The 267346-nt window shown below is 44.7% G+C and overlaps 17 protein-coding genes and 2 long non-coding RNA genes across 31 annotated transcripts in view; 8 read left to right on the plus strand and 11 right to left on the minus strand.

The window, feature by feature from the left end:
- The window catches only part of mgat3b (beta-1,4-mannosyl-glycoprotein 4-beta-N-acetylglucosaminyltransferase b), a 45798-nt gene extending 5709 nt beyond the window's left edge, over positions 1–40089 (plus strand). The window contains exons 1-5 of one of the 3 annotated variants that reach the window (XM_030351493.1): positions 20536–20944; positions 27177–27705; positions 28748–29418; positions 32445–32727; positions 33690–40089. In XM_030351493.1, the coding sequence (XP_030207353.1) occupies positions 27178–27705; positions 28748–29418; positions 32445–32727; positions 33690–34190 (1983 nt within the window). In that variant the 5' untranslated portion in view covers positions 20536–20944; position 27177 and the 3' untranslated portion in view covers positions 34191–40089. Of the gene's footprint in view, positions 1–20535; positions 20945–24722; positions 26085–27176; positions 27706–28747; positions 29419–32444; positions 32728–33689 lie in introns of those variants that run through there. The other 2 variants (XM_030351491.1, XM_030351492.1) reach the window with 2 other exon arrangements.
- Positions 40090–49762: 9673 nt separating this feature from the next.
- c1qtnf6b (C1q and TNF related 6b) lies at positions 49763–61043 on the minus strand. 3 transcript variants are annotated; one of them, XM_030351494.1, is made up of 5 exons: positions 60880–61030; positions 56702–56816; positions 56544–56604; positions 55119–55335; positions 49763–51159 (listed from the first exon to the last, which is right to left on the minus strand). In XM_030351494.1, exons 3-5 carry the CDS (start codon positions 56580–56582, stop codon positions 50612–50614), a joined length of 804 nt encoding a protein of 267 aa, XP_030207354.1. In that variant the 5' UTR covers positions 56583–56604; positions 56702–56816; positions 60880–61030; the 3' UTR covers positions 49763–50611. The 3 variants fall into 3 exon arrangements, with proteins under 3 accessions (XP_030207354.1, XP_030207356.1, XP_030207357.1); XM_030351496.1 differs by lacking the exon at positions 56702–56816 and having other exon boundaries at positions 60880–61034; XM_030351497.1 differs by lacking the exons at positions 56544–56604; positions 56702–56816 and having other exon boundaries at positions 60880–61043.
- A 12593-nt stretch (positions 61044–73636) lies between these two features.
- Positions 73637–83010, minus strand: LOC115540331 (transmembrane protease serine 6-like; the record flags this gene model as incomplete). Its single annotated transcript, XM_030351503.1, has 14 exons — positions 73637–74542; positions 75018–75154; positions 75485–75762; positions 76124–76292; positions 76471–76587; positions 77146–77259; positions 77460–77558; positions 77819–77961; positions 78353–78462; positions 78816–78928; positions 80361–80488; positions 80890–81097; positions 81606–81781; positions 82898–83010. Coding segments are annotated over 14 exons (2070 nt in total), but the record flags the coding sequence as incomplete, so codon positions are not given.
- Positions 83011–85531: 2521 nt separating this feature from the next.
- LOC115539715 (uncharacterized) lies at positions 85532–93222 on the minus strand. Of its 2 annotated transcripts, XM_030350488.1 has the most exons (5): positions 92958–93222; positions 92658–92763; positions 92273–92351; positions 86805–87407; positions 85532–86768 (listed from the first exon to the last, which is right to left on the minus strand). In XM_030350488.1, exons 1-5 carry the CDS (start codon positions 93136–93138, stop codon positions 86415–86417), a joined length of 1323 nt encoding a protein of 440 aa, XP_030206348.1. In that variant the 5' UTR covers positions 93139–93222; the 3' UTR covers positions 85532–86414. The 2 variants fall into 2 exon arrangements, with proteins under 2 accessions (XP_030206348.1, XP_030206347.1); XM_030350487.1 differs by having other exon boundaries at positions 85532–87407; positions 92958–93221.
- A 734-nt stretch (positions 93223–93956) lies between these two features.
- On the minus strand, positions 93957–102886 carry LOC115539713 (uncharacterized). 2 transcript variants are annotated; one of them, XM_030350482.1, is made up of 8 exons: positions 102503–102886; positions 101729–101849; positions 100966–101071; positions 100289–100376; positions 100012–100142; positions 99684–99879; positions 99535–99584; positions 94415–96078 (listed from the first exon to the last, which is right to left on the minus strand). In XM_030350482.1, exons 1-8 carry the CDS (start codon positions 102597–102599, stop codon positions 94636–94638), a joined length of 2232 nt encoding a protein of 743 aa, XP_030206342.1. In that variant the 5' UTR covers positions 102600–102886; the 3' UTR covers positions 94415–94635. The 2 variants fall into 2 exon arrangements, with proteins under 2 accessions (XP_030206344.1, XP_030206342.1); XM_030350484.1 differs by lacking the exons at positions 94415–96078; positions 99535–99584 and adding an exon at positions 93957–94095 and having other exon boundaries at positions 102503–102881.
- A 15782-nt stretch (positions 102887–118668) lies between these two features.
- Positions 118669–130627, minus strand: LOC115540332 (transmembrane protease serine 6-like). Its single transcript, XM_030351504.1, has 17 exons — positions 130553–130627; positions 129620–129767; positions 128674–128816; positions 127912–127979; positions 126620–126795; positions 125903–126110; positions 125381–125508; positions 123835–123947; positions 123368–123477; positions 122834–122976; positions 122475–122573; positions 122161–122274; positions 121494–121610; positions 121149–121317; positions 120510–120787; positions 120043–120179; positions 118669–119567 (listed from the first exon to the last, which is right to left on the minus strand). The coding sequence occupies exons 1-17, from the start codon at positions 130625–130627 to the stop codon at positions 119403–119405; spliced, it is 2391 nt and encodes a 796-aa protein (XP_030207364.1). The 3' UTR covers positions 118669–119402.
- LOC115539714 (uncharacterized) lies at positions 130464–141124 on the minus strand. Of its 2 annotated transcripts, XM_030350485.1 has the most exons (11): positions 141014–141124; positions 137879–138086; positions 137094–137214; positions 136332–136437; positions 135650–135737; positions 135311–135444; positions 134983–135178; positions 133722–133748; positions 133106–133205; positions 132722–132800; positions 130464–132360 (listed from the first exon to the last, which is right to left on the minus strand). In XM_030350485.1, the coding sequence occupies exons 1-11, from the start codon at positions 141107–141109 to the stop codon at positions 131332–131334; spliced, it is 2184 nt and encodes a 727-aa protein (XP_030206345.1). In that variant the 5' UTR covers positions 141110–141124; the 3' UTR covers positions 130464–131331. The 2 variants fall into 2 exon arrangements, with proteins under 2 accessions (XP_030206345.1, XP_030206346.1); XM_030350486.1 differs by lacking the exon at positions 133722–133748.
- Positions 141125–146312: 5188 nt separating this feature from the next.
- On the plus strand, positions 146313–148065 carry rps19bp1 (ribosomal protein S19 binding protein 1). Its single transcript, XM_030352188.1, has 4 exons — positions 146313–146504; positions 146999–147181; positions 147506–147603; positions 147807–148065. Exons 1-4 carry the CDS (start codon positions 146450–146452, stop codon positions 147945–147947), a joined length of 477 nt encoding a protein of 158 aa, XP_030208048.1. The 5' UTR covers positions 146313–146449; the 3' UTR covers positions 147948–148065.
- Positions 148066–148160: 95 nt separating this feature from the next.
- On the plus strand, positions 148161–154832 carry LOC115540690 (apolipoprotein L domain-containing protein 1). The gene is made up of 7 exons (XM_030352187.1): positions 148161–150737; positions 151404–151508; positions 151827–151866; positions 151952–151997; positions 152393–152522; positions 153353–153541; positions 154299–154832. The coding sequence occupies exons 5-7, from the start codon at positions 152451–152453 to the stop codon at positions 154710–154712; spliced, it is 675 nt and encodes a 224-aa protein (XP_030208047.1). The 5' UTR covers positions 148161–150737; positions 151404–151508; positions 151827–151866; positions 151952–151997; positions 152393–152450; the 3' UTR covers positions 154713–154832.
- A 786-nt stretch (positions 154833–155618) lies between these two features.
- Positions 155619–160672, plus strand: atf4a (activating transcription factor 4a). The gene is made up of 4 exons (XM_030351257.1): positions 155619–155811; positions 156829–156996; positions 157553–157867; positions 158854–160672. Exons 2-4 carry the CDS (start codon positions 156945–156947, stop codon positions 159843–159845), a joined length of 1359 nt encoding a protein of 452 aa, XP_030207117.1. The 5' UTR covers positions 155619–155811; positions 156829–156944; the 3' UTR covers positions 159846–160672.
- On the minus strand, positions 160032–163859 carry LOC115540182 (uncharacterized). The gene is made up of 2 exons (XR_003976129.1): positions 163728–163859; positions 160032–160443 (listed from the first exon to the last, which is right to left on the minus strand). It is a non-coding gene; the product is annotated as an uncharacterized LOC115540182 (long non-coding RNA).
- A 3491-nt stretch (positions 163860–167350) lies between these two features.
- On the plus strand, positions 167351–170643 carry LOC115540179 (uncharacterized). Of its 2 annotated transcripts, none has more exons than XM_030351258.1 (3): positions 167351–167712; positions 168166–168430; positions 168677–170643. In XM_030351258.1, the coding sequence occupies exons 1-3, from the start codon at positions 167540–167542 to the stop codon at positions 169349–169351; spliced, it is 1113 nt and encodes a 370-aa protein (XP_030207118.1). In that variant the 5' UTR covers positions 167351–167539; the 3' UTR covers positions 169352–170643. The 2 variants fall into 2 exon arrangements, with proteins under 2 accessions (XP_030207118.1, XP_030207119.1); XM_030351259.1 differs by having other exon boundaries at positions 167353–167662.
- A 95-nt stretch (positions 170644–170738) lies between these two features.
- LOC115540180 (G-protein coupled receptor 4) lies at positions 170739–172590 on the minus strand. The gene is made up of 2 exons (XM_030351260.1): positions 172088–172590; positions 170739–171828 (listed from the first exon to the last, which is right to left on the minus strand). Exons 1-2 carry the CDS (start codon positions 172445–172447, stop codon positions 171283–171285), a joined length of 906 nt encoding a protein of 301 aa, XP_030207120.1. The 5' UTR covers positions 172448–172590; the 3' UTR covers positions 170739–171282.
- A 12312-nt stretch (positions 172591–184902) lies between these two features.
- On the plus strand, positions 184903–189159 carry atpv0e2 (ATPase H+ transporting V0 subunit e2). Its single transcript, XM_030352452.1, has 4 exons — positions 184903–185123; positions 185772–185819; positions 186382–186484; positions 187213–189159. The coding sequence occupies exons 1-3, from the start codon at positions 185020–185022 to the stop codon at positions 186473–186475; spliced, it is 246 nt and encodes an 81-aa protein (XP_030208312.1). The 5' UTR covers positions 184903–185019; the 3' UTR covers positions 186476–186484; positions 187213–189159.
- On the minus strand, positions 189160–193188 carry LOC115540857 (uncharacterized). Its single transcript, XR_003976228.1, has 2 exons — positions 193064–193188; positions 189160–189567 (listed from the first exon to the last, which is right to left on the minus strand). It is a non-coding gene; the product is annotated as an uncharacterized LOC115540857 (long non-coding RNA).
- On the plus strand, positions 192124–217835 carry LOC115540853 (CREB3 regulatory factor). 3 transcript variants are annotated; one of them, XM_030352449.1, is made up of 10 exons: positions 192124–192239; positions 196042–196153; positions 196250–196323; positions 196697–196813; positions 197056–197926; positions 204154–204327; positions 204679–204868; positions 205816–205889; positions 211465–211593; positions 212336–217835. In XM_030352449.1, the coding sequence occupies exons 3-10, from the start codon at positions 196315–196317 to the stop codon at positions 212446–212448; spliced, it is 1677 nt and encodes a 558-aa protein (XP_030208309.1). In that variant the 5' UTR covers positions 192124–192239; positions 196042–196153; positions 196250–196314; the 3' UTR covers positions 212449–217835. The 3 variants fall into 3 exon arrangements, with proteins under 3 accessions (XP_030208309.1, XP_030208308.1, XP_030208310.1); XM_030352448.1 differs by having other exon boundaries at positions 196253–196323; XM_030352450.1 differs by lacking the exon at positions 192124–192239 and adding an exon at positions 193178–193312 and having other exon boundaries at positions 196253–196323.
- Positions 217836–218886: 1051 nt separating this feature from the next.
- Positions 218887–235473, minus strand: LOC115540852 (ectonucleoside triphosphate diphosphohydrolase 7). Of its 3 annotated transcripts, none has more exons than XM_030352447.1 (14): positions 235057–235473; positions 229241–229335; positions 228310–228495; positions 227702–227907; positions 226209–226359; positions 225876–225979; positions 225427–225486; positions 225151–225299; positions 224790–224956; positions 224428–224629; positions 223343–223462; positions 222705–222790; positions 221241–221402; positions 218887–220867 (listed from the first exon to the last, which is right to left on the minus strand). In XM_030352447.1, exons 2-14 carry the CDS (start codon positions 229246–229248, stop codon positions 220651–220653), a joined length of 1818 nt encoding a protein of 605 aa, XP_030208307.1. In that variant the 5' UTR covers positions 229249–229335; positions 235057–235473; the 3' UTR covers positions 218887–220650. The 3 variants fall into 3 exon arrangements, with proteins under 3 accessions (XP_030208307.1, XP_030208306.1, XP_030208305.1); XM_030352446.1 differs by lacking the exon at positions 235057–235473 and adding an exon at positions 229693–230506 and having other exon boundaries at positions 229241–229328; XM_030352445.1 differs by lacking the exon at positions 235057–235473 and adding an exon at positions 229693–230506.
- On the plus strand, positions 233505–241505 carry LOC115540854 (mitoferrin-2). The gene is made up of 4 exons (XM_030352451.1): positions 233505–234055; positions 237453–237681; positions 238709–238765; positions 239485–241505. The coding sequence occupies exons 1-4, from the start codon at positions 233711–233713 to the stop codon at positions 240060–240062; spliced, it is 1209 nt and encodes a 402-aa protein (XP_030208311.1). The 5' UTR covers positions 233505–233710; the 3' UTR covers positions 240063–241505.
- A 15513-nt stretch (positions 241506–257018) lies between these two features.
- On the minus strand, positions 257019–260209 carry LOC115540967 (homeobox protein Nkx-2.3). The gene is made up of 2 exons (XM_030352662.1): positions 259370–260209; positions 257019–258149 (listed from the first exon to the last, which is right to left on the minus strand). The coding sequence occupies exons 1-2, from the start codon at positions 259857–259859 to the stop codon at positions 257500–257502; spliced, it is 1140 nt and encodes a 379-aa protein (XP_030208522.1). The 5' UTR covers positions 259860–260209; the 3' UTR covers positions 257019–257499.
- Between the last annotated feature and the right edge of the window lie 7137 nt (positions 260210–267346).

Genomic DNA, 267346 nt, shown 5'->3' on the forward strand with positions numbered 1-267346 from the left:
TGAGCGATATGTCTATTTGCAACCCCACGGAAGGCTGAAGGACAGCGTTGTTGAGTGGGCGTTGGAGCAACTTGCTCTGAACTAAACACTGCAGTATCCTTCAGCCTCCGTCTCTCCTCTCATAGCCTGCTAGGTAAGAAAGGCACATGAGGTGTGTGCGTGCCCGTGTAGAGGAGGCATTGCTCACATTAGGACTGGAAGTGATCGAAGACAAGCTGTTACTTTATTAATCCCAGACCGGAAATGTGGGGGTGCTGTGGGTTAAGGATGAGAGAGAGAGAGAGAGAGAGAGAGAGAGAGAGAGAGAGAGAGAGAGAGAGAGGTTGAGAATGGGAGATCGAGGTAAAGAGATATGGAGGTGGAGAGAGATGGAGAGCGAGAAGGATAGGAGGAGAGAGATAAAGGAGGCAGAGAGGAAATTGTTGGAAAGAGGGAGAGATAGGAGAGAGGGATGGAGATGGAGAGATAGAGGTGGCGAGACGGAGAGTGAGATAAGGGATGGAGAGACAGGTGAAAGAGAGTCAGCTGGAATGAAAAATATCGAGTTGAACAGAGGAAGAGGGGGAGAGGAAGGTACAAGATTAAGGGATAGAGAGAGAGAGATAGAGGCAGGATAAAAACGGGTGAGGAGGAGAGAAATGAAGGAAGAGGAGCAGACGGGGGGGGGGGGGGGGGGGGGGCATGTTTATCAGAATCCTCCTGCAGTGTTGAATCACATCATCATTCAAAAGACCACTGATGAGAACGCACACACACACACACACACAGTATTTGTGTACGTGTTTTCTCTCTAAATGTGTCACAGCTGAGGTATGTGAGTGTGTGGTTCTGGATGAAGGCCTCTCAATATTTAATAAAAACTCGCACATTTAGTATGCAGTGGTGAGTGTTTAGCCTCTGTGCACATTGATGGAGAACAGGCGGGTCAAGCAGAGGTCTCAGCAGGCGTGAAAAAACAACAAATCACTAGCAAACGGCCATGCTAATGAGCTTAGCAACCAATGGCCAACAGCGTGTTGACTTCCAAGCGACACGGCCCATAATGGCGTCGCTGTGAAAATGTGAAAACAGGTTGACTACGGGGCTAGGTGTCTTTATCTCTCTTTGTCCTGCCCTGTGGACTGGGTATCTATGTGTATCTCTGTGTGTGTGTTTGTGTGTGGCTCTCATTTTAAGTGATTTGAAAATCCCAGTATCCGCCGATGGATTTGATCAAATAAATAGAAGATCCAACCGACAGCATTCTGGGAGACTGAAGTGAACCCGGCTGGTCAGGGACAGGAGCGGCGTGAACCTTCGCCTGAGGAGGGGATCAATAAGTGTGCTTAAGAGAGAAGAGAGCTCACGTAAAGCACTCACAAGGTCCTGTTAGCTCTCACTCCACTAAATGTTCTTTTATCTGAGCGGTTCTACCCCATAACATGTAGGGAAGGGTTTGTATGTTGTAAACATATCCATGTTAGCCTAGCTATCTCGCTGAAGACATAGCCCTGCTTGGCCTAGCTATCTCTCTAGAGTCTAATACTTAGCTTTGTTTTCCCAGCCCCCTGTTTATGTATTAAAATATAGCTCTGTTAGCATAGCTGTCTCTCCGCATCTTTGAACAAAGCCCTGCTAGCCTAGCTGTTTCTCTGTATCTGAAATGCTAGCCTAGATTTCTTTCTATTGAGTCAAACAAAGCCAGAACTGCACCCTGAGCAATAGTGTGTACTACTAATGCAGTGTAGGATGTTTGACTTGAAAGGTGCTGGGTTTGTATCCCAGGTAGGCAGTCTACCGGTAGGGATAGCTTATTTTATTCTAAGATGTCTAGCCCTAGGCCATCCCTTTAATGACATGTTCACTATTGGTCTCTTTGTCTTAAAATTCAACTAAAAAACTCATTGCAAATATTAGTGAACACAAAAAAATATGAATACCTTAAATTGTATTAAAACACTAGGAACAGAAAACCGGCTTAATCACAGCAATATGTCAGACAGGGGATGCTGGAAATGCTGATGTGATGTGATACCTTGTGAACTGGCAGCCTACCTGCTCTCCCACCACTCACCTGGCATAATTCTGCTCACTTGAGACCAGGGGACCGAGATGGGAAACACAAGCCTTACCCTGGGACTGCCCCAACCATTGAGTTTCACAGCTTCACACAACCCCAGCACCCTGCCCCTCCATCTGGGACACTTGTGTGTCCCAGATGGAGTACTGTTTTCCTAGCTGGGAGCCCATATTGAACAGGTGTCTTGTTTGCGATTCAATTCATTTTTCCTCCTCAATCTGGGACACTCATACACAATGTCCTGGGTACTCTTCATCTGGAAGCCCCAAACTGGGGCTGATATTTATCATAGTTTTCCCTTTACAATTCACTGATTCATTATTCTTGGCGGGGAAAGGTTTTGCAACCAGAGCGGCCTGCCAGGGTCAGTGTTAGGGTTAGGGTTGCCAAACTCTCGACTTCTTCCCAGACCATGGGATACTCTACCACCGAGACCACCCAGGGGGGTCTAGAATCTGACGAACCTGCTGGATTCGCTCTGTGAGAAGGTCAGGGGAATTTCCGATGGATCTGCTTGTCAACGACTATAGCATTTGAACAACAGCGACATGAAACTGAAGCTTTATTACCCGGGATGAGGTAATGCTGGTTTCCAGGGGTAACGCACACCCTTCCCTAGCACCTGTTTAACGGAGGTGTGGAGAAGATGCACATTGTTGTCCTGGGTGCATCAATGGCGTAAACAGGGTATCCGGTGTCTGTCTTGTAGCCTTCATGAAAGCATCGGTAGATGTTTGTTGTTCTTCTCATGTGGGCGAAGTCTTGTCATTCTTTTGTACGGGAAGATGATTACCGTCATCACACAGATGGAGGCTGTTTCTGTTACCCAGGCTGCTCCTGGCGAGGATTGTACCCCTACTCAGCTCTGTTATGGTAATTATGTTGATGATGGATGTCATGGCCAATGGAAATCTTAGCTAGTGTTAGTGTGTTTTCTGTTTCCCACCAAACGTATGTGTCTCTGTGTCTGTGACTGTGTTGGGTCTATGGTTTGTTCTAGGGATCGACCGATACGGATTTTTTAGGGCCGATACGATACCGATATTTTTTCATCAGCCTTAGCCGATACGCCGATACGGCGATACCGATATTTAGAGCCGATACTACTTTTTTTTTTTTTGCTCCCTCAATCATAAAAATGACACTGATAACAAATGTTACAAGTCTCAATTAAAAAAAAGGAACATTTATTGAACTTCAATATAAAAAACTATATTTAACAAATAGTAAAAACAGGTGAGGTAGAACAAGTTAAAAAAAAAAAAAAAAAAAAAAAAAAAAAATCGGCGAAAATCGGCCGCGTATCGGCCGATACCGATACACGTAAAAAACGCGAATATCGGCCGATAATATCGGCCGACCGATATATCGGTCGATCCCTAGTTTGTTCAGTATATTTTAGTGCATATTATATATACTGCATGTATTTATAATGCATGATGCACTTCTTCAATCCCAGATGTGAAAGAAGGGTGTCACAGCACAGAGTACAGGAGAGTAAGCATAAAAAAAATGGGCCATTATTTTTTTAAAACACTTCTTTGACATGGGGACATGACGTTTTACCTTCATGTTTTATAGAATTTTAAACCATAGAATCGTAAAACATTAGATCTTGATGATTCTTAATCCACAAAGCTTCACGCAAAAATTAAATACATCGGGCTGCATATGTCGCCACCGAAAATAATGATAATTAAATCATAGCAAAAGGTACTAGGTTTATCCCCAGTGTCTATGGCCTAAACCCTACCTGCTCCGTAAGGCGGCCATATCTTAACTCATTGTGAGTCACTTTGGATAAAGTGCTGCTAGGAACTGAATAGTTGGGGTGGCTCAAGCCACGACCACATAGCCATTGTCTTGTTCCAGCACAGATTAGATTCTGACCCGCTGTCATAGTCTATATGCCATTCTCTCTCTCAGCTGACATCCCTGTGTTTCCCTCTACCCTGTTCTTTAAGGCACAAAACCCCATAAATACTAAATAATGAATAGCATTCATCCATGTTATGTGTGTTTTTGGCATCATATTGAGATAAGAAGAGTTTGGTGGCCACAAGGTGCTTTCAATCCGCGTTGCTTGACATGTTGTTGTGGTGTTGTGAAAAAGCCTGCCATGGCGGCAGAGCGATGATGTGTTGTAGTGCTATGACTTCCGTGACTTAAAGCCTTGACACCCTGATGCAGCATGATGCCCATACGTCAAACAGCTAGCCGTGCGGCATGCTGGTGCATGGTGGTCGAGTGCACTGGTTTCCAACCTTTGATTTTGGGTGGGCCACTAAATAAGACATATTGCGGACCACCTCATATGCAAACAGTGAAACGGTTAGGATTGCCAGCGCCCCTTAAATACAAAAATATAACTGCAGGACAGCAAATGGGTTTATTTAGAAAACTTATGATGGATGTCTTTCATTATAGTTAATGAACAATAATTATAATACATTTATTTTCAATAATCTTTATTATTATTTTTATTTTTTTGTAAATCGATCTAACAATCTGTTTAAATCCCAAGTACAACCTGCATTACCCTACGCGTACCACCAGGGATACAAAACTGTCTAGTGGTTGGGGTTCTGTACTTCCCGCCAATAGGTTCTTGGTTCTAACCCCAATGTCCGGTCACACAGAATTCTTTTTTTTATTTTCATTTTCGAAAGAATTACATTCAATGTTGCATAATAGATAAAGCTTGCAGTCAACATTATGTTTTCATGTTTAAAAACCCAGCACACTGCCTGTGCCGGAAGGCGTCTCTGGGACAGACACAAAGGCCTACAAACACTAACTTACTCATTCACAAGCACAAAAACAAACACACACATACACGCACACACACACACACACACAATCATGTTCCCATGGTATGTCCAAGACATACGATCACAACTCTTAACCCCCCCCCCACTCACCACCCAAGCCCACAAAGCTTCTACTGACTCTAGATTTCAGAACTCTGTCTCCCATACAGACAACAACCATGGAGACAATGGGGAGCACTATGCTAGAGTTCCGCTTCTTCATTGGCCGGACAGGCCCATGTCCCTCCCCGTCTCCCAGAAGCCTCTCATCCTAAAGGATTGTTTATTTCTAGATGTAAACAAGCCATTTTGTGCAACTCACACCTTCTAGCACTTTATGCGCATTGATCTTGTTTTGTCCAACACAAGTAAGCACATACAAACCCCCCCGGCTAGGTATTTTTCTCCAATAGTGCCCACAAACAAACCATAAGTTTAGATATTATGTTAACCACTGTGCATGCTCATGGATTTAGAAACATCGTACATTGCAATGGTAAGCACTTGAAAGTGTGGACCATTCCAAATTCAAATGAGACAATAACATTTTAATACTATAATAACTGAAAACTTCAGTTACTATATTTCCAGCAGTATAAACACAACAAACTGTCTAGTCTGTAGTTACTCCACATCCAAGATAGCCCTTTTCCTCGGTTTGATGACTTTATGAATCCATTTATTCCCCAGGTGGGATCTGTTTTTCACAGGGAAGGTGTAACACTCAATGTTATGGCTGTCTGGTTTGTTTTGTTCAGTGGAGACTCCTGAAATGCCAACCCAGAATATTCACTACAGGCCTGAAAATTATGGGTCTTGACGCCACTTATCTCACAATGGGTATATACTGTGACAAACTGGCTTTTACATTCATTATCCTCTTCCTCATTTGCATTTTCTTTGCATTCTTGAGCCTCATAAATTATATTTACCCAAAATTATACATTTGGTATTCTTCATGGGGATGAAATATTCACACACATACATGAAATAATGTATGGGGACGATGGTTCCTTAAACTATGCCGGATTTGATCCCCCCTGATGGTGTCTAGACCCTGGTGGGGCTGAGACACCATCACCTGGATGCCTCGGCCCAGGAGGCTCTAATCTCTTCCTCCGTAGACAGGTGAAGCTTAGTCCCAGAGGTGAAGGGCGTAGGATGAAGGAGGATTGCAATCAGTCTCAATGAAAACAACAACCAAGCGACAAGCATAAATGAGAGATGTTTATATCCTCGTTTTGCGTTGGAGCGCAATTGTATTCCGGTTAATGTAAGAGGTCCTGATCGGTTAAGAGAGTACGAGGGGCGCTGTGATGAACGCGGGGGAGTTTTGAACCCAACATAGAGCCATGGGAAATAGAAGGGGAATGCCGTCTTCACTATTGAACTTTTGCTTCAGGTACATATCAGAGAGGGCACCTACGTGATGTGCCCTTACATGAACCTAGCTAACCCATATACTTGCTAAACACGTCTTCCTACTCTTACAGGTATGTGATGAGTGATTCCTTGTTTTGTACCATATATATCGAAGGAGAGACGGGATCGGAATAATGTACGTTGAGTGATCATTTTTTCAGTGTTGCGTCACTACTTTATCCTTTCTATTAGGTGTTAAATAAATTGTATAAGGTGTTAAATAAAGGAAAGATTAGAGGAAGAGGCAGGCAGTTTTTGACCTTGGTTGGGTGTTCAAACCTCCCACCCAGCTCCTTATCGCTCCCATCAGAGACACAATTCCCCTGTTCACTGTTCCTCCCGCTTTTTACCCCCCTCACCCTTCTTTCATCTGTCTGTCCCTCTTTCTCTAGCATCTCTCCACCCCTTTCTGGTCTCTCTCCCTCTTTATCTACTCCTTTCTCCACCTCTCTTTCTATCCCTCCTACCTGTGTGTCGTAGTTTTTCTCTCTGCTTGTCTCTCTCTCCGGTATCTTAATCCTTCCCCCGGCGTGGCTCCAGGAGGCTAGCATGCAGTCCTTCCTCCCATGCCTCTCATGCCTGGCTAGGGTTTCCTCACCACCTCCACCACCAGAAACCCTTCTTATCTACAAACTGGTTTCTACACCCACGCACACTCTCACCTGAATTGGTTGGGTGTGGTGTGTTTTTTGTTTTTTTGCTAGCTTCAATGTGAGAACACTTGTTAATCAATGCTGGATTTACTTTAAAATATATAATAATATTTTACTTCTTTCACATTTAGCAGACACATTTATCCAAAGCGACTTGCAACCATTCACACACCTCGACACTCGGCTAGAAAGGAGCAGGGGATCGAACTAGCAACCCTCCGGTTACAAGTCAACAACGTCATTGACATTGGTCCTGTTAGTATCATCTGACCCGTTTGTCATTGTTTTTTATCTATGGCGGAAGAAGTCCCCATTCAGGCAATAACACAAAGCCCTTCTAAGTTTTACTGAGAAGGGCCATGACTTTCGTCACTTGGTCGCATTGAGAGAGATAGAGAAGCCGCCCTGTTGCTCTGACACGCTGGACTGTTGTGGAGTTTCAATAGGTCTCCTCTATGTGAATCTGCACACAGACCCACCGGACACCCACACAGACCCAGCACACAGGCCCAGGACACAAAGGGGAAACTGCGACACACTGTCAACAGCAGCATAGAAGGGCGTTGTATGAGGCAGGATAGTGTAGGGGGGAGCGAGGGTGTTGGATGTCCAGCTGAAAGGTTTTGGTTTTCCATTCTCAACAAACTGTATCTGAATTCACTCTAAGTTGTTTTGGAGGAAAGCCTCTGCTAAATGACTACATAGTCAAATGGGTGGGGAATAGCAGGGCTGTTCTCGGCAGCAGAGCCGCTGTTTTGAATATTGGCTCTATCAGTGTATCACTCAACAGTGATCAATGATAAACTAAATTAATGTTTAACTCAGTCATCATTGTTATATCATATTTTCTTATCCCTGTTGGAACCTTGATCAAAGGGCAACTATGGGATGACTGGCAATGAGGGCTAATAAAGTTCCAACTGAAAAAGTTATTAATCGAATTGTTCCAGTAAAACAAGATTATGATCATTTTCCAGTGGCTGGAGATAAGAGCTGTTAAACAAAAATCAACCCCATAGTGACCGCCTACCAATTGGTTCATGCCACTTGGTAGGCTTGGTTTGTGTTTGCGCACCTTCGTACTGACATGGCATCCACTTTGAAATGTTTTGTCATAGCCCTTTAACATCCAGGTTATTAAAAGACTTTAGATTAAATCAATTCAATCAACGAATCCTCCACTACTAGACATTCAAACGCACATGCAGGGTTTATGTGGATGATCAGAATTAGAATGTCATAATAATAGACCTCTGAACAATAATTACCGCCTCCGAGTCTCCTGGTTCCGTCGGTTAAAAGTCTATTGGAAACAACATGTGGTTTTTGAATGATCGTGCATAACATACTCTGTAGGTGGCAAAGAAGTAAAAGATGCTCACGTTTTGAAACTAAACACTCTTTCGATCTAGATTCCACTTGGGTTTTGGATTGACGATTATAAATGCTACTTTAACGGCACAGACGATCCAAAACCCAAGTGGAATCTAGATGGAAAGAGTGTTCAGTCCTAACGTAGTTCAAAACGTGAGCAGCTTTTACTTCTTCGCCACCTACAGAGTTTATTATGTACGATCATTCAGAAACCCCATGTTGTTTCCCATAGACTTTTGACCGATGGAACCAGGAGCCTCGGAGGGGGACTTATTCTTCAGAGGTCTATAAACCCTTTTTTGCGTTTGTGTTTGTTGCGACTAGCCGTCTATATATTTACATGCGTCCATTCCCCTGCTCTGGGCGACGCAGTGATGGTTAACTTGTTTTCTCGCCAGGTACTACAAGCCGTTGTTCTCTCCTCCACACCCCTCCCCCCCACCCACCCTCCTCATTTCCCTTTTAACGACATCCATGGCGGCACCATAATGCAAAAACGTTCTCCACGTCCTAGCAGGCATGGATGCAGCAGCATGTGCATGGATCTGTAGACGATGATGCCTGACGTTGTCATTGATTTCGATTCTCCATTTAAAAGATAGAAATGGAGCTCTTTCTTCTCTGATTTCTTTTTTTATATGCCTTGTTGTGAGTGCTGTCTGGGGATGAACGGAAGAAACTAGGAGATTTGTTTGCTTCTTTTCTTTCCTGCTTAAAGTTTGTTTTATTGGGCAGACACACACTTTATTCTCTGAACAGAGCAATTGTCAGAACACATTGCAGGTTTGTTTGTTTACATAAGAAACGCTGTGAATGCACAACGTTTTTTTTATTCCTTCAAGGCAGTTTGCAGTGCCGGCGTTGTTGTGGATTTACCACAAGACTGCAAGAAATTGTTGGTTTGTGGGGGAGATCAGAACCAGCATCTGTCACGGAGTATAAAAACATAAATTTTTCACGATGACTTATGACAAATGCTGAAATGGGAGAAAAGGGTACTCCTTTAGGATAATGTCATCTCATGGTTCCAGAAGTTTTTCCATGCCAGGAAACATTGGAGTGCCTTACTAGAGAGACTATAGCTGCAGCAGGAAAATCGAATCTGTTCTGGTTCATGAAAGCCCAGTAGCGGGGGAGGAGGGGGGGAGAGGGGGGTTGAGACTGGGAGAGGATGGAAGCAAGAGGGGGAGCAGGAAATGGAAGGAGGAGGGGAGGGAAGAGATGCAGAGGATGAGTGTTTGAACGAGGGCAATGGTGGACCATCTTTGGGGTCAGTACTCGCTGACCCTGAGATGACCCTAGTTATTTAAAGGAGAAACAAGTAAAAATACAACTCAGGAATAAAATGCACTTTGAGAAGATAAAATCAAGGTGTGTGTGTGTGTGTGTGTGTGTGTGTGTGTGTGTGTGTGTGTGTGTGTGTGTGTGTGTGTGTGTGTGTGTGTGTGTGTGTGTCAGATCCAAGAGGGGTGTGGCTGGGAGGGGAGCAGCTTGTACTCCTCTTCTATTGACACGTTCTTTAATCTCTCCAGCGAAACAAGGCCTGAGCACCCTGGAAACACACACACACACACACACACACACACACACACACACACACACACACACACACACACACACACACACACACACACACACACACCTATGAATCATCACGCAAAAACACACATACTAGATACATATAGCGTCTGGGATAGTAGCTTAGCTTAGCATGATTTCATCAAAGTGGAGGATCTTATCAGGTGATGCTAGCTGAGCCGGCCATGATCAAAGTCAATGCATTTCCCCAGGAAATGCTGGGGTAGCTCAGCATGATATAATCCAAGTGAAGGCATTTATGAGGAGAGGCTAGTTTAGCATAGTATCTCCAAGCGCAGGCTTTTATCAGGGGCTGATAGCTTAGTTCAGCATGCTATGATCCAAATCGAGGCTATTATCAGGGGCAAACAGGCTGACTAGAAAATTAAGTGTGTTGCTTCGCCATAATACTGTTATACAACTTGACATGACAACTTGACATAAAACAGGTGCTAATGGGCTTTATCAGAGCCTTTGTAAAAGAGCTGACTCTTACATGTCATACAACAGAGAGAACAATAACTTGCCAACAACAGTTACTTTTATTTGTATAACAGCATCGTTCGTCAGCAGGTTGCAAAGGGCTTTACAAGACCTTAAGAAGAAATAACAAATCGAGAAAAATGTATCTAGGATGCTAAACGCTAAAAATAGACAAATGTAGTGTGGCAGGATAAAACATCACAGCCTGGACAAACAGTCTTAACGGCGACAGCGGCTGATCTCCCTCGGCGGGCCGCTGCGATGCCTTAGGGTCGCCGTGGACACAGCTTGGCCTCCACTGACATGACACTATCCTAACAAATGATGTTGTTTAGTTATGTTGAGCCCACAGCGGGTCGCTGAACAGATGTAGCCCAGGTTTTTACCCCTAGAACCAAAATACCCAGTGTAGCCGTTGACCTCTTCCCCAAGGAGGGAGGGAGGGGGAGAGAGAGAGAGAGAGAGAGAGAGAGAGAGAGAGAGAGAGAGAGAGAGAGAGAGAGAGAGAGAGAGAGAGAGAGAGAGAGAGAGAGAGAGAGAGAGAGAGAGAGAGAGAGAGAGAGAGAGAGAGGGAGGGAGGGAGGGAGGGAGGGAGGGAGGGAGGGAGGGAGAGATCCCATACAAGACACACCTCACCATAATCCCTCAAAACAACATGGCGGTTTCCTTTGCATGGCTGATGCCGTTGATGGTGAATGTGTTCATGAAGGGGTGAATGTAAGGCAATCATTGTAAAGCGCTTTGAGTAGCCGCCGATCGGAGTTAATTTACCACTTGCCATTCAACCAACCTTACACAACATGATTGCTGTTCATTGAACGTTGTCACAATGACATTTTTTCCCCATAAGGTCGTTGTTGTGATTTATTGAATTTGAATGTGTGATTATGCAGGGAAACATCCTGGGGGACTGAATCTGTACATGTCTTGTCACTACACATCTTATTGAAACAGAAGTTTGATGACCGTGGTGTGTGTGTGTGTGTGTGTGTGTGTGTGTGTGTGTGTGTGTGTGTGTGTGTGTGTGTGTGTGTGTGTGTGTGTGTGTGTGTGTGTGTGTGTGTGTGTGTGTGTGTGTGTGTGTGTGTGTGTGCTCGTACCTCTTAATGATTTCAGCCCATTAAAAATTGAGAGGGCAGATTTAAATGTTATTGTGTCATTGTCTTTCTGCCTTTCTCCATCGATCTCCATCTCTCGGCCCCTCCCTTGCTCTCTCTCTCTCTCTCTCTCTCTCTCTCTCTCTCTCTCTCTCTCTCTCTCTCTCTCTCTCTCTCTCTCTCTCTCTCTCTCTCTCTCTCTCTCTCTCTCTTTCTCTAGAATGCATTCATTGTCCTCCCTCTACTTCCGAATCCTCTTTCTCTATGTGCTGCTGTTGTTGTTGTTGTTGTTACATTTCTCGGTGTTCCACCTACCAAATTCTTCCTACCAGATTCTTCCTTGATGATGAAGAGTGGTTTTACTTTTCCTTTTAGAGGGCTTAGGGTCGTATTATGTGGGGACTGTGAAGCCCTTTGAGACTGGAACTGGGATTAAAGGCCATACAAATAAAGCAGACTTGATTGTGTACCAAGTATGAGTAGCAGGAGAATTTAGAAGTATCAGTATGCCAAGTGCAAGGGAGAAGGCTTTAATATTCAGGTAGAGGATGTAAGAAGACAGGTATATAATTATTACAGTTGTTTCGTGCAACATGATCTCCAACCTAAACAGAATTGGTTGTTCATCAATATCACCCAAAACAAAAACGACAATTTTTATTGGGATTTATTTCGAGTTTTTATTTCCATTTTGCACAGTGTTGAATCATTTGCCCAATAGTAATAATTGGAAATGTATCATTGGGACGAATAAATTGAGCCCAAACTGCATTTGATGTATTAAAAAATCATAAATAACCAATTCACACGCAACATTGTGTGTGCATTTGTTTTTTGAGTCATGTGCAAACACACACACTGCATGCCTGTACAACTGCTAAACGGAGCTAAGACATCTTGCCTGGACCTGCTCTCACATCCACACCATCACAAACACAAGCATTGTGTACTACACACACACTCTTAACACAAGCACACACAGATACCCCAACACACACACACACACACATACACACACACACACACACACACACACACACACACACACACACACACACACACACACACACATGCAGGGCCCCCTGGATGTACAGGGACAGCTGGGCCTGGGAGAACACACACACTGTTGCTGTTTTTGGGCATGCAGGGGCTGTGTGTGTGTGTGAGGTGAGATGAGATGGGGTGAGGAGAGTCATTATGGTATTGACGTGCTCTTGTTGAAAGTAGTTTGAAACGGGTCGCTTTTAACTCTAACTTTTTTTTAACTTTATTTGTTAAAGTATTTCGGTATGGTAACTATGAAGCAAAAGGGAGGGAATTGTATCTAACAGCGTAGAGAGAAATACCGAGAGCTACTTCGAGCCCCGGGGCTCAGGCCCGAGGCTCTCTGCCGGTCCGCCTATGATTCTCTGGCCTCCTCTGGCTCTGGGCGCTGCGAATGGACTAAGTGGGCGTGGTCGATGTGAAGTGGGCGTGGCCTATGTGACGTCTTAGCTGCGGCTTCCGCGTCTCTCTTAAAGATGCTGCCTTCTGTGGCTGGGGTAGATATTACAGCTTGTATGTTTGATCCTGTTTCCTTGTGGCTATGTGGGGGCAGCTTATGTGCTTAAAATACGTAACAGTATGTGTCAGACAGATAACTGAGTTAGAGATGACTGGGGTCCAGTGCTAACCTGCACAATGTGAGTGTTGAGCCCATAAACTTCTGTATACCTCCATCCTTCTGCTGTCAATGGGCCTCTCTGCGCTCGGCAACATCACTGAACCCGGGGCCAGCAAGTGTTTGGTTACTTCTGGAACTCCATTACATGTTTAACGTGCTTTTAAGCTCATCGTCTTATCCACAGAGCAAAGATTTCTTTAATCAGGTTTGGAATACTTGAGGGTTCTGGAGCCTCATATGCCTAAGTTGTAATGGTTCTAGATCCTAATTGGCCCAATCTCGTGCACTTCTAGTTCCCCAATGGAGCAGCCTGTGGTGGTTCTGCTTTGACTTTTCACTGTCACATGTATAAAACAAGGTACAAGCTACAAAACTGGATGCTAGCCAAGTGCTAATGCATCCTTTCCCGCAGGGCCTGCCATGAATTTAGCAGAGTTGCTTCAAGGTGCGGCTCCTCATCTTTCACCGTTTGCTAATCGGATGAGGCTTCAGTAGGAAATGGACAAAAACCAACGCACACTGGAAATGCTCAACACTGAATGAGGGATTTATCAATGCTTCATTTGAGCTAGTTAACATTTCTTAATGTAAACAAGGAAGGTTTGTGTTCGAGGCACTGAAAGAAGACATACTCATTTGCAAGTCAAATAAGAAGTTTGATGACCACATGGTTGTACGTGTGTGTTTGATTATGTGTGTGAGCGTGTGTGTGGTGTGCATCCACCAGCTAATGATTTCAGTCCATTCGTATTTCTCAATCTATCCATTCTCCATCTCTCTGTCTCCCACTCTCCCTGGCTCTCTCTCTCTGTCTCTGTCTCATTACAGAAGTTCTTCATTCTCCTCCCTCTTCTTCCTTCAGTGTTGGTGTGTATCCATAGTGTCCTCTTTCTCTCTATGTGCTGCTGTTGTTGCTGTTGGATACGTAAGCTAATCACTTCATCTGGTGCTGGTCTCAGATCTGCGTTGTCCACACTGGAACACTACCTGCCGCTTCAGCCCCGACAAGGAAGTAGCAGTAGCCTTGATTGTTCGTTTTTTTAGCTGTCCTAGTATTTTAAGCAACTTATGAACCTGGGTTTAAGCATTGTGTCATGGTACCATTAACCTTCATGTCACATTTTACATTCCTCACCATCCTTGGAAGGAGGGATCCATTTCTCAGTGTTCCTCCTACCAGATTCTTCCTTGATGATTAGGAGGGTTTTTCCTTGTACTTTTAGAGGGCTTAGGGTCACATTATGTAGGGCCTGCAGTGAAGCCCTTTGAGACTGGAACTTGGAATAAAGGCCATACAAATAAAGCAGACTTGATTGACGAGTAGGAGATGAAGGAGGAAGCAGAAGTCCTAGTATGAGAATTTAAGTCATGACTGAAGGATACGAGTAGCAGGAGAAACTACATGTACTAGTATGCCAAGTGCAAGTAAGAAGGCTTTAATATTTAAAGTAGAGGATGTAAGAAGAAAGGGATATATTTACAGTTGATTTGTGACCCACCACTTCCTTATACTCTATTGTTTCCCAAAAGAAACAGTATCTGTGATCATATCAATGAGCCTTTCTCCCCTTGATCGTTCCTTCCCTCATATCACATAGCTAGGAGCTTCATGAGAGCCGGGGTCAGCTCCGCCCCTTGGCACAACTTGAAAAGAATATCAAAGTATTAGTGGGGCGGGGACTGTGCTGAGGCGTGTGTGTGTGCGTGTGTGCGTGCGTGTGTGTGTGTGTGTGTGCGTGCGTGCGTGCGTGCGTGCGTGTGTGTGTGTGTTCTTTTTCACGTCAAATGTATAAAACAATTTACAACTGGATGCTAGCCAAGTGCTAATGTAGCATTTGCCGCAGGTCCTAGCATGACTATAGCAGAGTAGCTAGAAAGTGCAGCTTCTCATCTTCCCCGTATGCTAATCCGATGAACCTTCAGTAGGAAGTGGGCAAAAACCAACACACACTGTTTCTAATTTTGATGAAATGCTCAACACTGAATAATGGCATGAGAATTGCTCATTTTGAGCTACTTAACATTTCCTAACGTACACAAAGAAGGTTGGTGCTTTTTGTCTGAGGCAATTAAAGTCATACTCATTTGCAAGTCAAAACAACTCACCTACTTTGTAAATTCTCACAACCTCTTAGACCTAGTGTTCACCTCCTGGGCCTCTTCCTCCATAAACTTACGTTACGGACAAGGCATTGTGGTTAAGGTGTTTAGGCCAAGTGATTGATCCAACAACTGAAGTTTACCTTGTCTCATCCGTCATAAGGTTGCTTGTCCCATCCAAACTAAAGCTTGGGTCCTTTCCAGTTGAACAGCTACAGCATACCTTTAACAATGCTAGGATTACCTGAAAAGGTTTGATTCCCTTTTCAGCTCAACTTATTGAGCAAGGCATATACACTACCGGGGGTCAACAACAAATTTTCCAGCGTAGAGTAAGTGTGAACGGAAGATTAACGATCTCGCGGTCTTGTCTTCACACAGAGGCACATTTGACCACACGCAGAATTACTCATTGAGGACATTTGAATTATCAGCGGCTGAAACCATAGCAAGGCAGAAGGGAGGCAGAATAAATAGACCCTAGGCCAAAATATACACGCTCTGCCTCGCAGAGCGCCTCAGCTCTGTCCGCGGTGTCAGCGCTCATTGGTTAACAGGGGGGCAGGATAAGGCCATGCATGCTTTACCATAGCCATCTCGGCTTGAGCATTGCTGTGTAACCGCAGACGGGGGTTTGATTCCCTGTCTATCTCAACTTGCAGAGCAAGGCTTTGACACACAATAAATAAATGAATTCAATTGAATCATTGAGTTGTATCTTGTATTTGCGTGGAACGCCCTGAAACCACACCATTTACATTCAATGCAAAACAACTCATGGTGAACTTTACTTCATCTTCAAACCTGCATATTTTCTTTACTAACTTCCCTCCTCCGACCGACCCACCTGCTTTTACACCCAGCAGATTATAACGGGTAAGGTGGCTTCTATTTTTCTATTTGCCAATTTGATCCTGTTTACCGTCAAGTAAATGTAGGGTCACAAAGATATGTTGAGGGCAACTCGTCAGCCCAGCCTCTGTCTGTCTTCCTTCTCTGTCGTTCTCTTTCTCTACTTTCTGTGTCTCTCTCTTTCTCTTTCTGTCTGTCTGTTTTTCTTTTTCCCTCTGTCTCCAGCTAAAAGATATCTGCGTGTGAGTGGAGGTCCTCTCTCACTTTCACAACCGCTCGCATCTCTCTCTCCCTGTCAGCCCGACTTTCTGCTCTTTCCCCCTTGCTGTCTTCACTTCTAATCTGAAATCGTCTTTCAATCTCTGTCTTACTTGCTTTCTCTCTTTCTCTATCTCTCTCTCTTTCTCTCTCTCCCAGGAGCCCTGGCTGTGGCTAATGACTGCCTGCTCGTTCCCCTCTCCCCATGTGTCATCTCTCCATCTGTCTCTCCTTCCCCTTGCCGGGGTACACCCATTAACCTGTGATTAGTGCGGGCTAGCTGGTGCTAAACGCGTTCCGTTTGGTGTTTCGCAGATTTTAGCGCTGGCTTGCGCTCCAACCTTCTGTTAGTCGTTAGCCACCTGAACATCATCCAACAGCTGGCCAGTAAACGTAACATAATCTGAACTTTGTTCTTTTGCATCGTCACCCTAAAGAAGTACCGGATGTGTCGTGTGATTTGCTAGTGAGCAGGATGTTTTTCACAGTGATAGGTATGCTCGGTGTGTTCCTGACGGTATCTCCTCCACCGTTGCATCAGTGGTTTTCACTTTTTTAATCGGTTCCATTACGATCCTTAATAGGATCTGTCCATGGTTTCATTAGAACCCCATCGCCAGCCCATCATTCCTGAGACATCTAATGTGGTATCTTCCTGACCTATACCAAGTCTAATTGGATGAGTCCATTATGCTGGCTTTTAATGGGATTATTTCCTTGACAAAGGGATCACAACGATTTCCCGCTTCTAAGCATCCGGGCCGAATGCAAGTCTCACCTGTGTACTTAGACAGCGAGAGGTTTTGTAAGAGAGGCCATAGCTGTCTGCGAGCCATCTCTTCCGGGCATGTCTGTTCATTGTTGAGTTCGACACTGTGGGTGCATTCCAATATTAACTCCTACGTACTCCGTTCTATTGCTGGTTCACAATACCCTCGAAGAGAAAAGTATTCAGTAGCAGTTCATTGTGAAGGCGGACAGTGAGCACTGTCGAGAGGAGACAGCTGAGCGTCTTCTGCGTCATTAAAGGCCATGTCAACTGTTGATGATGTAGGGCCCACAACTTCAGAATCCTGGGCGTGTGTAAAGACATCATCGCAAAATCCCTAGAGCACTTCTTCTGTTGGATACACCAAGACAGTTGATCAGAGCTGCTTCGCCGACCACTTTAAGCTGCTTTCTTTACCATACTTTGTTATTGGACAGCGGGTGTAATGCTATTGTGCGGAACCTCTGGAGGCTTAGGAAGCAAGGGCTAGCGTCTACAGCGACTATCGTAACACTTTGAGGGTTCTTATGGTGCTATGGTTTCCCTTTCCCTCTGGGATTGCATCAGTAAGGAGGTCACAGATGCTCTGAAATTTATTTCACCCTGTCTCAAGGCTTTTTTTGTTGTTGTTTTTGTTTGTTTGTGACTTTCTAAGACCCACAAACGAAACAACAACACCCAAAATATGGACTACTTTCCTTATATCACACTTGCTTTTAACCCCCACACACACACACACACACACACACACACACACACACACACACACACACACACACACACACACACACACACTTCATGCCTTCACAAGGCAACTTCAATAGTTGCGACATAAATGAAAGCGGCATTTCTTGCCATTGCGTGTTCCCGACTCTGTCCTCGAAAAATACATGGCGAAAGATACAAGAAGCGCTTAACACATTCACTTTTTTTTCATTGGTTTAGAAGATAATGGTGCACCTGGGGACAGCAATGCCCTAGAGGAGGTCCTTACTCGGTTACAAAGTGGGGGCCGCCCGGTCCCCTGTGATTACAGCTGGTCTTAACCCAAACTAATAGCTTGGCTCCACAACCGCTACACTAACCGCTATGGAGCTAGTGCCAGTGAAATTAGCGGAAAGGCTCCCGATGCTATCTGGATCACAGAGAGAGCAGAACCGCTACGTGGATCATTAGGTGGGCCAAGCCGGTAAAGTCGTGGCTTGGCCTACCCTGCAATTTCACTGTCTTGCCTCTGTAAAACCGAGGGGGGGTATATTCTGCTTTTGTCAAGGAGACGGCTTTCTTGGTTCAATGGAGAAGGCGGGGCTACGCATGGAGAGTTGACCTATTTAGAATAATTTGCATAATCTGAGTGTAGGCTACAAGATTAACTATTTTGCAAGTGCAAAAACGCTGTCATATTCTTTATTTTGCTTTATTTTTCCCCCGTCTTCGTTAAATGCAAATGCATCACCTTCTCTCCAATGATGGTCAGCAGTACGCGGATTTCACCGTCTCTCCAGTGAGAACTACTCATGTTGATGTTGCTGCTTGTCTCTGTTGTAGAGACAACACAGCAACCTCTACCAAAGTCCCGCCCCTGGTACCGCAATGCCGTCACATCACATTTACATGAAAATGAATCCCGATTCAAGAGGGGAAATTGGGGTGCAAAATCAAGCCGGTATATTATCTTGGTCAGTGTAAACGCGCGGACCATGCCGTGAAAAAGGCGGGTATAAAACAGGCATATTTGGCAGTGTAAGAACGACTTCAGACCTTCAGACTTGCTAATGGATGGATTTTTTTTTTAAATGCTTGGTTACTTCCTTTAGAAACAGATCTATAAAGCATCTTGTAAAGTTGTACTCACACATCGTATTTGTGAGTGTTATATAAGCATCCCGTCAAGTTCCCACTGCTGCTAGCAAGTTGTGCTCATGGTTGAGCAGATCTGTGACTTAAGTAATAGCTTAACACCCTAATAGCAAACCACACATACTCATCAGCCTACCCTTATTGCTCTCAGCATGCAGAAGCGATTTGGCTAATCCAACATTTAACACATTAGCATCTCAACACAAAGGCGATTGATGGGTTTCATCACGTGAACTATTCCACGGCAGCTTTTCATTTGTGGTAAACGTTAATATAAAAGCAGGTGTGTTCAAATTAAGAACACAGGGGAATTAAATTATAAGTTCAACCCGCGACCTAATGACCTACACTCGTGGTAGGCTTTAGGACTGGGGTATAGTGACTGTAGTCGAACCGCACACAAGGGATTTCTTGATGGGAAGTGAATAGGACAACAGTAGACTAATGAGTTGTTGTTGTTAGCTCTGGAGTCTCAAGGACATAGCAATAAAAAAACGGTGAGAGCAGTGGAGTACCAGGCAAAGAACCATCCTGCCTTGTAAATAACCTCAAATATTTACACAGATGTGCTAGAAAGACCTCTACATGAATCGTCTTGAATCCCAACAAAGTCCCACCAAAATAAAATAATGTGTGTAATTATCTCATGGTCAAAGAAAGAAAGAAACATAGTAAATAAGAACACTGAGCCAGACTGCGCTTATGCCTTGAACTGTGGGCGCATCACAACAGCATTAGAGGATGGACCCTGCAATAAAACGATCAGTGCAGAGGAGCCGGGAACAAAGTGTTCTTATTGAGGATTGTCTGAGTCGGCCTCTGGGAATGGGATATGGGAAACGTTGGGCAAACGCAAGACTAAACAATTCACTGTTAATGCACCTACATTTTACTAGAATCACCACAAACCACTCTCCACCACTAATATGGAGATGTTGGGGTGAATGGATGAAGAGATGGATCTATTAACGGATAGATGGACAGGTAGATGAATGAATGAATCTTAAAGGAGAATTATCCTTTTCATACAAGGCAGTGAGACACTCCAAAACTAGGTTCAGTAGGAGCGGAGAGAGAGAGAGAGAGAGAGAGAGAGAGAGAGAGAGAGAGAGAGAGAGAGAGAGAGAGAGAGAGAGAGAGAGAGAGAGAGAGAGAGAGAGAGAGAGAGAGAGAGAGAGAGAGAGAGAGAGAGAGGGAGGGAGGGAGGGAGGGAGGGAGGGAGCGAGGGAGCGAGGGAGGGAGGGAGGGAGGGAGGGAGGGAGGGAGGGAGGGAGAGAGAGAGAGATTTAAGTGCTGACTGAGGTGGGGAGTTCTCCTTCTGTCGGAGCGGGGTGCTGAATTATAGATGAGGTCAGAGAGGTGGAGGTGGCTTTCCAACCCCATCAGCCCCACCACGCCCAAACTCTCTTCCTAAACTCCCTAGCACAGACCCCCCTGTTTGTTTTCTGATCTCAGACATGAAACCATGTACAGTACACACACACACACACACACACACACACACACACACACACACACACACACACACACACACACACACACACACACACACACACACACACACACACAAACACACACAAACAGTTTGCTGGTCCCAAACACCTGCTTCCTAGTTATCATCAGCTCTTCCTTTGGGGACACACTGCACATCAGCATGGTCTGTAGGTGCAACTCAAAGGATGTATGAGCACCGATAGTGGCACTTACGGTAAACTACTGGGAGGCACAGGCAAATACGTTTTGGGAGTAAGAGATGTATGTCAAGAGTCTTTGCTTATCGACACAGAAACTCTCACACCTTTGTTTGCTGTCTGACAGAGTTAAGTTCCACATTGTGAAATGAAAAAAGAAGTGGTGAAAGACTAACGGCTCCAAAACAAGTGGTTGGACAAATAAGGAAGTTTCTCTGTGTATAAACAAGGAAATCAATCTTAAGCCAGGAAAACCAGCAAACACTGCGTGCTAGGTGAGCTGCACTTCGGTAAAACAAATTTACATGGGTAGTAAATATTTGATAAGTCGAATAGCTTATGCGACTACCGTCTTGTCTTGAAAAGTACTTTTCTCCTCGTTTTCATAGCCCCCGTTCTGCACTGGGGTAATATAGCATTTGCTACACCGCTGTTATCTAGATGCCTCTGTACAAACATTGGAAAAATACAAAGAATTGGGGTTCAAACATGTACTCGTAAACGAATAATGGTCTAATTGTCCTGATCGTGTGGCTTATTCAACAAGAGTTTATTTGGTTTTCGCTACTCAGCTATGAAGATTTGTACGCGTGGTGAGTGGGATTAGCCATTACAAGCTGTTTTAATATCAGACCTGCCCTGTGACTTAGTGCCATCACAAGTTGAAGTGTCCACCTAGATGTACGATGGCTAAATAAGACTACCGGTTGCTACGGTCCACTGGTAAACTGATCTGTCCAGCATACATCTGTATTCCGGGGGGAGAAAGGATTCTCTTAAGGTGGATTGAGAGGCGAGGGGATCCCTTCACATCGACCCAATAGCACACAGTTATTTTTCGGCCAGTACCACATAGGATGCGGCCCTGTTAAGGCCACTAGCCAATAGGATGCTCCCCTGCTGATACACGTAGCCAATTGGATGCACTCCTGGTGAGGCCAGTAGCCAATAGAATGCAGTTCTGCTGAGGCCAGTAGCCAATAGTATGCGCTCTTGCTGAGGCCAGCAGAAAATGGAACTGTATCATTTTCTGCAGCTACTCAGATGTTTTGTGTGTGCGTGCATGGGCGTGTGTGTGGCAGTGGAGCACACATCATCTACGTATATGTAGGGGCTCATCTTTTAATGGCCACGAAGCAATTAAGAAAGTGGACTGACGTAGCAAATCTAATCCAACTGTGCCCCCCACTGACCCAAATTCCCGCCCCCCCACACACATACACACTCACTCACTCAATCTCTCTGTCAAACACACACACTCACTCAATCTCTCTCTGTCACACACACACACTCACTCTTTAACACACAGCACGCACAACACAACACACTCGTCTTTCTCTTGCACAGACACGCACATTCACCTCCATCTTAGAGCGAGTCCGAGCAGGGCATGCACTGCCTAACAAAGAGGCCTACAGTGAGGGATAAAATGGCAGGTGGGAATCAGGGGACAGCTTCCTCACTGGTCATTGACAGACAGCAGAGCCATGGGAAGCAGACCCCAAAGGGCCCAGGTTGGGTATGTGTGTTGACTGTTTGGAATAGGGGACTGCTGACATGCATAGATAGATAGATAGATAGATATATACTTTATTAATCCCGGGGGAAATTCAAGTATCCAGTAGCAGCCGAAAACATACATAAAAACAGTGCAGATGGATGTGCAAAAATACAGATATAAATAAATATAAATAAATAAATAAATAAAATGTCCATTGTTGTTATCTATTGTCCTCCCTGCCTTTACTGGGAGCTGTTGTACAGTCTGATGGCCAGGGGGACGAAAGAGTTTTTTAGTCTATTAGTGGAGCTGGACTGGGACAGCAGGCGGCCACTGAAAACACTCCAGCCTGGTGAAGGTGTCGTGCAGAGGGTGGTGGGTGTTGTCCAGGATGGACAGCAGTTTGTCCAGGGTCCTTCTCTCTGCCACCGTCACCAGAGAGTCCAGGGGTCTCATTTATAACCGTTGCGTACGCACAAAACGGGGCTGAAAGTTGCGTACGTGACTTTTCACGCCAAGGTTGTGATCTATAAAAAACCAACTTGACGGGAAAATGTGCGCAGCCCTAAGCAAACTCTGACCCATGCGTACGCATGGTTTGGAGGAAAAGGAGAATTGGCGACACAGACGGTGTGGTGGTGAACTGAAGTCAGACCGAAGAATTGCAGAGTGAGAAGAACGATTATGTTTTATCATCGCCCTTCATCAATTTAATTTCAACCCGTATCATGCGTTAAATCCTAATCAGAATAATTTAAGTCCACTGCGTTATTTCTCAGTTATAACTCCAGAAATATCTCCTTAGAATAGAAATAAAAAGAAATTCTCTATATTTAATCCCGTCACTCCATACTGTCCACTGACGGCGCGACTGCATGGAATAAAGCATCTGTCCAACATGTGTCAATAACATAATATTTTTATGTGACACTGTAAACACATGATCAAATGTCAATTAAATCCCAAGTGTGAAAAACCAAGCCACACTCATCACAATCGTTGTCCGTTACTCTTGATGCTTTTCATGACAAATCAGGCATTAAAAAGGGGTTATGTTCAAGAACATTTTACGTGGGTAATTACAAACTGATTATCCAAGGCGTTCTCGTCAGTCTTATTACCGTAACCCTATAAATACAGAGGTGAGCGCCGTGGTAATGCTGCAACATATGGCACTTCTGGCGGACCATGCAGGATTCGGAGGGAGAGGGTATTTAGGGACCATAACGATTTATTGGTAGGCTACATAAAAATATGTAACTCTATGTCAGACCACTTCTTTTTTAATTCTGGGACTGTGCGCTCCGTGCTACTGACAGAGTTCACTGCTGCAGCAACATGTTGCCACTCACTCTGCTTTTTGTTGTTGGCGATCCCAATCCCGTGACCGCCGAACAAAACTACCTTTCGGGCCTCCATCTCACCCACAAGTGTCTCCACTTCAACCTCCGTGAAATTTCGCTTTTTTGATTTTCTCAGTACTTCTGCCATTGTTTCCAACAAGACATAATACCGGCATCTGAGTCTGTTTTATATGCAGATCGCATTCATGAGGTCATTTGCATTGACCATTTATGGTTAAAAAGGGGCGTGTAGAGGGCGGAACGTGAAGCTGATTCAGCTGCGCACAATTATAGTCAGTATGTGATTTATAAAGCAAAGATTGCGTGCAAGTGTGCGTACGCAGTGTTTTATAAATCTGAATATTTTTTGGCGCACGCAAAACTTGGCTTCTGGGCGTACGCACATTTTTAGTAACGATCCTACGCACAGTTTTATAAATGAGACCCCTGCTCTGTGCCCACTACTGAGCCAGCACTCCTCACCAGTCTGTCCATTCGACCAGCGTCTCTCCTCCTGCTGCTTCCTCCTCAGCAAACCACAGCATAAAAGAGCACGCTGGCCACCACAGACTGGTAAAACATGCATGTGATGACATTGGAAAGGACACTGTTTGCTTCTTCTTTTTGTTCTGTTTGCATGTTGGGATATGAGACATACTAGATTTGGGCACATTTTCTTATATTTACACATATGGTGTCCCACCTCTGCTTAGTCCTGTTTTACCAACCTGTCCAAAGGTCAGGATAGTCTTGTGGTGATGAGGCTTGTGTAACTCTCAGCCGAAAGGTTCCCAAGTAAGGTCTTCAAACCCTACCTGCTCCTGAAGGACATTTTAAAATACCATGACTTGATGACTAGAAATAGCCGTTAGCTGCTTTGGATGAAAATGTGTGCTAAATGACTTAATCGTCAAATGTGCCGTGTTCCTCACACTAAATTACATTGTGATGGTGAAGCCAATAGTGTCTGAGTGCTGATGTGAACATCTCTTTTGTACGCAACTTCTCTGCAACATTTTACGGCCAGACCCTTGCAACATACATGGAGGCAGCGGGTGGGTTGAGAAGCCAACATGTACACATGATGAACCTGTGCCTAGAGAGTGGCGTGTTAAGCACTGGATAAGCCATGAATAATGTATCACTCCATTTATGAGGAAGTGAAGCTAAGATTGCAACATTTGTTACTAGAAAATGTGTTCTCTGTTGGATATTGGTAAGGAGCAGATTTGAAATTTGATAATTGTCTGTAACCCAATTTACTTTCATTTCCGCTCCCCATGCCACACCCTCCATGCTGCCATGACAACAGACAATGGCTAGACTATTTCAATACCCACCCCCAGACAGTCCTCTCTGGTGCTCAGCCAAAAAGACACACACGCACAGAAACAAAAGTTGTTTGTGTGTGTGTGTGTGTGTGTGTGTATAACAGTGTCTGAAAGATGAAGTCCTAATTCCTCTTCCTGGCTTCCAAACTGACCGTATGTTGCAGTTGTCGGGTAGGATTCAGGCGATGCGTTCTAAACATGGCTGTGCATGCTACACGCCAGCCAGATGCCTTATACTGGGCTCCCCAAAACAAAAGACACAGGGTGGGGATGTTTAAAGCCATTTTACTGTAGAAGTTTGTAGCTAATGATCCATGGCCCTGGTGGTCCATGTTGCAATTCAGGAGATCTCTCCCTGAGCGTTTGTGTGGTTATGGCTGGTTTAACCTGTGCACACTGATCAATTAATGCACAACAGGTGTGTGGCCTCACCCAGCCCCAGAGTCCAATCAGACCGACTCCGGCCAGGTGAGGCTGCTCGCCAGGTTAGCTGCTCGCCAATGAGATGGTCCGGCCAATGGAATAGTACAGCCTCACAGGAAGTAATGTAGCTGGATTGCGTTACCAAGGGTTACTAACCTCTCTGTGATTTCTCTGTTATTACTAAACAAGAAACAACACAAGGGCTAAGAAAACGAGATTAACTGATTTCACACCAAGTAAGTAAGACTGACACCCTGGAAGCCAAGGTATTGATGTAGTTATCTTAGCTTAGTAAATACCTTACCTAATGGACCATAAACCTTGATTTCACTTGATTGAGGCGTTTATAATTCACAAATATTATGTTTGATATGATTTGATATTTGGTCTAATAAAAAAACAAAAAAACATACTGAAAGCGTAGGGCCAATGCTGACAAGGAAGAGGTATATTTTCACCGGCCAGAGGGTAGAAATCGACTGGAGAATAGATTTTTTTTGCACGTCCTTTCTCAAAGATACAATCATGCAACAAAGACTAGCTAGACCGGTTATCCAAATGTTTTTTTGCCCCTCCTCTTTTTTCTATTTTTTCTTTCCGTTGCACACCGTTTTGTCATATAGACAACCCCTGCAGTCAGGGATCTGTACACTACCAAGTAGGAGATTAGAGGGATAGTGACAGCTAAGGACCAGAAAATGGCCTGCTTGTGACAGAGAATGGACTGATAGTGACCAGAGAATGGCCTGCTAGGGACAGGGAGTGACCAGCTAGTGACCAGAGAGAATACTCCAACCATGTGTTTTTCTTCGTATATGTGAGTAATGGGGCATGATTTTTTACTGTGTGTGTGTGTGTGTGTGTGTGTGTGTGTGGGTGTGGGTGTGTTTTGTGCTGGATGGATAGTGGTTAGGGTGATCCCTGAGTAAGATGCCGCCTGACCCAGCCTGATCTTATAAGAACCTAACCTCCAATTAATAAAAGATTCACTTTGGATTTAAGCATGTAGTGTTTCCTAGTTTCCAGGCCAATGAAAAAGTCATTTTATTAACACAGAGTCTCTATTGGCTAAAAGACTATCTTGTTTGCCTAAGCATCCTGTTTGCAGTGCATCGTGGTCTTTAACAACCGCCTTTGACATTTCATCTTGTGACAACTGCTCTACTGTAAGCAGCAAGTAATATGAAGAACATGTTCCACAATCGGTGTTTACACATCCTTTTGAGTTGCACATACCTGTGTGTGTGTGTGTGTGTGTGTGTGTGTGTGTGTGTGTGTGTGTGTGTGTGTGTGTGTGTGTGTGTGTGTGTGTGTGTGTGTGTGTGTGTGTGTGTGTGTGTGTGTGTCCACCTAGATGTGTGACGCTAGATGGGCAACGTTTGCTACAGTCCACTGGGTAGGCTGGTAGGCTGATCTATCCAGCACACATCTAGGTGGACACGCCCACCTGTGGTGTGATAAGGGAGAGATTTCCAAAACGGCTTGTAACGGCTAATCACACCCCACCTGGTGGCATATCATGTGACTTTAAAATACCCAAACCTTTAGAGAATGCCTTAACCCAATGTGAGGCCATTGAGCTGCTCAATAAGAAATGTTGTGTTATTTTATCAAGCATGGGTGTGTTAATGATGAGAGGACATGTGAAAGGAGAATTGTGTGTGTGTGTCATTGTGTGCGTGCGTGTGTGTGTGTGTGCGTGTGTGTGTGTGTGTGTGTGTGCGTGTGTGTGTGTGTGTGTGTGTGTGTCTGTGTGGTGTACGGCCACGCTGCTGGTGGTGTGCGCATTGGAGGAAACAAGCAGGTTTCTGATTGCCGACCCCATATCATCATAGCCCGCTCTGACTCTTACCCATGTCACCCCTCTCTCTCTCTCTCTCTCCCCTCTACCCCCCCCCCCGCCGTGCAGGATGAAAATGCGAAGGCACCGGGTGTTCCTGCTCTGCACGGTGGGCCTGTGCGTCATCTCCTTCCTGCACTACTACAAGGCGCTGCACTACGTGTCGCTGCTGCGGGAGCTGTCGGCGCCGTACCCCAACATCAAGTCCTTCATCATGGTCACCGGCTTCTTCTGGCGGGAGCAGGGCATGGCCGCCACCCCGCTCAGCCCCGCCCCGCCCGAGGAAGCCCCGCCTCTCAGGCCCCACCAACGCCCGCCCGATGCCAAAGTCCACCGAGGGGCGGGGGCAGCAGCAGCAGCAGGAGGTGGAGGAGGAGGAGGAGGAGGAGGGGGAGATGGGGGGGTTGGAGGAGGAGGAGGAGGGGGAGTTGGGGATGAGCTGGCCGGGGCAAAGGATGCCATGGGGGGCCGCGAGGGTATGGGGGTGGTGGGCCGGGCGGGGCTGGAGATGAGGCTCAGGGAGGAGCCGGCGCCGCCCCCTCGGCCCTGGAGGAGACCGGAGCAGGAGAACGTCGGAGTGGGAGACGCAACGTCGCAGGTGCGTTCCCCGGCGGAGAGCATCCTTAGGCAGGTTAGCTGGTGAACCACGGCCCTACAGCACCTGCAAGGTGGGGGGGGGGGGGGGGGGTGATTAGGGATTCAATCCAAGCTTTAATGTTCTTGGTTTGAACCCCAGCACTCCGCCTGTAGACATCCTTGAGCGAAGATTCCCCCTGACCCATTCCTGCTCCACTATCACAGCAGGCCTGTCGAACCAGTGACGCAAGTTATTAATGTGCGCATCATGTGCCAAGCCGCCTGCCGCTCACACACACCCACAAAGCACGTACGAAGAGTTCATACACCGCGGAGCACGCACATGCGCGTCAACACACACGGACACTCACACAGACGCGCACACAGACACACACGCTCGCGCACACACCGCACGTCAAGACAAAGGCAGCGACACGGAAGCGCACACACTCGCGCACACGCACACACACACACGCTCGCGCACATACCGCACGTCAAGACAAAGGCAGCGACACATACACGGAAGCGCACACACTCGCGCACACGCTCGCGCACACACCGCACGTCAAGACAAAGGCAGCGACACACTCACCGAGGTAACGCCACCCGCTCAGGTATGCTATGTGTGACTGCCGGCTACTGCTAACTGTCTTGGCCAGGACACTGGAAGAGTTATTTGATCCCAATGATGATTATTATTTTCAGAAATTTGTTACATTATCAACTGGGGTTTCCACATTAATGCTATGGATTTAATCACAAACTCTAGTTTGGATAAAAGCGTAATTTAAATGAGTAAATAGTGTATAGAATGTTGACTGTATATTAACGTCACAAACGATTGTTAGCTATCTGGAAACAGATCAGGTTTGCTGAGTGGGCCTGGGTTCCACAGTGGTATTGTAAAGCAGCACAAGCACCAGGTTGTGTTATCTCTTGGGTAGACTTGGAGATGTGTACACGGGATGTATTCAATACCTGCTGAATGCGGTTACGGCGTGACTTCCTGCTCCAGCTTAGTTCAACCCCCTGCGCTGTTTCTGACCCCTGTCCGTCTTCCCCAGGAGAGAGCTGAGGACCGCCTCAGGCGGTGGGACCTGGGCCTCAATCCGGACCCGCCAGCCAGGCCGGACCCCGTAGCAGAGAAGCCCCTAGTGGAGCACCCGGCGGGCTTCCCCAAGGGGGGATCCTCAGACCCCCTGGAGACCATGGGAGACCTACACACCCGGACCTACCAGCTCAAGGACGACCGCACCTCCTACTTCGTGCGGACCAAGGCCGGAGCCCTCTGCTTCCGCCAGGGCACGGAGGTCACCCTGAAGGAGGAGCCTGGGAACGGGAGGGCCCCCGGAGGAGGGCCCCCGGGCCCCGGCCAGAGGCGGCCCCTGGAGGCCCCGCAGCAGCAGCAGCAGCAGCCGGCAGGGTCGGCCTCCACGGCGGGCCCTCTGCGGGTCAAGCCCCGGGCTCGCGGCGGGAAGCGGCTGGTGAAGTGTGTGTGCCGGCCGGGCTGGCACGGGCCCTACTGCGGGGTGCCCACCATGGTGTACCACTCCAACCTGCCCACCAAGGAGCGGCTGACGCCCAGGGAGACCCCGCGCCGGGTCATCAACGCCATCAACGTCAACCACGAGTTCGACCTGCTGCACGCGCGCTTCCACGAGCTGCGGCAGGCCGTCGACCTCTTCCTGATCTGCGAGTCCAACTTCACCGCCTACGGCGAGAGACGCCCCCTCAGGTGTGTGTGTGTGTGTGTGTGTGTGTGTGTGTGTGTGTGTGTGTGTGTGTGTGTGTGTGTGTGTGTGTGTGTGTGTGTGTGTGTGTGTGTGTGTGTGTGTGTGTGTGTGTGTGTGGACTGGGTTTTCTTTCGTTCCTTCCCTCTTTCAGCCCTTCAGTACATCACATCATCTCCGTTCATCCTTTGAACGCTGATGAATAGAGAGCTCCACATTATTAGAATTGTATTGTTTTCAGCCAGCCTTTCTTGGCTGTAAACCCGTGTCATTTGTCCGTGCGCGTCCGTCTTCAGTAAGCATCCAGTAGCATATTATCAGTTGTTGAATATCACGCGCTCCGTCAACGGTGTGACTCTTTATCACAGTCGTCGTTGTGTCACCGGCGTGACCTTGTATCTGTTGTTTACTTCTCACTGTCACGGAATTGGATGCCTTCTTCTGTGACACCCGCTATATGAACATGGCGGGTCATTTTGGCACCCGCATGAAACAGAATGTCTTGTTGGAGTTGCAGAACGGTGCGAGGCAAGCGGCTCGGAGATGCCTGTACCTCACGGCAGGCCATAGTGTTGAGGAGGCGGGGGGGCGGCAAATCAGTCCTTTGTTTTGAATGATTGCTGAGTTGATTAGGATTATCCAAGAATCTTTATGGAGTTTGTAGAGTTTGGAGTTTATATCATTTCATATCAAAATGTATATTGCAATGGCCTTGGAACTAATATCATCCTACCATCTATTCATATTCTGGTTGCCTTTTAGAATGGAAGAAGGCAAGAAGAAATAGGAGGAAGTTAAGACTTCCTCCAATTTCTGGTCTTAACTTTGTATTGATATATATTATATTGATCAGCATCAATCACCATGAAGGAGGAAGCGCCAGTAGAAAGTCAATAATTGGATATCTGTTGGAGAGCTCGAATTTGGCCCTTCAGCATGTGCTGTGTGGCCCGGCCCATGGTTTTTAAAACTCTGCCCAAGGGCCCCAATAACCCTGTCATGTTTTTCTTGTATATCATGTATATGTATGATGTTTGTATGTGTGTCATGTGCAGAGGTGACAAACATATTCACATTCATTACTCAAGTAGAAGTATAGATACTAGCGTTTAAAGATACTTCTGTAGAAGTTGAAGTATCAACTCAAGCTTTTTACTTAAGTAAAAGTATAAAAGTACTGGTTTCAAAACTACTTAAAGTATTAAAGTAAAAGTAATGCAAGGGTAAAAAAATGCCATTAAGGACAAAAGCTTAGCCCGTGCGACAGGGGCCTATAGAATTACAATCAGCTTTTTTGCCAAGAATGCTCACACATACAAGTAATTTGCTCTCTGCATTTATCCCATCCATGAATTAGTGACACACACACAGCACACCTCTATAGTAGCCTGGTTCTACCAGACTCTCGTACTTCACTTCATTTCATTTCATTTGTACAGAGAGTCTGGACCTAATCAATTGACAAACGTTAACTCACTTGAAGGCGGGTGTCTGTTGAAGTTTAAAATGATTGCACATTGTAAATCAACTACCGACCTACAACAACAACTCAAACTGGCGTACGACTTTATCGTCATTGTTCTCAGACACGCCCTCTGTTCGCTGATTGGGGGCCGCTGTAGCGGCACCAGAAAACCAAATTACATACAGCAGGTCCAGACCTAGTACTGAAGGGAAATTCAAATTGAGCGGAAGTACTTAGGCGGGCGGAGCCAGGCTACCTCTATAGCACACTGCCCCACTTCCCCCAAAATATTTTTTTTCTAAAGGCCATCCAATGACTATAATGTTAATGTTGAAAGAATTGGGATGCACCTGTTTCAGACACATTTATGCCCATTGAAAATGAACGCATATTAGTGCAATGCAAATACATTAAAGAACCATATACTGTATGTGTACTACTGAGAATTAACATGTGTTTCATGGAGCGGAAGATATGATGACTAGTTTCCTGTAAGTATTGGAATGGTGCAAAAAGTCAAAATTCAGAGGCATGTTATCAAAAGCCTTTATTGGGAATGTAAATGTATGTATCCAAGCTTAGCTGCAGGAATTTAAGATGTAACGAGTAAGAACTGAGTTGTTTTTGCATCCAACCATTTCAAAAAATTCTTCCAGGTATGGCCAGGGATGTAGAAGGGTTGGCTGGTCTTCTTGGCTACCAACCTCCTCACTGGTGCTTGGTTGGGACATTTCGCTCATCTACGTGTGCTATTTTGTAGCTGGAATGTGGAGCAATTTATGTCATGTCAGAGAATGTAGACGGGCTCTGGTCAGGCGCAGGTGCCATGGATCGCGTATAAACCAATAGGGTGTAAGAATGGTATATGTTTCTATTCTCATCCAACCAATCAAATTCACTCAATTCAATCTGGATAGGTTTTTTGGTTTGTATTTTTTTGAACGCCGGCGGAATAAAAACAAGCCGAAATTAAATAGGAGCAACGAGGCCATTTTTAAATAGTAAGGAGTAGAAAGTACAGATAAGTGTGTGAAAATGTAAGAAGTAGAAGTAAAAAGTAGGCTGAAAAATAATGACTCCAGTAAAGTATAGATACCCAAAATTTCTACTGAAGTAAGGTAACGAAGTATTTGTACTTTGTTACTTGACACCTCTGGTCATGTGTATGTGTCCAGCACAAAACGTCTCCCCCGGGTGACCATGAAGTGTATCTCAGATTTCAGACTTTATTGTCATTGTGCAAACTTGTACAACGAAATTGGGGTGGTGCTCCCTACCCACAGTGCAAAATAAAAAAATCTGATCTGATCTGATTGGCTAAACGCTAATCCCTTCTGGTTGCTCCTGCCCCTCCCGACTCAATCAGGGCACTATTAATGTGCCTCCAACTTCCTTCCTGTACTCCAACGTCCTCCCTGATCCCCAACTTCCTGTCTGATCCCCAACTTCCTGCCTGATCCCCAACTTCCTCCCCGATCCTCCCCGTGCGTCCAGCACCGAATGTCTGTGTGTATTGATGTGTATTGATCTGATTGGCTTACGTGGTTCCCCTCCCGCCCCTCCCAGCTTTCTGCAGCGGCTGCTGAACGGGACGTACGACTATGTGCGGCACAAGATCGTGTACGTGTTCCTGGACCACTTCCCCGAGGGCGGGCGGCAGGACGGCTGGATCGCAGACGACTACCTGCGCACGTACCTTACGCGCGACGGCATGGCGCGAGTGGGTGGGGTCCGGCCCGACGACGTGTTTGTCATCAACGACGCCGACGAGATCCCCGCGCACGAGGGGCTGCTCTTCCTCAAGCTCTTCGACGGCTGGACCGAGCCCTTTGCCATACACATGCGCAAGGTCTGTGGGAGAGAGAGGGGTTCAGGACGGGCCCAAGTGTGTGTGTGGGCACGCGGTGGTCCGTATTTCAGTGTGGATTTAAGGTTGTGTGTGCTTATGTGTATGTATGGGCATGTGGTGAGATTAAGCGAGTACCTGTGTGTGTGTGTGTGTGTGTGTGTGTGTGTGTGTGTGTGTGTGTGTGTGTGTGTGTGTGTGTGTGTGTGTGTGTGTGTGTGTGTGTGTGTGTGTGTGTGTGTGTGTGTGTGTGTGTGTGTGTGTGTGTTTGCTGAACTCACCGAGGGGTGGTGTGGGTTTGTTTTGGCGTGATGTAATCCCATGTGACTGGTGTTGTGTATCTGTGGTGCCAACGCCTCGGTTATTTGGAGCAGCAGATGGAAAACTGTCGCATTAAAAACAGAATGAAAACGGAATAAAATTCTCATCCTCTTCCAACACAGAGAGAGAGAGAGAGAGAGAGAGAGAGAGAGAGAGAGAGAGAGAGAGAGAGAGAGAGAGAGAGAGAGAGAGAGAGAGAGAGAGAGAGAGAGAGAGAGAGAGAGAGAGAGAGAGAGAGAGAGAGAGAGAGAGAGTGGGGGGCGAGAGAGAGAGAGAGAGAGAGAGAGAGAGAGAGAGAGAGAGAGAGAGAGAGAGAGAGAGAGAGAGAGAGAGAGAGAGAGAGAGAGAGAGAGAGAGAGAGAGAGAGAGATGTCCCGGAAACGCAGACATATTTCCCCTAGGTAAGATAATTAGTATAAACAATAGAATTGAAAACCACGATGCACCATACATAGTGCAGAAGTGCTTCCCCGACTTCCTGCCTTTTATTAAACTTCCTTACTGTACGCCAACTTCCTCCCCGATCCCCCACTTCCTCCCCGATCCCCCACTTCCTCCCTGATCCCCAACTTGCTCCCCATTTTCCCGACCTCCTTCCTGCCCACTAACCCTTTTGTAACCCCCCCCCCCCCTTTTCCCTCCAGTCCCTGTACGGGTTCTTCTGGAAGCAGCTGGGCTCCCTGGAGGTGGTGTCGGGCTGCACGGTGGGCATGCTGCGCCAGGTGTACGACGGCGACGGCATCCGCCTGCGCCGCCGCGAGTACTACACCATGCCGGGCTTCCGGCGCTACGAGAACGACACGGGCCACATCCTGGTGCAGTGGTCGGTCGGCAGCCCCTTCCACTTCGCCGGCTGGCACTGCTCCTGGTGCTTCTCGCCGCACGGCATCCACCTCAAGCTGGTGTCGGCGCAGAACGGGGACTTCCCGCGCTGGGGGGACTACGAGGACAAGCGGGACCTGGGCTACATCAAGGACCTGATCCGCACGGGGGGCTGGTTCGACGGCTCGTTGCAGGAGTACCCCCCCACGGACCCCAAAGAGCACATGTACGCGCCTAAGTACATGCTGGAGCACTACGAGCACTTCGGATACCTCCTTGACAACCCCTATGCCCGGTCGGACGCCGCCGCCCCCGCCGGATAGGGGGCAGGGCTCGGCTTGGAGGGGGTGTGGGGTGGAGGGGGGGGGGGGGGGGGGGTGGCTCCGTCCGGGGTACGCCTTGGTGCGGGACGGGGCTCTGTGGGCTCGGAGGGTGGGGCTTACAGGGTTTGGAGGCGATGGCGGGCGAGGACCCCATGTGAGTTCTGGGACCCCGCTTCGTACAGACAGGGACACCTGACTGTAAGCCTCGCTCTGATTGGTCCCAGGAACAACGGACCAACGCTGTGAGTGGTCCCTCCGATGACCGCCCCCACCGAGCTCAGAGTGCTAATGGTCGCCGTTAGCGCTCGTGCTAATCTAAAGAACCGACACAAAAGGTGTTGCCATAAAGGGAATCAACAGATCACATCCAGCGTGGAATGTTTTTGTTTTGTTTTGTTTGTTATGGCAGGGATCTATGGAGAAGGAGCGAGAGAGCCCCATGCGAGTGCATCCACTGGATTTAAAAGCTGTCACTGACCACAACGACTATAAATGAACGCCATGAGTTAGTGGTGGTGGAGGCGAGGGGATCTTTAGGGTGCTTGGGGCGTCTCTGTGCTCCGAGCAGCGGACATTTTTGTAGGCATGACGAAAAACCTCTGGAGGGAAACCAGTGACATAGATCACACATCCAAATCAGAGAGTCAATCACTGCAAGCTTTGAGGTAGCTATACCGCCCCTCTGGTCATAATAAGGGAATTGTTGTCTGTTAAGTGTGTGTGTGTGTGTGCTCAAAGCCCTCCTTGCCGCATGACTGGTCATGTCCTGCCACAGAATTTGTCACCTCTATGTTTTTGTATTTTTATTATGTTTTTTTGTTTTGAAAAATGACAACAAACTTACTACACTGTGTGTGTGTGTGTGTGTGTGTGTGTGTGTGTGTGTGTGTGTGTGTGTGTGTGTGTGTGTGTGTGCATTCTCCTGTGTGTGGAGATGATGCTCTCAGCAGGGGTCTGGGATACACAGTGGAGAGGGAAGACAGTAATAAAGGAGGAGAGATAGTAGGCGATCGCAATCTCACACTTTCACTCTTACCCCCTCTCATTCTGACTCGGTTTCCCTTCCTTCTTCGACGGTTTCTCATACATAAATGTATTGTGTGTGTGTGTGTGTGTGTGTGTGTGTGTGTGTGTGTGCAAATATCTCAGAACAGACATAGCATCTATAAATAAGTGATTCCTCTGCCATTCACGTTCCAAGACAAAGTTAGTGTCTGGCACGGTATCGGTCTTTCTTTCTGTCTTCTTTCCTTCCCCGGGAGGTCGGGCGGATTTGTGGGAGGAAATGGATGTGGTCTAAAGATCAGGAGGGGTAGCGCATTATCACGCCATCCAGTGTATGTACTGTACATGCGTGTATCCAGTGTGTGTACTGTACATGCGTGTTTCCAGCGTATGTACAGTCCATGTTCATTTGTGTATTCTGTGCATGGTAAGTTCATGGAAAGTACATTTGTGTATTTTGTGTATGTTACTCATCAGTACATACATACATACATGCTCTGTCTTTCTTTGTCCATCACCTCTTCTCTCTCCCTCTCTTCTAAGCAGTAACACTGCAAGGCGGACACTAAGTCAGTACTACCCAGCATGTAGTTCCACTAGTCACTTCTGGTTGGTGTGTAAATCTGTTTTCAAAGGGCTTCCCCTCTCATTTGGCATCCATCTCAGAGTCTCGGCTCAGTACTCTGCCCCGCTATTTATTCCCTAATTTATTCATGGTTTCATTATGAAATGAAATGTTTGTGTGGGATTGTGATGCAGAGAGTCGCAGCAGAACACGCTGAAACCAGCTCTTTCTGGCTATTTCTCGTCCTGTAACCATGACGACATGGATGACATAAATACTCTGTGAGGTCATCGGTGATCATCTGCACACACACGCGCACAAGCAAGCATGCACAAACACACGCGCAATCAGGCAAACACACGAGCAAACACACACGCAGGAAGGCAGGCATACAGACATAAACAGGAAGACAAACAAACACATGAAAACACACAAACACATGAAAACACACAAACAAACACACACCCACACATACACAGGCAAGCACATGCACTCTGTATACACATGCTAGTCCATTACACAGTCCAAGGTTTTTGCTGAAACCTCAGATTTATTTCCATCTGCTCATCCGGTATCTTGCATATCCCCAGTACATGGAAGTACAAATAAATCCAAAATTAAATACATAAATAAGTACATAACACTCCTCCGCAGCCGTAACCGCCAAGACAGACTGGGCTGGCTTCTGCTATATACAAAACTCTTAAGTGTGGAGCTTTCAATTTATCACCGCCCAAATGGATGAATGGGGATGATTCGAGCAGTGGCAAGTGCACAAAAGAGCAAGAATGAATGCATGACCGAGAGAGCCAGTCCACCTTGTCCTCTTTCAATCAATCGCCCCTGCATTTCACATCTGAGGGAGGACGTGGGTGATGACGGGCGCATGGCTGACGGCTGTTGAAACCAAGGCAGGCAAACCCAGCAGGAAGTGACTTCCTGACTCTGAGAGCGTTTTCTCTGGGCAGGGTGCGGGGAGGCTGTAGTGCACGTGACGATCATCCGGACGTGCACGGCCGGGGAAGACGACTGTAAACAACTCTGTGTTTAGGTATTTTTAATGATTGTTTGTATGTGTGGGTGAGTTTAGCTGTGTGCGTGTTTTTTAGGTTTGCTTGCGTATGCGTGTGTGTTTAGGTTTGCATGCGTGTGTGTGGGTTGTCGTGATGGTGAGGGCGTGATTCAGGGGTCAGGGGAGGTAATTTGATCTTTTTTTCTTTTTCCCTTTTCTTCTCTATCTGTCCTTTCACGCCACACGCCCACACAATCTGCCTGAATCTGATTTTAACTTCACATGTCATGGGTTCTGCTTAGAATACAATGACTGTGTGGGTGTGGGTGTGTCTGTATGTTTGTGTGGGAGAGTGAGTGTGTCACCACTATGTGTACCCAGAATCCCTCTGAGTAAAGATTTTTGGCCTGTGGAGAGAGATGGCGAGTCTCGAGGGGGATATATGGTGAGAGAGAGAGAGAGAGAGAGAGAAGCGAGGGTGAGTCTCATAGAGTGGGATAGAGAGAGAGAGAGCGATAGATGGGGCGAGAGAATGCTCTGTGTTCTCCATGCTGTGACACTATGGATCAAAGAGATGAAAGGTGCTGGCATGCTGGGGAGACAGATGGACTCACATGCACACGCAAACACATGCACTCACACAAACACACACACACACACGAGCACCCTCACCGTGGCAAACGGACTCACCAACACCTGGCTATGAATCAAATGCCATCAGAGGAGAGGGGGAGAAAGTGTGTGTGACCACCTGTAAATGGCCACTTATACACCCTACCTGTATCCCCTATAGACTCATACAATCCATTACCCTAGACTCAACTGGAGCGGGAGAGGTAGATGCAGATAAAAAGAGAAAGAAAGGGTCAGAGAGAGAGAGAGAGAGAGAGACAGTCTAAGAGAAGACGCTCTCTCTCAGACCCTGAGAGAGAGAGGAAATATGAGCCGGCAAAGGGAGGGGAGGGAGGCGTATACAAGCTGCCATTTACACGTTTTTCGGGGCTTTTGGATTATTTTATTACTGTATTGTATTACTGTATTCTTTGTTCATGAGAGCACTTTGGTCACATGTGGAATCCCTTGGTGTATTTATCCTTTATAGTCTGTACAGTTTTTATTGTTTTGTTTCCTTGTCTTTATCCAAAATGCAGCTTCATATTTAATGCCTTTAAAAGGGTGTGTGTGTGTGTGTGTGTGTGTGTGTGTGTGTGTGTGTGTGTGTGTGTGTGTGTGTGTGTGTGTGTGTGTGTGTGTGTGTGTGTGTGTGTGTGTGTGTGTTGAACAAGCTCTTAACCACTGTCATATCCTACTGTAAGAATGTGGTTTGGTTCCACTCTCCCAACACTAGGCAGGTAACGAAACCAAACACAGGCAGGTCAGGGTCACGGCGGGGTCATGGCGGGGTCACCACTCCACCTCGCCCAATCTCACTGTGTGTGTGTGTGTGTGTGTACATGACATGTGGGTGTACTGCCCCCCCAACACCATCCATCTGTTCTTCGCTACCACAAACTGTAAAATGAGTTGCATCTTACTGTCCAAATATTTCCCATGATTCTTTGACCCTCTCGTCCCACGTGCGCTCTCCTCACGCCGTGCGTGAGCGTGCGTGGATCCCCGACCCTGCTCTCCCTCCCGTACACAGAGCTCTGCTTTGTGCTCGCTCTGGGTTCCAGTCCAGTCCCTCAAAACCAAACTACACTTTGGGTCTTTGTCCGCAGTGGAGCAGGGGGTCTTCCCAGACAGATGCCCATTGTGAGGGTCGGCCCACCCAACCTGGCTCATTGGAAGCCCCCCAACTATTGTTGTTCATCCAGACACTGAGACCCAAGGGTTTTGGACCCCCACATTCACCTCCCCATCACCCCCCCCACCCCACCCCCGCTCCTGTCCTATTGGTCAACGGCCTGGGTACATCCGGTTCAGAACACTGACTGTTTTTTTTTGTTTTTTTCGTGTTAATTTTGATGATTGAGTTTTATTTTATACACACTATTTATTATGCTCAAATACTCCTGGCAGGGCATGGACATGTTCAGAACTTTAAGTCTTAAAAAGTGATTATTGTTGTTTTTCCTCTGTTGGGTTTGGGATTTATATTCTTCTTTGTTTTGTACCACAATAACGACAACAATAATCTTTTTGAGTTGCATGCTGAACGTGAGCTATGATTTGCACCTTATCAGGAGTTGTGCTTCTGGTTTGTCTCTTCCTGATTTACTCCGTCTGCTGTTTATCAGCATCTCATTTCCATTTCCAGGTGACCTGATCTGTAGTGTGTGTGTGTGTGTGTGTGTGTGTGTGTGTGTGGCACACACCAAATTAAATAATATAGAGGGGTCATTATACACACCATTCCATCTATTACACGCACACGCACACACACACACTTCCTTGCGCTTGTCCTTGAGACAATTAAAAGCAAATCATTGAAAGACAATTGACTCACAAAGCAACACGCATGCGTGCACACATACACATGAACGTACACACACATACTCACTGCGACCTTGGCAGCTCAATGGCACTGGGCAGGGGCTGTGTGTGTGTGTGTGTGTGTGTGTGTGTGTGTGTGTGTGTGTGTGTGTGTGTGTGTGTGTGTGTGTGTGTGTGTGTGTGTGTGTGTGTGTGAGGTGGGGGGTTGTTGACTGTAGCCAATTAAACCAGCAGGGCTGGTTGCCAGGTCTGCAGCCATTTAATCCTCTCCACTTTCCAGCCGGGTTGCCAGATTTGCCCTTCCCCCCCCTTTTCACACAGACTGTCCGCCTCAGAGGGGGGGGGGCGGGGGTCGGACACACGGAAGCAACGTTTAAATACCGTTCAGAATTGTGTCATGTGGGCGAGCTCATGAAAACACATTTGAGTGCTTCGAGTAAAAGAGGCTTTCTGCAAACTCCTCTGGATGAAATGTGAGCCAAGGTGCAGCATCTAACAGGATATGAGCAAAGACCCCCTCCCCCTACTCTTTCAGCACACCTTCTCTCTCTCTCTCCGTGGCGGAGAGAGAGAGAGAGAAGGGAGGGAGGAGAGACCCATGATGGACCCGCCCCCTCAGCAGCAGAGAACAAAGTTAGAATCAAGACCAAACGGACCACCATAGATTCTTCTTCCTGGAAGACAGGATTATTTTTGTTTCCCTCTCCAGGAATCGCAAAGAAGAGTAACTTTCACGGGAAAAGTTGGCTGAAAAACTAAATTAAAAAGAAATCTAATTTGTTCTCTATATGAATGGCTGTATGTTAACCACAAACAGAAAAAAAACATTTAAATGAGTTCTGTGAAAAAGAAATCTAATAAATTAATTTAAAAATTTTGAATACAGCTGTGTCATTCGCTGTGAAGTGGATAAGAAGGTATCCTGTTCATTTGATCTCGTATACTTTTTTTTCTTTACACACAAACATTTTCTGTTCCTGGGATGTGTATTCCCTCACTGTTCACTGAGCGTCAGTGTGTCATGCTCTTGTCAAGTACATTTGAGTTGAATAGCCTTTAATCACAGTTCCAATATCCAAGGGCTTGAAATGCTATATTAAACCACACTGCACTAACCCCTCAAAAGAGGGAGGAAAGCTCCCTTTAGCGTCAAGGAAGGACCCCTGAGAGGGAAACACAGAAGACAGCTCCCTCCTCCCAGCGGCGGTTCGGAGTGCAATATGTGCCAAAAATGGTTGGACAGAATGGTAGCATAACAAGCAAACAATTTTAAATTACACACAACAGTTTACATAAAATTAAGTTGTAAAAAATGTGAAATGCAACGCCTTTCCTGAAAACCTTCCCCATATTCCGCTAGAGGGCAGCACTTTAGCAGGCATAACACGTTCAGCAGGATTCAGCGATGGAAATTCTCATAGGACTCTCAAGTCAACCCAAATGTCAGACATTGATGCTGGGCGCGAGGAAGGAAGCATTTCACTGATGTCTCCGAGATAGGCCTACTACACAAAGACGCAATAAAACACCAGGGCCCGTCTTAAAACTCGCAAATCATATGGGCCACAATTAATCGAAGGCGTAATTAGGTTTCAACCGACCACCGCTGCATCTGCAATACGCAGTCTTGTGTATAGAGACCGGGCCAAGCAGTCCTACCCACCCCATGAACAAACTCATCATTGAGCTGTTTACGTTTTTTGCAATATGTGATGCAGAAAGTAAATAGCCTATGGGGTGTTGTCCGAAGAAACTGGTGGATCTCTTGTGTAACACGGTAGAAAAGTGTCCCCAATCGACCGCATCCCGTGCTAAGTAGGCGTCTATGTTTAGACGTCCACTCTGGTTTTAATGTCCGCTTGTTTGCGCCAGTCCAGCCGCAGCGGAGGAGGGCGGGACTGACTGCGCACGGACCGCGTCGACTCCAGAATGCCTGGCGCATACAATTATGGGACCGGGTGCACTGAGTCACAGACAATAGCTCTTTAAATACCTCGTACGAAAACACTGAGCTCAGACACGTATGAAAACAAACACAAGATGAATACAGAAACATAGCATGGATAGCACGCACACGCACAGGAATTTGGAGGGGCAGTTGCTCTGACCTGAACACCCCCCTCCCCCCCCCTCACATCACTTTGAAGGACTGAGAAGGCTCTTTAACCCTGTATTTTCTAGCATGGTCCTCTCATCTCATATTTGGTGATCAGCACTGTGATCATGTGCCTCCTGGTCCACATTTTCCTCGTGTCTGGAGGCTTGTGGCTGCTCCTCATCTTAAATGTAATGAAATTATGAAAAATTGCCATTAGTAGGCTAAACTATGAGTGATTAATCGATCATTTAGCCTACACAGTGTCATCTTTATCACAATGCAAAGTCTCTGTCTCACCTGCTAGTTGGCTTTTTCGTAGCCAACCCATCAGTGATGTGCTCCTTGCTGCCTCATTGAGTTGTCTGTCTGTCTGTCTGTCTGTCTGTCTGTCTGTCTGTCTGTCTGTCTGTCTGTCTGTCTGTCTGTCTGTCTGTCTGTCTCTCTCTCTCTCTCTCTCTCTCTCTCTCTCTCTCTCTCTCTCTCTCTCTCTCTCTCTCTCTCTCTCTCTCTCTCTCTCTCTCTCTCTCTCTCTCTCTCTCTCTCTCTCTCTCTCTCCTGAATCCGCCGCTTTTCAGTGGGCATTTCGGCTTCACTTAACAATAACAAACAATACCCAAAATAGTGATAAGATTTGGCCATTTGACCATTTTGAATTAAAGAATTCATGTGATGCATTACTTTCATCATTCATCCTTCTTTCTAAAACGAAATGTTAGAAACTAACCATCAGCAGACATGTAGCTTAGTTTGCCTACCAAAAAAGTAGGAAAATGATAACGGGCTGCATGTCTGCAAGCTAGCTAGCTATCTGATTATTTATGCTAAACGTTACCAGGCAAACTGAGCCTGGATTTATGAAGATTTTAATTCATTTCATAAAACTTGATGATGATTGTTTGTTTGTTATACATCTCAAACTCACCTTTTCCGACAACGTCAAAGTCGTCTCACAAGACAATCGCGACAATCTCTTTGGTCTAGGCAGTAGGCACTAGGCAGGCATATCATGCAGGCTCAGGTGCCGGTCGCGTGCAGCGCTGCAGCTACGTAAACAGAGTTTTCCCTCCCCCTACTGACTTTCACTCTCGGTGCCCGAATGGAAGTGAATGAGGCTACGTTTACTTTATGAATTGTTTCGAGTGGCGATTTCTTTTTTATCTAGGCCTACATGAAATTCTGCATCCATTGTAGGCTATGATTTAATTTTTATTTTATTTTTTTCTCGGGAGGGCAACGTGAGTCGAGGAGGGCATATGGGCAGTTGCCCGGGCAACCTGAGCAACCCCCCTGTGCACGTCGCACACACACACACACACACACACACACACACACACACACACACACACACACACACACACACACACACACACACACACACACACACACACACATACACATGCACATGAAGAGCACCGACTCCTCCTCTGGAATGCCGTCGAAGCTTCGGCGGCAGTCCGAAGGAGGAGACATGGAGGAGAAAGGGATTATACTCCTGGAGCTGAGCTGGAGTTCATGGACTTCAGAGAGTCAAGGCCAAAGTTCCTTTCCCCTAATTCCTCTCAACCATGGCCGAGATAACCCCCACTACGAGTCTTTACTTGTTGTGGAAGTGCCAGAGACGTCAGACGCAGTCTTTATGATGCATAATATCATCCAAGGCGCACATATTTTCTGGCCGTGATATTAGATATAATATTATATAAATATACCCATACATAATAATAATATTATTATTATATTATATAATATTATATAGATATAGAGCTCCAGGAGTCCGCAAACGGCAAAAAATCTCTTCTCTTCCATGCTGTGGTTCAGTCTGACAGCTCATTGGTCAATGGGCAGCAGCTCATTTGCATTAAAGCTACAGACACCAGAAACAGCGCATTCTGAAGGGACTGAAACAGAAGATAATAGCGGTAGGCGAGATTTTTTTTCTAAAAGCTATTTCCAGAAAAAAGTTTCAAAAACATGTTTTCTGGAACTCAAATACTATGTTTACTTGTTGGGAAAACACCATAATATATCTCCTTTAAGCACACGAATTGTTGAATTCGTTCTCAAGAATTTATGACCTTTACCTCTGAGGCTTTCAAGGGCAAAAAAAACGTATGCGCTGCCTCTATTGGCTACGTCCCTCCAGAAAACATCTATTTGCAATGTGCTCCGTGAGAGAAATAATCAAATGTGCGTTAGTGTTTCATGCTCAGCTGCCTTTGACATTTCTGTCTTGAATAAAGTCCACAATCCGTCATCCCTCCACTCTCCTTCCCGGGTGTGCGCAGCGGCCTAACGTGAAGGACATCGTTCTGATGCTGAGGCAAAACGAGCGGCGGACGTCATCTCAGGGGCGTTTTGCATCAAAGGGGTCTGTGTTTTTGATGTCAGTAATCAGCTTCCTCTAACTGCATCGAAACACTTCGGCAACATATCCAAGCCTGCAGCTGAATCAGCATTCAAATATCAGCCATAGGGCTGTGTGTGTGAGTGTGTGTGTGTGTGTGTGTGTGTGTGTGTGTGGGGGGGGGGGGGGGGGGGGGTCCTCTGAATGATGATCATTGCATCATTCAGAAGACTCTTCAAGCACATCAACTATTCAGTCACACTGTAATCAGCTGGGCCCCACAGTCTGTATCGACATATGTATCAATCAATACTGAATTAATTATACAGAGTTATTAATTAGAAATAAAGAGTAAAGAGCAAAGAGAGAGAGAGAAAAGAGTTTAAAAGCGCTGTAAGTGACATGTATTTCTTAAAATAATTGTTACATAGCTCTATATTCTAAAAAGACCCACTGGTATAGGGAGTATAGTCAGGAAAAGGCTCTTACAGTGCCTCGCTCTGCAGTAAACACACTCTGGTATCCCGTTCCCACTTTATCCATTCAGGAGAGAGAACTCAACAAGAGGCGGTCCTCTCTAGTTCACTGAATCAGGGCTTCAATGTTGACTGACAATGGCAATGACTTAAAAATGACAAGCAAAATTCAACGGCTGAAAGTGAAAAAGAAGGCTGACAGGACCAAGGTTTCAGCGTCATGACGTGGGGAGGGGGATACGAGTGCATACTGAAAAAACGGACAGGAAGTTAGCCAAAACGACGACATCTCTCACAGCGCCTTTAAGGCAAGTTGAGAGGTGTCTACTCTAAATGTGATTGGCCGTTGGTAAGGTAGCACCATGACCCTCTCTCCTGTTTGTCCTGATGGGGGCGGGCAGAGGATAAGGGCCTGAATTACCGATCCATCGTCACTGACCCCAAACTCACACTTCTACACTCCAAAGAATGTATTTGGAGTAATATTTAATATTAAAACGCCCTACCCCAAATGTTGTTTTTTCGATGAAGAATAACGTTTTGTTTTGTTGGATATCAAATGTTAAAACAGATTACTCACAGAACAGGCCGTGTTCCCTCCACCCATCTTGCAGAGTGTGGCCTTTACAAGGTGACCACACCTCGTGATACCAGTGGTTGGAGATACCTGAAGTATTGTTAGGAGTTTAAACCAGGTTTTGGTTTTATACAACAAAAAATGCAGTGTTTGACAGGTTTTTGTACTGGTGTTATGCACCTCAACAACTGCAGTATTGACAGGTTTTGTGTACTGGTGTTATGCACCTCAACAACTGCGGTACTTGACACGTTCTGTGAACTGGTTTTATGCACCACAATTTGACAGACTTTGTGAACTAGTTTCATGCAAAAACTGGAGTATTTAGCATATTTTGTGTACTGGCTTTATGCACCACAAAACTGCAGTATTTGACAGGTTTTGTGAACTGGTTTTATGCTATTCAACAACTGCGGTATTTGACAGGTTTTGTGTGCTGGTTTTATGCACCACGACGACTGCAGTATTTCACAGAGGAGAATAACAGTTTCACATTCAGGACTCCCTTTTCAACTCATCACAGTAAATGCTATTTCAGGATATCAGGTCAGGCAGAACGCCGCTGGATGGAAGCATAAAGGCATTTAGAAGTGCCACAGCGTTTAAATGTATAGTATAAAATATGTGTTTACGTGGATTTTGGAGGCAGGATCTAGTTTAGACCAAAATACTTATTAAGACTCAACTGAATGATAACTGGCTTCTGCGTCTCATCATGTCTACACTGTCCTTTGTGCTCCAGTTTGGAACATGTATTTTCTGTCACCTGGGGATCATTTGTTCCAACTGAAACTGAAGTCCGTCACCGAGACCGCTGGATTAGCTCCTCACTGTAAGAATGTTCCCCTGAGAGCTGAAGTTAAACAGGTCTGTAACATATTTGGGGATCCCACATTTAGACTTAGCAAAAAGCGAGGGGGGGACTGTTTAATATAAACGAGTACTGCTTCATATGTGTGTTTGGCCGAAATGGTAGACTTTCATTGTTTCTTTTTTTAGACCAATGGGGATGTTGAGTGAGAGAGAGAGAGATGATATAATGCACCGGCTTTTAACTGGAATATTCCGTCCTCTCACCTGGCTCCTAGCAACATTTTCAAGTGCTTTTTATTTTTTTTATTTTCTTTTAAATCTCGTTTGACTTTGGCACTTTATGTGATGCATCTCCCTTCTAAAGAGCACTTTGAACTTCTGGGCACTGTAGTCCTTTTATGCTTTTCAAATTAAAAGCTCTGCCAAGCTCTGGGTTGATCAAGAGACCAAACAGAAAGTGCCGGTCGTTATTCGTGCTACTTTTTACCATATGTTTCCACAATTAATGTTTCCCCCACACACTCACATACACGCACAACCACACACAGACACATACACACACACACACACACACACACACACACACACACACACACACACACACACACACACACACACACACACACACACACACACACACACACACACACACACACACACCACAACCTTCTTTTTGGCATCATCAGCTCAGCGTGCATTCAGCCTTTCATGTTTAGGTATCGTCCTGGGGATTTAGCAACATCAGACTGGAAGTCAGCTCATAGATTCATATCTTCATGCGTCTCTCTTGTTGGGTGTGGATGGCTTCAGAGGGGTTGATGGTGGTGGTGGTCGCGGTGCTAGTAGTGCGGGTGGTGGGGGTGATGTTTGGGGTTGGTGAGGTGTTGTCGCTGGTGGTAGTGGTGGTGATAGAGATTGTGTGGTGGGGTTGGAGATGGTATGAGTAATGTTGGTGAGGGAGATTGTGGTAATGGAGATGTTGGTGGTGGGTGTAGTGAGGCTGGAGGTGACGGTGTAGAAGGGAGGGATGCAGACAGCAGGTGTTACCTTCTATTTATGATCTAGGATGCGGGGCGGGGAGGGACCGCCCCTGCCTCCAACAGGGACCCGGCAAAACATTCATCATAAAATAATCCAAAAATAAATAATCTGGTGTATGTGTGCGTGTCTTCACACACACACACACACACACACACACACACACACACACACACACACACACACACACACACACACACACACACACACACACACACAGTTCAGGTCCTCTATTTATGATCTACTGTATCCCTCCCCGCACATCTGTCTCTAGCAGATGAGAGAGAGAGAGAGAGAGAGAGAGAGAGAGAGAGAGAGAGAGAGAGAGAGAGAGAGAGAGAGAGAGAGAGAGAGAGAGAGAGAGGGAGAGAGAGAGAGGGACCCTGAAATGGAATTAGGTTGGGAGAGGGAGAGAGAGGTAGAGAGGGGGCGTGCAGGGAAGATAAAACCTTGAGACAGCCGTGGAATACACTTGTTAGCCCGTGGTGTCCGCCCCCCCCCCCCCCCCCCCCCCCTCCCAGACAAACCTCCCTCCTAATAAAACAGAGCAAGCACAGCCCCTAACCTGTCATGATTGTCTCATAAAACATGCCACTAACCTCTCCTCTCTCTTGCTCTCTCCCTCCCCTCCTTGCTCCCTGCCTCCTCCCCGACTCACCCCCTCCCTCCTCTTTCAACCTCCCTCCTCTCCACCTTTCCTCTCTCCCTCCCTCCCTCAAGCCTCCCTCCTCCCCAAAACTCCCTCTTTCTCCCTCGTTTCATCCCTCCATAACTGCGGAAGGTTGACCCCCCCACCACCCCCATGCGCGCACGCTCATACTCGCTAGAATATTTCCTGGCTTGTAGACTGTCTTGATTGGTTGGACTGGAGCTAGGTGGAGGAATTTGCAGGAAGAAACTGCTTTGATTTAGTTTCTTTCCTCCTCCTCTCTGAATTCATATTTGAGGGAATGTAAAAATCCACGGAAGCATGTTAGATAATTGATGACACCTCCCGACAGAGAGCACTATGTTGTAGTGTATTTGCATATAGCCCTATTTGCATCCATTACACTGTGTTCTGTTCATTTCAAAACTCACCATATTTACAGAATCACAACATTTGCAGGATCGCAGTACATATATTAGCCCCTTCTTTATATCGCATTGTGAGGCCCTTGCCAATTCCCTTTCCTACCGGACAACAGCAGATAGCCTTCTGGGCTAGTCTGAGCTGTCTCGTTAGTCAGAGTGGAGATGATTCCAGCCCTGAGATGTTTATGGAGGGTTTCATCAGGGCTGACGATAGTGCCTCGTACTGCTCTGTTCATTGTATTACCGGCGTTTAATGTGCGGCTGCAGGGACAATTGAAAGCACAACAGTTGTTCGTTTGTTTTTTTCGGAATTAAGACTAATGGCATCATGGTGGACCAGTGGCTTAACCGAGCTTGAGGGGAGATGAAAAGATGCATGAGGGAGAGTGAGGGAGAAAGCCAGAGATGGAGGGAGAGAGAATAGGGGGGCGGGGAGAGAGCCAGATAGTGAGTCACGGAAAGAGAGAGAAGAGATAGAGAGGGGTTTGAGGGAGAAGGAGTAGAGGACAAGGGGGAGATGGAGAGCCAGAGAGGAGGAGGGAGAGGCATTTTGGTTTCTGTGGTCAGGAGAATCAAATCGAGAAGGGTAAGGGAGTCTCCGAGGGTTTCTAAAAAACATACTCCCATCCCCTCACTGCTCCTAAATTCTTCATTTCTTTCTTTTTTCACCTCCCTTGAACGTTGGCTTGTTGTATTTGTAATCACTTATCGCGAGACTTCTTTCACAATCTGGTATTTTAAACCTTTTCTTCTTCAGATACATTAAACGCTTTGTTTCCCCCACTAAATGACACTCCCTGCTGCTGCACCTCACTGCGTTTATTAGTATTATTGTTTGGTGAGTCGTTTTTTTGTGTGTTTGTTTTCTGCATCGCTTGTGGCTAGTCTTCACTTCCTCCTTCTTCTCTCGCCATCGTCCCCTTGTCTTCTCACACTCCCTCCCTCCTCTCTCTCTCTCCCCTCCTCCCTCCTCTTCCACTCCCTACTTCCCTCCTCCCTCCTCTACCACTTCCTCCTTCCCTTCTTCTCCTCCCTTCCCTCCCTCACTCTTTCCTCCCGCCATCCCTCCTCCCTCCCCTCCCGCTCCTCCCTCCTCTTCCACTCCCTCCTTTCCCCCTCGCCTCCCTCCCTCCCTCCCTCCCTTCTCCCTCTCTCTCTCTACTTCATAACAAAGTGGTTTGTAGCAGAAGGCATCACCCTGACGCTTAAGGACAACCCTGAGCTCTCGGTCAGAGCATGGGACGGTAACCCAACCGCCAGCAGGCTATTACTACACTGTGAGACCGGCGGCCTAAAGAAACGACAGCGAGCCGTTTAAAGAAACAAATGTCTTCTCACCAGAGTGTCCCTCTTCTCCTGTGGGCTGCTCCAGTATCTCCCCACCCCGGAGCCGTATTACTGCTAATAGAGGGGATGTGTCTGGGCAGATGGAGCTGGCAGCCAGCACGCCCTGCCTGTATCTGCCTCACCCAGGTTGTCTGTGTGTGTGTGTGTGTGTGTGTGTGTGTATGTGTGTGTGTGTGTGTGTGTGTGTGTGTGTGTGTGTGCGTGTGTGCGTGTGTGCGTGTGTGTGTGTGTGTGTGTGTGCGTGTGTGTGTGTGTGCGTGTGTGTGTGTTTTTAACACACAGATAACAGGGTTTTTCTCACAGGATGTGATGGATGAGCTGTGAGCCGCTGTTGGCTTGTGTTCTTTATTTATTTATAAGTCACGTATGTGTTTGTGTGTGTGGGAGGTGATGTTGAGGTCAAGTCTCTATGCTTCTGAGAGCTCATGCTCTCATGCACCGTTTTTTTAACAAAGATGGAATTATAAGAATTGCTTGCTAGCAGCTGTAGTTGCTGGTAAGCTAGATTGTTGAGTAGCTTATGTTTTAGATGGAATATTAATCTATTACTGAGCATTGTTGCATATAATGCAAGTTCACCGAATAATTTGACATGAAAGTATGCTGTACTTTTTAGTATTACTATATGTGGCGCTTTGATCGACAGCGACTTACAGTGAATTCAGACAATATACAGTATGTCATTAACGAGCAAGTATAGGGTCTTTGCTTACAGTTTAGGATGCAGAGATTGGGGATCGAACCTAGAAACCGTCACCCTCACCAATAAAATACCCTACATGCAGGATTGAAGACGAAAGCTTTTGTTTTATCAAAATTAAACATTAACATCATTTTATTAACAATAATTGCTCAAAAAACAAATAAGAATGACATCATGGTCTGGATCTGAATACTTTGATGCGCAGCCAGGCCTGAACGGCCTCCTTGATAGACAGGACATCAACAGCTCAGAAAGCCGTTGTGGAAGAGCTTTGGAAGATATGTACTGTACAGCTATGTACATGGTTTCATCTGCTCTGCAGTGAAGTGTCCTTATAGGAAAAACTCTAGTATTTTGTTACACTGCGCCTAGTGCAGCCATAGCACCTTATGTTTCTCTTTTAACATTGATTGCCTCGTTTTGCTAATTTGAATTGTCTCGTTTCTACGGAGGCCACTTTTATGTGTAGCACAACACTAATTGTTTTTATTGCTAAAAGTAAAGTTCCTCCCTGTCTCTTAACATTTCAAACAAACATTGATTAATGAGTGCACTCTAATTTAAGTTGTTTTCATGCACCACAAAACCCTGGGAGAGATGTTCAGTGAATCCCAGTTAATACTGTTTGCCATGAATCTTCTCAATGAACGTTGTTTTGTCGTCATTTCGGACAGATGATCATTGAGGTTTATAAAAGTATCTGCATAGATCATTTAGGTCAGGGGCTGGGCATTCTCCTATCTTAACTATCCGAAAATAAGAAAAAAATATAAAAAGAGAAAAAAATCGGTTTAGCACCAAACTCACGGCCCCCAACGCCCTTCTCCACCTCCTCCTCCATCTCCTCCATCTCCTCCACCAACGCCGTGAAGCGACCCCCCCCAGCTTAAACCCTGAGATCCTCTCCATCCGACCCTACACCCTCCCCCTGGCTCAGTGGCTCCCGGGCGCCACCAGGTACCCGTTGAAGGTGATGTAGACGTCGACGTCGTCGCTGTACACGGCGTTCTCCCGCTCGCGCTTGTACAAGCGCACCCACACCTCGTCGCCGGCCGCCAGGTCCAGCAGCACGCTCTGGCTCTGCATGATGGAGCGCTCGCTGGGCTGCGCGTACAGGATCACCTGCTCCTCGTCGTTGTGCATCAGGTGCAGGTAGGTCTCCTTGAAGTTCCACGTGTGGATGTTGACGTTGAAGTAGTACACGCCCGGCACGGAGCAGTAGAACTTGCCCTTGAACATGTTGAAGTGGCCCAGCAGGTTGACGAACACCGTGTCGAACACCAGCGGCTGGTAGTAGTCCACGCTGTGCAGCGCCTTGCGACGCCCCACCGAGAAGGAGGAGTGCGTTGTCTTGCAGGCGTCCCCCGGGGCCCCGGCCTGGCCCTTGCTGCCCTTGGGGCCGAAGGGGCCCCTGAAGCCGGGAGTGCCTTCCAGGCCAGGCTTGCCGAGCGTGCCTCTCTCTCCTCTGTCGCCCTTGTCACCTGGAAGCACGGGGGATTACGGTAGGGTTAATGCCGCGGGACAGCGTGCCAGACTCAGAGTTTAAAGGATTACCTTTGGAGGCTAAAGGATTGGTGCGTCCAAAGCGGAAATCGTGTATGAACAGAAATATGCTAGGGTAGGATTCTAACACCTCTTGACAAGCTTTTATCAAACACAATTGCGCACGCACGTGGGTGAGAAACGCACACAAAACGAACACACGCACGCATGCAAGCACACACACACACACACACACACACACACACACTACAACAAGCCAAATACTTCCAGATTAATCACAATAATAAGCTTGGTTTTGTATACTGAAACTGGTACAGATCGAAACAGTGTTTATGCCAAAACACCATTTTTTTTTTTTTATTAGTTTATTTCATTTCTTAAGAAATAGTTTAGACTTGCCTTGACACTTCCATATATTAAGGTAACCTACCTCACAAAGGTGTTGAGGACCCTGAACGAGTGCGAGCGAAGAACGGGCAGAGGGCAACATTATATCTTGATCCCCGTCATTATTCTGTTTCTACAAGTGTCGACGAGTCCTACCCTGTAAATTGATCAGCTAATGTATACCTTTGCAATTAATATATTGTTTGCAAATGATAAATTCGCTCATGTGGCATCCATCTTGAAATCCTTCTGGGCTCTAAGCTGTCTCCATCTTTTAAATCAGGGCTACTCCCAAGATTTACCCATGTTTTAGCAGGGCTGGTCATGGAGAAGGAGGATGAGGCGTTTGAGGTCGACAATCTCAGTTAATCGGGTTTGTTTTCTGGTTTCCATGGCTGCAGCACACTCTGTTTGTGTGCCAATGTTTTTAATATCTGGCAACTCGGGGTACTCTGAGGATAATGTATCATACACAGCCCTGTGTGTGTGCGTGTGTGTGTGTGTGCGTGTGTCTGTGCATGTGTGCGTGCATGTGCGTGCAAGTCCGTATGCGACTTATTGGTTGAGTCGTATGCACCCTACAGACCTTACTAAATATACTATATATCCCCACACAACTTGTGCAAATCATCTGTACTTCCCAAATAACGGGCCGGGTGGATGGCTCGGTGGCTCCACCCACTAACGTGTTCCCCAACTATGTCGGCAGTACGCCTTGTAGCCACTACAGGTTCGATTCCCACCTGTGTTGGGAATCGAACAACACAGGTGGGAACCAAAGCCCATCAAACAGGTTTTGTTGACCCAGGCTGACTAATGATATCTCACTGTTGCTGGTCTCTCTTTGCGTCTTCCAAAGTGCTTTAGGGACATAAAACCCTCTCAAAACAGAACCTAAATAGACTGGGGGACACCATCTTGTTTGCGTTAGTCCCCCCCCCCCCCCCCCCCCCCCCCTTTTCCTAGACAGAGAACTTTTTCCTAAACAAAGTCTTCTTCAGATTTCTCCAAGGATCATGACCGTAAATGGAGCCGAAGCTATTTGTAGTCACGTGACCAATGTTGATGCCCTGAATATTTCTTCCGTCTAACGCATCCCCAGTATCTTCATTATAAGACGTGCATACTATATGTTTATATGTCCAATGCCAAATCAAACTAGACTTGCATGTGCATGACATCACTAGCATAATGTAGTCAATAGTATAATTTGACAGACTGGCAACAACTCTGGTCTCTGGTCTACCAAGCAGGGAGGGATAGAATCCTTTTTAAACATCTGCAGACAATTGGTGTTTGTTCTAGTGCTTTAGTAAATCATAAGATAAGTCTGCCCCTACCAGTGATGAAAGTGGGATTGAGCGCAAGGGATTTAACTATGGAAATATATGTGTGTTGTATCTACAGTGTGTCCCCAGAGGAAACTGTGGTCTGGTCTAAATTATAGCCCCACAGATGGAAATTAAGGACTGTGTGTGTCTATATAACCATGTGTGTGGGTGTTGGCAGTATTCTGTGTGCACACTTGTTTGCAGTGAAGGATTTTTTGTGTTTGTGTGTGTGTGTGTGTGTGTGTGTGTGTGTGTGTGTGTGTGTGTGTGTGTGTGTGTGTGTGTGTGTGTGTGTGTGTGTGTGTGTGTGTGTGTGTGTCTGTGTGTGTGTGTGTGTGTGTCAGCTGGGACATCTTCTCTGGTTGGCTGGCTGCTGTTTCACCCTGAGCCTTACTCTGCAGATCCGTGTTGGAACAAAAGACTGTGCTTTCAACCGTGCACGTGCAAATACACGCATGGGCCAACACACACACACACACACACACACTGTCTTGGCAGCAGCCACACAGCATACACAAGAACTACATTCTTGTGTGTGATTAAAACTGTGAGCAAATGTGTGCGTGTGTGAGTATTTGAGGTTGTATGAATACAGGTGTGTTTTGTGTGTGTGTACAGGGTTCTGTGTGTGTGTGTGTGTGTGTGTGTGTGTGTGTGTGTGTGTGTGTGTGTGTGTGTGTGTGTGTGTGTGTGTGTGTGTGTGTGTGTGTGTGTGTGTGTGTGAGCGTGCGCATGCGCGTGTGCGTGTGTGTGTGTGTGTGCGTGAGAGGTTATATGAATGCAGGTGTGTGGAACAGTTGTTCCAAATCTGCGCAAGGTCACACTCAGGTAAGCTGACCGCGACCTCTCCTTCATGCACCGTGTCATCAGCATGGTAGGTCAGAGGTCAACACTTCTGGGGGCATGTGTGTGCACGTGAAAGGTTTATCAGGGACATATTAGTGTTGTATCGTCTGTGTGTGTGTGTATGTGGGTGGGTGTCGGTGTTATACAATAATGTGTGCCCCCGTGCATGCATATGGATAATTGTGCATTTGAAAATTGAACTGGGACTTGCAATATATGCATACTGCATGTGTCTTGTTCTATGATGTGTGTGTGTGTGTATGCATGCAGATGGAGGATTGCATGTGGGTCCCTTTTCTGCGTTTGTGTGTTCTCATATCAGAGGCTGTTACTATTAACCTAAAACTGTTCCTCGTTCTCTCCATGTTTGATGTGGTCGGGGTTCAGAACCACAGTCAGACTATCCAATGGCAGGCGGGGCCAACAGATTAGAGCAGATTGTTGCTGCTTGGACAGCTCCACCCGTTTGGGCTGCTAAGGTGACGATATTAAACTTCTTTGGTGGTGTGGCATCGGAGAGAATAAAATCCTTTTCTCACTTTCACCTCTCTCGCTCTTTCATGTCCTCTGCCTCTCCCTGTCAAATTTCTCTTTTTCTCACGGATAACACGCACACACGCACACAAACAAACACACACGGTTCCCCACGAACACACACAGTTGCTCTCACACGGACACACACACACAGTTCCTCAAAGACACACACACACACATACACAAAGTATCTCTCTCACACATGCCAGACCTCAGCAGTCGTCCACAATAAACAAACGCATCCCAGAACTAAGCGATTCTGTATGGTCCGAAACAAACAAACCGGTGGCCGGTTGTTCACCGGTGTACCAGCCAGCCAGCGCCGGCCAGGTCACGGCACCCATGAAGGAGCCAAGTGTGAAGCCAAGACACACGCTGACGCATTAATTAACGTGTGGTCCGCTTTGTTACGTCCATTGAGACGGTTGATTAGCGAACCTTCAAAAACCTTCTTTCCCTCTAAATGTTCATGCACGGGATGAGAGAAGTCTGAGTTCTACTTTTCAACGGGACTATGAAGGGATTGGATGTTAGTTGGATTAGTGAGACGGAGGCTTTTGTTGGATGTGTAACGTTAGAATTTCTTAAAAGACAACCGTCGCTGTTTTTCTCCACCAACACATTCAGTCTGGCTCCTGAGCTGCTAGTCTCTAAATATAGGGCTTATATATATATATATAATATAGGGCTCTGTGTTGTTCTCACAGAGAACAACACAGTGTGTGTGTGTGTGTGTGTGTGTGTGTGTGTGTGTGTGTGTGTGTGTGTGTGTGTGTGTGTGTGTGTGTGTGTGTGTGTGTGTGTGTGTGTGTTAGTGTGTATGCGTGTGCGTCTGTTACCTTTAAGGATGGTCATGTTGATGATGGTGTGGACCTCAGTGGCGGCCTGGTAGCGGGCGGGACTATCTGGGGGGGGCTGGGAGTGGGTAGAGCCGGCAGCTGGGGGCTCCAGGTGGTCACAGCAGCGTCTGCATGGGCGGGTCAGGGGCCGCGAGGGGGAGGGCACGCACGCCACGGGGACCAGCAACAGAAGAAACAACCACATTGCGCCGGAATCCTAGAAGGCAGGGGTTGCAAGGGATTGTGGGAAAGATACAAGTGAGGTATCAAGGGCTGTGGCTGAATTTGTTCACCTATTCAGTGCACTATTTAGTGCACTACCAGTGCTCTGTCCACAATCTCAGTGTACAAATCTGGTTCCATAAATAGGGCACTATTTATTGCACTGTTAAAGAAGTTGTTAAACAACTTTATCACATGATGCATGCGTTTTAATTGTCCTTGGATGCTAAGAGTACGTATGGTGCCATCCAACCCAAGTCGGGGTGTTTATCCAACCAATATACATCACATTTATAAATTCCGGATCATAATTAGTGTCCCAATTGCCCTTATCTCTGCATTATTTGTGCCCTAATTAGTTTTCTCTATAGTGTCGACTATGAAGGGATTAGGGAATGAGGCAAATCTGGATGGACCAGGCTTCCATCCTGATAAATCGGATTTAGCAGTTGGCCAGATTTATCCTGACCTTTTAAAAAGGTCATCAAATGAAAATGCTAATCAACTGCATGTTCTGCAAACATAATAAGTCTGCTCTAAATTGTTGCCAGGCAACAAGTGATCTGGTTTTACTTTCCTTACGGACACATGTGTGTGATAAATGTGTGTGTGTGTGTGTGTGTGTGTGTGTGTGTGTGTGTGTGTGTGTGTGTGTGTGTGTGTGTGTGTGTGTGTGTGTGTGTGTGTGTGTGTGTGTGTGTGTGTCAACCACATGTCAACAACATATATTTGTAAGAATTTATTTGAAATAATTAATCTATGGTTTATTGTGACCTCCAAAGTAATATGGAGGTTATGGGCAAGAGTGTGCAAGTGTAAATAATACTAATATTATAGAGCTCTGGTAGTGTGGTTCCACTGTGATTCCCCCCAGGTTAATTCCCTTTGTGAATCTCTCAATCAGTAATCACAGCCAAACCCTATCACACAAGTTCATAATCCATGAGGGAAGAGACACTTCTGGACACTAATGGATCTTTGAGGGACTGCGTGACTGCCCAGGTCTATTTAGGAGTGTGTGTGATTCAAAGACGGACAGGGTGTCCACTGAGGCTACCCCATCCAGAAATAAACTCATCTCGTAGAAAGATGCTAGCACTACCAGGGTTTAAGGTTAGACTCTGGACCCTGGCTGACTACATGGTTTTGTAGTGTCATTGTAGGATGTTGTATTGCTGGTGATAAACCAGGCTTTTGCCATACCTGCAACTCTCCATTCAAGTCTCCACTCAACTTTGGCATGATGGTTGTCCCAAGTTAACGCCTGCGGGGATAGTGAGTCAGAGTTATCCAGCCGTCTGGCTTCACGGCTGAAGAGTTGTAAACTGATGTGATTCAGTCTGATCAGCCCTTTCACATGCCTCTTCACTTGACACCGGCTCCTCCTTAGTGCCCTACGGTAGTCTGAAGAGGTGCTTTGGTTGGGCATTATAAGCAGTATAATCCAGTCCGGTCCCCTAGCCTCCTGACAGCATCCTGATTCACGGAGTAATCAAAATAGTGTTATCCCAAATAATGATAACAATGTTAAAAAGATTCAACAAAATGCATGGATGGCCTTTTCCTCTGATCAGCAGATTTTATTGCTTTGCTTTAAACCAGAATTGGAAAGATCAAAGAGGGAAAAGGCATCACACTGATTGGCTGGAGTTTTCAAACAATGTAATGCCACGGCATTACATTGCTGTCCAGCCAAGGCAAGCATGATGTTCCTTGTGAAACGCAAACCTGAATATTTTGATGGTCGAGCATTTTGTTGTTTTAACCCTTTCATCATCTGCTTGAAATAAAAGTACAGTGAGCGTGTGTACATCGCCCTGCACCAAGTGATGAGTCGTGGTTTGACTGTGGATGGGACCATGATTCAGTCTCTTTGTATAAACGGGAGGCATTCCAAGACCTTTCATACATTTAACTCCTTTTTTGTAATTAAACATTTTCCATAAAATATATATAGCTTATAAAAACAGCAATCTTCCAGGACCACACATACATATCAGCGGCCCAAGTTGGCTCCCAACTCCCAGGTTGGAGCCCTACATAATTTCTTCGGACAGGTTAACAAGTCCATACGTGTCATTTATAAAGTACTTATCTTCTGGTGATGTGTGAAGGGTTTGGTGTTTTCCCTGAAAGTTGCTTTACTGTCTAGAGACCAAAGTTAGGGTCCTCTTAGATTGTCCTTCAGCGCACACACAAACCAACTTACACACCAGCTCACAATGACACCAACCAACGCATACTCAACAACACATGAGCATCAACAAACACACACACATTCTAAACACATGCTTCAACTCTCACACACACACACGGACACACACACAAACACACACACAGCCACACACACACACACACACACACACACACACACACACAGACACATCAACATACACACCAACACACACACACACACACACACACATCAACATACACACCAACACACATATTGGTCCATTGCAAACACCAAAACACACACACACAAACACCAACTCACACACATTAAAGGTTGGGTAGGTGATTTGCGAAACGCCAGCAGATTTTGAAAATACACAACTCAAATGGTCCTCTCCTTCAACGCTGACTCTGACTCCACCCATTCCAAGTACCTGGACGCGCAATCATGCACGAGCGCGAACAGAGATTCGCGAGAGCGAGCCAGGCTAGCGTAGGTTTTCGTTTAACAACATGGCACTACATTCAGCTGTAAGTTGCACCCAGTACCGCGGGAAGTAGGAGTGCTGGGGGTGCTGCAACACCCCCTGTCCGAGGCCCTGTCTTATCACAGAAAACGATCATTTCTAAAAACTCCGGCCAAAGTGGAGATTTCTGAAAACGCCGGTTATGTGTTGTCGTGTCAACGGGGAGAAACGGGATTTTAGGTTCTGAAGCGTCACATTATGCACCAGGAAATGCTTAACGTCATGTGAGCGCCCGCTGTACCGTATTGGTCCGAATATAAACACAAACCCCATTGTAAGACGACCTATATTTGGAAAAAAGATTTGAAGACCAGATCCGTTTTTTATGAATAAATAAATTGTATTCATTGAAATAATATACGAAAATAAAAAGGCATCGAATAAAACACTGCATTGCCACTAAACAGTAGTGCAAATAGGCCGTACTGATGTGTACACCAAAGACTATTCCTGACACTCCTCTGCCCCGCTGTGTTCGCTCTGGCTGTGGTCGCTCCGAACTGTTTCGGCCCGTGGCAAAGCGAGTCATCCTCGCTGCTGTCCAAGGCATTTTGAGACGCAGCATTTATTTAATGCTCATATGACCTAGTGCTGAAGGTTATATGAAAAAGTGTGAGGGTAGCGGTGGTGCGCTAAACTTGTTCTGTGAGCAGCTGGATGTGAACGATCGATTTTCAACTGTCCGCGCATGCACTGGTGTAATTGAGCTGCGCTGCTATACATCTTTTTTTATCAATGTAACGAGTTGCGAGTCTAGTGCAGGAGTTTTTTTTTTTTCCCAGCACTCCCTGCTGAGAATACGTTCTCGCTGCAATGGTTGGACCAGATGTTATAAACATTAAACGGTCACATAAATCATTACTATTTTTAGAAAATGTTTTTTGTTTGTTTCATATAATTGTATTGGAAGTCCTGGTTTTCACTAGGGTTGCCGCGGTGTGGACATTTTCACACCGAGTAATACACTCGTCTCCACACCGGTATTACCGAGTATAAACGGTATAAACTTTGAAACTAGGTCAACCGCCACACAAGCATCGGTTTTTAGACCCTTCTCGTCCTTCAGTTGCCGCCAACGTTCGAAAGCAGCGCCTAGGATTATTCTTGATTTCAGTTTTTCTCTTTCAGCGTTTTTATTATCAATTACTCTCTGAAAAACAGTTTTCCTTCTCTTTGCTGGTGGTGGTGGTGGTGGTGGGGATGGTGGCGTCTTGTCTGCCATGGAAATTGTCTTCTACTGCTAGGTCCAAATGTGGATTAACTAGTTCCAGTAGCTACCGCAGGTTAACAACAAACAGGAGCTTGCTCTGGGTCACGAGCTCTGGGTCACGAGTACTGCACGAAGGGGTCGCGCGCGGGGCGCGGGGGAGGGGGACTGCAGTACGACCGTTTGATTGACGTACTTACTGTCCAATGCAACTCGGTGGCAATGGAAATGATTGGCTGGAGTTTTTCGAGCCCTGCCCGTTCCACAGATGATTGACTTGTTTAATTTTCATGTCAGTACTTCTAACTCAGTGGCTGTAAGCGGGTTATGATAAGGATTTCAAGTAATTTTGCAAAAATGGCCAAAAAAGCAAATCACCTATACAACCTTTAACTCACAGCTGGATGAAGCTGCATCCCAGCTGCGTTCACCGACCACTCTGCAGATGTGTTGGTGTTATATAACATTAAGCTGCATCCTTGGAGTTTCTCTCACTCATTCATACCCCCATTTACCTATTCTACTGTAATAGTCATTCAATCATTCATTGACTCCCCCACACACACATAGACACACAAAAAGCCTACAGCAGCTAAAAGCTAGAGGGAGGTATTCTGTAAAAAGAAAACAAAAGTGAGGCAGCAGATGTTGTCAGCTTGATGTGGAAGAGAGACAGGAGAAGAAGGGCTAGGCCATGTATGAATGAACTGTCACCAGAAACCGCCCACGGTGTTCAAGTCTCTCCTGCTGCCTTCAACCCCTTCTCTCTTACTCTCTTCCAACCCCCCCACCCCCCTCCCCAAACACACACACACACACTCTCTCTCTCTCTCTCTCTCTCTCTCTCTCTCTCTCTCTCTCTCTCTCTCTCTCTCTCTCTCTCTCCCTCTCCCTCTCCCTCTCCCTCTCTCTCTCTCTCTCTCTCTCTCTCTCTCTCTCTCTCTCTCTCTCTCTCTCTCTCTCTCTCTCTCTCTCTCTCTCTCTCTCTCTCTCTCTCCCTTCGTAAGTTAGGCGAGGCTACAAATAATTTGCATAGTGATACATGTACCGAGGTTGTATCAAGGATGCATTTCAATGTGTCGTCTAAAAATGTACTTACAATGTACCACAATAACATGTTTTTATCATATTTTAATCGAAACCAATGGCTGACATAATGTAGGCCTAGATACACATCGTTATCACCTCGCAGGAATGATTAGGATACGTCAAAACGAGTTGGGTTGTTTATAGGTGAGGATTTCATATAGTAGGTCTACAACTATAGTGACGATTCTGGCCAACCCACAATGACTCCATCCGACCGACAGCCACGTCTGCAAAACACCAAGTTTGGCTCGCAGCTGCCATCCGGTGAAATAAGACGCAAGGATCGTTTGCAAAAGCTCGTCAAGTAGTCAGTTCGTTAACAAAAAAAAAAAAAGAATACAACCCGATGTTCACTCGAGTTTTTTTAAGTCAGCAGTTGCATGCATGCTGCTGAATAGGCAGTTTCGGAGCAACTGACCAAAAAAGTGTCTTCTTCGTGCAGGCGATGCTTTATTTAACGTGCCCATAGGGCACTACGTGCAATACAAGCGCTGTTGTTTCGGGTTTTCCCGGCTCACGGCGCGCGCTTTAGGTGGCTTACCTCGAGGAGTTTCACACAGCTGTTGAGGATCCTCGCGGGCTGTGCTCTCACAGTAGAGTAGACTCCTCGTGTAAAACAGCTGGATGGGCGAATGAGTCAAGGAGCTTCTCTCTCTCTCTCTCTCTCTCTCTCTCTCTCTCTCTCCGTCTCCCAATTTCTCTCTCCCCCCCCCCCCCCTCTCTCTCTCTCTCTCTCTCTCTCTCTCTCTCTCTCTCTCTCTCTCTCTCTCTCTCTCTCTCTCTCTCTCTCTCTCTCTCTCTCTTCCCATTTTCCTTCTTTCTCTCTATCTCTCACTGTGTCTCTCTTTTTTTCTCTCTCCCCCTTTCTCTCCCGCTCTCTCTCTTTATTTGATTATTCTAGCTCTCTCTCAAGGTCTCTCTTTCCTTCACCCTTTCTCTAAAACTTAGCCATATTCCCTCCTGAGTCAGAATTTAATTCTTCCAGAAGAGAGCTCTCTCTCATCAATCACTCTCTGGGAAGCATACACTTGAGATTGACGCTACCAACAGAGCAAAAAAGGAGAACTAAATCAATGTCTAACGCTTGCAGCCAAACCCGACAGCTGTGATGTCGGTTCTCTTTGTTTTTCACAGATTCCGTTGCATTCTGGAAAGTTATCTGCACATTTTACAGTGCTGCTTGGTGCCAAAGATAACGGTCCCGCATCCGGTTGGTTGAGCCTGGTGTGTTGGCCTTGTGTCTTACTGTAATGTGGAACAAAAATATGCTGTCCCACTTTCATACATCCTCTTTAAATCTGTCAAACTTTGGCATAAAGTTCTCTCTTTCTCTTTCCATGAAGTTCTTTCGCAGCACTTTAAGCATAGGCTAGAAGACTATCCACCAAAGGTATAGTTAAGGCTTTATTGCACTTGTCTGCCAAACAAATGTCACTCTCTCCAGTTGATTACACCAAATAACCCCCCGAGGCTGCTCGTTTGCAGCCTTTCAGAATTCATTTAATTCGAAGAAAACGGCTAATCACAGAGAGCCAAACACCCTGTAGGCGTCTTAAAGCTGCGACGGCCAGCTGCACAAGAGTGTGCTCTGTTTTAAGGGGAACAACGCGCTACCGTTACAATTACCCTCCTGCATTGATGGGGTGCAATGGCGCCTTACAGCTTGCAGCGTTTTCCCAACACATTGCACAGCATAGGGCCGCGTGTGCACAGCTGTGCTCCATGTCATCGTATTCTATCCGGCGTATCAGGTTTCAAGTGTATTTGTCATATGTGCAATGGAGAACCAACAGTAGGCCTAGGTGTCATATAATGGAAATGAAATGTACGCCTAACTAATAAGAATGCAAATAAAATATGCAGATAAAATAATCAAACATAATTAGTGCTGCTGGAAAAACAAGGGATGAAGGGATGATAATTGTATCTGTGTTTTTGTTTTTGATTTTTGAGAGACCTTGGGATCGGTGGTTAACACATCTTCCACAATATCCATCATTCCCATGTGTTCTTTTCTGTTTGACTGTGTATACACAAAAAAAACACGGTGTGTGTGTGTGTGTGTGTGTGTGTGTGTGTGTGTGTGTGTGCGTGTGTGCGTGCGTGCGTGCGTGCGTGCGTGCGTGCGTGCGTGCGTGCGTGCGTGTGTGTGTGTGTATGTGTGTGTGTGTGTGTGTGTGTGTGTGTGTGTGTGTGCGTGCGTATGGCCAAAGATCAGATTGAAACGGACTGAAGACATCTCAGGTTTCCCACCGAGGAATGGCTGTTTTTCATTCAACCCAGTGGAAATGGTTAATTTCATTTCAGATTCACATTACACACACACACACACACACACACACACACACAAGCCTCACACCTACACACACACGCACACAAACAAACACACACAGTGCCCTCTTAACACACACGCATGTGTATTCATTGTATGTGCATATGTCTGTCTTTATATCTGTGCTCTGTGTGTGTGTGTGTGTGTGTGTGTGTGTGTGTGTGTGTGTGTGTGTGTGTGTGTGTGTGTGTGTGTGTGTGTGTGTGTGTGTGTGTGTGTGTCTGTGTGTCTGTGTGTCTGTGTGTGTGAGAGAGTGTGTGTGTCTGATTCAGCCCAGCTGCTCCCTGTTTTCATCAAATGTACTAATATAGTTACTGTGTCTCTGATAATCCAACACACACACACACACACACACACACACACACACACACACACACACACACACACACACACACACACACACACACACACACACACACACACACGTTTCATTATCAGAGCGTAGGGTTCAGTACCACTGACAGGTCCATAATCAGAGTGAAATGGACTGAAGACGTCTCGGGTTTCCCACAGGGGAATGGCTGTTTTTTATTAAACCCAGTGGAAATGGTTTCATTTCAGATTCACGTTACACACACACACAAGCACCCACCCAAGCAGGCATGCCCACGCCGCACACTCACAGCTCGCACAAACACACACACACAGTGCCCTATTAAAATAAAATGTATTTGTAAAAACAGATCTTGCATGCTAGTATAGCCTGGAAATCGGAGGTTATAGGGTAGGGGGGTATATTGCTTAAAGGTACACTTCACCCATTTGCAAAGGTCCCATGACATGCCACCAGGTGTGCTGTGATTAGCCGTTACAAGCCGTTTTGGAAATCTGCCCCTTATGACATCAGAGTTGGGCTGGACCACCTAGATGTCTGATGGATAGATGAGCAACGTTTGCTACAGTCTACTGGGTAGGCGTCCGACCTGACCCACATCCGTGTCCGACACAGTACATTATTTTTCACCTGTTTCATCTAAATTGTGCAGGTCACCTACCGTGCAGGACTCTGGCAGAGATCACCCCCACTACGAGTCTTTACTTGTTGGGCCACTACATACCCCCCCCCCCCCCCCCCCCCCCCCCCCCCGTCCCCGTCCCCATCCCGTCCCGTCCCGTCCCGTCAACAATCCTCTGCCTAGGGCCCCCACACTCCCTAGAATCGCCCCTGCTCGGAGTGAACGCTGATTGGCATTGTGAGAGTTGCATCTTCAATCCACAAGCGCCAAAAAGTCACTGTCTGCCTTTTCTCGGTCAAGAATGCACCAAATTTGAAATTTATGTTACTATTCAACTACATATATGACCCTATTTCAATGCAGATTCATGTCTCCACTGGTGAAATTCTCCTTTAAGGATGCCTGTATAGAGTTCGTAAGTCCGCCCCTTCCGGGAGACCCCATGGGACCTCTGGGCTAGGAAAATTAGAATGGGTTTCAATGGAGACAAAGTAATCATTTTCTGGTCCCAGTCTTTATATGCCCTGGATTACACATATGTTGTTTGTGGATTTAAAAGATAATTGTTCATGCAAAGAAAACAAAATAATTTCGCGAAGAATTTAAATAATGTTATCTTTTGTGTGAGGCCGCTTTTGGAACTAGAGCCCCTCGCTGCTCTCGACGCGAATGATATACGCCACCACCACTCTGGTACAGACATGGCGATCTTTCTGCTCCACCTCACCACTTTTTTCCAAGGGGAAGATAACAGCATCGAAAGAGGTGAAAACCATTATAAGTCGGGGCATGTTGAGAGTTTCAGTTATGCCGATGGGGAGATTGTCGGGCCACGCCAGTCGCAGGGAGCGTGACGTCACATACGAGACATGTAGTCTTTGTCATTGGTGTGAATGCTGTAGCATTCACAGCTTTGAAATCCTACATATTTGGTGTGAATGCTGGTAGCATTCACAGCTTTGAAATCCTACATATTTATTTTTCTTATTATTATTCCGCCGTTTTTTCTGCAAGCAACTCCTTCAACATACTTCAACGTAGAAACACCATTCAAACATTAAAACGTTCAGCTCCATTAGTTCTATTGTGCTATTATTTTTCTTATTGATAGTATTCATAATTCCCGAGATATTCAACTTTATTCACCGAAAATTGCCCCATTCATTCCTATTGGAAATTCAAAAAAACGCTGATTCACCCTTCATCTGATTCAACACTTCCAACATTCAAACCTTCATAACTTGGTCAAATTTCAACCGTTTACCATCATTCAAAGAATTAAACAGATCTACACATTTGTATCTTCAATAATCTTCAAACAGAATTTCGATATCATTTATAGTTTTTTCAGATTCACAGTTTTAGTTTTAATTCCGGATTCGTTTTCAGTTGCTCTCACTCTAACCGTTTGCCATGGCAACAGCTCGTTGACCAATCAGTGGTCTCCAACAGTCGATATTCAAATGAGGCAGATTCATCCTTGACTCGATTCAACCCTTCCAACATTCAAACCTTCATAACTTGGTCAAATTTCAACCGTTTACCATCATTCAAAGAATTAAACAGATTTACACATTTGTCTCTTCAATAATATTGAAACATAATTTCGATATCATTTATAGTTTTTTGAGATTCACAGTTTTAGTTTTATTCCGGATTCGTTAACCGTTTTCCACAGCTGTTGCTCGTTGACAATCAGTGGCGAGCGCACCACTCTGGAATCTGGTTAAAGCCAGTGTGGTGGAGGGTAGTGTAGTCTTTGTCATGGACTACAACAATGGACGTTAGCAGTGACGTTAGAGTTGACGTTAGCGCGGACGTTAGCGCTGACGTTAGTGTTGACGTTAGCGTTGACGTTAGCGCAGACGTTAGCATTAGCGTTAAAGTTAGCATTGACGGTACCATTAGCGCTGACGCTAGCGTTGACGTTAGCATTAGCACTGAAGTTAGCATTAGCGCTGAAATTAGCATTAGCGCTGAAGTTAGCATTAGCGCTAAGTTAGCATTGACGTTACCGTTAGAGTTGACGTTACCGTTAGCCCTGACGTTAGCATTAGCGCTGAATTAGCATTGACGTTAGCATTAGCGCTAACGTTGGAGTTGACGTTATCCCTGACGGTAGCATTAGCACTGAAGTTAGCGTTGACGTTAGCATTAGCGCTGAATTAGCATTGGCGTTAGCGTTAGCGCTAAAGTTAGGATTGACGTTACCATAAGCGCTGACGTTAGCGTTAGCGCTGACATTTGAGTTGACCTTAGCGTTAGCGCTGAGGTTAGCATACCATCTTGCTATTATATTTCCTAGATTCAGCGTCTTCATTCTACAGGCTTCATTCTACCTTCAAAATGTTCAGCAGATTTCCTAGATTCAGCGTCTTCATTCTACAGGCTTCATTCTACCTTCAAAATGTTCAGCAGATTTCCTAGATTCAGCGTCTTCATTCTTCAGGCTTCATTCTACCTTCAAAATGTTCATCAGATTTCCTAGATTCAGCGTCTTCATTCTACAGGCTTCATTCTACCTTCAAAATGTTCATCAGATTTCCTAGTTTCATCGTCTTCATTCTACAGGCTTCATTCTACCTTCAAAATGTTCAGCAGATTTCCTAGATTCAGGGTATTGATTCAAGATGCAGCTTCAGCAGTAGAGCGGAGCATTTCAGCGGCAGCAGATTTTAGCAGCATGACTTTAAAACCATTCAACTCATTCATAGTTCATTCTACAGACTTCATTCTACCTTCAAAATGTTCAGCCGATGTCCTAGATTCATTGCAACGATTCTTCAACGTGCAGCTTCAGCAGTAGAGTGGAGCATTTCAGCGTCAGCAGACTTTAGCAGGATGACTTCAAAACCATTCAGCTGATTCATAGTTTTTTCTACAGACTTCATTCTACATTCAAAATGTTCAGCAGATGTCCTAGATTCAGGGTATTGAATCTTCAACGTGCAGCTTCAGCAGTAGAGCGGAGCATTTCAGCGTTAGCATTCACACCGCAATACCTTCAGGGATTGCAATTCTAGTTAATTTTATTATTTTCGTTCTTCCGCCACTTTTTCTACGCGTATCTCCTTCAACATACTTCAACGTAGAAACATCATTCAAACATTAAAACGTTCAGCTCCATTAGTTCTATTGTGCTATTATTTTTCTTATTGATAGTATTCATAATTCCCGAGATATTCAACTTTATTCACCGAAAATTGCCCCATTCATTCCTATTGGAAATTCAAAAAAACGCTGATTCACCCTTCATCCGATTCAACACTTCCAACATTCAAACCTTCATAACTTGGTCAAATTTCAACCGTTTACCATCATTCAACGAATTAAACAGATCTACACATTTGTATCTTCAATAATCTTCAAACAGAATTTCGATATCATTTATAGTTTTTTCAGATTCACAGTTTTAGTTTTAATTCCGGATTCGTTTTCAGTTGCTCTCACTCTAACCGTTTGCCATGGCAACAGCTCGTTGACCAATCAGTGGTCTCCAACAGTCGATATTCAAATGAGGCTGATTCATCCTTGACTCGATTCAACCCTTCCTACATTCAAACCTTCATAACTTGGTCAAATTTCAACCGTTTACCATCATTCAACAAATTAAACAGATTTACACATTGGTCTCTTCAATAATATTCAAACATAATTTCGATATCATTTATAGTTTTTTGAGATTCACAGTTTTAGTTTTATTCCGGATTCGTTAACCGTTTTCCACAGGTGTTGCTCGTTGACAATCAGTGGCGAGCGCACCACTCTGGAGTCTGGTTAAAGCCAGTGTGGTGGAGGGTAGTGTAGTCTCTGTCATGGACTACAACAATGGACGTTAGCAGTGACGTTAGAGTTGACGTTAGCGCGGACGTTAGCGCTGACGTTAGCTCCGACGTTAGTGTTGACGTTAGCGTTGACGTTTGCGTTAGCGCAGACGTTAGCATTAGCGCTAAAGTTAGCATTGACGGTACCATTAGCGCTGACGTTAGCATTAGCACTGAAGTTAGCATTAGCGCTGAAGTTAGCATTAGCGCTGAAGTTAGCATTAGCGCTGAGTTAGCATTGACGTTACCGTTAGAGTTGACGTTACCGTTAGCCCTGACGTTAGCATTAGCGCTAAAGTTAGCATTGACGGTACCATTAGCGCTGACGTTAGCGTTGACGTTAGCATTAGCACTGAAGTTAGAATTAGCGCTGAAGTTAGCATTAGCGCTGAAGTTAGCATTAGCGCTGAGTTAGCATTGACGTTACCGTTAGAGTTGACGTTACCGTTAGCCCTGACGTAAGCATTAGCGCTGAATTAGCATTGACGTTAGCATTAGCGCTAACGTTGGAGTTGACGTTATCCCTGACGGTAGCATTAGCACTGAAGTTAGCGTTGACGTTAAGGTTAGCATTAGCGCTGAATTAGCATTGACGTTAGCGTTAGCGCTAAAGTTAGGATTGACGTCACCATAAGCGCTGACGTTAGCGTTGACGTCAGCGCTAGCGCTGACATTTGAGTTGACCTTAGCGTTAGCGCTGATGTTAGCATTCAAACATTAAAACGTTCAGCTGCATTGGTACCATCTTGCTATTATATTTCCTAGATTCAGCGTCTTCATTCTACAGGCTTCATTCTACCTTCAAAATGTTCAGCAGATTTCCTAGATTCAGCATCTTCATTCTACAGGCTTCATTCTACCTTCAAAATGTTCAGCAGATTTCCTAGATTCAGCGTCTTCATTCTACAGTCTTCATTCTACCTTCGAAATGTTCATCAGATTTCCTAGATTCAGCGTCTTCATTCTACAGGCTTCATTCTACCTTCAAAATGTTCAGCAGATTTCCTAGATTCAGGGTATTGATTCAACATGCAGCTTCAGCAGTAGAGCGGAGCATTTCAGCGTCAGCAGACTTTAGCAGTATGACTTCAAAGCCATTCAACTCATTCATAGTTCATTCTACAGACTTCATTCTACCTTCAAAATGTTCATCAGATTTCCTAGATTCAGCGTTTTCATTCTACAGGCTTCATTCTACCTTCAAAATGTTCAGCAGATTTCCTAGATTCAGGGTATTGATTCAACATGCAGCTTCAGCAGCAGAGCGGAGCATTTCAGCGTCAGCAGACTTTAGCATTCAACTCATTCATAGTTCATTCTACAGACTTCATTCTACCTTCAAAATGTTCCTCAGACTTCCTAGATTCAGCGTCTTCATTCTACAGGCTTCATCCTACCTTCAAAATGTTCAGCAGATTTCATAGATTCAGGGTATTGATTCAACATGCAGCTTCAGCAGTAGAGCGGAGCATTTCAGCGTCAGCAGACTTTAGCAGTATGACTTCAAAACCATTCAACTCATTCATAGTTCATTCTACAGACTTCATTCTACATTCAAAATGTTCAGCAGATGTCCTAGATTCATTGTAACGATTCTTCAACGTGCAGCTTCAGCAGTAGAGCGGAGCATTTCAGCGTTAGCATTCACACCGCAATACCTTCAGGGATTGCAATTCTAGTTGTGTTTGCTCTACAGCCTTTAACTGAACAATTGCACAATAAACAGTCAAACTCTTGACATGAAAAATTATCATTTTAATCCACAACATATGTTCAATCCAGGGCATAGACTGGGTCAAGAAAATAATTATTTTCTCTCCATTGAAACCCATCCATAATTTACGATCTCAAAGGTCCCATGGGGGTCTACCGGAAGGGGCGGACTTACGAGCTCTATAGGCTAGGCAGCACACACTTTGGATTGAAGCCAGTACCTGTCAGCTGGGCGTCAAAAACACCCTAGCCACGCCCCCTTCTTCTAATTGCGTTCCTGTGATGTCTCTTGGACCACCCTGTGTTTCGTAGAGCGTAGCTCCAGCACTAGGATCCAGAAGGATCCAAGGCATTTCAACCAATCACGACACAAAGCAAATGTGTGTGTGTGAAATAAATGTACATTACATTGGGCCAAATGCCTTGGATCCAGTTCTGGATTTCCGGAAACCGTCACTCAATGTTCAATTTAGCTCCCTATAGTGCCGATGTGTAGGCCGTAACCTCTTTTTTAAACTGCAAGCCAATTGTCTGTCGTGAGAGACTACCCCAGCCCTAACAAAGAACTGTAGTCCTTCTGTAATCCCATACACACCTCACTCCCTTCCCCCTGTAAGTCTATACCATTCTCTTATACATGAGCACATACTTCCTTTGGACAACATGATCTTGACCGCAAGGCTCAGGAAACTTGGGGGAAGGTACAGGGTGGATTTGGAGGTCGGTCTCTCCCCCCCCCCCCAACCCCTCTCCCTGTCCATGTCTGTCTAATCCAGGGTTTCACTGGTGAGATTGGTTCAATATGCCCAGGGAGAGTACAGTGAGCTGAGACCGGACAAGAGGGAACCCAGGGGGCTAGAGGTAGCCAGAAGAAGCGCGGTCCTGTAGGTTTGGGTGAAGGTAGATGGTGAGACCCTAACCCTACATTCTGGTCCTGCTGCTTTTTCATTTGTTTTTTGTTTTCTATTGTGTTGTGTGCTTGGTATTCCGTGAAAAGACCTCGGGACAAATGGGCCACTTCCTATAGTTTGTGATTTAATTATATAACTTAGCTTAAGGGTTGTTGTTGTATTCCACAATTTTCATGAATGCCATGTGTTTACATTAAGGAAAAAACATGGAAAATATACACGGATGCATGTGTACACAAAATGTACGTCCTAAACATATAATCAAATATATGTAGCTATAACTATAAAGTGGCTCAAACTATGTATTTCATTTGGCTTCACTCATTACAAATGGATTGGATTAGACTCCCATTGCTGCATATTAGATTCACAACTGCTGTACCATTCGGATTCTAGCTGGCCAAGGCAACATACAGTATATCGTGACAATTATATTTGTAATTATTAATTATTATGAATAAACACTTTTCCTGGGATTTGGGGTGTGGTTTTGGGTCTCTGGTGCTCCCACATGCATGCAAACTTTGAAATAAGTCTGTACATGATTTTTTGAGTGAGAGATGCATTTCTGAAAGTAACCGGCCTACAGTTAACCAACGAGAGAGTCCGTTAAGGCTCCCCCTCCTCCGAAGGAAGGGAGCCCATTTGAATATTACCACCCCTCACTATCATCTGATAGTGTTTGTTGGGGGTTTGGTTGGTATAGGGCTCGGTGGGTTCTGGTTGGGTTAGGGTCAGGGGGTCTGTAGAGCTAGGGTCAGGGTTAGGCTGAGTAAGGTTAGGGGGTATGGTTCGATAAGGGCTAGGTGGTCTGTGGCGTTAGTACGGTTCATTTTAGCACGGTAAGGGCCAGGTGGTCTGCAGGGTTAGAGGCAGGCTTAGGTTTAGTAGGATTAGGGGTTTGATGGTCTGTGGGGTCAGTATGGTTAGGTTTAGTACGGTAAGGGCTAGATGTTTTTGCTGACCACTAAATACCGTTAGTGGTCAGCACAATTTACATTGTGTGAACCTAGCTGTGCGGATTCAATACAATTTTGGATTCCATAGACAAAACATAATACACTGTTCAACGAAAGATAACTTTGCTTCTAAAGAAAGTACACATTCCATTATTTGTCTGTTAGGATGACTTTCGGAATGAGGGATTTTTTTATTGGTGGGTAAATACGCTTAGAGATATAAAGCGAAGTGGATGAGATTGAACGTATGGGATTTTCAAAACGCTTTAGTAAACACCACTTCCATTGAAATGGACAATGGTTTATTCCAATGGAGAGATGTTGTTTTGCCTTGCACTGTAGGTACCCACATAATTTCAGTTTCAAAGTCACATATTGTTATGAGTTGCGTTGGCTTAGCTGAATCCCTGGAGTTGAAATACATTTGAAACCTTCAAAATGACCATTTGACTGAAGAATGGTTGAAACACTGGATGAATAGTGTTTGCTGCTCGAACAGTTTGTTCAATGAATAATCAAGTGCCTCAATAGACCACACCTTCCAGAAAAGCAAAGTCTGTGTTCTTTCAGATTAATCAAATTCCAATAGGACGATAGTTGCATATCGCTCTAAAAGTTCAGCACAGGTAAAGCACAACTTTTCGTATAGTCCCAGTATGGTTTACCTAAAAATATAATATATTGCAACTATTTGAATAGTTCAAATATTGGTAGCAGCTATGTCTTCTAGTAGAAAAATACGGCAGTTCCTTACTGGATAGTCCTCAGGAGGAATGTTTGCATTTAAAACCCAAATAAAACAAATATTAAATAAGCAAAATAATGTATTCTTTACCATTAATATAAAACCAACAGTGCTCTGTGCTGCCTTGCAGCCACCGTATTAATATGAATAGGGTTGGGCGGTGGGCGGGCGCTCGTAAAATGTTGCCTGTAAAGCGTCATGACTGTGAAGGTCAAGGCAAATAAAAATCGATTTGACTTGAGATGTCATTGCAAGTGACCTTGCTGATCTTAGAGTCCTGATAGATATTGTTCAAGCACCCGGTGGGACAGCATGGTACTGGAACAGATTTAATCGTGGTTCAGTCTAATAAAATTCCAATTCTACTGAAACGCCCCCCGGGGCTGTTCTGGTTCATTTCTGGGGGAGTGATGGAAACAGAAAAGGGCTGTTTTGTAAACCTTTATTGACTAAGGGTTGTTGTGTTGCTTTGGTTAAACATGCTAGCTTTACATATAAATGCAGCAGTTAAACATGCTAACACCATACATGTACAAAGCAGTTAAACATACTTACACCATACATATACGGAGCAGTTAAACATGCTAACATCATGCATATACGCAGCAGTTAAATATGCTAACATATTACCCCTTTTTAGGGGTCCGAGCAGCGAAGCTGCTTGGCCCCCATTGTTTCTGTCGTTTTTTTTTTCCCTCAAATTCTGTAAAAGTCATACTGCAGCCCTTACCGTAAGTAGAAAACTCATAGAATTTGCAGGTATGGTTACCAATAACCCCCTCTACCCATAAACCCAAATTTGTGGTACTGCACCCAAAGGTGGCGCTATTGTAAACAATTATATTAGGCTTATTTCTCCTCACCAGATTGACCTGTGCCGTGTTCCCGTACTTCCATGAGTATACTTAAAGGAATATATACTATAGTATACTATCCGTACTATCATTTTTTCAGATGTGAGTGCTGTTCCAAATTGAGCCGGATGTCGTACTCAAAAATTGTGGTACTGCACTCAAAGGTGGCGCTATTTAAAAAAATTATGAACTAGCCTTATTTCTCCTTACAAGATTGACCTGGACTCAAAATTCTTTCATCATATTAATCTCTAAAATCAGATGCATCTTTTTCACCATTGAATGAGGCTTCATGCAGTTCAGGAATGTCAGTGGCTCAATGGGATAAACCCTTGTACTGACTTAGGTTGAGCGTTCGAATCCTGATTAGAGCATTATGAACAAGCTGAACATGACTTACTGTTGTGGCCACTCATTTAAGAAACACAACATTGAACAGCACCAGATATTCATTAGGCAATCAACATTCCGGCTCATTCGTTTCCAAGGATCCGACTGCCAAGACACAGTATTGCATTAAGGGGAACTTCTTCGTTAACCATTTTTCCTTCATAATGAACTCTGTCATATTAATATTACTTCCGTTAGTGATCTTGTCGACAACATTCCCCAGAATTTCAAAGATTATTCAGGTATTTGCTTTTAAGAAAGCCCTAAATTCATTTGAGAAATGTTTGCTTGGAGTTTTCTGGATGTTGTGTGCTTATCAATAGACAATCATTTTCACCATGTGAATGAGGCTACAGTTCAGGTTTGTCAGTGGCTCAATGGGATAATGCTTTGTACTAGTGATCCTTAGTTTGAGAGTTCGAATCCTGATTAGACAATTATAAACATGATAAACATGACATTCGGTCATTGCTCTGCAGCCCAGTCACCTGAAAGCCGAGGCACAGTATGGCATTAAGGGGAACATCAACATCTTTTCTTCATAATTATATGTCATATTTATGTATCTTCCATTAGTGTGTTCTTAACTTTTCATTTTGCTCGGACCCTATTAATCACCGCTTGCAGTTATATTTTTTATTTGGCTTTGTTTTGACACATCAAGATATTTGTCTCTGGACTATTACCAAAGAAATATTATCAGAAGCAAATTATTGTAAGATCTCCCATTCAGGTTTAGGCTGTGCGTGACTGATACACCAGAGTCACATACATGAAACTGTTATTACCAAACGTTAACCAGATATTTCCTATTGACTAGTCACAATGAGCAAGTCAGCTTACACACAGAGCTCCTGGCTGGATGGAAAGCCTTCTAAAACCAATTATACAGAGAGAAGCATCATTTTAAAGGAAGCCTGCATATTTATGATCCTGAGAAGCATCACCAATTGGTTAAAAACTTAGGCCGTTGTTTCAAAGTTTTCTCCCCAGTCTTGCTGTTCATTCGTTTCAATACAGACCATCGCTCTGACTTTCCATTCTTTCTATATTTTGTCTTCCATTCAAATTTGTTTATATTCTTATTAATTATCAAAGGTTGTATTACCAGATGCAAAATAAAACCCTTATAAATATCATATGTATGTACAGAATGGATGAAAAACATTTACCTAATTTTTATATAGCTATTAAAATATGATTTACAAACAAAATATATAATATTATAAAATATTTAACAGGATCGTTTTTTGTTGTATTTCATCATCCTGAAGGCACAGCCACTCACTGGCAGTTAGCGCAGCCCGTAGCATACCGGCGCTACGTTCATTCGTGACACCTGAGGCGTCCGCCCCTCAGGGAGCCTGGATGATGTCCCTGATCCAGGCGGAGACCTTGGTGATGCGGGAGTAGACGCCGTAGTAGTCAGGGCGCCCACAGCCCGTGCCCCAGCTCACCACGCCCGCTAGGAACCAGCGACCCAACGGCCCCTGACACACGAGAGGGCCCCCGGAGTCCCCCTGGGAGGGGGGAGAGAGAGAGGGGGAGGGATGAGGATGGAAGGAGTGTGAGGTCGGGGAGGGGGGGATGATGGAAGGAGGAAGAGGAGGCAGGGGAGGGATGGATTGAAGGAGGGGGGAGGGATGGATGGAACGGTAGATGGAGGGGTGGAGGAAAGGAGGGTGCAGGAGGATGGAAGGAGGGAGACGGGTGGAAGGAAGATGGGATGGAAGGAGAGAATAAATAAATAGATAGATAGAAATAACATAATTGACATTCAACGGTGACAGATTCAGATTAGCAAAGTGTCCTTAGAAAAATGTATGATGTGATGATGATCATAATGTTAATCATTAATTACTTGTAATAACTATGTACAGTCCAAGGTATATTTCTGGTACGATCGTATGACCTTCCGAACAGGCTAGGTATCGGTGGCTTGGCAGCAAGTGATGTCATCCAACTGATGTCATACACAGAGTGAGGTCATCCTACCTGGCATGCGTCACGCCCACCCTGGCGGTATCCCGCGCAAAGCATTCTGGGAGTGACTAAATTTCCATAGGTGCGGGCGCAAGACACCTCGCTGACCAGCCGCACGCCCACCATCTGAAGCACGTTACTGCCCTCTCCTGGTGAGATAAGAGTTACGCATCATTCAACACTTTTAATCCCTGACGGGAAATTTAATATAACATTAGAATTTAAAAAAAAAACACTACTAATCAAGGGTAAAACGATGCAATAAAAATAAGTAGCAGTAATTACAGAGAATAAATCTATAGATCGACCCCATCCATGCAACCAACCCCACCCATAGAAGCGACTCCACCGCCTACCCACCCACATCCAAAGAAACAACTCCACACCACTAACCACCCCCACCCATAGAACCTATCCCTTCAATGTCACCTCCCCCACCCATAGGACCAGCCCCGGCCCACTAGTAGCAATCCGCCCACCGTTTTCCTTCAGGGCCCCCCACCCCGTCACCCAGCAGAGCGTGCTGGGGCTGAACCGGTGGCTGGGTGGGGGCAAACACACGGGCAGGACGCGCCTGGCCAGCAGGGCGGGGGAAGAGCGCCGCACACGCAGCAGCGCCAGGTCGTAGTCGTGGGAGCCCTCGTCGTAGTAACGGTGCAGGTGGATGCTGAGCACCGGAACCACCTCGTCGTACGGGCCGGTGCGGTTCAGCAGCAGCTTGCCCAGATGCACCATCCACACGGAGGGGTTGAGGAGGCTGGGCAAGGGAGAGGAGGGAATAAAAGAGAAAAGAGCGAGAGTGAGAGAGAGACCACAGGTTTAGACAGAAACAGGGAAGAGGTGCATTTCATTTACTTTTAGGGCATTTAGCAGACGCTTTTATCCAAACCGACTCAGTTAAGACACACATTTGACACACCGACGACAGAGTCAACCATGCAAGACGACAGCCAGCTCGTCGGGAGCAGTTAGGTTTAAGTGTCATGCTCAGGGACACATCAACACTCAGCTAGGAGGAGCTGGGGATCGAACTTGCAACCTTTCGGTTACAAGACAACTGCTCCACCTCCTGAGCTAAGCCGATCCCACACACTGAAATCACATCAGAAGTCACGTACCGGTCGTCGTAGAAACAGTGAGCGGCAGTCACCACCCACTGGTCGGAGACCAGCGCCCCGCCACAGACGTGTTGACCTCTGACCTGCAGGCTGGCCTGCCACGGCCACTCCCCCTCAGAGGAGTTGACTCCACCCACAATACGGCTGGTGATCTGACTGATGCCGCAGTCTAATGTACACAGACACATACATGGCATGCACACACCACACATTATATGTGTACACAAAGACAGACACACACACCTCACTAATTGACTCACACGCAAACTCATGCACAAGAACCTCAATAGCAGAAGTCACATCTGTTTCAGTTTCATGAACTCTCTCTCTCTCTCTCTCTCTCTCACCGCAGGGCGTCTCATCGGAGCCGTCTGGGCAGTCTGTGATGAGGTCACATTCTGGGTTGGTTTTCCTCAGGCAAGTCCCGTCAGCGCACGCATAGGTCATGTCTGTACACTGCACACCTGGCACCACACACACACATGTGCGCGCAGACATGAACACACACACACACACACACACACACACACGCAGAGGCACCCACCCACAAAGAGGAAATATAGATACATGCAGATGTTTAAAAACTGGAAGACTTGACTTACTGTTTCCACTGACCCCGTGAAGATAAGCGCGTGTGTGTGTGTTCGTGTGTGCGTGTGTGTCTGTATATATTGTGGCAACCCGGCACGGTGAGGGAACCACCTCCTCCCAAACAGGAGGCCATTTCGCGGGGAAAAAACAAAAAGGCATGTTTTATTCCAAACTCAAACATAATGTCTCTCGCTGAAGAAACACAAAAGAACATAAAAACCCGGGAGGAATCAACTATCCCATCCTTCGTGGGTGGCATCCCCATCACCCACGAGGACCGGTCTCTCCGTACAAGAGCAACATGTTCCTCAGGTGCTCTGCATCTCCTTAATTGGCCCGGGCCGGGTTGTCACAATATATATATGTGTGCGTGCGTTTTTGTGTGCGTGTGTTTGTGTGTGCGTGTGTGCGTGTGTGCGTGTGTTTCCTACTTTCAGTGCAGTTCTCCTCATCAGTGGCGTTAGGACAGTCGGGGTATTGGTCACACACCTTGTGGTAGTCCACACACCGACGGTCAACCAGACACTGGTACTGTGCCACACATACTGACACACGAAGGGAAAACACACAAACGTGGTGAATTATTTTTACAAGAAATAGTAGTGGTTGTGGTAAAGATACTTCCTCAGGGGCTATGATGACATGTGGCTGGGGTTTTTTGCTCGTGCATTAGTCTGTTCATTTTTGTTTGGTTTTTGATCTAATAATCTTCTGAGAGATTCATTGTATATTTGTCAGTTTTTACCACAGCTTTCTTCGTCCAGGCCGTTTGGGCAGTCCTTGATCCCATCGCAGGCAGAGGCACAAAGACCGTTCACAGTGCACAGGAACTGACCGGGACATGCTATGAACACACAAGCACACGCACACAGACACACACACACTTTGCAATCACTAATGTATAGTTTACATACGGAACATATACTGTCAATATTGTCAAACTCGACTCTAATGTAGATTTATATTGCTGCTACTCATAATGTGTGTATAGATGTATTTTCCGTCCTTATTTAGTGTAGTTGTATCTTTTTTATTCCAGTACTCTCCTCTTTCAGTGGGTCAAACAATGGACCAATGGCTGAGCAGTGTGTGGGCAGGACCTACGCTCTGATAGGTTGAAGAGGCTGTAACGCAGCTGGAGGCCTGGCCCAGTGAGAGCCACATCAGAGGTCATGCGGACGGTAGTGGAGGTGGACAGGACAAACAGACGCTCTCTGTAGGGATGTAGGCCTCTGGTTCCACACAGTCTAATGGTGGTCAGACACAACAACAACAACAACAACAACACAAGCACAAATAACACAATCCAAAACAAAACAAGCACAAACATAATATAATATATATAATTGCTTTCATGAATCTGTCTCTACCGTCTCTAATGTTAATTTTATGTTCAATCCCTTAGTGAACTCGTAATGCTTAGAGGTTCCACAGTTTTAAGAATGGTCATTTGTGCCCTCTGCAAATTGAAATTCTATTAATTAGTCCTTGGTAGCCATGCTGTTTGCAATACCATTATACTATCTTGTGACATGACCCCAAATCTTCTGTCTCTTACACCCTTTTCTCCAACCCTCTTGATTTCTGCCCCCCTGTCTCCTTCCATCTCCCTTCTCTCCCTTCAGTGGATGTTGGTACCTGCGGTTCTCGACCAGCCACTGGCCCCGAGTGCATGGCTGCTGGAAGCCGGCCCTGGTCAGTTCATAGCCCTCAAACTCCAGAGAGAGGCCGTAGGCCAAGCTAGGCATCTGGTGGAAAATGCACAGAGACACAAAGAACGACCGACAGACAGACCGACAGACAGACAGACAGACAGACAAACAGACAGACAGACAGACAGACAGACAGACAGACAGACAGACAGACAGACAGACAAACAGACAGACAGACAGACAGACAGACAGACAGACAGACAGACAGACAGACAGACAGACAGACGGAGAGAAAGACAGACTCTATTGATTTGTGGATGGTTAATTAATAGATGGATAGATCGTTAATTGCTGGTTGAATGGTTCATAGATGAATTGTTAATCGAATGGAAGGATAGCTAATCTATGGATCAATGGGTGGATGGACGGATGAAGCGAGCAGGTCTCACAGTGAAGGTCCAGGTGCAGTTGGTGTCGGGCGGGTAGTAGCTTGGGTAGAAGGGTGTCCTGAGGGTACCTTGAACCCCTGAGACTGCTTCCAGACCAATACTGCCATTGCACTCTAGAGGGGAGAGGTAGACAGACCAAACAGTGACTCGATTGCACGGTCCATGAACAGTCTACGTGACATTGCTGCCTCAAAGTTCCAACCCTGTGCCTACGGAGCTTCAGATTAACTCATTGGGGAGAAATTTGTGTTCTTACGTATATTACACCATGTGTGCACTTTTTCATTGGTCAAATTAGAATCTAAATGCATTCTGGGATAGTTCTTCTTCCCAAACCTCAAAAAGTCAACGTCTGCATTGGCTTCACTTGTAAGAACCTCTGGAGGGAAAAATACAATGTGCAAAATAGAGTGGTATTGAAAAGGGACCATATTAGGACCAAGAAAGAATTCTGGAGCAACACTTGTCCTTTTATCTTATTTAGCCCACTAATCTACAGTCAAACTGTAAATGAGACAGAGTTAGCCGAAGAGGTTAGTTAACATCCATTGTCCCTGTACTCTAGGGTGAACCTACTCCGTAAGAACGCTATAACCGATCACTTGTTTGTCAGTTGGCCTTGCGGTTGAGAGCATTCATCTTCCAATCCTGGGGGTTCCCAGTAGAAAACCCTTGCTGAGTAGCAGTGTGGCATCAGAGAACAGATACTCAGCCTGGAGCTGACCTAGCAACAATATGGGAAGTGTCCCAGACAGGCGCCCGGGGCAGATAAAGGCAGGCGAGTTGCATGTTGAGAGGAAGACATTTTGATGATGTTCTTCTTCCTGTCTCCTGCCTGCAGGAGGTCTTTGTTCTGGTTATTAAAGCCAGCTAAATAAAGGCTCACTTCATCTGTGTGACTTCCTTCTATTGGTTTGTGGTAGCTGGTGGTAGAGTAACCAATCTACTATCCTAAGTCGAAAAAAGGAAATCTAATTTATTCTCGTAATACAGAGCCAATACATTTTTAGCTTGGAGCTTTGACTGGAGCGAGTGGGCCTTTCAAGTCTCTTCCTTGATGTGCCAAATATGGCTAGTCTCTGATTCTGAATATGCCGAACCCCTGTGGAAGGATCTACACCCTGTAAACTGTTGTATGCGCTGTGTGGACCAATGGGTGACATCATGTACATTTTTACACCCATATTTTGGATACTCTATGAGTCTATGTGTTCCTCAAGTTACCGGAATAAATAATGTGAATGTTTTACCTTAAATTGGAGGGACTTTCACATCCGAACTACATTATGTCAGAGTGTGAAAGAAGCGTGCGTGTGAATTGTATAAAAGGCTCAGATTAAACCAAGTCTTTATGAGTGTTAACGTTTCGATCCCAGGCCTTCGTCAGACTGATCATGAGTGTTTTCTCTGAACAAGGTCGTGGAAAGAAAGGTTAGCACAATGACCTTGGTGTAACACTCACGCAACATATAGTTTGAGAATGATGCTGTCAAGGTAAGTAGGTGGTTTCCTTTGATTTCTTGTCGTCTCGGAGGCTCCTCCTACCTTGCTTCTCCCAGGCTTGAGCCGACAGGGAGACGGAGCATGGGGAGCTGTACTGCCACACCAGCGCCATCCACTGGCCAGAAGAGAGCACTCGAACCGCAGGCTCCAGCCTATTGCAGCCATACACTCTGGGGGAGGGAGGGGGACGGAGGGAGTCGGGGGAGAGCGGGAAAGGGGACGGAAGCAGCCAGGGGGAGGGAGCCGGGTAGAGGAGGGAGAGAGCAGGGCGGTTGAGAGGGGGAGGGAGGGGGAGGCAGAGGATGGGAGGTTGGGTAGGAGAGGGGATACGTTTGGAAGGATGGGAGAGAGCAGGGAGGGAGAGGAAGGGAGACATAAAATAAGTTGGAGAGAGCCAAGAAAAAGGTTAGGGAGCGGTTTCAGAGATAAGGGATCAAACCCAGTTCCTTTGAGAGTGCGAATGGGAGACTAACTGCCTAACCCCGACACTATCATCCCCCCCCCCCCCCCCCCCCCCTCTTATGTAACCATGGTAGAGCTGCTCTGAAAGGCTGATGCGCCAGTCACTCACGAGGTGATGAGTTGGCTGGGGCTGGGGGTCAGGGCGTCATACAGCAGCAGCTGGTCTCCACAGCTGGGCAGCGGCCACTCCACGCTGACCTCAAGCTGGGAGCCAGGGGCTGCCTGCAGGTGCCACAGGCAGGAGGCATGCCTGGCGTCTGGGCCCCCCAGGGCCACAGGGAGGCTCCCGGTCTCCACCCTTTGGTAGTGGTAACAGTCTGGTGGGTTTAGACCAACGGGTAGGAGAGAGGAGGCGTTAGTTGTTGTGGTGGTTCTGATTTGTTCAAAGCTGATTGGATCAGGGTTGAGATTGTTCGGTCGTCCGCCACATTTCATGAACTTCAGTATTTGAGCATGATTTACCATGTACCAAATACATCTACTTGACTTGCGGGCTAATTGGTTCAGTGTTGTGACCTGATTGGTCCATGGCTGATTGGTTTAGTGTTGTGACCTGATTGGTCAAGGGCTGGTTGGTTTAGTGTTATGACCTGATTGGTCCAGGGCTGATTGGTTTAGTGTTGTGACCTGATTGGTCCATGGCTGATTGGTTCAGGGTTCAATGTTTTGATTTTTTCTGAGCTAAATGGTTCAGCGCTGTGACCCTGATTGGTTCAGACTTGATTGGTCCAGCATATGTCCATGAAAACCTCCCCTTTTCTTTTAATCGTTTTCTTTTGATGTCTTTCCCCTCAATACCCTCCTCCCACTCTTCCCTCGTCTCACCTGTGACTGACAGGGAGGCGGGTTGCAGGAGGAACCCCTGCCCCTCCTCCTGACACAGCTGGTACCTGTTCAGGCCCTCTTGAAGGATGTCCCCCACCTGGCCCAACGACACCGCCTCGACCCGGCTGGCTGGCACCGACAGCAGCACCCGGAAGTGGACCACCAGACTGCCCTCTCTGCAGGCACATAAAGTTGATATGGTGGGAAGGCAGGGAGGGTAAAGGATGGGATGGGGAGGGTGGAGGGAGGATTAACTATGAGCAAGGGCAAAAACTGATTAGATTCAATTGATTACAATTAAAATGTTAGTTTGAAATGCATGAAGAATTTGTACCAGGAAAAACGTGATAAAGCTAGCTTGATTTAAGTTATATCTAAATGATAGTGAAGTAAAGTCATGGCACCACCTCAATACTGAAACTTTGAGAGGGATATCCGTGATGTTTTACATCATACCAGGCTACTCAGAGGCTGCGCTTCATTAACCCCTCAACTCCTTTGTGGACTTCCCCTGAGCAATCAACCTCAATTCCCTGCCTCCATCATATGTGTTGTTCCATTTGTCTGAAGGGAAAAGGGAATTTGGCGAGGAGACCCTAGGAGGGCTGTGGGAGCGAGTCAACGAAGAGGGTCACTCAGAGGTGTTCATTGCCCTCAATGCTTGGCAGTTATGCATTTGATGCAAGAAAACACATCCATGATAAGGTGGAAGTGTACGTAAACTCTGGTACAATAACACTAAAGAAGGATAAGCTGTTTTGCCATATATCTTAAAACCATAGCAATACTAGTTATGATAAAAAATTATCAATGAATATGTTATTGATTTAAATAGATAGTACCCAATGTAAAATATCAGATAGAAAGATACTACATATACACACTACTTCTCTATGAATACGATGCATATGAAGCATATGCTTTTTGACAAGGCCAGGTGGGGCTAGCGATTGTATCAGGTGGTTCCTTGGAAACCCCTTGAATTGAACAGATGATGAATCAGAAACCGATGCAGCTCATCACAGAGTGCCGACGTATCGCATTTATTGGCGGAAGACGTCCTCGCTCATGGAAATGAGTCTGCAGAAAATTTCTGATGATTTATCAAATGTAATTCCCCGCTCCCCCCTGCCTGCTATAAATCTGCTCTCCAATGTGAAAGATGCTGTTAGACCAAGGATTGAGGGGAAGTTAAAGAGGGGAAGTGGAACCGCCAATGAAGCGCAGCCAGTTTCATTTCAGTCCTTTATAATTCTTTCTTTCGATACATCATGAAACATCGCTTCCAATACCCGAAAGCGAACACAGCTGTGGAGTTGAGGTACCGAGAGAGACTTGAATCTGTGATTATTTTCTCCACCTGAATAACAGAGGACAAAAGGAGAGATTGTTTCCTACAGTATTTTTAACTGTAGCCAGGAGACAGCACAGCTCAAGTTCCACAACGTCTATATCTGAAAGCACAAGCCTCAGTCATATCCAAGTACTTCTTATACCCGAGTACCGTGCTGAATAGTTCCTTTTTCCAGAAGTTATTTCTACGTCTGTTCCAGTGTAGATTATTAGAACTTTTCACACCCATCTTATTTTAAAAGGTGTCATTGTGATATTCTGAATGATGTAGTACTTATTCCACATTTTTAGAAGGAAGCAAAAGGAGACAATTGTCATCAATTACAACCGCTGTCATATTACTGATATTATGTTTTTGTGTTTAACTAAGACATTACATAAAGGAATAATATGGTTATCACTTGGGTCTCTACGTCGATGATCTCTACATCGTCGGTCTCTACGTCGTTGTTCTATACGTCGTCGGTCTCTACGTCGTCTGTCTCTACATCATGGTTCTCTACGTCATTGATCTCTACGTCTTGGGCCTATACGTTGTGTGTCTCTACGTCTTAGGTCTCTAATCCCTGGCTTTTTAAGTGGTGGCTCAATACTCCTTTGATCTCCACTAAGGTTGTAATTGTACTGGTCTGGAGAGAACAGTACAATTCCCCTTTTGGCCACGCCGGAGAGACACATAAATGAAGCTTGAGGCTGACCAGGTCCTGGACATGTCGGGCCTGGCTCCTGAACTCTGGGCTGGTGTCAGAGGTCAGATCATTAGTCAGCTCCCTGTTTAGGATGGAGAAGTAGGCGGTGTACTGCTGCTGCACCATCGGCTCCAGCACCCACACCCTATAATCTGTCACACGCACACACACACACACACACACACACACACACACACACACACACACACACACACACACACACACAAACACAGGGAATAAACCAATAAACACATCAATGAACCAATGAACTCATCAATACAATAACCAACAAATAAATGGAAGACAGAGAGACAGCAAGAAAATTGACCAGAAGCAACCAATCTATTATCTGCTAATCAATTCATAAATTAATTCAGCAATCCTCATTCAGTAATCAGGTTACCAATAAACTAATCAAGCTATCATGAGAATAAATTAGTAAATCAATCAAGAGTGTTGTATTTATGCATGTGTGCCCAGGCCTGCCTTAACCTGCCATTGGGCCCTGGGGCTGAGGTTTCGTAGGCCCCCTGAGAGGGGATCTTACAATGAAGATGTGTAACTTATTTCCGACATTTTGCCGCTGTTGAGGGGGGGGGGGGGGGGGGGGGGGGGGGGGCCTCTGATCTTTGTAATCCCCAAACAAAAAATCACATTCTCTTGGGCCTTCGCCGATCTGGGGGCCTATCATGGGCCAGTATAATATATAAATAAAAAATAAATATATATTTTTTTTTTTACTGCAGCTCATGATAGGCCCCCCGATCGGCGTAGGCCCTGGGGCTTCAGCCCAGGCAAGCCCGTGCATGTGTATATGTGTATATGTGAGTGAGTGAGTGAGTGAGTGAGTGAGTGAGTGAGTGAGTGAGTGAGTGAGTGAGTGAGTGAGTGAGTGAGTGAGTGAGTGAGTGAGTGAGTGAGTGAGTGTGTGTGTGAGTGTGTGTGTGTGTGTGTGTGTGTGTGTGTGTGTGTGTGTGTGTGTGTGTGTGTGTGTGTGTGTGTGTGTGTGTGTGTGTGTGTGTGTGTGTGTGTGTGAGAGATCATGGTTCCCACCCAGGAAGTACCACACAAGGGCCGCGCCTCCTGCCAGGACGACGGCGATGACGAGGGCCAGGAGGACGGCCAGGAGATACTTGCAGGACTCTGACTTCTTCACAACGGTTATCTCGGTCCCGTCGGTCCATGGAGCCGCTCCCTGGAGCTAGTAGGGGTCCAACAACAACCCTGAACACTGACCCACGTTGTGGGGCCTACCTGTATACGTGCTTGCCTGATAAATGGTTAAGCAATAAAGTTCAACCAAGGTGTGCCGTCAAAAGTAATGACGAAGCAAGTTGCAAAACCTTTAACAGTGGTTCCTCTCGTTGTTTTGCGGGCATCGGTTGGCAAAGGCTACATTTAATTGGAGAGCATGATAAACATTTCATCGACGGCCTCGCCTAACCCTTGCTCATTGTGTTGGTTCATTTAATTCTTCAGTTCACCTACTGAAGTGTCATGCATTCACTTCAGGAAAACAGAATTGTACTGTTTTTCTGAATTAATTACATAATTATTTCGGAATTCAGATCATCTTTATCATAAATAACAATTTCTGTTCATTGTTCAAAGTGATAGGTCCAAAGTTTAAAATGTAGTATAGGCCTTATAGCGGTGGGGTTGAGCTTATTCTCCATGAAAACTTATTTCGGAATTTTGAGAAAATAATCTCTTTAATTCGGAGGAACATGGCAAACCAGTGATTCTGCATTGTGCAGTAGGCCTATGCACTAAAGTTGTTGGATCAGGTCGTGGATTGATTGATATTGTTATAGACATTATAGGCCGAATTGACATGACCTTCTACAATAAGCCTATTGATATAGACATATAGACAGACACAAATAGCTCATTATTTGGTTTAATGTACATTCTGTATCATACGGTTCACAAAGAAAAGGTGAAAGCCGTCAAGCTTGTCCGTCGCAGCATTTACCTGTTGATCCACTACCACAGGTGACACCCCAGAGTTCTTGACCCGCAGTTCGGTGGAGCCATGCCGGGGAGCCATTACAAAACGCGCAGTTAATTCTGGGAATAACCATTAGTCTTGCACATTCACATTCAAGGATCACCAACACCTGCCTGCTCCTCGCAAAACGTCGCCGATTCTAGGCTTATGTGTCCAAAGATAAATATCGGTCAAATATTTTCCAAAGATCACCTATATCCAATTCGTGTCATATTAGTGCTGTGTTGATCTCACAATTATTCACAATTTAAAAAAAACGAAAAAATAGCAATCTATCGTTAAACGAGACGTCATCTGATCCATCAATCTTCAGGTGAAGCTGCGAGTGCGAAGCTTGCAGGCAACAGGTGTTTGTGACGTAAAGGGTTGACACCCAGCAACAGCGCTTTAAGGGAACAAAAACTGTTAAAATAGATTCACCTCGGACTATATCTACAGCTATAAAGGGCTGTATTCACCTACGCTATTAGTACTCTATTTAAGGAGATATGATATGGTCTCTTTGAAACGTTAAACCCTCGTTGATGCTTAACATATGCTATGGAATATAAATAAAGCAGTTATCGTAGGGGTTTAAGGATGAACGATAAGCCTATGCCACCACTTCAATGTGTAGCCTAACAATGAGTGCGAAAGTTCATAGTGAATAATTAATAATCAGTTTTTAATGCAAAAATATCCCCAAAAAAATAATAACTTGAATATTGACGTTGCATAGATAATATGATGATAGGTATTTTCAGTTTTCAGTTGTGTTTACACTGGCATATATCCGCCACTAGAGGGCAGCAATGTGGTTGTACTCGTCATGGAAACGCCATCTTCCGAACTAAATAACAAAAATGAACTCGGTCCTTGCCCTGGGAAAAACGGGGAACTCTCGATGAGTGAACCAGGGAGTCGTAGTTCTGTGCCCGAAAGCGGAGGAAATGTAAATGTTTTGGTGCCAAGAGAGAAATCCACACCCTCCAGGCTCTCCACACTGACTTGCTCCTCCCCCCCACTGCCTACACCTGAGTCAGGGCTCATGGCTCTACCTTCAAGCAACTTGACCTTTTCATAGTCCAAACAAACCTCCGGTGACCCGACCTTTTCATAGTCCAAACAAACCTCCAGTGAACTGACCTTTTCATGATCCAAACAAACCTCCAGTGACCCGACCTTTTCATAGTCCAAACAAACCTCCAGTGATCCCTGACCTATGATATCTCCCCGGACGAATCCTTGACTCAGCAACTTTTCAATCGGCGATTCTTCTCCTTCCTCTTCTTGACTCTCTGAACCTTGAGACCCACCCTCAGCCGTGCTGCCTCCTCCCTCTCCCACCTCTTCGTATCTCTTGCAGAACTTCATGGACCCGCTAGTGCCGATAGGAGCGCCGGGGATCATGTTGAGTAGATTCAGGTCAGATGGAGCCCTTCCTTCTCCGCCCTCCCCCTGATACTCCTCTGTTCCTCCCGTTACCGCCTCACCCACGGCTCCCCCGCCCATGGGTCCGTAAGGGGAGTCGGCGCTGCAGGGCTTCAGGTGAGGGTGGGCCTCGACGTGGAGGAGCAGGTGGGGATAGCTTGGGTTGGAGTACCTGGAGGCGGCCTTGAGCTTCTGCGCAAGTGGTGCAGACCGGCTGTGTTTGGAGGCCTTGAGGTTCAGTGTTGCCGGCTGGCGGCTGGTGACCTCCACTGAGGAGATCAAATCTAGACCAGTCAGGGTGTGATGGGACTCGCTGGGGAAGCCAGGCTTCAGCCAAACCTTGAGGAGGACCAATGGAGAAATGTGTGTTTTAATGTGGCGTGTATCATCATCTAATATTGAGGAATTAACAGTGACGTAGAGGGAATGGGATGCATGTCATTAAGGGGCAGGAAAGGGACGGCGTCTTGCTCATGGACACCCCTAGCCAATACCACTCAGCCACTCCCAGCCTAGTTGCTACATGTTCTCTCTATACACAGTACTTTTGTCAACTTTTGTAAATCCTCTAAAAATTACAATTATTTCCCATGCTGATTTGGTGCTTTAATCAGAGGCCTAACTGGCCTAATATTTTGGTTTCATTGCAGAGGTGCTGGAAAAAGTTTCTAGAAGCAGTAGTAGTAGTAGTAGATATATTTATTTCGGTCCATCAAAGCACAGCACATACATACGGTCAATAAAAAAAATAATAATAATGGCCGAAAAGGTCTAGGCTGAAGCCGAGGCTTATTATGCCGACCCTTTTTACAATAATAGGATTTTTTCATTATTAACACCTTCATTTACCATTATCAATTATATATTTATTTATATATATTTATATTTATTTATAAAAGAAAAATACATATACTGTATACATATATATATATATATATTTTTTCTAACGTTTACAAATATATAGCTCTCTACAAATACATAATATAATATAACAAGATATAATATAACAAGATAATATACTATTAATATAATACACTAAAAATATAATATATATATTCATACTTTAACGTCTCAAAATATATCATTTTCTACAAATACAAAACATAGCATAACATAACGTAACAGAATATAATATAATAAGATACAATATAACATAATACAATGTAACATAAGATGACGCAATACTATAAATATAATATACCGTAAATATGAATATAATATACTATAAACATAATATACCATGAATACAACATAAGATAACATAATATAACACAACACATAATACAATATAATATTCGAAAAAAGAAAAGAAAAAAGTCATAATGACGCTTTATATCTTTCTATGACCTTGGTTTTGAAATTCCTTTTGAATTTTTTAATAGAGTTGCACGTTTTTAGTTCACAGTCCAATTTGTTCCAAATGTTGATACCTTTGACGGAAATGCACCTGCTCTTAGTGTCCGTTCTTGCCCCTGCACTTCTAAACATATGTGCGCCTCTTAATTGGTAGTGACCATCTCTAGCCCCAAACAGCTCCTGGATGCAGTGCGGAAGTGTTCTGTGGTGTGCCTTGTACATTACAACTGCCGTTCTGAGGACAGCTAGATCTTCAAATTTCAATGCGTGGAGTTTAATGAAAAGAGGATTTGTTGTTGCACAATAGTTAGCATGATTTATAATTCTTATGGCTTTTTTTTGCAGTAAAAAAATTTGGTTGATGTTTGTTTTATATGCATTACCCCATACCTCAACACAGTAAGTGATGTAAGGAAGAATGAGGGAGCAATACAATATATATAGTGAGTTCTGATTTAAAATATTTTTAATTTTATACAATATTGCAATGGTTTTTGATATTTTAGATTTTATATTATTTATCTGTGGCTTCCAGTTAAGTTTATTATCGATTATGGTTCCCAAAAATGTATTTTCATTTACACGCTCAATTTCAACATCATTAATCTTAAGTTTAGCCTGTTCGTTAATTTTCTTATTGCCAAAGATAATAAATTTAGTTTTTTTTAGGTTCAAAGACAGCTTATTAATGTCAAACCACTTCTTTAGAATTGTTAATTCGTTTTCCACTTTATCCAGGAGTTGCTCAATGTCTTTTCCAGAGCAGTACAAACTGGTGTCATCCGCAAACAAAACACACTTTAGTAATTTCGAGACGTCACATAGATCATTAATGTACATAATAAAAAGTTTAGGACCCAGCACAGAGTCCTGTGGGACCCCATGCGTTACTTTTTGCAAGTCAGAGTCTACATTATACATATGCACATATTGGTCTCTATCATCAAGGTAACTTCTAAGCCAGTTGTGAGCAATGCCTCTTACACCATACCTTTCCATTTTTTCCAAGAGTATACCATGGTCAATTCTGTCAAAAGCCTTCTTTAGGTCGATAAAAACCCCAACTGTATATTCCCTGTTGTCTATTGCAGTAGATATCCCTTCAACCAGCTCCATCACTGCCATTGAGGTGGACATATTGCATCTGAAACCATACTGGTGGTCGCTCAATAGATGGTGCTTCTCTATAAAATTATCTAATCTTTCAACAAACAATTTTTCAAGTATTTTCGAGAATTGGGAGAGCAGAGAGATTGGTCTATAGTTTGTGAATTGATGGCTGTCTCCACTTTTGAAGATTGGAATTACTTTAGCAGTTTTCATTGTATTTGGGAAAATTCCTGTGAGGAAAGATTGGTTGCAGATATAAGTGAATGGTGTTACTATGCAATCAACTATGTTTTTTACTAGCATCATATCTAAATTGGCAAAGTCAATGGACTTTTTGTTTTTGAATTTATTTACAATATCAAGAATTTCATTTTCATTTACATTGCCGATAAAGATGGAATTTGGATTCCGTATGATATTGTTTACATCCAATCCTTCCTTATCTCTCTGCTCTAAAATCTCTGTAGCTAGGTTAGATCCAACTTTTACAAAGAAATTATTGAATTCATTTGCAATTTCCTTTGATTTATCCATGATTATATTCTCTTTAGTAAAGTACATTGGATAGTCATTTTTGCCAGTGCCTTTTTTGATTATGCTATTTAAAATTGTCCATGTCCCTTGGATGTTACTCCTTTGCTGTTCCAGTAGCCTATGGTAATATTCCTTCTTATTGAATCTAATAATTCTTATTAATTTATTTTTGTATGTCTTATATCTATTTCTGCATCTTTTGTTCTTTGTTTTAAGAATAGCCTGTAAAGTAAATTTTTCTTTTTACAGGCGTTTTCTATACCTTTAGTAATCCATGGCTTATCATGTCTATATTTTTTCCTGGTAGCAGTCTTTCTTATTGGACAGTGTTTATCATATAGCTTAAGTATAGTCGACAGAAAGGCCTCATAGGCTTGATTAGGGTCTTCAGTTGCATAGACCTGATTCCAAGTCTGTGTGCTTAGGTCCATCCTAAGGGCAGCGATGGCTTCTGGTGATCTACATCGAGTCAACTGATGGGTGTGGTTCTTTTTTATATTTTCCACCTCAAGAAGATTTTTAAAGATAGCAAAAACAGGAAGATGATCGCTTATGTCATTTATAGAGAGCCCAGCTGTTACTTGACTAGCTATTGTATTGATGAAAATATTATCTATCAATGTGGCTGTGTCCTTTGTTATTCTACTTGGTTTTGTAATAAGAGGAAATAAACTATTACTATACATTGTATTGATAAAATCAATTGTGTTATTGTTTCCATGGGGATTAAGCAGATCAATATTAAAATCTCCACATATAATATGAACCTTGTTGTGGTTTAAGTTAGCAAACATTGCTTCTGATTTACAAGTGAAAGTGTCTAGACAGGATCCAGGTGTTCTATACACACAGCTAATAATTATATTTTTGGATTTCTCTACTGTAATTTCTATAGTTAAGGATTCAAGAATATCATCTATGTTTATTGTCATGCTTTTAAGCATGGTACATCTTAGAGCTGTGTCAACATATAGTGCAACTCCTCCTCCTTTTTTGTTTGTCCTGTTAGATGTAAACAGCTCGTACCCCTCCATTTCCACATTATGACCTTTCTCATTATCAAGCCAAGTCTCAAATACAGCAATTACATTACATTTATTAAATTGGCACAGGTAATCCTTGATTTTGGTAAAATTTTTGTAGAGACTTCTACTGTTGAAGTGTATAATAGAGAAAGTAGTACCCCTTCTTACACTTTTAAATTGTTCGTCAGAGTAGTATTCACAATTGTTGTTTATGTTATTATAAAAGTGGTTTTCAGGATCAATTTCATTACAAACCTCATACATTTTGTGCTCCGTGTGGTCAAAGTTTGCAAAATTTAAATGTTCATACTTGCTATAGAGATTATATTCGCAGACTTCCCCAACATTATCATCGTCTAAAAACTCAACATCATCAATATTTCTGAATGGGTACAAGTAGTCATCCACAGAATCTGTCATTAGCTTTTAGAGCAGTAGCTTTTAGAGCAGTACACACACGCAGGATTTTGTTTAGGAACTACCTAACTTTTCTAGTTGATCAATGCTCCAGATGCACAGAACTTTAGCCTGTTCAGGTATGCCATTCAATTTAACAAACACTTTACAGTTAGAGGTCCAAGTGGCCTGAATTTTTCCCTGCTTCTTCATGACCCTTGCTTGTCTTGCAATATCTGCATTCTTTTTTGTGAGATGCTCATTTATATAGACATTTGTGCCCTTCAATCGGCGGCCCTGCCTGAGCAGGTCAATTTTGTGCTTTCGGTTTGCAAAGTGAGCAATGACAACATGTTTGTCTTTTTGGTTTTTTGTTGGGATGATGTGGCAAGCTTCAATGTTGCGTCTGTCGATAGCTATCTGTTTGTCATGGAGGAAGGCTGTTACCTGAGCCTCAGCTGAATCATCATGGCCAGCACTATCCACCACACTCGCATCCCCATTCAGGGCCCGAGCATAAGACCGTGGCTTGATCACTAGTCCAGTTATAATTACATCATTCATGCGCGTATACTGCTCTAAGTCAGATACACGCGTTTCCAAATAGTTTATCTTGTTCTGCTGGTCCTCATTTACCATCTTAAGGTCCTTGATTTCACTCATCAGATTAATTATAGTACGCTGCTGTTTGTTTATGGTTGCCAATTCGTCCCCCATTAAGTTCAAAGAAGCTTTTAATTCCTCTAACATTTGGAGAACATTTCTAAACATTTTAAAGCTAACCGGAGATTTGCCTTCAGGACCGAGTAAGTGATCCAGGTTTGGCAGAGGAGGACCACTGATCTTCTTCACCATGAACACCCTGAAACACAAAAGCAACACCTAGTCAAACAACCAACCAACCAATCACATAATCAATTAAAAGTGTGACAAGGCAAGTGTTTTTGCAACAAGCTCATCTCAGATCCAGAAGTCAGTGTCCGAGAATTTTAACTAAGAAATTTTTTTGACAGTTGCCATTCTGCTACAGGCTTCAAAAAGCCTGTCTTTCGTCTGGCTTTTGATATTAATCCAAAGTCAGATTCATGAGACACACAAAAACACACACACAAACACTTTTAGGAAACACTTTACTTGTGTGGACGTCAACACTTGGCTCTCTACGTACCAGGTCTCTCTGTCTGTCTTGCAGACGATGATGGCTAGGGACAGAAACACCACTGCACCTACGACTGCTGTCACCAGAGCTTCCAACTGCATAACAAGCTCTCTTTCTAAGGACCAGAGAACACAGGGCAAGGTCAGTTCCCCTACCATCTCTCGTTTGCATACGATTTCCAACAGAGACATTGGGAGAGGATGCTGTGATCTGTGGTGGTATTGGATAGCATGCAGTCACATCTGGTTCCTCCTATAAGTAAACACAACGTACAATCTGGAAGAAGGCCTGTGGCGGCTTTTCATTCACCTGTCGTTGATGATACTTCCGTCCCGACGGCAAAGACCCAGTGCAACACAGGGCTCCAGTCGCTCCACTCTGATTTGTACACGGCCTCGCTAGGACGGACTCGGCTGCGCGCCTGGTACTGCCCTCCCTTCTCCAGCCCGGTTAACTCCATCTGGCACAGGGGATCGCACTCGGTTTCCATCGTAATGTTCTGAGCCTGTTAGATTTCAGCTTATTTCTAAACTGTTCGGACAGACTCTGCGTTGTTTATTTTCAGTCGTAGTAGTAATTCTTGAAGTCGAAATCAAAGCAGCTTGGCAGGTTGGATTAGAGGGTTGAATAGATGGTTTATTTTCCAGGAATACAGCGAGATACAGACTTAGGTTGAATAATCTATAGTGGACCCGGTGGTCGATGACTTGTTCCTTGGCTGTCGAAACCCTCTACTCGTCGAACCAAAGGGTTGGGGCGAGTATTATACAAAAAGGGGATAGATGAATAACACGTGAACAGACGCACTCTCAGCCTTGATAAGGAATTTGGCCCTGGCTATGTCCCGGAGGACCCAGTCGGTTCAACCTTGTTGAGACATAACAATGGCAGAACACCTTGTATCAGTATGAGAGGCCCTTGCCTGTTCCTAGACTAGAAATGTGAACAACAGAGAGACACTAAAATACACCAACATTCTACATTCCTCCCTCTTGATCATACTAAACATAGTTTAAAGATCACCCACAAAAAGAGAATTCAGTGTATTTTCTGGTGACCCATTAATAATTAACTAAATCAATGAAAGAAAGCATAAAAGGCAATAGACAAGTAAATTCAAATCATACACAAGTAAACCAGGTGTAGGCCACTATAATAAAGAAAATAACAAACTCATTAGGTTACTCATGATTAAAACATTTTTAAAGAATCAAAGAAAGTCAACTGTCGAGACACCTCCCTCTGCTTGGCAGAACAACATCACAGACAATACTGCATGACTCAGTTGGTTTTGAGTAGCAGTTGCAACAGAGTTATTTTCCAGTTGATGGCCACCGCAGGTGTGATGGGGGATGAGGATGAAAGTTTGTAGTAGGGCGTCAGGACAAACACAGACACAGTTCAGTTCAAGGACTCCTCCCAAGGACTCAACAAGTGTCCGTGTCTCCTGGATCTCCCAGGTACGATGAAACATGAAACAAAGAAAAAGTGCAGTATCAGTCATGGGGGAGGCATTGTCACAGCCTCCAACATTAATAATAATCAACTATGGTTTGTAATTGTCTTAATGATTCGATAAACAATGAAAAAAATGATCATACAAAAATAAATCGCTTGATTCGAAAATGGTTATATCAGTAATCAGTAATCAGTCATCATAGTTCTCAATAAACCTTGTGTGAATGAATGAATGATTGAACCTTTGTTCAAAAATAAAACAAAACAAACAAAATGTTCTAAAGCTGAGCAGTTGTGTCAAGAAGGAACCAACATGAACTTAGATAGGCAGTGACAAAAGTCCTAGCATCTTTCGAAGACTAACCTCTCGTGAAAATAAAGGAATGAAAATAACAAACACTCAAACACTCCCTACTCTTCACCCCGTATCAGTTAGTTTGCGTGCCAAATCTAACGAGTGTCATTCCAAGTTGGTGTTATTGTTGGTTTCCGACACTGAATCGCATATGCGGCTGAGTTCTTCAGCACTCTACGCCTGTAACTTCTTCAATAGTTCCCTCATTTTGTCTGAGCGATTTTCTTCCCCTACTCTCTCGTTGGAGCGGTCACGGTACATCTTTCGAGGGGCTTTACATTCTCTTATCCAGTGTCCAATTTGTCCACAGTTGTGGCATGGTCGAGGTTCTTTCTGTCTGACTGGCTGGGGGAATCGTCCGCTGTCCCTGTTGGACTGGGGGAATCTTTCTCGTTCCCTGGCTATTTCCTTCTTCTCGTCAGCCAGGAATCTAATCCTGACTTCTTCATCTCGATCCACCTTTTCTCCGAATTCCTTGATCTCTGCCATTGTGCTGCTTTGGTTGTCCCAGCCGGGAAACCTTGTCTTTACTCCCCTTCGGATCTCCGGCAGTACCTGCTGGAGATACATGGTCTTCAAAGGCAAGTCCTGTGACTGGTCGATGTTGTCCATATCATATTCAGTTTGGCCTGAGTACAGCAAATAACATTCGAAGAAGCGCTTATTGAACTGGTCCAGACCCTCGTCTTCCTTCTGCATACAACGAGTGATTGTTGTCCAGTTGACCTGTGCCTTGGAGTGCTTTTGGATCCACGCCTTTATGGCCTCCCATCCCTTCTCTGGTCTCATTCCGTCTTCTCCTATGGCATCTTCCACATCGTATCGAATCTGGGTGCGCTCAGTGCCGCTCAGGTGTTTGAACAATATAGCAAAGCCATCGTAGGGGTGGAGTTCGTACAGAAGCATCAGTTGTTTCAATTTCATCCATGGCTGTAGGCCTGCTCTCCTTGGGTGGTCGATTTCCGTACTCCATTTTTCGATGTCCTTCGGGCTGGAGGGTTCATAGAGGATTGTGCGTCCCTCGGCGCTTTCTATCTTCTTCAAGGGCCTGAGGTTAACTATTTCGTCTTTCTCATCTTTGGTCGTCATGTGTGGTGTTGCTGCGCCTCCCATCGCACTGCAGTGTGGTTGTTTGTTGTCATCAAATCCTCCAATGCGTGATTCATTCTTAGTCACTGTTCCAGGCCTCACCTCGGGGGGTTGTTGTATTGGGGGGTTCGGATGTAGAAATTGTTGTGGGATCTGGATCGCATCATGATTAGCATAGTCAGGTGGGGCAGATGGATTTCCCTTCCGTGGCACGTGGGGGGTACTGCAGATGACCGGGTACTCGCCTATAAAGCTGTTGACGTCTGAGAGAACACTGTGTCTTGACTCCTGTAAACCACCAGATGGCGACGATGGCTGCATCGGGAAGATGTATTCCCCATCTGGGCCACACGATGGCAGTGTGGGGTACATGCGACCATAGACTCCCAAGGGTCCTCCTCCGTTGCCTTGGTCACCCCCCCTTGGGGGCCCTGAGTCGAGGGGGCGGGCCGCTATCAGTCCTTCTCCGACTAGCGTCGTGTGTAGGTCTGTGAACATCCTCTGCTCTTTGTTCCGAGTCGCTTCATCCTTGAACAAACGAATTTCGTCGGCAAGCAGTTTGATTTGCTCTCTAATTTTTTTCAGAGCAGTTGTCTTTTCCAATTCATCTCTCTTTTTGTTACAGAGTCTCGCTAACTGAATAAAGATCAATCTCTCTAAAGGTGCGGCCACACCAGACGCGTATCTCGCGTACTTCGCGTATAAAATCGCCATTTTTTCCATAGGGAACCATTGGTTTACGCGCGTATTACGCGTTTCACGCTTAAAGGTGCGGCCACACCAGACGCGTATCTCGCGTACTTCGCGTATGAAATCGCCATTTTTTCCATAGGGAACTATTGGTTTACGCGCGTATTACGCGTATTAAGCAACATTTTACGCGCGTATAGCGCGTATGTGGCGCGTATATTTACGCGCAATACGCGCTATACGCGCTATACTCGCGTATATCGCGTACATTTCAAGAGTTCCAAAAATTGAACTTTTTACGCGAAGTACGCGAGATACGCGTCTGACGAGACACGCATTGCCCAATCAGCGTTGAGCTTGACCCGACGTCACTGGCAGAGAGTAGTGAGCTTGGACAGAAGCATACGGCCGACATCTTTCTTTATTCTGTGTGGAAATAGTAACATAGTTACGCCATTAAATGCTTTTATGGAAACATTTCTAGCGAGAAATGTGCATTTTACTTTCATAATGTTCACTCGGTGAATGTGAAGGATGTTTGGTTTGATAGTTATGACGAAGAGGGAACGCTCCGTTCACTTGCATGGACAGAGTCTCTGGTTACTAAGCAACCTCAACGTCTTGGCGGACTATTTCTCTGCTGGGAAACACACCAGACACACCATGTGAAGTTATTTAACCCGATTATTGTTATTTATATCCGAGATTATTTAATCTAACCCGATCTAAACTCTATCACCCAAACACGGCGGCGTTGGGGTTTCCTACCTCGGACTCCAGCGCAGCCACGGCCGACAACTTTCTTTATTCTGGGTGGAAATAGTAACATAGTTACGCCATTAAATGCGTTTATGGAAACATTTTTAGCGAGAAATGTGCATTTTAATTTCGTAATGTTCGCTCGGTGAATGTGAAGGATGTTTGGTTTGATAGTTATGACGAAGAGGGAACGCTCCGTTCACTTGCATGGACATGGACTCATCTAGGCGAGTGACGTATGCGCGTATGGCGCGTATTGCGCGTATGTGAGCATTTTTGACACAAAATGGTCAAGCAACATTTTACGCGCGTATCTCGCGTAAAAATTACGCGAGATACGCGTCTGGTGTGGCCGCACCATAATACGCGTATAAGCAACATTTTACGCGCGTATAGCGCGTATGTGGCGCGTATATTTACGCGCAATACACGCTATACGCGCGTATATCGCGTACATTTCAAGAGTTCAAAAAATTGAACTTTTTAAGGTGCGGCCACACCAACCGCGTTACTCGCGTTGGACAACGCGAGTACCGCGCCTAACCTGACGCTTGACCAGTGTGTGGTGGTTCAACGCTTCCAACGCGTCAACGCAGCTAGATGAGTCCATGTCCATGCAAGTGAACGGAGCGTTCCCTCTTCGTCATAACTATCAAACCAAACATCCTTCACATTCACTGAGCGAACATTATGAAAGTAAAATGCACATTTCTCGCTAAAAATGCTTCCATAAACGCATTTAATGGCGTAACTATGTAACTATTTCCACCCAGAATAAAGAAAAATGTCGGCAGTGGCTGCGCTGGAGTCCGAGGTAGGAAACCCAAACGCCGCCGTGTTTGGGTGATAGAGTTTAGATCGGGTTAGATTAAATAATCTCGGATATAAATAACAATAATCGGGTTAAATAACTTCACATGGTGTGTCTGGTGTGTTTCCAGCATTCGTAGTGTTGATCAGCAGAGAAGCAGTCCGCCAAGACGTTGAGGTTGCTTAGCAACCAGAGACTCTGTCCATGCAAGTGAACGGAGCGTTCCCTCTTCGTCATAACTATCAAACCAAACATCCTTCACATTCACCGAGCGAACATTATGAAAGTAAAATGCACATTTCTCGCTAGAAATGTTTCCATAAACGCATTTAATGGCGTAACTATGTTACTATTTCCACCCAGAAAAAAGGAAGATGTCGGCCGTATGCTTCTGTGCAAGCTCACTACTCTCTGCCAGTGACGTCGGGTCAAGCTCCACGCTGATTGGCTACCACGGCTAAGCGTCACGCGTTGGAGCGTTGAAAGTTCAATTTTCTGAACTCCGGGCGTTGGTGCGATGGGCGCGTTGCTGCGTTTACGTGCGTAATTACGTGCAACTGCCGCGCCTAACGCCCCCAACGCAACGCTTCAACGCTTCAACGCGTGTACCGCGCCTAAACCAATGGTTCCCTATGCAAAAATGCCGATTTTCAACGCCCCTAACGCGAGCAACGCGTTTGGTGTGGCCGTAGCATTACGCTCAATACGCATGATACGCATGACGATTAGCCGCGTTGCCCAATCAGCGTTGAGCTTGACCCGACGTCACTGGCAGAGTAGTGAGCTTGGACAGAAGCATACGGCCGACATCTTTCTTTATTCTGTGTGGAAATAGTAACATAGTTACGCCATTAAATGCTTTTATGGAAACATTTCTAGCGAGAAATGTGCATTTTACTTTCATAATGTTCGCTCGGTGAATGTGAAGGATGTTTGGTTTGATAGTTATGACGAAGAGGGAACGCTCCGTTCACTTGCATGGACAGAGTCTCTGGTTACTAAGCAACCTCAACGTCTTGGCGGACTATATATCTGCTGATCAACACTACGAATGCTGGAAACACACCAGACACACCATGTGAAGTTATTTAACCAGATTATTGTTATTTATATCCGAGATTATTTAATCTAACCCGATCTAAACTCTATCACCCAAACACGGCGGCGTTTGGGTTTCCTACCTCGGACTCCAGCGCAGCTTATCCTGGGGCAACACACACACACACAAACACACACACCCAAGTGTTGGAGCCTTTACCGTGGGGAGCCTCATCCTGGGGCAAGACACACACACACACACACACACACACACACAGCCACGGCCGACAACTTTCTTTATTCTGGGTGGAAATAGTTTCATAGTTACGCCATTAAATGCGTTTATGGAAACATTTTTAGCGAGAAATGTGCATTTTACTTTCTTAATGTTCGCTCGGTGAATGTGAAGGATGTTTGGTTTGATAGTTATGACGAAGAGGGAACGCTCCGTTCACTTGCATGGACATGGACTCATCTAGGCGAGTGACGTATGCGCGTATTGCGCGTATGTGACAATTTTTGACACAAAATGGTCAAGCAACATTTTACGCGCGTATCTCGCGTAAAAATTACGCGAGATACGCGTCTGGTGTGGCCGCACCTTAACCTCCACTTCAAAAAAATCTTGTTCCATTGGTTCAGATTGCTATCCTCTTCCTCCTCCTCTGCCTTCTTCCTGCCTTTACCTTTCGGCATTTTTCTTTCCAACAGAGACATTGGGAGAGGATGCTGTGATCTGTGGTGGTATTGGATAGCATGCAGTCACATCTGGTTCCTCCTATAAGTAAACACAACGTACAATCTGGAAGAAGGCCTGTGGCGGCTCTTCATTCACCTGTCGTTGATGATACTTCCGTCCCGACGGCAGAGACCCACTGCAACACAGGGCTCCAGTCGCTCCACTCTGATTTGTACAGGTCCTGGCTAGGACGGACTCGGCTGCGCGCCTGGTACTGCTCTCCCTTCTCCAGCCCGGTTAACTCCATCTGGCACAGGGGATCGCACCTGGTTTCCATCGTAATGTTCTGAGCCTAATAAAAAAACGACAAGAAGAGTTTCATAATGCACGTGATGGACCTATTGAGGACGTGTTGCAATGAGTTGTATTGCGTGCTGTTGCTTTGAGTTGAGGTAAATTGTGTACCAAACACACACACACCTACCCCCCATGGTTGACCCACTTTTATCCACTGCAGTTGGATGTCACGCCGGTCAATCCATTCTAATCTAGGGACCTCAGAGAATGAGACGGCGGTCAGGTTGACCTCAGGCGTGCTGGGTCTCTTCAGCTTTGCTACACACACACACACACACACACACACACACACACACACACACACACACACACACACACAAGAAAAAGGCGTTTTCAGTGTTAAAGTTGGCCCTGGGCTATGAGCAGTAAAGGGAATAAAGGGTTAGGTAATGCTTAGTACTTACTGTAGTCTGCTGGCCTGTAGATGATGGAGGCCAGGTTCACAGACTCACAGTCCAGAACAATTTTCCACTTATCGATGTGTCTAAACCCCTGAGGGGAAAAAAGTCAACAAGGAGAACACTTATTCTTGAGCCCTTGAGGGTCAGAGTTTTGCTTGGGGTCAGGGTTTGCGTATTAGGGTTACCTGGCCTACCAAGTTAGGGGTAATTGGCTGATTATGGTTCGGATACCTTGGTTAGGGGATGGGGGGGGGTTTGTGTTATCTTGATGGGTAGGGTTAGCGGAAAGAGGGTTAGTGTTACCTTGATGTGTAGGGTTAGGGTAAGAGGGGTGAGGGTTACCTTGAGGGGTAGGGGTAGGGGGAAGAGGGTTAGGGTTACCTGATGGTTAGGTTAGGGGAAAGAGGGTTAGTGTTACCTTGATGTGTAGGGTTAGGGGAAGAGGGTTAGAGTTAACTTGAGGGGTAGGGGGAAAAGGGTTAGTGTTACCTTGAGGGGTAGGGTTAGGGGAAGAGGGTTGGGTTACCTTGAGGGGTAGGGGTAGGGGGAAGAGGGTTAGGGTTACCTTGATGTGTAGGGTTAGGGGAAGAGGGTTGGGTTACCTTGAGGGGTAGGGGTAGGGGGAAGAGGGTTAGGGTGACCTTGAGGGGTAGGTTGGGGGAAAAGAGAGTTAGGGTTACCTGGCTCAATTTTGGTGGTAAGACCAGGAGGCATGCTCGTAAGGCTGGGTGAGCAGGGTCCCGGGGCCTCATATCACATTCCGATTTATAGTTAGTTGGTCCACCACTGTAATGAAAGCAGCATTAGTTTCAGAGTTTCATTATAGTAATTTCTGTTGTTCTATTCTAATCCTGTTCTTTTTTTTTTTTTAGCTATGGCCTTTGTTATTCTAGCTATGTCAGTTCAAGTGCTGTTTGTTTCTATGATATTCTAGTTCTAGGTTCTATGTTCTTTTCTATGCCATACTATTCTACTCAATGTTATTCTAGTGTGGTCTGTTTTGTTTGTACATAGTGGCTATTACACTGAAGTAGCAATTCACTATTGTCGGTCAGATTTATTCTACATACTGTACCTTGGACTTGTAAAACCTAATGTATACGGGCCGTACATTAACGGCATGAGCTGATGTGAAAAAGACGCAATCACTGCCCTGGCGCATCGATTGCACAGTGATTTGTTATGTGTCACGCACTTCTGAAGTTTTGAAGGTCCGCAAGCATAGAGTTGCAGTCCATAGCCAAGTCCCGATATAAATGCCATGATTGTGTGTGACTGCCTGTCACTTCGCAAACAGTGCATCGCAACTATAAATTACGCTCAACTCTCCGTCCCGATGGGAGAGACTCAGGACACTGCAGGTTTTTTACACCTTCATACGGTTAAACAACATATCATCATAATGGTGGAAACTAATGATCCAGAGGGGACTTGTGTGAATACCGGGGGCGTATCTTTTCGGTTTTGAGCTTGCATGAGGTGGCAGCCGTGATGGGAGGAGACTGGGCCGAGCTGTTCCAATCACAGGAGATGGCAGTGTTGAAGTCACACAGACATTTGAGACCTGGGGGATGGAGACAGAAAGGTGATTTTACAGCTTTCCCGGGACGCTGGGGCTGTTTTGATTAAACGCTTATCCAGAGACGCACCGAACCTGAGCTGAATCCAGAACCTGAAGCTGGTTGGGATTATGCCGTGAGTTCTGTTTAGTTACAGATATATTCTACGAGAAAATGTTTGCGAGCAGTAGCCTTTCATAAGAGGATTTCTAGTGTGGCCGGCCGGTCTACAAGGTGTTGATTTTAATCCCTTACAGACCATTTGTCTAACAATATGGTTTTCCTGTTTCAAATATTCGGTCTACAAGATGTTGATTTTAATCCCTTACAGGCACTTTGTCTATGAATATTGTTGTCCTGTTTTAAAGGACAACGTGCATGCATATTTTGTGGTTCATAAATAGCCCCTCTTAAAACCATTGTCTTTAAGCACTTGTTTAACTATGTATTTAACCTTCTAGTTAGAATGGATCATTAATAACTGTATTACGATCAAAGAGTTATCGGGGGAGGACGATAAAAATGCACAGTATCCTAGTTTCTTTCAAAAAACAGAACCTACAACTCAAAAACAGTGTCTGTTCATATCCCCATCACAGTCCCTCAACAGAAACGAAGGGGCCGTGTTTACTTGTTGAGCGCAGGATGAATCACTCACCGGGAAGGTCGGTGGCCAGAGTCAGTGACGAGGCCAGGAGCAGCAGCAGTTGAAGAGACCAACGGGAGGCGTCCACTCGCCATCCCCATTTCCCCATGTCTCTGGCCCTCTGGGAGTCTTCACCAAGGTAGGTCCTCAGTGGCCCAAGCAGAAGGCTGCGTGGCTCGGTAGCACTGCCGTTCAAATACCTCCTATGATATCTCCCCGGACGAATTCCTCATCCTAGACGATGGAGAACAAAGATATACCCGTTAGAGGAGCAATGTCTGCTGGTTTCACCACCACAACCGCCTTCCTGTTATTTAACCCCTTGAATTGAACAGATGATGAATCAGATCCGATGCAGCTCATCACAGAGTGCCGACGTATCGCATTTATTGGCGGAAGACGTCCTCGCTCATGGAAATGAGTCTGCAGAAAATTTCTGATGATTTATCAAATGTAATTCCCCGCTCCCCCCTGACTGCTATAAATCTGCTCTCCAATGTGAAAGATGCTGTTAGACCAAGGATTGAGGGGAAGTTAAAGAGGGGAAGTGGAACCGCCAATGAAGCGCAGCCAGTTTAATTTCAGTCCTTTATAATTCTTTCTTTCGATACATCATGAAACATCGCTTCCAATACCCGAAAGCGAACACAGCTGTGGAGTTGAGGTACCGAGATAGACTTGAATCTTTGATTATTTTCTCCACCTGAATAACAGAGGACAAAAGGAGAGATTGTTTCCTACAGTATTTTTAACTGTAGCCAGGAGACAGCACAGCTCAAGTTATACCACAACGTCTATATCTGAAAGCACAAGCCTCAGTCATATCCAAGTACTTCTTATACCCGAGTACCGTGCTGAATAGTTCCTTTTTCCAGAAGTTATTTCTACGTCTGTTCCAGTGTAGATTATTAGAACTTTTCACACCCATATTATTTTAAAAGGTGTCATTGTGATATTCTGAATGATGTAATGATGTCACATTTTTAGAAGGAAGCAAAAGGAGACAATTGTTATCAATTACAACCGCTGTCATATTACTGATATTATGTTTTTGTGTTTAACTAAGACATTACATAAAGGAATAATATGGTTATCACTTGGGTCTCTACGTCGATGATCTCTACATCATCGGTCTCTACGTCGTTGTTCTATACGTCGTCGGTCTCTACGTCGTCGGCCTCTACGTCGTCTGTCTCTACATCATGGTTCTCTACGTCATTGATCTCTACGTCTTGGGCCTATACGTCGTGTGTCTCTACGTCTTAGGTCTCTATTCCCTGGCTTTTTAAGTGGTGGCTCAATACTCCTTGGATCTCCACTAAGGTTGTAATTGTACTGGTCTGGAGAGAACAGTGCAATTCCCCTTTTTGCCACGCCGGAAAGAAACATAAATGAAGCTTGAGGCTGACCAGGTCCTGGACATGTCTGGCCTGGCTCCTGAACTCTGGGCTGGTGTCAGAGGTCAGATCATTAGTCAGCTCCCTGTTTAGGATGGAGAAGTAGGCGGTGTACTGCTGCTGCACCCTCGGCTCCCGCACCCACACCCTATAATCTGTCACACACACACACACACACACACACACACACACACACACACACACACACACACACACACACACACAGACACACACACACACACACACACACACACACACACACACACACACACACACACACACACACACACACACAAACACAAACACAGGGAATAAACCAATAAACACATCAATTAACCAATGAACTCATCAATACAATAACCAACAAATAAATGGAAGACAGAGAGACAGCAAGAAAATTGACCAGAAGCAACCAATCTTTTATCTGCTCATCAATTCATAAATTAATTCAGCAATCCTCATTCAGTAATCAGGTTACCAATAAACTAATCAAGCTATCATGAGAATAAATTAGTAAATCAATCAAGAGTGTTGTATTTATGCATGTGTGCCTGCTGTGTGTATATGTGTATATGTGAGTGAGTGAGTGAGTGAGTGAGTGAGTGAGTGAGTGAGTGAGTGAGTGAGTGAGTGAGTGAGTGAGTGAGTGAGTGAGTGAGTGAGTGAGTGAGTGAGTGAGTGAGTGAGTGAGTGAGTGAGTGAGTGAGTGTGTGTGTGTGTGTGTGTGTGTGTGTGTGAGAGGTTACATGAATGCAGGTGTGTGGAACAGTTGTTCCAAATCTGTGCAGGGTCACACTCAGGTAAGCTGACCGCGACCTCTCCTTCATGCACCGTGTCATCAGCATGGTAGGTCAGAGGTCACCACTTCTGGGGGCATGTGTGTGCACGTGAAAGGTTTATCAGGGACATATTAGTGTTGTATCGTGTGTGTGTGTGTGTATGTGGGTGGGTGTCGGTGTTATACAATAATGTGTGCCCCCCGTGCATGCATATGGATAATTGTGCATTTGAAAATTGAACTGGGACTTGCAATATATGTATACTGCATGTGTCTTGTTCAATGATGTGTGTGTGTGTGTGTGTGTGTGTGTGTGTGTGTGTGTGTGTGTGTGTGTGTGTGTGTGTGTGTGTGTGTGTGTGTGTGTGTGTGTGTGTGTGTGTGTGTGTGTGTGTGTGTGTGTGTGTGTGTGTGTGTGTGTGTGTGTGTATGCATTAAGATGGAGGATTGCATGTGTGTCCCTTTCATGCATGTGTGTGTTCTCATATCAGAAGCTGTTACTATTAACCTAAAACTGTTCCTCGTTCTCTCCATGTTTGATGTGGTCGGGGTTCAGAACCACAGTTAGACTATCCAATGGCAGGCGGGGCCAACAGATTAGAGCAGATTGTTGCTGCTTGGACAGCTCCACCCGTTTGGGCTGCTAAGGTGACGATATTAAACTTCTTTGGTGGTGTGGCATCGGAGAGAATAAAATCATTTTCTCACTTTCACCTCTCTCGCTCTTTCATGTCCTCTGCCTCTCCCTGTCAAATTTCTCTTTTTCTCACGGATAACATGCACACACGGACACAAACAAACACACACGGTTCCCCACGAACACACACAGTTGCTCTCACACGGACACACACACACAGTTCCTCAAAGACACACACACACACATACACAAAGTATCTCTCTCACACATGCCAGACCTCAGCAGTCGTCCACAATAAACAAACGCATCCCAGAACTAAGCGATTCTGTATGGTCCGAAACAAACAAACCCGTGGCCGGTTGTTCACTGGTGTACCAGCCAGCCAGCGCCGGCCAGGTCACGGCACCCATGAAGGAGCCAAGGGTGAAGCCAAGACACACGCTGACGCATTTATTAACGTGTGGTCCGCTTTGTTACGTCCATTGAGACGGTTGATTAGCGAACCTTCAAAAACCTTCTTTCCCTCTAAATGTTCATGCACGGGATGAGAGAAGTCTGAGTTGTACTTTTCAACGGGACTATGAAGGGATTGGATGTTAGTTGGATTAGTGAGACAGAGGCTTTTGTTGGATGTGTAACGTTAGAATTTCTTAAAAGACAACCGTCGCTGTTTCTCTCCACCAACACATTCAGTCTGGCTCCTGAGCTGCTAGTCTCTAAATATAGGGCTTAAAACACAGAGAACAACATAGTGTGTGTGTGTGTGTGTGTGTGTGTGTGTGTGTGTGTGTGTGTGTGTGTGTGTGTGTGTGTGTGTGTGTGTGTGTGTGTGTGTGTGTGTGTGTGTGTGTGTGTGTGTGTGTGTGTGTGTTAGTGTGTATGCGTGTGCGTCTGTTACCTTTAAGGATGGTCATGTTGATGATGGTGTGGACCTCAGTGGCGGCCTGGTAGCGGGCGGGACTATCTGGGGGGGGCTGGGAGTGGGCAGAGCCGGCAGCTGGGGGCTCCAGGTGGTCGCAGCAGCGTCTGCATGGGCGGGTCAGGGGCCGCGAGGGGGAGGGCACGCACGCCACGGGGACCAGCAACAGAAGAAACAACCACATTGCGCCGGAATCCTAGAAGACAGGGGGAGCAAGGGATTGTGGGAAAGATACAAGTGAGGTATCAAGGGCTGTGGCTGAATTTGTTCACCTATTCAGTGCACTATTTAGTGCACTACCAGTGCTCTGTCCACAATCTCAGTGTACAAATCTGGTTCCATAAATAGGGCACTATTTATTGCACTGTTAAAGAAGTTGTTAAACAACTTTATGACATGATGCATGCGTTTTAATTGTCCTTGGATGCTAAGAGTACGTATGGTGCCATCCAACCCAAGTCGGGGTGTTTATCCAACCAATATACATCACATTTATAAATTCCGGATCATAATTAGTGTCCCAATTGCCCTTATCTCTGCATTATTTGTGCCCTAATTAGTTTTCTCTATAGTGTCGACTATGAAGGGATTAGGGAATGAGGCAAATCTGGACGGACCAGGCTTCCATCCTGATAAATCGGATTTAGCAGTTGGCCAGATTTATCCTGACCTTTTAAAAAGGTCATCAAATGAAAATGCTAATCAACTGCATGTTCTGCAAACATAATAAGTCTGCTCTAAATTGTTGCCAGGCAACAAGTGATCTGGTTTTACTTTCCTTACGGACACATGTGTGTGATAAATGTGTGTGTGTGTGTGTGTGTGTGTGTGTGTGTGAGTATGTGTGTGTGTGTGTGTGTGTGTGTGTGTGTGTGTGTGTGTGTGTGTGTGTGTGTGTGTGTGTGTGTGTGTGTGTGTGTGTGTGTGTGTGTGTGTGTGTGTGTGTGTGTGTCAACCACATGTCAACAACATATATTTGTAAGAATTTATTTGAAATAATTAATCTATGGTTTATTGTGACCTCCAAAGTAATATGGAGGTTATGGGCAAGAGTGTGCAAGTGTAAATAATACTAATATTATAGAGCTCTGGCAGTGTGGTTCCACTGTGATTCCCCCCAGGTTAATTCCCTTTGTGAATCTCTCAATCAGTAATCACAGCCAAACCCTATCACACAAGTTCATAATCCATGAGGGAAGAGACACTTCTGGACACTATTGGATCTTTGAGGGACTGCGTGACTGCCCAGGTCTATTTAGGAGTGTGTGTGATTCAAAGACGGACAGGGTGTCCACTGAGGCTACCCCATCCAGAAATAAACTCATCTCGTAGAAAGATGCTAGCACTACCAGGGTTTAAGGTTAGACTCTGGACCCTGGCTGACTACATGGTTTTGTAGTGTCATTGTAGGATGCTGTATTGCTGGTGATAAACCAGGCTTTTGCCATACCTGCAACTCTCCATTCAAGTCTCCACTCAACTTTGGCATGATGGTTGTCCCAAGTTAACGCCTGCGGGGATAGTGAGTCAGAGTTATCCAGCCGTCTGGCTTCACGGCTGAAGAGTTGTAAACTGATGTGATTCAGTCTGATCAGCCCTTTCACATGCCTCTTCACTTGACACCGGCTCCTCCTTAGTGCCCTACGGTAGTCTGAAGAGGTGCTTTGGTTGGGCATTATAAGCAGTATAATCCAGTCCGGTCCCCTAGCCTCCTGACAGCATCCTGATTCACGGAGTAATCAAAATAGTGTTATCCCAAATAATGATAACAATGTTAAAAAGATTCAACAAAATGCATGGATGGCCTTTTCCTCTGATCAGCAGATTTTATTGCTTTGCTTTAAACCAGAATCTGAAAGATCAAAGAGGGAAAAGGCATCACACTGATTGGCTGGAGTTTTCAAACAATGTAATGCCACGGCATTACATTTCTGTCCAGCCAAGGCAAGCATGATGTTCCTTGTGAAACGCAAACCTGAATATTTTGACGGTCGAGCATTTTGTTGTTTTAACCCTTTCATCATCTGCTTGAAATAAAAGTACAGTGAGCGTGTGTACATCGCCCTGCACCAAGTGATGAGTCGTGGTTTGAAGGGACCATGATTCAGTCTCTTTGTATAAACGGGAGGCATTCCAAGACCTTTCATACATTTAACTCCTTTTTTGTAATTAAACATTTTCCATAAAATATATATAGCTTATAAAAACAGCAATCTTCCAGGACCACACATACATATCAGTGGCCCAAGTTGGCTCCCAACTCCCAGGTTGGAGCCCTACATAATTTCTTCGGACAGGTTAACAAGTCCATACGTGTCATTTATAAAGTACTTATCTTCTGGTGATGTGTGAAGGGTTTGGTGTTTTCCCTGAAAGTTGCTTTACTGTCTAGAGACCAAAGTTAGGGTCCTCTTAGATTGTCCTTCAGCGCACACACAAACCAACTTACACACCAGCTCACAATGACACCAACCAACGCATACTAAACAACACATGAGCATCAACAAACACACACACATTCTAAACACATGCTTCAACTCTCACACACACACACACAGACACACACACAAACACACACACAGCCACACACACACACACACACATCAACATACACACCAACACACATATCGGTCCATTGCAAACACCAAAACACACACACACAAACACCAACTCACACACATTAACTCACAGCTGGATGAAGCTGCATCCCAGCTGCGTTCACCGACCACTCTGCAGATGTGTTGGTGTTATATAACATTAAGCTGCATCCTTGGAGTTTCTCTCACTCATTCATACCCCCATTTACCTATTCTACTGTAATAGTCATTCAATCATTCATTGACTCCCCCACACACACATAGACACACAAAAAGCCTACAGCAGCTAAAAGCTAGAGGGAGGTATTCTGTAAAAAGAAAACAAAAGTGAGGCAGCAGATGTTGTCAGCTTGATGTGGAAGAGAGACAGGAGAAGAAGGGCTAGGCCATGTATGAATGAACTGTCACCAGAAACCGCCCACGGTGTTCAAGTCTCTCCTGCTGCCTTCAACCCCTTCTCTCTTACTCTCTTCCAACCCCCCCCCCCCCCTCCCCAAACACACACACACACACTCTCTCTCTCTCTCTCTCTCTCTCTCTCTCTCTCTCTCTCTCTCTCTCTCTCTCTCTCTCTCTCTCTCTCTCTCTCTCTCTCTCTCTCTCTCTCTCTCTCTCTCTCTCTCTCTCACTCTCTCTCTCTCTCTCTCTCTCTCTCTCTCTCTCTCTCTCTCTCCCTCCCTCTCCCTCTCCCTCTCCCTCTCCCTCTCCCTCTCCCTCTCTCTCTCTCTCTCTCTCTCTCTCTCTCTCTCTCTCCCTTCGTAAGTTAGGCGAGGCTACAAATAATTTGCATAGTGATACATGTACCGAGGTTGTATCAAGGATGCATTTCAATGTGTCGTCTAAAAATGTACTTACAATGTACCACAATAACATGTTTTTATCATATTTTAATCGAAACCAATGGCTGACATAATGTAGGCCTAGATACACATCGTTATCACCTCGCAGGAATGATTAGGATACGTCAAAACTAGTTGGGTTGTTTATAGGTGAGGATTTCATATAGTAGGTCTACAACTATAGTGACGATACTGGCCAACCCACAATGACTCCATCCGACCGACAGCCACGTCTGCAAAACACCAAGTTTGGCTCGCAGCTGCCATCCGGTGAAATAAGACGCAAGGATCGTTTGCAAAAGCTCGTCAAGTAGTCAGTTCGTTAAAAAAAAAAAAAAAGAATACAACCCGATGTTCACTCGAGTTTTTTTAAGTCAGCAGTTGCATGCATGCTGCTGAATAGGCAGTTTCGGAGCAACTGACCAAAAAAGTGTCTTCTTCGTGCAGGCGATGCTTCATTTAACGTGCCCATAGGGCACTACGTGCAATACAAGCGCTGTTGTTTCGGGTTTTCCCGGCTCACGGCGCGCGCTTTAGGTGGCTTACCTCGAGGAGTTTCACACAGCTGTTGAGGATCCTCGCGGGCTGTGCTCTCACAGTAGAGTAGACTCCTCGTGTAAAACAGCTGGATGGGCGAATGAGTCAAGGAGCTTCTCTCTCTCTCTCTCTCTCTCTCTCTCTCTCTCTCTCTCTCTCTCTCTCTCTCTCTCTCTCTCTCTCTCTCTCTCTCTCTCTCTCTCTCTCTCTCTCTCTCTCTCTCTCTCCGTCTCCCAGTTTCTCTCCCCCCCCCCCCCCCTCTCTCTCTCTCTCTCTCTCTCTCTCTCTCTCTCTCTCTCTCTCTCTCTCTCTCTCTCTCTCTCTCTCTCTCTCTTCCCATTTTCCTTCTTTCTCTCTATCTCTCACTGTGTCTCTCTTTTTTTCTCTCTCCCCCTTTCTCTCCCGCTCTCTCTCTTTATTTGATTTTTCTAGCTCTCTCCCAAGGTCTCTCTTTCCTTCACCCTTTCTCTAAAACTTAGCCATATTCCCTCCTGAGTCAGAGTTTAATTCTTCCAGAAGAGAGCTCTCTCTCATCAACCACTCTCTGGGAAGCATACACTTGAGATTGACGCTACCAACAGAGCAAAAAAGGAGAACTAAATCAATGTCTAACGCTTGCAGCCAAATCCGACAGCTGTGATGTCGGTTCTCTTTGTTTTTCACAGATTCCGTTGCATTCTGGAAAGTTATCTGCACATTTTACAGTGCTGCTTGGTGCCAAAGATAACGGTCCCGCATCCGGTTGGTTGAGCCTGGTGTGTTGGCCTTGTGTCTTACTGTAATGTGGAACAAAAATATGCTGTCCCACTTTCATACATCCTCTTTAAATCTGTCAAACTTTGGCATAAAGTTCTCTCTTTCTCTTTCCATGAAGTTCTTTCGCAGCACTTTAAGCATAGGCTAGAAGACTATCCACCAAAGGTATAGTTAAGGCTTTATTGCACTTGTCTGCCAAACAAATGTCACTCTCTCCAGTTGATTACACCAAATAACCCCCCGAGGCTGCTCGTTTGCAGCCTTTCAGAATTCATTTAATTCGAAGAAAACGGCTAATCACAGAGAGCCAAACACCCTGTAGGCGTCTTAAAGCTGCGACGGCCAGCTGCACAAGAGTGTGCTCTGTTTTAAGGGGAACAACGCGCTACCGTTACAATTACCCTCCTGCATTGATGCGGTGCAATGGCGCCTTACAGCTTGCAGCGTTTTCCCAACACATTGCACAGCATAGGGCCGCGTGTGCACAGCTGTGCTCCATGTCATCGTATTCTATCCGGCGTATCAGGTTTCAAGTGTATTTGTCATATGTGCAATGGAGAACCAACAGTAGGCCTAGGTGTCATATAATGGAAATGAAATGTACGCCTAACTAATAAGAATGCAAATAAAATATGCAGATAAAATAATCAAACATAATTAGTGCTGCTGGAAAAACAAGGGATGAAGGGATGATAATTGTATCTGTGTTTTTGTTTTTGATTTTCGAGAGACCTTGGGATCGGTGGTTAACACATCTTCCACAATATCCATCATTCCCATGTGTTCTTTTCTGTTTGACTGTGTATACACAAAAAAAACACGGTGTGTGTGTGTGTGTGTGTGTGTGTGTGTGTGTGTGTGTGTGTGTGTGTGTGTGTGTGTGTGTGTGTGTGTGTGTGTGTGTGTGTGTGTGTGTGTGTGTGTGTGCGTGCGTATGGCCAAAGATCAGATTGAAACGGACTGAAGACATCTCAGGTTTCCCACCGAGGAATGGCTGTTTTTCATTCAACCCAGTGGAAATGGTTAATTTCATTTCAGATTCACATTACACACACACACACAAACACACACACACACAAGCCTCACACCTACACACACACGCACACACACAAACACACACAGTGCCCTCTTAACACACACGCATGTGTATTCATTGTATGTGCATATGTCTGTCTTTATATCTGTGCTCTGTGTGTGTGTGTGTGTGTGTGTGTGTGTGTGTGTGTGTGTGTGTGTGTGTGTGTGTGTGTGTGTGTGTGTGTGTGTGTGTGTCTGTGTGTGTGAGAGAGTGTGTGTGTCTGATTCAGCCCAGCTGCTCCCTGTTTTCATCAAATGTACTAATATAGTTACTGTGTCTCTGATAATCCAACACACACACACACACACACACACACACACACACACACACACACACACACACACACACACACACACACACACACACGTTTCATTATCAGAGCGTAGGGTTCAGTACCACTGACAGGTCCATAATCAGAGTGAAATGGACTGAAGACGTCTCGGGTTTCCCACAGGGGAATGGCTGTTTTTTATTAAACCCAGTGGGAATGGTTTCATTTCAGATTCACGTTACACACACACACAAGCACCCACCCAAGCAGGCATGCCCACGCCGCACACTCACACCTCGCACAAACACACACACACAGTGCCCTATTAAAATAAAATGTATTTGTAAAAACAGATCTTGCATGCATCTCCTGGAAATCGGAGGTTATAGGGTAGGGGGGTATATTGCTTAAAGGTACACTTCACCCATTTGCAAAGGTCCCATGACATGCCACCAGGTGTGCTGTGATTTGCCGTTACAAGCCGTTTTGGAAATCTGCCCCTTATGACATCAGAGTTGGGCTGGACCACCTAGATGTCTGATGGATAGATGAGCAACGTTTGCTACAGTCTACTGGGTAGGCGTCCGACCTGACCCACATCCGTGTCCGACACAGCACATTATTTTTCACCTGTTTCATCTCAATTGTGCAGGTCACCTACCGTGCAGGACTCTGGCAGAGATCACCCCCACTACGAGTCTTTACTTGTTGGGCCACTACATACCCCCCCCCCCGTCCCGTCCCGTCCCGTCCCGTCAACAATCCTCTGCCTAGGGCCCCCACACTCCCTAGAATCGCCCCTGCTCGGAGTGAACGCTGATTGGCATTGTGAGAGTTGCATCTTCAATCCACAAGCGCCAAAAAGTCACTGTCTGCCTTTTCTCGGTCAAGAATGCACCAAATTTGAAATTTATGTTACTATTCAACTACATATATGACCCTATTTCAATGCAGATTCATGTCTCCACTGGTGAAATTCTCCTTTAAGGATGCCTGTATAGAGTTCGTAAGTCCGCCCCTTCCGGGAGACCCCATGGGACCTCTGGGCTAGGAAAATTAGAATGGGTTTCAATGGAGACAAAGTAATCATTTTCTGGTCCCAGTCTTTATATGCCCTGGATTACACATATGTTGTTTGTGGATTTAAAAGATAATTGTTCATGCAAAGAAAACAAAATAATTTCGCGAAGAATTTAAATAATGTTATCTTTTGTGTGAGGCCGCTTTTGGAACTAGAGCCCCTCGCTGCTCTCGACGCGAATGATATACGCCACCACCACTCTGGTACAGACATGGCGATCTTTCTGCTCCACCTCACCACTTTTTTCCAAGGGGAAGATAACAGCATCGAAAGAGGTGAAAACCATTATAAGTCGGGGCATGTTGAGAGTTTCAGTTATGCCGATGGGGAGATTGTCGGGCCACGCCAGTCGCAGGGAGCGTGACGTCACATACGAGACATGTAGTCTTTGTCATTGTGTTTGCTCTACAGCCTTTAACTGAACAATTGCACAATAAACAGTCAAACTCTTGACATGAAAAATTATCATTTTAATCCACAACATATGTTCAATCCAGGGCATAGACTGGGTCAAGAAAATAATTATTTTCTCTCCATTGAAACCCATCCATAATTTACGATCTCAAAGGTCCCATGGGGGTCTACCGGAAGGGGCGGACTTACGAGCTCTATAGGCTAGGCAGCACACACTTTGGATTGAAGCCAGTACCTGTCAGCTGGGCGTCAAAAACACCCTAGCCACGCCCCCTTCTTCTGATTGCGTTCCTGTGATGTCTCTTGGACCACCGTGTGTTTCGTAGAGCGTAGCTCCAGCACTAGGATCCAGAAGGATCCAAGGCATTTCAACCAATCACGACACAAAGCAAATGTGTGTGTGTGAAATAAATGTACATTACATTGGGCCAAATGCCTTGGATCCAGTTCTGGATTTCCGGAAACCGTCACTCAATGTTCAATTTAGCTCCCTATAGTGCCGATGTGTAGGCCGTAACCTCTTTTTTAAACTGCAAGCCAATTGTCTGTCGTGAGAGACTACCCCAGCCCTAACAAAGAACTGTAGTCCTTCTGTAATCCCATACACACATCACTCCCCTCCCCCCTGTAAGTCTATACCATTCTCTTATACATGAGCACATACTTCCTTTGGACAACAGGATCTTGACCGCAAGGCTCAGGAAACTTGGGGGAAGGTACAGGGTGGATTTGGAGGTCGGTCTCTCCCCCCCCCCCAACCCCTCTCCCTGTCCATGTCTGTCTAATCCAGGGTTTCACTGGTGAGATTGGTTCAATATGCCCAGGGAGAGTACAGTGAGCTGAGACCGGACAAGAGGGAACCCAGGGGGCTAGAGGTAGCCAGAAGAAGCGCGGTCCTGTAGGTTTGGGTGAAGGTAGATGGTGAGACCCTAACCCTACATTCTGGTCCTGCTGCTTTTTCATTTGTTTTTGTTTTCTATTGTGTTGTGTGCTTGGTATTCCGTGAAAAGACCTCGGGACAAATGGGCCACTTCCTATAGTTTGTGATTTAATTATATAACTTAGCTTAAGGGTTGTTGTTGTATTCCACAATTTTCATGAATGCCATGTGTTTACATTAAGGAAAAAACATGGAAAATATACACGGATGCATGTGTACACAAAATGTACGTCCTAAACATATAATCAAATATATGTAGCTATAACTATAAAGTGGCTCAAACTATGTATTTCATTTGGCTTCACTCATTACAAATGGATTGGATTAGACTCCCATTGCTGCATATTAGATTCACAACTGCTGTACCATACGGATTCTAGCTGGCCAAGGCAACATACAGTATATCGTGACAATTATATTTGTAATTATTAATTATTATGAATAAACACTTTTCCTGGGATTTGGGGTGTGGTTTTGGGTCTCTGGTGCTCCCACATGCATGCAAACTTTGAAATAAGTCTGTACATGATTTTTTGAGTGAGAGATGCATTTCTGAAAGTAACCGGCCTACAGTTAACCAACGAGAGAGTCCGTTAAGGCTCCCCCTCCTCCGAAGGAAGGGAGCCCATTTGAATATTACCACCCCTCACTATCATCTGATAGTGTTTGTTGGGGGTTTGGTTGGTATAGGGCTCGGTGGGTTCTGGTTGGGTTAGGGTCAGGGGGTCTGTAGAGCTAGGGTCAGGGTTAGGCTGAGTAAGGTTAGGGGGTATGGTTCGATAAGGGCTAGGTGGTCTGTGGCGTTAGTACGGTTCATTTTAGCACGGTAAGGGCCAGGTGGTCTGCAGGGTTAGAGGCAGGCTTAGGTTTAGTAGGATTAGGGGTTTGATGGTCTGTGGGGTCAGTATGGTTAGGTTTAGTACGGTAAGGGCTACATGTTTTTTATGGTAAGAGTCAGGATTAGGTTTAGTAGGGTTAGGGGTTAGGTGGTCTTTGGGGTTAGTAGGGTTAGGTTTGGTAGGGTTAGGTGGTCAGTTGGGTTAGTAGGGTAAGGTTAAGTAGGATTAGGGGTTAGGTGGTCTTTGGGATTACTAGGGTTAGATGGTCAGTGGGGTTAGCAGGGTTATTAAGTTGTCTGTTGGGTTAGTAGGGTTAGGTGGAATAGGGTTAGGTGTTTTATAGGGCTGATAGGGTTAGGGGTTAGGTGTTCGGGGGGGCCATAGGGTTAGGAGTTAGGTGGTCTGTATGGTAAGTAGGGTTACATTTATTAGGGTTAAGGGTTAGTGGTTCTGTGAGGATGGTAGGGTTAGGGTTAGGTCCGGTGTTCTGCTGGACAATACCGTTAGTGGTCAGCACAATTTACATTGTGTGAACCTAGCTGTGCGGATTCAATACAATTTTGGATTCCATAGACAAAACATAATACACTGTTCAACGAAAGATAACTTTGCTTCTAAAGAAAGTACACATTCCATTATTTGTCTGTTAGGATGACTTTCGGAATGAGGGATTTTTTTATTGGTGGGTAAATACGCTTAGAGATATAGAGCGAAGTGGATGAGATTGAACGTATGGGATTTTCAAAACGCTTTAGTAAACACCACTTCCATTGAAATGGACAATGGTTTATTCCAATGGAGAGATGTTGTTTTGCCTTGCACTGTAGGTACCCACATAATTTCAGTTTCAAAGTCACATATTGTTATGAGTTGCGTTGGCTTAGCTGAATCCCTGGAGTTGAAATACATTTGAAACCTTCAAAATGACCATTTGACTGAAGAATGGTTGAAACACTGGATGAATAGTGTTTGCTGCTCGAACAGTTTGTTCAATGAATAATCAAGTGCCTCAATAGACCACACCTTCCAGAAAAGCAAAGTCTGTGTTCTTTCAGATTAATCAAATTCCAATAGGACGATAGTTGCATATCGCTCTAAAAGTTCAGCACAGGTAAAGCACAACTTTTCGTATAGTCCCAGTATGGTTTACCTAAACATATAATATATTGCAACTATTTGAATAGTTCAAATATTGGTAGCAGCTACGTCTTCTAGTAGAAAAATACGGCAGTTCCTTACTGGATAGTCCTCAGGAGGAATGTTTGCATTTAAAACCCAAATAAAACAAATATTAAATAAGCAAAATAATGTATTCTTTACCATTAATATAAAACCAACAGTGCTCTGTGCTGCCTTGCAGCCACCGTATTAATATGAATAGGGTTGGGCGGTGGGCGGGCGCTCGTAAAATGTTGCCTGTAAAGCGTCATGACTGTGAAGGTCAAGGCAAATAAAAATCGATTTGACTTGAGATGTCATTGCAAGTGACCTTGCTGATCTTAGAGTCCTGATAGATATTGTTCAAGCACCCGGTGGGACAGCATGGTACTGGAACAGATTTAATCGTGGTTCAGTCTAATACAATTCCAATTCTACTGAAACGCCCCCCGGGGCTGTTCTGGTTCATTTCTGGGGGAGTGATGGAAACAGAAAAGGGCTGTTTTGTAAACCTTTATTGACTAAGGGTTGTAGTGTTGCTTTGGTTAAACATGCTAGCTTTACATATAAATGCAGCAGTTAAACATGCTAACACCATACATGTACAAAGCAGTTAAACATACTTACACCATACATATATGGAGCAGTTAAACATGCTAACATCATGCATATACGCAGCAGTTAAATATGCTAACATATTACCCCTTTTTAGGGGTCCGAGCACCGAAGCTGCTTGGCCCCCATTGTTTCTGTCGTTTTTTTTTTCCCTCAAATTCTGTAAAAGTCATACTGCAGCCCTTACCGTAAGTAGAAAACTCATAGAATTTGCAGGTATGGTTACCAATAACCCCCTCTACCCATAAACCCAAATTTGTGGTACTGCACCCAAAGGTGGCGCTATTGTAAACAATTATATTAGGCTTATTTCTCCTCACCAGATTGACCTGTGCCGTGTTCCCGTACTTCCATGAGTATACTTAAAGGAATATATACTATAGTATACTATCCGTACTATAATTTTTTCAGATGTGAGTGCTGTTCCAAATTGAGCCGGATGTCGTACTCAAAAATTGTGGTACTGCACTCAAAGGTGGCGCTATTTAAAAAAATTATGAACTAGCCTTATTTCTCCTTACAAGATTGACCTGGACTCAAAATTCTTTCATCATATTAATCTCTAAAATCAGATGCATCTTTTTCACCATTGAATGAGGCTTCATGCAGTTCAGGAATGTCAGTGGCTCAATGGGATAAACCCTTGTACTGACTTAGGTTGAGCGTTCGAATCCTGATTAGAGCATTATGAACAAGCTGAACATGACTTACTGTTGTGGCCACTCATTTAAGAAACACAACATTGAACAGCACCAGATATTCATTAGGCAATCAACATTCCGGCTCATTCGTTTCCAAGGATCCGACTGCCAAGACACAGTATTGCATTAAGGGGAACTTCTTCGTTAACCATTTTTCCTTCATAATGAACTCTGTCATATTAATATTACTTCCGTTAGTGATCTTGTCGACAACATTCCCCAGAATTTCAAAGATTATTCAGGTATTTGCTTTTAAGAAAGCCCTAAATTCATTTGAGAAATGTTTGCTTGGAGTTTTCTGGATGTTGTGTGCTTATCAATAGACAATCATTTTCACCATGTGAATGAGGCTACAGTTCAGGTTTGTCAGTGGCTCAATGGGATAATGCTTTGTACTAGTGATCCTTAGTTTGAGAGTTCGAATCCTGATTAGACAATTATAAACATGATAAACATGACATTCGGTCATTGCTCTGCAGCCCAGTCACCTGAAAGCCGAGGCACAGTATGGCATTAAGGGGAACATCAACATCTTTTCTTCATAATTATATGTCATATTTATGTATCTTCCATTAGTGTGTTCTTGACTTTTCATTTTGCTCGGACCCCATTAATCACCGCTTGCAGTTATATTTTTTATTTGGCTTTGTTTTGACACATCAAGATACTTGTCTCTGGACTATTACCAAAGAAATATTATCAGAAGCGAATTATTGTAAGATCTCCCATTCAGGTTTAGGCTGTGCGTGACTGATACACCAGAGTCACATACATGAAACTGTTATTACCAAACGTTAACCAGATATTTCCTATTGACTAGTCACAATGAGCAAGTCAGCTTACACACAGAGCTCCTGGCTGGATGGAAAGCCTTCTAAAACCAATTATACAGAGAGAAGCATCATTTTAAAGGAAGCCTGCATATTTATGATCCTGAGAAGCATCACCAATTGGTTAAAAACTTAGGCCGTTGTTTCAAAGTTTTCTCCCCAGTCTTGCTGTTCATTCGTTTCAATACAGACCATCGCTCTGACTTTCCATTCTTTCTATATTTTGTCTTCCATTCAAATTTGTTTATATTCTTATTAATTATCAAAGGTTGTATTACCAGATGCAAAATAAAACCCTTATAAATATCATATGTATGTACAGAATGGATGAAAAACATTTACCTAATTTTTATATAGCTATTAAAATATGATTTACAAACAAAATATATAATATTATAAAATATTTAACAGGATCGTTTTTTGTTGTATTTCATCATCCTGAAGGCACAGCCACTCACTGGCAGTTAGCGCAGCCCGTAGCATACCGGCGCTACGTTCATTCGTGACACCTGAGGCATCCGCCCCTCAGGGAGCCTGGATGATGTCCCTGATCCAGACGGAGACCTTGGTGATGCGGGAGTAGACGCCGTAGTAGTCAGGGCGCCCACAGCCCGTGCCCCAGCTCACCACGCCCGCTAGGAACCAGCGACCCAACGGCCCCTGACACACGAGAGGGCCCCCGGAGTCCCCCTGGGAGGGGGGAGAGAGAGAGGGGGAGGGATGAGGATGGAAGGAGTGTGAGGTCGGGGAGGGGGGGATGATGGAAGGAGGAAGAGGAGGCAGGGGAGGGATGGATTGAAGGAGGGGGGAGGGATGGATGGAACGGTAGATGGAGGGGTGGAGGAAAGGAGGGTGCAGGAGGATGGATGGAGGGAGACGGTTGGAAGGAAGATGGGATGGAAGGAGAGAATAAATAAATAGATAGATAGAAATAATATAATTGACATTCAACGGTGACAGATTCAGATTAGCAAAGTGTCCTTAGAAAAATGTATGATGTGATGATGATCATAATGTTAATCATTAATTACTTGTAATAACTATGTACAGTCCAAGGTATATTTCTGGTACGATCGTATGACCTTCCGAACAGGCTAGCTATCGGTCGCTTGGCAGCAAGTGATGTCATCCAACTGATGTCATACACAGAGTGAGGTCATCCTACCTGGCATGCGTCACGCCCACCCTGGCGGTATCCCGCGCAAAGCATTCTGGGAGTGACTAAATTTCCATAGGTGCGGGCGCAAGACACCTCGCTGACCAGCCGCACGCCCACCATCTGAAGCACGTTACTGCCCTCTCCTGGTGAGATAAGAGTTACGCATCATTCAACACTTTTAATCCCTGACGGGAAATTTAATATAACATTAGAATTTAAAAAAAAAACACTACTAATCAAGGGTAAAACGATGCAATAAAAATAAGTAGCAGTAATTACAGAGAATAAATCTATAGATCGACCCCATCCATGCAACCAACCCCACCCATAGAAGCGACTCCACCGCCTACCCACCCACATCCAAAGAAACAACTCCACACCACTAACCACCCCCACCCATAGAACCTATCCCTTCAATGTCACCTCCCCCACCCATAGGACCAGCCCCGGCCCACTAGTAGCAATCCGCCCACCGTTTTCCTTCAGGGCCCCCCACCCCGTCACCCAGCAGAGCGTGCTGGGGCTGAACCGGTGGCTGGGTGGGGGCAAACACACGGGCAGGACGCGCCTGGCCAGCAGGGCGGGGGAAGAGCGCCGCACACGCAGCAGCGCCAGGTCGTAGTCGTGGGAGCCCTCGTCGTAGTAACGGTGCAGGTGGATGCTGAGCACCGGAACCACCTCGTCGTACGGGCCGGTGCGGTTCAGCAGCAGCTTGCCCAGATGCACCAGCCACACGGAGGGGTTGAGGAGGCTGGGCAAGGGAGAGGAGGGAATAAAAGAGAAAAGAGCGAGAGTGAGAGAGAGACCACAGGTTTAGACAGAAACAGGGAAGAGGTGCATTTCATTTACTTTTAGGGCATTTAGCAGACGCTTTTATCCAAAGCGACTCAGTTAAGACACACATTTGACACACCGACGACAGAGTCAACCATGCAAGGCGACAGCCAGCTCGTCGGGAGCAGTTAGGTTTAAGTGTCATGCTCAGGGACACATCAACACTCAGCTAGGAGGAGCTGGGGATCGAACTTGCAACCTTTCGGTTACAAGACAACTGCTCCACCTCCTGAGCTAAAACGATCCCACACACTGAAATCACATCAGAAGTCACGTACCGGTCGTCGTAGAAACAGTGAGCGGCAGTCACCACCCACTGGTCTGAGACCAGCGCCCCGCCACAGACGTGTTGACCTCTGACCTGCAGGCTGGCCTGCCACGGCCACTCCCCCTCAGAGGAGTTGACTCCACCCACAATACGGCTGGTGATCTGACTGATGCCGCAGTCTAATGTACACAGACACATACATGGCATGCACACACCACACATTATATGTGTACACAAAGACAGACACACACACCTCACTAATTGACTCACACGCAAACTCATGCACAAGAACCTCAATAGCAGAAGTCACAGCTGTTTCAGTTTCATGAACTCTCTCTCTCTCTCTCTCTCTCACCGCAGGGCGTCTCATCGGAGCCGTCTGGGCAGTCTGTGATGAGGTCACATTCTGGGTTGGTTTTCCTCAGGCAAGTCCCGTCAGCGCACGCATAGGTCATGTCTGTACACTGCACACCTGGCACCACACACACACATGTGCGCGCAGACATGAACACACACACACACACACACACACACACACGCAGAGGCACCCACCCACAAAGAGGAAATATAGATACATGCAGATGTTTAAAAACTGGAAGACTTGACTTACTGTTTCCACTGACCCCGTGAAGATAAGCGCGTGTGTGTGTGTTCGTGTGTGCGTGTGTGTCTGTATATATTGTGGCAACCCGGCACGGTGAGGGAACCACCTCCTCCCAAACAGGAGGCCATTTCGCGGGGAAAAAACAAAAAGGCATGTTTTATTCCAAACTCAAACATAATGTCTCTCGCTGAAGAAACACAAAAGAACATAAAAACCCGGGAGGAATCAACTATCCCATCCTTCGTGGGTGGCATCCCCATCACCCACGAGGACCGGTCTCTCCGTACAAGAGCAACATGTTCCTCAGGTGCTCTGCATCTCCTTAATTGGCCCGGGCCGGGTTGTCACAATATATATATGTGTGCGTGCGTTTTTGTGTGTGTGTGTTTGTGTGTGCGTGTGTGCGTGTGTTTCCTACTTTCAGTGCAGTTCTCCTCATCAGTGGCGTTAGGACAGTCGGGGTATTGGTCACACACCTTGTGGTAGTCCACACACCGACGGTCAACCAGACACTGGTACTGTGCCACACATACTGACACACGAAGGGAAAACACACAAACGTGGTGAATTATTTTTAAAAGAAATAGTAGTGGTTGTGGTAAAGATACTTCCTCAGGGGCTATGATGACATGTGGCTGGGGTTTTTTGCTCGTGCATTAGTCCGTTCATTTTTGTTTGGTTTTTGATCTAATAATCTTCTGAGAGATTCATTGTATATTTGTCAGTTTTTACCACAGCTTTCTTCGTCCAGGCCGTTTGGGCAGTCCTTGATCCCATCGCAGGCAGAGGCACAAAGACCGTTCACAGTGCACAGGAACTGACCGGGACATGCTATGAACACACAAGCACACGCATACAGACACACACACACTTTGCAATCACTAATGTATAGTTTACATACGGAACATATACTGTCAATATTGTCAAACTCGACTCTAATGTAGATTTATATTGCTGCTACTCATAATGTGTGTATAGATGTATTTTCCGTCCTTATTTAGTGTAGTTGTATCTTTTTTATTCCAGTACTCTCCTCTTTCAGTGGGTCAAACAATGGACCAATGGCTGAGCAGTGTGTGGGCAGGACCTACGCTCTGATAGGTTGAAGAGGCTGTAACGCAGCTGGAGGCCTGGCCCAGTGAGAGCCACATCAGAGGTCATGCGGACGGTAGTGGAGGTGGACAGGACAAACAGACGCTCTCTGTAGGGATGTAGGCCTCTGGTTCCACACAGTCTAATGGTGGTCAGACACAACAACAACAACAACAACAACACAAGCACAAATAACACAATCCAAAACAAAACAAGCACAAACATAATATAATATATATAATTGCTTTCATGAATCTGTCTCTACCGTCTCTAATGTTAATTTTATGTTCAATCCCTTAGTGAACTCGTAATGCTTAGAGGTTCCACAGTTTTAAGAATGGTCATTTGTGCCCTCTGCAAATTGAAATTCTATTAATTAGTCCTTGGTAGCCATGCTGTTTGCAATACCATTATACTATCTTGTGACATGACCCCAAATCTTCTGTCTCTTACACCCTTTTCTCCAACCCTCTTGATTCCTGCCCCCCTGTCTCCTTCCATCTCCCTTCTCTCCCTTCAGTGGATGTTGGTACCTGCGGTTCTCGACCAGCCACTGGCCCTGAGTGCATGGCTGCTGGAAGCCGGCCCTGGTCAGTTCATAGCCCTCAAACTCCAGAGAGAGGCCGTAGGCCAAGCTAGGCATCTGGTGGAAAATGCACAGAGACACAAAGAACGACCGACAGACAGACCGACAGACAGACAGACAGACAGACAAACAGACAGACAGACAGACAGACAGACAGACAGACAGACAGACAGACAGACAGACAAACAGACAGACAGACAGACAGACAGACAGACAGACAGACAGACAGACAGACAGACAGACAGACAGACGGAGAGAAAGACAGACTCTATTGATTTGTGGATGGTTAATTAATAGATGGATAGATCGTTAATTGCTGGTTGAATGGTTCATAGATGAATTGTTAATCGAATGGAAGGATAGCTAATCTATGGATCAATGGGTGGATGGACGGATGAAGCGAGCAGGTCTCACAGTGAAGGTCCAGGTGCAGTTGGTGTCGGGCGGGTAGTAGCTTGGGTAGAAGGGTGTCCTGAGGGTACCTTGAACCCCTGAGACTGCTTCCAGACCAATACTGCCATTGCACTCTAGAGGGGAGAGGTAGACAGACCAAACAGTGACTCGATTGCACGGTCCATGAACAGTCTACGTAACATTGCTGCCTCAAAGTTCCAACCCTGTGCCTACGGAGCTTCAGATTAACTCATTGGGGAGAAATTTGTGTTCTTACGTATATTACACCATGTATGCACTTTTTCATTGGTCAAATTAGAATCTAAATGCATTCTGGGATAGTTCTTCTTCCCAAACCTCAAAAAGTCAACGTCTGCATTGGCTTCACTTGTAAGAACCTCTGGAGGGAAAAATACAATGTGCAAAATAGAGTGGTATTGAAAAGGGACCATATTAGGACCAAGAAAGAATTCTGGAGCAACACTTGTCCTTTTATCTTATTAAGCCCACTAATCTACAGTCAAACTGTAAATGAGCCAGAGTTAGCCGAAGAGGTTAGTTAACATCCGTTGTCCCTGTACTCTAGGGTGAACCTACTCCGTAAGAACGCTATAACCGATCACTTGTTTGTCAGTTGGCCTTGCGGTTGAGAGCATTCATCTTCCAATCCTGGGGGTTCCCAGTAGAAAACCCTTGCTGAGTAGCAGTGTGGCATCAGAGAACAGATACTCAGCCTGGAGCTGACCTAGCAACAATATGGGAAGTGTCCCAGACAGGCGCCCGGGGCAGATAAAGGCAGGCGAGTTGCATGTTGAGAGGAAGACATTTTGATGATGTTCTTCTTCCTGTCTCCTGCCTGCAGGAGGTCTTTGTTCTGGTTATTAAAGCCAGCTAAATAAAGGCTCACTTCATCTGTGTGACTTCCTTCTATTGGTTTGTGGTAGCTGGTGGTAGAGTAACCAATCTACTATCCTAAGTCGAAAAAAGGAAATCTAATTTATTGTCGTAATACAGAGCCAATACATTTTTAGCTTGGAGCTTTGACTGGAGCGAGTGGGCCTTTCAAGTCTCTTCCTTGATGTGCCAAATATGGCTAGTCTCTGATTCTGAATATGCCAATACCCCTGTGGAAGGATCTACACCCTGTAAACTGTTGTATGCGCTGTGTGGACCAATGGGTGACATCATATACATTTTTACACCCATATTTTGGATACTCTATGAGTCTATGTGTTCCTCAAGTTACCGGAATAAATAATGTGAATGTTTTACCTTAAATTGGAGGGACTTTCACATCCGAACTACATTATGTCAGAGTGTGAAAGAAGCGTGCGTGTGAATTGTATAAAAGGCTCAGATTAAACCAAGTCTTTATGAGTGTTAACGTTTCGATCCCAGGCCTTCGTCAGACTGATCATTAGTGTTTTCTCTGAACAAGGTCGTGGAAAGAAAGGTTAGCACAATGACCTTGGTGTAACACTCACGCAACATATAGTTTGAGAATGATGCTGTCAAGGTAAGTAGGTGGTTTCCTTTGATTTCTTGTCGTCTCGGAGGCTCCTCCTACCTTGCTTCTCCCAGGCTTGAGCCGACAGGGAGACGGAGCATGGGGAGCTGTACTGCCACACCAGCGCCATCCACTGGCCAGAAGAGAGCACTCGAACCGCAGGCTCCAGCCTATTGCAGCCATACACTCTGGGGGAGGGAGGGGGACGGAGGGAGTCGGGGGAGAGCGGGAAAGGGGACGGAAGCAGCCAGGGGGAGGGAGCCGGGTAGAGGAGGGAGAGAGCAGGGCGGTTGAGAGGGGGAGGGAGGGGGAGGCAGAGGATGGGAGGTTGGGTAGGAGAGGGGATAAGTTTGGAAGGATGGGAGAGAGCAGGGAGGGAGAGGAAGGGAGACATAAAATAAGTTGGAGAGAGCCAAGAAAAAGGTTAGGGAGCGGTTTCAGAGATAAGGGATCAAACCCAGTTCCTTTGAGAGTGCGAATGGGAGACCAACTGCCTATCCCCGACACTATCATCCCCCCCCCCCCCCCTCTTATGTAACCATGGTAGAGCTGCTCTGAAAGGCTGATGCGCCAGTCACTCACGAGGTGATGAGTTGGCTGGGGCTGGGGGTCAGGGCGTCATACAGCAGCAGCTGGTCTCCACAGCTGGGCAGCGGCCACTCCACGCTGACCTCAAGCTGGGAGCCAGGGGCTGCCTGCAGGTGCCACAGGCAGGAGGAATGCCTGGCGTCTGGGCCCCCCAGGGCCACAGGGAGGCTCCCGGTCTCCACCCTTTGGTAGTGGTAACAGTCTGGTGGGTTTAGACCAACGGGTAGGAGAGAGGAGGCGTTAGTTGTTGTGGTGGTTCTGATTTGTTCAAAGCTGATTGGATCAGGGTTGAGATTGTTCGGTCGTCCGCCACATTTCATTAACTTCAGTATTTGAGCATGATTTACCATGTACCAAATACATCTACTTGACTTGCGGGCTAATTGGTTCAGTGTTGTGACCTGATTGGTCCATGGCTGATTGGTTTAGTGTTGTGACCTGATTGGTCAAGGGCTGGTTGGTTTAGTGTTATGACCTGATTGGTCCAGGGCTGATTGGTTTAGTGTTGGGACCTGATTGGTCCATGGCTGATTGGTTCAGGGTTTAATGTTTTGATTTTTTCTGAGCTAAATGGTTCAGCGCTGTGACCCTGATTGGTTCAGACTTGATTGGTCCAGCATATGTCCATGAAAACCTCCCCTTTTCTTTTAATCGTTTTCTTTTGATAGTCTTTCCCCTCAATACCCTCCTCCCACTCTTCCCTCGTCTCACCTGTGACTGAGAGGGAGGCGGGTTGCAGGAGGAACCCCTGCCCCTCCTCCTGACACAGCTGGTACCTGGTCAGGCCCTCTTGAAGGATGTCCCCCACCTGGCCCAACGACACCGCCTCGACCCGGCTGGCTGGCACCGACAGCAGCACCCGGAAGTGGACCACCAGACTGCCCTCTCTGCAGGCACATAAAGTTGATAAGGTGGGAAGGCAGGGAGGGTAAAGGGTGGGATGGGGAGGGTGGAGGGAGGATTAACTATGAGCAAGGGCAAAAACTGATTAGATTCAATTGATTACAATTAAAATGTTAGTTTGAAATGCATGAAGAATTTGTACCAGGAAAAACGTGATAAAGCTAGCTTGATTTAAGTCATATCTAAATGATAGTGAAGTAAAGTCATGGCACCACCTCAATACTGAAACTTTGAGAGGGATATCCGTGATGTTTTACATCATACCAGGCTACTCAGAGGCTGCGCTTCATTAACCCCTCAACTCCTTTGTGGACTTCCCCTGAGCAATCAACCTCAATTCCCTGCCTCCATCATATGTGTTGTTCCATTTGTCTGAAGGGAAAAGGGAATTTGGCGAGGAGACCCTGGTAGGGCTGTGGGAGCAAGTCAACGAAGAGGGTCACTCAGAGGTGTTCATTGCCCTCAATGCTTTGCAGTTATGCATTTGATGCAAGAAAACACATCCATGATAAGGTGGAAGTGTACGTAAACTCTGGTAGAATAACACTAAAGAAGGATAAGCTGTTTTGCCATATATCTTAAAACCATAGCAATACTAGTTATGATAAAAAATTATCAATGAATATGTTATTGATTTAAATAGATAGTACCCAATGTAAAATATCAGATAGAAAGATACTACATATACACACTACTTCTCTATGAATACGATGCATATGAAGCATATGCTTTTTGACAAGGCCAGGTGGGGCTAGCGATTGTATCAGGTGGTTCCTTGGAAACCCCTTGAATTGAACAGATGATGAATCAGAAACCGATGCAGCTCATCACAGAGTGCCGACGTATCGCATTTATTGGCGGAAGACGTCCTCGCTCATGGAAATGAGTCTGCAGAAAATTTCTGATGATTTATCAAATGTAATTCCCCGCTCCCCCCTGCCTGCTATAAATCTGCTCTCCAATGTGAAAGATGCTGTTAGACCAAGGATTGAGGGGAAGTTAAAGAGGGGAAGTGGAACCGCCAATGAAGTGCAGCCAGTTTCATTTCAGTCCTTTATAATTCTTTCTTTCGATACATCATGAAACATCGCTTCCAATACCCGAAAGCGAACACAGCTGTGGAGTTGAGGTACCGAGAGAGACTTGAATCTGTGATTATTTTCTCCACCTGAATAACAGAGGACAAAAGGAGAGATTGTTTCCTACAGTATTTTTAACTGTAGCCATGAGACAGCACAGCTCAAGTTATACCACAACGTCTATATCTGAAAGCACAAGTATCAGTCATATCCAAGTACTTCTTATACCCGAGTACCGTGCTGAATAGTTCCTTTTTCCAGAAGTTATTTCTACGTCTGTTCCAGTGTAGATTATTAGAACTTTTCACACCCATCTTATTTTAAAAGGTGTCATTGTGATATTCTGAATGATGTAGTACTTGTTCCACATTTTTAGAAGGAAGCAAAAGGAGACAATTGTCATCAATTACAACCGCTGTCATATTACTGATATTATGTTTTTGTGTTTAACTAAGACATTACATAAAGGAATAATATGGTTATCACTTGGGTCTCTACGTCGATGATCTCTACATCGTCGGTCTCTACGTCGTTGTTCTATACGTCGTCGGTCTCTACGTCGTCTGTCTCTACATCATGGTTCTCTACGTCATTGATCTCTACGTCTTGGGCCTATACGTCGTGTGTCTCTACGTCTTAGGTCTCTAATCCCTGGCTTTTTAAGTGGTGGCTCAATACTCCTTTGATCTCCACTAAGGTTGTAATTGTACTGGTCTGGAGAGAACAGTACAATTCCCCTTTTGGCCACGCCGGAGAGACACATAAATGAAGCTTGAGGCTGACCAGGTCCTGGACATGTCTGGCCTGGCTCCTGAACTCTGGGCTGGTGTCAGAGGTCAGATCATTAGTCAGCTCCCTGTTTAGGATGGAGAAGTAGGCGGTGTACTGCTGCTGCACCCTCGGCTCCCGCACCCACACCCTATAATCTGTCACACGCACACACACACACACACACACACACACACACACACACACACACACACACACACACACACACACACACACACACACACACACACACACACACACACACACACACAGGGAATAAACCAATAAACACTGAAAAATCAATGAACCAATGAACTCATCAATACAATAACCAACAAATAAATGGAAGACAGAGAGACAGCAAGAAAATTGACCAGAAGCAACCAATCTATTATCTGCTAATCAATTCATAAATTAATTCAGCAATCCTCATTCAGTAATCAGGTTACCAATAAACTAATCAAGCTATCATGAGAATAAATTAGTAAATCAATCAAGAGTGTTGTATTTATGCATGTGTGCCCAGGCCTGCCTTAACCTGCCATTGGTCCCTGGGGCTGAGGTTTCGTAGGCCCCCTGAGAGGGGATCTTACAATGAAGATGTGTAACTTATTTCCGACATTTTGCCGTTGTTGATCTTTGTAAGCCCCAAACAAAAAATCACATTCTCTTGGGCCTTCGCCGATCCGGGGGCCTATCATGGGCCAGTATAATATATAAATAAAAAATAAATATATATTTTTTTTTTTACTGCAGCTCATGATAGGCCCCCCGATCGGCGTAGGCCCTGGGGCTTCAGCCCAGGCAAGCCCGTGCATGTGTATATGTGTATATGTGAGTGAGTGAGTGAGTGAGTGAGTGAGTGAGTGAGTGAGTGAGTGAGTGAGTGAGTGAGTGAGTGAGTGTGTGTGTGTGTGTGTGTGTGTGTGTGTGTGTGTGTGTGAGAGATCATGGTTCCCACCCAGGAAGTACCACACAAGGGCCGCGCCTCCTGCCAGGACGACGGCGATGACGAGGGCCAGGAGGACGGCCAGGAGATACTTGCAGGACTCTGACTTCTTCACAACGGTTATCTCGGTCCCGTCGGTCCATGGAGCCGCTCCCTGGAGCTAGTAGGGGTCCAACAACAACCCTGAACACTGACCCACGTTGTGGGGCCTACCTGTATACGTGCTTGCCTGATAAATGGTTAAGCAATAAAGTTCAACCAAGGTGTGCCGTCAAAAGTAATGACGAAGCAAGTTGCAAAACCTTTAATAGTGGTTCCTCTCGTTGTTTTGCGGGCATCGGTTGGCAAAGGCTACATTTAATTGGAGAGCATGATAAACATTTCATCGACTGCCTCGCCTAACCCTTGCTCATTGTGTTGGTTCATTTAATTCTTCAGTTCACCTAGGCTACTGAAGTGTCATGCATTCACTTCAGGAAAACAGAATTGTACTGTTTTTCTGAATTAATGACATAATTATTTCGGAATTCAGATCATCTTTATCATAAATAACAATTTCTGTTCATTGTTCAAAGTGATAGGTCCAAAGTTTAAAATGTAGTAGGCCTAGGCCTTATAGCGGTGGGGTTGAGCTTATTCTCCATGAAAACTTATTTCGGAATTTTGAGAAAATAATCTCTTTAATTCGGAGAAACATGGCAAACCAGATTCTGCATTGTGCAGTATGCACTAAAGTTGTTGGATCAGGTCGTGGATTGATTGATTGATTGATATTGTTATAGACATTTGGTAGGCCGAATTGACATGACTTTCTACAATAAGCCTATTGATATAAACATATAGACAGACACAAATAGCTCATTATTTGGTTTAATGTACATTATGTATCATACGGTTCACAAAGAAAAGGTGAAAGCCGTCAAGCTTGTCCGTCGCAGCATTTACCTGTTGATCCACTACCACAGGTGACACCCCAGAGTTCTTGACCCGCAGTTCGGTGGAGCCATGCCGGGGAGCCATTACAAAACGCGCAGTTAATTCTGGGAATAACCATTAGTCTTGCACACTCACATTCAAGGATCACCAACACCTGCCTGCTCCTCGCAAAACGTCGCCGATTCTAGGCTTATGTGTCCAAAGATAAATATCGGTCAAATATTTTCCAAAGATCACCTATATCCAATTCGTTTCATATTAGTGCTGTGTTGATCTCACAATCATTCGCAATTTAAAAAAAACGAAAATACGAGACGTCATCTGATCCATCAATCTTCAGGTGAAGCTGCGAGTGCGAAGCTTGCAGGCAACAGGTGTTCGTGACGTAAAGGGTTGACACCCAGCAACAGCGCTTTAAGGGAACAAAAACTGTTAAAATAGATTCACCTCGGACTATAGCTACAGCTATAAAGGGCTGTATTCACCTACGCTATTAGTACTCTATTTAAGGAGACATGATTGGTCTCTTTGAAACGTTAAACCCTCGTTGATGCTTAACATATGCTATGGAATATAAATAAAGCAGTTATCATAGGTTGTTAGGGGTTTAAGGATGAACGATAAGCCTATGCCACCACTTCAATGTGTAGCCTAACAATGAGTGCGAAAGTTCATAGTGAATAATTAATAATCAGTTTTTAATGCAAATATCCCCAAAAAAAAAATAACTTGAATATTGACGTTGCATAGATAATATGATGATAGGTATTTTCAGTTTTCAGTTGTGTTTACACTGGCATATATCCGCCACTAGAGGGCAGCAATGTGGTTTTACTCGTCATGGAAACGCCATCTTCCGAATTAAATGACAAGGATGAACTCGGTCCTTGCCCTGGGAAAAACGGGGAGCTCTCGATGAGTGAACCAGGGAGTCGTAGTTCTTTGCCCGAAAGCGGAGGAAATGTAAATGTTTTGGTGCCAAGAGAGAAATCCACACCCTCCAGGCTCTCCACACTGACTTGCTCCTCCCCCCCACTGCCTACACCTGAGTCAGGGCTCATGGCTCTACCTTCAAGCAACTTGAACATTTCATAGTCCAAACAAACCTCCGGTGACCCCACCTTTTCATAGTCCAAACAAACCTCCGGTGAACTGACCTTTTCATGATCCAAACAAACCTCCAGTGACCCGACCTTTTCATAGTCCAAACAAACCTCCAGTGACCCGACCTTTTCATAGTCCAAACAAACCTCCAGTGATCCCTGACCTATGATATCTCCCCGGACGAATCCTTGACTCAGCAACTTTTCAATCGGCGATTCTTCTCCTTCCTCTTCTTGACTCTCTGAACCTTGAGACCCACCCTCAGCCGTGCTGCCTCCTCCCTCTCCCACCTCTTCGTATCTCTTGCAGAACTTCATGGACCCGGTAGTGCCGATAGGAGCGCCGGGGATCATGTTGAGTAGATTCAGGTCAGATGGAGCCCTTCCTTCTCCGCCCTCCCCCTGATACTCCTCTGTTCCTCCCGTTGCCGCCTCACCCACGGCTCCCCCGCCCATGGGTCCGTAAGGGGAGTCGGCGCTGCAGGGCTTCAGGTGAGGGTGGGCCTCGACGTGGAGGAGCAGGTGGGGATAGCTTGGGTTGGAGCACCAGGTGGCGGCCTTGAGCTTCTGCGCAAGTGGTGCAGACCGGCTGTGTTTGGAGGCCTTGAGGTTCAGTGTTGCCGGCTGCCGGCTGGTGACCTCCACTGAGGAGATCAAATCTAGAGCAGTCAGGGTGTGATGGGACTCGCTGGGGAAGCCAGGCTTCAGCCAAACCTTGAGGAGGACCAATGGAGAAATGTGTGTTTTAATGTGGCGTGTATCATCATCTAATATTGAGGAATTAACAGTGACGTAGAGGGAATAGGATGCATGTCATTAAGGGGCAGGAAAGGGACGGCGTCTTGCTCATGGACACCCCTAGCCAATACCACTCAGCCACTGCCAGCCTAGTTGCTACATGTTTTCTCTATACACAGTACTTTTGTCAACTTTTGTAAATCCTCTAAAAAGTATTTCCCATGCTGATTTGTTGCTTTAATCAGAGGCCTAACTGGCCTAATATTTTGGTTTCATTGCAGAGGTGCTGGAAAAAGTTTCTAGAAGCAGGAACATTTCTAAACATTTTAAAGCTAACCGGAGATTTGCCTTCAGGACCGAGTAAGTGATCCAGGTTTGGCAGAGGAGGACCACTGATCTTCTTCACCATGAACACCCTGAAACACAAAAGCAACCCTAGTCAAACAACCAACCAACCAATCACATAATCAATTAAAAGTGTGACAAGGCAAGGGTTTTTGCAAAAAGCTCATCTCAGATCCAGAAGTCAGTGTCCGACAATTTTAACGAAGAAAATATTTTGACAGTTGCCACTCTGCTACAGGCTTCAAAAAGCCTTTCTTTCGTCGGGCTTTTGATATTAATCCAAAGTCAGATTCATGAGACATACAAAAACACACACACAAACACTTTTAGGAAACACTTTACTTGTGTGGACGTCAACACTTGGCTCTCTACGTACCAGGTCTCTCTGTCTGTCTTGCAGACGATGATGGCTAAGGACAGAAACACCACTGCACCTACGACTGCTGTCACCAGAGCTTCCCACTGCAGGGGCGGATCTAGAAAAATATTCATGGGGTGGCAAGAGGGGGACAGGAGATTTTGAGGGGTGGCACCCTATGGCAGAAGTATATACAGTATGCCGATTTAATTAAAGCCATATCAATCAATATTTACTTGGAAAGCCCCCACATTTAGATATTTTGACTCAATAACATTATATTTAATTTATTGTGGGATGAGTAAAGCCTTACATTTAAACATAAAAGGTTTCAGACAAAATGTAATAAATTATTTATTACTGAATAATTACAAAATCAACCTGCCTTACAACAAACACCTGCACTATTACACCAGCAGGGGCATGGGGCTAAAAATATATGCAAAGAGAGCTGCAATATGTACTTTAGTTAACAATAAGTTGGCATTGGTCCATGAGATATTCCTATCAGATGTCAATCATCAGTCCAACTTGAGTGCAAATATCACTTTATTCACCGATTCCAATAATTTACATACAATGCCACCCTCAAAGTGCAGTGACATAGAATAACTCCCAAAGTAGAGTGTATTACCTGCATGCTTGGAAGAGCCAAATGGGCATTCAGGGGAAGTGCTATCAAAGATTTCCCTCTCTTTCTTCTTTTATATCTTTAATTTCTAAGTATTTAAGACCTTTTGGGTTTACCTTATTATTTTTTTTGCTCTTGATGTGAAGCTTGTTTTATTATTAATTATTGATGACTTATATTGGTTTATAAAAGTTCAGACAGTTGTGCAACCAAGTAGATTAGAGATGGCCATTTGTAAATAATTTACAGAAGATGACTTGCATTTTGTTTTCCAAGTAATGGTTACTTGGTTCAATGACAATAAAGTTTAATATAATCAAATGGAATGACTGTTGATACAAAAGGAGGCACATGAAGTAAACAGTCAGGAAAACCAGCTGAGTGTAGAAGGGTTTGTGTTTGTTAGCGCGTCTTTAGCGCGGATTGCAATTCTTATTGCAGCCTGCAGGGTTATGCGAGAAACATACGGAGGGACGCGGTCGTTGAGCTCCGCCGCCCCACATTGCATGACACGTTAAACTCAACTAGAATCGCCACCATCAATTTGATATCAACAGAACAAAAATAGTCGGAAAGCTTACAGAAACTATAGATTGTTAATGTGACAATCACATTATTAAAAATAAACTTGGAGCAATGATTTACTGAGGAACTATTTTTTTGGGAGAATGCTTTTGCAGGGAGTTCTCCGCCCCACCTGCCCATACGGCACGCGCCTGCAATGCAGCTATAAGGCATTCCAATCTTAACTTAAGTCTTTAACTATGATGTTTCTGTAATACACAGCCCTGCTCAAGAATGTAGTCTCTCTGCCGCGCCGCTTGCTTCGTTCGTGGGGGGGGGGCAGGCGGGATGGGGCAATATTTCCTGGTTGCATTCACTTGCAGTCGGACTTTGAAACTCGCTTTTGTAAATGTCTTGTTAAAGCAAAAAAAAAAAAAAAAAAATGAATTTTGCGCTGCCAACTGGGGTGGCAGCTGGGGTGGCAAGGCTTTTTTTAGGGTGGCAGTTGCCACCCCATGCCACCCCAGTAGATCCGCCCCTGTCCCACTGCATAACAAACTCTCTTTCTGAGGACCAGAGAACACAGGGCAAGGTCAGTTCCCCTACCATCTCTCGTTTGCATACGATTTCCAACAGAGACATTGGGAGAGGATGCTGTGATCTGTGGTGGTATTGGATAGCATGCAGTCACATCTGGTTCCTCCTATAAGTAAACGCAACGTACAATCTGGAAGAAGGCCTGTGGCGGCTCTTCATTCACCTGTCGTTGATGATACTTCCGTCCCGACGGCAGAGACCCACTGCAACACAGGGCTCCAGTCGCTCCACTCTGATTTGTACAGGTCCTTGCTATGACGGACTCGGCTGCGCGCCTGGTACTGCTCTCCCTTCTCCAGCCCGGTTAACTCCATCTGGCACAGGGGATCGCACCTGGTTTCCATCGTAATGTTCTGAGCCTAATAAAAAAACGACAAGAAGAGTTTCATGATGCACGTGATGGACCTATTGAGGACGTGTTGCAATGAGTTGTATTGCGTGCTGTTGCTTTGAGTTGAGGTAAATTGTGTACCAAACACACACACACCTACCCCCCATGGTTGACCCACTTTTATCCACTGCAGTTGGATGTCACGCTCGTCAATCCAGTCTAATCTAGGGACCTCAGAGAATAAGGAGACGGCGGTCAGGTTGACCTCAGGCGTGCTGGGTCTCTTCAGCTTTGCTACACACACACACACACACACACACACACACACACACACACACACACACACACACACACACACACACACACACACACACACACACACACACACACACACACACACACACACACAAAACAAGAAAAAGGCGTTTTCAGTGTTAAAGTTGGCCCTGGGCTATGAGCAGTAAAGGGAATAAAGGGTTAGGTAATGCTTAGTACTTACTGTAGTCTGCTGGCCTGTAGACGATGGTGGTGGTGTTCATAGACTCACAGTCCAGAATCATTTTCCACTTATCGCTGAGTCTAAACCCCTGAGGGGAAAAAAGTCAACAAGGAGAAAACTTATTCTTGAGCCCTTGAGGGTCAGGATTTTGCTTAGGGTCAGGGTTTGCGTATTAGGGTTACCTGGCCTACCAAGTTAGGGGTAATTGGCTGATTATGGTTCGGATACCTTGGTTAGGGGATGGGGGGGTTAGTGTTATCTTGATGGGTAGGGTTAGCGGAAAGAGGGTTAGTGTTACCTTGATGTGTAGGGTTAGGGTAAGAGGGGTTAGGGTTACCTTGAGGGGTAGGGGTAGGGGGAAGAGGGTTAGGGTTACCTGATGGTTAGGTTAGGGGAAAGAGGGTTAGTGTTACCTTGATGTGTAGGGTTAGGGGAAGAGGGTTAGAGTTAACTTGAGGGGTAGGGGTAGGGGGAAGAGGGTTGGGTTACCTTGAGGGGTAGGGGTAGGGGGAAGAGGGTTAGTGTTACCTTGAGGGGTAGGGGTAGGGGGAAAAGGGTTAGGGTTACCTTGATGTGTAGGGTTAGGGGAAGAGGGTTGGGTTACCTTGAGGGGTAGGGGTAGGGGGAAGAGGGTTAGGGTGACCTTGAGGGGTAGGTTGGGGGAAAAGAGAGTTAGGGTTACCTGGCTCAATGTTGGTGGTAAGACCAGGCTGCATGCTCGTAAGGCTGGGTGAGCAGGGTCCCGGGGCCTCATATCACATTCCGATTTATAGCTAGTTGGTCCACCACTGTAATGAAAGCAGCATTAGTGTCAGAGTTTCATTATAGTAATTTCTGTTGTTCTATTCTAATCCTGTTCTTTTTTTTTTTTAGCTATGGCCTATGTTATTCTAGCTCTGTCAGTTCAAGTGCTGTTTGTTTCTATGATATTCTAGTTCTAGGTTCTATGTTCTTTTCTATGCCATACTATTCTACTCAATGTTATTCTAGTGTGGTCTGTTTTGTTTGTACATAGTGGCTATTACACTGAAGTAGCAATTCACTATTGTCGGTCAGATTTATTCTACATACTGTACCTTGGACTTGTAAAACCTAATGTATACGGGCCGTACATTAACGGCATGAGCTGATGTGAAAAAGACGCAATCACTGCCCTGGCGCATCGATTGCACAGTGATTTGTTATGTGTCACGCACTTCTGAAGTTTTGAAGGTCCGCAAGCATAGAGTTGCAGTCCATAGCCAAGTCCCGATATAAATGCCATGATTGTGTGTGACTGCCTGTCACTTCGCAAACAGTGCATCGCAACTATAAATTACGCTCAACTCTCCGTCCCGATGGGAGAGACTCAGGACACTGCAGGTTTTTTACACCTTCATACGGTTAAACAACATATCATCATAATGGTTGAAACTAATGATCCAGAGGGGACTTGTGTGAATACCGGGGGCGCATCTTTTCGGCTTTGAGCTTGCATGAGGTGGCAGCCGTGATGGGAGGAGACTGGGCCGAGCTGTTCCAATCACAGGAGATGGTGGTGTTGAAGTCACACAGACATTTGAGACCTGGGGGATGGAGACAGAAAGGTGATTTTACAGCTTTCCCGGGACGCTGGGGCTGTTTTGATTAAACGCTTATCCAGAGACGCACCGAACCTGAGCTGAATCCAGAACCTGAAGCTGGTTGGGATTATGCCGTGAGTTCTGTTTAGTTACAGATATATTCTACGAGAAAATGTTTGCGAGCAGTAGCCTACGATTGACCTTTCATAAGAGGATTTCTAGTGTGGCCGGCCCGTCTACAAGGTGTTGATTTTAATCCCTTACAGACCATTTGTCTAACAATATGGTTTTCCTGTTTCAAATATTCGGTCTACAAGATGTTGATTTTAATCCCTTACAGGCACTTTGTCTATGAATATTGTTGTCCTGTTTTAAAGGACAACGTGCATGCATATTTTGTGGTTCATAAATAGCCCCTCTTAAAACCATTGTCTTTAAGCACTTGTTTAACTATGTATTTAACCTTCTAGTTAGAATGGATCATTAATAACTGTATTACGATCAAAGAGTTATCGGGGGAGGACGATAAAAATGCACAGTATCATAGTTTCTTTCAAAAAACAGAACCTACAACCCAAAAACAGTGCCTGTTCATATCCCCATCACAGTCCCTCAACAGAAACGAAGGGGCCGTGTTTACTTGTTGAGCGCAGGATGAATCACTCACCGGGAAGGTCGGTAGCCAGAGTCAGTGACGAGGCCAGGAGCAGCAGCAGTTGAAGAGACCAACGGGAGGCGTCCACTCGCCATCCCCATTTCCCCATGTCTCTGGCCCTATGGGAGTCTTCACCAAGGTAGGTCCTCAGTGGCCCAAGCAGAAGGCTGCGTGGCTCGGTAGCACTGCCGTTCAAATACCTCTGCTGCTCCTCCTCATCCTGGACGATGGAGAACAAAGAGATACCCGTTAGAGGAGCAATGTCTGCTGGTTTCACCACCACAACCGCCTTCCTGTTATTTTCAGTATCGCCACGCCTCACGTGTATGCTAACACGTAGCCAGGGAAAGCCCCCCCGCAACAGGTGAACTAAAAAGCAGAATTGTGACTCCTTCGGGTCATGAAATCATGTGTCTGTAATGTTGCCGTCGCACCACAGACCTATTTTTTTTTTGTTCTTGTCTTGTTCTGACCGCAACGTCCTTTCACACTCGTCTTTTGTTGGCCTTTAAGAGGCGAAAAAATAATATTACCTGCAAAGCTCTCTGTATTACATCACATGTTATGCCTTATTTTGTAACACTAGACCTTCGCATGTTTTTCTGTTCTCATTAACACTGCTGTTGTCTATGTCTGAAGCATGTAGGTGACTTACGGTCCTTTGCCTTGTCATGCCAAGTGTAATGTATATGGACCATACAGTATTGCATGTATGATTATGAATCACTTTGCCTCTTGACAAATGTACAAATTCTAAAACCACTTGCTGCTCTGTGTCAATTACATATATATATACATATATATTTACATGTATATGTAAAAAAAAATATATATATATGTTATGCATAGCATAAAAACACCCATCACTTTAGATTGTCATTAACTTTCGTTCCCGGTCAGATTGGTCATGATGTGTACCTTAGAAACAATGTCTTGGGATTGTCTAGTGGCTACGGTGTATGAGTCCCAGCCGAAACTAACTGGGACCGATCTACGATGTCTTGAGTTTACTGTGTATGCATCCGAGAGCAAGATGCCCTTACTCTGACCTGCTCCTTGATGACCTGCATCTGAAATACATGTACTTTATCTGAACTCAGTGTAAGTCGCTTTCAATAAAAAACAATTAGGAATTAGTTGAACACTTGTTGCTGATTTTGGAGAAAGTTAGTTTATTAACTTGCCGCGCAAACCACATACACACACACACAAACACACACACACACACACACACACACACACACACACACACACACACACACACACACACACACACACACACACACACTGTAGCAAAAGAAACCTAACCACATTGCAATGGGAACTACGTTCACTACTCAGAAAACAGGATGTGTAAGTTGAAGTGTGTGTGTGTGTGTGTGTGTGTGTGTGTGTGTGTGTGTGTGTGTGTGTGTGTGTGTGTGTGTGTGTGTGTGTGTGTGTGTGTGTGTGTTTGTGTCTGAGCGTGTGTGTGTGTGTATGTGGTTTGCGCGGCAAGTTAATAAACTAACTTTCTCCAAAATCAGCAACAAGTGTGCATGCGTGCGTGCGTGTGTGTGTGTGTGTGCGTCTGTGTATGCGCCTGTGTGTGTGTGTGCGTGCGTGCGTGCGTGCGTGCGTGCGTGCGTGCGTGCGTGCGTGCGTGCGTGCGTGCGTGCGTGCGTGCGGGCGGGCGTGCGTGCGTGTGTGTGTGTATGTGTGTGTGTGTGTGTGTGTGGTGGGAAGGGGGAGTCAGTTGGATTATGTTGGTCACCTGTTTGAAAGAGGTCAGTGGAAATTAATTTTTCCTTCAAAACAGGACATGATCATAACAGCTGCACAAAGTGGCAAAAGCAACGATAGCACTCTGAATATAAGAAAGTATATAAAGAAAGATGGGTCACTGAATGCAGAGACATGTCATTAAGTAGCAGGTAGGGTTAGAAAGTGAATAGGGAGACCATTAACGAGCAGGGAGGGGGTTGGACAGTGATACAGAAACAGGTCATTAAGTAGCAGGTAGGGGTTAGACAGTGAATACGGAGACAGGTCATTAAGTAGCAGGTAGTTGTTAGACAGTGATACAGAGACAGGTTATTTAGTAGCAGGTATGGGGTTAGACAGTGAATATGGAGACGGGGTCATTAAGTAGCAGGTAGTTGTTAGACAGTGTATACAGAGACAGGTTATTTAGTAGCAGGTAGGGGTTAGACAGTGTATACAGAGACAGGTTACTTAGAAGCAGTTAAGGGTTAGAGTGAATACAGAGGCAGGTTACAAGTAGCAGTTATGGGTTAGAGAGTGAATAGAGAGACAGGTTATTTAGTAGCAGGTAGGGGTTAGACAGTGAATACAGAGTTATGGAATGATTAGACGTGAGTACGGAGACAGATCATTAAGGAGCAGGTGGGGTTAGACAGTGAGACGGGTCATTAAGGAGCAGGAAGAGATTATAAAGTAATACAGAGATATCTCATTAAGGACTATGAGCAGGTAGGGGTTAGAAGAAAGTGTGTTTTTATGAATATTAACAAAGGTCAAGCCAGAATGTTTTTAGAACTTATCGTTTGAATCTGTCTTTGCGTCGTGTAGCGCTCTGTAATATATATGTCTAATTGTATGTAAGTGTCTGACCATGTTCTTTCAATAACCAAGTCGCCAGAGAAACACGTTAGTATTTGTACGTTTCTGAAACCATATATATTAACGTTTCTAAAGCAAAAATATTTTTATCTCAACATTTACAGAGGTTTATATCAGCGAGGTGCGTTGTAACTGTTCGTGTCGTTTTTGGTCAGTTTAAGGTGTTCTGAGGGAATATAATGCGAGCAGACTGCTTTCTGCTTAGGAAATAACCTGAATTAGATATTTAGACAGCTCAGTGTTCCACGTAGGCTATTTCAAACAGGGTTCACAGTTGTATATGGTATCATTTAATGTTCTGTGAAATGCACTAATTGTATAGCCTACAGGAACAATGATTAAAGGTCATGGATCTTGTGATAGGATAGGGACGCTGTGATGAGGTAGCCTAGGATTATAATTATATTTACATTTACATTTAGGGCATTTAGCAGACACTTTCATCCAAAGCGACTTACAATAAGTATATTTGTAAGAATGTAAGCATTAATAAAGAATTAGGCAATCACACATCATGTTGCTTACGAGTTCAATCAAGGTGGAAGTAAAAATGTTTGTCAGGGGGGGTTCCAGCGTGACCGCAGAGTCACAGTTCTCGGTATAGTCACGTTCCGTCAACATTCAGTCAACGTAATGGGAAAAAAGTGCGTTTCCAACCACAAATATGCGTGAGCCTACGACGAAATTTTTCCACATTTAAATTGTGTCTTAATTGTGTTAAAATCTCAATGTGACAAAGATTGACATAGGCTACAGACTGCGACTGTTGGGAACACTTTTCAAACATAGTTGACGTCCTGAAAGACCATAATCTACCAAATAGTTAAACTTCACTATTCACTAATCAAATAGCACACATGCATTAAGATATTGACTTTTTACTGTTCTTAGAAGAAAAAAAATTCCAAATGACTGAATTAATTAATAATATAGCCTACTGAATGACGTCAAAATCCACTCTGAAAAATCTGTTTCAAATCCACAAGTTCCTGATAAACATCTGATAAACATCCAACAGATGTTTATCAGATCCTCGATCTTGGTCAAATAATCGTTCAAATCATCTCATCATCGATATTCATACTTCATACGTCATCAATGGAATAACACATCCAGCCTATATCACCATCCTCGTCGAATACTCAATAATCATGTGATTGGAGATAGAAAATAACAATTATCAAAGTACAGTCGATGCAAGTGAGTAAAACTGACCTGTGGAGGTTTCCATGTCGGGTTGTTTTGATCTGCTGTTCAGAATGTCGCTGTTTCTGTGAAAAACATGGAGGCGGGGGATTCGGAGAAAATGCAGATGAGCCAAAAAGCGTGCTGACCTTTTGGATGAGTAAAAGACCGTGCACCCACGGTCTTTTACTTATCGTTTCCCCATTTCGTAGCCTCCTCCCCCAGAAATAAAAAAGCAGAAATATCACGTTGTCTAAATGTCTTTGTTTTGGGGTTGATCCTATAGGCTAGTTTAGAGTGCAACGCGTTTTCAAAATAGTTGAGAACGTAGGCCTATAATGTGTGTTTGTGTCTAATAGTAAGAGAGAAAGAGAGAGATAATAATTTATAGGCCTACATAAATAATTGTTAATTGATAAATTACAGTACATTACCACCTTGTGGTTATGCCTGGGATCGATTCAGAATATCTGAGATCCTTGCGTGTCCCCCTGAATCTTTTGATCTCTTCAAACTCAATGCAATGGTCAGGTACGACCACACGAAACGCGTAACGCGTAACACACAGTCACACACACACACACACACACACACACACACACACACACACACACACACACACACACACACACACACACACACACACACACACACACACACACACTTACTTATATTGACTTTAGACTTAAGTTAATTTCATGGTGAACACACTACTTCACCATGAAATTAATGGTGAATGGTCAGGTACGACCACACGAAACGCGTAACGCGCATGACGGACACCAGGAACACGCATCATGTCTCTCACACGCACGCGCGCGCACACACACACACACACACACACACACACACACACACACACACACACACACACTTACTTATATTGACTTTAGACTTAAGTTAATTTCATGGTGAACACACTACTGTGTTGTGTGCTGGTCACTATTTATTTATTTATTTATTTATTATTCAGATGAATGAGCTCGTAATCGTTATAAGACAAGATAGCCTTTATTGTCATTGTACAGTCACCTATATAACGAAATTGGGAGGTATATAGGTGTCTGTGTCTTTTATGTTTTATGAGTGTTAAGTGTCCTGATTGCCCAAGGAAAAAAGCTGTTGTTCAGTCTGTTGGTTCTGCTCTTCAGGCTTCTGTACCTCCTACCAGAGGGCAGTATGCTGAGCAGGTGGTGGCCGAGATGGAGGGTCACGGATGATCTTTCTTGTTCTTGAGATGCATCGAAAGCTGGCGATGTCATCCAAGGAGGGCAAAGGAGAGCCAATAGTTTTTTCAGCTGACCTTATCACCCTCTGCAGCCTTTTTCTCTCACCCACTGTGCAGCCGAAACCCACACAGTGATGGAGACGGCCAGCACACTCTCGATGGTGGAGCGGTAAAAGGTCACCAGCAGCTTCTCCTCCAGTTTGTTTCTCTTGAGTACCCTCAGGAAGTGGAGTCGTTGTTGGGCCTTCGTTATACATTATGTTAAACTCTGGTAAATGTGAGTAGAAAATGCCGGCATAACAGAGTTGATGCTGCGTAGGGCGTCCTTCAAAAAGGACGTCCTTTTTTTCCTTAACATTGAAATGTTATTTCCATACACTATGCCATATATCCACATGTGAGGTGACACCGGAAGAAGTGAGGAAGAGTTTTTTTTATAATCGAAGTAGCAGTCGACGTGCTAATTAACCTGAAGATAAACGGTCCATTGGCCCACAGTGACCTCTGCTGTCCAACACTTTGTCTGCTTCGAAAACAGTCCTCAGGCAGTGCTTGATGTCACCCAAAAGGTTAATTCAAATTCAAATTCAAACTTTGGCAAAGTGAACAAGGGACTAATTATTTATTACTCACCATAGGAAAATTGCAAAAAATGTATATGCAGTAATTCTGAGACAGAACCCCTGATATGTTTTAGCTGGTTAGGACTAGGACCTAACCACCAACACAAGGAAACCAATCATCTGCTGGGCCAATTTCTAACTGGGAGAGGAGGCGCTGTGTTCTGCTTTGTTGGTGGGTGTTTATCTTCGGATGCTCAGCAGTCGTATCCCCCCAAAAACGACACTAAAACTCTGAAACCGGGTTTATGTGAACTATTTAGATCCTTTGTGGTATGGTGGTCTCGTGCTAGGTATGACTCGGAGAGTGGTAGATGTTCAACGCATGGTTTATTCTAACAGAGACACAAGGTAAACAGGCTTGCGTTCTGGAGGTGGTTCATGAAGCATTTCCCGAACACAGGTAAACAAACAGTTATATTGGGAGTGGGCGGAACGGTAAATAAGCAGCGCCTACAGTTTCTAATTTACCCAGGTAAACCTTTGGTCTGTCTTGGCTTAAACGGAAATGGCAAAGTGGCCATGTTTGTAGTCTTTAAAGGTTGGGTATGGGATTTGCGAAACGCCAGCAGATTTTGAAAATACACAACTTGAATGGTCCTACCCCCTCTCCTTCAACACTGACTCTGACTCCACCTATTCCAAGTACCTGGACGCGCAATCATGCACGAGCGCGAACACAGATGCGCGAGAGCGAGCCAGGCTAGCGTAGGTTTTCATTAAACAACATGGCAACATTAAAAAAACAACATGGGGATGGTGGCGTCTTGTCTGCCATGGAAATTGTCTTCTACTGCTAGGTCCAAATGTGGATTAACTAGTTCCAGTAGCTACCGCAGGATAACAACAAACAGGAGCTTGCTCTGGGTCACGAGCTCTGGGTCACGAGTACTGCACGAAGGGGTCGCACGCGGGGGAGGGGGAGAACAGTACGACCGTTTGATTGACGTACTTACTGTCCAATGCAACTCGGTGGCTCTGGAAATCATTGGCTGGAGTTTTTCGAGCCCTGCCCGTTCCACAGATGATTGACTTGTTTAATTTCATGTCAGTACTTCTAACTCAGTGGCTGTAAGTGGGTTATGATAAGGATTTCAAGTAATTCTGCAAAAATGGCCAAAAAAGCGAATTCCATACCCAACCTTTAACTTATCTAAAAATCATTAAAACCTTATATGGTGTTGTCCATTATGTGGAGAAGAAACCATTCCTAACTGTTGTTAGCTTGAAACATGTCATCAGAAATAGCATACACTACTAGGCTGAAAGACTCACATAACTATGGAGGTAGATTTGTGTCTTTATTATGCAATCAAACAAAATAGGTTTGAGAGCAAAACTTTCCACACTGCAATCAAAAAATAGATTTGAGAGAAAAACTATGGACACTGCAATCCAAAAATGTTTTATTGCAAGTAAAATAAATGTGATAAAAAAAAATTAATGGGAATCCAAAAGTTTTGTTTGCGAATCCAAAAGTTTTGCTTGCGAATCCAAAAGTTTTGCTTGCGAATCCAAAAGCTTTGCTTGCGAATCCAAAAGCTTTGCTTGCTGTTGAGCTGAATCTCGTGGGCGGGACCTATGCCGAAATATGTAAGACACATCTCTATTGGCAAGTCTCGATCGGAGTGACAGCTTGGCAACATCCACAGTAAGTGACGAGAGAGTTTTGAAGTCCATGATGAGACAGAGCGGGACTCGGGAGCTGAGAGGACAGAAAATCAATGCGCAGGTATGTCTTCCGTCATAGTAATAGCAAGAATGTTATGATTGAACTGGTGCATGTAGATTGCTTTTGTTTAACGATCGGTGGATGTTGTAATGGGTTAAAAAATACACATTATTTTGTCAGCCTGTAGCTGCTAGCTTAGCTCAATTACCTAGTCATAGGTACGTTACGTGCCCAGGCTGCCTATTAGCCTGCATGACGTTGTGCATGTAGCTACTAGTTAATAGGACTATTTGTGTTCAACGATCTCTCGTTACTAACTGTGGATGTTGCCAAGCTGTCACTCCGATCGAGACTGGCCAATAGAGACGTGTCTTACATCTTTCGGCGTAGGTCCCGCCCACGAGATTCAGCTCAACAGCAAGCAAAGCTCTTGGATTCGCAAGCAAAACTTTTGGATTCGCAAGCAAAACTTTTGGATTCGCAAACAAAACTTTTGGATTTGCAAACAAAACTTTTGGATTTGCAAACAAAACTTTTGGATTCCCATTAATAATTTTTTTATCACATTTATTTTACTTGCAATAAAACATTTTTTGATTGCACTGTCGAAAGTTTTGCTCTCAAACCTATTCTGTTTGATTGCATATTAAAGACACCAATCTACCTCCATAGCTAACACTGGCACATTTACAGAAAGGTAGATAAATGTCCTTTAAAAAAAAGAAAAGAAAAATCAACCATTGAACAGCAAGCAGATGAAATTGGATAGGGCCCACTTTAGAAGATAAGGTATTTTTTTATTTTCGTTTGAGAGCCATTTTTTGCACATGTGATAAAATAAAAAACATTGAAGGTAATTTGCATTACAATTGTGTGGTATGCATTGTTTGTTTCCTATTTAAGAAGTAAAATAAAAAAAAAGTAAAAGTAAAATAAACGGTCAAAAGAAAAATAGTGACTAGTGACTACGATTATGACTAGTTTCTCAGTACTAGTAATAAGCACCTAAGAATTATCAAGAAAATGGGAACTAATTATTGTTATAATATACTGTTATTTTTCCTTTATCTTACTTTTCCCTATTCGGAACAATTTGCCTCTACGCAGGCTTTAGCCGAGCCCTTTTTAAAGGTGCGCCATTCACCGGATGTTGATTATCGCACACGTTTTAGTCGATGGTGGACATGATTCCTATCTATCAGGCAATTCTCGAATGAAGTTAAAGAACAAGTTGTTAAAATTAAGCAAATATCAATATGTCGGCATCGATAATAAGAAGAGGCCTTGACCTGCTAAGCAACGACATTAAAGGTAGCGGTGAAGATAAAACCACACGTTGTTGTTTGGCTGCGCCGATTCTATGTATTTCTTTGCTTCTTAGTTTGATGTAAATTAGATGTTATGTACATAGTGCACTTGAATTGTTCATATATTCAGATGAGAAGTGCAGGATAGATGAGACCTAACTACGCGGTGAATCTCTGCTAACACGTCTTTGATACCAGAGAGACTTCATAAATGATCTGATACCAGAGAGAATGTTAATGCATGACAATGAATTGTTTTACTTTGCCTATGTTTTCCTTTACTTATCTATTATTTTATTGTATTGTGTATGTATAACAATGTTTCTACGTGAAGCACTTTGAGTCTCCCTCATGTATGAAAAGTGCTACATAAATAAAGTTGCCTTGCCTTGCCTATTCATATTAAGTTCAAGGATGACCAACATCCTTTCTTGTATTCTCTTAAATTTTGTTGACATCAGAACCATTTTCCTTGACTGCCTTAATCCTGTTTTACAGATGTCGGTAAAGGAAAATCAAGCAAAGTAAAAAAACGACAGACTCCTAGCAAAGCCAATGTGATGAACATGGTGAGCACTAACCGGAGAGGCGTCACTAAGCAGGTTAAACGTCTGCAGGGACGCCTGGGTCCCGGTAAGAGCAAAACCACCGTCAAAGACAAGAGGATCAAGAACGCTGTTGGTAATACTTTTAAATCAAAACTTTTCACTGCATTCTCTCATCTAGCAAATACTGGACACTGGTCATAATGTATGATTTTAGACTTTCACGCATTCAATAAGCCCCATTTGTGACAAAGAAATCCTGCATATCTCTATCGTACACTGTATTTTGGGTCACACAGGAATCCCATTGCAAATCTTTTCGATTGATGTAATCATGTTTTTACTTTCCGTGGTCTCAACAGGGTTTGAAGATATGGTACGGTTGATATCAAATGGACTTACCAGCTAAATCAAGTTCAAATATGCACCCAATCATTTTATTCCCTCTCTCTCTACCCAGAGGAGTTCAGGAAGACGCAGGGGAAGAGCCACCTGACAGACAACCTTGCCTACTTCCTGGGGAGTGGCTACATAGCCACCGACGCGGTCACCAAGAAAGTCAGTATTCGTGTCATCTGCCCACTACACTTGATGTCAGATAAGATGCGTCATGAAGGAGCATCTAAAGAGAAACAACAACAAAAAAACACACACATTGTCACCTGGGGATTAATAGTAGAAAATAGTATGTTAGTCAACATTCCTTCCTTGAGTCAATCAAACCTTAGTCAAATATAACGCTCTTCCCGTCGGCCAATCAGATCATGAGCCAGCACACTGGCAGGCAGGCGAGGAACCGTCCGGACGCGCCTGTCAGGAAGGCGTCCGAGACCACCTCTGTCTTCAGCGAGGAGGAGTTCCAGAAGTTCCAGAAGGAGTACTTTGGTCGGACCGTGGAGTAGAAGAGACAGTCTTTTCTTTCTTTTTTGCTTTGTTATTGTTACAATTCTACGCAATTCTATTCATGAGCAACGATGAATATCAGTTGAAATAAATAAAGCTTTTTAATGTTTTTTTCCACCCATGGCTTGAGGTCACGTTATTAACCTTTTTAGATAGATGTCTACAGAATGATGCAATAGATACAATGAGGTTTAAAATTTCAATTATTTTCAAATCAGGCATTGAATTGTAAGAAGCATCGACCATAAGTATCAGATATTGGGTTCATTCCCATATGAAAACATCTTAGGGCTTCTGACTCAGATCTACTGCATTTACATTTTTTGCAATGTTGATAGGGAAATAAGTAATTTACTAAAAGGTCACACCAGTATCCTCATCAATCCAGAATGCACTTTGGGCTTTGTGGGCTTGGGGGTAGGGGATGAATACAAATGCAGCTGTTTGTCAGGCAGTGGGGAGCACCTGTGTGGCCATATAGGTTTTGACATGCAGTCCTGGACCAGTTTGGGAACTGATTTATCTAAATTCCCTTATTTTTGTGCATAAACTTGCTAGCCACAGTGATAGCTGCATACCGAGATGTTGACGAAAGTATTGGTTTTAAATTCAAAATAATTTAGGTTTGGGACTTTGAGTCCCGGTCACTCAAATTTGAGCTTGTCTGCCATTTCTAAAACTAGAGACCATAGGAATGTAGCAGGTGGAGTTGAACTTGTTCAGCCCAGGGGTTGCCTCTATTCAATTCATCTGGTGCGTATCAGATGCATCAATCCCTAATGAGACCAAGTTGTTTTAGCTAACAAGCACAACATACCCCTCTACGGAACCAAACTATGGCACAGGTAAGGCTCCCCAATTGTCCTTCTGCACTTTTTAAAATATGGACCATTTGTGCTAAACCTTGGGTTTTGTAAGCCTTGAATTATGTCACTTGTCTGAATGTAGTGTTTTTGTATTTGCTTATTGTTCGTCGAGAATGACCTTCAAATTCTGTTCGTGTTATTCCTCTTTTACTAAAAGTCTGAAAGTATGCAGACTTTCAGAACTAAAACATCTCTGTGAAGGCCGACATGAGAGTCTGGCCTGAACAACTGCAACACACACATCCTCTTTATATGAATGAATAATCCAAAAAGGCATGACTTTCCATAATGGGCTTGAATTTTGATTGGCAAAATAAATTGGAACGAAGTCTAAAGTATGTGCATATCCAGTTTGTTGATCTTAATCATTGTTTTGCAATTCTGAAAGCACTTAAAATGTGATATCTACTTTTTTTTGTAGCCACTCCAGCTTTTTTGTATGCTATTGTTATTCACAGCCTAACGTGACTTTGAAGAAGAGCCTTTTCCAAATGTGAATGTAAAAAGCCATGCAGACTAGTACACCGAGATGACATTCACTTTTATATATTTTTCCAATTCCTGAAACTTCTCTTGTTGGATTGTATCAGTCTAGCAGCTGGGTATATCAGTCAGATGCTCAATGATAAACTGCTGGTTGTTCGTCAAGAATTACTTTCAAATTCGGTATATTTTCTTTTCTGAAAGTCTGAAAGTGCGCAGACTTTCAGAACTAAAACGTCACTGTAAAGGCCGACATGAGAGTCTGAATGAATATCCAAAAAGGCATGACTTTCCATAATGGGCTTGCATTTTGATTGGTCAAATAAATTGCAAGGAAGTCTCAAGTATGTGCATATCCACTTTGTTGATCTTAATCATTGTTTTGCAATTCTGCAAGGACTTAATATGTGATATCTACCTTTTTTTGTAGCCACTCCAGCTGCTCAATGATAAACCACTGGTTTAACAGACACTGACAAGTTTTATCATTGTTGGTGTATTATAGCATTGAAAGCTTATCTAAGTGTCTTAAGCTTATCGTAGCCTTGTCAGGTATTTTAATGCTCAATGATATTTGTCAAACAAGACATAGTACTATCCCAGGGTGTGGTTGGACCCAGGAATGTTCATACTTTCGCTTTCTCTATCAAAAACCTTTGTTTAAAGTTGGTAGCTAAACAACCATTGATCAACCGTTTGTGACCAGTCTTTCTAGTCTGTAATGTTAATAAAGAAGGTATTCCAACTAGATATTTCAAAAGAGTGAATGAGATTGAAACGATGAGCAACATTTAAGCCATACACATCTACTCTTCTGGACTCACCTGCACAGAGTATGCACTGAGGCTCTTTAGTGACTGATACAAACTAGGGACTGATACACACACAAAAGACACTGAGGCACGTCAGACACTTTGACATTAGACTTATGTAAAATGTTCAATGATGAACAGTTTCAATAGCATAGCATAACGTCTACCTCAACTGTTACTCATGTTTGCATTTTACAAGGTATTGCTACATTTCAACCACTGTTAAAATGGGGATTACTTTAAAAAAAGGAAAAAATTCTTTCCCTTCCTGTACGGCTGTGACGTGACACCAAGATATCCCGTCTAGGATTACACGGGAACATTGGGAAGTCATCGAGACATGTGACAAAACAAAACATTGTCAATGAAATGTGGGTTATGCGGTCACATTACAATTCATAATATAATCTGTGTATTCTGTTCTCTTCTGTCCAACATTCCTCGTTTTGTAGATATCTAAAGTTGAGTGTGTGCTAATTAACTAAGAAAGAGCTTCATTCTAAATATTATTCATTCTGGCATACTTTTCTAGGGCCCAGGTAAACAATACTCAACCAACCCTGCCCAACCGCCTCCTCCTAAACCCAAACCAAGAACCAAGTCATTCGACCTGCCTCAACATATCCTGGTAAAGACTAACCGGCATTTAATTACTAATCAGACATTTAATACCAATCAGCGTCAATGAGTCATTCATGATCAATGAGTCATCCAGGATCCATAAGTCAAATATGATCTATTGGTCATTTATTGTCAGTCACTGAGACATTTCAGACACTGAGAAACTTCAGAAACAGACACTTAAGTCACTGAGATAGTATAGTCACTGACACAGGTTAGACACTGAGACACTTTAGACACTTTAGTCCCTTTATTCACTGAGACACTTTTAGACACTCCAGACACTGAGACACTTTAGTCACTGAGACACTTTAGACACAGAAACTGAGACTCCTTCGTCCTACGGACTTATGTATAGATTCATTTACAGAGCATTAAATGTCAATAATATCCACCTCACTGATTTCATTCTCATTACTGTCCTGTAGTGCTTGGATAAGACACCAGAATCTCCTTTCTGGTATTATGAGTGACAAAAGTGTGTGACAAAACAAATCATTGTCAGTCAAATGTTGGCTATGAGTAAACGTTACATTTCATTATATAAACAATGTATTCTGTTTTCTTCTGTACAACATTCTTCGTTGTGTAGACATCAGAAGGTGATCGGCGCGCCACTAAACTAAAACAGAGCTTGATTTTAATGATCATTCATTGTGAAATACATTTCTAGGGCCCAGGTAATCAAGACAAAACCGACCGAGCCCCAGCACCTGCTCCCAAACCCAAACCCAAACCAGGACCCAAACCAGATTGCCTTTTCCAACGTATTGTCCTGGTAACCAATAACCTTTTTTTTTTACAAAGTACATATCAAATACCATCAGTGGTTGATAAGACATTCTTGAACAATTAGTATTCATTATCAATGAGCCTATGGTTACCAAGTACAAATGAATAAACAATTGCCTATGATTTATCAGTGAATCATAGGTATTAAGCTTTTTACCATGAATGAAAAAAATGATTAATTACTGTTAACTGTTACAATTAACTGTTAGCTACCAATAAGCCATTACGTTTTGTCTTAACGATAAGAAACCTAGTGTAACTTGACACCTTACCATTGCGTGTTCAACCTCTCCGTTTTCATCAGGACCCAGACTATCTGAAGCAGTGGTGGGCTAGTGTGTCACGTGAGTCCACATTTAGACAACTAAAACCCTAATAATACCCTCAATACTAGGTCCAGATTTACTGAATTATAAATAATCTTCCCAGCTTGGGATTCCCTCCAAGAAGACTTCAACGGCAAGAAAGAAAATGAGTAAGTTGGCAAGGCTTGGAATTTCTCAGACTCTCACAAAAACACACACACACACACACACACACACACACACACACACACACACACACACACACACACACACACACACACACACACACACACACACACACACACACACATCTTATCAAGTGTAAGTTGCCTCTCTCTCTCTGTCTCTCTCTCTCTCTCTGTCTCTCTCTCTCTCTCTGTCTCTCTCTCTCTCTCTGTCTCTCTCTCTCTCTCTCTCTCTCTCTCTCTCTCTCTCTCTCTCTCTCTCTCTCTCTCTCTCTCTCTCTCTCTCTCTCTCTCTCTCTCTCTCTCTCTCTCTCTCTCTCTCTCTCTCTCTCTCTCTCTCTCTCTCTCTCTCTCACACTCTCACTCTCACTCTCTCTCAGGATCATTGCTGTCAAAGCCAGGCGGTTCCACATTGCAGTCCAGCTGTTTGACCTGCTGATGACTGAGAAAACTAAAACCCTCAGCAACTACATGAGTCAGCTGAACCTCATCGCGGACCACTTGGACATGGTACTGGTCTCTTCAGGTGTCTTTGTGTTCAACAAAAGACACCTACTGTTGTCTTCTATATGATTCAGTGTGGGGTAAAGGTAATGATGTCTTCTAGAGGATTCAGTGTAGGTTAAAAGTACTGTGTATTCCAATTGTTTTTCTAAATTGAAGAAATGTGGAGATTTGCTTCCAGACCACAAACTCTTTATTACCTCAAAAATCAATTTGTGGTTGTCTGGGGGAGTATAGCATAATAGCCAAACAAAGACACGTAACATCTGTGGTTTAAGACCATTTCAATTATCAATGTTTGTATCCAGACCCCTATTTCTCAGCTGTATATTTCCATGAAACCATTCTGACTAGCTGTGTGTCAGCTGTGTGCATTAGCTTGTTTGAACAGAACACATACAGCCCTATGGGATCGACAGTGAAAAGGAGGATTCCTTGTTTAAGTCTCTTCGAGTTCAAGTTTTAGATATTTCACTTGAAACTCGGAAGGCTGGTTTCTGAGGCCTCTGGAACACACCATTACTTGCATGTACCATTTACTGGTCACCATACTCACAGACACCAAGCCGAGGGTCTCCCTGTTTGCACAGCTGATATATCTAAAGGCTCTAGCTTCAATCCACACCTCAATATTGTTCTCCCGTCCACGGCTCACAACTCTTTTAAAGGGAAGTGCTACCTGTGCCACCTCATCTAGATAATCAGTGCCAATGCTCGGCACCAAGCTGCACTTCCAATCACAACCTTCCTGCCTGCTACATTTATCCACAGCAACGAGCAGCAGTCATGAGTGGGCCAATAAATCATACCCTCTTTTTGTCGTTTCCTTTTCCAAGGTGTCCAACAGGACCAAGGTTGCAGGGATCAGTGGTGGGACCACAGCCGTGTTGGGGGGCCTTGCAGCAGGGGCAGGGATTTTATTGGCCCCTTTGACGCTGGGGGCCTCCCTGGCCATTACTGTTGTCGGGGCGGGCGTGGCCACAGCGGGCGGAGTCGCTGGCGCCTCAGCGGCCATCGCCCACAAAGTGAGATTGTCTCCGGAAGGGAGACATCATTTTTTTGCTTTCATGTGTGTGTCTGTCTTAAAGGGGACACATTATACCACCAGGTGTGTATGATTAGCCTTACAAGCCGTTTAAAAAATCTGCCCCATATGACATCACTAGTGGGCGTGTCTACCTAGATCTGTGCTGGATAGATCAGTCTACCAGCCTACCCAGTGGACTGAAGTAAACGTTGCTCATCAATCCAGCAAAGATCTAGGACTAGGTACACACGCCACTAGTGATGTCATATGGGGCAGATTTTCAAAACGGCTTGTAAGGCTAATCACACTCACACCTGGTGGTATAATGTGTCCCCTTTAAGATAAGTGGTGCCGCCGTTGTTATGGGGACGGTGGTGTTGTTGTTGCTGTTCGTTATCTGTTGTTCTGGTAATGACGGAACCATTCCATCAAGGATGAGCTCATGTTTTATTATTATTATTATTGAATGTTAAGTTACAAGGCAGATGCATTATCCAAAGCAAACGACAGTGAATTCAGCCACTCAGGATCAGTTAGGTTAGGGCCTCATGGGACACTTTCAAGCCCTGTTCAAGGGCTTGTCAATATATATTTATCAAATTTGCATTTGTAAAACAAAGAGATTTAAAAGGTTGTGTCAGCCAACCATTTTCTTCGGGTTACTATGGTATACTAGCTTCCTATCGGCCATCTGTCTGTTCATTCATCCCTCACTTTCTTTTTTGTACTCTGCTTGCAACCCCCAATGCTTCCAGGTGGACCTGGAGAATGAAAAGAAGAAGATCAGAAAGGTCTTCCAGGACAACAAGGACAACATTCAGGACCTTCAACGCTGCCTGGAGTTCATTGTGGAGGGCATGAACCAGCTGGCCCAGCACCCATCCGCCTCGCTGTCCAAAGTGAAAGTGGACCCTGTGAAGCTCAACATGGTGTACCATCTGGGCGGGGGCGTGTGTCCTCGCGCCATCGAGGCCAACGTTAAGGCATCGGGGATCATGGAGGGGCTCGCCATAGGGCTCGATATGTTCTTCAAGGATGGAAAAGGAGCGACCAAGAATAAGCTTAGATCCAAGTGTGCCGCCAAACTGCGTGTGTTGGTGCAGGAGATGGGCACGGGGCTGAGGGAGTTTGAGAGAGCCAAAGAGTCGCTCAAGGTGTTTCTTCCATGAACAAGAACATGGAGATATCTGGCGCGCTGGCCTTTAGCCAATCAACTTGGCACACACACACACACACACACACACACACACACACACACACACACACACACACACACACACACACACACACACACACACACACACACACACACACACACACACACACATTTGGATTTACATTAAGGGCATTCAGCAGACGCTTTTATCCAAAGTGACTTACAATAAGTACATTTGTCAGAAGCGAACACCCACACACATACAAAGTAAAGGGACATGCTTTTCTTTCTTTTATTTGGTTTCTATGTAGTAAACTGGATTTTTCTCCATTTTCTTTGTTACTTACCTACTTTTTTGTGCGGGATAATACACATTTGATTGGTGATAAAATTAAAACATATTATATTTTATATGTGTTTTTATTTTATTGTAAGGATACACATATTAAATACTTATATCTAAATGGTGTGTACATTGAAATGCTGCTATATTTTTTTATCGAATCGTAAGGCAACATCGGTCTTTTTTTTTTTTAACTGTTGGGCACCCGGAAGTGTACTTTAGCAGGACTAACCTTCCAATGTTCTCGTTTTCCTGATGGTAATATGTGGCTTTCTGTGTTTCAGAGTTTTACCATTTATCTATAATTGATGGGGTTTTACTGCCGACCTTTTTAAGGTTTATAGTTCAGTGCCAATTTGCTGCTAGCATAGTTACAGATGATTTCAATATGGGACCTACTTTTGTTAACATGTGATCACGCGTCTGGCCAATTACAAAAAAGGTCATCGCGGAGTAATACCTAAGATCATTCCTTTTGAGACACCCCATTGGCTTAACCCTGTTAAACGTCAACTGTCTACGCGATTGGGCGGAGGGATGCGTCAGTCCATGATGCGGCCATATATAAATGTCAGCTCTCACCGACATATCCATATTTGGTGTTCGACCGCCCCTCCCTTTGGATTAATCATTCTGTGATCTCGCTGTCAAGAACGAAGCGCTCTCCCGCGCATCATGGCTGTTTAAAGGCGTGCAGCGGCTTACTTCGCATCGGCAAAAACACGGCAGTGCAGCGGCGAATTGCATTGGCTTTTTCTGGCAAAATGGCGTACGTACTATTAAATGTTAACACTTCTCATTTAGCGTAAAGATGAGGTTCACTTTCTCTATTCCAGACGGGAAATTAGGGTGTGATGACACAGTAAAAAGTACAGGCTAGTAACGTTATTGTAAATATAATATTTATACATAGATATAAATATAATTAATTGTAATAAGAGAAAAGAGAAAAAAAATACATTTCTGTCGACCAATTTATAACACGGGCTGGCAAGTCGACAGGTGCGCCAGACAGTTCATGTCAGGTCAACTTGCGCCTGGCGTTTTATTGGGATGTTTTGCAACAATAATGCAAATTCAATCGGCCGTTTTGTGGGAATATTACAATTTATTACTAGATTATGACTGTAGAACCATGGGCTGAATACATTTTGTTTCCATCAGTGGTGTTGTATTAACGGTATATAAATTCTCCGTATCATGCCTGTTTATAAACCTTCGGTACTGGCATTGTTTTAGGTTTATTATGAGGTGCATACCTATGGCCATTTATCTAGCAAGAAAACCTGTCTTTGTGTGTATTTACAACAGTGGCAACGTGGCGTCCCAAAATGGCGCGCTGTGTCTTCTGTTGTGGCCGTTGCCACGCCCCCAGGATGACTCACCCCGTTGAGGGTGGAGTTACCGGGCAGAAAATGCCCAAATTAGGAAATGTCAACCACTCGGGGGGTGGGGCCCAGTGACAGCGTTCTGACTAAAATAGCTCACTGTCACTAGTTTAACTCTTGACTACATTCACCTTAGTACAATGAGGAGTAGTATTAAGTTGTAATCCATCGTTACAGAAAGAAAGTTTATTTCATTGTGTACAAGCATGTATATTAAAGTGCAGCTTGACCAAGTTGTCGTTCATAATAAAAGCCTGAATTGTGTCTTGTTAATCAGTGGTGTTTCCCATGTACTCATTAAACTCCAGGAACAACGTTATTTAAAAACAAAACCTGAATAATAGAATGATTGCCCTTTCCTAGTAACACCCCATTCTGCCCTTTATCAACCCCACCAGGTCTCTTTCGACATCCACCCTCAGCTTTGCTGCAGTCGACAGCAGGACCTACCCTCTGGAAACCCAGACGATATCACGTTTATTCCCCCACACACGACTACCACTGACCACTGGACATGGCCTTGATGACAGTGCCGGTCCCGGAGGACGTGGGGGCCCTGTTCTTAGGTGGGTTGCTTGGGGCCAATGTTGTCGTTTGGCTGGTAGTCCAACCTCTCCCAAGTTGCTAGGGAACAATGATCTCGGATTGTTTATTGGATGGGCAATACAATTCTTGGAGTTGCTAAGGGCCCCATCTGCATACGTGGCAGCTTGCAAAACACATCGGTCTGTTTTATTGCACGACACCAGGCCTGATTGTTGTCTCTACCTGGTAATTTCCTCGTTACTGTAGCGCATGGGATTTGTTTTAGCCACAGGTTAAGTGCTGTCATGTGAACTCAACTTAAGCCCTCAAATTATGTTTGAAGATGTTTATTTATGCCATGGGACATGGGTCATTTATAGTGATGAATTCAGTCAGACATGTAACTATGTAAATAGATTTAAGGGCAAAGAAAGAAAATAATCACATCACAACCTATGTGATGTTTTCCTGCTCCATTATGAGCCTCAAGGGCTCGACCATGTCTCTAGGGCTGAGGCAGACATTTATGAGTTATCTTAATGGAGCCGATGCCTTCCCAGGCCGCTGATGTTTAACAACTCTTCCTTCCATATCTAGGGCCCTCGTTTCTGACGGCTGACCCCATGGTTCCCCTTCTGGACCAAGATGAAGAGGAAGCTCTCTCTCTCTCCTCCGCCTTAGAGGAGAGTTCAACCGCTTCACCCTCCCCCACTTTGTCTTCCTCTCTCTCCCTGTCCCCTTACCAAGCTCTCTGTCCCTCGCCTCTCTCCTCCTCCTTCTCCCCTCCTGCCTCTCCCCTCTCCTCCCCCTCCTCGTTCCTCGAGCCCAAGGTGGGTGCTGACGCCCTGTCCTTCCCCTGGCTGGGGGCTGCGGAGCTGCTCCACGCGCACGTTGGAGCAGACGTCAGCAGGGGTGAGCTTGCCGCCGGTCAGCCGCTACAGTGGTTTCCACATGATGATGTATTTTCCGAAACACACAGGGTTGTTAGTCGAGGGACGTGTGCCACTTTGAATTTGCGCTATTGGTATTCAGTAGGAAGAGTAAAGTTACGCAACAACCCAGGCGTGGCTTACTAGTGGCTGTCGTTCATTAGTCTTTGAAACATGGCTTGCTTTCGTGAAATGAGGAAGCTTGATCATCTGATAAGGCAGAAGATTCTCATCTATAGCACAACAAACCAGTTCCATGGTTTCAATTTCGTTCTACCCATTTAGTAAAATTATTAACTGGGGTCGGCTTAGCTCAGGAGGTGGAGCAGCTGTCTTGTAACCGAAAGGTTGCTAGTTATCCCAGCTCCTCCTAGCTTGTGTTGATGTGTCCCTGAGCAAGACACTTAAACCTAACTGCTCCTGACGAGCTGGCTGTCGCCTTGCATGGTTGACTCTGCCGTTGGTGTGTCAATGTGTGTATTAATCGATGTAAGTCCCTTTGGATAAAAGCGTCTGCTAAATGCCCTGATTGTAATTGTCTTGGGTACTCGGGCTGAGTTCCACTGAACAAGATAAGTCGAGTCAGTTACTGAACAAGTTTAAGCTGTGAGGTCTCTCTGTGCCACTGACAAACCTCCTTTACCATGGCATGTTGGATAGGGAGGGGTTTTAGATCTGTTTCGGCCTAGTGACTTGGTAAATTCCAAGCACGGCTATGAGCTGTACCTGAAATTATGTTTTAGTTATTCTGTTCAGGGGCTATAGTTATGTTTTGACATTTATTCCACACTTGTTAAGATCGATGTTTGATTTTGTGTTCTTTTACCTTTTTTGTTGTAAAATAAATATGACATAAAATGCTAGTTTGTTGAATAATATAGAGGTTTGAGGACGAGACCAGCAATAGTCTTGAAGAAAATGCTTCTTGTTACAGGATGCGCTGTTCTAACACATTACCTCCCTCTACAGATGACACCTTCCCTGGGATGGACTGGATGGCAGAGAAGATTGACCTCATTGACTTTGACCTGGATTCCCTAATGGGCTCATCAGACGAGCCTCCCAGCTCCCCAGAGGACCTCATCGCCACCCTGGACTCCCAAATGGATCTGGATGTCCACAACTTTGACTCACCCATCGTCTCCCCGCTCGACGCTCTCGCCCTGCCCCTACCGCTCCCCGATCTGGTCCCTCTCCCACTGGAGCCCCCACCCGTCACTCTGACCGTCTCTCCAAATGAGGAGGAGGAGCAGCAGGCGACGCTGATGGTGAAAACGGAGCCCCTCTCGCCGCCTCCCTTTAGCCACCTGGAGCTTGGTAGCGAGGTTGATGTGTTAGAAGTGGAGAAGAATGCCCCGACCCTCAACGCCAACGTGATGCCCTTCCCCACCGGCGACCTCCCAACCACCACCACCACCACCACCTCCTTCCTGGTGTCCCTCACCACCGCCGGGCCCTACATGGTGCTGCTCACCGCTAAAGCAGAGCCTTTCCAGGAGTCCCCCAATGACCAGACCTTTGCTGCTCAGGAGGCCTTCCCCCCTGATGAGGCCTCCCCTGGGACCAGCGACTGCGACAGCGACTCTGGCATCGAGTCGGCCTCCAGCAGCCCCCCTCGGATCTCCTCCCCGTCTCCTTCCTCCCCGTCCTCGGCCGGTTCCTCCAGGACCAAGCCGTACTCCAGGCCGGAGGCCGCCAGCGCTGCAGGCGGTGCGCCCCCCAGGGTGGTGGAGAAGAAACTGAAGAAGATGGAGCAGAACAAGACCGCGGCGACGCGCTACCGCCAGAAGAAGCGGGTGGAGCAGGAGGTGCTGAGTGGGGAGTGCGACGAGCTGGAGACAAAGAACCACGCGCTGGCGGAGAAGGTTGACGCGCTCAGCCGCGAGATCAAGTATCTCAAGGACCTGATGGAGGAGGTTCGCAACGCAAAGAACCGGCGCAGCAAGACTGTCTCCGCCTGAGTCGCCACCACCTCCTAACCCGGCTAGTGGTGTAGTCTGTGGGTTCCTGAGGTCAAGTCACAGTTCTGCGGCTGTTGTAGAAAGAGATCGGCACGTGTACGCTGGATTTAGGGTTCCAGGTAGCCAAGAGCAGTTGGTGTGCATGGCAAGAGATTAAGGATGTCGATGAGATTAGGGACATTGTGCTAGTCTATCGGATTAGAGATATCGATGAAATTAATCTTGGAGGGACTAGGGCTGTGAGGTTTTACGGTCGCTCAGTCCGCTCCAGTAGACCCACATAACATCTAGGTGTACTTGCAGTGATGTGTAGGAACGTGTATATCCTGGTCGTTTTACTATGCTAACCCGACAATCACTAGGCACACAGATGGCAAACGGCCATTACCAAGTCAAGATTTTAAGTATTTTAATTAATTTGTCACATGATCATACAGTGCTGTGAAAAGTCCAAGAGGCCGTCGTACTTTGCAGACCGCCGACGTAATAAAACATTCTCTGAATAAATTCCACCTTCAACCACCACCCTTTTGACTCACCCCTCAATTGTTTCCTGCTGTTGTGTCACCCACACCCTCAGCCCACCACCCATTTCCACCTTCCTCGGAGCAGCTTTGTCCAGAAAGGGGCCACGTTTATTTATGAATTGTTACGCAGCACTCCTGTTTACCTGTTTTGTAAATGGACGCTCTTCTTGCTTACTGATCATTTTATTCTTTGTTTTACTTTTGACTAACTCCTGATTGTTTTTTTCGGTTTTTAAGTGTTTCTTTCTGAAACTGTATAAATGCTTTTTTTTTCTATTAAATATCCATCAATACTCTTCAGACATGTCTCTTTTTTATTTTGAACCTGTTTTACAGTCAATCCACGGATTGACTGTAAAATTAAGGAATGCACACCAACGAGTAAACTGAAAGCCTACAAGTCGGTGCACGGTTACGCAAATGTTTGCGCATGTGAGTCTGTACTCGGCACTTGTTGCCTATCAAGTAGAACATCAGTGGGGGATGATCCTTAACATTAACTGTTGCAATGGTGAGCTTGGGTTTATTGCCTCGGTACTAGCATTAATCGCTTACGGCAACGAATTGTATTTGTTTGCTCAAACGCGGTCTAGTCCATTTTTCTTTCCCATTATAGCCCTTACAAGTACAATGAAGCACAAATTAAATGTATTATGGTAAATATCTACAGCACTAGCAGCATTGGTTTTAATATGATTTGAGTATTAAAGTTTAAACTGATCTTGTCTCATGTGAATAGTGAAAACCGGCCTCGGGTGGTTTCTTCTCAGTTTCAGTCATTCTGGTTCCACTCTACAAGGAAGTGAGGGGTGAGGGGTCAGAACAGCTGTGTCTACGTTTGCAGCAGGGATTTTGTCTAGTCTGAGTTTGACCAGCTGTTCAGAACAGTAACCATTTCTTGACAAGCTCGAATGGAAGGCCTGGTGCCGCCGACAAGTTTATTTGTCAGACTAGACGTCAGCAGGTTCGTGTATGCGTACGTTAGTCCTCCATGCAAATCTTTCATTGCATATTTTTGCATATTCTCCAACGCATAACTTCTGCAGCACGCCATGAGTCTAGTCATGGGATCCCTAATCGGCAAGCCCTCTGCTGCTACTGCTACTAACTGCCTACTTGTTGATGCTGTTTATTAATCTTTTTATTATTTTTATTAAGTATAGACTAGAAGCAGTGGAACCATAGTTACATAATTTGAATAACGGAGAATGAGATTTAGCTGAGTAATGTATTTTGTCACTCAATAAAATGCCACGATATAATTCATATTTTACTCTGGCAGACCAAACTAAAAACAATGTGACATTTAAATGGCACTTCTCTTTTTATCCAGTGAATGTTGCTCAGGACATATCATATATTTATTTGTTTTAGCTATAGGCCTACCCCAGCCCATACAAGAGCTCCTCTGTACTGATCTTTGGCTGAAAAGTATTGGTGAGAAGTGTTGGCAAGGGTGCTGGAGAATCAGGGGGAATATATTTGAGAAAGATGTAGGCTACTTTTAGTCAAACCAAAATATACTTTACAGCTCAAAGAAAGACAGCAGTGTGTGTGCATGGACTTTTACTAGAAAAATAACTTGGCAAATATTATGGTTGGTTAAAACACACTGTCCTTTATAGTGACTCAGTGTTTAGATCCTGTTGGGTCCCATCCGATTAATGCTCTATAACAAGAAGGAATGGGAAGCAAGCTGCTTCCCATTCTAATTCATAAGATAACTTGCTATACATGATCATCAACTCGTTTCTAGGTCTATTTGTCTCTATTTGAGCTTTTTTCTGTTGTAATTATCAACATCTGAACGTCTCTGTTGTGTCAATATAGCATGTGGTGCTGTAGATCAGGTGCTAAGCTGCTTATTAGTGATAATACCCAACGACTTTAAAAGATAAGACCTCGCTAATGACACACTTGCATTTACTACTGCAGTGTTCCTCACAATCCAACATACGTTAAGCTCAGTATCTTTCTTTTCTAGTTCTGCTCAAAAGAGATGAAGTAACAGCTGATGTCCCTGACCAACCAGATTGGCTCCTGAGGCAACGACCTGTTGTCTATGGGTGTCTAGAAATGATCATCAATTGTGGCGTTCTCACGGTGTTGTGTAACACTATTTCCGGTGTCTTACTTCCTACGAACTGCTTACCAAAGATCCCACTCCCTGGAGACAGATAGCGAAAATAATACTGTGAGAACCATACAAACCTTACAAAAATAACGAGAGGAGAATAAAATATATTTTCTTCACGAAAATTGGAAAAGGCAATATCAGAACCATGGCCCATGTCCCGCCCTCTGCGTAGAGATAAAGAAGCCTGAGATTCAGGCTGCTCTAGTGTAGTATACACACTCACTCTTATCAGGTTTAGTGGGCTGAAAGGGAGTTATAAACTCGGCCTGCATGTGGGAGTAGTTAGATTAGAAGCCGACCTGATAGTAGTTAGGTTGTCCTCATTCTTGTCAATGCTTTCAGCAGTCAATAATAACACACACTTTGAAGACTCGATGTTTCGGTTTTGCGTGAAAGCCTTATTGCGTTGTTTGTTTTGCTAAACAGAACAAAGCTAATAAAACGACATACACAGGAGGGCAGCAATTATAAATAGTTGAAACAATAGTTAATTTATTTGCGCTTCGATTTGCCCTTTATAATGAGTTCATGCTTTGCTGAATTTGATTTAGACTATGTTATAATTCACAATAAGTTTGGTTTTTATAATTACAAGATACCTTCTTTTTTTTCCCGATGGGGCGTTGAGCTTCTTCCATTCTCCTCTTAGTTATCTATTTAGCCCCCCCGTGCGTCCGGCCTCAGAACTTGAGCTTTTCTCAAACTTACAGGAAAGGGGTTGAGAGCGAATACTGAATTTTAGCTACCGAGTCGGGACTGTGACCTGGTGACCAACGCACACCTGCATACCCCAAGTCTGTCACAGAGCATGCAGGGCCCCTACTGCCCGGGCCCCCAGCAGCATGGACAGGTACTCGGGCTCCCCTAGCTGGAAGATGCTGGCCTCGCCGCTCCCAGTGGCCCTCTGCTCCAGGATAACAGAGCCAGGGGTCCAGGGCCGCGGGTGCAGGTAGGCTACCAACTCTGGAGACTCCCACACGACGTTCCGGTACCGGGTTGAGGACATCCCGACAATGAACAAAATTAATAAATGAACTACTTCGATATCTTGATTGTTTCTTTTTTTTCTAAATATTCATAAGCTGTGTATAGAATGATTGTATGCGAATAGGATATTAACTTGAGAATAAAACACAAAACTGTTTTAACTACACAGACCCATATTTTGAACGACATTTAAGTCAAATTATCTGCAGCGCTCTGCAGACCCATTTCCACCTTCCTCGGAGCAGCTTTGTCCAGAAAGGGGCCACGTTTATTTATGAATTGTTACGCAGCACTCCTGTTTACGTGTTTTGTAAATGGATGCTCTTCTTGCTTACTGATCATTTTATATTTTGTTTTGCAAAGTTTTACTTTTGACTAACTCCTGATTGTTTTTTTTGTTTTTTTTAAAGTGTTGTTTCTTTCTGAAACTGTATAAATGCTTTTTATTCCTATTAAATATCGATCAATACTCTTCAGACATGTCTCTTAATTATTTTGAAAACCTGACTCAAACCTGTTTTTATGACTCAAGATGAGAGGGGCAGAGTTCCATCCACAACTTTACTTGTAAGCATGACTTGGCAAGCTGGCTGGCTGAATCCCTAGCTGATTGTTGACGACTTATCTGAATGAACTGCCAGTGGGTTTGTATTGAAGCGTCTGCTGACCAATAGCAAATGGGATATCCACGGATTGACTGTAAAATTGAGGAATGCACACCAACGAGTAAATTAAAAGCCTACAAGTCAGTGCACAGTTACGCAAATGTTTGCGTATGTGAGTCTGTACTCGGCACTTGTTGCCTATCAAGTAGAACATCAGTGGGGGATGATCCTTAAGATTAACTGTTGCAATGGTGAGCTTGGGTTTATTGCCTCGGTACTAGCATTAATCGCTTATGGCAATGAATTGTGTTTGTTTCCTCAAACGCGGTCTAGTCCATTTTTCTTTCCCATTTTAGCCCTTACTTACATTACAAGTACAATGAAGCACAAATTCAATTCATTATGGTAAATATCTACAGTATACTAGCAGTATTGGTTTTTAACATTTGAGCATTAAAGTTTAAACTGATCTTGTCTCATGTGAATAGTGAAAACCGGCCTCAGGTGGTTTCTTCTCAATAGTTTCACAGTAGTCATTCTGGTTCCACTCTACAAGGAAGTGAGAAGTGAGGGGTGAGGGTTCAGAACAGCTGTGTCTACGTTTGCAGCAGGGATTTTTTCTAGTCTGCGTTTGACCAGCTGTTCAGAACAGTAACCATTTCTTGGCAAGCTTGAATGGAAGGCGTGGTGACGCACACAGGTTTATGAACAAGAATAGACATCAGCAGGTTTGTGTAGGTGTACGTTAGTCATCCATGCAAATCTTTCTTTGCATATTTTTGCATATTCTCCAACGCATAACTTCTGCAGTAGGCCACGAGTCCAGTCATGGGATCCCTGATCGGCAAGCCCTCTGCTGCTGCAAAGTTGCTGTAAAGCAAAATTAAACTTTGCCTACTTGTTGATGCTGTTTATTCATCTTTTCATTTTTTTTATTAAGTATAGACTAGAAGCAGTGGAACCATAGTTACATAATTTGAATAACGGAGAGAATGAGATTTAGCTGAGTAATGTATTTTGTCACTCAATAAAAAGCTTAATAAAATGCCACGATATAATTCATATTTTACTCTGGCAGACCAAACTAAAGACAATGTGACCTTTAAATGGCACTTCTCTTTTTATCCAATGAATGTTGCTCAGGACATATCATATTTTTTGCTGAAAGTTGAAAACATTGTTAACCTTGATTTTGATAGTTTGGCTCTATATTAAACACATTGTAATACATTGTTTCCAGTCTTTAAGCTCTGTTAAATTGTCAACCATTTTGTCCACAAGGATTTTTCTCTGTCAACACATTGTAAACCGTCGTGTCCACAGGGTTCATGCTCTGTTAATCCCATTGTAAACCATTGTATGTACAGGGTTTATGTTGTTAAACCAACGGTAGACCATCTGCTCAATAGGGTTTCATGGTCTTGTAGACTGTCGTTCTTAGAGTCTCTTTCTCAGGAAATATACCACAGACTTCATGCCTACTCATGAAGGAATGTGGTATTCCGTGCACCAACGTTCACGGCAGTTTAGCTAATCGTAAATAGAATCATGACAGACACACGCCAAGATTAAAATCCATGTAAACAACCAAATCTCCTCTCAGGGCAAGCTAGGGTCAGGTTCATTCACCATCCATGTTTCCAGGGTAGGCCAGCAGAGCGGTCAAGGCTTTCAAATATGTTTTTCTGAATGAGCCAACGACAAAACGACTGACAGAAGAGTTAGTTGTTATTAATACCTATACCCCAGCCCATACAAGAGCTCCTCTGTCATTTCCTGTACTGATCTTTGGCTGAAAAGCATTGGTGAGAAGTGTTGGCAAGGGTGCTGGAGAATCAGGGGGAATATATTTGAGAAGATGTACTTTTAGTCAAACCAAAATATACTTTACAGCTCAAAGAAAGACAGAGCAGTGTGTGTGCTGGACTTTTACTAGAAAAATAACTTGGCAAATATTATGGTTGGCTAAAAACACACTGTCCTTTATAGTGACTCAGTGTTTTAATCCTGTTGGGTCACAATCCGATTAATGCTCTATAACAAGAAGGAATGGGAAGCAAACGGCTTCCCATTCCAATTCATAAGATAACTTGCTATACATGATCATCAACTCGTTTCTAGGTCTATTTGTCTCTATTTGAGCTTTTTTCTGTTATAATTATCAACAACTGAACGTCTCTGTTGTGTCAATATAGCATGTGGTGCTGTAGATTCAGGTACTAAGCTGCTTATTAGTGATAATACCCAACGCATTTAAAAAGATAAGACCTCGCTAATTACACACTTGCATTTACTACTGCAGTGTTCCTCACAATCCAACATACGTTAAGCTCAGTAGGCTATCTTCTTTTCTAGTTCTGCTCAAAAGAGATGAAGTAGCTGATGTCCCTGACCAACCAGATTGACTCCTGAGGCAACTACCTGTTGTCTGTGGGTGTCAAGAAATTATCATCAACTGTGGCTTTCTCACGGCGTTGTGTAACGCTATTTCTGGTGTCTTACTTCCTACGAACTGTTTACGAAAGATCCCACTCCCTGGAGACAGAGAGCGAAAATAATACTGCAAGAACCATACGAACCTGATGAAAATAACGAGAGGAGAATAAAACATATAGGCCTATTTTTCACGAAAAGCGGAAAAAGCAATATCTGAAACATCTGAAACATGGCCCATCATGCCCCGCCCTCTGCCCAATAACGCTCATTTGAACACACCGTTCCAGTCGTTGCGTAGAGAGATAACGAAGCCTGAGATTCAGGCTGCTCTAGTGTAGTATTCATACTCACTCTTATCAGGTTTAGTGGGCTGAAAGGGAGTTAAACTCGGCCTGCATGTGGGAGTAGTTAGATTAGAAGCCGAGCTGATAGTAGTTAGGTTGTCCTCATTCTTGTCAATGCTGTCAGCAGTCAATAATAACCTTTAACACACACTTTGAAGACTCGATGTTTCTGTTTTGCGTGAAAGCGTTATTGTGTCGTTTGTTTTGCTAAACAGAATAAGGGTAATAAAACTACATACACAAGAGGGCAGCAATTATAAATAGTTGAAATAATAGTTAATTTATTTACGCTTCGATTTGCCCTTTATAATGAGTTCATGCTTTGCTGAATTTGATTTAGACTATTTTATAATTCGAAATAAGTTCGGTTTTTATAATTACAAGATACCTTCTTTTTTTTCCGATGGGGCGTTGAGCTTCTTCCATTCTCCTCTTATTTATCTATTTAGCGCCCCCGTGCGTCCGGCCTCAGAAGTGCAGCTTTGCTCAAACTTACAGGAAAGGGGTTGAGAGCGAATACTGAATTTTAGCTACCGATACGGGACAGTTCGCGATCACCGCAAATAAACTGTTACTCGTGCTGCTCACACGATACATTTTTCAAAACACTACTTATCTCCAACCTCTCCTTTAAGGATACGTCACGGTTAATATTTGAATGACTTCCGCTCTGGATCTTGTGAGAGTGTGTCATGATACAAACCATCAGCGCGATCATAGTTACATTGATCGCTGTCTATACCTATTGTACCTTTCTGTACGAGCCGGGAGTAGCCCTCAGGTCAGTTCTGCCCTGCGTTTCATGTGGTTGATGAGGTGTCTGGTTCGAAGGTATGTTAGGTTAAACGCAACTAGACCTAGAAACTAGAAAAGAGGCCAGGTCGTGGAATAGTTTTCTTTGTCCACGTTGTTATTTGGTCACTCTGAGGTTTTTCCTGCTACCTGTCGGATTGAAATCTTATCAATGGTTAAAACGTTAAAATACAGAATATTTCCAGACAATTTTCACTATTCTACAGGTAGACTAAACTTCTTAGCCCAGCCCACAACATGTTGTTATGCTACGGGTAGTTGGTCCACTGGTTATAGACAGCAGTGGGCGTAGCCTGTTTCCAAAACACTGTCATTTTATTTTGCAGAGTGCTGCAGATAATTCGACTTAAATGTCGTTCAAAATATGGGTCTGTGTAGTTAAAACAGTCTTATGAATATTTAGAAAAAAAAGAAACAATCAAGATATCGAAGTAGTTTATTTATTAATTGTTCATTGTTCATTGTCGGTAGGATGTCCTCAACCCGGTACCGCAACGTCGTGTGGGAGTCTCCAGAGTTGGTAGCCTACCTGCACCCGCGGCCCTGGACCCCTGGCTCTGTTATCCTGGAGCAGAGGGCCACTGGGAGCGGCGAGGCCAGCATCTTCCAGCTAGGGGAGACCGAGTACCTGTCCATGCTGCTGGGGGCCCGGGCAGTAGGGGCCCTGCTCTGTGACAGACTTGGGGTACGCAGGTGTGCGTTGGTCACCAGGCCACAGACCAACACACAAGCACAGGTAAAGAACTCCTTTTAACCTCATCTGGTCTACTCAATGGTTTGCTCATTCATTTTTGTACTATTGGTTTGTTTATTAGCTTCTTCTTGTTTTACTGTCATCACTTCTCTGTCCATTCTGTCACTTAATTCTTCTTTTAAGTTAGAAAACTATCCAGAATAAAATAAATCAGGAGGAAGAAATAGTACATTCAAATGAAATTGCCCAATTAAGTTGGAATGAATATATGCATGTTTGGGTCCACAGATTCGTATCCTTCCACTGCACGGCCTTGATGCTGAGTGGCGCCCCCATCTGGCCGCGAAGGAGGAGTACTGCCCCTTTGACCCTGGCTTCTGCACCTCCAAGAGTGGCCCCCGCTGGAGTGACGCCCATCTGGCTGACATCCAAGAAAAGGTCCGGACTGGGCTGCCCTCTCCAGACGCCCCCGCAGACCTCACCTTCCTGGGTGAGGACCCTGGCCACCCAGGACTGTTTTCCCGCATTGTGCGTGGCGAGGAGCCCCAGTGGCGTGTGTGGGAGGACCGTGGCCACGTGGCCTTCCTCACCCCCTTCCCCAACGCCCCCGGGCTCACCGTGGTCGTTCCGCGGCGGCCGCTGACCTCCGACATCTTCCGGTTGGAAAGGGGGGATTATGAGGCTCTGGCGTTGGCAACCCGGCAGGTAGCCGCGCTTATAGGGGAGGGGCTTGAAGCCAAGGGCGTGGGGCTTATCTTTGAGGGCTTCGAGATCGACTACGCTCACGCCAAGCTGATTCCGCTGCTGTCGTCTCTGTCGGCATTTGGGGAGGGCGATACCCCGTCGGAGCCGCGCCCGGCCCAGTTCCATTCCACGTACCCCGGGTTCGTGACCTCAGAGGACGGGCCCGAGGCGAGCCTGGAGAGTTTGAAGGAGATCCACAACCAAATCACTCAACTTTAACCTCAGCCCCCTCAACAGCTAGAGAACTATTGTGTGCACATGCTCTATGGAAGTGCCGGACTATAGAATTGCTGGGAAAGGATGGTTGCTGGGATCCGGCGGTTCGTGCTGTGAATACCTTTTGATTATGATTGTGAACAATGCATTTAAAACCAGGGAGGAAAAAGATGATGCACATCTTGATTCTGAGGAGCTTGTGTACCAATTGTGTACCATTTGTCAAAAACATGTACGCCTTGTATCTGCTACATACATGTGATAGATTATATTATACAATATGCGTATTGTTCTAATTTTTACAGAATAATTTTGTACTGTTCTAATAATATTTATTTTGTGTCAGACAATGTATTTCAATTTTCTTCTAGATATCCAATGTAAAATTTCATTTCATTGTATTTCATTGCTATATGTGCCATTAAATGTAAGTAAGCAAAACGTTATTTTTAAACTACATTGACGAAATGGCAAATGAATTGTATTCATATTTACTACACTTCTATATATAGTTGCATAAAAACTGTATTCTGAATTACAACAAACAATATAAGTCTGTAACCATCGATCATTTCGGTATTCTAGGGTTGATGATTTTAGTTGCATTTGTGCATTGGCTAAGGGTTGGCTAATTTCAGAATTTTAAACTAATTCAAATCAAATTTTATTTATACAATTTTCTTGAAAAATGGCAATGATACAAAAAACTCCACAAGGAAAACCATACATTAATAGGGGAAGAAAACACAAGAACCAAAGATTAGAATCAAAGAGACACAATTGGTGGTAGAATTAGAGCAATGTACCCATTTTGTTTTTTTGCCAAGCTAGTGTAATATTCGCTCTATCATATGCGTCCAGCTCCCCTTCCGTTCAGAAAAATTTCCACAAGATCTGGTCCGGGTCAGGCCAATCACCGCCATTATCTTATATGGGGCGGGCTTGATACAATAACTTTACAGAGGAGTGCCCTAAGGGATTGCAGTTGAGGCACATAAACAACTAAGATGTCGAATCTTGTGGCCCTGATGTGCCACAAGATTCGTTGCTCGGATCGGTTGGTAGGTCAATCCAATTCCGTAAATAGGCATTTTCGTCTGCGCCCCTTAATAACTCATAATAACTGAGAGGTTCCAGACTTCTGAGAAAGATAAGACAGCTGAACTAAAAAAGTATGTTTTAAGATATGATGATGCTGTTTATAAAGATATTGAAGGCTTATGCTGTATATTTTACTTAATTAATTGCACTTGAGCAAAAGTTCCCTACTGGGGGTTAATAAAGAACATCACTTTTGTGATCTCATTATTTTATAGAAGGTGCAATGTCCTATTATTACCCGGCTACTAATTGGCCCTCTAACCATAACCGTTAATTAGCATGAGTAATTATTGGCTAAGCTGTTCATTACCATCGTTCAAACAAGCTATAGCCTGGGGCTGAACCTCTTTCAAAGTTTCAGCCTCAGGCATTTCTGAGACTGATACAAAACGCAACAGAACTCTTGGGGGAGGAGTTAGGAGGAGGGGTTTGGGCACCATAGCTTCATCTTCAATGGGAGACAGAATGAACATGTTCAAATGGCAGAATGAACATGTTCATTCTGAAGAGGAGAGGGAAGAGGATGCCCTGTGGACACCAAAGAGGTCCTCCCTTTGGTGCAAATCTCCCTGCCCCGTTCTTGTTCAGACAGGGGAATGAACAAGTGGAATTTATAGGAAGTGTATTCCGTGTCGGGTTGATTCTATTAAAGGAAACAGATTCCAAAGGAAGTCGATCTGGGATTAAGTCTACAATACGGGAGTGTATCCCCGAGAAATGGATCCCAGGTGAAATAGAGCCCAGAGGAAGTTCATCACGGAGGAAGTGGACCCCAGAGCAAGTGAATTGTAGGCTCAGTGGATCCCAGAGGAAGTGGATCCAAAGGTGCTCCCTCAGACCTTGACATCATGTGGTGTCTGTGCGGCTGCCCGCCGCCGGCAGCACCAGCCGCCGCTGCCGTTGTCCTTCATGTCCATCTTGGTGATGTAGAGCAGGGGTTCGACAGTGCTGCTCGCGTCCATGAGGGAGAAGACGCTGGGGCTCACCCGGCAGCGGAACTCCACAAAGGAGAAGTAGGACGCAAAGGGCAGCAGGGCCACCGGCGGTAGGTAGTTGAACACGATGATACCCAGGATGATCAGCACCATCCTGAAGGCCTTCTTCTTCACCGGGTGCATCTCCTCCTTGCCTGCCACAGAGCGCCGCAGCACCCAGAGGATGGAGACATTGCAGAACACCATGAGGATGAAGGCGGCGAGGACGAGCCCGCTGAAGACCTGAGCGGCACTCACCACCTGCATCAGGCTCTTGGTGATGCCATAGCCCAGCATCAGGCCCCAGACCACCACCGAGACACCCACCCGGATTTTGTTGTCACGGATACGGGTGAACAGCACCGGGTGCACCACGGCCATGTAGCGGTCCAGGCAGATGCACACCTGGGGGGGGGGGACAGGTGACTGGGATTTCATTCATTTATTTCATGGCTGACACAGAAACAAGGCTCAGCCAAGTTTGTTTGCTACGAGCCACATTGTTTATTAGCCGGAAGCAATACCTACTGCACAGCACTCGATAAAAATATAACCACTGACTTATGGACCCACTATGGAACCGGTAAACTTTGAAACTTTGCTAGTTACGCAGTCACCAAACGATCTTCCTGTCAATCCAAACTTCCTGTCAATCAGGACTCACCAGGAAGAAGGTTGCAAAGTCTTTGACGCCGTATGCAAACCGCTGGAAGTTCCTTATCTTGGGGTGGCCAAGGTAGAGCCGGTTGGCCAGCTCGATGGGCGTCATGAGGCAGAAGTAGGCGTCCAAGATTGCCAGGTTGAAGAAGAACGTATCAGATGTGGTGGCGTCGCTCTTTTTGCGGGCGATCTGCCACAAGACCAGCAGGTTGCAGGGCGTACCCACCAGCAGGTTGAGCACCTTGACCCCGTAGTAGAAGAGGAAGCTGTATGGCGCCGGAGCGCACGCCTCATGATCGTACCAAAGCAGGGGGCCGGGCGGAGGCGTGGAGTTGGAGTAGGCCTCGGTGGTGGAGTTCAGCATGGCAAAGGCAGGGAGGGGAGACGTTAGGAGGCGCGAGATGGGGGATATAGGAGCTGTGATAACAGAGAGGAGTACGAGCAGGGGGAAGACACATGAAAGTGTTTTTTTTCTTCATCACTCAATTAAAAAATGAACTGAAGAACGAGCAGCATTTGCATACATTTCTTCCTGTGCATTCCTACAGCTGAAATACGGCGAAACACCGGAACATTATCCGGAACCCTCCAGTTGAGGACCCGCACCTTTGATTGGATCAGTCACCTCCTTTGTCACTATCGAAATCTGTCTGAAACGTTTTGCGTACGATTTGATGTCATCTATTCTCTCATTCTTTAACATTAATTGAAGTTTCTTGTAAATTGCTTGTTTACCTATTTTGGCAGCATTTTTTATCTGATTAAAAAAGAGAGCGAGAGAGACGTGACGTCAATAACTGGTCAGACACTGAAGTCTGACCAGAGTCGACATTTTCACATTGATGGATTTTGTTCTGAGAACACCCCTGTGCAAAAAGATAAGAGGAAGTTCAAAGCAGGTACCTTTATTAATGAGCTAGTGTGAGAGTAGCCTACAAATAAGGTGGTTGAAGATTGTGCAAAGCTTTGATGAAATTGCGGTATTGCATATACATGTTCTAATTATGCAGATTAAATAAGCAACCCGTAATTATGTGAGGAAGAGCTTTTTGGTTTATGGACCTTCATTTAAACTTAGTTAAAAATAAGTTCAGAATTAAAAGCCTTCTTTTTAAAATCAAACCGCTTGCTGAACCTCTTCGCTCTATGGTCGCAACAAACTAGTTGGAGAACCTTGGATTGGATAAAAGTTCATTATTACACTTTTTATTGTGAGAAATATAAGAACAGAATGCTCTGCGTCCGGGACCACCTGATTTACAAATGAATCACTCGTCATAATTTTCATATCAAATTGTGTGTTCTGTTACAACCATTAACCTTTGACCTCTTGACATCAACTCCCTAAAGCCTTTCCAATTACCATGATCCGCATGTCAATACCTACTTTATCGAGACAATATCTTTTTACACCCACCACATCACGTACATTATTGTATATTGTACATTATTGTAAAAACGGTCTCAAATGTATTGTTTTAGAGATTATTGTTGTTTGATTACAACAGTAGACCAACAAGAGACAAAGATCAAATTGATGCCCTTTACCTTGACAACGTACTTGGTGTCCAAAACTCGGCTACGTTCTCCAAGTGGTCCTCCAGTCACCAAACTCATGGAATGATGCCCTTCTCTTGGGGGCCATGGACTTTTATCAGGGTTCCCAGGTGACAAGGCTGGGATCCAGTACAGGAAGATCCTGCTCAGCCAATGGGGAGCTGAGAAATCAACGCATACATGTGCTGAATAGTTACCATCACTACAGTGAGGCCTTTATGTTTGATAAACGTCTCTATAGTCATTCACCTTTCCACAAACGGGATTCCTGCAAGACAGTAATAATCTCATGGATGTTGTCCAAATATTTGCTGCGTTATATATTTGAACCATGGTTTAATGAAGGCTTACGGGCATACAGGCTGGCACCATGTCACATTGTGCCCGTTAGCATGCTTGCTTATTCCTGCTCATCTCAGCCCGCGGCGAGATTGACCTCACTGATGCAAGCGTAAACAGGTGATGCAAGCAGAGCAGCAAGGCAACAATGAGAAATTCAGCATATGAGGTTACTAATGAACATCGGGGATTACATAACCTACAAGTCATGTTCCAGACAAACACCAGAATGTTCCCCATATTAATTGTATGGATATTTTCAGAACGACTGATTGATTTGGGGATACCGATTTCTGTGGGTACCTTTGTAAGGGGAATACTCTAGGTATTTGCAGATGAAGCAGCAGAATTATTTTTTTGTTGTTCAGATCCCAGATGCAATCCATTGGGTTTCTGTCCTCAAAAGGGAATCGGCTGTTGGTAAAAACATTCAGTGTTTTTATGTAACACTTGTTTCATATTGATCTTTATTCCATCAGTTAGGTTAATTCCTGAACACTTGATATCCCTGCAATATAGTTTAAAACTATTTTACTAGCAAACTAACACGTACCTGCCAAATCCTTACTCGTATGTGAAAATATGTATTTGGTTAAGTTCATGTATAAATGTACAGTTGTATAAATAACCGATGAGAAGTATTCACATTCTTTATTTCTACTTATTGCCGTTTTACACTTTTCTACATAAATCACTTCAGATGATCCAAACAGACAGAGAATGCTTTTGAGGGGAGTTTAGCTGGTTGTCCAGACGGTACAAGCCTCCTGATAATTGCTACTTTTCACTGCGCTAACATTGTTCATGACAGTTATGGTGGTCACGTATCGAGCTTGAAACCTTGTATGTGTCTTTCTTGTATCTCCCCAAGAGGGACTCACAGTCACTGAGGGGGTCTTTAGAGCATCTGATAACAGTTATATGTCATTTTTTATATTAAATAACGTCCATTCATTCTAAATGTACATGTAGTTCTTTACTCTGGCATGATGTCAGTGCACTGTTGAGTTGATTTACACACTAAAGCAGAGGACAGATGTTTGTATCGACAGCACATGAAGAGCTGTCTTCAGAGGTAATTTACCCCTAATACACATTCATTTTCTAGCCGTCCACTCCTGACCAAAGTGTATGATGTAGGGTCAGGAATGTCAGAAACACTGTGACATTCCAGGACTGCTCAGCTGAGATAGTAGAGGTTAGGAATGGAAAATTTCACCTGGAGATCTGGGTGTCAGAAGAAAAGTTATTTGAATAACACATATACACAATAACACACACACACACACACACACACACACACACACACACACACACACACACACACACACACACACACAAACACACACACACACACACACACACACACACACACACACACACACACACACACACACACACACACACACACACACACACACACACAACTGCCCAGTCCTCACCCTGCAGCGCTGTAAAATACACATCTCATTGAGAATGAACAAGACACAGAGCTTTAGCTGGTGAAGATAGACGATTCTTGTTTGAGATAGAGATAGTGATAAAGCTATTCATAGAGCTATTGATAGATAGTGATAGAGCTGTTGATAGAGTTAGTGATGGAGCAAGTGATAGAGCTAGTGATTGAGCTAGTGATCCAGATGCAGATCGAGATAGTGATAGAGATAGTGATAGAGCTAGTGAAAGAGCTAATGATAGAGCTAGTGATAGAGGTAGTTATAGAGCTAGTGGAGCTAGTGTATGGTGACCAGCTGTCCTCGGTTTCTTGGGACAGTTCCTGTTTCTGGTGTCCTGTTCCTGGCTGGAACTGTCCCCGGATATCTCATCATCTCATCTTCGTCCGCTTATCCGGGTTCGGGTCGCGGGGGGAGCAGCTCAAGCAGGAGGCACCAGACATCCCTTTCCCGGGCCACATTGACCAGCTCTGACGGGGGGATCCCGAGGCGTTCCCAGGCCACTGTTGAGATATAATCTCTCCACCTAGTCCTGTGTCTTCCCCGAGGTCTCCTCCCCACTGGACGTGCCTGAAACACCTCCCAAGGGAGGCGCCCAGTGGGCATCCTTACCAGATGCCCGAACCACCTCAGCTGACTCCTTTCTAAGTAAAGGAGCAGCGGCTCTAATCCGAGTTCCTCACGGATGGCTGAGCTTCTCACCCTATCCCTAAGGGAGACGCCAGCCACCCTTCTGAGAAAACGCATCTCGGCCGCTTGTACCCACGATCTTGTCATTTCGGTCATCACCCAACCCTCATGACCATAGGTGAGGATAGGAACGAAGATCGACCGGTAGATCGAGAGCTTTGCCTTGCGGCTCAGCTCTCTTTTCGTTACAACGGTGCGGTAAAGCGAACACAATACCGCCCCCGCTGCTCCGATTCTCCGACCAATCTCACGCTCCATAGTACCCTCACTCGCGAACAACACCCCGAGGTACTTGAACTCCTTCACTTGGGCTAAGGACTCATTTCCTACCCGGAGTAAGCAATCCACCGGTTTCCTGCTAAGAGTCATGATTTAGCGGTGCTGATCCTCATCCCAGCCGCTTCACACTCGGCCGCCAGCCGATCCAGTGAGTGCTGAAGGTCACAGGCCGATGATCCAATGAGGACCACATCATCTGCAAAAAGCAGTGATGAGATCCTCAGACCACCGAACTGCAACCCCTCCCCACCACTAGGGGGAGGGGTTATCGAGACTACGCCTCGATATCCTGTCCATGTATATCACAAACAGGATTGGTGACAAGGCGCAGCCCTGGCGGAGACCAGCACCCACTGAGAACGTAACTGACTGGCTGCCGAGGACACGAACACAGCTCTCGCTTTGGGAGTACAGAGATTGGATGGCCCTGAGGAGAGACCCCCTTACATCATACTCCCGCAGCACCTCCCACAGTTTCTCCCGGGGGACCCGGTCATACGCCTTCTCATGATCCACAAAACACATGTAGACTGGATGGGCATACTCCCAGGCCCCCTCCAGGATCCTTGCGAGAGTGAAGAGCTGGTGCGTAGCTCCATGTCCGGGGCGATGTTGAATAGGCGTGTCAACCATGACAGCCCCTCAACACCCAGAGCCTTTAGCATTTCTGGCTGGATCTCATCAATCCCTGGGGCTTTGCCACTGCGGAGATGTTTGACTACCTCAGTGACCTCCACCAGGGAAATTGACGACGAAACACCATCAACCTTGTGTTATTCGGATTCAGGAGTTCCTCAAAGTGTTCCTTCCAACGTCCAACGACCTCCTCAGTTGAGGTCAACAGAGTCCCATCCTTACTGTACACAGCTTGGATGGTTCCCTGTTTCCCCCTCCTGAGGTGCCGGATAGTCTTCCAGAAACACTTTGGTGCCGACCGAAAGTCCTTCTCCATGGCCTCTCCGAACTTCTCCCACACCCGCTGCTTAGCCTCCGACACGGCATCAGCTGCAGCCCTTCGAGCCTTTCGGTACCCTGCAACCGAGTCAGGAGACCTCCAGGATATCATATCCCGGAAGGCCTCCTTCTTCAATCGGACGGCTTCCCTGACCACCACGGTGTCCGAGGGTTACCGCCCCTTGAGGAGCCTAAGACCCTGAGGCCACAGCTAGCCACCGCAGCTTCAGCAATGGAGGCTTTGAACACTGCCCACTCCGGCTCAATGCCCCCAACCTCCACAGGAATGCCAGAAAAACTGGTGCACACGCACAAACAACAGTCAGAGTTTTCCCCCCTACAACCCTTAGGCGCAGGGAGGCGACCCTCTCGTCTACCGGGGTAAACTCCAACACCTCGGCGCTCAGCCGGGGATTTATGAGTATCCCCACACCCGCCCGGCGCCTCACACCCTCGGCAACTCGGAGAAGAATAGAGTCCAACCCCTATCCAGGAGTACGGTACCAGAGCTGAGACTGTGCGTGGAGGTAAGCCCCACCCGATCTAACTGATAGCGCTCCACCTCCCTAACAAGCTCCGGTTCCTTTCCCCAAAGCGAGGTGACGTTCCACGTCCCCAGAGCCAGCTTCTACCGCCCAGGTCTGGTCCGTCGAGACCCCTGACCTTCACTGCCACCCATGTGGCTGCGCACCGACCCCAACGGGTCTTCCCATAGGTGGTGGGCCCATGGGATGAAGAGAGGGGGGGTGCCACGTAGTTTGGTCGGGCTGTGCCCGACCGGGCTCCGTGGCAAACCCGGCCACCAAGCGCTCGCCATCGAGCCCTCCGTCTGGGCCTGGCTCCAGACGGGGGCCCCGGGCTTCCTCCGGGCCGGGTCACATCTCCTCTTCTTATGTTATTCATTGGAGTTTTTGAACCATTCTTAGGCCCCGTTCACACGAAGCCGATTTCATGGCGAAACCGCAAAGGTCTTGTACGGTTCGGCCTTCCGTACACACGAAGCTGGCGAATCCGCTGACCGAAACCGCAAACTTCTGAAACCACCCTCGGAGGTGGTTTCAAATCTACCCGGTTTCGTTTTGGATTCGTGTGTACGCCTGAAACCGACTGAAACCGCAAACCATGACGTCATCGCCCCACCCCTCGACCTCCTAGCCAATGGCTCTTAAGCCCGCGGAGTTTCAGAAATCACATGCGAGCGTGCGCATAAGGGCAGCCTTTATGTGCATGCTCGCCTCTTCTTCTTATTTCATTTCTTCTGGATTTCTGTACCAGAAGCAGCGCCCCTTATGGGCCTGGAATGTGTACTACAGCGTTTCTGCAGATCTACCCGGTTTCGCTTGGCTTCGTCTTTACGGAGATACTTCGAAACCGGATAGATCGAAACCGTAACGGTTTCGCCCGTTTCGGCTTCGTGTGAACGGGGCCTTAGTCTGGCCCCTCACCTGAGACCACTCTGCCATGAGAGACCCTACCAGGAGCACAAGGCTCCAGACAACACAGCCCTCAGGTTCACAGGGACATGCAAACCTCTCCACCACGGTAAGGTGACGGTTCCAGTAGAGGCCACTCAATCGGTCTCAAGAGGTCCCCGGATATGTCACTGTTAAACAAATAGGATTTTTCAAATAAACTCTCTGGGTTGTTTTTCATCACAAAAGGACAAGGTTTGGGAGGGGAGGCTTAGAGGGGGCTCTATTATCAGGAGGGGCTTAAGCCCCCGCTAGCCCCGCGCGGTCGCTGGGCCTTTTGTAATCACTTTACGTTTTGGGATTAAAATCAAATGGGCAAGTTTAATCAAAAATTCCAATGTAGTTTTACTTTATCCATTTATTTTTACATATCCCAACAACAACTGATTGTTATAGTCATGGGCGTAGTGGATGCGGGGTACACAGGGGACATGTCCCCCGCACTTCCTGTATCTGTGCCCCCTAGTTACGATTGTTTATTCTCTCAATAACGATTACATCTGCTGTCTCTGAGGAATGACGTAGCGTTACTGCAAGGATGTGAAACTGTGTCAAAAGCAATATCATCGGGGCGATTTGTGAATTAAGTACACACACACACACACACACACACACACACACACACACACACACACACACACACACACACACACACACACACACACAAACAAACTATAATCCTCAAAATTAAATGAGGATCGCACTCAAAAATGTCCTGTAGCTCTCATACGTAGCACTACCAGATATGTGACAGAAACAAGAAATAGCAGTACATTTCTAAATAATATATTATAGACTACTTATAAATAAAAGCGTATGATCAATAAAATCGTATGATAAAACAAGAGGTGGATCTAAACTATCTAAAGAACAACCATGTTAATAGTTTCTCTCAAAGGAAATTGGGGTTATGTTTAGAAAATACTTTTGCCTTGAAGTTCCAGTTCTCCGCCTTAGAGCTCGTAAATCCACCCTTTCCGGGAAAACCCCATGGGACCTCTGGGGAGTGGCGAAGTCACGCCCCTTCCGGTAGAGCTCATGGGACCTATGAGATCGAAAAATATGAATGGGTGTCAATGGAGAGAAAATAATTATTTTCTGGTCCCAGTCTTTATATGCCCTGGATTACACATATGTTGTTTGTGGATTTAAATGATAATTGTTCATGCAAAGAAAACTAAAAAAATTCGTGAGGAGTTTGATAATTTTAGGTTTTATGTGAGGCCGCTTTGTCAACTACAGCTCTTCGCTGCTCTTGATGCATATGATATACGTCACCACACCCGCACTTGGAACTCGGCACAGAGATGGCGCTCCACTTCACCACTTTTTTTCAAGGCGAGGATAAAAGCATAGAAAGAGGTGAAAACCACTATAAGTCGGGGCATGTGGAGAGTTTTAGTTATGTGCCATCTCTATGTGCCATCTCTGTGCCGAGTTCCAAGTGCGGGTGTGGTGACGTATATCATATGCGTCGAGAGCAGCGAAGAGCTGTAGTTCACAAAGCGGCCTCACATAAAACCTAAAATTATCAAACTTCTTCACGAAATGTTTTAGTGTGTAAATAATTATTTTCTCTCCATTGACACTCATTCATATTTTTCGATCTCATAGGTCCCATGAGCTCTACCGGAAGGGGCATCTCCGCCAATCCATGGAGAGAAAGTAATTATTTTCTGGTCCCAGTCTTTATATGCCCTGGATTACACATATGTTGTTTTTGGATTTAAATTATAATTTTTTTATAATTTCGCGAAGAAGTTGGATAATGTAAGGTTTTTGCGTGAGGCCGCTTTGTGAACTACAGCCCCTCGCTGCTCTCGACGCGAATGATATACGCCACTGTCACACTAAATTTGTACCGGCTGCCAAATTTGTACTGGGCGCGTCATCCATACGTAATCCATTCCAAACCTGCCTGTCAGCAGATGATCGCGTCGTCCGTTGCCGGGCAGGTTTCAAAAAACATTCGCGCTCATGTTGCCAAAGACAAAATAACATAATACAGTTAACGGATCGCTAGATAACACTTGTTTTTACTTTATATTTGTATTGTATTTAATTGTTTGATCAAATTTAGCTAGTAAACTGAGTGTTTAAAGCGGGTTTCAAAAAACATTTGCGCTCATGTTGCCAAAGACGAAATAACATAATACAGAAAACGGATCTAGATAACACTTGTTTTTACTTTATATTTGTATTATATTTAATTGTTTAATCAAATTTAGCAAGTAAACTGAGTGTTTAAAGCAGGTCAAGGACGAAATAGCACAATACAGATAACGGATCGCTAGATAGAAGGTTTGCGAATGTTCGTGAACCTTTCAGTCATTCGACGCGATCGTCCGTTGCCAGGCAACGGACGAAGCGATCATCTGTTGCCAGGCAGATTTGGAGTGGATTACGTATGGATGACGCGCCTGGTACAAATTTGGCAGTCGGTACAAATTTAGTGGGACACCACCACCACTCTGGTACAGACATGGTGATCTCTCTGCTTCACTTCACCGCTTTTTCCAAGGGGAGGATAACAACGACAAAAGCGGTAAAAACCATTATAAATCGGGGCATGTGTCGATTTTTTGTTATGCCGATGTGGAGATTATCTGTCTTTTTCTTTTTCTTTTATACATTTTATTGACAATTAGCAATACAACAACAGCCAGGGGGCACAGAAATGGCAGACATACAAAATACAGACACAAAAAAAACCTAAATGCAGCATTAAATGTAATAAAAATATTATAAAGAGCACACACACTAAGTGTTTTAATAGCTTTCCCAATTCTAGAACATAGAATATTCCCCATGTATTGCCTGGTTTCATTCTCAAACACAACAAAAAGAGGTTTCTGATTCGAGTATTTACATTTATGAATATGCCATTTAGCTAATAAAATAATAAGGTTTATAATAAAATATTGGTTTGCTTGACTAGAGGTGCTATTGAAGAAACCAAACAATACATGTTCAATACAAGGGAAAACTTGGGGTCAATGAAACGAGTGATAAAAGTGCAAATATCTTTCCATAAATGATTTGAATGGGAACAGTTCCAAAATGTATGTGTCACATCTTCAGGGTACATATTACAAAATGAGCAATTTACATCTAATTTAAATCTTTGCAAAAAATAGTTTAGAGGTAGGCCTATAGTAACGGTGTATAATCTTAAAATATACCTCTTTCATTTTGTTAGTGATCAAAAATGTAGATGGTAAAGTCCAGATTTTCTTCCAATTAAGGTCAGATGCACCCAATTATTCCAGTATGCAACTATATGGGACAGAGACTATATCATTTTGGAACAATGACCGTATTCCACAATTATTATTACGTGTTCCAGGGGAGAAAAAAACCCACCAACTGCAAACTCGGTAGGGTCAAGACTGAGGTAGCAAGGTTGGGAGATTGTCGGTCTTGTCCAAGCCATTCGCTGGGAGCGTGACGTCACATACGAGACGTGTCTTTAGGCGCGTTCACTCTCCTGGTGACAACGAGTCGGATCGTATGGAGTCCGTTTCCTGCCATAATTCAAACCTGAAAAAAAAAGTTTCAAAGGCTTGTAAGTCTGGGTTTGAAAACTCAACACCTTGTAAAAAAGGTTTTGCAACACAAAAAAAAAAGAGATTATAACCTGAAAAAAACTAAAACTAAAATTCAAACATCTGTAAACATGATCTTGTGTTCTATTTTATCTTCTTCATCATTTTCACCAACACATTTTCAAAGTTCAAACAATTTCACCAGCGCATTTGCAGAGTTTCAAATCTGGCACTATTCTAACAGTGTATTTCATTGTTGCCCGGTTTTGAAACCTTGTAAATGGGATTCTGCAAACAGGTGTTCATACAGTGAAAAATACGTTTTGAAAGGTTGAATATTTAGTTTTAAAAACTTGTAAAGGTGTACGTTTACGACATTGCAACGTATTTTTTCAGAACTGGCTTTTCAGCACTGACTTTTCAGAGATTTGACCACACAGGGGCAGGCTTTGAGTCACGTGAATATTGGCAGTGTTCTGACGCCACTCGTTTTGAAACTCCTGACAGTCGAATCTGAAAAAGAAAAAAACGTTCCGCACAGCACGTTGAACGGCACATGTAATTGGAATGTACGTCAGCCGAGAGCAACCAATAGGTTTAGAGCTAAATGGTCCCGCCCCCAGGAACGTTTTTTTCTTTTTCAGATTCGACTGTCAGGAGTTTCAGAACGAGTGGCGTCAGAACACTGCCAATATTCACGTGACTCAAAGCTTGCGCCTGTGTGGTCAAATCTCTGAGAAGTCAGTGCTGAAAAGCCAGTTTTGAAAAAATACGTTGCAATGTCGTAAACTTACACCTTTACAAGTTTTTAAAACTAAATATTCAACCTTTCAAAACGTATTTTTTAATGTATGAACACCTGTTTGCAGAATCCCATTTACAAGGTTTCAAAACCGGGCAACAATGAAATACACTGTTAGAACAGTGCCAGATTTGAAACTCTGCAAATGCGCTGGTGAAATTGTTTGAAAATGTGTTGGTGAAAATGATGAAGAAGATAAAATAGAACACAAGATCATGTTTACAGATGTTTGAATTTTAGTTTTAGTTTTTTTTCAGGTTATAATCTCTTTTTTCAGTGTTGCAAAACCTTTTTTACAAGGTGTTGAGTTTTCAAACCCAGACTTACAAGCCTTTGAAACTTTTTTTTTCAGGTTTGAATTATGGCAGGAAACTGACTCCATAGGATCGCCGGTGATGACGCTCATGCTTACGCGTGTTCCCGACAGCGACCGTTCATGTGCACTTGGGGAACAGCCGGTTGGGAATCTAAAAGTTCTTCACAGCAGGGTTTATTTATCCGATAGAAACCATTCAGAACTAAACAGAACTTAGTAGGATAAGTTTCACGTTTGCATGCCTTTATTTCCTTGATGCCTAGCACCTACTATCCTTTTGCTTTTACTTATGAGAAGCACATATAGCCATTGTATGGGAGGCAACACTTCCCTTTATCTAGAGCTGGTTTACCAGTACACAACGTTTGAAACTGAGCAAAGTCATGCCAACAGACGTTACAACGTCAATCAATAGTAAAGTAGCCTATGTGATATGATGGTTGATTATTTATATATTGAGTAGGCCTAAGTCAATCATGTTCATCCATGTTCATGCGCGTCACTAGTAAACCATACATCAACTTTAATGGTTTTCACCTCTTTCGATGCTTTTATCCTTTTATAAAAAAAGCGTTGAAGTGGAGCAGAGAGATCGCCATGAGTTTGAAGTGCGGGTGGTGACGTATATCATTCTGGTCGTGAGAAGCGACGAGCTGTAGTTCACAAAGCGGCCTCACACAAAAAAAAAAAAAAATCTTTGCATGAAAGATTCTCATTTAAATCCACAAACAACATATGTGTAATCCAGGGCATATAAAGACTGGGACCAGAAAATAATTACTTTCTCTCCATTGAAACCCATTCATATTCTCTCTACCGGAAGAGGCGTGACTTCGCCACTTAATCCCTGAGTTCATGTTGCCCTATTTACAGTGTACACTAGGGGGCAATGTTGGATTGAATTACGTTCACAATTTGCAGTTTGATTAATTGATCACACAGACATTCCCATTTGATGTATTAGTCTATTCATATTTTGGCCGGCCTTATATTGTGTCGAGAATATCCAACTTGGAAAGGTCAATATTGATGTACTGATTGCTTCGCACGAACCAGCATCTCCTCTTCCAAGATTTATTTAGGCCTAGCTAATAAGTAAAAGCTTTCATTTTTATATATTAAAAGCCTATATTGATTCTCCCATGGACTTTGCAGCATTCTTAGGCCGATATTAATTTCCCCATTCATTTTTTTTTGAATTCGCTATCACTTGTAACAGATGGCACGCATAACAAAGCAATAAAATCTACTTTGCTTGATTGTTTTTATTATCTCTGACCCTGAACTGGTGGGACAAACAAGATCCAATCCCTGCCTCACTAATTCTGACAGACATCCGGGAACACTAATCAATGGTAGGTTTTAGATTCTATTCGGCCAATCATATATTCCATCCTTGTTGTAGGCGGGGCGTGTGAGACGCACTTGCTGGCCGAGAGAGGCCATTGATGCGTCTAATTCTAACGCGCCCAATTCACCGTCATTTTATTGTTTCCTAAATACACAATAATATTAACCACCGCTAACAATGGTTTCCCACTCGCTTGCACTGCCGATGATCTGCTTCACCACGCTCTGGGGGCTGGTGGGGATCGTTGCACCATTCCTGGTGCCAAAAGGACCGAACCGGGGGTATGTACCGTTACACGCAACTGATAATCACTACGACTATTCATTATATGCGTCTTGTTTTTCCTTATTACTTGACAAAAGATGGTGTCCAAGATATAAGCCTATTTGTATGTCTGTGCAATAAACCCTTCCTCGTAGCCGTTGCGGTGATTGGACTGAAGGCGTTAATGGTGATTTGATGAAGGCCGAATGCGTCATCTTGCATCCTTATCAGCTAAAGATATCCCTAAAATGTGCTAAAAGACATGACTTTGATAACTGAGGTAGATCGATGTAACATATATAAAATAACCCACCCTGAGAGTGAAGTGAGGTATAAGGATCTTTAAGAATGCTATATAGCCTACTCTGTGGTGAGCAGGTTATTTTATTTGTAGGCTATTATATAGGACTTTTACGTTGACTGCGTTAATTCATTCCTAATATTGCATGCGCTGACGGCTTTATAAGAACACGTTTGTTCTTCACGTTTTGTGTAATGGGTCTGTTTGCTTGGGCATTGAAGAGTGAACGAGTGAGTGAGTGTGCGCGTGCGCGTGCGTATGCGTGTGAGAGAGTTGGGGTGTTAGTTGTTTGATGTTAAGAATAATTCAACATTTTATTCTTATTTCAATTAAAATAATTTCTTATCTTCTGATTATTCCCCAGGGTCATCATCACAAGTCTGGTGCTCACAGCTGTCTGTTGCTATTTGTTGTGAGTAAAGGGTATTTTATATTTTGACACTTGAGCTTGTTGTTTTAAACCCAACATCAGGGCAGGGTTATGTAGTGGTTGGATGGCTCCAACCTTGACTGTGCCCTATTTCCCGCTAATTTCTGATCAAGCTCTTCCCCGAATGGCTCGGGCAATCCAACATGCCTATTAATCACATGTGTGTGAAACCAACACTTTCCCATGACACAGAAATGTATGGAGGAAGCAGAGAGGGGGGGGGGGGGGGCATTTCTTTGCCTTCTCATATCTTGCCCTCTTCTGTTATTTTCTTCTCGCTCTCTTTATACAAAAATCGTACCCATAGCAGCTTTAAAATATAATATTTATAATAATCATTTTTAATCCGGTCCCGGCTTCTTTTGTCTGGTCTGATCCGGTCCTGTCTGGTGTAGTCCTACTCTGGTTTTGTAATTTCTACACTGGTCTAGTTCTGTTGTTGTCTGATCTAGTCTGGTCTATCAGATCTGGTCTGGTCTGATCCGGTCCTGATGTGGTCTGATTCGGTTCTGGTCTGATCCGGTCTTTGTCCTTTCCTCCCCAGTTGGTTGATAGCAATTCTGGCCCAGACCAACCCTCTGTTTGGCCCTCAGCTGAAAAATGAAACTATATGGTACTTACTTTACTTCTGGGAGTAAAGGAGCCAGGTGAGTCTAGTCCAAGTTTTCAGTAACCATTAATTAATTCATAAATAAGTTCATGTATTAGTTTATGAATGAGGATACAAGTAACCTGACTCTAGCAGATGTGCGTTAGACTGGAACCACTCTCGATTTCCAAGGGGGGTTATCGACCGCCGCAGACCAAAATAAATCTGGACTGAATTGTAACGTCCTACAACCAATCAGAGCAACTCAATGTGTGATGCAGCCCTCTTGGTTGTTTCCTCAATGGCTCTCCCATAGGGTGCTCCTCTGTTACGTAATCATACGTTAGATAAACAGTTGTGATTGGCCTGACCTGGGCCAGTGCTGCTGAAAGGGGGGGGGGGGGGGGGTATATTCTATAGCACCTGTATAGCACCAGTAGCATATTGAAGAGCAAATAAAACACTAACTTCAACATTTGTCTGGTTCCAAGGCTGGTTGTGGTACTAGTTAATTTTTTAATTCATGAATTAGATCATCCATATAGTGGTTAATTAGGGCATTCATTCATTCATTCATAAATCTTTTATGCGTTCAATAAAAATATTAATTAATCATTACTTTAATTTTCCTTTTTGTTTGCTTGCACCTTATATAATTATTTTACATTCAGTGTTTAAGTGTGTAAAATAGATCCATGAGCAAAAATATAACAAATTGAATATTAACTGTTATCTCTCTCTCTTTCTTCTTCTTCTTCCTGTATGTATCTATCGATCCGTCCCCAGGGCTACCAGGTATTAAATACCCGGAACTATCTGTCGTCATTCCGGTCTTGGTGTTCCAGATGAAGCCCCTCCCCCTCATCCTCAACAAATCACAGCTCGGTACCAACATCACTGTTACCGTCATTCCCCTCACACTTCCCCTGAAGGTCCTCACAACGTTGTTGTGAATATTGCAGGAACGTCCCTAGTGTAGTGTTGGATGTCACCAGCCAAGGTTGTGTATAGGATATTATTTTGTGATGGTTTTACATAAGGTCCATTGTGTGTTGCTTAGCCTCTCATGGTGGCCGTGTTCTGCGTAAATATTTTGAAACGTGTAGTCTGTTATTTTTTTGCAGTTATTTTGTTTACATTTGTGCGAGCATGTGGCTATCATCAGGGAACACTTTTTTTTATTTAACTTTTAGTATTTGATGAGCTTCAGATGTTCATGCAGTCTGACTTACAGGATGTGAAGTGTGTGTGTATGCGTGTGTGTGTTGGTTCGTATGCATGTCTTTGTGTGTGTGTGTGTGTGTGTGTGTGTGTGTGTGTGTGTGTAGGTAATATATTACTAAACGGGTATGTGTGTGTCTGTGTGTTTATGAGGTGCATGGGAAGCGTTTATCTGGTAAATGTGTGGACCCAAGCCGTCAGAATCTCGCGGAGCCGACATTTCTATTTCACCCCCATCCACGTCATGTTATTATTGGTCCCTGTTGCCATGGAGATCCTACTGACCCCCCCAGCTACTTGTCCCCACCCCTAAACCCAATGTGTGCGGCCCAAAGTAAAATTAGGAAATCACTTTTGACCCAAACTTGGCTATAGCTGTGATGACAGGATAGAGAGATGCGATTGATAATAACAAATTAAGAAATGTACCAATGACAGTCAGGATTTGGGTCCAAATAAGGTCTGCAGATATTTAATACGACAGGGAACACACAGGAGGAGATTTTCCTGCTTTAGAAGACCTCTATGTCGGTTACACCAGTGACTGGGAGTTAACATCAGACATCTGACCATCCCCAACCTGGAGTCTGTAAATGGTCAAATAAATCCACCAGATGCACTCGGCATAAGTGCATTTGGTGGATACAATAGGCTAATGCCTGTATCGTGCCAGGGATAAATTTCCTCTAGCAACCGGTACGCTATATTTAGCTTAATGCTTGGTAGCTGACTCTGTGTTAGCTAGCACCCTCCATATCCCAGGATTGTTATGCATGTTAAATCCCTTGAACGTAGGCAGCCATGGAGTTTCAACTCCCCCAACATCTGCCCACGAGCATCACAGCCCCTCCACCCCCCACCCACACACACTCCCACCACCACCACTACTTACCACCCACCTGCTCCTCTCTAAAACCACCTTTGCTTCAGCCAAAAATAATCTTAAAATCAATATATACAGCTACTTCTTAGAAAGACCAAATTGTGTTCTATCTTTTCCGTTAATTTCTGTTGGCCCGTAGTTGTGTTGGTGACATTTTGTCCCAGAGGGATTGCCCGCGCCTCCCCTACCCTTCTCCTCTGTTCTCCTCCGACCATGGAGTGACCACCCCCCCCCCACCCCATCAGTGCAGTGGTTAACACAAGGACATGACATACTGTACCGCTACTGCGCCACATTCGGGTGAGGTAAAGATTAGTTTGTCCAAAGCAGAAAAATCTTGCGCCTTGTGTTTAGAAATGAAAAACCTGCCTTTATATCTTGGACGGTTTTCGTGTGTATGAATGTCTTGTGTTTAGATGACAACTGGAGCGCTGTCGATCGTTTCGAAATTAAGTCCTGGACTCATAAAGGTGTTTGTAATTTTGTTGTGGTCACCATGGTAACAGAAAATCATAAGCCTAAATGTTTGTCGAGTTGAGAAGAAATTACCTTGTGCAAAATCGATGTGGTGTGTGACGTCAAGTGGCATTGTCAGATAACGTGTGGAAATAAAAACATGATACATCCGGCTTTGTCAATGCTCTCTTTGTTGTCATTGATTTGTTCGTTTCTAAGCAGACTGATAAACAATAAAGCCTTGTGCTTCTATACACAAAACACATCTCTGAATAGTGTCATGTTTTTGTGTGTGTGTGTGTGTGTGTGTGTGTGTGTGTGTGTGTGTGTGTGTGTGTGTGTGTGTGTGTGTGTGTGTGTGTGTGTGTGTGTGTGTGTGTGTGTGTTTGTTTGTGTGCATGGTTGTAGATAATATATGATCTTGAGATCACAAGTACAGAACATGCCTTCAACAGTGCAGTTTAGTTATTTAATTGATAAGCAAGATGTTGTAAGCAGGTAGGGAGAGGAGAAGTTTGTCTAGGAGCGGTAGGTGTACGTCTCGCTGTCTGGCGTTCCATGATGTAATCCCGCTTCTGGACCTGGAGAATCAGATAGTCCGGAGGAGATGGGGAGGTGAAGGGTTGGGGGGATTAAATACATGTGGGTACTAGGTAGGTAAGTGGCGTAACACAACAGCGTGTTTTCCATAATCTACATAAATCGCTGTTGCAAAAACAGGTACCATTGTGGTTGTTTAAGCCAAGACTTCTCTGAAGGAAAATAAAACAAGTTTAGAACACTTTATGATCAATTTGTAGATCAAAACATGATGGCTGAAGTATAGAATCTAGAGCACAGAGAGTGGAGAACTAGAGAGAGGAACCTGCATGACATGGCAGAGGGGACAAAAAGGTTAGTAGGCCAGTAACACACAATACAGAGAGAGAAGCAATGTTGACTGAGAGGGAGGGAGGGAGGGGGAGAACGAGAGAGAGAGTGTGTGCGCGCGCGCGTGCGTGTGAGATAGGTGTCCGGTCAGATCAGTCACTCACATCAAAAGAGATTAATGAATACATGAATCGAAGATTGAATACATTACTTGATTAATTAACCCCTTAATCGAAATGAATGAACACAGTAATACAGTGAATCAATACAGCAATAGATGAGTCAAATATGGATGACCACATTAATAGATTAATGAACACAAAAATAAGAGTCACAAAGATATATTCATGAGCGTGTTAACAAAGATGAGGACACAATAGGTGATTCAGGAGAAAGCTAAACAAAAAATATATATTTTTAAGATGCTGTTTAATAATATTGAGTTGAAGATATCAGTTAATGTGAATTCTGGAAGGAGTGGACATTAAAAGTTTGCCATTGTGTGCTCCTACCCAATGTGAGGAAACTTTGTTTGAGCCAGTTGTGTTCAGAATTAGGATTATAGCTCTGAATCACTAATTATTATTTTTAATTGTCAATTAAAATGTGGACTGTACTAAAATTATTCTTTGAGGTTTCATTGTTTATATTGATGTGCATAATGACACATGCTTTTTTCTGAACAACTACAATCTTTAACCAATATTTCCTAACCAATATTTCCTAACCCTAACCCTTACCCTAAAATCTCTATGTGCTTCACCATCCGTAATAGGCCTATCAACGTTTTTGAGGTACGGATCAAAAATGAATTAATTGAATCAGTAAATGTAGTAAAATATTTGGGCATCATCCTGGATAATAATTAAAAATTTGTTACGCAGATTAAGTATGTTGCAAAGAAGGTCAAACTAAATCTAAACTGTTTCCGTTTCATAAGAAGGGACCTGCCATGTCAAACGTCCAAATTATTTATGCACGCTATGATTTTTTCTCATTTGTCATACTGTATCACATCATGGTCACAAGCTTCTTCTACCGCATTAAAACCTATCTTTTCAATATACAAACAGACAATAAAAGTCATGGACCGGAAACCCATGAGATGGCATCACTGTGGCATTCTAAAAAAACACAACCTTTTCACCTTTGATAACTTTTTTAATTTTAGTAATCTTAAATTGTTTTTCTAATGTGTAAATAATCATGTGTCACCACTGTAGTATGAATTGGCCATCAGACGTCAGAGCTCTCGTCGGGCAAATACACGAGCCTCCATCAATGGTGATTGTCTTGTTCCCATGTACAAGACATCTTTCGGTCAGTCTGTTTTCCCTGCAAAGGGGGCAAAACTATGGAACCTCTTGCCCACTAGTTTAAAACTAGAGACTTACAGCAACACTTTTAACAGAGAACTTAAACAACGGCTCAAATCAAATCAACAGTGCTCACACAAATAATTTACAACTGGTTAATTGTCTGAGCATGCTGCCTTTCTGTTTTGTTTATTTTATTTTATTATTATTATTATTTTATTTTTTTAAATCCTCCTGTGGACAGGTGTTGAAAACTAGCATTTGTTACACTGAAAACAATGCATCTGGTTTCGTCCAATGATATTGTCATGTCCATGTTAAATAAAAATCTACTTACTTACTACTAAAACTTTTTTAAACCTTAAAATGCCTGAAGTGAATAAACCAGTGTGTTTCAGTGCAGACAGCATGGCCAACAATTCTGGTCCGGTCTAAGAAATTATACGGCAGTCAAGCATCTTAATAATCACGACACACTTCAATCACATAATTTTTCTATACACATTTTTTAAAAACGCTAGTAAGCTACTGTCACTCAACTGCTTCGACTAAAACCTGCACTCTGTTCTTTTTTGCATTTGCAGAATAAAGAGATTTGAGATTGTACCTATAGTTAACAGTTATACCAGTTAATACAGGTACTGATGCTTCACAAGCGTGTGCATGTCATATATAATAATAATATTATTATAATTACTATAATAATTATTATGCTATAATATGAATAGGCTTACTCATCATTATAATAGTAATTGTACTTTTTTTCCTATATAGCGCATATTAGACCTACTTAATTACACAAACAAAACTTAAAGTCACATTAAGTCGTTTTAAGCAGACATTTCGAGTTGACTATGCTGTATATTTATCGGAGTTCACCGAGTTCACTACTTCGCTCTTTATGTTGTCCTTAAATCAGGGTCACGTGGACCCGCCCATGTGACGCCATATCCGCTTCCACTAGAATTACAACAAGCGCTGCTCGTGAACTCATATGCCCTCACCCGAACAGATCTGCACTACTTTCTTTTTCCACGCCTGATACAGTTTTACCGTTTTATCAACAGGTCAGTGCCTCTCATTATTTCTTTCTCTTCTAGTAGCGTTCCACGCCCTCACGTGTCGACACCAGAGACGCGCAACTACAACTTCTTCAGACAACACACACGCACTAAAAATACCAACAATATTTACTGGCGGCTCCCCGCCCTCTCTCCCTATCTCTCTCCCTCGGTGAATAATATTGAAGATACCAGGCAGGGCCATCAGTTACCAAAGAGAGGTTATCCTTTTGAATGTTTAGTAGGATGTCTCCAAATCTAAAACTTTTTGCCTTGAATGATTGGAAGCTAGCATAAAACATGTTAACAGTTACCCCGCAGTCGTCGGGTTTGTTTTATCCAGGACATAACGAAACTAAAACACGTGTTAGTCTTGTTTTTGCCCTTTTTCCCATGTAGCTGATGGAAGGCTTGACATAAGGCTGTTGCAAAGCGAACTTCCTCCATGGAGTAAAGTATGTGCCACTTGGCAGTGCGCTACCCCTGCTACTACCTCTGTGTATAACAGCATCTGGACTGGCCGAGGCGGACATTTTACACTTGACCAGTGGAGCCAGAGAGAGCCTGCATGGAGGATTTTCCCAGGACGACGACCTCGGCTTTTCCATGATATCGTATAGCTTAAGCTGTTCGCTCACTCGGCGACTCACTGCATTCTCCACTTCGTTCGTCGCACTGACAACTGAATCCAACTTTTTTCTTACTGTTTACGCACCGGAGCAAACGCAACGATCGGCAGCTGGACGTCAGATCTCCATCTCTAACGTGTGGAGTTGCTTTTAGGACTGCGCAGTAGCAGCACCTGTGGGTACAAAGGGGACAAAGCTTACCCCATGGCTTCTCCCTCCCAAGTGTTGTGCTTGTTTTAATCCGTGGGAAGCGGTGTATCTGCGGCTGCCCAGTGTGTTCTGTGAGAGGTGGGAGACGCTACCAAACCTTGCTCTCTGGCGGTGTGCGGTATTAACTATTAATATTGGACATCCGGTGGCAGCGCCAGCTGCGCCCCTAATTTTTTTTAGTCTTCGCATCGGAGCTCTGGGATTGTTTGAACCTGATACCACGGATCGCCGGAGTACATGGTATGGATGCAATTAAACATTTGTGCTAACATTTGGGCAATGTTTTGAGGGGTAGGGCGAACCCCTGTCGTGCCTATTCTCGCCCGCGTGTGCCATGCGGGTCGCGCGGCCATGGCACCGTTTCTCTCTCCGGTTGTTTAGATCAGGCGGTCCGCTGTACAGCTGTGAACACAGGACCGCTTTAACCTCGTAGTTGTCTATTTATTTATTTTAAAAACAAAAAACAAATATTAGGACAGTTTAGGGACGACTTTTGGACATGACTAGGATTGGAACGTAAATTTGCGATTGAGAAGCTTGTTACTTTGTCTGCCAGCTGCAAGGACACGGAGAGGACAGTGTGTAGCCTATTCCTTTCTTCCAGATCAGCCAATATGTGCAAACGCGGCGCCAGATGCACTCTGGTTTTTAGACGGAATGGGGTATCATACAAAACGATTCTTCGTGCAACCTCTATAAGATCTTAATTCCGCAAATTGGCTTTCCAGACAGCCCACCATCCACCCCTCCACCCTCCAGCCCCCCTTCGGTCGGTTAGCCACGCGCGACCACTCCACGCTGCTCCACTCTTTGCGTGCTGCCAACCGAGTCTATTATGGTCGTCCGATTGACGGACTTCCAGGTCTGGACATCTGATTGTTTTTGTCGAATTGTTTTTCTAAAAATGTTACTTCTGTAGTTTAGTAGCAGTGGACCGTATATTTTTCAAAGGTCCTAACGTTTATGTCCTGGCCCTGCTGCAAGCATCCCTTCAAAGGTTGTTTCCAAATAAGCATCAATACTCCAGTGTGTTTCTTACGACGTGTTTCTAACGAATTGTTTAAAGGCTGGGCCGGGTCTGTTGTCACTGTTCGGAGCAGGGCTTCTGGTATAGTAGGCTCGTCCTATAGAACCACTATAGAGAGCTTTAGGGTGAGGAGGTTGGAAGACTCTTTTGTTCAGCTCAAACAATGCCCGTTTCTATTTCCCCACTCTGTCTGCTATTTAAACACGCAGAGGCAGCGGACAGTTTGTACCCTAACTAACCCCTGAACAAATTTGAGTTCCTGTGCTGGGTTTTTGGGTTGCTGTGTGAATGTCTTCTACTCAGTGCATGACACATTTCTGTCTATTTATGTATACAAGTTGGTTTACTTTACACAGTGCACAGCAATATCCACAAATACTTGTGTACCATACCCACAGGACATACTTCAGGGTTGTTTGCATGCTATTGACTGGTCTCAACCAAACAGCTGTGTCGACATGCACTCCCCAGAAGGACCAGTGTGTTTACAGTGGCTTCAGCTAGGCATATGGGGAGGTTACAAGGAGCTAATGACCCTGAGTTCTATAGAAACTTTGGCCTTCATGTGAGACATGTGACGTCGGTTTTGTTGTTCTACCCGAAGTGCCGCACTTAACCTTTGGCCCGAGGTTATGTCACATCAACTCCACACACAACAGCTCCCTTGTAGAAGCGTATGATGCTCTGCAAGCGTCTCCATAGGTCTCTTCATGTGCAAATCCACACTGAGTGTCGTTGTATCTCCATGTCATGTTAAAGTGTATGAATATTGTTCAGATTCATAAAGGAACTAAACAAAACAACTGAATGTCAAAGCGTTGCCATGTTCTGTTTTATTCTGGCTATGTCTAGAAATGAGTCAATATTGTGGGGTGGGTTCTGAAGACAACAGTGTCTGGGTCCCAGGGGGAATGCATCGCAGATGGTAAAGCAAAGTAGAACCAGGAAGCTTTTGTTTCCACGCCACGCCCCTCTGAAATAGCCTTCTGTGGTGTTGCTCGCCACGGTTTCTGACTCGAGGCCAACAGGCCGGTGTGAATGTTTACATCACGCTGCGGTCGCCAAAGGGGCCTTTACAGCGGCGACAACACACCAAGTAGTCACTGGTGAATGTTTACGTCTGCATGGCAGCGGGCATTGTTTTGTGCCATGGCCCCTCATGCCTAGACTCTGCCCTCCCTCTCCAGCTCTCACTTCCTCATTCCTATTGGCCAGCGCGTGGTCACACACACCCGGATAAACATGTCACTGCATTGTTCTCCCAAACGACCAGACCGTCCGCGTGTTCACTCTTTTGGCCTCCTCTACTTCTCGTGGGTCTGGTCTGAGCGCCCTGGTGATCCTCTGCTTGCATTGGGTTTCATCAGCAGCACCGTAGCACGAAGGCTTGCAGTTTATTTACGCTAGTCTCTTATCCGCTCCGCCTCTCTTCTTCTCCTGCTGTCCTTTCTCTCAACTCTGGTTTACCCCTTTTCTCCACTTTCTCCTCCGCTCGTCTCTCTTAACAATCGCCCTTCCCTTTTCTTTAATAACGCAGACGGACGGATGAACAGACAATGGCTTCCTGCGTCTATGAGCAGATTGTGGGCAATAATTAACTTTAGGCTGTCTGCTAAAAGACAGAATTAGGGTACAATCTTATCATGTGTGTTTACCTGTTATCTAATGTCATGCAACACATGACGAGTGCTTTATTTAGCATAATACACACAATGACGTGCAATTTTTTGTATCGCGTTTCACTGAAGTCATAATTGTTTGACCTCATCCTCCTCCCTCCTCACAAGCTGTCCACTCTCCTACTCTTCCTCATCTTTCGTTGCCTCAAGTCGCTTTGGATAAAGCGACTTGTGTCTGCTAAATTCCCTCAATGCAAATCTCTCTCTTCTCCGACTCTATCCTCCCCCTCATGATCCTCTCTCCATTGCTCCTCCTTCTCTAGTCAAAGGGAGCTGACTGGTAGGCCATGGGCAGAGGGAGTTGAACACCCTCACACTGCTGCACTACGATTGGTTGAAACCCCCCTGACCGGCTTACTACATCCTCCTTCCAGCGTACGTACCACACACACACACACACACTGTCTAGCCAGTTTGATGTTTTGTTGCTTTTGAAGTGAAAAATAAATGACAAATGTTTCTTTCCTCCAGCAGAAAGTCGCACAGCGTTGGCTCTGTGAACCTACCCTGACACACCCCACCTCCTCGCCCCTGGCATGCCTCAGGTACGACACTTTATTCTAAAGAGGTCAACACATGACAAGCGGCTGAGGACGCGTTAAGAATACAGCCAGCCGGCATACGGCAGTGCAAAGCTTTAACTCACAAAACCATGGAAAGGTGTGTTTTTAGAAATGAGCTGAAGAAAGCCATGTTCGAATAGAGTCTGTCGTTTAAAGACTTCAAACCAAGCTGTATCCGTTTGGAGTCGTCGGCCGGGGTGAAAGTTGAAATGTTTTTTTTTTTTTGAGTGTCAAGGTGGCGAATCAACGCAAACACACAGACAGAGACTTATAATTATAGGCTGGTTTTATGGGTAATTAGGTCACAGCTTCTGTGACCCGAGCTGAATTATGCGTGTGTGTCTCCTCTACCCAGCCGGGCATGAATGGGCTGGAGCCGGCATTTGGTGAGGCCTACAGCAACCACCGGGGCCTGCTGAGCCCCTACCCCCCCGCCATGTCTCCACAGGGGGGCCGGACGGAGTACAACCAGGTGGGTCATGCTGAGGTGTTAACCGCTCAACTGTTCCACCTCTGCATGACGGCTTAATAGTATCCATTGTAATTGATTTTATCCATGATATAATTAATTAATATTAGGGTTTTGGGCAACAGATGATTAAAAAAATGATATTTTAGGGAATATGTTGTCAATTTGGTAAATGTGCCAATTCCTGTCATATGTCCCGATTGCTACTATTCTGCATGTTGTGACTATCCCTCCCCTTTATCCAGAGTGTGCTGCTGATGCTGGGCTCCCCGGCGATGCCACGGAAGCGGCCCTTTGAGTTGCTAAGCGACCTCGTGGACGACGGGGGATTCGGCGAGGACCTGCACCCGGAGCACTGGGACGTGTCGGAACTGGACGAGATGGCCCGCTATGCCAAACCAGGCCTGGGGGTGGACGGGGGTCCGGCCGGCACGGAGGAGGAGGCGGTGCTCCTGGGCCGCTGGGGGCGGAGCTCGGAGGAGGAGGAGGAGAGGAGGAGGAAGAGGATCGCCGGGGAGACCCACGCCACTGAGACGCACGGCGCTGGGGATCATTGGGGCGGAGGGGGTGGATGCGCTGCGGAGAGGAAGCTGTGCCCTGGAGGAGGAAGGGAGGCGGAGGAGAGGGTTTCTAACGTGGAGGTGTACCAGGTGGAGCAGCAGCAGCAAGAAGAAGAACAACATCAAGAGGAGGAAGGAAGAAGGGGAGGAGGAGGGGGGACAGAGGAGCAGGAGGTTACTGCGTCTTTGGGAGCTCCAGGACTGGAGCTCTGCAGCGAGGAGCACAACTACTCCCTGACCCAGGGAGAAGAGCTGGCGGCTGGGCTTGAGGACGATGCCCAGGTCCCACCCTACCAGACCCCGCTCAGATCCCCACAACAACACCAGCAGGAGGAGGTGGGGCAGGACATGAGTCAACCCAGACTGGAAGAAGAGGAGGAGGAGGAGGAGGAGGAGGAGAAGGAGGAGCAGCAGCAGCAGCAGCAGCAGCAGGAAGAAGATTATGAGGAAGACGAAGAGGAGGAGGAGGAGGTAGAGGAGGAGGAGGAGGAGGAGGAAGGGGCGGAGGAAACGGCTGTGGAGGCGGAGGATTCCAGCTCTTCTGAGTCAGAGTGTGGTGAGTAGGATTTATATCGGCCTTGGCTAACAGACATGGAACATCTGCTGGTTTTTAACTTCAGACGATGGCTGCCCTTATCCTCCCTTATAAGTATGAGCATTAGGTTAGTAAGTAAAGTTTTTTTCCCATGTCAATTAATCCAGCGATACTCATTTTCGATTCATCATTTTAATAAATTGGCTATACTTTTATATTATTGGCAAGTGCCGATGCCAAGTTTGCAGATCTCAAAGTCTTAAATTGGCATGCTTTGTGTGATGCACAGCCAAGAGCAGCTAAATAATTCATGCTGTTCTGCTCTGAGAACAACAGATCTATAAGATCAGCGTTATGTACGTGGATGTTTGTGAAATTCTCTAGCAACGAGAATGCTCTGGTAGCATGAATTGAAGTAATGAGGGCACCATGCTACAACAGAGAATGGGTCGTCTCTATACGGGCTACCAGTTCACACGCTGAACTTCACAGAGAATGTTTCATCAGATGTTTCTAGACAAGCATCCCCGAGGCACTGATATACATTCGATGTGAACCGCACGGCATATAATTAGACTCGGCCTGGAGAATGTTCTCCCCATATGGTTCATGTAGGCCCTGCACACGGTCTGTATTATTGGACTTTTGTGGTGGCATCTGCCTGACTTAAGACAGTAGTAGGCCTTCTAGGGTGACATGGGTGTATCTTGGAGGGAGATGTATGGTGACATATCACTGCCAAAAATGGCAAGCAAAAATGACTACTAACACATCAAATATTACTGCGAGTTCCTTTACTGCACTCGCACACAGTATTCCTCTGATTGAAATTTTTTCTACGTTGTGCGGTAGTTACCTGTTTAGCACTAAGAGGTCGGTGCCAAATCTGGCCATTGTATCCTTGAATTTGATTGGTTACATCGACGCCTCTTGATGTCTCCGAACATGCTTTAGAGAACAATAAAGCACAGCCTTGCACCTCAGACAGCTTGCAGTTGTTATCAAAACGTATAACTATGCATGTCATGAATAAATGCAGGATCATCAGGTGCAGTGAACCATAGCCAGCCTTGAACATTAGCAGAACTTGAGTATATAGAATATCATCAGACCAGGAAATATGAATGTTAAAAAAAGGCTGATAATACTGCCTCGCAGTAGCTACTGTTAGAGTTATTTAGTGTAACAACAATCGTCTAATGACGTCTAATATATCAGCGCTATCGCTGTATTTGTAAATCTGTATTCAAGTGTATGTACAAGTTATTCGTTACGAGTAGCCAACAATGTTATGGGATGCAATGCCATGGCTGGTTCACCCCAACATATTCCAAAAGATGGTCACCACGCAAGCAGAAAAAAATATACCAGTGAGCAGGAAAAGGCCTTGCGAGCATGAGTTGTACGCAGTCGCGCACGTGATTTTTTTTTTTTTCTTGAGATATCTGGCAGTGATATGCCGTCATAGAGATGGAGTTTGTCAGTCGTTCTAGGATAAGATGGATGCTGTTAGTTGCTAAAGAGTGGGTGGTGTTAAAGGAAAAATACATACACACAGCACTTTGACTTTGTTTAATAACATATTTGATTTACCATTCCTTTTAAGGGTTTATACTCGTTACCAATAATTACTTTCACTATCGCCTCTTAACATCAGGGTGGACCATTCTGTTAATGGATTATGCATTGATTAGTTTAATACAATTCATGAAATTATATGCATATCATGCCTCATTATTTATTTGAAAGATAGCGGGGACATTTGGCAAGTGGGTTGCGATTGCCCGTTCAAAAAATCTGCAGTAGACGCCGAGCTAAATTGTGACAACACAGCCATGGTGAATCCATGATGATGGCTACCAAAAACGGTTGCACAATGCAAAAGTATCCGGTGTTTAAGAGGACGCCGCTTTTAAACGACGTTGACTCAAGACAACCGGTTAAAGACACTCCAAGTCAAACAGTCAAGCTAAGCCGACACATGTGAACACACTGTTAGCTTGCCTCTGGCTATTGAGGTGGATGTATTTAATGGCTTACCTGAAGCAACAAATGTTTTTTGAAATGGGCATGACCAAAGATGAATTTCATTTGCTATTTTATTGTTCAAGGTGCTATGATGACTTAAGCCGGAATGCTTTGTGTGGTCTTGTGAAGTGGACATGTTGAATGGACTTTCAAAGAGGTTTTTGCTTATCCCTGGTTATGATTCAGTATGTGGCGTGTGATTATGTTATTATCAAAGATCAAGCTAAATAATTATGATTGTACTTTTGAACTGTATATCATTTCTTGGATTGTAACGGTGTCCTAAAGCCAATATGGTCTGGGCACCAGAAAGGGTGCAAGAAACGAATTGAAGGGTTGATGCAACACATCTGACTTCTGTATATTGAAAGTGAATTGCAGGGGAAATCACATTTTTGACGGTGGGGTAATGGTATTTGGTTCTCCTTTAGGCATCTTAGGAGAAACCTCAGAGCACTATTCTCAACTGGACCACCCGCAGACGCTTCAGACTTGATCTGATGTCTTTTATTAATTTGGATATCAAACAGATTTTCAGCAGAAAATATGTCTAGCAAATGAGGGGGTTGCACATTTTGCTTTAGTCCATGTCCCCGGTTTTTTGTAAGCGGTTGTAAATCTCTGCTCTGAAATAAACTAGTGAACCTGACTGTATGGGTTTAAGATTTGAAGATTGAATTTGACCGTGAAAGGGTTTGCCTCCCAGACAGAGGACAAGAGTTGTGTGGCATTTCAGCAGCTGTAGCTAGGGTTTCTACGATGGAGAGACTCCATTGTGGTCCTCCATTGTGAGCCCAGCAGTCTTATCGCCAGTAGCCCAAGGTGTTTCTGGAGTGAACCGAAATGAAAGAGCAGGCACTATAGCAAAAGAGAGAAAGTAGCTCAGATTTACCAATGACATTTATGGAACCCCCTAAAGCAGAGTTCCCAACTGCAACCGCAAGCTGGTATCATGACATTGTATTTGTGAATCAACTGGATGAATTGGTTGGTAGGACTCCCTGTTTAGAGTGTAAATGTAAAACTACTTGGAGAATTGGTTGGTCTAACTCCAGGTTTAGATTGTAAATGTAAAACTACTGGGAGAATTGGTTGGTCTAACTCCAGGTTTAGATTGGAAATTTAAAACTACTGGGGGAACTGGTTGGTGTCATTCCCCTAGCACCTCCTTGGAACATCATGAACCCTCAATATTCTAGATAAATGGAGGTCAAGCACTATCCGAACAGGCTCAGAACTCTGCTGTCCACCAGCCAAGCCAGCAGATCTGCTCTCCTGTGAAGTGGTCTATGATACCCAGACAGGGGTATGCATACCTAGGCCCTAGGGTGTACGCCATCTTTGCAATATTTCACACACTGCAGGCTGGCCAAAAATATAAATTGGATACAATTTTAGAATCCTCAGACAGGCAGTTACATTAGGCCTATTTGTGAAATATGTAAACGGAGCCAAATGAATAGCAATACAAATAAATATTTGGTTTGATAAATTGGTTGATGAATACAAATGTATATTAAGCTGGGCTCGTGCTCTTGTCTAACGTGGCCTGCTGTTATAGCCAAGACATGAAGCGTTGCTTTACATTGTCATGTTCCCGGCCTCCCGGTTATATGATGCTTCCTGCGCTCTCGGTTCGGTGCACAGCCTGGACCAGGCATGGCCTCAACAGACGTAGTCTGGCTGTTGCGTAATCCTTGGAGGAGCTTGGCGGAGCCGGACTGGCGTCTCCAGAGGGCGGCCGCCGGTGGCGTCAGATGAACTCTGGGTGTCCTCCTTTAATGTCTGCACCCTTTTTATGCCTTGGCATCAGCCAGAAGCAGTAGAAGTTGGTCTGTGGTTGATGATGAAAGGAAATGTCTCTGTGTGAGTGTGTGTGTGATATCTCTTGTGGTGCATGTGTGTGTGTGATTTTTCTCTCTTCGTGTGAGCGTGTGTGTGTTTCTCTTGTAGTTTGTACGTGTTGTCATGTGGGAGTGTAATTTCCCTTGTAGTGTGTGCGTGTGATGGTGTTGTGCACTGCGTCTCCTGTAGTCAAGTGTGTGTGTGTGTGTGTGTGTGTGTGTGTGTGTGTGTGTGTGTGTGAGAGAGAGAGATGTCACGCTGAGAGAAGACAGCCCTCTGCATGATGCTGGCTTTAGCTCTGCGTATTTAAAGTGGGTCGCTGTCTGATAGATGAGGCAAGCAAATGCGATCAAAAACGATTCCCGTTCCAAATCCTCTGTACAGCCCTGATAAAAGGATGACCTTGCAGAGAGGGAAATGTGTTTCATAATATACTCACGTAAAATGTCTCATGAAATTCCAGCCATAGCTATTTAGTTCATGACTGCTGTTTGCATAACCTAATCGCATATGTTGGGAGCTCTTCTTCACCAAATATTTTTTCATTCATATCTTTCACCGTGGTCTAAATAAACGAAAGGAAATGGAAAATCCCTCATTGATGAGTGGAATTTAATTGGATTGAAAATGACCTTGTGGGCATATTTTTCTGGGATTAAATGGTTCACATCTATTACAGTTAATAATATATTCCATAAAGCATTTCAGTTAAATGGAGTCCGAGCAGATGGGATAAACATTACTCTAATAACACTGTTGGGGAGAGATCTCCTTTGGATAATTCAGAAAGTCAGTGGTTACATCTTTATCCTCTGCAATTAAATTATGAATAAATTAGTAAATGCCTCCCCTCTTAGATTTTTCACACTCTTGTTGCCTCAAGCATCTAAAAACCAAATGCACTGTGAATATGCTTTGACGTTGTCTCTTTTAAAGGAAGGGGGGGGGGGGGGGTTGAATATTTCATGGAGCTAAGGCCTATACTGGGAATCAGTGCAGCAATGCACTGTTTATACATTCACCTTGGGAACAAAAAGCTGCACAGGGTTCAGCCAAGGTTCAACCTCAGCTCTTTGTTCTGTGTTCTACCTATGTTTTCTTCCTACTTCCTAGCTAGGGCACAGCGGCAGGATTATCTAGGAGGTTTGTCTCCTAGCTGCAAAGGCATACCCATGCAACATAGAATCTTACGCTGAGTTCTACCAGTCATTCCTCAACTGTACTAACAACAAAGTACATATTGTCCTCAGCTATTCACTGTAAGTTAACTCAGACATAAAAAAAAAGAACACGTCACACCATGTAAGGAACGTAATTATACGTTATATATGTATTATAAAAAAAAAAAACGTGACCACATGCACAATACAAATACTGTATGTGTATGCCCTGCACTTAAAAATAGTACTTGGCATTATGTAGCATCTTATTCTAGCTTCTTGGTTGTATACAGGGAATGGGTAAACCTAAAATTTGTTAGTGCTTTGCACTTGGTTCTATGATTTTTTTTTTCTGTACAGCAATATTGTTGTTTCTCTTTCTTCTGACTAATGTACTGATTGTAATTCGCTTTGGATAAAAGTGTCTAAATGTATTTATTTTAATTTTATTTAAAGGGGACCTATTATGCTTTTCGACTTTTATGACCTATAAAGCGTGTTATAATGATTGATAGTCATGTTTAACCATACAGAAAAAACGATGTAGATTTTTCGGGAAACTCTTCCTCTCATCTGGGCGCTTTCAGCCTTCTCTGTCAACGCTCTGTTTCGTCCTTCTCCGCCCCCTCACCCCCCTCCTGCCAACCCAACTCCGTTGTGATTGGTTACCTTCCTTGGAGCGCGCGCGCTGGCAGATTTTACCAGGCATATGGGGGCGTGGCAGGAGTACGTCTACGTAGATGTTTCCCGGAAATGTGAACAAGTGAATCGCAATCTTTGTCCCGAGTGTTTAGCGCTCTGCACAGCCACCCCAGACTGTCAGCAGGGAATACGTTGAAATGCATGTACGTCATCATTTGACACTTTAGTATGGTTAAACATGACTATCAATCATTATAACAATGTTTATAGGACATAAAAGTCGAAAAAGCATAATAGGTCCCCTTTAAGGTTTATTTGGACAGTGCACGTTAATAAACATGAACATTTCAATGTGTGTCAGCGAAAATGGCTATTTCCCATTTTTTTCTTTGTGATCAACAGGCCAGATGCACCAAAATTAACACATATACACACAATAATTAAATGTAAATTCTTCTGAATTGAAAGCAATGCTTTGAAGGAGGCAGGGATAGGCTGTACATGCTTATAAGAAGTGCATCAATAGCAAGTATGGGAAAGTAATGTGTTTTTCCTGTGTGTCCGTCCTTCCAGAGGTGGAGGAGCTAGCGGTCAAGCCCAGTGGGGAGCGCCCTCAGAAGCGCCGGTGCTTCTGGGAGTACCGGCGTGCCCGCGAGTCCGCTGCCAAGAAGCGTCTGGCGGGGGAGATGCGCTGGTCGCTCTCCTGGAGTTCCAGCACCCTGCCTAGCACCCTGTACCGCAGAGAGGGTGAGCATGTCACACACACACTACTGGGGGCTACTCCACATGACTCCCACCAACACCATCCAATGACACACGATCTGATGTCACCTGGTTGATGGGGTTCCCACAGCCTCATGATGAATGTTGCTCAAGGACCATCGTGGCAAGTGAGCAATCACGTTGTTGTAATGGTTCCTGAGGAATATGAGGATGTTGTTGGCACGACACCAACAAGGGGATTTCCCATCATGCATCCAATGATGCATGATGGGAAAAAAGGCAGTAAAAGGCAGTATTTGCGATGTCATGTAGCATTTCACTTACCGGTAATATCTCAGTTTGAGAGTACTTTAAGTTGCCCCCTGTCGCCCGCAGGGAAGAAGGGCCGTCGCAAGGCCAGAAAGACGGATGCCAGCGACCTGACGCCCAACCCCCAGAAGCTCCATAGCATTGGCGAGCAGCTGCAAAAGCTCAACGCCGCCATCGACGGGATGGGCCCCGTTAATGACCTGCCCGCCGTCGCCCGCGCTCGCTCCCGCAAGGAGAAGAACAAGCTAGCCTCCAGGTAGGATGCTAAACGAAACGCTGTAGCACAGCTGCACTAACCTAGCGCTACGCTTACTTCCCTAGTTTAGAAACATGCTAACATAGCAAAACGCTAACTTAGCAACATTGGGCGCTGGACTTTTAAATGTATTTTGTTTAATATTTCTCAATATATGTGTGCTGTGCACCAAACCTCTTTATTGAGATTGACTGACTTAATTACCAATGTTTACTTTTATCATAACATCTACCTTGAAGGAGTTAAAAAAGTATCCAAGGTGTTGGTTGAAATGAATTTACTAACCAAAGTAAGAATATGATAATGCTCGTGTGATAATCTGGTTCTGTAAAACAGTATATTATCTGGCGGTCTCTGTTCGCCAAAAATAATGCACTTATTAGGAGAGGAGGTTGCTTGGACATTTCATTGGAATGTCCTTTGAGAGAAAATCGTCTCGTCCTTTAATAGAGGGAGAAGAGCAAAGTCACGCAGACTTGCTGTTTCTGAGTGATAGGGCTTCATTGAGAAAAGGGAAGTGCATTGTGTGGAAGGGCAGGCAAAGTTCAGTTAGAATTGTAATCAAAACAAGGTTCATTTATGGCAAATATTTGCCACGCTTGACACTCTAAGAAGGAAGGAAGAGAAAGAGGTGTGTGTGTGTGTGTGTGTGTGTGTGTGTGTGTGTGTGTGTGTGTGTGTGTGTGTGTGTGTGTGTGTGTGTGTGTGTGTGTGTGTGTGTGTGTGTGTGTGTGTGTGTGTGTGTGTGTATGGGGTTAAATGCGTTGGCTTACACAAGAAGCAGCATTTCTGAAACATGGATCAGTATATTTTTTTATGGCTCACTTTTTGTGTTGTAAAGCCCATTAAAAGGATGTTTATCCTTTCTTTGTTTACATTATTACAATAATTCTTGTATATAAATATATTTCCATATCGGTCTAATTATTTATTGTGTGTGTTCTCAGGGCATGCAGGCTGAAGAAGAAAGCTCAGCATGAGGCCAACAAGATCAAACTATGGGGCCTCAACCAGGAGTACGGTCAGTGTCTGCTAGTTTGAGGCCCGGACATACTTTCTGCGTCTGCGGGCAGTACCAGCTTGTACCTGATGCACACTTGGTTCCATTCATAATACACTTGAGGTTCTGCGTTGGTCTGGCATTCCATGATTGAGTGTCTTCCGCTTCACACTCCATTCCAGTTGGTGGCGGTCATGCACCATAATGTTGCTTGCCAACCGCCATAAAAATCTAGAAGAAGCATGCACATTAGGAGTGAACATAGCATTTTAATCTCTCAACGCGATTGTGGATAACTCGCCAGTATCTCATCAGCATGCTCTGTGCTGGAGCCTGGCTAACAGTTCCATCAGCCTAGCATGGGTCTGCTTATCCTCAGCTACAGCGGTTAGAAACACTAAATGAAAGTATTATTAATCTAATTAGAGGAATCTAACATTGTATTACAAACCTAATTGATTTAATGTATTTTGATTCTATTTATTGAATAACCCTGGTATAAAGCGGAATATGAAATAGCGAAAAGAACCACATCATTGTCTGTGTGTGATATTCTTTTGACATTTTTGACAAGTGCTTATTCAATTTGCAGGTTTTATTATGTTGATCATTGAGCTGGTAGTGTTCTTCCGTTTGGTTTGGAACCTTTCCCGTTTGTTTTGACACCATTCCTAGGAATATAATATATATTTCTGGTGCTTATTGGTCTAGGAAGTGATCATTTCTAATTTTTCTATCCCGCCCACTGACTGATGTTGAATTGGATTGGATCCCATGATACTTGGAAGAGTTTAAAAACAGGCTTCTGTGATTACATGTTAAATGTTACATTCCATGTATTCGCCAGCCATACAAGACTGCACTGAATTAGACTGAAACTAGCCAGAAGAAAGACTCTACTTACCAAAGAAACCCGGCAGTACAGTTTATGTTATGTAAGCTATGGTCCTCAGATGGATGAGGGGGAAAAAAGAGGATTGTCATAATTAACAACAGTGAAAGCCACCCATAAAAAACCAATAGTAAGCCCCTGGCTGGGGAGTCATCGGGTTCAACGCAACCTCCTCTTCATCCCAGAATACTCTAGAAATGTGAAGTGTTCTGCTCAACAGCACTGAAAGCTTGGATGAATAAGACCCTTCAACATGGTTTCATGACTGGATAGTTGCTCCTATACAAGTCACCTGTTGTCTGCCTGGTGTAGAAGACACAGAATTTCGGAGATGCAATGAAATCATCCACATTTATTTGTCTTGCAAATATACAAGTCCAGTTTTATCCGATTTAGGTTGGATGGTTACAAATCTAACTGAAACACATGACCAGACAATGAGTAGGCCCTGGCAAAAGTCACTCACGAGCCCACCTCCCGCATGTCCAACGAGCAATAAAGAAGACTGTGACTTCCACACTCAGCCACCTGGGTTGTTAGATTGACTGTATCCATATCCCTTACAAGCCTGCAGGGACATGCAAGCTCAAATCGTCCCACATACACATACAGGTCCTTCTCAAAAAATTAGCATATTGTGATAAAGTTCATTCTTTTCCATAATGTAATGATAAAAATTAAACTTTCATATATTTTAGATTCATTGCCCTCCAACTGAAATATTTCAGGTCTTTTATTGTTTTAATACTGATGATTTTGGCATACAGCTCATGAAAACCCAAAATTCCTATCTCAAAAAATTAGCATATCATGAAAAGGTTCTCTGAACGAGCTATTAACCTGAACCATCTGAATCAACGAATTAACTCTAAACACCTGCAAAAGATTCCTGATGCTTTTAAAAACTCCCAGCCTGGTTCATTACTCAAAACCGCAATCATGGGTAAGACTGCCGACCTGACTGCTGTCCAGAAGGCCATCATTGACACCCTCAAGCAAGAGGGTAAGACGCAGAAAGAAATTTCTGAACGAATAGGCTGTTCCCAGAGTGCCGTATCAAGGCACCTCAGTGGGAAGTCTGTGGGAAGGAAAAAGTGTGGCAGAAAACGCTGCACGACAAGAAGAGGTGACCGGACCCTGAGGAAGATTGTGGAGAAGGGCCGATTCCAGACCTTGGGGGACCTGCGGAGTCTGGAGTAGAAACATCCAGAGCCACCGTGCACAGGCGTGTGCAGGAAATGGGCTACAGGTGCCGCATTCCCCAGGTCAAGCCACTTTTGAACCAGAAACAGCGGCAGAAGCGCCTGACCTGGGCTACAGAGAAGCAGCACTGGACTGTTGCTCAGTGGTCCAAAGTACTTTTTTCGGATGAAAGCAAATTTTGCATGTCATTCGGAAATCAAGGTGCCAGAGTCTGGAGGAAGACTGGGGAGAAGGAAATGCCAAAATGCCTGAAGTCCAGTGTCAAGTACCCACAGTCAGTGATGGTCTGGAGTGCCCTGTCAGCTGCTGGTGTTGGTCCACTGTGTTTTATCAAGGGCAGGGTCAATGCAGCTAGCTACCAGGAGATTTTGGAGCACTTCATGCTTCCATCTGCTGAAAAGCTTTATGGAGATGAAGATTTCATTTTTCAGCACGACCTGGCACCTGCTCACAGTGCCAAAACCACTGGTAAATGGTTTACTGACCATGGTATTACTGTGCTCAATTGGCCTGCCAACTCTCCTGACCTGAACCCCATAGAGAATCTGTGGGATATTGTGAAGAGAAAGTTGAGAGACGCAAGACCCAACACTCTGGATGAGCTTAAGGCCGCTATCGAAGCATCCTGGGCCTCCATAAGACCTCAGCAGTGCCACAGGCTGATTGCCTCCATGCCACGCCGCATTGAAGCAGTCATTTCTGCAAAAGGATTCCCGACCAAGTATTGAGTGCATAACTGAACATAATTATTTGAAGGTTGACTTTTTTTGTATTAAAAACACTTTTCTTTTATTGGTCGGATGAAATATGCCAATTTTTTGAGATAGGGATTTTTGGTTTTTCTTGACTTTTTGGCCAAAATCATCAATATTAAAACAATAAAAGGCTTGAACTACTTCAGTTGTGTGTAATGAATCTAAAATAGATGAAAGTCTAATGTTTATCAGTACATTACAGAAAATAATGAACTTTATCACAATATGCTAATTTTTTTAGAAGGACCTGTATACGCACACAACAAAACGAGACCGCAACCTAAGGAGATTCTGATTGAGGCAAGGCAAGACATTGGCGCTTAGTTGGACCAGGCTAATCTTATGTTGTTTCTTTCCTGCTAGTTGGTTCCTCAAGCTATGCATTTAGGTTTGTCCTCCTCTTCCCCTGATGTCTATGATATCTAAAGGGGGCTTATCAACGGTTGCACACAAATGTATAGCTGCATTTTATAGACTCCTCTGTACATCGTATCCAACCCGCCCCATATTAACTATTAATAGGTTATTGGCACTGGCGTAATTAGGCTAGGCTATTTGTGGAGAAACCTGATAACATCACGTTGGACATTTTCATCCCAGTCAAACCTGGCATCTAAAACAAACCAGACCCTGATCAAACCTGGCAACACAAAGTGCTTATTTAAACAAGGGGGGTGTTAAGTTTGAATCTGGTGTGTGTGTGTGTGTGATGGTCAATAAACCTCGAAGACACAACCACGATCTGGCATCCATTAGGGTACTACCTCACTAGACAGGTCCGATCCATTGGACCATGTATGACCCAGCTACATCTGACACTCCAAAGCCAATCGTTAGCCCGTTTCCATTCACCCCAACCCTACCTCAACGCTACAGTGTTTTCTACTCTCACTCTCTAACACTGTCTTAACACTGTTTTACCCCTAAATGTTTTTCCCCAGCGCTTTCACATCAGGGACCAGATCTGAGTACGCTCGACCCCAGAGTCAAGTTTGTCTAACTAGCTTGAACACTGTGTAGGGTGCCTGTGTAGTGTGATAATTATCATACAGTACAAAGGGATGTAAACTGATATTGAGAACGCAGTTATCTTGCATCTGCACTCCCCAGCTCTGGCTGATAAAGTAGGTAGGCAGGCGGGATACTTTCTCGATGCTGTCGGCAAAATATAAATTATAGCTGCAAAGGACTACTCTGTTGTATGTGCTTGAGATCGTGCGATTGGCGCACGTCGTTACTGCTAGAGAACAGAGCAACGCTACTAATGTGAAAGCTGAACGGCGGGAGAGTGGGGAAGGGGGCAATTTTATCTATCACGGTACTAATTAATTGTACTTGATATGAACTGCCACTAGACTGGAGCCGGGACAGGTGGCAAGAAGGGGAGGGGGGTGTGGCAGCTGATTGAGTAGTTCTTTGTGTTTATTTATCTCTATATGTTGTGGAGACATGCCCTTGGTGAGGTTAGCGACTGGAGTGTTTTGGCGGATGAATGCCAGCTGGGTTCTCCGGATCCCATCAGAGCTCCTAAAAAGCCTCTGGAAGAGTTTGGAGATCCTTCCCAGCTAATCTACTCTCTTTAGGGCTGGATAAACCGTAGAGGGTATTTCCCTCTCAGACAAGGCTTTTTAGTAGATGTGAGCCCTGGCCAATTTCCTTTTTTCTTCTTCAGTAGTTATACATTCCAAACATTCCCCATTTCCGGCTCTAGCTCTCGGCGAGGGCTTTAGTTCTGGCTCCGCCTTTTTCTCTGTGGTGCTCACTCTTGGCATTAGACATCACAGTTTGGGCTGTAACTCATTCTCTCTCTCTATTCCTCTCACTCTTTCATTCAAACACTCTTTCTCTCCCCCACATTTTTTCTTTCAACTTCTGTTACCAACTACTTCTCTGACTCATCTGTTTAACTCTATGTCCCTTGGACCTGCCCGTGTGTGTGTGTGCGTGCGTGCGTGCGTGCGTGCGTGCGTGCTCGCGTCACCATTTATTCATTTTTTTTCTCTTTCATTCATATAATTGCTCTCTCTATGTATGTGTGTGTGCGTTTCCCCTCTCTCAGTCTCGCTCTTTCATCCATGGTTATGGTGTCTCTTGTGACTCTCAACGAGTAAATCGGTCAGCCTGGCTCCTGGCGATTAGACCGCTCAACAAGATTACTTGGTCTTGTACCAGAGCTCCCGAATGTGTGTGTGTGTTGGGGTGCCAGAAAAAATGCAGAATGTCCCCAAAAAAGAGGGTGGAGCTAAAGAGTGTTACAGGAAGTGAAAGAAAGGAATTCAGGCTTTTGAATAGTGGATGGATGGCTCTTCAGTTCCTCATGCAGTGTTTCCCAACCCTGGGAGGTCTGAACCCCACTCGGGGTCCACTGATATGCATACAGGGTGGTTGGAGGGTTCTTAAAGACCCAGATATTTCATTTGAGTTTGAAAGGTCTCTATACATACAAACAGAATTATTTATAGCCACGATGAAATACTTCTTATCACTAAGTGTGGTGCCGTCCTCATTCATTCACTGGGACGTGGATTTATTGCAGGTAGATGTTAATGGCGAAATTTATTTTGTTTGTGGAAACAGTTATGCAAACCAACATAGAAATCGGTTTGTGCAAATGTTTAGGCATAAATATTAGTTCTCAGGGAAAAAAGGGTTTGGTTCCCACTGGTCTATTTTCAGACCCAGCAGTTGCATGTTAAAGCAGTGAGTGTCCAGTGGATGACTGTATGAGGCGGTTGCTTTTGTTCAGATCACCTGCTGGGTGCTCTGCTGAGGATCAAGGAGGTGATCCGCCGGCGCGTGGAGAGCAGCGAGGAAGACGACACGGACGTCCGAGGGATGACCCAGCGCCTGGAAGACATCCTCAAAGACTCCAGTGGTGAGATGAGCTCCCATAAACATGCACAACAGACAGCTCCCTGGAACAGTGGTTACCTCGTTTCAGGTCGGGCCTTTTTTTGACACCAACAGCAGTGTTTTCAGATCTATATAGCTGGAGCGGATCTCAGTTCTGATCTCGGTTCCCGAGGTGTTTCTTCTCTGCAGATCAATCTGGCCTCGAGCCACGTAAAGGCTCTTCCACAATACTTTAAAGGATGGGACAAAGTAGCTCAGGAGGGAGGGAGTTCCACTTAATGTCAAACAAGGGGAACTAGAGTCTGTCAAATAAACAAACATTTTGGCTGGGCCCATGGAAGGGGCATCTAGGGCATCTGGGGAGAAATCAAATGTTTAACAATGTTTACTTTTAACATTGTTTAAATGTCCATATCCGGATGGTCTCACAAGGCTAGTCGAAAGAATGAGCACTTAGCAGAGGCAATGTGACTTACAAGTGAAAGCTGTGGTCAATCAAGTCATGCAATCAATAATGGACCAACAAAATACACTGCCAAGGCCATTGTGACCAAGTTCAATAAAAATGACTGGGCAGAGTGCAGAATAGCCGTAGGAATCGTAAAGACTTCTGTCCGTATAAGGGTGTGGAAGGATGGCCGAAACAGAGAAAAGACGCCCTAGTGTGGACGTAGCTTCACCCTGTTTAAAGGCTCTGAATTCAACCAACCCACGTTGGCTTAAGTGTGTGTGTGTGTGTGGGTGCATGCCCGTCCTCCTTTTAGGTCCTCTGGTGGCGGGGCGGACCAAAGACTTTGTGCAGCGGATCCTGGCGGCCAGCGCGGGGGGACAGACCAAGCGGACCCCCCAGGGAGGGGACGGGGGTCTGGCGGTCTGAACTTCCGACCCCCTCATTCCCCCCTCGTACACCACTACCACCAACAAACCTATGACCCTTCTCCGGCACCGCAGCCCGGTCTCCGCCTTACGGAGACCCCCTGTGGCGACCGCCGCAACACGCATCCACACTTACAAACGCACAGTCAGTCCCCAGAGTGCGTGAGAGACGGAGACAGAGGGACAATTGGAAAGACTTTCCTGCCAATCTCCCATCAGTCTCTCACACCCCCTAATGTCTCTGGCAAGCTAGAAACTGCTGCTGACTTTATCCTGTATGTTCTACTCTGTGTGTGTGTGTGTGTGTGTGTGTGTGTGTGTGTGTCTGTGTGCGCGTGTGTGTATATATCTATCTCTATATTTATATCTATATAAATAGATATAGAGATACGCTGTTTGATAGTGTTGTGATTTCTTGATTCCTCTCGACGTGCTGTATTCCTACCCCATTGTGCCTGAATAGACATTGCACTGTTTTAGTAGGAGGTCATCGTGGAGTGGCCCGTAGTAATCTGAGGGGAGGCGGTCTTTAAAGGAGAAACAAACCCAAAGCCCATTTCGAGATTGGTTTGCATTGACTCCCTCTCTAGGTTACACTCATGCAATTGCATCCATAACCTGGGATTGGCATACATGGGTACCATGGTTACCCGGTCACCTCCCGGACGAGTGTCGATGCGACACAGCTGTCCCCGGCTCATTGCCGACCTGAAGGGGCGTTTACAGTGGCGCCGCAAGCCCTGCCCCACCAGGAAAAGAAACAACAACCTGAAAGTATTTTTAAAAGGGGGAGTCAGGGGGTTTGGTTCTCCTTCTTTAAGTAAGGGAGTGGGCGGGGCATACACAAGGCCTCTCCCGCTAAATGAAGCCAGTGTTGCCAAGCGACCCGTGCTGGCTGGCATACCGATGCCCTGTTCTATTATCCACCCTGGAGCTCCGCCCCAGCGCTCGGGGAGTGAGATGCGCAGTCCTAGCATTTGACGTAGACCTTCCTGTTTATTTTATTAAGCCAAAGCGCTTGGTGCACTTGTTGGAAGACGCCTAACTGGCGATGCTGCATCACTGTTATCATGTTTAACGTTGACACCAAGTGATGAAATCATGTGATCAGTTCAGTCCGATTTCAATGACCAAAAAGAAATTACCGGCGAATAGGAAAGTGGATAATTCACCAAGTGGACCGTGACTGTGGATAATGGAACGGGGTATGGTTGATCTATGTCAATCAACCCCTGGAGGAGTGAGGTTATTCCTCTACCAGTGCAGACCTGAGACTGTTTATAGTTGTTTCTCAACCCTCAAACTCCCCAAACAAACAAATCGATGTCGAAGGAGCACAGTGTAAGGTTCCCTAGTGCTTCACAAGTTAACATTCTCAAAACCTAACTTTATATAGTTAGCTGACTTGACATATCCAGTTAAAACTGGACACGTCAATAAAAAGACACAAATACCTGCTTATTTGAGGTAGGAAGTATCAATCGTACACAGTGCCCCTTCCAAATCAAACCAACTGACTAGAATGCACCTTACTGCACCAAAGTGACCAAAGAGTATTGAATCGGACTGCAGAAAATGTCCATCTCGGATTCTAATAGTAATGATGGTAGGTAGAGGGTCGATAATTAAATTATTATTGGCTGCTCTCCTATACACCCTGAATGGTGGATGGATAATAAGGGTTCGCCCTAATGCACTATGACCCCCGTTGAGGTGTCCAAACCAGCAGGTCTGGGATGCAGCCTCTATCCTGGGATGGCCGGTCCAGCCTGGCTGTCTCTCTGCACCACCATTGGCTGTATTTTGTGGGTTTCCCTCAAAGTGTCAATATTTTTTTTCCCCCGAGCCACCTCCACAACCCCCTGACCTTAATATGTAGCAGACCCAGCAAGGAGAGACGTGTCCAGCGTTCAGGGAGTGGAGGTCCTGCCCATGTCGTTGGCTCCGCCTCTGCTCTGAGCGGAGTGCGGTGGAAGTCTTAAAGGTTAAACCTTGACCCGTGTTGCTGTATCCTGAGCCTCAAAACTCGGGAGGACTTCCACTTTTTGATCGCGGAAATTCAACCTCTGAGCATACATTCCTAAATTGTCAATGACAAATGGGCATATATTGACAAAAGGATGTTCCAGATGCTATAAAAGTAAATGTTTGTTAAATTGATACATTTTTGTGTGGGATCGATTTTTGGCAAAGTCAGGCCTATCCCAGTGGGTGTCGAGCTCCTAGAGCCGTTGTGAAAAAACTGCCTTTACTTTGGTTGTCTCTTGCTCTATTCAGACCGTGTTGTCCGAGGTCTCTAAACTTTGTTGGACATAAATGACAAGGACCCTTACCCATTGCACTGTGGCAAGATCACCCGAGCACCTTTGTTTCCTTTTTAAGAGGGCTTTGAACCTTTTTTATAATTCTGAATTTATCAAGAGGCATGTATGTTTCAATAGTTTTATTGTAAACTTGTGGTGAGATGTGTATCGTATGGTGCTACCGTACCTGCTAGGGGGAGGTTAAGGTGTGCTATATGCCTCGAATAAGTTATGCTGGACGGTCTTTTGCCAGGCCATAATTCTCACGGTCAATCTGTTTTGTATAGCGTGGTTGTTTTGGGAAGGAGGTTGAAACCACAGCAACGTGTCATTATGCCGGATCATCAAACCCCTAATTTAAAATGTCATCGTCAAACCCACAGCCCTGGCTTCAACCTGACCCAACCTGACCTCATTTGACTTGATATTGGACTGAGAAAATAAAACCCACCACACTAATGCCTAAAGTGTACCCCCTACCTTTCTATTGAGTACAAAGGAACAAAAGAATAAGTAACATAGAAGGTGAACACTTTACAGACCCCGAACTATAGACTAGAGGAAAAACGAGAGCTGGACCCGGAGTGGTTGTAGGGTTAGGCAATACCCCAGTTTTTTGTGGGTTTGTCTGTGACCTGGACTCCTGCCTGGGCGGTGATCCAAAGCCATTGTCCCATGGCGGCTACAACTTTGAAGGAAATGTCCTCACCCGGTGTTGAGGGCCTAAATACCCCTACCAGCGGCTTCCTCCGCCCGCCTCTCAGAGGGGCCACACTGAGAGCTACAGACGCATTCGTTTTTAGGGGAGGGACTCTGTCTCTGATTTCACCCTCTCATGCACGACCCTCAGATGAACGGGGTGGCCGGGTGAAGTGGTGGGTAAGCAGAGCTCCCCAGCGCTGTTCAGGAACCTGATGCCCCAGCCAGATGGGTCCCCCCCCCCTCCCTCCCCATGCTCTATTAAACAATTTCTTAATGCCGCAACAAATATCTGCAATGAGGAGTTGTTTCAAATTGGCAGTTTTGCCTTCTTGGTCTCAGTGCATGAAAACCAAAGGTGGGCAAAGTAGGAGTGGAGAATTTTGGATATTTTCTGTTTTTTTTCCATTATTTTTCTTTTGTTCCATGTTAGAGCTGCTACTGTTGGAGTTTCTCCCCTACTGGGGCTTCTTTTTGAACCGGCAAGAGAAGCCACAGGACCCCTGTGTCAGCAAACAACCGACCATAATGACACCAGCCTCCTACTGCACTAATCAAATGAGAACGTGCCTGCCAAAAACCAGACAGACCATTTTGAATACTTGGGCAAAGCATGTGATTTTTTGTTTTGGGTTCACCGAGTTTTCCCTGTTGGCTTTAGACGGGTGTCCTGTAACACAACAGCCCATCTCCTCAGTGCATCACTCTATAGCCCTCAACTAGGGGCATTCTCAACCGTGATCACGTTAGCCTGATCGACAGATAGGCAACCTGGTATCTGTATAGACAACCTTGTCTGTCACATAACAACCTTTCAACCTGACCAGGGCATCGTGAATGCATTAACAACTGAGCAGGTTGACTGTTTTTGTCATCGGCAAGTTTACCAGTCTGCGATCACATTCCAACAACGTAGCAAGCCTTCCTTGGTTTCTGTCCATATAGCCATGGAACATGAGGTTCAATTCAAACCCTACTTCTAAGTACTGTAAGTCAACTCTTAGCATTTACCGGATGCTAGCTTAGCCTTCCTGGTTTTTTTTGTGGCCTTAACCCATGATGGAGACAAGACAAGATTCTGAGCCTGGATACGATGTTTGATATTTACTGTGTAGATGACAGGAATCGGATCAAAGTGGCTTTAAAGCCATGACTTAAAGGCCCAGTCAGGATATCGGGCACAGTAGCGATTCTAAGGGTTTGCATCCCGGGTCTGTCCCAGAGATGCCCAAGGGACCAGTAAATGTCTCCCATACTTGATGTCTGTCTACTGGGAGAAGGAGGGGGGAGGAGAAACCTCTGAGACGTTTCAACGTTTTTAACTTATGGCAGTGATTTAGAAATCCTTTTGGTGCCAAACGCAAGAAGTTGTATTCAAGTGTGCTGTGGCTGCTCATGAGGGTTGTCCCAAACGCAAGGCAGTTCTGCCAACGAAAATGTTCATTCCACATCCAATGTACTTTGTATAGCATGTAGTGCAATGGAAGATTATCTGAACTGATGTTAGATACGATAATAACTCAAGATGGGAAATTCCAATGGACTTTCGTGATGAAAGTGCAGGTGTGAAGGCCAGAGTCTTTTGTCGGGGAAAAGGTCGCCCTGGGGCCGCCCTCTTGCTGAGAGGCCTAGGGTGCTGGAGCAGAACCAGTCTGGGGGGGGGGTAGAGCATCTCCTGGCTCTGCTGCTATTGATGCTGGTGACAGCCAGTGAGAAGGCGGCACTCCTGGCTCAAAGCCAGAGTCGCCGGCGTCGTCTGTAGTGCCTCGTCAGGCAGGTCGTGAGGGGCTTCTTGGACAGGAAGTGAGCGGGGGTGGGAGTGGGGGGGAGGAACCATTAGGATTTCATTAAGGAATGAATGCGTAATGTGTCCGTCAGGGGGTAACAAGAAAAAAAACGTACACAATCTCATCCCGAGCTGGCTTGCGTGTCTGTAAGCACAGGGCTTGGTGGACTGCCAAGAGAATGTACAGAAACATTCCACAATTCCATGTTATATACTGTACAGCAAACCCTATATCAATCCTTCTCGTCTTATCTCTGCACTAGACTTTGTCTTCTTCTTCAGTCACCTGCAGTCATCGCATTACAGTGACCCCCCCCTGTGCATTAACACATGGCTATGTACAAGCCCTTTATCAGTATGTCACATTAAGGACTAGAGAAACCAATCATTAACACGTTGTCGTGTACGTTGTTAGAGCGTACCGTTTAGGGGATAAAACAAACTATATATAAAAAAAAAAAGATGCTACAAGAAGTGCCGTACAAATAGAATCATATTTTTGTTGGTTTTGTTTTGTGTGAGTGTACTGTACTCCTGTATAATGTATATTTTAATATTTATATGCAGCTGTTGTATTATTAAAGTATATTTTTAAAATAGGTTTCTGTGCTCTTTTTTTACTCGACAACCAGGTCACATGACTCTGAAGACATCACTGGAATACACCATCTCCATCTGTCTCTATTCACCAGCCTACCCAGTGGAAAGTGCAAACTGGCAGGCAGATCTTTCCATCTTTGATCTGGGTGGACACTCCCATCAGTGATGTCACGATGGGGCCGGTTGTGTAATGGCTAATCAGCATCACACATGGTTTTAGAATAGGAACCCTGTTGTGAAAAGGTACCTGCTTTTAGGTTGCCATCAAAATGATGCATTGATTATCTTTGAAGTTATAAAGGAGGAAGCAAGAGCTTTGTCTTTTATATACCTCAACATTGTAATGATGTAACACCCGGGCAGTCTTTGAATCGGTCCAATTGTGCCCTCTGTAGTGCACTATTTAGGTGTCCCCATTTTGTAGTGGTGTTATGTGTAAATATCTGGTCAGCTATAAAATGCTGTTAATACCTACAATGCACGATAAAGTCGTGTAAAATGCACAATCTATTTCTGCACTTTAGTTCATGATGCATAGTGGGCGTCATTGTCATCAGATATATCCAATAGAGATGGTCTGGCACCAATATTTTTCTTGTTTGTGTGACCAAATATATCCTGTGTAACTACATAATAATCGTCACAATTCCCCCTATACCTGTTCTTGACAGTGTACTATATAGTGCTCACTTTGTAGGGAAACTAGTGAGCAAAAATCAAACACAGCCAGGGTATTGGCTTGTTTAAGTGTGGACTTCCACGGCAATTGGTCTCTTCAGTGTATCCATAGACCTTATGTAAAGCTGGTTGCATTGGCAGCGGTTTCATGTGACCCTGGAGAATGCTGAACGACTCCCCCTGCTGGTTTAAGTGTTCTGGTGTGTTTGCTTCAACACACGCCAACCCAGCAACACTTCAGCGTGTCAGGGGTTAAACGTTTTACGTTGGAAGTCGTTTCCCCATTGATTTAAATGGCCCTCATCCCCAGTTAAAACAGTTGAAAAGAAAATAAACTGGGTCAAATAAACAAAAACCCCAAAGATGACATTCGTATTTATGAAAAAGCAAGGATTTATTGTACTTTTTTCACATGAAATTAAGCAATATTGCATCAATCAGAGAAGGACAAAAAATCAAGTCATTTCCAATGTAATAGTCTTTAAGATTGCACAATGCCCAGCTCTGTTCAGACATCCCTTAACTACTTGGCCAGGACTTGTCATGCTGTCCAATAGGAGCTGCAAGATTGTCGCTTTCAAACATTAAAACACCCCACCGAATTCTAGAGGAGGCAAGACGTACACGCGTCTTCTTCCTCAGACCACCTCCAGGTCTGTCAGTAGTCTCACATTACTTAGTCTATAAGTGGTTGAAGATACGAGGCGTCTGAATCGCAGGAGTGACCACCGGTTATCACACACAGCCAGAGGAACCAAAGATGGAGGAAAAAATGAAAAGGGCAGTTTGTCGAATGTGTGGAGTACGGGAGTGACGGGCGACCTCCAGGGTGTACCTCACCCCCAGCGCTTTGAGAACACTTCAACCAACCACCCAAACGTCCCAACCAATTTCAGTCGTTTTCCTTGGCAGTTGGAGCCAATAAGTTTCCAATCCTGGGGTTGCTTGTTCAAGCCCCCCCCCCCCCCCCCCCCCCCCTGCTGTGTACCAGCGTTCCATCAGAGAACCGGCATTGAATACACACATCTACAACAGTCTTACAATTCTTGAGTTTTTGACACAGCTCTCCAAATCAGTCACGGAATGTATGTCTTTACAGTACACAAATGGTTCTCATTAACATGGTGGACATTTTGGCTAATTTCCAAATACTAAGCAGGATAACTTAATTTGGTGCCATGCACTCCTGCTTACTGGTCATCCACAAACAGGGACTTAATGGAGAGTTTCCTGTGTTGGCGATTAACCCTTGGCCTACACCAGACACCCTCCCTGGGTCTCTGGTTTGATTAGAGGTGTAGCAGCATCGAGTAGCAAGCTGACAATTATGGAATGGCTCAATGAAATTTCATGATCTTTCACACATTGTGAAATCAAGCAATTGGGAAATGAGGAAATACCGTTTAAATGTTGCCATAGGGGAGGGGGGGGGGGCTGGTCCTTGCAAGTCACCATTTGTCCTTCATTAGCAAACCAACACGATCAGTCTATTTATATAACAGTATAGAGCCTTAAAGGGACACCACAGGAGAAACGCTATTGGACTGACGCCGAGGGGCTAGAATATGTCTGAACATATTCCCCGCTTGGAAAACCAACCGAGAGGGAATATAAAATCCAAACAGATCTGGCCTGAACTTTCTTTTACTTTTTCCTATGTTTACAAGATCTCAGAGGTCTCTTTGAAATGTGTTAGCAAGAACTGATCCACAGCCCCCTTTGGTATATTGATGGGAACAGTTTGAGGTAAACTCTTCTGCATATAAATACTTAATTAAAACAGTAAATTAAACAGGATTTCCTGTTCTCATCCAAGTTGGTTGAGCACGTGAGCAATAGACATTACAAAAAAAATAAAAACAGCACAAAAAGGACAATACTACATGTAAATGGAATGAACCTCCAATATTTGAATTTGGCTCAGTGAGGTCTTCAAAGCTGCGATGAGAAGACATTCTGGCTAGTGTTTTGCGCTAGCCAGAACCTCTCTCTCTCCTCTTTCACCCAGGGTCTCTCTCCCACCAGTCCAACAGGGTCTCTGTCCATCTCCCCTCTCTCTCTCCTCTTTCGCCCAGGGTCTCTCTCCCACCAGTCCAACAGGGTCTCTGTCTATCTCCCCTCTCTCTCTATCTCACCCTCAGGCCAGCAGGGCCTCCCCCTCCTCCACCCAGAGCAGGTCCAGGACCTCGGACTGCCTCTGCTCTCTCTGGTGGATCCTCCGCAGGCGCAGGATGTACAGCAGGATGGCCAGCAGCACCACCAGCACGCAGACGGAGAACAGGTGGTGGTTGTAGAGGAAGGAGGAGCGCAGCCAGCTGGGGTGGCTCTGCCGGAACACCTCCTGCTGCAGGTCCCTGGGGAGGAGGAGACGAGAGGACACTCACAACCTGGGCTTCTGATTGGATCCCTGAGGCGGGGGGGGGGGGGGGGGGGCATTCTCTGTTCAGGGCGGCAACACCCGAGGTTTTCTTTTTACTAATATTACATTTTATTTACGAGACTTCTGATGACAGCAATAAAACGTAACTGTAGAAAATCAGGTGTACAATATAATAAAATTATGTTGATGGAAGTGAACCTCCTGATTTAGCTCGAATGCTCATCCAAACGACCTGTGAACAAAGGCGCGCTGGAACTTTGACTTGGTGGACTATGACTAAAAAGCTGCTGGTTCTTGGTGGTGCATAACCCTGGTACTGGGTGCCATTCCCCTGGCCTGAGGCTCACCTGAGTGGAAGGAAGCGCGTCTTGAAGAGGATGGCTCCCAGGGTCCACTGGACCTCCTTGTCGTAGACCAGCTGGGCGGTTTTCAGGCTGGGGTAGTCCTTGGGGAAGCGGAAGCCCGAATGCAGCACCTCGTACATCCAGGCCGACTTGAAGCACTGGTACCTGGGACAAAGTCGGGGGTGAAGGGGTCAGCTGGAGCTAATGTCGCCTTTCCACCTTGAGTCATAGAATTCTAAGAACGTTGACGATGGTGTCTCACTTTAGTCTATTCATGTGGTTAAAGGTCTGAAAGTGTGTCTTACATGAGTCTGCTGAACTGTGGCAAGTATGTAAGATCACTAGGTAGGGCCCCAGTCTATAACCAGTATCTGTTGTACAGTCGCAGGTAGGGGTGGGAATCTCTTGGCACCTCACGATTCAATTCTAAAGCGATTATCGATGCAACAATTCTTTTTATGTACATTCACATGCGTGATTTTCATGTATATATACACATCGAAGTTTGCCAAACACTCCCTACTTTTGTGATGACCATTAAAGACCTCAACAGATGAATTAACTTATCATATATTTTATTAGAGAGAAAGCTTTTGTCACAAATATGACTTTCTTTGAACAATGCAGTAATCAATGCAGCTTATATTACAAAACAATATGGAAGTATGTAAAAAAAATAGGTTTCAATTTTATTTTATTTCTAATCTTTCTTTTCTATGTCATTAAAGAAAAAGCTGCTCTTGAATTAGAAGGAGTTCTTGTGTCTGGCTGTGAGTTTGCGTGCATGCTAAGCGTAGGCTGAATCACAATCGTGTCAAGACAAATCAGATAGGCCAATACACATTGAAGAAAAATTAAATAATTTTAAAATTACTAAAATTATCCCTCTCTGGCAAACAGAATGTTGCGGCAGGCGAACAAATAAAAAATAAATGATTTTCTTTTCTTTTTTTAATTCCGATTATTAATTCATCTGCATCGAGACGGAATCGTTCTAGAGAATCGCGATGCATCGAAGAATCGATTATTTTTTCCCACCCCTAGTTGCAGGTATGTACGCTCTCTAGGTAGGGCCCTAGTGTATAACCTGTATCTGTTGTTTAGTAGCCGGTATGTACGCTCTCTAGGTAGGGCCCTAGTGTATAACCTGTATCTGTTGTTTAGTAGCAGGTATGTACGCTCTCTAGGTAGTGCCCTAGTGTATAACCTGTATCTGTTGTTTAGTAGCAGGTATGTACGCTCTACGTAGGGCCCTAGTGTTGAAGCTGTATCTGTTGTTCAGTAGCAGTTATGTAAGGTATCTAGGTAGGACGGTAGGACCCCATACCCGGTATCAGTTATATAGTAGCAGATATGTACAGTCTCTAGGTAGGGTCCTAGTGTAAAACCGATATCTATTGTTTAGTAGCAGTTATGTACAATTTATGTGCAGTGTACAGATGTACAGGTAGGGTCCTAATTTCTTACTTGAGTCTGGTAACGTCGGCCTGCTGGGAGAAAAGCTTGCTCTCCAGCCGTTGTTTCAGGGTCGACCACTGTGTTCCGCAGTAATCCTGGAGAGGAACCAAAGCACATGACGAGTGAAACAGCTGTCACCGTTCCCACAAAGAAGACAATCTCTCCGAAGTCAGAAAACTGTTGAAAATCCAACCCCAACAAATATTACCTGATATGCTTGCGCTCAAGTCCCTTGTAAGAAAAGGGACTTGGTAACCCCGAGAAACTTGACTTGTTCTCAAGATGTTTACGACGACCAACCGATAGATGCATAGCAGAGTTTATATCTTAAAATAGTAGTGGCTAAACTTGAATGCATGGGATAATTTTAGTCTGAGACCAATATTAGCGTTTGAATGATATAACACAGATAAACTGTTTCAGCTATCTGAATACATTTGTAAAACAGACCAGAGATTTACTTCCATAACTAGCTCTTATGCTTAACACGTAAAGGTATGTCAATATGTATATGGACTTATCTGGTAGGCATCGTTGAGCAATTCCCACACCCCAACCTGAATTCAATGCAGGTCACTTTAAGGAGAGTCTCGGTAACTAGACATTGAATAACATGATGCTAATAGCTTGTGGGTGTGGCCACTCACCGTGGCGGCCCGGGCGTACTTGAGGCTGTCGTACATTCCTCCTATCCTCAACACGTCCTCCATGCAGTAGTAGAACTCTGAGAAACCGTAGAACTCGCTGTTACTGAAGTCAATGGGAGCCTGGGGGGACGGAAATAATGACGTCAAACATCGCAGATATTGACCCAGGCCCAGGATCAGCCAAGGTATATTAACCCAGGCCCAGGAACAGCCCAGGTATATTAACCCAGGCCAAGAAACAGCCCAGATATTAACCCAGGTCAAGATGTGCCTAGATATTAACCCAGGTCAAGAAACAGCCCAGATATTAACACAGAAAAAAAACAGCCCAGATGTTTATCCAGGTCGAGAATTGTCGCTTGTCTTTGACACTGAACTAAATAACATATCTGAACACTAGACCAAATTATTTCCCATTGGTTGAAGCTTGGAGTTCTGCACTACTTCAGCACTGTGATTATGAGCCTACCTGTGAAGTTTCGCTGAAAAGCTCGCCTCCACGGCGATAAACCAGCAAGAAGCAGCTAATAATATCACTGCCACAGCAGCTCATCACAGGCAGCCTAATTATTTGTTTTTGTAGACAAACTACAGTCATGTTGTGTTGGTACTGGAACTCGTTTTGAATAAGCAACTATTCAGTTTTAAATATAAATATTCTTTTAAATATCCCCCTGACCTGAACAGGAGGTAGCTTTCTGTAAATCTCTCAATGGAAGCGGTTTATGGAAAGCAAATGCTAATCTATCAAACCCCCCTTCTGGACGCCCAATGATGTATTTGGAATTGAACAACTCGTCTGAATCTGGGTAAGACAGGCAAACGCATATTTACAGATATCTCAGCGTATCCCTTTTATCTTCCTTAACCACTGTTTTGCATGTTTCTGTAACCATCATGACTCCCCAGTTGGCACCTATTGCACCCCTATCCGGGTTTCTCTCCTCTGGGCTTAGCATAGTTTGTTGTTGTCCTTCAGAAGTGTGGGCAAAGCTCCTTGAGACTTGAGCTAGGCTTCCACGATCCCAATGCTAGAAGAAATGGACTGACAGTGATAGTAGGCGTAGGTTGAAGGTGGCTGTTACCTGGTAGATTCCCCTGGGGGACATGGTCCCGTTGTGGAGGCCCAGGAAGGGGTGGACGGCGCTCTGACAGCGGCTCCAGTCCCCCTGGCCCCGCAGGTGCAGGGTGCGGCCGTCTCGGGCCACCGTGTCGGACAGGCCCAGTGGCAGGCAGGGGTCCAGGGAGGGGTTGTCCTGGCTCAGGCCGGTCTGGGACCCCAGCAGCCTGGGTCAGAGGTAGGGGATCAGTCCATGGGAGATACTACTGGATTTAATACAGAGGCTTTGCGATTGTGGCCGGGTTACAGCTGCAGAATCAAGTGCGCTGCAGAGCGAATCATCATCCCAACTTTGACCCCTGTGTGTGTCTGTGTGTGTGTACGTACCTGTTGCTGGCCAGCGTGCTGTTCACCACCAGGTCCTCGTACCTCTGGCGGGCCATGTTGCCTCCGAAGCCCAGGAAGGTGGTGACGTAGACGCGATACACGTGCTGGGTCTTGTCCACATCACAGCCCAGATTGAACTCCGCCAGCAGACTCTTCCCCGCCTCCTCCTTTTACAGGCCACAAACACACACACACGTCGTAAGATAGTCAATTCGATTTCTGCAGCCCTACTACTCTTTGATGACCTGTATCTGAATGCCCGGAAAGTCGCTTTGCGTAAAAGAAGTCCCCTAAATACGTAAATGGTAAAACAGGCTATTAGGATGAACTATGTAGAGGCTTGTTAGCATGATTTCCTCACCTCTTGTGGGGAGCTGAAGGTGACTGCACTGGGAACCTCATAGGCTATCTGGAGAGAAGCCCCGCCCATGTCCATGATGCCCACAGTACGACGCCGGCTGATTGGCTGCTGGTGCGTTGACCCCGTTGTGACCTCCACAGTGGCATCCTCTTCAGAAAGGAAAACAAGACAAAAATGGTTCTAAAATACCTACATTTGTAACATAAAATACCTCAAAGAAATATTCTTAATGACATTCAGAATCGGTTAGTTACGTGCTGCAATGGTTCCACTCACCCTCCTCCGCGTGATCAAACCGGCCCAGAACGAAGTTAATGCCAATCCATGCATACACACCTGGGCCAGACACAGCATGCCAACCCGAACAGCACACAGTCGTTATAAGGAGCACAAAGCCAACAAGGAAACAGAGGTCAGAGGTATTGCACAGTTTAGTGTAGGGGTTACACTGTCAGCTGGGTGTCGATATCCATTAGAAAGATGCCCTCACCGCAACCTGCCCCTACAATGTATGCACTTAAAGTGCTGCAGAGAAACCGCTTCCATTTTCAAAACACAAAAGGAACTGAAATCCCCACGAGCAAGTGATCAGAAACATGCTCGGTGCTTACATTGTAAAATAAACTGAAGTTAACAATTATTATCTCCCCTACCCTTCATCTTCTTGTCCAATCCAATAACAATTTCCCCCTAACGAAATATCCCGGAATGCTCTTGGGACTCACCTTCCTGCTTCCCGGAGATGACCTCAGCGTGGGAGTGAGAGAAGAGGAAATCAAACTCCATGGGCACGTCTGTGACAAGGTCCTCCAGGATAGCTGCCTGCTGGCTGCACACAGGCAGAGAGGGGCGGTTAGGGTGTGCACAGCAAGACACACACACCCGCGACAAGGCCCTGGCTAGCAGTACTCGGCTAACATATACGCTATTTGGACGTCTGTCTGTCTGTCTGTCAGTCTGCCTGTGCTTGTGGCCCTGGCTAGGCTTCTACATGGCTAACTGACTTGCTTTGACTTACTTAACTTGACCTGCTGAACCCTGGCTAGCTTGTCCCCTACCTGTCCGGCAGCAGCCTCATGCCAGCAGTGCAGAGGATGTAGAGCGGGGTCTCCTTGTGCTTGACCCTGGGTACATGGGCTGCGGCGAAGTTGAGCAGCGGCTGGAGATAGACGTTGGCTTTCTCGGGGGTCTGGGCCAGGGTGGAGATACCTGCAGCCAACAACACATCTGGGTCGTAAAACTTAGCCTCTTGGCCTAGCATTTAAAAGCATACACAGAATAATCAAATACATCAAAAGTCAGCTTTGAGCACAAATCCATGACTCAAAAGACTGAGCAACTGGACACCTGAACCAGGAGTTCCCACCTGTGTACATGGATTTTCTTTACATGGATTATCTTTTGGTAAACCGTTTTGTCAACAAAGTTGTCAAAACACCTGCTTGAGCATCCGCTGATACTCTCACAAATGTACAGGCGTTGACCTACAAGTGATGCTGAGCAGTTATGTGTGAGCGAAAAGGTATTAACTATGTGCCACGAAGCATTTCAAAGACGAGACACGTGTATCTAATCTTACGGCCAGGACGAGAAGAGATAAAACCACGTGTGTGAAACACTGCCAACGTGGCTAAACCACCACAATTTCCACCAACCACCATATCAGCGGACCGAAGTCCATTTCTACTGCATATTTACATATACCCTTTATTAATATACATCTATCTCTACAGGCGTATGACAGGCTTGTTATTTCCCACAGCCTGGTGTCTGCCATTTGTTTAACATCGTTTAGCTACTCACACACTAGGAGCCTTATGTCTGGGCTAAGCCTCATGCTGTTGCGAGCAGCTGTTCTGTAGCGACGTAGCGAACACGCTGCCAACGTTTGGTTGCCAGCTGAGTGATGATGTACATAAAAACTACGATCTCCGTGAAGACTCACAGCGGAGTACAGAGTTCTCACAGCCTCACAGAGTTGAGTGTGATTAATATATGAAAGTGGATTAGAACGGTGGTCCCATTGAGGTGAACTGGTAGAAATTCACATTTAAATTCATTTTCTGCTAGTAAAAAAGTACAAAAACAGTGTTCAGGGTTCTTGTTTTTCTGTGCCATGCAGAAAACCCTGTGGAAGGCCAGGATTCACTGTGCGGCCATCATGGTTGTCATCCTCAATACAATATTGCATTGGAATTTGGAAATAAGGTTTGGGATTTGGGGGGCATTTTCATCAAGTTTGAAATGTAAAAGCCAGGCTTTAACAGCGAATATAAATGGAGCTGGAAAATTCACACAAACTGTGATTCAGGGTCTGGGAGCGTGTTTGTTTGCCTTCCTCCGTAATTTTGAGTTAACCCTCGGCAGCATGCCAAATGATAGACTAGTAGTTGCAAACCATCCAGTCTTAGTTTTATCCAGTATTGACTGAAACCACATGGTGTTCTGGTGTAGTGAACATCATGTCTGTTTATTCAACCACAACATCCAAAGCCACGCATCTCGTCCTCGGCCGAGAGGGTAAGGCTGCTGTGCCCGTCCCAAAACTCACCAGGTTTGATCTTCTTGACCACAGGCTTCCTCTCACGGTCCTTCATCTGCCTGATGTCCAGCAGGGTGTGGGGGTTCCCATTGTGGGGGGGCCAGTAGTACACAAAGACCCTGGAGCCGCTGCTGCCACAGTCCACCACAACCCCATAATTCAGCGCTGGGTCCTGCAGGTTTGTGGCCTCCATGGACTCAGCCAGGGAGAGGTACCTGCGAGGTAGGGTCAGCCACTTTAGTATGTCGTCCTCCTTCGGCAGACACTTTGATCCACAGGGACTTGCAGTGAACTCACAACGGAGTAGTTAGAAAGCATCTTGCTTTAGGATGCACACTTGTAGACTGCTAATGATTCTTTTTTGAACCCAGGAACTTTTGAGAGTCAAAGGGCCAAACATCTTGACCAACATGCCACTACATAAAAATGCCACTACAAAACATTTTAACATAGACGTAGCATCTGCCACGACACGTTCAGAACAGTACTACCACAACCCTGCGCTGTTGAATAGTTTCACGTAACTGTGTTTAGAACCAACTCTAACTTAACCATGGGTTCAATAAACGTAAACCATGTCTAGTACTATTACATCCTAGCGAATGGCTTCCACTGACTTGTTGACTGAGGCCCTGATTGGGTGGCGGGGCCCCCAGAGCGGGTGGTGGTACGAGGACAGGAGGAACAGCACGGTGCAGGTGAGGAGGAGCAGGAGCAGGAGCAGCCTCTGTCGGGGAGCACATCCCAGGGAGAGAAGGGACACACTGCAGTACCAGGAGGCTGGCAGGCAGGAGAACGTGATCCTGTGGAGCCAGCATAGAGAGAAACACACCACAGGATGAGCCAGTAAGCTATGTCTGAAATCAATAACGTGCTGCTCACTGACTCCCTAATCCCTGTATAGTACACGAAATTTGCTGTTCGGACAATGACAGAGGTGTATCAATAAAACGTCTTCATGTTGTCAGGGTTCCTTTGGCCCCAGGACCCACCAAGTATTGCGTAGAGATTCATTAACAATAAATTCCCATCGCCATGTCAAAAAGGTGAGATGATTAACGTGCCGCTATCTGTTACATTGTGTTACATGTGTTACACAGCAATGATCAAATACAAACCACAAGCCATGCAGGCATAGACCCCTACTGTGACCAACAGGTTGCGAAACCACCCCTGCCTTAAACCCTCAGGGAGTTATTTTAAATGAATTTGATTGGACTGGATATGCTACTCTTTTATTTTGCAGTAGTATATCATTTAGTTTGTTTGTTCATCAATTTGACTGAATAAGGCAATTGTCTTGCCCATTGTACAGATATATACAATATTGTATAAATATATACAATATTATATAGATCTACATCATATGAAGGCTATTCATATAAAGACCAACTGCTTTGTAATGCATTAGGGTCAGATCAGGAAAGAAAATACAATATTTAATACCCACTATGTTATTACTGATATTGTGACGAATTTTTACACTCACTATTCAATAATTAAATAACCAAACCCTTAGAGTTCCGATTGGCTGGCAACCCTTCTTACCTTGCCATAGGTCCAGGTGACTGCCGAAGCAGTTCTCAGCTCATGGTGCACCAGCCGTCTTTATATCATCTGACCGCATTGGCCGTTCCTGCTACCTGGGAAAATATGGTAACGCTTGATGTGCTTTAATTAATACATATTGTCCCCCAGATACATCGACCTGGCTCCCCAACTTGCTCTTAAATGATCCCCTTAATGGTTGTTAAGAGCTGCCAAACAGGGGAGGCAACAATTAATATAGCTGATAGTTATACAACCAGCTGGCAACTTGGCACCAAAGTACTCGAAGCGTTGTAGAGAATGGAGCCATCGATTTAGACTCACATAAAGAGCTCATATGTGAATGTAATGTCCACACCGGCCGGCTGCAGCTGTAACTATCATTAAGTATCGTTATAGTTGTAATTATATAGCTATAAACGCTTTGGTGTGTATCATGACTACTTAGTTACCATAGTTAAAGAGCGGTCTTGGGTCCATCTTCCTCAGCCATGAAGCCGGCACTAGTTTACAGATGGGTTATGGTTATTATTCCTGTCATTTACTGATGTTTCTTCTTGTTCGCTTGAAATAAAAAGCCCAACTCTACTACGTGACGTATGTCCGGTAAAGACGCGCATGAAGCCACGTCACCTCCTCCTGGACGGAGCAGCACCACCTGGTGGACATATATGATATCTTTATACCATGTCGCATACTGATGTAAGTAAGGGTTAATTATATAACCATATACTGACGGTCACAAACCTAACTAAAATATAAAGGTTTGCCAATAGGAAATGTACCTATGTGCATTTCATATCTACACAGGGCTCACCTATGTTAGACCCGTATACTGAAGTTAATTGTGGTCTTTATACATTTAAATTTATTTTAGATCCGTTACCAAAAACAACGAACTTGAATTTGTAATAGCAAGGCTTAAACTTTTAGTTTTTTAGCTTTGCGTTTTGTTTCTCTGAGCATAGCAGTAAACACTGAAGCAATTCACTCTTCATCTGACTGATATCCTATTCACTTTTAATTTAAAATTTTGAGTAGTTGAATCAAAACCATAAACAGGCATATTCACTATTTAATATAAATGCACACAATGCATTCAATGTGAATTCAATTCAATAATTCCCATAAAAACAAGGTCCGCTTGTATGACCTTGGTCATCTGTCAGTAGGCCTATCTCGTAACATAAAGTGATGGAGACTCGCTTCTGTGCTGCACCACTTTCAGTCAAGTCCAGCCCACTTATTTACCCGCCTTATATTATAATTATGATAAAACGTATGTTTCAGCCAATAGGCCTATCTCACAACTTCCTGGTTCGGCGTTCGATTTTGCCTTCACCGGGTAAAGTGACTTCCGGTCGCGTAGTCCATGATATTTGACAATGGCGCGGTCAAAAAACAAAAGCTTCTGTTGTGTACCTCTATGCGCCAATTCAAAACAAAAACAACCGTATTTACATGTCCACGACTTCCCAAATAATACCCAATACAGCAGTGGCGATCAGACGGAATGAAGGAGTAAATTTCGTAATTCAGAAGGGGAGTACACTGGTCTGTAGTCGGCATTTCTCAGCGGCTGATTATGACGACGGGAGTGCTACGCTGAATACTGGAGCTGTTCCTAGTCGTTTTGACTGGAACAGCTACACCACAGCCCCGAAAAAAACACCCGTGTATAAACGGGTGTCAGCTCGAAAAGCTGAAGGAGAGGACAAAACACGAACGGACCGGAGAGGTACCGGGGAACATGACTACGCGACACGCCCCCCTGCCGGTAAGTAGATGTGTGCTAACTAGCTGTTATGTCTGTTATTTGTGTTCAACACTTGTTGGGCTATTGTATAATTTTGCCAAACATGGCATGGTTAACGTTAAAACATTCAATCAACATCAGACGTACTGTTAAACTGGGGTTGCATATTAATTCAGATTCAGCTTTATTGGCCAGGTTTGCGAACAAACGAGGAATATGACTTTGGTTTTTACTCTATGTACACTCAACCTATAGTTAATACATAAAAAATAAAAACAGAAAACAGTACAAATAAATTTAATAATAAGAAATATAAATAAACTTAAGTATACAGAATAACAATACAATAAAAAGAAAGGGTGAATACGAATGAATGGTAATGAAGACTTATTTGTCTTCTTTTTTTGTAGGTGCACTGGATGATGCCCTGGAGTATATTGCTGAGCTGGAGGCAAGGCTGCAAGAAATGTCCATGGGGCCACAAACTGTCCTCAACAGGTTTTGTGTGTCTGATCAGACCATGACATATTATACTCCATCTCAAGAAGTGTTTCCATCTCAAGAAGTGTTTCAAGTGTTTTGGGAGTCTGTTTTGCCCCTCAACACAATATATTCTTCATTGGAGCAAAGCACAGAGGATTGGACAAGAGGCGATTCCAACACCACGCCCTTCAAGGAAGATCCCAGTCATTGATGAGTTTTCATCTACTGTTGTAGAGTAGCAACTGGCCTTAAAGAACAGGTCATTGCTGACATCTTCCAGGTCAGCACAGCTGAGATGGTACCAACTCCAAGCTGGATATTCCCTCTAGGATGTGGGACATTAAAGGGCGAAACGTCAAATAAAAATGTGACTTTTTTTTTTATATTGTAGTGATAAAAGATGTATTCTAATATGCATCTTTTCATAATGAGCAAGTTTAACAGAGTGCAAATTGCAAAACAAATGTCTTACCAGCATACGCTCTGTAGAGTGTGGACTTGACTCCAGTCTTCCCCACCGACTTGGGTTTCTTCACCACCAGGTCACTCACAGCCTCTGGATGGATTCCCTGAGGCGAACAACAATACAGGAAATGCATATACTCTAGACAAATACTGAAGTGTATGATTTGAACAGAGGACACAACAGCACACATGGGTTCGAGGTCGATGCCACATCTGTGGTTGACTGGTACAGGCCAGGGAAGGTGGAACCACATCAAGGCCCAGCTGCACATAATGCGCTGTCTGGAACAGAGCGGTTATATGGCTACAGAAGCCTTTGCCCGCAGCACAGCTACAGCTCTGAGAGACCCAGTTGTCCAACAGCCTCCAGGGTGATCTGTGAACACCATAAGAATTGAGTTACTGAACTTAGTAGGTAGGACCTTGATATAAGGCCATTGGAAACTGGCAAGGAGCCTGCAACCGCAGAAAAGCCATGTACAGTTCTGTGCAAAACTCTTGGGCCACCATTACATCTGTTGTTTTAGCAATGTTATAACATGAACTAGCCCAGATGTTTGTCCTTTTAATGCACTCAACACATTTCCTTTATTTACGGCTTGTGCCTTAATGAAGAGGAAGAAAAATACATAGGTCTACTCTGTACAGCCACAACATTGCAGCAAGCTAGGTGGGCCAAGTCTTAAGCACGCTACTGTTTGTAAGAAAGAACAATGAAAATGATCTGAACTTCAGAAGAAGAGGAAAACTGCAACTGCAGTTGTTAGTCCAGACAGACTATCAAAACTAACAGACTTGGGCCAACGGGCCCTAACTCAGCAGAAACCTGTAGTATGTGGGGCTCCTCATCGAGCGGTTGCATCTACCTCTCACTACCACCTTTCCATCAACTATATTTGACACTTAGCATGTACATAATGTTAATGATATGTCGCTGATCGGAAGAAAACTGGTCAGCAAATAACTAGCTGAACCTATCCTTGGCTAAACTAATGCTAAAATGCTAACGCTACACACGGAGACTTCATAGCCACCATGGCTAATTATATTCATAATATTATAGTCTACACGTAACAAATATGATCATTTTACACACATTTCACACACAGACAATATTTCTGACGATTTATATGGATCGTAAATGGTTTGCTTATCACAAAACATGAATGAGCAAGGCGGCCATTGAGTAGCCTACTGACAACAACAAAACACCTTAGACAACTTACCTTGATAATTGTGTACAAACTCCTCCACAAAAAACTTGTACCCCTTTGTCAGCCTGGGCTGTGGTGTTGCTGAGTGTGTCTCCACAATCTTCTGCACATCTTCGAATCGCAATTTGGGAATACCCACCAGGGAAGTGGCGAAGAAACGATCCATTTTTGCATTGACGGCAATACAAAAATGACTACGCCGGAAGAATGTTTACCCGGTGTGACGTCATTTCCGATTTTCGTGAGATAGGCCCATTGTCAATATCATTCCTGTGTTCATAGAAGAATGGCAGCTATTCAGACCAATCGGAGATCTTATTTCCATTGCGAGAACTGCCATACCCGCTGCAATCGGCTCCGCCCCCAAACCCCGAAGCAGTCGTGCTTTGACCGGGACGGCGCCACTTTTGCTAGTGCGTCAGCACCCGGCTGCTCTATCTCACCGTAGGACAACGAAACCATCGTCCACGCCGGTAGACTAGGCCAGGGTGGCCATAGTCTTGGCATAGTCTTCGAACCGGCTATCTTACCAACCTGTTTAAAGCGATTTAAATGGAAGCGGACGGTTTCTTGTCGCGGCGAATGGCCGTGGAAGCACCAGGCGTCGACAGCGGGGTCACAGCCGCCACGGCCGGTGCAGAGATCCGGTGGCTCAGCGGCCGGTTTCTAAACACTAGTGGATTAGTTGGTGGGTTCTCGGCAAGGTCAGTAGGAGTGGAACCGGACTTTGCTGTAACATCTCACCGGACACCACCGGAGCTGTGTTCAGCTGCTGCCGAGCCAGACGTGGACTACGAAGGACTTCCTCAAGGAGTATCGACCACCACACACATGTTAGCTGGAGCTGTGGCTGGCATCATGGAGCACTGCTTAATGTACCCCATCGACTGTGTCAAGGTATCAAAAAATGAGGATATAATAATTACCATGAAACTGTCTTATCCTACTAAGTTAGATAAGCACGGGTGTCTGTCTTTCTAATGCGTTTATTATTTATGTTGTATACACCGAGTGCCACTGAAGTATGATATTGAACAACGAAGGCTTTTATATTTATATTGTTGTAGCCATAACAAATAACATAAAAGTTCCCACTGGAACTGTTAAGAAACTCCGGGTTGGCATTCGGCACATTAATCTCGAGGTATGCTGCGTTCAAGCCATATCGTAGTTCTAGACATATCATAATTTACAACTTTTATAATCCGCTCACGCATGAAACATCCAACTGGCGATTGGAATGAGGAATATTGCGTCTTTATTAAACCTCCGATACATCCAATCAAATAATATGGAGGAGATGGGAATCGTTAATACGATCTACTATCCCACATAACTTGAACTCACCATCAGCCCTTCCAGTCAGGCATGGGCTCGGTTAGTTACCGGGTCAAACTAGCCAAGGTTGCGAGTAAATTAACCGCTACACAAACTGTTCTGTAGGGCACAATGGCTACCAAAGTTGGTATAGGCATTGGGCATGATACGTTTGTGACAACACCAATATTGTGGAGAATGCTGGCAGTTACAGTAGCATTGTGTGAGCGAGGTGGCTATCAGCCTGCTTGGCTACCAAGCTACAGTGACGGATTCATCGACTTATCTGCTGATCAGAAAATAACATGCAGAGGTTAATTTAAGTCACACCAGAAGTAGAATAGTAATGTGTAGCCTTATTGAAAGTGACTTGATAAAAAAAAGTTTTGCAGGTTTGTATATTTATTGCGAGCCTTTTAAAAAATTAGGTTACAAGGTTGCAAGTTATTTACTTGATGCCGGTAAAACTCGATATGCTAATGAGTTTATCATTACTGAACAGGAACAGGAAGTTATTTTCTGCAGACATCTTCTCGGAATCGTCTTACCTTTCCCATTTCCTGTTGATAAAAAACAATCACCTCATTGGTCAACTGGGTTTGATCGATGTGGTGACTTTCTTCTGTCTGCAGAACCACATGGATTCCTTCAGGATGTCATTGCTGTATTCAGGCAGCCAGGCCCTAGAGACCCACTTGCCACTCAATTACCAAGGGACTAAATGTCTAAGAAAAGAGGAGGTTGTGGCTAGCCGAAAACAGAACTTGTGCTACTGTTCTTCAGCCCCATTCTTTTAAATTAAGTTTCTCCTCTACATTGCGTGTCAGTCTTGAGGGCTATATTTAGTTATTTTGACACAATCTGTCAGACAATTTTAAAGACGGGAAGTCGCACCGCAGAAAGTAGAAAAGTATGGCAGATTATTAAAAAGCCCACTATATTACTAAGAATTGGCCACCTTTGCCCATGGTCAAGGGAGCTAAGTCGCTGGAGCTAATGCTGTTAGAAGGAAAGTGGAAGTTCTACTATGTCGCTTGGGACATATTGGGCATCGAACAAAGTACCCTTTCACTGGGACTCGGAGATAGATAGCCACTACCCTGTTGTAGCCAATAAGGAAAACAAAGAGCTTTATTTCATGGGCTTATGCAACAATACATTGTAATGTATGACATTAAGATTAGACAACATAATGTAAACCCCAAGGGTTGGAGGAACTGTACTAGCCAGATGCACCATAGTCTACAGCAGCAGAAACGCACCAGGAAAATCCGCCATTTTGTATTAATGGTCTAAATGGCCGCCATGGGGTTATTTAATTGCAATGTCATTCTGATACATCAAGTTTCGCCAGGCACAGCTAGAGACAATCTGAAAAGGACGCATGTTCCTTCATTCAGGAACGCATAACTTTTTGTTTCTATGTAGTCATAGCCTGTTCTCTCAGTCGATAGCACCAACTTGTGCTCAAAAATGTCTATTGACTGTCATTTGTCTATTGACAAATGACTATTGGAAGGTCTGGCCTTCAGTGTGCTGGTGTGTTTGGGGACATTGTATGTTGTTCCATGGCCTACTTTATCCTTCTCAACACTGATGCTGGGTTAAGCAGAGCGACCACCATATTCAGTAGGTGAACAAACATCATGTGAAGCACCATTCTTTCACAAAGGCACTCTGTTTTGGTCAGTAACAATGTCATCCAGGAAGCGGACAGAGAAGTGAGAAAAGAGATTTCTAATGAAAAAATTGAAGTGGGTTCAAGCGCACATTTGATAAAGGGGCTGGAACTATTCTAAACAGACTCGGAAGCAGTGAATATTCCTTATCTTTGAACAGAAATTCCACTGGAACCAAATTTGTTAATGTTTAATTTCAGCAGAGGCTTTTGGTATTTATTGGGCCTATATATTTTTCACATTTGAACGATGAGGGGTATGCCTTCTTCACTTTTTAAATCACCTCATACTTGGTAGGTAATCATGATCCAATTGTGTAGTTTTTCCCGTGCCCACAAATGGATAAAGCAATACAATCCTTGAATTCGCTTACAATAAAAATAAAAGAATGTTGAGGGTTCTCTGCAGAAGTATTAATCTAAATTTGGGAGGGGTAGAATAAACCTGATGGCTTTTATAACGGCAGTTTCCTTAGGCACATTCCATTTTCCCTTTCCTTATACCATCTTTTACCGGCACTGCTGTGTGTGTGTGTGTGTGTGTGTGCTGTTCGTGTGGTGGACTTTCTACATGAGCCAAAGGTTTAAGAAACATTCAAGGGTGGTTTGGTGAGGGCAGAGGGGGAGGGAATAAATCCTTGTTATTGCACATTGTTAGAAGTTTTGGGGTTGGGCCATCCTCCTCATTACGAGAACACTGGTGGTTTCCTGGATTATGCAAGTGGGTGAAACCTGCCGAGTCACCCAGTGTGTGGACCTGTTGGAGGAGATCTGGGTGGGCTAAACTAGCTGATCAGCCCATGCAAGACTATCAACTAAACTATAAAGAGATGGACCAAACAAATCCATACCTGGCTTCAGTCTATCGATTAACATGATTTATCATGGATTTTCCCTCCTGGCTACGTAGCCATTTACCACAGCTGAATGAATCTATGCCGTTTTGGACTTTCAGGAAGTACAAAATACACAAAACAACAAGGCCAGGGAAGGAGGAAGGATGATTCCGACCACATTCCTAAAATCCTGTATGGAGTCTTTCCATACAGAGTTCATTAGCTGATAATATACCCATTCGTATATTCCTGAGCTGGTATTCTGTAGGTTTGCGGTGGATACATCCCTCTGATATTTAATTTTGTTTTTTTACATTTGAAGCCCTATTATCCCTTTTTTTCCCTGTAATTGCTGAAAAAGTATAAGTATAAAAATACTTATTACCAGGTTCGAATGGGTTTATTAGTATGGATAGCAAAATACTGTATTATAACAGGAGTACTCCCTCTATCTTCCTCCCAGACGCGGATGCAGAGCCTGCAGCCTGATCCTGGCGCCCGCTACCGCAGTGTGACGGACGCCCTGCGGCAGATCGTCCGCACTGAGGGGGTCTGGCGTCCGGTCCGTGGCGTCAACGTGATGGCTGTCGGGGCAGGGCCGGCCCACGCTCTTTACTTTGCCTGCTATGAGAAGATCAAGTTCACCCTCAGCGACGCCGTCCACCCCGGCGCCAACAGCCACTTCGCCAACGGTCAGTGCGAGGTTGCTTTGCTCTGAGTACTTGGACGCTCAGATTGCGGTTTGGGTCCAAAATTCACACTTTAGGCTCACCTGGCAAGGTGAATGGTGGATAAAAACATTTTACGAGCACTACAAAATAAGTGCTATATTGTACAATGTGCTTAATCTTATGCTGAATAAAGCTTCATATTTTAAGGTGTATAGAAAGGTTGAATACATGAGCCAAGTGAAAACATTTGAACAGAGTTTAAAAGTTTTAAGTCCCAATGGTTAACATTTCTAAAAGTTTAAGGGTTAAACAAATGGTTAAACCAAAGTAATTGTTTGAGGCTGGACCAAGGAGTATTAGGATGATGAGTAGCAGACAATGTAGTATAAGCACAAGTTGTATTATATACAACACGGTAAATGCAGCCTGTGCAAATAATTAAAATGGGACATTTCATCCTTCAAATATACCAGAGATTGGTGGTTGCAATAAATGTTTTAACTAAATGATGCATCTGTCTCCCTAGTACATTATAAAACCGATTTAAAGGTATGCACAATTCTTCAATATAATCTAGAACATGGCTCTTGCAGTTCTGGGGGCCCACCAAATACTGTGACTCCAGAAGGTTTGTGAGAAATTCCTAGGTTGGACCACCACCTTCAACTGAGCCCTCCCCATCTCCAGATGTGTTGTCTGAAACAATTTCCAATCACCTGCAGCAATTAAAGGCCATAGTCCTCAAGGTCCTTAAAGGGCCCCTTTAAGGACCATTACTAAGGGGGGGATTAGTAATCACACGCTGTTCGTATTTTGTGCTCACAGAAGAAATTAATCATTTGAAAGGAATGTCCGGTTGCCCACTGCAGCATGTGGTCATGTTGTTTCCAACTCAATAAATCTCTTACGACTAAGATCTCAATTTAGAAATAATCAGGAAACATTTTTGTGAAGTCATTTTTTAATATAGATTTAGTTGTATTTTTATTTTGGACTCTTTTTTTGCAATGTGAATAAATCCTCCCCTCTTTTCTGTCTTTCTCTCCAGGAGTGGCTGGCTGCATGGCCACAGTGCTCCACGACGCTGTGATGAACCCAGCTGAAGGTGCGCACTCACTCTCTCACACACCTCGATTCTATTAATAGGGAATACTAATCTCTTATTAGCCTGTCGAAGCTGCTGCCCTTTGAAGATATTCATATCACACCACGTGCATAAGAAAAAATGTTTCCAATTCTTTAACGTCTATATTTTTATGTGTATGAACGGTGGACATTACAGTAGTTTCATGACTTGTATTCGTATAGAATAGGCTTGTCTAATAGTCAGGTGTCTAGGGGTTCTGGACAGCCAGTTGGTAGGTCCTGCGTTTGACCTACATGTCCACAGTCTACCTTCTTGAGCACCTAACTCCTACCTGCTCATCTATCTACCGCCAAATTAGTCAAGCGAGATCTTGGCCTTCCGGCAATACCGGTGGCGTTGTTACATTCATGCTGTGTTATGAAATGTTAAATGGTCATTTGTTTAGGTATAATGTTGGCCGACCAGTAGGTTGTTTTGCATTGCAAAATAACCATTGCAGAATAACTGCTTAGCACCTACATGAGTAATTTTATATTATAGTAGTATTGTATGTTTTCATACATTTGTCCTAAATATATTCAGAAGTTTCAAAGGCCAGTTGTTTCACTGCAATAATTATTCAATCTTCTTGCTTTCTCCCTCATTCCGGCCACCGCTCCTCCCTATACATTCTCCTCCTCCCATCCCTCCCTCCCTTGCCCCTCCCCTCTCCCCCCCTTCCATCTCTCCCTCCCCAGTGGTGAAGCAGCGGGTGCAGATGTTCAACTCCCCGTACCGCGGAGTGATGGACTGTGTGGGGGCCACGCTGCGGCGCGAGGGCCCCGGGGCCTTCTACCGCAGCTTCACCACACAGCTCACCATGAACGTGCCCTTCCAGGCGCTGCACTTCATGACCTACGAGTACCTGCAGGAGCTGCTCAACCCCCACCGCCACTACGACCCCTCCTCCCACATGGTGTCAGGAGCTCTGGCCGGGGCGATCGCCGCTGCCGCCACCACACCGCTGGACGTGTGCAAGACCCTCCTCAACACGCAGGAGGCGCTGGTGCTCCCCGTGGCGGCAGCGGCGTCATCGGCGGCCGCGACTCCGCCAAACGCAGCGGCGCGCCAGATCTCGGGTCTGGGCGAGGCGTTCCGGACGGTGTACCGGATGGGCGGGGCCCCAGCGTTCTTCAAGGGCGTGCAGGCGCGTGTCATCTACCAGATGCCGTCCACCGCTATCAGCTGGTCGGTGTATGAGTTCTTTAAGTATGCGCTCACCGAGCGCCAGCACCGCCGCCGCCTGCGCCCCCCGGAGCGTGATGTAGACAACTGACCGCTCTCACGACCCCCCCCCCCCCCCCCCCCTCGCAGTTTGTCTTTTGACGCACAGAACCAACCGCTAGCCGAGTTAGCCTCTCTGTAGTCAGGGGTAACAAGGTTAGAGGGTCCGATAACACTTTTCAGTTGAGCTACCCAGTAGGCTGTAACGATGAATTGGTAATAGATGGCCATTTCACAAACACTCTTTTTTTTTTGGGGGGGTGTTTTCATCAGCTCCCATCCAAATGGGTGCTGTGATCCATTGCATAATATAACATCCCAGGTCCATTACTTTCAACAAAAAAAAATTGTCATTATTAATTTTCCCTGCCAAATATTATTAATATCTCTATAATACAAATGACGGACTAAATATCCGATAGTTTCTAATCATCAGGAAATCCCCTCCACATATATAACACACTCCGCACTTTATTATTAATTCAGCCTTGTTGTTATAACCACAAGGGGGCGCCTCTCTACCGTAGAAATGACTGGGAACGGATGGGAAACTTGTATTCCGATAGAAACTAGATGGAGAAAATTCCCAGTGTAATAAGCAAAATAGAAAGAGATTTAAAAGCTTAAAATCCTTAGTGAATGAATCAAAAGTCTATTTTTAAATCAAAATGCGCGCTGATATGTGTGTTTGTGTTTAAGTGAGGGAGAGTACAGTTACAAAGTGGCTGGAACGTGAACGGTATTCGTCTTGGACGCCGTCTCGTGTTCCTGAAACATTAAATCGGAAATGTAAATTACTTGTACCGTTCAATTGACCATTTAGCAAGTTAACGCCTAAGCTGTGAGGACAAATGGTCTACCGGTAGTTATGATTTGACTGGTGGTTTGATACATCGCCCGGTTCCCTTCAGTTCTTTCCAAGCAAACCCAGGGGCCACGTGTTTTGCCCCTGGAGGAATGCAAAGACATTTTGTTCTGCAGATGCGCGCTTACAGGAAATTAAAGGATACTTGTCTTGAAGTAACTTCGATACTTCACACCATGGCCTTACAATCAGCCGCCATGTACCACACGCACAAATACTATGTTATATTTAAATCATGTCTATTGAAGCCATGCAACAATAAATGGATGTGTATAAATTATTATAATTATTTACAGCCCATGCATTATTATAGATGCACTCAACATCTATGTTTGGGGGTGAACACTGCTTCTCTGTTGTGAAATCTAAATAAACGAGAGGTTTCTGATGGCTGCGCAGTATGAAGAAGTCTTTAAACTAAAACGATCCCAGAGCAAAGACAAGATGGACAAACGGCAGGGTTAGAAACCGCCGAACAAAAGGGACTGAACCCGCAGGTGATGAAGATGGTATGCACGTGTGAAACGCTTGACACTAAAAGAGAAGCCTGTATTTTGTGAATTGTAAATAAACCCAGGGCAGCTCCTCGCAGAAGCAGGGTCTTCTCTTGGCGCTGCCACATGTTTCTAACCTGCGTGTCCTCCACTTCTTTCTGTCTTCTGATCAGACCATTTCTTCAGTAAATGGATATTGGCTATGGACCTGTATGAAGGTTATTAAGAATATCTGTATAACTCATACTACTGGTATCTGCTAAAAAGTTATGAACCCAACATAACAATTCTTGGTTGATGATACTTATAGCAGTGTTTGAATAGGGTGGTACAGGGTTTGACCCCCCCAACTCCCTGTAGGCATACTGGAAAACTCATTCGTAAAAAACAAATCCTGTAGTTTGACAAACCCATTGTAATACACTATCTTACCAGTTAAATCCCCAGGATCTTAATGCCATGTCAATTAGAGGGAAACATCTCACCTCATCAAAGGAGTAACTTACATAAAGGGAAAGCGCGCTAGGCCGATATATGCTCTGTTTTAGACCTAACGCGTAAGCACGTAAGATACATAACCCCCCCTTGCGCGGTAAAATATCCCCCCTTACGTGCTTAAGTGCGTCGGCCCAAATTCCTGACTATGCGACTAGCCCTACGCAGCTCGCAAAGACTGTGATTGGCCAGCCAACCACATCCTTTCAGGAGTCTCACATTTCCGGTTTTACAGCATAATAGCGCCATTTTTAAAAGGCCGTGACAGAAGCGAATGAAGAATTTTGAAGAAGAAGAAGAAAACACAAGAACGAATTATGATAATTATAAACAGTACCGCGGGAAGTAGGGGTGCTGGGGGTGCTGCCGCACTCCCTGTCTGAGGCCCTGTCTTATCACAGAAAACGATTATTTCTAAAAACTCCGGCCAAAGTGGAGATTTCTGAAAACGCCGGTTATGTGTTGTGTCAACGGGGAGAAACGGGATTTTAGGTTCTGAAGCGTCACATTATGCACCAGGAAATGCTTAACGTCATGTGAGCGCCCGCTGTACCGTATTGGTCCGAATATAAACACAAACCCGAACTATGTTTGGAAAAAAGATTTGAAGACCAGATCTTGTTTTTATAAATAAATAAATTGTATTCATTGAAATAATATACGAAAATTAAAAGGCATAGAATAAAACACTGCATTGCCACTAAACAGTAGAGCAAATAGGCCGTACTGATGTGTACACAAAAGACTATTCCTGACACTCCTCTGCCCCGCTGTGTTCGCTCTGGCTGTGGTCGCTCCGCACTGTTTCGGCCCGTGGCAAAGCGGGTCATCGTCGCTGCTGTCCAAGGCATTTAGAGACGCAGCATTTATTTAATGCTCATATGTGCTGAAAAAAAGTTATATGAAAAAGTGTGAGGGGAGCGGTGGCGCGCTAAACTTGTTCTGTGAGCAGCTGGATGTGAACCATGGTGTGAACACAACGATCGATTTTCGACTGTGCGCGCATGCACTGGTGTAATTGAGCTGCGCTGCTATATATCTTTTTTATCAATGTTGCGAGTTGCGAGTCTAGTCCAGGCTGAGTTTTTTTTCCAGCACCCCCTGCTGAGAATACGTTTCCGCGGCTATGATTATAAATATAAACAAGCCAGCGATTTCCACTTCCACGCCCACAGATTCGTTCGTTGCTCCCCCTACTGTTCTGGCGGAGAATCCCCTTGCAACACGCGCAATCCTTAAGGAACCTTTACGGGAACCGTAAATCAAAACTTGTCTAAAACAAGTCCCTTGTGTAAATTACGTGCTTACGTCTCTGCGTCTAAAACGACCCTAAAAATAAATAGGCAGGCCCGCCGCGGGCAACGGTACGACAGACCGGACTGTTTGTCCGGTCTGTCGTACGAGTTGAGTAGCCAGCTTGGGTGAGCGACCGTCATGGGTCACGACACTCTATACCTCTGTCTATGGTTCTGCAGCGCTGATTCTGAGCGTAATCTACAGTCACTATCAAGGGACATCAAAAGATGAGGTGTCGTACAAAGAATTGTGTGAATCTCATCTACAGTCATAAATGATAGCCAATATGCGTAGCTGGGGGGAGAAAACGAGCTGCGCCGGTGACGTAGTGTTCAACCGGGTACCAGCGGCTATTCAACATGGATGTATAATTCAAACTTTTAGACGGATAAGTGACTGCTCCTCCCTTTAGATCCGCTTTCATTACCGGTGGTGTGTGTGTGCGCACATGTGTTCCCCCTGCGGCCTCCAGCGTCCACGCCAACATACACACCGCCTCCCAGCTCTGCATCCTGCCACCAAGCCTCAATGATGTCCACATTTTCAAACCCTCCACCTGTGTGGCCGGAAAGAGGTCCTTTCAAATGATGTGAATGGGACTCTGTCATTTTATGTCAAATCTGTGTGTAGTTCTGAAAGTGTGTCCACAGGGAGTAATATGTTCAAGATCAAGCAAATAGGCTACTCTGCAATGTTACAGGCCTATAGGCTAATTTTGGTTTTGTGACTGATAGGGAGTGGGGTAGGCTACTCAAGTAGAAATGATGAGGGGCCACACATTTTTTTTTCAGTGACTCAAGGGGCCGGTCGGTATACGCCGATATATGCTCTGTTTAGACGTAACGCGTAAGCACGTAAGATACATAACCCCCCCCCATAGACCGCGGAACGTGTTTGAACAAGGGGGGGCCACAATCGCAAGAGGGGGTCACCAACATTTTACCAACATTTTAGGTCCGACATTATCCATAGCCAAGGCTATGCACAGTATACGAGGACACGCACGTAATGCCATCAGTCACGTCAGCCAGCACAGAACAGCGCAGAATAAAATGCACAAGAAAGGTACCTCGGTGGTCGGTGGTAACGCAACTGAAACTGCTTGCTTGTACCAGTACGAGAGAGAGAGAGAGAGAGAGAGAGAGAGAGAGAGAGAGAGAGAGAGAGAGAGAGAGAGAGAGAGAGAGAGAGAGAGAGAGAGAGAGAGAGAGAGAGAGAGAGAGAGAGAGAGAGAGAGAGAGAGAGAGAGAGAGAGAGAGAGAGAGAGAGAGAGAGAGAGAGAGAGAGAGAGAGAGAGAGGATGCAGATGCACATCACTTTGCCAGGATGATTTTACTTTAAATGTCCAAACAGCCAACAACACTAATAAGCCCACAACATGCCAGCACATAACTGTGCAGAATAAAATGCTCAATCAGCCAACAATACACAACAAAAGCACCACAGTAAGATGTTAACTCAACATAAACTCACTTGTATCAGTACAATGCAGTATAAAAACATTGCACAAAGAAGAGTGCACACGGCGGTGCTAATAAAACCATTGACCTACGCTTAAAACTTCCCAAAGGCCTGCCTGCGTCTGTCATTGGCCTGCACGAACTCCTTAGCGATGGCTGTCATGTCGATGTCCTCCAGAATGTCACGGTGAATATGGCAGTTCATCAAGTCATTCAGTCTTTTTTGTGTCATTGTAGATCGGAGGTATGATTTCAGTCGACGAAGTGTAGAAAACGAACGCTCTACTTCTTTCGCGCGATTTTCAGTGCTGCGCAGTTATAGGTCTACATTTTGCAACATTCATGCATGACGTGTGACGTGAACAATATTGGTTTAGAAATACCATTGATTAAATTATTACAGCATGGGTTGTGTTTAAGTTTGATCTTGTCGACAGGTTTTGAGTTGAAAAAAAAACTTGCAGGCCAACATTCATTTATTTTTTTAATAATCATTTCAAAAAGTTACCCGAGCCACGGCCCCCCTGGCCCGGCCGGTTCCGCGGTCTATGACCCCCCCTTGCGCGGTAAAATATCCCCCCTACCCTTACGTGCGTCGGCCAAAATTCCTGACTATGCGACTGAAACACTACGGCCCTACGCAGCTCGCAAAGACTGTGATTGGCCAGCTAACCACATCCTTTCAGGAGTCTCACATTTCCGGTTTTACAGCATAATAGCGCCATTTTTAAAAGGCCGTGACAGAAGCAGGCCCCCAGGATAGGCATATACTTCCGCAATCCACCCGTGCTCAGAGGCCAAGCCTGGTATTGCAGCTGTTTTAGCTGGGAGTGGACGGGGGTCCGTCATTTCATGTGGCCCAGAAGTAGATATCGCCGTCCACTCCAATACAAGTGGGGAACAGGATTGTGTCTCCGCAAAAAATGTCTGGATATCAATCAAAGGCTCATAATTATCTTTCTACCCTGTTCTAAAAAAATGTAAGTTTTTTTCTTCTCAAAACGCCTCCTCAAGCGTTTTATTAGCAGTTGATGTTGGGTGGGCAGCTGAAAGGAGCCGTACTGAAACAAACGGCTCCTTGCTATGGACCTATTTTGAAGTGCACGGCTCCATTAACTTCCGAATTAAGATTTGTCCTTTTACTCTTGTATATATATGTTTCATGTATTCATATGTTTTTTACATGTTGTGACTGTCTGAGTTTGTGATGTGAGTCTTTGGTCTCGTATTTATATGCATGTTTCATGTATTTATGTTTTTTACATGTTGTGACTGTCTGAGTTTGTGATGTGAGTCTTTGTTCTATTGTGTCTCGTATTCATAAACATTTTTGACTGTCTGAGTTTGTGATGTGAGTCTATGGTCTTGTATATACATGTTTCATGTATTCATATGTTTTTTACATGTTGTGACTGTCTGAGTTTGTGATGTGAGTCTTTGGTCTCGTATTTATATGCATGTTTCATGTATTTATGTTTTTTACATGTTGTGACTGTCTGAGATTGTGATGTGAGTCTTTGTTCTATGTTCCCACTCTTGGCCTGCACCTTGACGTGGTGAGTGGGCTTTAAACTAAGCCAGGCCTTTTATATTTTTCCGTTTGTTATTCACAGTCTATCTTATTAATGATACAAAGCCTTAATTAAACCCCTTCTCTTCTGTTTGCAGAAAATGGAAACTTCAGAGTATATTTTATCTTAAGTTAGATCATCTTTTTTTGTTTCCTCATCAGATCCCAGTCCATCATGCTCCTCTACTTGTCTGCAGTGCCACCATCATGCCTCATGCATCACCTCTCAGCGCCTACCCAGCTGCATCTTATTCCATTTCGAAAAAGCGAGCATCTCACCAAGCAAAGTTTTGCTAAAGCCTGCTGAAGTTATTTAAATACTTCATTCTATGGATATCTGAAAATATTTACAGATGGTTCTAAAGATCCCAAAGGACAATGTGGTATTGGCATATATATTCCAGAATTTGAAAAAGGATATGGATATAGAGTGGGTGACTTTATCAGTATACTCAATCGAGATGGCCACAATAATAACCGCTCTTAGATGGGTTGTAGATACTAAGTTTTATAACAAATAATTCAATACGTGAAGATTTGGTGATAGAGGTAAAGCATCTTCTTTTAAATATTATAAGCCTTGGTTTAGTTATTCAGTTCTGTTGGATTCCAGCCCACCATGGAATATATGGCAATGAAATTGCTGATAAATTAGCTAAAAGATACTAACCTAATTAGAAGAATTTAACCTTAAGTATATATATATATTTTTTTTATTTATTCATTTCTTTTGTTAGTTTGTTTTATTTTGTTTATTTTGTTTCGTTAGTTTGGTTTTTTCTTTGAATTTATTTGTATGATTTAAAGTATGATTTGCCAACGTCCTTGTCCTTGTCAACGTCCTTGTCACAAACTCCTGTGTAGTAGTCCAGTAGGTCGCGGTATATGGGGAAAAACTATTATCCGCCACTAAACTAGAAGAAGAAGAAGATCTCTGCATCCGGTACGTCACGGACTAGGTCACGTGTCCTGGCCACATACCGCGGAAGCAAATCGCTCCTGTATGTTACCATGCGCCACTGAGCAGTTTGCATAGGAATGAATGGGCGGCCATTTTCCAGTCCGTGGTCCATCCTTTATTATGTCCATGGACAGAAGCGAATGAAGAATTTTGAAGAAGGAGAAGAAGATTTCCACTTCCACGCCCACAGATTTCCACTTCCACGCCCACAGATTCGTTTGTTGCTCCCCCTACTGTTCTGGCGGAGAATCCCCTTGCAACACGCGCAATCCTTAAGGAACCTTAAAGGAACCGTAAATCAAAACTTGTCTAAAACAAGTCCCTTGTGTAAATTACGTGCTTACGTCTCTGCGTCTTAAACGACCCTAAATCGGCCTTGACTGCTGCTGAGATGGACTTTCTGCCTCGAGTTTGGGAGGCCTGGAGCGGTCTGTGGGCTGGAGTGCTATCTGTTTATCGTTGCAACCCCCAGCCTCGTATTGAGATCGCGGCGCACGGTTTCAAAATAAGAGCGCCCAGCACGATTTTTTTTTTTTTTTTTTTTATTAATTAAAAAAACTTTTCAAAACAGCTCGAGGGCCATTAATAGACACCCCGCGGGCCACAAAAGGCCCGCGGGCCGCTACTTGAGTATGGCTGGAGTAGAGCAATGAATCTGCGTCTTTGGCCGTTGATAAGGGTGTAAGAGGCGGAGAGAGGCAGGGCTTCGATGGGCCGAGATACAGTCCTTATGGCTTCATGGTGATAAATGGTTTCTGGTTCAGATGGGATCATGTTTCTCCACATCAGTGAACGGTTCACCTGCTAAACACACAAACACGAACACACACACACACACACACCCTGACCCAGACAATAACACCGATGCAAAGTTGCGGGAGCTGTTTAAACAGAAATGGTCATAATTCAGTTTGGCAGCGAGGCCGCAGTTGTGGCAGCGACGTGTGGGGGCTCTCTAGTTAAGTGTTCTGTTGTACCTCCCCTCACTCCCCAGGACCACACCTTCACACCTGGACCAAGATGGATCATGTGCCATGGCGTCTTTCGTCGGGCCGCACTCGAGGTAGGCTACCGCTACGCACGAAAGAGAAAAGGTGTTCACATTCTATTCATGTTGGGTTTCATTTTATGAAGACAAAGCAATGGCTCTTCCAGAGCCAACATGAGCTTGCTGATTCAGCCGGTTGGCTGGCTAAAACATTGCTGCATAATAAATAATTATTTATATCTTTAGAATTAACATAATTACATTTAAGGAAAATGTAAGAACGTATTGCCTAAGTGGACACATCATTAATCAATAGTAGGCTAAATGAATTAAGAAATAAATGATAATGAAGAAAAAAAAGTCTCTTACGTTTTTAAAAATAAATAGCCTACATTCTTAAAGGTTGTAGAACTGACATGGGCTTGCATTGCAATGAACCAATCAGCTACCGGTGCCACGGCCTTTTCTTGGTTACATCATTATAGCTCTCTAGGTTGTGTAAGCCTACCAGGATAAGTAGATCCATGGAGATGTCCAAACATAAGTTTATTAAATACACTAGCCTATTTAGTTAACTAACAGATGTTTGAATCTTATACAATCTAGCATCTCATTCCCTTATTATCTAAATGTTTGTTACTTTGTAAACCGAACAGAAACGTTTATTCTCATCAGATTTGGATATATAGAAGGCAAGTTCATAACATTCTGAGCCCGTCGGAACTCCTTGGATTTCAAATATATTGTAAGCAGCATTAAAGCATTGCCAGTGGACTTGAAACTTCTGCGACTTAAGCAACGCTGTGTTGATTGATAGACGCTATTGCGTTCCGAATGTCTGTCTTTCCCCTCCCACTTTCTGCCTAATCTCCAGATGTTCTCCTCGCCCTACGTTGTAGGCCTACCCGCTGTTAAGATCGTAGAATGCACCACAAGAAGAGGAATCACCCGCCGAATCGTTTTGAGGACCAAGGATGCATCGGTGTATTTAAAAAAACAAAAAAACATCTAAATAGGCTGTTACCACTGCCGACCGCCACGTCCACATGTATAGTGACAATATACATGACAAAGTTTCATAATAATGTATATTTCTCTAAAAATAAATTGTGGTGTGGGAGACCGGGTATGGTTGTAACACATTTTTCTTCAGCACCTAAAACTACATTTTCTTTTAAAGCTACAGTTCTGGACCTTTTAGGCAAATACCAACATTTGTCTACTACAAGTGGCAACAATTTAAATCTCCTCAACTATATCATGGAATTTGTGAGATTATGATAAATACAATGTCTAACTTTTTTTTACAACCACCTGACCCACTACCTGGGTAGGTTGTAACACATATACTGGGGTAGGTTGTAACAGGTAGACAAAATGCAAAAAAACAATGGGACTCCATTTGTTATGCCAATTTAATGATAAGCATAAACAACAGGGTTTGAAAATAGATTCACCAAACAAAATATTCTTAAACTGCATTGTAAATGAAACACATGCAGTGTGTGAATGTATGCACGTGTGTGTGTGTGTGTGTGTGTGTGTGTGTGTGTGTGTGTGTGTGTGTGTGTGTGTGTGTGTGTGTGTGTGTGTGTGTGTGTGTGTGTGTGTGTGTGTGTGCGTGCGTGCGTGTGTCTGCGTACGTGTACATGTGTGTGTTAAATTGGCAAAGGCAGGCTGGATGCCACAGGAGGGAGAGGGAGAGGGAGAGGGAGGGGGAGAGGGAGGGGGAGAGGGAGAGAGCTGAACAGTTGTTGTTTTTTTGAAAACCCGGCAACATCTTCTCTGGTAATATGTAAGGGGATGGTGGTAACACTTTCAAAACATGCGTTACAACCTACCACGCCCTGTCATCCATTGCTATATAGCTGTATTATTGGCATGGTGCTTTGACATTAGCAAGGGAGAGATACACCATTCTTTACTAGAGAAACTATAGTTTGACCTGATATAACTCATACAACTTCATATACAACGGTAAAAGTACTAGAAAACAAACATCAAAATAAAAAAAAGTTACCCTCTTACCTTGATATTTGGATTTCTCTCGTAACTCCTGGAAAAATGGCGCCAACTTGTGGAACATTTCTATGAGTGATCGTAAAGGAAGGAGGAGGAGACTGAATCTGTCACATGGCTCATATCTTATCCCTGAATGGGGGAAATTGTGGTGTTACAACTCACCCCATGTTACAACTATCCCTGGTCTCCCTACAGTCGCTTTGAGTGATTTGTAATTAATTCATGGACATTGGGAAAAATTACAATTTCAGTGTAAAAGGAACTTTACTTGTAAGCTATGATCTATAGTTGTACATTTACAGACTACACAATACATACATTTATCGGGGATCCTCATCACTTGGCTACTCGATGCCGTCGTAGACGATGACATAATCTTGGAAGTAGCCTACCCACTGGCACCTTACAATGTACAGGCCAGTACAGGCCAACGTAGCAATAGGAAGGGGAGGGGTCATGGGGGGACGGATTCAGTTGGTCGCAATCTGCAACCTCACCGCTAGTTGCTACTAAATTGTACAGTCTGGACCTTTAATGACCTTCACTGCATTTAGACAGAGAGAGGAAACTATCAATCATTAGCATTCCCCTCACGTTCCCAGTGAGCCCCAAGCTGAACACAACAAATCAATGTGTATGTGTGTGTGTGTGTGTGTGTGTGTGTGTGTGTGTGTGTGTGTGTGTGTGTGTGTGTGTGTGTGTGTGTGTGTGTGTGTGTGCGCGCGCGCGCGCGCGCGTGTGTGTGTGTGTGTGTGTGTGTGTGTGTGTGTGTGTGTGTGTGTGTGTGTGTGTGTGTGTGTGTGTGTGTATACAGGTGCATGAGAGAAAGACAAACACACACACACACAGACACACACACTCACACACACACACACACACACACACACACACACACACACACACACACACACACACACACACACACACACACACACACACACACACACACACAAACACACAGCAGTTTATGCCTGCTTTTACAAACACTGACATACTGGGATGAATGGATATTGGTAGCGGTGGATAAACAGCGCCTCTGCCTGCATCTTCCCAGAAACATAATGGTTTTGACCCAGAAGGCTGTGCCAGCAGAATGGATACATGGGGATCATGGAGGATAAATATTTAGAGATGGGAGGGCGACGGTCAGACCAAAAGCCCCTTTTGTCAAGCTTGTTCTGGGCTGACCGATGTTCTCTACTCTCTCCAAGTCAGGAACACGGGAAAACAGTTTTCTTATCTCCAAACATCTCTAGGCTTTGGCTAAATCAATCACTCCCCCCCCCCCCCCCCCTGGATGAACTGGGCTACTGAACCTAAGATTGCCTCGACGTTAAGGTTCCCGATGGGGCTACTGACCAGTACTTCTCAAGCCACAAAGTCAAAAGATTGGCATCTGGTGGGTGCAAGTTGAGAAAAACACTTAAAATGCTATGTAACGTTTAAAATGCTATGTTTTCATGATGATGTGTTGCATACAGACAGTGTAATGACCAGGCAAAAACTGCATGCTAATGGGTGAAAGAGCCCTTGACAGAGTCCACATGATTAAAAAGGTTTAAAGATATGTTTATTTATCCAAAATAATTTGAATGAAACCTGAAGCCTGTATCATCAGTGGTGCGTGTGATTGTTGCAGTACTAACACAAGATAAAGAACACACAACAAATGTGGCCTACAGGCCAAACCTGCACACCACATAGGTAGACAACTCTCTCAGCACCACCCACTGGCCCCTGGCAAAGACCGGCCAACAACAGGAGAACAAGCAGACAGAGAGAGGGAGGCTCATCACATCAGCATTTGGTAATTACTTTAATGGGTAAGTCTGTTTGTGAATATATACAATAAATGTCCTATTCCTGTCATCTTAAAGCTAGGGTAGACAATTTAATTAAGAATCATTTGCTGTCATATTTGTACACATTTGAACTTGCACACTTGCTGGAAGTATTTCCTCCAAAAAGGAAGTTTGTCCTCCAAACAAGATGTTAAACAGTTACAGCATATCACATCCCATATACTGGTAACAAACGAATTGGCATTTAGTAACTTAGAGTGCAACTTCTGAATTTTAGATGCACGTAAGTATGGAGCAGATATACGAGACCTCTTGCTCCGAAAGGTTGCAGACATTGGGGATCAAACCTGGTGGGCAAAAAAAAGGAACCTTATGAATGTCAGGGAGACAAAATAGCCCCGTATTGTATGGTCTGTATGGGGAACATACCTACTCCAACACACTTGTTAACCCTCAGATCTGTGTTAGGGTTAAGGCGTCTCACTCTAGGAGGCCGACAGGGAGACTGCCAACATCAGGGCTCGAACCTGAGCCTTTTGGCTGACAGTCAAATGCCCTAGCAACTACTCTATCCTGTGTAATATTATTAAATAAACATTGTTTTTTGTAACTGTAGGACCGCAGAAGAAACAGCAGCGGTGTATTTAAAGAGCAATGTGTCTAGGCCTGCCGGGGCCTACCATGGCCTGTGCTCATTGGCTGCTGATAGATGGAATGTTCCCGCCTAATCACGACCTCTAGAGTGGTTGGAGTGGCAGAGAGAGGAGGGGGGGGGGGGGGGGGGGGGGGGGGGGGGGGGAGTGGAGGGTTGGAGAGACAGACTGAGAGAGATATGTGTGAGAGAGAGAGAGTCATGATGTAATATTTTATTTCTGCAGTATCATAATTGGTCTCCTGTTTGATTAAGGCATGGAGTTTCGATTAATTTTGATTAATGTACCTGGATGTCTAACTGTCTGCCTTTATGCCCGTCTGCCTGTCAGCCAATCTGCCCACCCCCCCTTCCCCGCTGTCTGTTTGCCTCTCTGCTGGCCTGCCTGCATGGATTTCCTTCTTACTGCACAAGTTCTTGTCCTTTCAGTGAAGCGTCAAGCAAATACAGGTAAAATGACAACAAACATGGCATCAGTAAAAAAATACATCAATACTTAAAAACTAGTTCAGAACTAGATTAAAACAGTGGCCAGGATTTGTCATGCCATGTATAACACTTTATACATACATTCAAAAAACACACTCAGGAACCACAAGCTTATATAGCAAACTTCTTGATGAAGTTTATTTTCCGATGGGTAAATGAAAAGACAACATACAAACGTATCCGTAGATGGCAGACAAATTAAGTAACAGCTTTTACACATGCGACTGTTGCTGCACATGCTTTGTTTGCTTTGGTTTTGTAATCATCTTCTCTACATTTATTTAAATCCTATAAATCCTAAGAGTTATCTAATTATACACCAACCTGAGTTCATTTTACAATAACACAACCGGAGTTAATCTAACAATACTCCGACCTGAGTTAATCTAATGATACAGCCACCTGAGTTATTTAATGATGCTCCAACCTGAGTTAATCTAATGATAACACAACCTGAGTTAATCTAATGATAACACAACCTGAGTTAATCTAACGATAACAACCTGATTTAATCTAATGATAACACAACCTGACTTTATCCAATGATGCCATGATACACCAACCTGAGTTAATCCAATGATACACCAACCTGAGTTAATCTAATGATACTCCAACCTGAGTTAACCTAACAATAACACAAGCATTGCTTCACTAGCTCTCTATTTAACTAGAGGGTTTACATGAGGTGGAGTTCTGTCTTCAAATTAAACCCACAGATTTTTTTTCAAAACCATATGTATGCCAGCATGAACAAGCGATGTGTTCTTTCCTCCACTCTCTCTCCCTGAACTCTGTTGGAGAAGAAATGGACAAAGAGCAAGCGTGGCCACAAATTCTGACTAGGAGCTCTTGGTCTTAATACCGGCTTTTGAATCTCCAGTTGAGTGTGAATGTCTGCTTAGCTCCTCCACCTCTCAAATGTATCTCCTCACTTCACCTTTTCTCACCACACATCTACACTTTTTTGGGTACACTTTATTCTGTCCTTTGTATCCAATAAATTGCACAAGAGTTCACATGCCAAAATATTTTCCATTAAGTTCTGTTTTAATGGGGGTTATCAGGTACACTTTTCGGGATTAGTTTATGTCCTTCATCGACCTTAAAACAAGAAACAGAAAGAAATTACAGTTACGCAATAAATGAAGGATATGCAATTTCAGTTTTTTTTCAGAGAGAGAGAGAGAGAGAGAGAGAGAGAGAGGGAGAGGGAGAGGGAGGGAGAGGGAGAGGGAGAGGGAGAGGGAGAGAACAAATTAAGAAAGAAAAAGACAACACAGTGGGGACAAAAGAAACACGGAACGAACGAAAGCTTCCGGTATGACTTTCAGATAATCAAGCGTATCAACAAATCCCCTTACCTATTTCTAAATGTCAAAAACAAGATCTCCGACGCGGGCACGAGCAGAACAGCCAGGCGCATGCGTGTGCCGGTGTTTGAGTTGGAGACTCCTAGACCTACTCATTGGTGATTAGTGTAAACACGGTATGTTATTGTAGAGCACTTGTAGCTTCAGATGCCAAACCTAATAGCCAGTAATCATGAGAATATTTCCCTATTATTACTGTTCAATAACTACTACCGGGCCTATAAGTTTAGGCCTAGTAAAATACTACTACTAATAATAATCAGAGCAGCAATAAGAAAAAATAAAATAAAATAATAGGCTTATGCTATGATACTGTTTACATAAAAAATAACACTTATTATTCATAACACTTATACATTATAATTATTAATAATATCTTGTTATTATTGTTGTTATTACCTATTGATATATATAATTATATCCATAGTTGTAGTCGCCTATAATCGTGATTAAAAAAAAAGTTAATAAAGCATTGTGATTCAATTGTATCGTTTTTATAGCCTATAGAAAGAACATATTTTCTAATTAGTTTAGGAAATGTAGCCTTAGTCGGCTCAACTTGATCGGGGCATATTATAATAATACTAACCCTACTAATTATAATGTTATGGTTATTATCAATATTAATTATTATGATAAATTACTATTATTATTATGATTATGAGTATTATTATACCGTTTATTATGCTGATGCATTGCCTTTTAAATAGGCCTCATAATACATAATTCAAAGCAAGGCCTACATTTGTGTCGTCTTAACCCTGCAGGGTCCAGATAAGTAAGGTGTATAATGAGGCTGACGCCGTTCTGTCGCCATCTTTATTTACTCGGGTCAAGTGGCGTTCCCCACGCCGGGGGCCAGAGACCCCCTTTCCCTCCACAGCCCCCCACCCCGGTCTGTGTACCAGCCCATTCGTCCCCATTAGAAGCTGCAGGGCCACGCTGAAGGCGTCCAGAGACTGGTTCAACTAAAACAGGGGAGAGAGAAAGCGTCGGGCAGGTTAACAGGGGTTTACCTGGCGGTAGCCGACTGATCTCTATCTCGGTGCGCCCGATGGTCTGGAGCGATAAGGACGGGCAAAACTAGAAGGATGGAGGGGTGGCGGTGAGGTGGGGGGGGGGGGGGGGGGGGGGGGGGGGGCGTTGGAGTAGGACCACAGGACACAAGGAGCCCAGTGAAAAGGATAAAGAGAAGTAGGCATATTTGGTTCAGTTTCCCCATGCCTGACACTATCAACCACTATCGGCTAGGCTACTAATGAATTATTTTAAATGCAAATATAAAGCTTGAGAAATGCCCCTCACTTAAAACAGTAGGCCAACTTATCGTGGTTAGCCGCATGTTTAGTGCTATTCGGGGAGACCGGGTGAATGAGTGTGGATTAAAGCAAGACCCGGACTGCATGTCCCCTGTCCATCGCAGACCAGAGGCTCAAACAAAATAGACTCCTGTAGTTTATAGAATAACTCCGTTATAAAAACCCAAGTTTAACTTTTACCCATTGTCAATAGAATGGGGGACTTTCGATTATTATTATTTGTTATTAGGTTTCAATTTAAATGACACATGATTTTAAATAAAACCAAATAGCACCATTACGCATCTAATAAGGAGCAGTTCGGTTCTGATCTCCGATTAGGAATGGGAAAAAACGACCAAAAAACACAATATATCCCAACTAAAGAAAGTGAATGAATGCCCCCCCGTCCCCTTTCCCCCCCATCCCCACCACCACCACCTCGACCATGTTCTCCCCATGGGATAAATGGTACAACATGTAGCAATAATACCCTGCCTTTATACCCGTGCCCCCCGCTGCCATAACCTCCAGCCCTGCTGGCCCGAACGCTCTCGGCTGGGGATTTCTACTCTCCGCCCCAAATCAGAGAGCCATTCTTCCCGGACAAAAGCCCCCGAAGCGGACAAAAGTGAACACATCTCCCCCCGTGTCCCCCTCTCCACGTAGCGCAGCCAGTTAGAATAACGCGCTGCCCGATCCCCAAATTGGAATATTAGGACGTCAATCTCTCGCCTCTTGTGCGCCTTTGTCTTTCCTGAGAGCCCAAGTCTGCCCACCACACACCTTTTGTCCGGGAATCCAATAAACCATTATTCCCGCTCTGCAGTCCTGCGCCAGCTCCTTTTTAGGGGTATTTTAGGTGCCTAATCGCGTCCTTAAAGGCCCTCAAATAGAGAACCATTTCCTCCTTTCACACTGCAGGCACCAGGGCTATTATCACGAGTATTGCCTGGCCGGGCCCCTCAAAGACTGGCCTCTCAAGCTGCACTCGAAAATACACATGTTTCATTTAAGGAATTAGTAAGGGAGGTTTGAATGTGTTGGAATAGTCAACTCAAACTATCTTTCCATCTGCGTACAAACATGTTTAACCTTGCAAGTACACACTATGCTTAAAAGAAAATATGGTGTTAAGAATTGTTCATATAGGATACTCTCATAGCAGCAGACAACCACATCAACATGTTTCTAAGTAACATCTATATAAATGCCGTTTCGCATTAAAATAGAACAAAGAGAGCACTTCCTTCCATCTTGTGTTTATTGGAATAGTTGCGGAGGAGACACATATCTCCCTTTAACCCAAAACATTTCAAAGTAATTCCACTCAAGTCAAAAGCCTCTAATTCCCTGGCTTCTTTAAAATAATTCATACAAATACATGGTCACACAAACTGAAATACTGTCGCAAACCAATGCGTGCTGCTGAACTCGTCCTGTGTGTGGTTAATTCATGAATATTTTCGACCAAACTGCTGAAATTTCGACTCAATTGTAACACAGTGTTCGCTGTGATGCATACTGTCTTGGCAATAGCATGCCTACCAATCTAACCAATACTTTGTAGTATGACATAGCGTATTTGTCGGTGAGTATACATTCGATCCGTAGAAGAACCTTTACGCACCGGCACCGCAAGGCTTTCAGTTGGATGTTCATAAAACCTCCATGGGTTTAAGTCAATACAAAACGTCCAAAGAGGGGGGGAGGTGCGGGGATGTACCCTACCAAGCCCGAATCCCCTGCAACGAGCCCTGGCAGGGGGTGACTGGCCCCTGGTGTTGTTGGGTCTGGGGGCCACCGAGGCCCCCCAGGTTCATGTTCATGAAGGCCGCCCCGCTGGTGGTGTTGGTGGGGGGCAGCGTGGGGAGGCTCGTGTACGTGCAGCTGTAGTTGTTGTTGCCACTGCTGTAAGCGGGATTGTTGTACGTGTACGCCGGATACCCGTTATAGCTGTAGGGGCTCGACCCGTACGCGGCGTTGTAGCTCTGTGTGCCCCCTAGACACGGCTTTCCATCCCGTACCAGGACAGGCACCGCGACCCTTCTGGGTGGTGGAGGAGGAGCGTGATGGTGGTGCGACTGTCCGGCCAGCTCCAGGGACTTGTCCTGCCGCTGCCGCTTGCACTTGTAGCGGCGGTTCTGGAACCAGATCTTCACCTGCGTGGAGGTGAGTTTGAGGCTGGAGGCCAGGTGCTCTCGCTCCGGGGCCGACAAGTAGCGCTGCTGCTTAAAGCGTCGCTCCAGCTCGAACACCTGGGCCTGGGAGAACAGCACTCGAGGCTTCCGCCTGGTCCTCTGCTTATGCACCGGGCGCTCTGAGTCCCCGTGGCCGCCTTCCACTGCCTCCTCCCGGGACACATGGCCGCTGCTCTCTGTAGGAAAAGGGAAACAAATAATGTTGTGTTATTGAAGAACTCTAAAAATCACCACAGGCCTTATAGATTGCAACTCAACCCAATGGTAATCCTGGAGAATTGGCCCATAGCATGTGGAGGAAAGAAGCCCCCCAAAAAGTTTTTTTGTATTTTGAATCAAGGTCGCACGGCACTTGAACTTCATTGCGGTTTTAGTGATTGTATCAATGCTCAAATGCTGCCTCACGCCCCTTAGAATAAATACGTAGTCTGATAAATGACTAAATGTAAATGTAAACTAACGTAAATATTTGCCAACTATCAACGAAAAAAATAACATGAAGCTTATCTTTCCAACATGCAGGTCGGATCTATTTTACCCTGTGGATAAACACAGCAGTTACTTTACAGCAACTAAAATACACCTTTAAGACATATCTCAAAGCTATAGGCCTATCTTGCATGCTACACGTAGGCTATATCATAATATTAGGTCAATAAAGTGAGCCAATATAAATACTTGTGGTGTGTGATGTGAGAGTTGACTGTGTGTAGACCTATTTCCAACAGCACGCTGTGGTTTATTTTACAGACCTCTTCAGACTAATTACTGCTTTATGGTCACACATCACTGCTGCTTGTGTAGCACGTAGAGCAAAGCACTACAAAGTGTTGACATTTGGAGACTTTAGATCGATCTCCGAGCCTAACTTCCATCCAGGTGTTGTCCAACTTTATCGGGACTTGATGGCCTTCGCATCCCCTGTCCGCTAGCATTGCTTCAATTTACAATTAATTATTAAAATTCTGATCTCGTGTATTGAGGCGTGAATAAATTATGACTAAATACTACTAATTGGCCTTAATACTGCCAATTTCCCTCACTCATAAATGAGGTCTACAACACCGACATGTTTCTTTCTTAATGAAACGTTGAAATGTTTTTTTTTTGGAGGTGGTGGTTTCAGATACAGTTTTATAATTTTGGCTTATTTAGCCTTTTAATTTGTATTTTTAAATGGATTTCACAATTCATTACGACAAATAAAACTACACAAAAGGTGTAGGTTTATATACCTTTTTTAGAATGACTGGTTAGGCGACATGCAAATATCCAACAGTTTCCATGCATTTGAAATTCAAACTAAACCGTACGCCTTACTGCATGGTTTACTCTGCTCTTAAAGCCCATCCCGCTAACTAGGCGTCCCAGGAGGAGAACCGCCGGGTCGACTCACTGATCTCGGCCGGGTCCACGGCCTCCAGCTTTGGCTCGGCGAGGAGTCCCAGCGCGCCGGGGACTCCGCCGTAGATGATGTCCGGGGAGAGGCTCGCGTCCCCCGGTTCCTCTTGCGCTGCCAGCGCGCTGAGGTATGCGAGGTTATCCTCCCCCTCGGAGAACGGAGGGCTGTCCCGGGCCGTCCCGACCAGCATGCAGGATGGCGGGGCTCGGAAGTGTTGCAGGGGCTGCTGTTGTGGATGGTGATGATGATGATGCAGGCCTATTTGACTGTGTGGTGACCTCTGGTGCGCCTGCTGCTGGTGCTCAAGTAGTCGCGGCGGCTGCTGCTGCTGAGATTGTTGTTGTTGCTGCTGCTGCTGCTGTTGCTGCTCCATCTTGAGGATATCCTTGACGGAGAAAGGGGTGGAGGTGAGCTGGCTGGCCAGCATCGTGCTCCCCGACTCCGGCTCGCCAGCGGTGGAGAAGTGAAGCCCGCCTAGGAACATGCAACCCTTCTCCTTAAATAACAGCAATGGTAATATAAATACAGATAGACCTTAGCAACCCGCGCCTTAGTGATCAGAGGGTGCGCGACGCCGCTAGAATCCCTCATTTCCCTTTAAAAGTTAAAAGTGTAAAACAAAAGTCCAAGCGGTTGTTCGGAGAGCAGAATGTAGCGACGGGTTGGGCCATGCAGGGCCGCGCGTCCTGCCTGTCTGACAGTTCTACTCGGTGCTTTGGTGGAGAGGGAACGAGAGGGAGAGAGGGGGTGGGAGAGAGAGGGAGAGAGAGAACAGGGGGTGTCTGAGGGGTGGGTGTATCCAGGGAACAGTGTGCGGGCTGGGAGGAACCGGCTGCTGTGCAGAGACGGAGAGAAATGGGCGGCGTCACTTAGTTATTGTGTGTACAAGTTGTTTTGTTTTTGTCTCAGTGGCTCTGTGAAAATACCCAGTAGAAGATTAAAAAAAAACTCATGTCTCCGTCATAGCAACATCACATCTGAAAGCAAAGCAGCCTATAGCCCATACTGTATCATGTCATAACACGAGCCAAACAAAGCTCTTACGCACATGGACACGTGATGCCTCATACAATTATTACATTTTGACAGTAACATTATGATCATCCCTTTCTTTTTGCCCATCTCTTGGGGCCACCACTGGTGGACGACTGGTGGTCCTCCCGCGAGCGTGCGCGCTCCCGGGAAAGACGCTGAGAGGAGGCGCGCAACTGCGTGTGACGCGCTCCTATCAAGGTCAAGTATCGCTCCTCTAGCAGTGAGCGAGCAGCGGGCTGCCTGCTATAACTGATATCCTGTGAACCGGTTCCAACTCTACATCTTGCCAATCTTCTCGCTGATTAACCGTTGCATTAATTAATGTTTTAATGAATTCCATCCCCCAGCCTGGCTGTGTCACTGACCTGAGCCAGGGTCTCCGTGTCCCCTCTATCGCAGCGACAGGGTTGTATTATTAACCGCAAGGGGCCGATAAGCAGGGGCCCCGCCGGGGCAATTAAAATTCCAGCTTCAAAACTCACCGACATTTTTAGACACCCCAATCTGCCCCTATCAGCACCCCTTTCCGCTCCACGAGGAACCCTGCTTCTGTCAGCGGCTCCAGCTCCCGGCTTCTGGGCCATCAACCCCCGCCGCCCCCCCCCTCCCCCCCGCCCCTCCACACACACACACGCACACGCACACGCACGCGCGCGCACACACACACACACACACACACACACACACACACACACACACACACACACACACACACACACACACACACACACACACACACACACAATCACACACCTCCTCACCCCGTCTCCTCCCCCACCTCCCCTCCTTTATTTTCTTTAGCACCGGACACAAGGCCGATAAATATTTTTGTGTGTGCGTGTGTGGTTGTTGTTTGTATGTGTGTGTGTTTGCGTGTCTGTGTGTGCATTTGTGTTTGCGTTTGATTATGTGTGTGTGTGTGTGTGTGTGTGTGTGTGTGTGTGTGTGTGTGTGTGTGTGTGTGTGTGTGTGTGTGTGTGTGTGTGTGTACGTGCAGTTGGTTGGTTTTAGCGGCGTAATATCACGGTTTCCTGATGGAGCCCCGCGTGGTGGGCGAGCTCTCACCGTGATTGATCGAGGGAGCGACTCACTAACAGACAGATATTTATCTAAACATACATATATATATTTATTTATATACATCTCTCTATTTGGTTACGCACGGCTGGTGCCGTTGTCCTGTCTCCACGACGCGTCCCGTTGGCTGCGAGGTGCGCCACCTCCGCCGCCACGATACTCTGGCGATTAGTGGCCGTCGTAAAACCGTGCCAAACAAGTGCCAAACAAGGCCAATGCGGCCGATTGTGTTTAGACTGGCCAAATGCACTCAGACAATCGCCTCCTTTTACTTTAAATAAGCATTAAATCCAACGACGCCAGCCTAAGCGATGTGAGCTTGTGTGTGCGTCAAATGCAGGGTCAGGATGAGTAAAAAGAAATCACAAAATACAGCAGTGTGTCATAATTAACGGGCCGGGACTATGTTTGGTTTAGGAACTCGTTGGTCCGCATTCCCCTTCAACAAAACACACCGAGACATCTCCACGGCTCCTTTAATCTGTCGTTCATATTAACCTTAAACCAGAATCAAATCAATGTTCTGTCTATAACTTTTAAGAATGACAATTACAAACAGGACACACAAAGTGTAACGTATATTTTATTCGTTAAAAGGATCTCAACCTCAGTGTTCACTGACATTTTTGGCAGAGGTTTTTGCAGTGTCATGGAGAGGAAACTTATGTGACAGCGCGAAGAGACTCTTTCGAGGGGTTTTAGAGAGCAAACAACAGAACCTTCCGCTTCAACATCTCTGGTCCCCACCGGTAACGCAGCAGTCAGGAGGAAGCATGTTAGACCGGGCTGTTGATGGACGAGCTTATGGAGTACAGGCCCTGATCCCCTTTTTACACACCTCATGGGCCCTGAACACGTTTTAGGAACCCAAAGCAATAAGTGAAAATGTTTGGGACAATGCGGCGGCAATTCTTTCTGGTCGGATTTGTTTAAGGGTGGAGTAAATAAATCCAACCAAGAATGATAATGGCAACATTTAAACTGAAGAACAAGTTCAAAGTCTGACGCCATCAAAGAGGAGTCCCTCTTCAAACATTTATAAATAGTCAAACGAACCGGATTGTATCGGTCACTTCGACATGGACGTCAACGATTAGGCCATTTGACTTTATAGTTTTACGCAATTGTTACCAAATGTCTGCAAGAAATTGACCGATATATTTAGGAGTTGAGGACGACACAGGCCTACCTTATATGTAAATGGTTTTAGGGACGATATAGGGTCTCTAGTTAGTGTGTAAACAGAAGGGAGGGGTAAGGGTGACAATAGGAAACGCTACACCTCTTGTCTGCTGTCATGGCGCCAGTGTGTGTGTGTGTGTGTGGGGGGGGGAGGCTTGAGTGAGACATAGAGAGAGAGAGAGAGAGAGGCATAGCGAGAGAGAGAGAGAGAGAGAGAGAGAGAGAGAGAGAGAGAGAGAGAGAGAGAGAGAGAGAGAGAGAGAGAGAGAGAGAGAGAGAGAGAGAGAGAGAGAGAGAGAGAGAGAGAGAGAGAGAGACAGACAGACAGACAGACAGACAGACAGACAGACAGACAGACAGACAGACAGACAGACAGACAGACAGACAGACAGACAGACAGACAGAGAGAGAGAGAGACAGAGAGACAGAGAGCGAGAGTGATTCATAGCGAGAGAGAGAGAGAGAGAGGGGGGGGGGGGGGGGGGGGGGGAAGAGAGAACCTATGGGTGTGGATGATGGAGGGTGGGATGAGGGGAGGGGGGGGGGGGGTCGTAGAGGAGATGGTCAGCGTGATTTGTGACTTGTAGCCGCGTGCCATGCGGTTCTCCAAAGGACCCATCCTGCGAGAGAGTGAAAGCGAGGGAGGCCCGCGCCACCAAACCTTAACACGCCCTTTGACCTGTATGTGATGCCACCGAGTGAGACGTGGCAAGCGTGGTTTGTTTTTGTTGGACGAAGCGGATAATTGGGATGTTTTTCATGAGGTAAGATGTCCCAATAATTGGCCTTCTAACTAATGAACAAATATAAGGTAAAGTCGTCACCACAGAGGCCATATGCGCCACATATTCAGCATTAATGTAGCCAACAAATTCACTGGATGCATGCAGAACCAATTTATTTTGTCACATTGAGGAACCGTATCGTTACTGTTTTGTGAACATTTTCAATAAGTTGTACTTTCTTACTTTCTCAACAATCTCAACTTAGGTTGAGTTTGTTGTTATTTTGTAAATAACCAACATGCCAATACAAAAGGATTGGATGATATATAATTATATGAATAATAATGTAAATGTTTTTTTATTAATAAGTATTATTATTATTAGCCAATTATAATGGTAGTAATAATTATTTTATAATGATTATTATTAGTAGTAGTATAAGTATTATTATTATTATTATTAACTGTTTTAACATTTTCTTTAGCATATTTGGCAGCTAAGCGGTATACCATTTATGTTCGTTAAAACAAAGACGAGGTTAATAAAACTATACTCAAATTATTAAATATTCTCCATTTATTTAAGTAGTATTAGTGAGTGTGGTTAGTCTTAAATGCAATAACCCTGGACGTTGTAGTATTCATTTCCAATTAAAAAAAAACTATGACAGTCAGTTTTTCCTGCAAAATCCTAAATGTAACCTGAATAAATACAACAGTTTATAAAATGGCCTTAAACCCTGATTTTGAATTAGAGCTCAAAAACTATCTTAAATATGACTGGCCGTATTTATTTCACCAACATTATGAATCATATGACCTTTCACCCTTGCAGACGCGTAAAAATTGACTGGGCGGTTGAATTTATTGCCGTGTGAACGTGTGCGTGTGGCAGCGTGCGTGCGTGTTTGTGCTGGTGTTTAGATAGCGCAGGCCTGCAGCCAGCCAGTAATAGCTCCATTAAGCCCAATAGGACGAGGCTATCTCGGTCATCCGTAACGTCTATCTCCGATTGTCCTAATGACCACACACACACACACACACACACACACACACACACACACACACACACACACACACACACACACACACACACACACACACACACACACACACACACACACACACACACACACACACACACACACACACACACACACACACGCACGCAAATCAACAGCTTTCCAAAAATAGGATCTTAATTCCGAAACAAAGGCATTTTATTATGATTATTATTAGCTCTTTCTCGAGTAGTCCTTTTTGCTAATTCTGCGATTAATAACTTATTTCTCTCTCTCTCTCTCTCTCTCTCTCTCTCTCTCTCTCTCTCTCTCTCTCTCTCTCTCTCTCTCTCTCTCTCTCTCTCTCTCTCTCTCTCTCTCTCTCTCTCTCTCACACACACACACACACACACACACACACACACACACACACACACACACACACACACACACACACACACACACACACACACATACACACACACACACACACACTGGACACCCCCAAATAGACTTGCGCGTATATAATGACGCAGCCGTCTCTGTTTATCCACGCTCGGGACTTTGTATAAATTGTGGCGTTGAATGGTTTACCTAATGCGACTTCTGTTTCTCGTATTCTGTCACGGGGAACGCCAAAGCCCGGTGACAAACGACCGTCCTTTACCGGCAGAGGAATTCCTGATTTATGTGGGAAACGAAACAAGAGCAAAACTTATTTTAACGATGAAAAAAATTAAAAAATAAAGATAATCATCCCAAGAGCAAACCATATCAAAGTAGCATTTTTGTCGATGATAGTGGTTAGTCATGTGATGGCCACCGTTGCATCCCAGATCGAAGCGAGCAATAAAGTGACCTGTCTTGGCCTATATCTTTACTGGGAGGCCCGCAGACCAGACATTACCGCCCCCCCCCCTCCACCAAAAAAAAAAATCCACCACCACCACCACCCCGGCGGAAACAAGTCGTTATTTACAACTCAACGCCAAGATGAATGCCGCTTATCAATAAAGGATTCCCAAGGTTATTTTTGAGTAGGCTAATGAATTAAACAGCATAAGAGATAACCACACTTCTCCTAAAACCCACGTCTTAAAATGTCTTAAAAGCCCAGATACATGGTCATATCTTCAGTGCCGGCGTTCATCTTTATAATTTTTTTGAAAGTGAAAGTTAAGATGAATAATTTGATGATTATCCCCGAGTTTCTCACGTCTTCTGCCAAGTCTCATCCACCCTGTTTGCGAGCGAGCGAGCGCGCGCGCGCGCGTGTGAGTGAGTGTGCGTGCGTGCGTGCTGATGCATGCATGTGCGTCTGCGTGGGTGTGTCTCCGTGTCCATTTGTGATACGCGCGAGCCTGCTGTCTGTATATAAACTGCTGAGCATTAGCACTGAAGGGGACGACAGAGCAGTCCATCACGAGGAGACAGCCGGATCCCCCCCTCCTACACCCATTAGCCGTCGTTTTCCCCCCAGAGCACCGTCTTTATCAGCTCTTTATCTCTAAACAACTCGTCCAGGCGGCTTGTCAGGCCAGGCCGCCCCACAACAAGCCGAGGGTTTCTTGTGTATCCATCACTCGAGGCCCGCTGTCCCGGAGCGCCTGTTAACACACACATCTTTGGGCCTGCGGATCATACACACCCCGTCCTCGGCGCTCCTCCCCAGCGGCTAGATGCTCGAGATGGACCAGCGAGGGAGATCTGATTGTGGTGGTCAACAATCAGACATCTCCTCCAAAACAAAGTCCACTAAGCCATCTCAAGATCTGTATACGATACGCCCTCACTCCTCGCATTCCTCCACGGGAGCAAATTGCCTCAGCATACTAGAGACCTCTAACCACGACTGCTGTCCTAAAAGGAAATAAATCACTTTTTGAAATTGTAGTGAGAGTTACTACTCGAAACCTGTGGTGATGATAGGGGCCAAGGCCGACCATGCGCATCAAGCAAAATACCATATATATCGGCCGTGGGCTGCTTCCCAAACGTTTTTAGCATTTCTTTCAATTATAATCTTTATTTTATTTATTTTTAGCTCACAATTTGTACGTTTTAATTCAAACTTTTTGGGATTTAGTTTTCTACCAGAACATGGATGGAAATGTATTATTAACAGATCAAACAACAATTTGCTAAATAATCTGCTAAAACATTGGGTTGAGTGCAAACCCTGGTAGAATGTTCTTAAGTCTCCTAGAAGTGAATGCAACATACTTTTTTTGCGGTTTTACGCACAGAGCGCGCACGTGACGATTGTGTATAGCTGAGCACTTTTACTGCCTCTCTGACTTGTCAATCAACCATCAATCAACCAATAAATCAGCCAATTAATCAATCACCCCGTGCCTGGAAGACGGAGTGTCGCGGTGGCGCGCTGACAGAGTCCATCGCGTGCTGGTGCTTTAGTACTGGGGCGGAGCGCAGTGTTTAGGCGGAGGAAGGGCCTGTTTCCTGGAACAAAACCCAGGCCCCCGGAGGCCCCCGGAGGACCACGGTGAGGCGGGACGTGGCCGCCCTCGGCCGGACGGATAATGGTAATAGATCACGTCGACCACCGCGGGACCGGGTCGACGTGCCGGACAGGGTTTAGCAGCTGGGGAAGCTCTGGACAAGGCGGGTCAAGGGCCCCCAGCACGGCCGCTCTAGGGGCCTGTCATGCAGGGACCCGGGGCATTGACAGCAGGGTGGTTTATGGCCGCCTCACAGGGAAGCCTCGGACCTTTCCATTTTCACTTTCGATCTCCAGGCGGGAAACTCGCTTCAATTCTCCAGTAGGAAGAACGTCCGGTGAAGTGTTTTTACTGAGTAGTTTTCGATCTTAAAATAGACTGTCTGTATATCAATCAATCAATCGATCAATCAATGAACTGATTTAAGTTTCGACGCATATCCATTCGAGAAATAGGTTTTGCAGTCGAATCGCTTAACGAAATTACACATTCC

The sequence above is a fragment of the Gadus morhua genome, chromosome 3 (genome assembly GCF_902167405.1).
Source record: "Gadus morhua chromosome 3, gadMor3.0, whole genome shotgun sequence".
Lineage (NCBI taxonomy): Eukaryota > Metazoa > Chordata > Actinopteri > Gadiformes > Gadidae > Gadus > Gadus morhua.

Excerpts from the sequence above, each read along its gene's own strand:
- rps19bp1 (XM_030352188.1), top strand. The coding sequence starts at position 146,450 with ATGTCGGCATCGATAATAAGAAGAGGCCTTGACCTGCTAAGCAACGAC. Across the intron at positions 146,505-146,998 it reads GCTAAGCAACGACATTAAAG|ATGTCGGTAAAGGAAAATCA; the intron begins GTAGCGGTGAAG and ends CCTGTTTTACAG. Across the intron at positions 147,604-147,806 it reads CCGACGCGGTCACCAAGAAA|ATCATGAGCCAGCACACTGG; the intron begins GTCAGTATTCGT and ends TCGGCCAATCAG.
- LOC115540853 (XM_030352449.1), top strand. Across the intron at positions 205,890-211,464 it reads GGGCCTCAACCAGGAGTACG|ATCACCTGCTGGGTGCTCTG; the intron begins GTCAGTGTCTGC and ends GCTTTTGTTCAG. Across the intron at positions 211,594-212,335 it reads CATCCTCAAAGACTCCAGTG|GTCCTCTGGTGGCGGGGCGG; the intron begins GTGAGATGAGCT and ends TCCTCCTTTTAG.
- LOC115540332 (XM_030351504.1), bottom strand. The coding sequence starts at position 130,627 with ATGGCTCCCCGGCATGGCTCCACCGAACTGCGGGTCAAGAACTCTGGG. Across the intron at positions 129,768-130,552 it reads CTGTGGTAGTGGATCAACAG|CTCCAGGGAGCGGCTCCATG; the intron begins GTAAATGCTGCG and ends GACCCCTACTAG. Across the intron at positions 122,574-122,833 it reads CCTCTTCAACCTATCAGAGC|CATGTCCCGGTCAGTTCCTG; the intron begins GTAGGTCCTGCC and ends GTGTGTTCATAG.
- atf4a (XM_030351257.1), top strand. The coding sequence starts at position 156,945 with ATGGCCTTGATGACAGTGCCGGTCCCGGAGGACGTGGGGGCCCTGTTC. Across the intron at positions 156,997-157,552 it reads CGTGGGGGCCCTGTTCTTAG|GGCCCTCGTTTCTGACGGCT; the intron begins GTGGGTTGCTTG and ends TTCCATATCTAG. Across the intron at positions 157,868-158,853 it reads TGGAGCAGACGTCAGCAGGG|ATGACACCTTCCCTGGGATG; the intron begins GTGAGCTTGCCG and ends CTCCCTCTACAG.
- LOC115540180 (XM_030351260.1), bottom strand. The coding sequence starts at position 172,447 with ATGCTGAACTCCACCACCGAGGCCTACTCCAACTCCACGCCTCCGCCC. Across the intron at positions 171,829-172,087 it reads ACTTTGCAACCTTCTTCCTG|GTGTGCATCTGCCTGGACCG; the intron begins GTGAGTCCTGAT and ends CCCCCCCCCCAG.
- LOC115539714 (XM_030350485.1), bottom strand. The coding sequence starts at position 141,109 with ATGTTGACGGAACGTGACTATACCGAGAACTGTGACTCTGCGGTCACG. Across the intron at positions 137,215-137,878 it reads TCTGGCTACCGACCTTCCCG|GTCTCAAATGTCTGTGTGAC; the intron begins GTGAGTGATTCA and ends TCCATCCCCCAG. Across the intron at positions 132,361-132,721 it reads GTCCTGAAGGCAAATCTCCG|GTTTGGCTGAAGCCTGGCTT; the intron begins GTTAGCTTTAAA and ends GTCCTCCTCAAG.
- LOC115540967 (XM_030352662.1), bottom strand. The coding sequence starts at position 259,859 with ATGTTCCTAGGCGGGCTTCACTTCTCCACCGCTGGCGAGCCGGAGTCG. Across the intron at positions 258,150-259,369 it reads CGTGGACCCGGCCGAGATCA|AGAGCAGCGGCCATGTGTCC; the intron begins GTGAGTCGACCC and ends CTTTTCCTACAG.
- LOC115540179 (XM_030351258.1), top strand. The coding sequence starts at position 167,540 with ATGACTTCCGCTCTGGATCTTGTGAGAGTGTGTCATGATACAAACCAT. Across the intron at positions 167,713-168,165 it reads ATGAGGTGTCTGGTTCGAAG|GATGTCCTCAACCCGGTACC; the intron begins GTATGTTAGGTT and ends CATTGTCGGTAG. Across the intron at positions 168,431-168,676 it reads AGACCAACACACAAGCACAG|ATTCGTATCCTTCCACTGCA; the intron begins GTAAAGAACTCC and ends TTGGGTCCACAG.
- c1qtnf6b (XM_030351496.1), bottom strand. The coding sequence starts at position 56,582 with ATGCCAAAGTTGAGTGGAGACTTGAATGGAGAGTTGCAG. Across the intron at positions 55,336-56,543 it reads ACTTGAATGGAGAGTTGCAG|GATTCCGGCGCAATGTGGTT; the intron begins GTATGGCAAAAG and ends CCTGCCTTCTAG. Across the intron at positions 51,160-55,118 it reads CAACATGACCATCCTTAAAG|GTGACAAGGGCGACAGAGGA; the intron begins GTAACAGACGCA and ends CCGTGCTTCCAG.
- LOC115539713 (XM_030350482.1), bottom strand. The coding sequence starts at position 102,599 with ATGGGGAAATGGGGATGGCGAGTGGACGCCTCCCGTTGGTCTCTTCAA. Across the intron at positions 99,585-99,683 it reads GGAAGTATCATCAACGACAG|ATCACAGCATCCTCTCCCAA; the intron begins GTGAATGAAGAG and ends ATACCACCACAG. Across the intron at positions 96,079-99,534 it reads GGAAAGAAAAATGCCGAAAG|GATGAAGCGACTCGGAACAA; the intron begins GTAAAGGCAGGA and ends CGTTTGTTCAAG.
- atpv0e2 (XM_030352452.1), top strand. The coding sequence starts at position 185,020 with ATGGTTTCCCACTCGCTTGCACTGCCGATGATCTGCTTCACCACGCTC. Across the intron at positions 185,124-185,771 it reads CCAAAAGGACCGAACCGGGG|GGTCATCATCACAAGTCTGG; the intron begins GTATGTACCGTT and ends ATTATTCCCCAG. Across the intron at positions 185,820-186,381 it reads GCTGTCTGTTGCTATTTGTT|TTGGTTGATAGCAATTCTGG; the intron begins GTGAGTAAAGGG and ends TTTCCTCCCCAG.
- LOC115540690 (XM_030352187.1), top strand. The coding sequence starts at position 152,451 with ATGACTGAGAAAACTAAAACCCTCAGCAACTACATGAGTCAGCTGAAC. Across the intron at positions 152,523-153,352 it reads TCGCGGACCACTTGGACATG|GTGTCCAACAGGACCAAGGT; the intron begins GTACTGGTCTCT and ends TCCTTTTCCAAG. Across the intron at positions 153,542-154,298 it reads CAGCGGCCATCGCCCACAAA|GTGGACCTGGAGAATGAAAA; the intron begins GTGAGATTGTCT and ends CAATGCTTCCAG.
- LOC115540852 (XM_030352447.1), bottom strand. Across the intron at positions 224,957-225,150 it reads CCTTCAGCTCCCCACAAGAG|GAGGAGGCGGGGAAGAGTCT; the intron begins GTGAGGAAATCA and ends GGCCTGTAAAAG. Across the intron at positions 224,630-224,789 it reads AGCACGCTGGCCAGCAACAG|GCTGCTGGGGTCCCAGACCG; the intron begins GTACGTACACAC and ends CCTCTGACCCAG.
- LOC115540854 (XM_030352451.1), top strand. The coding sequence starts at position 233,711 with ATGGAAGCGGACGGTTTCTTGTCGCGGCGAATGGCCGTGGAAGCACCA. Across the intron at positions 234,056-237,452 it reads ACCCCATCGACTGTGTCAAG|ACGCGGATGCAGAGCCTGCA; the intron begins GTATCAAAAAAT and ends TCTTCCTCCCAG. Across the intron at positions 238,766-239,484 it reads TGTGATGAACCCAGCTGAAG|TGGTGAAGCAGCGGGTGCAG; the intron begins GTGCGCACTCAC and ends CTCCCTCCCCAG.
- LOC115539715 (XM_030350487.1), bottom strand. The coding sequence starts at position 93,138 with ATGGAAACCGAGTGCGATCCCCTGTGCCAGATGGAGTTAACCGGGCTG. Across the intron at positions 92,764-92,957 it reads GGAAGTATCATCAACGACAG|AAAGAGAGCTTGTTATGCAG; the intron begins GTGAATGAAAAG and ends TCTGGTCCTTAG. Across the intron at positions 87,408-92,272 it reads GTCCTGAAGGCAAATCTCCG|GTTTGGCTGAAGCCTGGCTT; the intron begins GTTAGCTTTAAA and ends GTCCTCCTCAAG.